Below are 288,358 nucleotides of genomic sequence, written 5' to 3'. Positions count from 1 at the left end.
ATTCGCATCCTTTTGATAGCCAACACTTGATTTTTAAAAAACTATTGAAGATGTTCCTGAAAGGTTTTTTCGCTGTGGTACTTCTTTATACAGCTTTCTTTTTTTGAAGAAAAAAAAACAAAGCACAGGGTTGATCCAAAATATTAGAACCAAATGCTCCAGATCCAAATTTTTGCAAATGGCCCCTGCCATCTCCGTAGTGGGCTGAAACAAAACCTGGAATTTGACATCCCTGAACCATGGGATGTTTGAAGACCAGATTCAGACTCTGAAACTTGGATCTGAGCATTTGTGAGTATCTAAAGGGAAAAGACATCTTCAGAAGTGGTCACCTTAGAACTTTTGGCACAAATACAGGGCCTACTTATTTTCCAACCAAGATTACACACAGAGTTGGGTCCAAACCCAACACCAGATTCTAATCTCTCAAACTCTGAGTTTGTTCAGCTCTAAGGCTTTAAGTATATGATCAGTTTTGGTAGGCTTTGGATCAGGCCCTCTATGTGTAACTTTAAGCATGTGAACAGCTCCCTTAAGAGCAATGGGACTACTTATTTGCTTATTTGCTTATTTGCTTAAAATTACATCCTTGCTTATGTACCTTGCTAATTCTGAATTCTGATCTGCACTTTATGATTTGGGCCTGTCTCCAAATACCTGTAGCAATGTATGTTACTTACTGAAGATGGTGTCACAAAGAATTATAATAAAGAAGATTATCAAGGATCACTAGTGCCTTCCCCTACAAGTGAGGGAAATTTTGCATGTGCCCACCTGATACTAAATGGATGAGTGCTGCTTAGTACCACACAGGGCAGGTTCAAACTGGGGGTTGGGACCCCTCAGGGGGTCGCAAGGTCATTACATGGTAGGTCGCAAGCTGTCAACCTCCACCCCAAACCCTGCTTGCCTCCAGCATTTATAATTGTGTTAAATATATTCAAAAGTGTGTTTAATTTATTAGGGGGGGTTCACACTCAGAGGCTTGTTGTGACGTGAAAGGGGTCACCAGTAAAAAAAGTTTGAGACCCACTGGACTAGAAAGACTGGGACTGTTCAGCTTGGAAAAGAGATGACTAAGGTGGGATATAATAGTGGTCTATAAAATCATGAATGGTGTGGAGAAAAAGTGTTGTTTACCCCTTCACATAACACAAGGACCAGGGGTCACCCAGTGAAATTAATAGGCAGCAGATTTAAAACAAACATAAGGAAGTTCTTTACACAACACACAATCAAGCTGTGGCACTCATTGCCAGGGAATGTTATGAAGGCCAAAAGTATAACTGGATTAAAAAAATTAGGTGATTTCATGGAGGATCAGTCCATCAATGGCTATTAGCCAGGATGGTCAGGGACTCAACTCCATGCTCTGGATGTCCTTTAACCTCTGACTGTGAGATGTTGGGACTGGATGACAGGGGATGGATCACTCAATAATTGCCCTGTTCTGTTCATTCCCTCTGAAGCATCTGGCCTTGGCCACTGACAGAAGACAGGATACCAAACTAGATGGACCATTGGTCTGATCCAGTATGGCCATTCTTTATGTTCTTATGAGTTGCACTGGTGTAAACCCAATTTAAGAGGAAAATCCGAGCCTAGTCGCAACTAACAGAAGTAAAGAGTTAATTATTTCATTGTATCAGAGGGGTAGCCGTGTTAGTCTGGTTCTGTAAAAGCAGCAAAGAATCCTGTGGCACCTTATAGACTAACAGACGTTTTGCAGCATGAGCTTTCGTGGGTGAATACCCACTTCTTCAGATGCAAGACATCTTATTATTATTTCATTCAATTATTTCATTGTTTCCTTCAATATTCAGTTCTCCCTGCGAGCAAGTTAGCTTTGTTTTGTCTTAGAGAGAAACATGAGCAGACTTTAACATCTCAAGAGCTATCACCTAAAAGCGGCGCTCTTTTTCTCAACAAGGACTTTTAATAGCATCTAAAGAACTGCCATGCAGAATAAGAGAAAATGTTAAAATGAAGCTTTACTCTTAAAGTTTCAAATGCTTTAGCTGTCGCCTTCTTTTTGATATGTATATTTAATAAAAGGTTTGGATAGTGGTCATTGACAATGGGAATAAGCCAGTGTAATTTATGGAACCCCTGAACCACATTGGCTAGGTTTGGAATAGTAAAACAAGACTTCTAAAACATCTTAATTCTCTTTGGGCCCAAACCCCTTCATTACAATATTACCTTTCTTACTGGCTATGTTGAAATTCTTTCATGAAGGTGTTATAAAAAGTATAAAGTGTCATTATATTATTTGGCACCAGTCCCCCCTTTGTTAACAGCATTTCTACAACACAGAGCAAACGTTGCATTTCGCTGTGGGGTTTGTGCTAAAAAGGGAATAATTTGTCCTTTTTCCCCCGGGAAATATTGCATGTTATTGTGCTCCATGTAAAGGACAATAATGACTTTCCAAGCATCTCTAGGATTGTGATTTGCATTTTAAGCTACTCTACAATTTGAGTGCTTTTTTCTTCAGAGATGGAACATTTGGCAGACTAACTGAGGTGTTTATACTATCTGAATTATTTCATTTTCATCTCTTGCTTATTTAGATTTTTTGTTTCCAGTTTGAGGACACCTGTATTTTTGTTCCATTGCCTTTCTTCAACCACATCCACATACTGTGCGTACAACAGTTTAGTTTAGTTTGTTGCCTAGAGACAGCTGTTGGGAGGCATGGTATTATAAATCACACCTGATTCTGTTGCTAAGGAAATAAGGACAGCTTCTGGCTTTTTCCTTCAGGCTATGTAATAATAGAGAGAAACAAAGTGGTTTGTACTCAGGATATTTAAAATATTGATTTAATTTAACAAATGCAGAAATGAAGTTACATTATGTATATCTGTTAGAACTTTTCTGGGGAACAAAGACCGCAGTCCCTTCCTTCTAAGCATGAGTATTGTAAGCACAATATTACTGCATGTTGTATGACAGAAGAGAACAGTTAGGCAAAGTCTGGATTTAAGAACATAACAACTCTGGTTTTTTTAACAGAACATGTGGGGCAGTGCCTAGAGCTCACCCTCACTGTTTATGGAGCTTTACAGGAAGAATTCTTTAGTCTTTTTGCTACCAAAAGCTCTTCTGTAAAAATAAGAATTGGATTTGAGGAGAAGAGATTTTTTCAGTCCCACTTAAGCTAGATCTTCAGTAAGAAACATGGAAGTGTTTAATTTCTTGAATGAATTATGCGTAGAATCACAGAGCACACACTTAGATGACTTTCAGTATTTCCTTCCAGCAGCTTTCTCATCGTGTCTGTCCTTGTAGTACTCCATGCAGGCCCAAAAGCAGGTGTAGCTTGCTGAGTCTCTATGTCAGGAGGCAGAGATAAAATTTCTTGACACCTTAAATGACTGCTTCTTGGAGCAGCTAGTCCTGGAACCCACAAGAGGAGAGGCAATTCTTGATTTAGTCCTAAGTGGAGCACAGGATCCGGTCCTAGAGGTGAATATAGCTGGATCCTGTGGTAACAGTGACCATAATATAATTAAATATAACATCCCTGTGGTGAGGAAAACACTAATGCAGCCCAACATGGAAGCATTTAATTTCAGAAAGGGGAAATACACAAAAATGAGGAGGTTAGTAAAACAGAAAATAAAAGCTCCAGCACCAAAAGTGAAATCCCTGCAAGCTGCATGAAAACTTTTTTAAGACACCATAATAAAGGCTCAACTTAAATGTATTACCCAAACTTAAAAAAAAAAACAACAACAGTAAGGGAACCAAAAAAGAAGCAGTGAAAGGCAAAAAGGCATCCTTTAAAAAGTAGAAGTTAAATCCTAGTGAGGAAAATAGAAAGGAGCATAAACTCTGGCAACTGAAGTGTAAAAATATAATTCGGAAGGCCAAAAAAGAATTTAAAGAACAACTAGCCAAAAACTCTAAAAGTAATAGCAAAAAAATGATTTTAAGTATGTCAGAAACAGGAAGCCTGTTAAACAACCAGTGGGGCCACTGGACGATTGAGCTGCTAAAGGAGCACTCAAGGCCATTGTGGAGAAACTAAATGAATTCTTTGCATCAGTCATGGCTGAGGATGTGAGGGAGATTCCCAAATTTGAGCCATTCTTTTTAGGTGACAAATCTGAGGAACTGTCCCAGATTGAGGTGTCATTAGAGGAGATTTTGGAACAAATTAATAAATTTAACAGTAATAAATCACCAGGATCGGATGGTATTTACCCTAGAGTTCTCAAAGAACTCAAATTTGAAATTGCAGAACTACTAACCGTGGTTTGCAATCTATCATTTAAATCAGCTTCTGTACCAAAGGACTGGAGGATAGCTAATGTGATGCCAAGTTTTAAAAAGGGCTCCAGAGGTGATCCCAGCAATTACAGGCCGGTAAGCCTGACTTCAGTACCAGGGAAACTGGTTGAAACTATAGTAAAGAACAGAATTGTCAGACACATAGATGAACATAATTTGTTTGGGAAGAGTCAACATGATTTTTGAAAAGGGAAATCACGCCTCACCAATCTACTAGAATTCTTTGAGAGGGTCAACAAGCACGTGGACAACAGTGATCCTGTGGATATAATGTACTTAAGTTTTAAGAAAGCCTTTGACAGAGTCCCTCACCAAAGGCTCTTAAGCAAAGTAAGCTGTCATGAGATAAGAGGGAAGGTGCTCTCATAGATCAATAACTGGTCAAAAGATATGAAACAAAGGATAGGAATAAATGTTCAGTTTTCAGAATGGAGAGAGGTAAATAGTGATGTCCCCAGGGGTCTATACTGGGACCAGTATTATTCAACATATTCATAAATGATCTGAAAAAGGGGGTAAACAGTGAAGTGGGAAAATTTGCAGATGATATAAAACTACTTAACATAGTTAAGACCCAGGCAGACTGTGAAGAGCTTCAAAAGGATCTCACAAAACTGGGTAACTGGGCAACAAAATGGCAGATGAAATTCAATGTTGATAAATGCAAAGTAATGCACATTGGAAAACATAATCCCAACTATACATATAAAATGATGGGGTCTAAATTAGCTGTTACCAATCAAGAAAGAGATCTTGGAGTCATTGTGGATAGTTCTCTGAAAACATCCACTCAATGTGCAGTGGCAGGCAAAAAAGCAAACAGAATGTTGGGAATCATTAAGAAAGGGATAGATAACAAGACAGAAAATATCATATTGCCTCCATATAAATCCATGGTACGCCCATATCTTGAATACCGTGTGCAGATGTGATTACCTCATCTCAAAAAAGATATATTGGAATTGGAAAAGGTTCAGAAAAGGGCAACAAAAATGATTAGGGATATGGAACCGTTTCCATATGAGAAGAGATTAATAAGATTGGGACTTTTAAGCTTGGAACGGAGATGACTAAGGGGGATATGATAGAGGTCTATACAATCATGACTGATGTGGAGAATGTAAAGAATTTACTCCTTCTCATAACAAAAGAATTAGGGGTCACCAAATGAAATTAATCATCAGCAAGTTTCATACAAAAAAAGGAAGTATTTCTTCACACAACGCACAGTCAACCTGTGGAACTCTTTTCCCTAGGACATTGCAAAGGCCAAGACTCTAAAAAAGAATGAGATAAATTCATGGGGGATAGGTCCATCAATGGCTATTAGCCAGGATGGGCAGGGATGGGCAGCTTCTGCTTGCCAGAAGCTGGGAATGGATGATGGAATGGATCACTTGATGATTACCTGTTCTGTTCATTCCCTCTGGGTCGCATGGCATTGGCCACTGTCAGAAGACAGGATACTCGGCTAGGTGGATCTTTGGTCTGATCCAGTATGGCTGTTCTTATGTTCTCCACAACAGGGAAATGGAAAAAAAATCTTTCTTCACAAGTTTGGTGTGTCCTAAATTTTAGAGTCCATTAACATTTTATCCAATACAGTTGCTGATTTACAGATCTGATAATAATTTCATCATTTTTTATTTTGGTTGATTTATACAACTAATAAAAAGGAGCACCTATTCCAGGCCCCTAGGCACTCCTGATACATTTTTAAATATACAGTCCTAAAATGACTAACTTTTACCCCTAATAGCCTACAGTAGCCCTGGCAACAAAAAAGAAACCATACATATTTTTAAAAAATGCTTCCAAATTCCTACCATTACAGCTACTCACCATCATGAGACTTCACCTTTTCAAACTCCAGGGAGAAGAGATGGCTTTTGCAGTATGACTGGAAGCAGGGGCGGCTCTACCTTTTTGGCCGCCCCAAGCAGTCATGCCCGGGAGGCGCCCCGGAGCCGCGGGAGCAGCGGACCTCCCACGGGCATGACTGCGGAGGGTCCGCTGGTTGCGCGGCTCGGCTGGACCTGCCGCAGCTGCGGACGGTTCGCAGGTCCGGCGGCTCTGCTTGAGCTGCCGCAGGCATGCCTGTGGGAGGTCCACTGGAGCCGCGGGACGAGCGCCCCCTCCGCAGTCATGCCTGCGGCAGGTCCGGTCGTCCCGGGACTCCGGTGGACCTCCCGCAGGCATGACTGCCGCCCCCCCGGGAAAGGGCCGCCCCACGCGCGTGCTTGCCGCGCTGGGGTCTGGAGCCGGCCCTGACTGGAAGGTCGACAGATTGGGGATGTTGTGGGATGAACAAAGGGAACCTTGTGGAGAATGTTCTGCTGGTGGTTCCCTTTCTATTATACTGAGGAAATTCCAGTTCAAGTGCTGCTGTTATCTACAGCTACAGCAGTATTATTGCATGGGGACAAGTATGATCTCTCAGATAGGTAGGTCCCAGGCTATTTAGAATGTATTCGTTAGGGTGAAATCCTGTAAAATCAGTAGAAGCAGCAAAGAATCCTGTGGCACCTTATAGACTAACAGACGTTTTGCAGCATGAGCTTTCGTGGGTGAATACCCACTTCTTCAGATGCAAGTGGTGGAAATTTCCTGGGGCAGGTATATATAAGCAAGCAAGAAGCAAGCTAGAGATAACGAGGTTAGATCAATCAGGGTGGATGAGGCCCTGTTCTAGCAGTTGAGGTGTGAAAACCAAGGGAGGAGAAACTGGTTCTGTAATTGGCAAGCCATTCACAGTCTTTGTTTAGTCCTGAGCTGATGGTGTCAAATTTGCAGATGAACTGGAGCTCAGCAGTTTCTCTTTGAAGTCTGGTCCTAAAGTTTTTTTGCTGTAGGATGGCCACCTTAAGATCTGCTATTGTGTGGCCAGGGAGGTTGAAGCCTCCTACCCAGAAGCCTCCTACTGGAAGACAAACCCAAGAAAGAAACCAACAGGACTCCACTGGCCATCACATACAGTCCCCAGCTAAAACCCCTACAACGCATCATCAGGGATCTACAACCCATCCTGGACAATGATCCCACACTTTCACAGGCCTTGGGTGGCAGACCAGTTCTCGCCCACAGACAACCTGCCAACCTGAAGCATATTCTCACCAGCAACTGCACACCGCACCATGGTAACTCTAGCTCAGGAACCAATCCATGCAACAAACCTCGATGCCAACTCTGCCCACATATCTACACCAGCAACACCATCACAGGACCAAACCAGATCAGCCACAACATCACCGGTTCATTCACCTGCACTTCCACCAATGTAATATATGCCATCATATGCCAGCAATGCCCCTCTGCTATGTACATCGGCCAAACTGGACAGTCTCTAAGGAAAAGGATAAATGGACACAAATCAGACATTAGGAATGGCAATATACAAAAACCTGTAGGAGAACACTTCAACCTCCCTGGCCACACAATAGCAGATCTTAAGGTGGCCATCCTACAGCAAAAAAACTTTAGGACCAGACTTCAAAGAGAAACTGCTGAGCTCCAGTTCATCTGCAAATTTGACACCATCAGCTCAGGACTAAACAAAGACTGTGAATGGCTTGCCAATTACAGAACCAGTTTCTCCTCCCTTGGTTTTCACACCTCAACTGCTAGAACAGGGCCTCATCCACCCTGATTGATCTAACCTCGTTATCTCTAGCTTGCTTCTTGCTTGCTTATATATACCTGCCCCAGGAAATTTCCACCACTTGCATCTGAAGAAGTGGGTATTCACCCACGAAAGCTCATGCTGCAAAACGTCTGTTAGTCTATAAGGTGCCACAGGATTCTTTGCTGCTTCTACAGAACCAGACTAACACGGCTACCCCTCTGATACTTGACACCATGCAAGGCACTGCATTTAGCCGTATGGAGTGGAAATCCATCAACCTCATGAAGAAACTTGCACAAATACAGACAGATATCATCTTCCTTTCCAAATGCAAACGGATGGACATCATACCTAATGGACTAAAGGTAAAAAATCCACTACTATCTACATACTACACAGACCACAGTGAGAGATTATGCCATACTCTATCAAAGAAACTGAGGAACCACCTGATCAGCATCCTATACAGCAAACAGGAAAACATCAAAAAAGAGCTCTCCAACCTGGAGACTCTCATCAATAACCAAACTTCCATACAAACGGACTCCACTAAAATAAGACAGGAGATCTACATTACTCACTTCACCTCTCTACAAAGGAAAAAGGACTGTAAGCTGTCTAAACTCCTACCTGCCACATGGGGCCACAACCGTGGTACCCCTAACCCACCCAGCAATATCGTCAATCTATCCAACCACACACTCAGCCCAGAAGAACAGTCTGTCCTATCTCGGGGACTCTCTTTCTGCCCTGCCACCCCCACCAATATGATACAGTTCTGCGGTGATCTGGAAGCCTACTTTCGCCGTCTCCGACTCAAAGAATTCTTTCAGGACAACACTGAACAGCGCACGGATACACAGTTACCCTCCCACCAACAGCACAAGAAGAAGAACTCCACATGGACTCCTCCTGAGGGTCGAAATGACAGTCTGGACCTATACATTGAATGCTTCCGCCAACGTGCACAGGCAGAAATTGTGGAAAAACAACATCGCTTGCCTCACAACCTAAGTCGTGCAGAACGCAATGCCATCCACAGCCTCAGAAACCATCCTGACATTATAATCAAAGAGGCTGATAAAGGAGGTGCTGTTGTCATCATGAACAGGTCTGACTACCAAAAGGAGGCCGCCAGACAACTCTCCAATACTAAATTTTACAGGCTACTTCCCTCAGATCCCACTGAGGAATACACTAAGAAACTGCACCATCTACTCAGGACACTCCCTACACTAACACCAGAACTAATCAACATACCCTTAGAGCCCCGACCAGGGTTATTCTATCTACTACCCAAGATCCACAAACCCGGAAATCCTGGACGCCCCATCATCTCGGGCATTGGAACTCTCACTGAAGGACTGTCTGGATATGTAGACTCTCTACTCAGACCCTATGCTACCAGCACTCCCAGCTATCTCCGTGACACCACTGATTTCCTGAGGAAACTACAATGCATTGGTGACCTTCCAGAAAACACCATCCTGGCCACCATGGATGTAGAGGCTCTCTACACAAACATCCCACATACTGATGGAATACAAGCTGTCAGGAACAGTATCCCTGATGATGCCACAGCACACCTGGTTGCTGAGCTCTGTGGCTTTATCCTCACACACAACTATTTCAAATTTGCTGACAATATATATCTCCAGATCAGTGGCACCGCTATGGGCACCCGTATGGCCCCACAATATGCCAATATTTTTATGGCCGACCTGGAACAACGCTTCCTCAGCTCCCGTCCACTCACGCCCCTTCTCTACCTACGCTACATCGATGACATCTTCATCATCTGGACCCATGGGAAGGAGACTCTGGAAAAATTCCACCATGATTTCAACAGCTTCCACCCCTCCATCAACCTCAGCCTGGACCAATCTACATGGGAGGTCCACTTCCTAGACACCACGGTGCAAATAAGTGATGGTCACATCAACACCACCCTATACCGAAAACCTACCGACCGCTATGCCTACCTTCATGCCTCCAGCTTCCATCCCGGACACACCACAAGATCCATTGTCTACAGCCAAGCATTGAGGTACAACCGTATCTGCTCTAACCCCGCAGACAGAGACCAACACCTAGAAAATCTCCACCAAGCATTCTCAAGACTACAGTACCCACACGAGGAAATAAGGAAACAGATCAACAGAGCCAGACGTGTACCCAGAAGCCTCCTACTGGAAGACAAACCCAAGAAAGAAACCAACAGGACTCCACTGGCCATCACATACAGTCCCCAGCTAAAACCCCTACAACGCATCATCAGGGATCTACAACCCATCCTGGACAATGATCCCACACTTTCACAGGCCTTGGGTGGCAGACCAGTTCTCGCCCACAGACAACCTGCCAACCTGAAGCATATTCTCACCAGCAACTGCACACCGCACCATGGTAACTCTAGCTCAGGAACCAATCCATGCAACAAACCTCGATGCCAACTCTGCCCACATATCTACACCAGCAACACCATCACAGGACCAAACCAGATCAGCCACAACATCACCGGTTCATTCACCTGCACTTCCACCAATGTAATATATGCCATCATATGCCAGCAATGCCCCTCTGCTATGTACATCGGCCAAACTGGACAGTCTCTAAGGAAAAGGATAAATGGACACAAATCAGACATTAGGAATGGCAATATACAAAAACCTGTAGGAGAACACTTCAACCTCCCTGGCCACACAATAGCAGATCTTAAGGTGGCCATCCTACAGCAAAAAAACTTTAGGACCAGACTTCAAAGAGAAACTGCTGAGCTCCAGTTCATCTGCAAATTTGACACCATCAGCTCAGGACTAAACAAAGACTGTGAATGGCTTGCCAATTACAGAACCAGTTTCTCCTCCCTTGGTTTTCACACCTCAACTGCTAGAACAGGGCCTCATCCACCCTGATTGATCTAACCTCGTTATCTCTAGCTTGCTTCTTGCTTGCTTATATATACCTGCCCCAGGAAATTTCCACCACTTGCATCTGAAGAAGTGGGTATTCACCCACGAAAGCTCATGCTGCAAAACGTCTGTTAGTCTATAAGGTGCCACAGGATTCTTTGCTGCTTCTACAGAACCAGACTAACACGGCTACCCCTCTGATACTTGTAAAATCAGTGGCAAAACTCCCATTGACTTCATGGGGCCAAGATTTCACCCCTAGATTTTACCACCTAGAAAACAATAGGCACAATTATTATTAATTCTTGTGATGGGGTGGCTGCCCCACACTGGCAGAAAAGGGTTAAAAGGAGCCCTAGGGAAGCTGTGCCGAAGGCAGCCAATCAGAGAAGGGCTGAAGGGAGCAGCCAGTCAGGGCCATATAAAAAGGGAGCTGCTAGGCAGAGGAAGGCAGTTCTCTGCTGGGAGGTCAAGGAGGAAGGACTGTGTCTCTGGAGGGCTGAGAGAACTGCCAGCACCCTGGACAGAGCAGTGCTATCAGCAGGATCCAGGGGCACGAGAGACAGCTCCTGGCTGGCTGCTGGGGTTTGCAGATTAGACCCTGAGGCAAAGGCAAAGAGGATGCTGGGACCATGAGGAAATGACCAGACAATTCGCTGCAGTAGCCATTAGGAAAGTGGCTGAACAATGGACTGAAAGTCCCCCAGAAAGGGGAAGCAAAGAGTGTGGCATGGCCGGAGGACTGTGTCGCTTAAGAGGGTGCCATGAGGTCCTTGGAGAGACATGGGTTCTACCGCAGGAATGATGGTGGTGAGGCACCACCTGAAGAGGGTGCACTACCATGCAGAGCTAATTCCCAAGATGACCAGCAGGAGGCACCACAATGGTGAGCGGACCCTGTTACAATTTGTATTATTTATTTGTATTACAGTAGCACTTAGTTTCCAATCAGGACTCTCTTGTGTTATGCATTGAACATACATATAATGAAAAGTCCGAATTCCAAAGAGTTTACAGGCATTAGTATAGGACAAGAGACAGCTGGTAAATATGAGAGACAGGGAGAGCATAAGGTAACAGTGAGACATTACATGATTGCTAGTGCCCACAGAGCATCAGCTGCCCAACCATTGTCACGTGTTTTGTAGGCATTATGACATAGGTAGATTAAAAGAAGAGATTTTAAAGGAGGTTATTCCATTGTCTTCTTTCTCTTGCTCTCTGTGTGTTCTTTGCTAAAACCACATGTATTAATCAGTCATACTTTGTCTTTTTACTTTTACATTTTTTTAAACATTTCTTTAATGCACCGAATATACAAGGGTCATCAGAAATTCCTTCTATGGCTAACAGGACTTCCATTTTACCAAATATTGGATGCTCAATGAAAGGAATAGTCTGTTTTATCTCACCATATTTCACCAAGGATTTCACTTTTTTTTTCAAGGTCAGATTGTAAAACAGCTTTCCATTGGTGGCACACTGCACGACTTTGGAAAGCCATTGCTTTCACATTTTTCTGCTAATTTTTTTTTCTTGTTTGCCCTGCAATTTTTCCTGTCTAGGGTCTTGAGAGAGAAGGTAATGTTCCAAAAAGCTGGACTTCTTGATTTTAGGATGGGATAATAAGAGAACAAATGGCGCAGTTCAGCAAGATTCTTAAGCACACACCTATCTTCATGTATGAGTAGTTCCACTCAAGGGGACTACTCACATGCTTACAGTTAAGTCTGTCCTTAAGAACCTTGTTGAAGTGAGGACTAAAAAGTAGCTCACTGAGAAAGTTACCTTATAATGACCTTTACAAACCCCATTTTGAGCATAGGCAGAAGGGAAAGGAGATTCTTCCCTGACTTCCAGGCAACCAGGCTGACCACACCCAGCACAGCTGTCAGAACCACTAATCATGGAGGCAAGTACCCACAGTTGGCACCAAAAAGGAAAATGAGCCCAGCTATAAAGGAAGGGGAACGGAGAGAGATGGGGATGCAGAATGGCCTGGAATAGTGGAGGGGCAACAGCTTCACATCAGGCTGCCTTTAAGAAACTGACAGGGAGACAATGGAAGACTGCAAGCTCTGGAGTTTAAGGGCTGATGGACTGAGCTAATTTGAGATGACTACAGGGAGACCAGATAGGAGAAAGCTGAGACCACCTCAAGACTGCTCCAAGAGCAGTACCAGAATGGGGTTGACTTTGACTGTACCTGCAAAAAAGAGAAGCTCAGAAAAAAAACAAACAAGCCCTCCTTTCCCCCTCCCACTTTTCTTCTGATATATATATATATATATCTGGTCTTGGCTTAATATCCCTGGTTAGGAGAGATCCAGAGACACTCTTGGCTACTGTACAATATCTCCATGGATGCATTTAATGCAGATTTACCCCTTTGCCAGCTTCCCTACTGGTCCCACTACCCATCCCCAGACAAATATCTGGACAGACTCTGCAAAAGAGCTACAGAGGTGAATCAGCACCTGCAATGGCTGGCTGGCTTGCAAGCAGAGCAGCAACTGTTTGAACAGATGGCATCGCACAAGCAACAGTTGTTACAATAGATGTTGGACCTGGTACCAGCTGATACTTTTCTGGAGCCCAACACTACAGGAAATGGGTCCCTGACACTTCAGGGAACCACTCCAACCTGCTGTCCCAAGATAATGACAGATGATGACCCAGGGTAATTCCTGGTAACTTTTGAAAGGGTTGCCACAGCCTCTCAATGTCCCCCATCCCAGTGGGCAATCCAGTTCACTCCACTCCTCACTGGAAAAGCCCACTCAGCATGCCAGGGACTTGATGATACAGCAGCCAAATACTATAAACAGGTGAAGGCTGCCATATTTGACTGGCTAGGTCCAGATGACAAAACCTACCATCAGCATTTCCATCACAAGTTCTAACCCCAAAGCACAGCCACAAGCGATTATCCAAAGGCTAAAGGACTTCTGCAGGTGCTGGTTACAGCCAATGTCTCGAACAGGACCCCAGAAAGCAGGATCCATTCTTCTAAAATAGTTTTGTAGAGATTCTTCCTCACTGACAAGGCCAAGACTGGGTTTCCAGACACCAACTGGTAACCCTAGCAGATGCTTTTTGCCTTAGAGAACTACATGGCTCCTCAAGCCTTCTGGGGGCCCTCTGATGCAGAAGTACCCACTCCATATACACTGGAAAAGGAAACTGACCAACTATCCAAGGGTGGGGGTGGCCCATATTGGGTGAGCCCCAAGAAAACCCGAACACCTGACTGGTTGCTGGGCAGGATAGGTGACAAGGCAAGATTTCCCCTTGATAGCAGGACCATGACTTTAAATACCCCACCGGCCCCACACCCCATTGCCAACACAGGAACGAGGACCCAATGAAGTTCAGAAAATGGATGACAAGGCCTCTAGAAGATAAGGCATGGACTTGATAGTCTGTTACTCCTGTGGGCAACAGGGACACAGGTTTAGAGTTTCCCATACATGGTGTGTAATTTTGGGCAGGAGAAAATAGGGCCCAGAAAAAAAGCCCCAGGGAAACTCACGACTCCAGTAGAGGTGAATGGCCAGGGAACGCTGGCCCTTATAGACTCAGAGTCTGTCCAGATATTTGTCTGGGGATGGGTAGTGGGACCAGTAGGGAAGCTGGCAAAGGGGTAAACCTGCATTAAATGCATCCATGGAGATATTGTACAGTAGCCAAGAGTGTCTCTGGATCTCTCCTAACCAGGGATATTAAGCCAAGACCAGATATATTTCACTGAACCTTTACAGAAACTTCCTCTAGTGACAAAGCCTGAGGAAGACACTCCAGAAGAAATATTACAGGTCCTGTTAGGGGTCCTCCTGGCCTAGAAGGAAAGGCCCACAGAGAGAAGTGGATAGAAAGGAAAGAGCAGAGAATGGTGAGAGAGGCAACCCCCTCCAAGGCATAATGGAGACCACTGACTCTGTAGCAGATCCAGGCAATGCAGATGAGGGGGAGGGCCTTCCACAGGCCCCAGTGTGATGCACCCTTGGCAACTGGACCTAGAGAGGCTAACAAGCTTCTTAGGTTTCCTCATGAAGCAAAGAAACTATGGCCTTTTGAGCCAGGCCTTCAAACAAGTAGCAGTTACAGACAACAAGGAGGTGGATCCCCGAGGGCATGGCATTACCCTCCTTTTGTTTTTGTTATACTATGTAAGCAGACACAGGTGATATGGATGTAACTACTAGTGTCCCAGGTATATTGTCACAAGCTTCTACATCTAGCACATGCAATCCCAGGTGTGGGACATCTTGGGAAGGATAAGACAGTCTGGGATCCTGGCCTGATACTTTTGGCCAGGGGTCCTTAAAGAAGTTGAGAATTTCTTTGCATTATATTCCTGAATACCCATTAGTGGCCTGTAAGAAAGTCCCAGAGACTCCACTAGTACCCTTTCCCTTGGTGGAAACCTCCTTTGAATGAATAGGAATTAACCTTGTAGACCCTCTAGGGAACAGTGCCTCCGGAGAGCAGCATATACTTGTTGTGAACTACGCCACTCAGTACCCAGAAGCCAGACCATTTCGGTCAACAAATGCCAAGACTATTGCTAGTGACCTACTGAAGATCTTTGGTCAGGTAGGGATACCCAAAGAGATCCTGACAAACCAGGGAACACATTTCACATCCTGGCTGATCAGAGAGGTCTACATTAGAGAAAACCTCAAAGAAACACAGGAACAATAACAGCAACATTATAATAAAAGGGCACGACTGCATGCCTTCCAGCTGGGTGTTAGAGTTCTGCTGCTTCTTCCAAGCTCTGAATCGAAGCTGATGGCCAAGTGGCAAGGCCCTTATGAGGTGGTAAAGAAGGTAGAAACCATGGACAGACAATCGAGGGGGGCGGAACAAAAAATTTACCAGGCAAATTTGCTGAAGCCATGGAAAGCCAGGGAATCCCTCTTCATCATGCTGTATCCTGAGGAACTGGAACTGGACCCCAAATTAATGACTTTCAGATTGCCAAAATTTTCCTGAAGGAGCCAAGAGAGAGAAAGGAAATTACAGTTTTTCCCAATTTACAGCTCAGCTAAATCTGAATGGAGTTTCATGAGACAAAGGCACTTTTCTACTTTGAGGGGACTGCCACTTGTCAAAAGCCTGCTGCAAATGATGGCAGTGTGAACTTCTCAAGGTAACCGGTTGCAAGAGTGTTTTAATGGGAAGCAGTAGGCAAACTAAATAATGGGATCACAACAAGATATTCTTCTTTAAGAATGCCTAAAATCCATCTTGTTCCATCCAAAACATTCACAATAGCCTCTGTTGCAAGTAATGAGAAACTCCTCCAAAAAAATTCAAAAAATGGGACAGGATTATGTTGGATTTTTCAATTTATATGCCTAATGATATAACCCATGAATATTTCTGCTTTGTAGATGGCATATTTTAATGTAGCAGCACTAAAACCATATCAGAGTCTATATTTGTAATCTAGCTGCTGATGAAGATGCCCGTATCCATTTTGATCCAGGGATTTTAACAAAATGTTTATGATCTGAAATCAGTATCAATGCCCTCTCATTCTTAAATCTCTGATGCCTGGTTCTGATCCTACTTCGTCTGGCTGTACACCTGTAAAGATCTGTTACCTTCTATGGAGTTACTCCTGATAACATCAAGTGAGATCAGAATTGAGCCCTCTTTTTCTGCTTGAGCATTTTTTTTCCTGCTTGGTTAAATTTCTAGAAGCAAACAAGAATAACTTTAGGGTCCCGTTTAACATTGTCTACTGTGTCCTACTTACACTTAGATTTGAGATGTCTCGGGATGTCTCCCATCAAAAGCAAACAGGATTTCTAATATGGGGGCGATGAGCATGAGCATGATCTCACTTACACCTGTTTCATACCAATTTAACACCATTGCCTTTAAGAGAATTACTCCTGTTTACAGAAGTGCAAGTGAAATTAAAATCAAGCCCATGGATGGCCATGTGCATACAAAGTGAGATAATTAACTCTGTAGTTACTGAACAAATATATTGTGCAAAATTAAATACTTAACATTCAGCAATTTCTGAGTGTTGTGACAGTCTCAGTTTTCCTCTAATCCTAAACCTGTCCTGTTCCTTTTAAAATATGGTACCTGAGAGTTCCAGAATTAAATTTAGTATGGCAAAAAACAATTACTGAATATTCCAAAACTCGCTATATGTGTTTTATAGCTGCATATGATTAAGTTGCCATGATGGGGTGTATGAGCCCCACATTGGTGAACTAAGTGTTAAAGAACAGCTCTGAAACCAGAAGGCCCGACCCAGTCACATCTGCTGGACATACTTTCAGGAGGCTGGGCTCAAAAGGGAGCATCTCAGCTCAGTCTGGGTGGACAGAGCAGAGGAGCAGTCATATGCTGCAAGCTCCTGCAGAGAAGCCACTGGGGCTCTACGCAGGCCAGGCCATGCTACATGGCCAAGCCACCACAGACCCTTCAGCCCATGGAGGCTGAGAACAATGGTCCATGGCTAATAGAGGAAGACACCCTGCCCCCCTGAAGTGCGATGCAGGGGGAATGCAGAAACCAAACCAGTGGCACTGACAGGAACCAAAGCCAGGGTAGGAAGTGGCCCAGGGAACAGGCATAAAGGTGCCTGCCCCTGTGCCACAAATCTGAACTATTATTCACAGGGTCCTGGATTGGAACCCAGTGGAATAGAGAGAGCCGGGTTCACCTACCCTGGATCTTGCCATGGAACAATGTGACCCAGATCACCAGCACTAGGCGGTGCTGCCAGGTTTGGACTTCAACCCCTCGACAGTAGCTATGAGTTTCATTTTCTCTTATGAACTACAATTTCAGCCACACAGTGTTGTAGCTCATGCTATCATGCAAAATCTCCCAGATAGCAGCTGTAAGCAGTACCCCATCTCCGTGCTCAGAATGAGAAATAAGGGAAATGGGACTATGGGAGTGAGATTTCTAAAACTAATGTGTTCAAGTTGTAATTCTCAGCTGGAGACAGAGCCACTAATCTGAGTAAACTTGTCCTGGCTATTAATTAATAAGACTGAACAATGCCTTGAAATAAAGTAAGATAGATCCTCTTATGTAAAAGGAAATCTAGTTGATATTTTATCACAGCAAATGAAAGCGCTTGGGGAATCATGCCCAATAAGCTGTTACAGTGTAAGTATGACCATGAATAAAACCAAATTGGGTATACTACTATGGTACTACGTTAATCTAACACTGCAGCAAGGCAGAGCCATGGAAAGATTCTTGTGAGACTTCCTTTTTGCTGAATCATAAGGGGCAAGCTGATACTTGCTATTATTTTATTAATAAAGAGCTCTGGAAATACATCTTTTGCACTATAGAAAATATACTTCATTTAGTCATCTGATTTAAATAATGAGTAAAAGGGGAGACCTCAACCCCGTCATAAAATCTGGGAATTATTATTTATTTGTATTACAGGACTGCCTAGAGGTCCCAATCAATTGTGCCTTCTATTTTTAAGCAAAACTCACCATTGAAATCAATAGGGGGGGTTGTCTGAACATTGATGGCATGATATCGTGGTATGAAAACTGATTGAACTGTAGAATTAGGATTATATACCAGTGACATTAAAATAATCAACATCATGCTATGTATCTGGAAGACACCAATTTATGTACTGTAAAAAATAGCTATGGCAGAATGAGAGAAATATCTTTCAGAAGTTTTACCAATGTTTAGGTAAGGTGTGTATATTTTGTTATACATTCTAATTAGGGCTGTCAAGTGATTAAAAAAATTAATTGTGATTAACTGCACTGTTAAACAATAATAAAATACCATTTATTTAAATATTTTTGGATGTTTTCTACATTTTCAAATATATTGATTACAACACAGAATACAAAGTGTACAGTGCTCACTTCATATTTGTTTTTGATTACAAATATTTGTATTTTAAAAAGACAAATAGTATTTTTCAATTCACCTCATAGGAGTACTGTAGTGCAATCTTTGTCATGAAAGTGCAACTTACAAATGTAGAATTATGCACAAAAAAAGCACTTGAAAATAAAACAATGTAAAATTTTAGAGCCTGCAAGTCCACTCAGTCCTACTTCTTTGATTTCAATTACAACATAGAATACAATATATATGAAAATGTAGAAAAACATCCAAAATTTAATAAATTTCAATTGGTATCATTTAACAGAGTGATTAAAACTGCAATTAATCATGATTAATTGTTTTAGTTAATCATGTGAGTTAACTGTGATTAATCGAAATCTATTAGAATTAGGACTGTCAACTCCCATGTTATAAGATACCTAGAGTGCTAAAGCAGATAAGAGCCCTGAAATAGTATATATTGTCTTGGAACTTAAAGAGACACTGTCAACTTGATTTTTTGATTATTTTTTTTAAAGCGGACTAATTTAAAATATTTCAGTTATCTGACAGGACTGTTTATATAGTACATCCTGAAATATTTTTAAATACTTTTTTTGGGGGGGAGGGCAGGGAGAAGGGCATGGTTAGTTTATAAAGGTAGATTAGAAAGCAATAATAATATGGTTCAGGCCATACCTTTCTCCCATTCCTCTTCTTTTCCGTGTCTATATCTGCCTCCTGTCTCTTCAGTTGCAGATTTGCTGTAGCTCTTACTGGTAAATACCCTTTTGCAGAGCCTAGAAAGACAGCATGCACAAGTGTGATGTGGAAGTGAGACATGTAATGCAAATAACCATCAACAATTAACTAAAATAGAAATACATGCTGGAGTTACCACTACTCTGCATGAGTAACTGCTGCAGAATTGAGGGTCAGAATCAGGACTAGGACTCTGCAGTCTTAGGCCTGGTCTACACTACGCTTTTAAACCGATTTTAGGAGCGTTAAACTGATTTAACGCCGCACCTGTCCACACTAAGAGGCCCTTTATATCGCTATAAAGGGCTCTTTAAACCGGTTTAGGTACTCCTCCCTAACGAGAGGAGTAGCGCTAATATCGGTATTACCATATCGGATTAGGGTTAGTGTGGCCGCAAATTGACGGTATTGGCCTCCGGGCGGTATCCCACAGTGCACCACTGTGACCACTCTGGACAGCAATCTGAACTCGGATGCAGTGGCCAGGAAAAGCCCCGCGAACTTTTGAATATCATTTCCTGTTTGCCCAGCGTGGAGCTCCGATCAGCATGGGTGGCGATGCAGTCCCAAATCCAAAAAGAGCTCCAGCATGGACCGTACAGATGTGATCACTGTATGGGCAGACAAATCTGTTCTATCAGAGCTCCGTTACAGAAGACGAAATTCCAAAGCATTTTAAAAAAATCTCCAGACAGAGGCCACAGCAGGGACTCAGCACACTGCTGCGTGACAAGCGTAACAGAAAGCCAAAGAATCAAATGGACGATCATGTAGGGAGGGAGGGGGGACTGAGGACTCCAGCTATCCCACAGTTCCTGCAGTCTCCGAAAAGCATTTGCATTCTTGGCTGAGCTCCCAATGCCTGTAGGGACAAACATATTGTCCGGGGTGGTTCAGGGCATAGCTCGTCAATTTACCCCCCTTCCCCCACCTACCCCCAGAAGTAAAAGGGAAAAAAATCGTCTCTTGACTTTTTTAAATGTCACCCTATGTTTACTGAATGCTGCTGGTAGACACGATGCTGCGGCAGTGAACTGCAGCATCCTCTTTCCCCATCCCTGGTGGCAGATGGTACAATATGACTGCTATCCATTGTCATCATCAGCCTGGTGGCAGACGAGACTGTACAGAAGGACTGGTATCCGTCCTCATCATCAGCCCGTGAGTGCTCCTAGCTGGCCTCAGGTGAGGTCGGCCGGGGGTGCCTGGGTAAAAAACTCCCGGTCATTCCCAGGAGATGGTACAGAAGGGCTGGTAACCGTCTTCATCATAGCAACTGGGGGCTGAGCTCCATCAGCCCCCGCCCTTCATGTGTAAAGAAAAGATTCTGTACTGCCTGGACTATCATAGCAGCGGGATGCTGGGCTCCTCTCCCCAACACTGCTTAATGTCCTGTCTGGACTATCATAGCAGCTGGAGGCTGCCTTCCCCTCATTTTATCTCACTAACAAGTCACTGTTTCTTATTCCTGCATTCTTTATTACTTCATCACACAAATGGGGGACACTGCAACGGTAGCCCAGGAAGGCTGTGGGAGGAGGGAAGCAACAGGTGGGGTTGTTGCAGGGGCACCCCCTGTGAATGGCATGCAGCTCATCATTTCTACAGGATCTGACACGGAGCAGCTGTGCTCTCTGGTTCTCTGATACACTGGTTCTCTAGTGCACTTGCCCCATATTCTAGGCAGGACTGATTCTATTTTTAGATACCATAAAGGAGGGATTGACTCAGGGAGTCATTCCCATTTTTGTCATTTGTGCCCCCGGCCGACCTCTGCCAGGGGCACCCATGACAGCAGCAGACAGTACAGTACAGAAGGACTGGTAACCATCATCTCATTGCCAATTTACAATGGCAGCAGACGGTACAGAACGATTGATAACCGTCTCTGCTATCATGCAAAAGCAAATGAATGCTGCTGTGTAGCACTGCTGTATCGCCTCTGTCAGCGGCATCCAGTACACATACGGTGACAGTGACAAAAGGCAAAACAGGCTCCATGGTTGCCATGTTATGGCGTCTGCCAGAGCAATCCAGGGAAAAATGGCATGAAATGATTGTCTGCCGTTGCTTTCCCAGAGGAAGGAATGACTGACGACATTTACCCAGAACCACCCGCGACAATGATTTTTGCCCCATCAGGCACTGGGATCTCAACCCAGAATTCCAAGGGGCGGGGGAGACTGCGGGAACTATGGGATAGGTACGGAATAGCTACCCACAGTGCAACGCTCCAGAAATCGATGCTAGCCTCGGACCGTGGACGCACACCACCAAATTAATGTGCTTAGTGTGGCCGCGTGCACTCGACTTTATACAATCTGTTTTACTAAACCGGTTTATGTAAAATCGGAATAATCCCGTAGTGTAGACGTACCCTTAGTTTGCAGGCTGCGTGCTAACTTCTAAATCACCCAGCAATATGCCTGCCGATTACAATCCAACATGTTGCCATTCCATCCTTAGCTAACTGAGATTTACAGATATACTTGAATTTAAGCCTGCCTAACTAAACAGGAAACACCAAGAAACAGTGATTAGTCTGAAATGTAACAGCACAGCTAGCCTGATCAAAGCTTTCTGTAACAATTGAATTGATATTCTGTTGCTTTCCACAAACAAGACATGTTTTAATTATGGTTTGGTGTGGGGCGGGTTATGTGAATTGCTACCACTGACAATGGAAGTGCCTTTTAGTAGCTGAATTTTCTGTGCTTCCTCTATAAGCAGGATTGGAAGGATTAAACTTTTATCAGGAAATGTTGGTTAATGTCAATTTTACCGCACACATACAAAGCAATGAAAAAATATTTCCATTGATAAAAATCAAAACTTACAGATAGGCACAGTAAGTAAAATGCTGCTTGAGAAGTTATTAGAGTTTGAATTAAGGACCGTTACATGTATATTTTGACATGGGATGTTGACAGGATGTTTTTTTCATGGTTAAAAAGCTTTAAATTTCTTGAATCTCAATGTCCATTGTCATTAAATAATTATCTGACCTATCAATAGTTTCCTGCAATTGTGAAAATGTAAACTGATACAAATAAAGTGCTTAAAATAAACATTGATATACTCTTCACCTTTGCAGTACCTGAAGTTGATGTGAGAAAATTACAGTGTTGCACAGTATAGTACTATCATGATTCAACCTACCAAACACTTAAGAAAATAGGTGGCAAAGGTAGCTGTACTATTTAAAGGTAGCTTTTCAGTTCAATCTTTTTGCGCTGTTAGGCCCTGATTCAGCAAAGTTCTCATGCATGTGATTAACTTTAAACACACGCTTAAGTCCCACTGTTGGATGCAAGATCATGCAGATGTACTTTGCTGCACTTGGGCCTTTATCCTGCCTAAAAACTAGTGCATCCAGTGAGGGCGGGTTTAAATACAATTAAAACTAAAAAAAAGTGCTTCAAGATCATTGCAAACCGATTGGTTGAGTGTCTGCAGCTCCTGATTAAAGTTTTACTTATTATTGATTCAGGAGCCCAGTGATAGTTCCATGCAAGGAATACTTCCAGAATTGGGCTCTGAGAGTGAAATTCATAAGGCCCATGGCTTCAATGGAAACTGCAGGTGCTCAATCATCAGCAGCTGAAAATCAAGCCATTTTATACTCTACATAGGCAATGACTTCCAGCAAAAATAGTTAGCAAATTAACTCTACTATAACTTGTATGAAATGCTGAAGGCATGTAGACCATGGCATGAACTGGGAATAGGCTTTGGGCCTCTTCCTCCTTAAGAGCAGCATGGGCAGTTCCTTTGTTTCAACTGCTAGATCACAGGCCCTGGTTCTCATGGGTGACTTTAATCACCCCGATATCTGCTGGGAGAGCAATACAGCGGTGCACAGACAATCTAGGAAGTTTCTGGAAAGTGTAGGGGGACAATTTCCTGGTGCAAGTGCTGGAGGAACCAACTAGGGGAAAAGCTCTTCTTGACCTGCTGCTCACAAACAGGGAAGAAATAGTAGAGGAAGCAATAGGGGATGGGAACCTGGGAGGCAGTGACCATGAGATGGTCGAGTTCAGGATCCTGATACAAGGAAGAAAGGAGAGCAGTAGAACAGAGACCCTGGACTTCAGAAAAGCAGACTTTGACTCCCTCAGGGAACTGATGGGCAAGGTCCCCATGGAGAATAACATGACAGGGAAAGGAGTCGAGGAAAGCTGGCTGTATTTCAAAGAAACCTTATTGAGTTTGCAGGAACAAACCATCCCGATGTGTAGGAAGAGAAGTAAATATGGCAGGCGACCAGCTTGGCTTAACAGTGAAATCCTTGCTCGTCTTAAACACAAAAGAACAGCTTACAAGAAGTGGAAGATTGGACAAATAACCAGGGAGGAGTATAAAAGTACTGTTCAGGCATGCAGGTGTGAAATCAGGAAGGCCAAATCACACTTGGAGTTGCAGCTAGCCGGAGATGTTAGGAGTAACAAGAAGGGTTTCTTTAGGTATGTTAGCAACAGGAAGAAAGTCAAGGAAAGTGTGGGCCCCTTGCTGAATGAGGGAGGGAACCTAGTGACAGAGGATGTGGAGAAAGCTAGTGTACTCAATGCTTTTTTTGCCTCTGTCTTCACAGACAAGGTCAGCTCCCAGACAGCTGCACTCTGCAGCACGGTATGGGGAGGAGGTGACCAGCTCTCTGTGGAGAAAGAAGTAGTTCGGGGCTATTTAGGAAAGCTAGACGAGCACAAGTCCATGGGGCCGGATGCGCTGCATCCGAGGGTGCTAAAGGAGTTGGCCGATGAGATTGCAGAGCCATTGGCCATTATCTTTGAAAAATCATGGCGATCGGGGGAGGTCCCGGATGACTGGAAAAAAGCTAATGTAGTGCCCATCTTTAAAAAAGGGAAGAAGGAAGATCCAGGGAACTACAGGCCAGTCAGTCTCACCTCAGTCCCTGGAAAAATCATGGAACAGGTCCTCAAGGAATCAATCCTGAACCACTTAAAGGAGGGGAAAGTGATCAGGAACAGTCAGCATGGATTCACCAAGGGCAAGTCATGCCTGACTAACCTAATTGCCTTCTATGACGAGATAACCGGCTCTGTGGATGAGGGGAAAGCAGTGGATGTACTATTTCTAGATTTTAGCAAAGCTTTTGATACAGTCTCCCACAGTATTCTTGCCAGCAAGTTAAAGAAGTCTGGGCTGGATGAATGGACGGTAAGGTGGATAGAAAACTGGCTAGATGGTCGGGCTCAACGGGTAGTGATCAATGGTTCCATGTCTAGATGGCAGCCGGTATCAAGTGGAGTGCCCCAAGGGTCGGTGCTGGGGCCGGTTTTGTTCAATATCTTCATTAACGATCTGGAGGATGGTGTGGACTGCACCCTTAGCAAGTTTGCAGATGACACTAAACTGGGAGGAGTGGTTGATACGCTTGAGGGTAGGGATAGGATACAGAGGGACCTAGACAAATTAGAGGATTGGGCCAAAAGAAATATGATGAGGTTCAACAAGGACAAGTGCAGAGTCCTGCACTTAGGACGGAAGAATCCCATGCACTGCTACAGACTAGGGACCGAATGGCTGGGTAGCAGTTCTGCAGAAAAGGACCTAGGGGTTACGGTGGACGAAAAGCTGAATATGAGTCAACAGTGTGCCCTTGTTGCCAAGAAGGCTAATGGCATTTTGGGTTGTATAAGTAGGGGCATTTCCAGCAGATCAAGGGATGTGATCATCCCCCTCTACTCAGCACTGGTGAGGCCTCATTTGGAGTACTGTGTCCAGTTTTGGGCCCCACACTACAAGAAGGATGTGGATAAATTGGAGAGAGTCCAGCGGAGGGCAACAAAAATGATTAGGGGGCTGGAGCACATGACTTATGAGGAGAGGCTGAGGGAACTGGGATTGTTTAGTCTGCAGAAGAGAAGAATGAGGGGGGATTTGATAGCTGCTTTCAACTACCTGAAAGGGGGTTCCAAAGAGGATGGATCTAGACTGTTCTCAGTGGTAGAAGATGACAGAACAAGGAGTAATGGTCTCAAGTTGCAGAGGGGGAGGTTTAGGTTGGATATTAGGAAAAACTTTTTCACTAGTAGGGTGGTGAAGAACTGGAATGGGTTACCTAGGGAGGTAGTGGAATCTCCTTCCTTAGAGGTTTTTAAGGTCAGGCTTGACAAAGCCCTGGCTGGGATGATTTAGTTGGGTTTGGTCCTGCTTTGAGCAGGGGGTTGGACTAGATGACCTCCTGAGGTCCCTTCCAACCCTGAGATTCTATGATTCTATGAGTAGCTTTCATATTTTGTGGGAGGGTTTTTTTATTCTGAACTGGTTTCTAATGATTTCAGGGAACATTAGGAGAAGTCTCCTATGGCTAATTTAATGCCTGTCTTTCTATTGGGTGGAAGGCAAGTCCTGGGCAGCACAATGGGTGAAGTGTCTAGCTTATATTGCCATAATAATGAGTTCAGATCCTATAGGGATTGTATTTTTATTAGAAATTCTTCATCTTTTATTATCTCCATGTCAGATGAATGATTACATTTTCAACATTTAATTATCTTTAAAATCCAAAACTACTCTGCATTTAATGAAAATGTTTTACCAGTTTTTTTGCTCAAGAAGTAAAGCATGAGATGCAGCATTTCGGGCATTCTGTAGGCAGAAATGTTTGGTTTGCATTAGGGCTGCAGAATTTTAAATAAAATGGTTATGAACTTTGGGAGCATGCATCCAGGTCACTATGAACCAGAGAAGTAATGCTGTTACTAATTAGACTGTTAAACACATACCTTAATCTATAGCATGGGCCAGTGGTTAGCCAGTGGCTCACATCAGATATGAAGCACAGCTGTATTTTACTATGGGAATCTTGGAAAGGGAGGTGTGTCTCAGAGAAGCACAACCTCTGTGAGGGAGTGGCTAGTCAAGCTCCTCCTCTGTGCCCATGCCCTAACCAATCAGGGGTCTAAGAGCAGGGCTGACCTTCCCAGCAGTACTGCTGACATGTGGAATGGGGAAGGGCTTCCATGCCCTTCCTGGAGCATTGCAGTACAGAGTGGGACTAGGCAGTCTGCACTTTCCTTTATAGCTGTCCTGCTCTGTCATGGACCCACTTCCCTCCTAGCCTCCTTAAGGTGCCCCTGTGGCCAAACTGAGGGAACAGACTTAATTATGCTTCCTTAGGTTGCAGAGGGCCAGAATATACCTTCCTGTAGGAAAACCCATGGGGAAAGGGCCCTGGATAGGGAGGAAAACAGAGAGATTCCCATTGTGGAGTTTTCCCAAGATCAACCAACATGGGTTCTTCCCCAGAAACCCAGAAATCACTGCTAATCTGCACCAATGCCAGGGGATCTGCAGGAGATTAAAGCCTTCTGTGTGTGTAGGACCTGATCTTCCTCATTGGAGCAGAGGCCCTCTGAATCTCTTCTGGCTTCTGGACAGCATTGCTGAAACTCACATTGCTAAGGAATCCTCTCCCCACAGATGCCCCTGAAATCCTCCTTGTAGAGGACTTCCCCAGCACAACAGGGATTCATTTAAGTTATTATTATTCCTTGAGGCTATGTGAACTCTTCATCAGATTTGCCATGAGTTGTGGGACAATGCACATCCCTCACCAGCTCCTAACCCCTCCATAAATTCCTGCTGGTCTCCTTTGCACATGGGGCATCCTGCATGAGAGACATCTCAGCGCAGAAAAGCAATTGCTCAGTACTGCCTTTAAGACCTTTCAGAGAGGAAGGAACAGAGTCATTCAAGCAACTCCATCCAGACCTCTTAATGGTCTGCAGGCATGTTAAGAACACCAGCTGGCAGATCTAAAGGAATCAGCATGGCCACAAGCTTTCTCCATTGCCATAAGGGATGTTCTTCCTCCCGCTGTTCCCTCCCAAAATCTGTTCCGCTGTGTTCTTCCTTTGTTTGTTCTGGCTTGGTCGCTTTCCCATTCAGTTCTCCTTGGTTATAATAGCAAATATTTCCAGTTCCAATTAACACACTGGTGCAGAGGGCTTCACTGCTTAGCTCATCCTTTGCAATACTTCTCATAGACAAGGGATGCAGCACAGGCATACGGGTAGGGGGAAGACTGCAAAACTAACCAGAGAAACAACACAGCTTGGGGTTCAGGTCATTCCTGGGACCCCTGTTGTGATGAGGTACACAAAGCCCAAGGTGGACAACCAGGGGTTAAGGAGCTGCTCTGAGCTCAGCCAGCTCCACTGCAAGACATGCGTAGGCTGGAGAAGGAGTAGAAAGGGAAGCAGAACAACTCCCCTCTGGGAAGAGCAGGGAAGAGAACAGACCTGCAACCCTCAGCTCCTGAGGACAGGCCAAGGGAAGGCAGGAGCTTCCCTGATGACAGCTGCCTGGAAAACTCTCCCATAGGGAAGGGATTGCCCAATCCTGATATTCCCTGAGATGGAGGTGTTCCCCTCTCTCTCCTACTAACTCAGTTTGTTTGTGTTAACTCCCTTTGCTTTTTGTTGACAGACTACCCTGGAAGGGAAGAGCCTTTTAAGTGATCTGGCTGGTGAGCCAAGTCACAGGAACAGTGAGGCCACTGCAGAGGTGGAGCAGCCAGTGGCAGCAGACACCAGTGGAGAGAAAGCTGCCACACCACGCCCAGCTACAAGGAGGTGTCAATGGTGAGGCAACCCCTTCACACTGTCTTTTCAAAGGTATTCTCCCCTCTGCCTTCCAGGCAGCCACGTTTATAACCCTTCTGTGAGGCATCCTGGGGGTACTCAGGCTTGTGAGGCACCTTGCTACTACCTACTCTTGGTGTGAGGAAGCCTTATCTGCACCTGCCATGGGCCAGCTTCCCAACAACACTAGCCTCTGGCAATATAAACACTCCCCTCCAGACCTCCGCAGGCCCCACTCTCTCTACCAGTTGGCAATAAGCACACTCCAAACTCTGAGCACTCCAAGCATCCCCTTGGAGTTTCCAGGCCCTGTTCCGTTGGACACTCACAGAATTCAGACTCTCACCTTCCAGCGGAATAGTACAGCCCCGCTTATCAGTTACACCTCAGGATCACTGCCCTACTCAACACACGGCACTTAGATATGTTGGTAGTCAATACAAGAAGAAGTTTATTTAACAAAGAACAGAGACTCAAGAAGAAGCAAGAAGATGGAAGTATTGAAAACAAAGGGTTACATATAAAATAAAATAAACATTCATTCTAGCCCCTAGTATTTCTCACCAGTGTTTTACAGTGAGGTAGGCTGTGGTCCCTTTTTCATGAAACAAGCCACGCTCTCAGCTTTTCTCTTCCATAAAGGTTCCCGAGTGTTGCTCTGTATCTACAGTTATAGTCCAAAAGGCCATTGTTTTCTTGTAAACAGAACTCCCTCCTGCTGGTATATTTCTTCTTGTAAATTCTCTTCCCTCTCTGGACGTTCTCATAATCCCTTCATTAGCATTCAGCTCAGACTGTAAATGGGTGTTCATTGTGAACCATACAATATTCAGTTTACCTGTAGCCAGACAGATAGATAAACATTGCTTGCCTAAAAGAAATGTGCTTCTCACTCTTTGGTGACCAGCCCCATGTAATAGACCTTCAGAATATAATTTTCAATATATATACATAGCTCCTTACATACGTTTTATGAGTAATTACAAGGACCAATGTAACACGGACTTTCAGTAGAGACCTTACATGACACTCTTTGATGAACAGTGTGTAGATACTGCTAGGATATAGATATGCAGGCCTATACTTTAAGAATTTAGGTATATGTTTATCATTTAGTTAGTTATAGAGGTGTAAAAGAATCAAAATCATTGTCCGCCTGTGTATGGGCCTTCTCTCACTGTGACAGTCGGAGGCCCTGTTCTTAAGCTGAGGCCTTTGACTAAGCAGCAGAGGCAGCCATAAACTGGGAAGCGAATGGTCACATCCTCACATTCCAAACTAGTCACATTGAAATAAGGTGCTTTTGGGCTGTTAGGAATACAGTCCTGTCCTGATAATGCCTATCACCACAAGATAAAGATGGTTAAAGAAAACTTAATTTGATAGCATCCTGTCTGGCAAGAAATCACTTCTCAATAGTTGTGGTTGTGAAACCCACATTTCTGTATGTTTTTTCTTTATGGTCCCCACTTTTCTACTGTTAATCTGTCTGGTTCTCTAGTTGTTTCTGTCTGTTGTACAATTAATTTTGCTAGGTATAAGTTAATTAGGCTAGTGGGATATAATTGGTTAGAGAATTATGTTACAATATGTTAGGATTGGTTAGATAGATTTCAGTAAAATGATTGGTTAAGGTATAGCTGAGAATATTACTATAAATTAGGGGCAAACAGGAAGTAAATTGGGATTTGAAAATAAGGAAGAAGGAACTTGGATTTAAGCTTGCTGGAAGTTCACCCCAATAAACATTGAATTGTTTGCACTTTTGGACTTTGGGTCTGGTTGCTCTCTGTTCATGCGAGAAGGACCAGGGAAGTGAGAGGGTGAAGGAATAAGCCCTCTAACAGATACCAGACCCCAGAGATCCCTGTGACCCTTATGCACCCCGTACTCTTTCTCCCTGGCTCACACCTTCTTCAAAGCACCTGCATAAGGAGTGGGGAAAGTGAAGCTGGAGTTATCATCTATTTCACCAGGGACCAGACAGTGCTCCTCCATTCTGTTAAATCCATTCTGCAACTGAGTGGAGGCAAAATAAACTAATGAAGCTGGTCATATTGATTATGGTGTGTATTTATAAAGGGTATTATCACTCCCAATATGCACTTTCACTTGTGGAATGTGAGCAGCATATTGATGTAGGTGGTTTGCATTTAATCTCATCAGTCCCATTGACTGTTTTCAGCATCTTTTGTCATTGCTTCATTACCATGCAAACAGAAAGAGAACCTTTGGGTATCCTAATGCAGGATATCAAAATACATCTGTCATGAAGCTAGGATAGTAAGAATGAAACTGACCAATATTATTACACAAGGTAGTGTACAGATAGGCTAGATATTATCCACCACACTCCTTAATTAGGACCAAAGACCCCATGCTAAACTAGGGCAAGTCACACAGCAGTACTGGGCTAGGGAGGCCCTATCCATCAGCAGCTGCAGTGTGTGCTCCAGTTGGAGGGATAGTTTAAAAAGGCACTGGTAGCCCAGGGAAAGGGGGCAAGAAGCTATAGTCTGTACCAGGAAGTGATGCTGTTGCCTGGACATGTGAGAGGAGTGGGTACAGCATTGTTAAGGATCCTCTGGGAGCAGTGACCCAAATTTCCCTCCCCCTACCACCTTGAGAGTCAGAAACTCCCGAGAGACTACAAAGAATGGGACATGGTCCCACTGGCAGACTAAGTGGATACTCCTAGGTCTGTTACCATGCACAAACCAGAGAAGCTACAGCCTGCTAGGAGCAGTATAACTTGGGCTCGACTAATGAGTGGTCTGGATACCAACACTCCTCTAACGCCCTGGGTTGGGACCCAGTGACGTGGGTTGGCTCATGTCCCCCTACGTTGCTCTCCCACTCCTCTGCCATGACAGAACCCTACAAAAGACATTCTGGAAGGATTGAGGCCCACTGCATATGACCCAGCCAGGGCTCCCTCTAAAATGACCAGGTTGGAAAGAACAGTGGAGCCACTGCCTGACCACTAGGCCAGCTGGCTATCAGACTAACTGACTCCAAAAATTGGAGGAGAATGTGAGCAGCAGGCACTCAGGCCTAAAGAAAAATGGAGGTATTTAAAAAAAATAACGAAGAGGGTCATAGAGATGGATCTCGATAGGTTGTTAGAATGGTTCATGGAGAATTAACAGCAACAACAACAGAACCAGTTACTGCAGCAACTGATGACACAACAGCAACAACAGGCTCTGTAGCAACAAGAGCTTATTAGGGAGCTGACTACATAACACAGCATCGTGAGCAGCAGCAACAGCTGGTGCAACAGGTGGTGACACTGCTACAATCCCAAAACATGCCATCCAGCCCAGTTCCAAACCTCTCCCTCAAACTGACAAAAGTGGGACCAGAAAATGAGCCTAATGATCACCACAGTGGCCTGTTGGCAATGGATGGAGAGCTGGGTGATCCTAATCATCCCCCACATGACTGGCTATATGCCAAAGCCTTTATGTGACAGCTTCACAAGACTATTCCCTACTCAAGGTGGCCATCTTGGGTGCTTGGGTGCTTTTGGCATCTCTGACCAGACTCACCTGCCACACGTTCCAGGGAGAGAGATTTTCAACCAAAGTTCCAACTACGGTGGTGGCCCAGGTCTGAAAGAAATATTGATGGCAGTGGCTCCAGACTGAGAAAAGGACAGGAATACAGGTGGCAGAGAAGGTAGTGTTGAAATAATTCCTCCAGATCCTCCTGCCTGAAGTTTGGGAGTTGGTGATATGATATCAACTAGGAACTCTGTCAGAAGCAGTGACGAACAACTACATGCTGACCACCAGGCCTTTTTGATAAATACCAAGAGGGAACCCAGCCCAACTCAGACAACTAAAAGAAGAGCAAGAAAGGGAGGGGCTAAAGGAAGCTGGCTGCCCAATCCAAAGTGGCCAGTCAAGCAGAGATTGACCTCAGGAGTTTGCCCCCGCCCCCTCCGCAGAGAGATGGGACAGGAAGATGGTTCCTCACATCAAACATGAGAGTACAAACAGCTGAATCCTCTCCACTGTCTGTCAACTGCTTCCCTTGCAGGCAACTGTGCCACTTCTGATGGGATCGCCCATAGGTGGACTCCAATTAGGGTCAGGTCTGGGTAGCAGAATCCAGAGCCCACAAGAAGGGCCTGGAAAAGTTGATGGTTTCAGTACAGGTTAATGGGGTCAGGCAGGGTCCAAGGCTTAATAGCCTCATTGTGTAGTCAGATGATGGTCAGAGACTATGTGGCAAGGGTCAAGGGAGAGCCTTCAGGTACTCTGTTTCTTCAGAGCATTCACGGGGATGTATGCCTGTATCCCACGAGATGAGTCCAGTTAACTGCATGGACACAGCCTGTATGGGAGTGGCCTTAAACCTAGCCTTGCCTGTGATAATTGGGCAGGACTGGAACTTCTTCCAGGAGTGATAGAAGCAGGGAGATGGGTGTCCAAAGAGGGGGAGGCTGAGGACAAAACAATAGAAGACCCCGAGGGGATGGTTTGGCTAGGGGTGGGGAATGATGACCAAGGGGATGGAATATCTGCATCCCCAGTTAATGGTCTCAACACCAATAACAATGACCCAGAGGAAGAGACTTCTGCATCCCCACTTAATGGTCTTACTGATGTCCTGGGGCCACAGGGATTCAAGCTAGGAACCTGCATACCAGACCTCTCAACATAGATCTGCTGTCGAATCAAGTTGACTTCACTGAGGAACAATTAAATGATTTGACATTGAGCTGAGCCTATGAGCAATTCACCCGGATCAGCAATGTAGTAAAAGAACTGCAGCTATTTAAACAATGGCCTCACTTCAAATTACAAGGGGAAGAGATACACCAAACACCAATGGGAGATCAGGATGCAACTCCTTGTCCCAAGCATTCTAAAGGGAGGTGTTGAAGCTGGCCCATGCGACACCCTGTGGAGGATACCTCAGGCAGCAAAAAACACTTGAAAGTGTGACCTGGTGTCCATGCAGGATTATTACAATTCATGCCCTGAATGTCCATGGACAAGCCTGAGGAAGATCCCGAAGGCACCTCTTGTGCCCCTCCCTGTGGTGGGGACCCCATTTGAAAGGGCACAAATAGATTTAATAGGCCCACTGGAAATGAACATGGCAGGACACCAATATATCTTGGTGATTGTGGACTATGCCCAACACTAGCCTGAGGTGATACCTCCAGTCCACAAAGGTAGCAGTCATTGCTGCAGAACTAATGAAAATATTTGCCCAGGTAGGGATCCTTAAAGAAAGAATCATTGACCAAGTAACCAATTTTGTCACAGTTCATGAGGGAGATGTGCAGCTTACTAAGGTGCAAACCCTAAGAACAACTGCCTACCACCCACAGAACAATGGGTTGGTGGAACATTTTAATAAAACCTTGAGAGGGATGTTAAAAAAAATTGTGGCCTCATTACTGGGACCAGCTCCTACCTTCTCATCTGTTCGCTGTCCGGGAAGTTCCTCAATCCTCCATGAGATTTTCTGCATTTGAATTACTATATAGGAGACAGCCCAGCGGGATATTAGACCTGATCTGCCAAATGCAGGAGGGACAGGATTCAAGAACCACCAACTTAATACAGTACATGTTATCACTAAGAAAAAAGCTAAAGGATGGATTGAGTCCTGCTACATATAATCCAGTCAGAGCCAGGCCAGAAAGAACTGTTGGAGCCTCTGCCTGACCACTAGGCCAGATGGCTACTAGACTGACCCTCACATTGTATATCACATTGCCAAATCTATCCCTTGAAATCTTAGATTATAGATTGTAGATATCTGCTATTAAATTGATACCCGCTCTTAGCTTCTGAAGATCCTAATCCAGGATACAGAAATACATCTGTAATGAAGCATAATTCTAAGACATGAAGAATGAAACTGACCAATTAACAAAGCCCGTACTGTACAAATCATATCTGATATGCCAGGAATCCATTGTGCTTCTTAATTAGGATCAATGACATTAGAGCTAGAAAAGTTATATCATATTGTCAAATCCATCCCTTGAAAGCTTAGGAAATAGATAGATGAGATTTTAAAGCAATTAAACTGATATCTTCTCTTAGGAACTGATACGTGCTCTTCACTGAGGGACTGACCCAAATCCCACTGAAGTCAATGGAAATATTTTCATTGACTTCAACTGACTTTGGATCATGCCTCAAAAGACAAAGAAGAAGTGATAATGAATTATCCCATTAATTGTTTAAGTGGTCATTAAGTATCTCTTTGTTTTCAATATCTTTTGCACTTTCTGTTCAAGTCCCCTTAGAGGTCCCTTCTATTAGCCATTTGCGGATATATAGGCCTATAGTCATGTAGATACTGAGTATAAACTTTAATTCATTATATTTTAATAAGTGTATGTTAATGGATTTAATAAGTAGCTTTGAAGCAGACTAACTTTGAGCTTTGATAGAGTGAGTTGACTTTTCACCGAGTCTCCCAGATGTGGTGACAGTTCTGCCAATTCTTATTTTATCTATGAGCCCTTCTCCATCTTGAGGAAGTAAAGCATGAGATGTGTGAGTGGCAAGGAACTGCTTTTGTATTTGTGTTGTTTTGTAAGTCAAAGGGCAATGGGTCATAAGTTATGACCAGGAAGACAACAGGTTCAATAGTCAAGAGGCAATTGAAGAGTCTCAGTAGTTCACCTTAAAACAAGGGATAAGACCATATTGATAAAATCATCACCTTCTATTATTCCCTCAGTGTTGCTTATTTGGGACAAACAGAGTGGTGGAGGTGACTAAGAAGTAGTACCCTAAAAAGAGAACCCCAAAAGTCAGAATGACATCACCAGGACTGGACAAAGCAGTTGGGGTGAGAAACTTGTGATCTCCTGATTCTATCAGAAGATTACGGGGAGGTCTTGTGGGATGATACCAGCCTGCGTTTCACCCATACAAGACCAGGTAAACAAGGAAGAAGTGTCACCACAATGACAACTTGGCTGATACTCCTTCCTCTGCCAAGGAGAGTAGAAACAAATATATCACAGATCAGCCAGCTGACCGAAGAATAAAGCCCACTAGCGTGATGGTACCTAAGCCAAAAGACTTTGCCTAGTTCTCCAAACCAGTTACTGACTGACTTTGACACTCCACAAGACAAGCAAGCTAAAGAGCAGATACTTTTTCTAAATAACTTTATTCTTTTTGTCTCCTTAATAGAACACACCTATGCAGTGACACCTACAGGAGACTCCTGTCCTAGCTTTTTGGGGGAGAGGGGACAGACAGCCATTAATAGTAATCGTATGTGCATATAAGCCCATAGTGTAAACTACCATTGGGTATTCACTGGCATAGGTTCAAAGCAAATCTTATCATAGGTCTCTAGGAGTCATTTGGGATACATAAAGATTTTAAACCTAACCTGTCCTTTCCACAAGGGAAAGTATAAACTGCATAGAAATAGGAAGATTAAATAAGTCATTTAATCGTTTGTGTTAGATTAACTTTGTGATTTGATTACTGGTTGTGTTCATGCAATAACTTCAGTATTTGTTGGTCTTCAGTTGTTCTCTTTATAATTGCCCAGTTTTAAGTTGCATTATTGTTAACTTCTTGATTGGCCTAACTCGGTTTATATTGTAATATCAGTATTAATGATCAAATTGTTTAATAATTTATGGAAGTATAAGACATTTTTTAACTTTGTAGTTTTTAGTGCTCTTGAATAAAAATTGTAATAACAAACCAAAATGGTTTTCTCGGAGCAACTGACAATGAGGTAAAAACAATCCTAAATTAATTGGACTTTAATTAAATATGCATATGACATTGGACTCAAGTCCTAAGAAAAGCCTTATTATCATTACACATTATAGGCCATGTCTAGCTAATCCAACCTCCTGACTCATATCTACAAAACCCACAAATATTTTTTCTCTTTTATATTTTTGCAATGATCCTACACTAAAACAATCAGAACTGCATAAAGAATCACAATATTGCATATATGACATTCAATCATAATTAAAATTAATTACAAAGAGTTATGCAGAATGTCTTGATGGTAAAAGAAAAATACACCAGCTGTCATATATCAAAGAGTTGCATTTTTATAATTGTTCAGAATGTTTGTATAATTTTCCTACTTTAACTAAATTGGTTTATGCAGAAAATAATTTCTCTATTATTAAAAAGTCTGTGCAGACATTTTTTCACAATTGCCTAACATTGTGTAGGTATCCAAAATGACTGAGCTATCTGTCTTAAACTGATGACATTTACAGATTGATTGCTCATAATTCGTTTGTGCTATCTATGCTATCCATGTCTAAAAACCTTCTGAATTTCAGCCCTACTCTTCTCATTGATTTTTCTAACCACAATGTGATAACAAAGTAAATATTGTCAAATGAGAATCACTTTGTTCTTGACCTGAAGCTGTCTTCTCATTTTTTCAACACTTTTAAAATTGTTCTTATCTTTCCCACTCTGCTAGATAAAATCCACAATGGTACGATCCCAGCAGGTGGGAATAGCTGCTAGAACATTTAGATTCTTTCACTGGACTATGATCATGTCTGGTGTTTTGTGAATGGTTTTTAGTGTCTTACGTACATTTTCCATTAATCAAAAAGTGATTTTGTCAAAAAGAAAATGTATGGAAAAATGTATGTTATCCTTGAAATGTTTTTTTTTTCAAAACTGAAAAATTGGGGGCATTGTTTTGAGGGGAGGAGGGCTTCCTGAACAAAAGGCAGACATTTTCTACAGGGGGGGAAGAGCTCTAGTTTTTAGGCTGGCTACCTTGATGATGGCTATGGAATCTGTATCTGAGCTGCCCAAGGCTAGTTCAGCTGCTGACCTATTTTCTGGTCCAGATCTCATTTTTGTTTGACATCCTTAATTTTTGAGAACTTGGTGAAATCAACATGCTTGAAAACAAGCTTTTAGACAAGTTCTTTAACCAAGCCATGCATGGGGCTTTTTAGTCACAGATGCTCTTATTTATGAGAAAATGTATTTGTTGGTATTACACTAACTTTCAGGTCGATGGGTCGCATGGCAAACTTCCAAAACTTCTCTCCTCTTCTAAACCCTTCCCACCCAATTCCATATTTTAATGTGACCATATAAAGAATTTATTGGCGAATAGGGCTCTGAGTGATTTTGCCATCTTTGCAGTCAATAATTCAGTTACATTATTTGCAAAAGTACCTGCATTACTGATTTCTTTTTTCCTCATGGAAAACTTAAAAAAAAAAATCATTTAGCAGCAGTGCCACATTCCCAGTCATCAATTAAAGTAACACATTTAGGTGATAATTGAAGCTCCTTCATCTTTCAAGTGTGTACAGAGTTGTGCAAGCTCAAAAGCTTGTCTCTCTCACCAACAGAAGTTGGTCCAATAAAAAGATACTAACTCACCCACCTTGTTTCTTTAACATCCTGGGATCAACCCAGCTACAACAACACTGTATAGGACAGATGTGGCATCTTTTCAAATTCAGCAGGAACTAGGTGGACACCTTTTCACAGTACCGTAGTGTATAACTTAGCTGCTTGACTTAAAAGTTTATGCATTCAGACCACAATGCAAGAGACACATTCACTTGTTTTTGTCTGAAAATATAAGCTGTGCACAAATCTTCCTTATAGAAGGAAGACAAGATTAATTGCTTTGGGTTTTTTTGTTTCTTCAGAAATGCTGCATGTAATTTGGACAAAAGTGATGTTAGTTAATGCTGCATTCTTAACGAATGCAAGGTAAGGCTATAAAGAGATTTGTCAAAAGACTGTGTGGCCCCTCCTACATATCCTTATTGTAACTGGCAAAATGGCACCTTCTTACTCAGCAGGTCTGCTTCCTGTGAGTATATTCAGAGTTATATTTTCTCACTTTGGAGATGAAAATAGCATTTTACTCCTGTTTGCTGTGCAGAGCAGTGAAGCTGAGAGACAGTTACGTGTGTGTGTGGCAACCACATAATTGATAATTAAGTTCCAATTAATTATAGGCAGTGGTATTGCCCAAATGTCACTGAGGAATAATTTGAAGGCAATGGGGTACACAGGTGTAAAGAAGCACTTAGTTTGTTCTGCAGGACCTTTATTAATAGACATGAGATGTGAGGAGGAGAGAAAACAACCTGATTCCCAGAATTTGAGTCAGAAAAATTCAAACACTGAAATTCCAATGCAAAGTAGAAAAAAAACTATTTTTTAATTTATTTATTTTGGTCTGATCGGTGGTGCTCATAAACCAGTTTTGAGTAAAACTGGCATTTAGATAACTATTTTTATTTGTAAATTGAACACATTTAATTTGGCAATCGAGAGCCAATGCCCCACGAGGCCATTTTTCCAGAGTCACTTTTCAAAGTAGAACTGTACTTTGAGGTGGTTAAAGTGAAGGATCTTGTTACTTCTGTTTTTCACATGACTAAAATAGAAGCCATTTCCTCAACCCAAGGACATGTGAAAAGACAATCTCTGGTAGCTAAAATGACAAAGTTTATCAGTGAAGTTTTATCGTAAAATGCTACTTTTACTAGAACTAAAACTACAGGAAACATTTTCATTAAATGCATGTATTACTGCTAAAAAGTGCTAAACTGACATTTTTACTACTTGAAATATTCCATTTTTCTACACAACTGCTCCAGAATAGGCAGGGGCACTTAGTACTAACCAGCGTGCTTACAGCCCTGTTTTGGAGGGAATACTTCTAGTAGTGAAAGGGTAGTTCAGTCTTCATGGTCATTCATTCCTTGGCATATCTGAGTCTAACAATCTGTGGAATTCCTCGCCTTCCCCCCTCACTCCAAATTACACTGATCCACGGTGCAGGTCAGGAAATATTCAGTCCTGAGACAAAAACAAGGAGGAGTCCTTGTGGCACCTTAGAGCCTAACAAATGCATTTGGGCGTAAGCTTTTGTAGGCTAGAGCCCACTTCATCAGATGCATGAAGTGGAAAATACAGGAGCAAGTATAAATACATGAAAGGATGGGGGTTGCCTTACCAAGTGTGAGGTTAGTCTAATGAGACAATTCACTTAACAATAGGGAGGAAAGATAACTTTTGAAGTGGTAATGAAAGTGGTCCATTTCAGACAGTTGACAAGAAGGTGTGAGTAACAGTAGGGGGAAATTAGTATTGGGGAAAATAGGTTTAGATTTTGTAATGACCTAACCACTCCCAGTCTTTTTTCAGGCTTAATCTGATGGTGTCCAGTTTGTAAATTAATCCAGTTTCACATTGGAGTCTGTTTTTGAAGTTTTTGTTGTTGAAGAATTGCTACTTTTAGGTCTGTTATTGAGTGACCAGAGAGATTGAAGTGTTCTCCTACTGGCTTTTGAATGTTATGATTCCTGATGTCAGATTTGTGTCCATTTATTCTTTTGAGTAGAGACTGTCCAGTCTGGCCAATGTACATGGCAGAGGGGCATTGCTGGCACATCATTGCTGGTCACTCAACTGTCTGAAATGGACCATTCTCATTACCACTTCAAAAGTTATCTTTCTTCCCTTGGTATCCTGCTGTTAAGTGAATTGTCTCATTAGACTGACCTCACACTTGGTAAAGCAACCCCCATCCTTTCATGTGTTTATACCTGCTCCTGTATTTTCCACTTCATGCATCTGATGAAGTGGGTTCTAGCCCATGAAAGCTAATACCTAAATAAATTTGTTAGACTCTAAGGTGCCACAAGGACTCCTCATTGTTTTTGCTGATACAGACTAACATGGCTACCACTCTGAGTCAGTGACAGATTTAAGAGTTGCAGTGTACTAGAAACAGAGACAAAGATTTTCAAGGATGACTAATTTGAGACACCTTAAAGGGACCTGATTTTTAAAAAGTGCCAAGTACTGATGATCTGAAAATCAGGCCCCTTTAAGGTGTCTCAAGTTGGGCATCCAAAAATTGAGGCACTCAAATCACTAATTGCTTGTGAAAGTTTTAGCCAGCAATTTTATACTACTGCAAAGAGGGAGAGTCATACCTCTTCAATGAGACAGAAAACATTGACTTCCAGCCCTGGAAAGTCCAAAATAACAGACAAACTCTGTCATTTTTAGATATAGAAAAAAGCTACTGAAGGGGTTTTAATTTTTTTTTCTTGCCCGGAGTCCTATACAGTTTGACTCATGGTCTCTTGGGTACAGGTGGAACGATACAAGCAATAGTACCAGTTGTATGTTTAACTTTTCTAAACCCTTTATAAAATCATTTTTCTGTAAGAAAATGTCATTTACAGAATACATGATGGAGTGGTATAAAGATTTATCAGTACTTTTTGAGTTGCCCAGCATAATTCATTTGTAACTTTTGAGTAATGTTACCAAACCTGTGTGAATAAAAACTTTAACCCTCACCCCTCTGTCATGGATTGTATTGATTACAAAACTTAAAGCACTTGTTTGAAAATATGTAGTATTATATTGTATATTTTTTCATGTCACTCCAAGATGATGCAAAATGATACCTTGTCTTTAGCTCTAGCATGCAGTGTGTTATTTTGCTTCACAGCATGGACCATATAGACTTTTGTGTTCATTTCTGGTGTATAAGACCAGTTACTTTGGAAGGAATGGATTTACACACTAACAGGCAGGGAATAAAGAATTGCTAATATTGGAGAAAAGCATGGTAGCCTTGATGCCTGTTTGCCCACTCATCCCACAAATATCTCTACACTTTTTTTCTATACTGCTCACTACAGATTGAACATCTTTCCTGTGATGGAGTATCAGTTCAATATCATCTCCTTATTCAAATCCCTCCTTGAGATCTACTTCTATTGAATACCTTCTTGTGGGTGTTAAAACAAAAGCATCCTTTTTTTATTTAAATGTTTTTTAAATGCTCCATATGCCAAGAAATCGCTCCACTGTTCTTTGGACTGGGAGATACTTGTCTTATCTGTATTGTGAATTTGACTTAAACGAGTAACTACTTCTCAGATTTTTTTTTAAACTGAGTTCTTGCCTGCCACATAATGCAATGCCACACTATACATCACAGTTTGCTCACCATCAGATTCCAGAGAAGTTGATAACCCATAATGGTCCAAGTGGTTCATTTCAATAATTTCCTTTTACCTATTAGTTCAAGCACATCACATCAAACCTTTACTGTTATTATTACAGTCGAATGAGCTAGCAGAGAAGTCAAAACAAATATCAAGAACTAGATAAAAATAAAAAGTGATAATGCATTCAAGGGATCAATATTTAGAATTGTCAAAAAATAAAAATTGCAACAAGCCTCACAATGCTTTAGTAGGTGTACCAGTTCAGTGGTACCATTCAGACATTTGTCATTCTGCCTACGTTTAATAATCTTCCTGAAGTAAAGCACTTAACTTGGAAGTAGCTACAAAAGGAATTTAGAAGCAGAAGAAATACTATGACAAAAATGCACAACAATTACTCCTATTGCAAGTAGGAGAGAAAGTTAAAATCCAAACAAAAAGAGGCTGGCAGTTTACCAAGATAATAGATATACCATGCGTGCCAAAGCCACCTGTCATAACTATCCCTGACAGTGTGTCCTAGAGGAGTAGAAGACATTGAAACAAAAACAAGGACACAGAGGCCTACTGACTTTGCTCTTGTACTGGCAGAACTAACTCATGCACCCCCAGTCCCTAAGAAAAACACCAGGAACAGAAAAGATGAAGTCCATGTGGCTGATCTACCTGAGCACGGAAGAGCATACTGTAGGAAGAGCTATTTTGAGAACAAGTGGCCATGGGATCGGAAAGCTACTGATAGGATCTAAGACAGAAACAGACTGTGACTTACTTTTAGCTGAGTTTGTTTTATTTTCATGTGAATTTTTAAAAACAAGACGATGTCACAGTAACTGCTGGAGTCAGTGAACACTAAAACTTCTCACGTGACAGGGAATTTGTAACTCTGGCACAGGGCATGTCACTGAAGCCAGGACAGAAAGTTCAATTTCTTGCCAGTAGTATTTATCAGTCACTTGTTACATTCCTGCTCCCCACTGGGCGTTTGTTGCAAATGGCCAAGACAAAACATGTTCCATCTGTGTCATAGGGGACCAAAGACCTGGAAGTCCTCAGTTAGGTCACTTCACTACTAGTCTAGTCTATATAGGTTCTTAAACTATCACTGCAATATCCAAGCACCTTCCAGTAGTGCATTAAGTAATTTGAATGACATCAATCATGTGTGGTTCATTCTCTCTCTCGTCCACTCCCAAGGGAGAGAATTGTATATGTCAGGGGTTGGCAACCTTTCAGAAGTGGTGTGCCGAGTCTTCATTTATTCACTCTAATTTAAGGTTTTGGGTGCCAGTAATACATTTTAATGTTTTTAGAAGGTCTCTTTCTATAAGTCTATGATATATAACTAAACTATTGTTGTATGTAAAGTAAATAAGGTTTTAAAAATGTTTAAGAAGCTTCATTTCAAATTAAATTAAAATGCAGAGCCCCCCAGACGGGTGGCCAGGACCTGGGCAGTGTGAGTGCCACTGAAAATCAGCTCGCGTGCCGCCTTTGGCACACATGCCATAGGTTGCCTATCCCTGGTGTATGTGTTATAGTGTTTTGTTTTGGTAGGGCTATGATTTGCTTCCAGTTTTGATATACATGCTGCTCTGTTTGTGTAAGAAAAGCCACAGTTCAAGAACTTGTAGCAGAATGTGTTACTTAGAGAAGGCAGGGTTAAGAAATGCACATTCCACTTAGCATGGAAAGTTGTGAGGTTTGTTTAATTGGATCCCTCTCACTTTGTGTGGGAGTTTGTTAAAAAATTTCAGGCTGACCCCTAAGAATGCTCTGTCCCTGGCACAGTCGAGCTTGACCTTTAGGACAGAAACTAGAAAGTTCCATTGTGCCTGAGAAGCCAAGTCATTAATCCCACTTCTTCCCAAAGCTTTATGTGATATTTTAGATATGCTGGGTCCAGGTCAAAGAGCACTTGAAAATAAGGACCAAGACCTTGAACTTGACTCTGTACTGTAAGGGGAGCCAGTGTAGGGAGCAGAGGACAGCCCTACCATAACAAAACACTACACAACTGCAAAATGGGGAATAACTGGCTAAGTGGCTGTACTAGTGAAAAGAATCTGGTGATAATAGTGGATCACAAATTGAGTATGAGTCAGCAATGTGATGTAGCTGCAAACAAAGCTAATATCATTCTGGAGTGTGCTAACAAGAGTGTTGTATGTAAGACACAGGAGGTAATTGTCCTCCTCTACTTGGTCTCTACTGAGGTCTCAGCTGGTGTATTGTGTCCAGTTCTGGGCACCACACTTTAAGAAAGATGTGGACAACTTGGAGAGAATCCAGAGGAGAGCAACAAAAATGACAAAAGGTTTAGAAAACTTGATCTGTGAGGAAAGGATAAAAACCAGGGCATGTAGTCTTGAGAAAAGAAGACTTGAAGGAGAGACCTGATAACAGTCTTCAAATACATTATAAAGAGGATGATGATCAATTGTTCTCCATGTACTGAAGGTAGGACAAGAAGTAACATCCTTAAGCTGCAGCAAGATAGATTTAGGTTAGATACTAGACAAAAATTTCTAACTATAAGGATAGTTAAGCTCTAGAAGAGGCTTCTAAGGGAAGTTGTGGAAATTCCATCATTAGAGGTTTTTAAGAACAGGTTAGACAAACACCTGTCAGGGATGGTCTAGGGATGGTCCTGCCAGCCCCCTTCACTGAGGCTAGATGACCTCTTGAGGTCCTTTCCAGCATTTCTAGGTATTTCTATGTGCTTGTGGATAGCCTGTGTTGCTGAGACCTGCTATGTGTCCTAGATGGAATTTCTTAAGGGCTGATGGCTTCAGGCCTGCTCCTCTTCAACACTCCCCCCACCCCCATCCCATCCTACTGCAACTACTGCTGCTATGCCTCTGGCTCCTGGGAGCAGGGCCGGTGCTACCATTAAGGCGAACTAGGCGGTTGCCTAGGGCGCCAAGATTTGGGGGTGCCAAAAAGCGGTGCCCCCAATTTTTTTTTTACAGCAGTTCCTCCCCGAGCATGCGGTCGCTGCTCCACTTCTCCCGCCTCCCAGGCTTGCAGCACCAATCAGCTGTTTGGCGCTGCAAGCCTGGGAGGAGAATTAAAGCGGGGGCAGCATGCTCGGGGAGGACGCGGAGCAGAAGTGAGCTGGGTTGGGGAGGTGCTGCAAGGCTCCCCGGGGAGGGGGAGCTGCCGCGGGGGGGGGGGGGGCGCAAGGTGGAAGTTTCGCCTAGGGCGCGAAACTTCCTTGCACCGGCCCTGCCTGGGAGCGACCTCCCTTTGGGGAGACATTCTTTCTTCCTCATCCCACAGGGCTGTCGGGGAGGAGGCAGCGGACGGTGTTCTCTCTCCCCACTAGTGTCCATGTCCCAGTGTAGAGGGGGTGTCCTAGTTATGTCTCCATCCCCCATCTAAACTGCTGTACACATCAATACATTGAAAGGGGTATTTGAGTTCATTCATGAATATACACCACCCCTGTCCATGTAAAACAGCCACTTAGATCATCCTTTTGATCAGGGAATGAAGTGCAGAAGAAGAGGCAACCCTGAGTTGTGCCCAAAAGATCAAAGAACAGAAGAGGATGATGTCAACATTTTTTTTTTAAATAAAGGAAGAAGCCCTGTGTGAGGAGACAGTTGAGTGAGATGAAAATCATGCTTCCGGAGAGGGCCAGCCGCCGAAGCGGAGACCCCTGTGAGGAGCAGGGGGAAACAGACAAAAATAAGCGCCTGAGGGAGAAAGTATTATACGCCATTGATTAAAAATGAATGAGCAAAATCCCAATCAGAAGCAGGGCAAATTGGTTCCAGCGAGTCAGCCCGAAACAGCCAACAAAGGGGGGGGGGGGGAGTGTGAGGCATACGGGAGCAGCGTGGCTCCAGTTAAAATGCACAGCAAAGTGGTTGTAGGAAGGGCAGGTTTCAAGCAGGAGTGGTGGGCGAGGGCGAAAAGCTCCATCCGCGCCCGGTGGCCGCGCGGCGGGAGCGCGGCGCGTTTGGAATAATTATTACAATGAGCATGTGCCTGCGCCATCCTGTGGGTGTGGCGCGGAGCAGCGTGTAAACTCCGGCAGGGCGGGAGGAGCGGCCGTCGGGTTGCAGGCAGTCAGGCTGCCCGGCAGAGGAAGGCGCGAGGAGGCGAGCACGGCAGCAGCATGGCTTCATCGCAAGGCAAGAGTGAGCTGAAATTCGCAGACTGGATGGCAACTTTGCCAGAAAGCATCCACAGCCTCCCCCTCACCAACCTAGCGATCCCAGGTAGGAGCCCGCAGCCAAGCGGGGTGGCTTGTTCCCCTCACCCCCTTACGTTTATGAAAGGCAGATATTGACTAGCATGTGCCCAGGAAAGCCTCGTTCGCTGAGAAATGGGGCGAGCTCTTGCATTTCCACTTCTTGCCTCAGTGGGTAGAGGGGTGAAATCTCTAGCGGAGCGCTGCTTGCAAGGTGACTGCTTTTCTGAGCTGCCTTTGTGTGTGTGGAGCCCGGTCTGTTCCCCTCATTTCCCCCTCGCTTCCCTTCTCCGTGCCCATATTCCCCCCCCCCCCGTGGTTTTACAGCTCAGATCCCTGTCCTCCCTCCACCACGGCCATTCACCTCCTTCTTGTTGACAATGAATTGGAGGGATCTGGCGATTTCTTTGCCAGACCCTCCCAGAGTCATTAATATTCTTCTCAAGTCTCACTTAGAGACACAAGGCCCCTCCCTGCGAGAAGAGGCGAGGAAAGTTCGGGGCAGCCACAGCAGCGGCAAAGCTCCTTTTCCCTGCAGGGCTGCTTGACGTGTTGGCACTGGGGTGATCTGGTGCAGATGTGCAAGGGAATGAGCTAGTTAGTGAAATGCAGAAGGGTGTGTGTTTGTATGGCTGTGAGAGAGCAAGCCAGCAATTGCTGTGAGCTCCTGTTCTGTGGTTGATGCTTGCATGAAGTATGTGTAAAGGTTCCTGTATGCTGTTTTCTTGTAGCTATGCTAGTCCCAGGATGTTAGAGCCAGGGCCGCCCAGAGGATTCCGGGGGCCCGGGGTCTTCGGTGGTGGGGGGCCCTTCCGTTCCTGGACCCGCCGCCGAAGTGCCCCGAAGACCCGCGGCGGGGGCCCCCCACCACCGAATTACCGCCGAAGCGGGACCTGCCGCCGAAGCGCAGCCCGGTCTTCGGCGGTAATTCGGCGGAGGGGGGCCCCGCCGCGGGTCTTCGGGGCACTTCGGTGGCGGGTCCCAGAAGGGAAGGGCCCCCCGCCGCCGAATTACCGCCGAAGACCGGGCTGAACTCGGCGGCGGGTCCCGCTCCGTCTTCGGCGGTAATTCGCCGGCGGGGAGGTCGTTCCGCCCCGGAGCAGAAGGACCCCCTGCCGGCGAAGACCGGGAGCGAAGAAGCTCCTGTGCCCGGCCCCGCAAGAGTTTTCCGGGCCCCCCCGAGCGAGTGAGGGACCCTGCTCCAGGGGCCCCGAAAAACTCTGGTGGGGGCCCCCGTGGGGCTTGGGGCCTGGGGCAAATTGCCCCTCTTGCCCCCCCCTCTGGGCGGCCCTGGTTAGAGAGACAAGGTTGGTCTTTTATTGGACCAGCTTGGGTTTGCTGAGAGAGAGGAGCGAGCTTCTGAGCTGACGCAGAGCTCTTCTTCAGGTCAGTTTGACTGAGGGAAAGAAAGACCTGCATGCTTACCACTTTCTTCCGTAAAAGATTCACTATGGGTTGGAAGCTCATGCAGCCCAGGATAGAGGAGAAATTACTTTGTCTTAACTTTTCAAATGACCTGCACAATCTGGAGTGCTAAACTGTTTGGAGATCCTTAATGCATTCCCTCCCACCCCCTTTCCCAACAGATCAATGAGCTGTAATTAGCAAAGCATCTTCAGCTTTGGAAACTGAAAGAACTTATTTAGGACTATTAAAGCAGTATCATTATTACACCCTCTCTACTGCCAAGGCAATGTCAAATGCAGGGTACCAGTTTTGTGAGAGCACATAAGGGCTTTATAATATATGGGATGTGCTTGTTCAAAATCCACAAGAACTGGTGAGAAGTATTGGGCTGTCATTTTATAGGAACTATAGTAGGAATATGCCACATTTGCCTGCTTCTGAACTCCCATTGTTCAGTGGGGGTTTGCAGCCTGACAGAGCAAAGGTAAAAATCAGACAGCTCTTTGAAAATGCTAATGTGTTCTCTCAATAATTACGTGACTGAAATGGATTGGGGTGGTAGAGTGTTCTGGGGGAAAAAGCAATACCACCAAAACAATGACAAAAAGAAGCATTGGTATTCAGCAGATGTTAACTGGTGACTATTAAATACTAATAAATTAATTGCCCTATAAGAGTGTTAACAGCTTACTGGGCTGCGACATGTTTATTTGCCAGTTGCATTAGTCTGAATTTAAAAAAAACAACAACCAATAATCTCTCTCACACCTCTTCTCTTCATTTGAAGCTGTTCTTCAAGTACCTAACCAGTGGTTCAACTACAGCCTTTGAATGCCTGTGGCTACTTGTCTTATTAAAGGACTGCACATGTGGAATATCTGACAAACTAAATTTGCTGCAGCAGAAGATGATAGTCTGCAGGGTGTGTCACTTAATACTGTGCTGCTCGTGCTTATAAGATTTCTAAAGAAATGGACTCGTTAGGGATAACACCAGAAACGAATGCCTTGTGGTTACATGAGTACATGATTTTATATTGACTTGGATGCTTGAAAACCAAATGAGATTAAGCAACTAATGGGTATTAGAAGTGGTATGCATTTCTATTATTAAAGTGATATCACATATACAGATATAGCCTGCCTTTGCCACACATTTCAGTATAACTTAGCATGTATCCCTCTTTCTTTATATGTCATGCAATTAGTTTGCTTTACACAAATGTTCAAAATGCTCTTGTCAGTCTGATTACAATTTTTGCTTCCATTCTTTAAAAGATCATGAAATAATCCCTCTCCTCCCACCTATCCCAGCTAGTATCCCCAATGGACAAACTTTAAAAACCCACTGCTATTAAAAATGGTGGTGCAGGGGGCAAGGTAAGGTATTAAAATATATATGGATATGTTGGACTGACTATTTCTAAATGTCTTCTGTTAGGCCATGTCTACACTACAAAATTATGTCAACTAATTTATGTCAGCTTGATGTTCGTCCATCGTTTTCGAAGAAGACCTTAACATCTATCAGGTTGTGAGCTGTCCACAGTGCGTCCGCAAATGGCTGGTAAGGCCAATACGGGCACGGAATGTTCTGCCACATGTCGGGCAGACATGCGTGGGCACCACTGTTACAACATTTGCAGCTCTGGCTTTACGGAGTGCTCGCTTCTCTTGTGCTAGTGTTATCCTTCTAGCTTCAGATGTCTGGCAGCCTTGGTGGATCAGCGTACGCCATGTCGATCGGTCTTGTGCCAGGGTTTCCCAGGAGGTGATGTCGATATCCAGGGACTTAAGAGAGGCTTTCAGCGTATCTTTGTATCGCTTCTTTTGTCCCCCGTGCGATCGCTTTCCTTGAGACAGCTCACCATAGAAGAGCTGTTTGGGGATGCGGTGGTCTGGCATCCTCACAACATGGCCTGCCCAGCGTGTCTGGGCTTTCATAAGCAGAGTGTAAACTGATGGCAGGCCTGCTCTGGAAAGGACTTCTGTGTCAGGCACCTTATCCTGCCACCGAATCCTCAGAAGTCTGCGGAGGCAAATCGTGTGGAAGTGGTTCAATTGCCTAGTGTGCCTCCTGTATACAGTCCAGGTCTCACTGGCATACATCAAGGTAGTTAGCACTACTGCTCGGTAGACTTTAAGCTTTGTAGCAAGGCTTATTCCACGGCGGTCCCACACGTTGGTCAGCAGTCCGCCAAATGCAGAGCTTGCCTTGGCGATTCTGCAGTTGACCTCGATGTCAATTGTCACTGCACGGGAGAGGGTGCTGCCAAGGTATGTAAATTGGTCCACTGCTTGCAGCCTTTGCCCCTTCACTGTGATGATGGGCTCTTGGTGTTGGGCTTTCGGAGCTGGCTGGTGCATCACTTCGGTTTTCTTTATGTTGATAAGAAGGCCAAAGTTATCGCATGCTGCTGCGAATTTGTCCATGCTGGCTTGCATTTCCTGCTCTGATCCAGCATTCAGGGCACAATCGTCAGCAAAAAGGAGGTCTCGTAGCACAGTCTCCTTTATCTTGGTGACAGCCTGGAGTCTTCGCAGGTTGAACAGTTTCCCATCAGTCCTGTATCTCAGGCTGACTCCCAAGGAACTGTTCTGAAAGGCGTCTGACAGCATGGCTGAAAACATCATGCTGAACAGGGTCGGTGCCAACACACACCCTTGCTTGACGCCATTTGTGACGGGAAAGGCCTCTGAAGCTTCTCCGTCGTCCAGAACACGAGCCGTCATGCCGTCGTGGAACTGACGTACCATCAGGATGAATCTATCAGGGCACCCAAACTTCGACATGATACGCCACAGACCTTCACGACTGACAGTGTCAAAAGCCTTAGTGAGATCCACAAAGATGGTGTACAGTTCACGATTCTGCTCTTGACACTTCTCTTGGAGCTGTCGGACTGCGAAGATCATGTCCACAGTGCCACGCTCTTTACGAAAGCCGCACTGTGTCTCGGGTAATAGACCCTGTTCCAGGTGGTCAATCAGGCGATTCAGCAACACTCGTGCAAGGATCTTGCCTGCGCTGGAAAGCAATGATATTCCTCTATGATTGTCGCAGACTTTTCGATTTCCTTTCCTCTTGTAGAGGTGTACGATGGATGCATCTTTCAATTCCTGAGGAATAGACCCTTGATTCCAGAAGGACTGAAACAGTTGAGTGAGTTTGTCAACAAGCACTGCACCACCATCCTTATAAACTTCTGCTGGGATCGCATCAGATCCTGAGGCCTTGCCACTGGACAGCTGGCTGATGGCCTGTAGGATTTCAGACTCTGATGGTGGAACGTCCAGACTGTGGTTGATATCCACCTGGGGCATTCTATCAATCGCCTCGTTATTAATGGAAGATGGGCGGTTCAGTACAGATTGAAAATGCTCAGCCCAACGCTGTAGAATCAGAGTCTTCTCAGTAATGAGAGTTACACCATCTAAATCCAGTAAAGGAGAGCTCCCTGAGGGCCGAGGTCCGTACAAGGATCTGAGGGCTTCGTAGAACCGTTTGGCATCGTTTCTATCAGCAAACATCTGGATTTCACCTGCCTTGGCACTCAACCAGGAGTCCTGCATCTTGCGAAGCTTGTTCTGTACGGTCCTGCGAGTGTTGTTAAAGGCATTTTTCTTAGCTGATGACGACGGGTCGTTCTGATGAGCACGGTAAAGGCGGTGCTTTTCAGCAAGTAAGGCCTTGATCTCTTCATCGTTTTCATCAAACCAGTCCTGCTGTTTCCTGTGTGAGGGTCCAAGAACCTTTAGTGCAGAAGAGTGCACAATATTCCGGAAGCGTTCCCAGTCCTTCTCAGCATTTTCCTCTAATTGCAGCTCTAAGAGTTGGTTGTCAAGATCTTCTGCTAGTAAAGCTGCTGTATTGGGGTTCCTCAGTTTACTGACGTTAATCTTTTTCACCACAGCTCTGTTTCCCTGCGGACGTCTCTTTGGCTTGATGTAAAGGCTTAATTTAGAGATGATGAGTCTATGATCAGTCCAACAGTCAGCACTCGGCATGGCCTTAGTCACCCTTACATCCTGTCTATCTTTCCTCCGCACGATGACATAATCAATGAGATGCCAGTGCTTGGAGCGTGGATGCATCCAGGACGTCTTTTTGCGAGTGGGCAGGCGGAAGATAGTATTGGTAATGATCAGATCATGAGCCACACATGTCTTCAGGAGTAGTAGGCCATTGCTGTTACATTTGCCGATTCCATTTTTTCCAATGACGCCATCCCAGGCAGAGTGATCAGATCCTACTCTCGCGTTAAAATCGCCAAGTAGAATCAGCCTGTCGGTACGCTTCACGGATGAGAGTAGGGCATCAAGATCTTCATAAAACTTGTCCTTTACTTCATCCGGATTCGTCATTGTGGGTGCGTAAGCGCTGATTAGTATAGCTTGCTTTCCTCTCGGTAGTGGAAGATGCAGTGTCATGAGTCGGTCGTTCACACCCTTGGGAAGACTGGCAAATTTGCGGACAAGTTGATTCTTAACCGCAAAGCCAACTCCAGATTCACGACGTTCGTCACTGCTACGTCCACACCAGAAGAATGTGTAACCACCCCCTATTTCTGTGAGCTGACCTTCGTTGGCTAGACGAGTTTCACACAAGGCTGCAATATCGATGTTAAATCTTGCGAGCTCTCTAGCGACCAGGGCTGTTCTTCTTTCTGGTCGATCTGCTGAGGGGTTATCTTGAAGCGTGCGTACGTTCCATGTACCAATAATGAGTGGTGTCACCTTGCGGTTTGTTATTTGAAGTTTTGTTGTTCGACCGCATAAGATGGGATCCCCTCCAGCCGCGGTAAGCTGGCCAGGGTTCTGTGAAGCAAACAATGTTTAGGGCACCTTTTCTAGCCCCTTCCTCTTGCTACGGAGGTGAGCAGTGCGGTCCTAAAAAGGGCTGCTCAGTCACTCAGGTAGACGCCGAATCCAGCTGTTGCTTCGATCAGCAAGAAGACGACCATTAGACCTGAGCCGCCTGTGTGCAGGTCCACGGCTACAGCTCCCAGTGTATCCACACCTGCTGCTTCGTCGCTCGCCCATCGCCACAGGACTTTGAAATTTACGGAAGTTAGATGTCAAGACTTGCGCGTGGATTGGATTAAAGTGAGGGAGAGGTGCGCATAGTCAGCCTCACTCTCTCTTCCCAGATCCCATCTTGCTCCAATGGCAGGACAAGAGTCGAGACGGTTGGAGATGGGCTGGGCGCAGTGGTTGACCAGGGCATCTTTCGTGTCTTGCCGTGCTCTTAGCGTACCACACCGCTTGCAGAAACCGCCTTCATGACCGTTGGTCCTATTCTAGAAGGTCTCATCCGCTCAATCCGCCGGAGTCTGTCTTCACATGCTCGGGATAGACAAAGCCCTATCTCACCGGAGGTCTAAGCCCAACGGCTACCCTCAACCTGGTTTAGCCAGCCTGTCGAAGCTGTTGCCCGGGGTGTGGCCGCTGCGCATGCTACAGCTACAGGGAGCCACAGGTGAGAGCTGAGTGACAGGTGGGGACCAAAGGTGGACGAGCTGCCCTGAAAGGACACGACATGCCCCTACACCAGAGGTGCTACCCCTCCCTGAACACCCCATACACCCCATGTCAGCTTACAGCCACCATAGCCGTACATTGCTTGTGTGTGTGCACACTTGGCTCCTTGTGTTGGCAGTGCACATCCTCATCAGGAGTGCTTGTATCAATTGTATTGTCAGTGTGGGGGCATTGTGGGATGGCTCCTAGAGGCAGGGCCGCCCAGAGGATTCCGGGGGCCCGGGGTCTTCGGCGGCGGGGAGGCCCTTCCGTTCCGGGACCCGCCGCCGAAGTGCCCCGAAGGCCTGCGGCGGGGACCCCCCCGCCGCCGAATTACCACCGAAGCGGGACCCGCCACTGAAGCGCAGCCTGGTCTTCGGCGGTAATTCGGTGGGGGGGGTCCCCGCCGCGGGCCTTCGGGGCACTTCGGCGGCGGGTCCCGGAACGGAAGGGGCCCCCCGCTGCCGAAGACCAGGCTGCGCTTCGGTGGCGGCAGTGGGTCCCGCTTCCCCCCCGCCCCGGCCCCAGCCTCTTACCCGAGCGTGTCTCCGGCGGGGCCAAAGCTCCGTCCCGCTCAGAGCCGCGTGGTGAGGGGGCGGGGCTGGGAGCTCAGCCTGGAGCTCGCAGCCCCGCCCCCTCCCCACGCCGTTCTGAGCGGGGCGGGGCTCAGGCCCCGTTGGAGCTCCCAGCCCCGCCCCCTCATCACGCGGCTCTGAGCGGGGCGGGGCTCAGGGGCCCCGGCGGAGACTCGGCGCCTGATGCGCTGAGGCTCCAGGAGAGGGGCGGAGGCGGGAGCCTCCGCTCTTCTCTTGGGGGCCCCTGCGGAGTGCGGGGCCCGGGGCAAATTGCCCCCTTTGCCCCCCCCTCTGGGCGGCCCTGCCTAGAGGCCAGTAACAGTTGACATAAGCAATACAATGTTCACGCTGACACTGTGTTGACAAATTACATCGACCATGACTGTATGCCACTTAGAGAGGTGGTGTTACTAAATTGGTGTAGAGAGGCACTTACGCCAGCGGCAGCCAAATTTAAGTGAAGACACATCCATAGCTAGGTCAACCTAACCCTGTAGTGTAGAGCAGGAGATAGTCTTCCCTAAATGAGTCATTCTGATGCCGCAATTACATTGTAAATGGACTGACATAAATCCACTGATTTTAAACACTGCTAAAGAGTGAAAATTGTAAAGCACTCTGAAAATAGCGCTTCTCTCTATATAGTACATGAATGGTGGCAAACTACTAAGGAGGTAAACTAGCATACTCTGTGCTACTGTTGTGTCTTTCTCTTAAATTATGGTACCTTATTCCATCGCATTGCCCATGTACAGACAAGAACACTGGCTGCGTAATATTTATCTACTGCTGTATATGGCTAATTCCAAACAAATACATTTTTGTCTGTATGTGGAGGTAGTTCTCTTACTCATGAAAAGTGAGCAGTATGCACCTTTGTAGGTAAAATGAATTACAGACTCATAGCATTTGACTCTCTTTTACACACACACACACACACACACACACACACACACACACACACACACACACTTCCTTGAGAAATACCATTTCCTTGTGTTACTTTACCAGAGTAAAAAGGGCAATACAAGAGTAAAATGCACTATCACTTAAAATCATGATAACTATTGGTGTAAAGTAAGCTTGTATTCTAGGAATTTCAAAGGAGCTTAAGAGAGTTAGGTGCACAATTTACATTGAATTTCAATGAATGGCAATTCATTCCCTGGGCATATCTGAAAATTCCAGTTTTGTGTGTATGTGTGAGAGAGAGGCAGACAGTAAATACTGAGTTTCAATATGTGATTTCATTTTCTGTAGCATTTCGAAAACATCTCATGTAAAATGTCAGTCTAGTCCCTCAACCGAATAAGGTAAAGAATGATAGCTCACAGTGCCTGATTTGCTATGATTACTAAAGCAATTGTTCTCCACCTCCTTTTCTTTTTTCATCAAAAGATGCTATTTAACAATACACTAAAATGATGCCCAAATTGGTGTCGCAGTCTGAAATGCTAATCAAGTTAGTAAACCTAGATCAACTTGATGGTTCTGGGATTAACAGGAAACCTGGTTTGTGAGAAGTTTTCTGATATGTCCTTTTGTACTGTACTAGGGCTCTAACAGTCTAATGTAAATTATAATGGCTCTTAGGTGTCCCAGTAAACACTTATGATAAATGTCAACATTTCGTACCTCATTTCCTGCAAGCCCTAAACACCAGCTACTGGTGCTATGACATTTGTATCACCAGTCAAAGATACTTCAAGCTGATATCATTGCAACTGTTGTTTGCTAGTGTCCCTCTGTATTTTGCTTTTGTTTTTAAACATCATAGTTTCTTCTTCTTTACAGTTTGTGCCTCTGTTTTTTGTGGTGTGTTTGCCTGAGTCTCGCACTGTCTTCACAATACAAAATGCCTAAATGGCTTACCTTCTGCAGCATTTTTGGTATTGGCGTTAATATCCAGTTATAGGAATCTATGAAGGACCATCACTAGGTCAGATTGTGCTTGTGTTGTATAAAAAAAGCTTGCTTATTTTTTGTTAATAGCTTTTTATTTAAAAACAAACACAATGTTGTTGTCACAGTGTGTTGCATATAATGACAAATAAGTTAACTAACTTTAAATGTATAGGGACATTTACAGACCAAGTTTCCCTTCAAAATACAGAGCTTGGATTTTTTTTTAAAAAGAGATTTTTGTGTCAGTTTTGAGCAGATCATCAAATTCATTTATTTCCATACATACTAAATTACATTTGATACTCATGAAGGGTACTGGTTGCTTGGCTGACATCACTAAGAGCCTTAAGATTTTAATGGGGGCATCTGTGCTAAGACATTCCATGCCATTTTTCAGCAACTGCAGCTGAAATGTTGCAGTAAAATTGGTACTAATTTTCCTACTATAGCTTTGTCCAGAGGTTAGGTGCAGCACAGTCAGTAACAATGCAAGTTTCCTCCCACTGCCCTGCTAACATACCTCAACGCTCTTTAGGAATAACTATTTCTAGGAACGAGAGGGTATTTCAGTCTCCATGTATGTTTGATCTTTGACTGCTTTGCTGAGTCTGCTAACAGTGCCAGACAGCACCAATATTAACTATGGAGCAAATTCTGTGGTCTTTAAATTGAGCAAAATCCCCATTGATTTCAAAAGGAGTTCTTGCTCATTTAAGAACTATGTACTTGATCCTGCTCTCATTAAAGTTAATGCAAAACTCCCATGGACATAATTGGCACAAGATTAAACCCTCTGAAATTTGGTCCTTTTCTCCTATAGACCATTAACAATCCCAAAGCACATCCGGTTATCCAAATCTCTAATTCTTAAATGCTGGTGTTAGCTAATGATACCCGGGGGGGGGGGAGGGGAGTATCTTTAGGAAGCCTGGTACCTAACTGTGGCCCAGGGACATAAGCACTATGATGCTCAATGTCACAATGCCTAACTTTTAGGCACCTTGGAAATCACTAGAACAACAATGGGATCCACGAAGTCTGGATTAGGCTTTCTGTACAATGAATGGAGAGAGATAGGTACCTAAGAACAAAAGCCAGCATACTAGACAGGAAGCCACCTAAACTAGCCAATGGGAGATGCTGAGGAAAGGGCTGCATCCTAATCCCCGCCCCTCTGTGACAGAGTGGTAGCAGCAGCACCCTGATCACTGATGATACTGTAGCAGGAAGAAGGCTGCAGGCCCAGCTGGAGACAGTTAACCACTTTCTGTTGGAGGAGTGGGGGAGGTTATGAGCACCTGGGTGGTAGTTACTAGGCTAATGAAGTAATTGGAAGGATATAAGTAGGAGGAACAGGAAACAAAAAGGAAGAGCTGAGACGGGGAGGGTTAGCTCAGTGGTTGGAGCATTGGCCTGCTAAACCTAGGGTTGTGAGTTCAATCCTTGAAGGGGCAACTTAGGGATCTGGGGCAAAATCAGTATGTGGTCCTGCTAGGGAAGGCAGGGGGCTGGACTCAGCAACCTTTCAGGATCCCTTTCAGTTCTATGATATAATAATATATGGAGATATACCTATAAAGTTAGCTGTACAAAGGAAAGAAACTGTGGAAAGCCCCTGCTGCAATAGGCTAGTGTCATGTTCTCTTTGCAGAAGAACTGTGGAATAAAAGGTATAAGAGGTGAAAGACAAGCTGCTTGGTTAAACTGTAGTGGCAACAGAGAGGGGTGACGATAACCATCCACTGTATGCAGGGAGAAGAGAAAACTTACTGTCTGCCTGTCCTCCCAGTGGAGGTGGAAGGAAAACTTAAGTGGCAGAGAGCATGAGTAATAAAGTCATTACCCAGTGCAGTCTTGATTGGCATGGACTGGGCTCTTTTTCCCTTGAGAAGGACAAAAGATGGAGGGGGAGACCCTCCAGGGATAGTACAAAAGCACCTTAGACATATATTAACAAGGACTTGGGTGGTTGTGGTGGAGAAAATTTTTTGAGAAGGGGGCAGTGGATCTGGAAATACTAGAGCAGGGAGACCTATAGGAGAAGGAGGGCAGAGGCTTGGCTGACTCCCAGGAGGAACAAACTGTAGGCAGGGCCTGAGAAAGAGGGTATGCTGCAGAGAGGCAGAAGGGTCCTAATAATGAGGCCTCCATGGGCAAACTTACTCTGAGAGTCCTGAGTCAGGGACAAGATAAGACAGAGGAGGACAGAGACCAAGGTATTGCAGCTCTGGAGGGGTGACTTACTTGGTTGTTTACAAGCCAGGGGCAAAAGAAAGCAGTTATGGTCAGTGGGGTGTAACTAGCTATGACCTATGGGCTGAGACAAAGCTGTGGTGGAAAAATCCATCCTTAAAGTGTACTTTTTGTTGGTAGAAGGCAAGAAACCCTCACCAGTGGCCCATGGGAGGCTGGTCTGAAAAGGCAGAAGTCATCCCATTAGAACTCAAACCCCATAAAGAGAGTAGGGCTTAAGCAGTGAAGATGACCCCTAGGAGGCAAGAAAAGGTCTCAGTTGAAGTAGGGAGGGAAGTATGTGACAGGGCTAGCTGTGGCATGAAGAAGGTTGTAGGTCCAGCTGGAGGCAGTTAGCCACTTTCTGTTGGGGGATTATGAGTGCCAGGATGGTGACCTAATGATAGAATGGGGAGGATATATGTAGAAGAAACAGGAAGCTAGGGGGAGGAGCTTGCAAGGTAAAGTGTATGGAAAGCAGCTGCAATATGCCTGTATCATGTCTGGTTTTGCAGAAGAACTGTTTGGTAAAAGGTACATATTATGAAAGGCAAACATCTTGGGTGTGTTTTTCAGATGATGGAAACTGGCTAGGCCATGTGGCACATCAGAGAGCTGAGGGAGCACCCTCTCACAGAGTTTAGTTTGGAAGTCCAGGCTGCCGGGAGGCACCTACTTCTGCTTGCAATCCACACTTGGGAACTCTTCTCTTGAAGTCAGGTAGCTTAAGTAATTTCTTGTGAGAACAAGTTCATGCTTACTTCACACCCTGCAAAGCTGCTGGAGGTGGTGCCACTGCTGCTCATTTTACATCTTTTAGGCCAGTGGTTACAGAAGTCAGCTGGGATGTGAGTTCAGTTCCCTCCTCTGATGAGGAGACAGGATTTGAATCCAGGTCTCCTGCCACTGAGCTATGGGATGTTCTGATGTGGGCCTCCCACAGTCTTTCCTGTTGAAGTTGTTCCACTCTGTATAAAGACTTAGTCATTAGGCCATAGAGAGAGTGACGCTGTAGCATAGTACGTGGGGCACCCATCTCAAGGGGGGAGACCCAGGGTTCAGTCTCCCTCCTCAAATGATTAATTACTGATCCATAGTGAAATAACTGCAACAGGACAGATTCAGGGATCACAACCTCCTGAGAGACATAGGCTTTGAACAGGGGTCACCTCCTCTTCCCCTCTCCCCCAAGGCAGAGAGGGGGGAATTGAACTTGAGTCTCCCAAATTGCAGGCGAGTGCTCTAACCACCAGGATAAAAGCAATAATGTGGGCACTACCCTAATCAGAATGCAATGTAATCTGATAGGCAGCCTCTGTATGCCTGCCAGATTGGAGCCCCGTGAACAAGACAGGCCTGTGGCTGCCTATCTTCTCTTGATTCATGGCCCTCTCTGGGAGACAGGCATCTGGATGCTACAGGGAGGCAGCAGTGTGCATGCCCAGAACCAGAAAGTTAGGTACCAAGGGAATTTTCACCCTGAAAATTTAGGCACCTACAGAGTTAGAGGTAGCTGAGTGGGAGTTTTGTGGATTGCAGTGTAGCATAAAACAAGGTTGCCAGCTCTCTAGGATTGTCCTGGGATCTCCAGGAATTAAAGATTGTCATGTGATGAAACCTCCAGGAATACATCCAACCAAAATTGGCAACCCTACCTAAAACTGGGATTTAGGCATCTATGGCTTTGGCTACACTTAGCGCTTCAAAGCGCTGCCGTGGCAGCGCTTTGAAGCGCTAAGTGTAGTCAAAGTGCCAGCGCTGGGAGAAAGCTCTCCTAGCGCTGTCCGTACTCCACCTCCCTGTGGGGAATAACGTACAGCGACCACACTGGCGCTTTGCAGCGCCGCAATTTGCAGCACTGGAGAGGGTGTGTTTTCACACCCTGCTGCAGCGCTGCAAATTTGTAAGTGTAGCCAAGCCCTATGTCTGGAGTTTCGGTGCCTAAGTATGTTTGTGGATCAATGCCTATGTGTATTCCTTAGTGTTTAGAAAGAGCTTAGCACACTTAGCTACTACCACAATTGTAATCATCATATCTGCTGATGATATTGTAGCCAACATTTATTTCCATGAAGTTATTTCCCTAACTGACAGGCTTCAAAGAGCCAAGGGGGGGAGAAGTAATATCTTTTATTGGAGCAACATCCGTTGGTGAGAGAGACAAGCTTTCTCTCACCAACAGAAGTTGCTCCAATCAAAGATATTACTTCTCTCACCTTGGCTCTCTAATATCCTGGGACCAGCATGGCTGCTATGACGCTGCATAGGCTTTACTTGAAAGTCAAACATAAGACTTCATTGAGAAGAAATTAACTTCAAGGAACTCATATTGCCATCTTACAAATTCTTCCCAGTACATACACATTTTAACACTTAAATCTAAGTGCACATAACTGTTAGTCTATTAACTATTTGGACAGGTGTACTTCCACTATGTAAGGAAATGTGCAGATGCAAAAACTACAAATCTTCCTGGTTTTTAAACTTGTGAATCCTTAAGTCTTAGGAAATCAAAATGTAATATCTCTTGCAACTCCTATTTATTTCTCTCCTGTCTTCATTTTCTAGTAAATAGAGGTGGTTTTATTCTTTCCGTTTGGACCTAAACTACTTTGGCAGCTGGAGAAGTAATGATTTTAAACAGCAGAGCAGATTAAAGTTTAATTTAGAGCCTGAATATTTATTCCTATGCTGTTGTCACAAGAAGCAAAGTATTAGTTTAACATTATATTCACTTTCCTAATAGATTTATCATAACTTATCCAATACAAAAGATGCTCCAATATAACAGGAAACCTGTTTGTTTGGTAGCAAGTATCAGTACAATTTCTCATTGTCTCCAGTTCCAAACACTGTATACAAGCAATGTGCTAATTGCATAGGCATGTCTATAACTGTTGTTTCCCTTCAACAAACTATTTTACAGATGTATTCAATCAGATTTGAGGCAGTATAGTTTGTTACGATAATTGTTTATTAGTTATCTTTTACAAGGTTATCACATTTGCTCTGTCACTTTTTAATCTAATATATGGAGTGATTCATTCAATTTTTCACTACTTAAATTCTTGTCAATCACACTCCTAGAGTCGGTATTAGATTTTGCCACTACCTTGTTTAAATACATTAGCTGGCTGCAGTCTCAATAATTCTAACTGGGTATCTGTTTGATTTCCTAAAATCAGGACACTTCTCTAACACCACAGTAATGGTAAACTAGGGGAGATATCCCTGAAATAACTGTTGGGTCAACTTTCTAACAACCAGAAATCTTTCAATTTAGGATGATCCCAGCAAATATTAAGATGATCCCCTAAACCATGGTGTTTCCTCCAGCATTTTGCTGTGAAGTCTATATCTATTTTGTTCTGAAAGGCTCTGTGCTAACATATCTAATTATAATTTTCCACAAGTGTTATCCCCAGGAGAGGGAACTTGCAACTTGTAATAATGGTGAAAATAATCTCATAAACTACTGGAAAGCAACAGATGCACATTTAATCTCCTGTTGGTAACTGCATGGAGCACACTGAATGGATATATTCCTCTGAGTCTGTCCTAGTTTATACCTCCTCTGATACTGTTAATTTACCTTTCATATTAGAAGATCCACCCAGCTAAAGTTATAAGTCTGTTTCCAAAACAACTCTGTCGTCTTTGGTAGTAAAGAGAAAGTAAAATTGACTTTGTTCCTGTTTTTTTTAAAAAAAAGTAATTTAGCTCACTTTCTCTGCCTTTGATAATGCCAGCATAAAGAATACTTTTAGATAACCAGTCTAGGTGGTGGTGGTTTGAATCTTTGTGTCTGCAAACCAACAGGCGTAGATTAAATATTGTACCTATTAATTCAATATCAGTGTGCCCAAAGCTTATCATCTGGGTCCTGGATAGAAATGTTATGCAACAAAGTAAGCTTTCAGCAGTAGAAAGCATGCCCTTAAGAAATCACCCACTGATTATATGCACATACCATCAGTGAACGTGTAGCTAGTTTTAATGTGACTTGAGGTATTGCACGTACACACATACAATGCAGAGGTGCTAGTCATGGGATAAATTAATTTGTCATGTAGCTTTGACCATCTCACCTGCACTCTGCTTATTAATCTATCTCTCTTGAGCTCCATCTAATATTCTGAATCTCTGAGCTGCCTTCAAACTAACCCATCACAAGATCTTTCCTGTTCTACCCTATCCCCCAGATTGTGTAACCTTCCCACCAAAATTAGTCTGGACTTAAACCTGGCATGAGCAATATTTGGTCCTGCATTAGTTACATGTTTAAGATTTATACGGTGGTGTCTATATACCTCCCTTCTGAGAGTGCGTGCCTGATGTTGGTAACTCAAGTACACAGTGTGAAGTCTTCAGCTGCTCTTGAATGATAGGGGCTCATGGGTGGCCGGGACTGTTCTATTTTTCTTCTGTCACACCTGGAGGTTGAACCTTTTTTTAGCAGGTACAGACCTTGCTACCCTCATCCATGTCATCTTGAGATTAGCCAGCTGTGACGCACTTCACACCTTAAATCTATGTGGATAGTGCTAAATATGTCACCGTGGCTTCTCACTGGGAACACGAGACCACCTTCGAGAAGGATTTTGACAAATTGGAGCGAATTCAGAGAAGAGCCACAAGAATGAGAAAAAGATTGGAAAATGTGAATGATAGTGAGAGACTCCAGGAGGTCAACCTATTTAGCATATCAAAGAGAAGATTAAAAGGCATCTTGATCAGTCTATGAATAACTACACGGGGAACTGAAATTTGATGATTAAGGGCTCTTCAGTGTAGCAGACAAAAACATAACAAGATGCAATGCTGGAAGCTGAAGCTAGACAAATTGAAATTAGAAATAAGGGGTAAATTTCTAATAGTAAGGGTAATTAACCACTGGAAAAACTTAAAGATTGTAGTGGGTTCTCCATCATTGAATTTTTTTACATTATAATTAGATCTATTTCTAAAAGAGATGCTCTAGTTCAAGCACAGCAATTGAACTTGAAGCAGCAATTAATTCAGGGAAGTCTCCTGGCCTGTGTTATGCTGGAGGTCAGATGAGATACTTACAATGGTTCCTTCTAGCCTTAAAGTCTTTCTCTTTAATGCTGTGATGCTATTATGTTTTTAATAGGCTATTTTAGAGTAGTGTTAAACATATCTGTATTGAATTGTATGTGCACGAAATTTCATTCTTTTTATTTTGTGACCTGCTCTTTTTAAACTTCTGCATACAAACATTATGTACCTAGTTTAGTAGCCATTTTGTCCTGAGAGCTCCGTGTACCAACATGAGAAATTTGGCAGCAATTATGGGATTTAGAGTATAGGGGCACAGGAGGAAAGAGCTGAGAGAAAAAAGATGCAGTACACAGAAAGCAAAGGCTCCTCAATTTCAGAGCTACATTTTCCACTACTCCAAGTCTTGCACAGTTACATTTGTGGCTTCACAAGTAGAGAGGATAAGAAACGCTCCTTTATAAAAATGCTCTAAAAATATCTTATGATTTAATAACGTGTCGTCAGAATTTACAGAATCATAAAAATGTAGGGCTGGAAGGGACCTTGAGAGGTCATCTAGTCCAGTGGCTGTCAACCTTTCCAGGCTACTGAACCCCTTTCAGGAGTCTGACCTGTCTTGTGTACACCAAGTTTCACCTCATTTAAATAACTACTTGCTTACAAAATCTGACATAAAAATACAAAAGTGTCACAGCACACTGTTACTGACAAATTGCTTATTTTCTAATCTTCACCATATAATTATAAAATAAATCAATTGGAATATAAATATCATACTTACATTTCAATGTAAGTACATAGAGCAGAATAAACAAGTTGTTGTCTGTATGAAATTTTGGTTTGTACTGACCTTGCTAGTGCTTTTTATGTAGCCATTGTAAAACTAGACACATCTAGATGGGTTCATGTACCCCTGGTTGAGAACCACTGATCTAGTCCAGCCCCCTGCATTGAGGCAGGACCATGTATACCTAAGACCATTCTTGACAGGTGTTTGTCTAACCCAGGGGTCAGCAACCTTTCAGAAGTGGTGTGTCGAGTCTTCATTTATTCACTCTAATTTAAGGTTTCGCGTGCCAGTAATACATTTTAATGTTTTTAGAAGGTCTCTTTCTATAAGTCTGTAATGTATAACTAAACTATTGTATGTAAAATAAGGTTTTTAAAATGTTTAAGAAGCTTCATTTAAAATTAAATTAAAATGCAGAACCCCCCAGACCAGTGGCCAGGACCCGGGCAGTGAGAGTGCCACTGAAAATCAGCTTGTGTGCCTCCTTTGACACCTGTGCCATAGGTTGCCTATCCCTGATCGAACCTGTTCTTAAAAACCTCTGACGGGGATTCCACAATCTCCCATAGAAACCTGTTCCAGTGCTTAACTATCCTTTTATAGTTAAGATTTTTTTTCCTAATATTCAGCTTAAATCTTTTGCTGCAGATTAAACTGATTACTACTTGTCCTACCTTCAGTGCACAAGGAGATCAATTGTTCTCCATACTCTTTATTACAGTCCTTAACATATTTGAAGACTATCAGGTCTGCCCTCAAGTTGTCTTTTCTGAAGATTAAACATGCTCAGTTTTTTTAACCTGTCCTTATAGATCAGGTTTTCTAAACCTTTTATCACTTTTGTTCTCCTCCTCTGGACTCTCTCCAATTTGTCCACATCTTTCCTAAAGTGTGGTGCCCAGGGATCGGTAACTGATTAAAAGATCGGAAACAAAGGGTAGGAATAAATAGTCAGTTTTCAGAATGGAGAGAGGTAAATAGTGGGGGTCTCCAGGGGTCTGTACTGGGCCTAGTCCTGTTCAACATATTCATAAATGATCTGGAAAAAGGAGGGTAAACAGTAATTGGCAAAATTGGCAGATGATATGAAACTACTCAAGATACTTAAGTCCCAAACAGACTGCAAAGAGCTACAAAAGGATCTCAGAAAACTGGGTGACTGGACAACAAAATGGCAGATGAAATTCAATGTTGATAAATGCAAAGTAATGCACATTGGAAAACATAATCCCGACTATACATATGAAAATTATGGGGTCTAAATTAGCAGTTACCACTCAAGAAAGAGATCTTGGAGTCATTGTGGATAGTTCTCTGAAAACATCCACTCAATGTGCAGTGGCAGGCAAAACAGCGAACAGAATGTTGGGAATCATTAAGAAAGGGACATATGATAAGACAAAAATATCATATTGCCTCTATATATAAATCCATGGTATGCCCACATCTTGAATACTGCGTGCAGATGTGGTCGCCCCATCTCAAAAAAGTTATACTGGAATTGGAAAAGGTTCAGAAAAGGGCAACAAAAATGATTAGGGGTATGGAATGGCTTCCATATGAGGCGAGATTAATAAGACTGGGACTTTTCAGCTTGGAAAAGAGATGACTAAGGGCGAATATGATTTAGGTCTATAAAATCATGACTGGTGTGGAGAAAGTAAATAAGGAAGTGTTATTTACGCGTTTTCATGACACAAGAACTAGGGGTCACCAAATGAAATTAATAGGCAGAGGTTTAAAACAAATAAAAGGAAGTATTTTTTTCACACAGTGCACTATCAATCTGTGGAACTCCTTGCCAGAGGATGTTGTGAAGGCCAAGATTGTAACAAGGTTCAAAAAAGAACTAGATAAGTTCATGGAGGATAGGTCCATCACTAGCTATTAGCCAGGATGGGCAGGGATGGTGTCCCTAGCCTCTGCTTTCCAGAAGCTGGGAATGGATGATGGAATGGATGACTTGATTACCTGTTCTGTTCATTCCCTCTGGGTCACTTGGCATTGGCCACTTTCAGAAGACAGGATACTGGGCTAGATGGATCTTTGGTCTGACCCAGTATGGCTGTTCTTATGCCTAATTCAGCTCTTCATTGAACAGGCCGCCTGTATTATTATAGCTGTATTTTACTTGGTTTTATACATTCTGTAGCATTTCATGAACAGCGCTGTAGCTCTGTTTCAGATGACACTTTAATTCCAGTCCTTTATATTAGTGTCTTCTACCTGTTGGAGAATTTTACTTCATGGATGGACATTTCTCAGCCAAGTGAGGAAACTTCTTGGATTTTTTTTTTTTTTTTTTAGAAAAATTGTTGAGCCATTTTTGAGATATTCAAAGAATGGAGGGGGGGGGGGGAAATCAGCTACTAAATACTGTTCAGATGTTGTTTCCCTTTCAGCTTGAAAAGCAGATAATGCATACATTTTTAGAATTTTAAATTTGACATGTACATAGTTTTCCCTCTTATTCTTACCTTTAATGTTAACTACCATTCTTGCACTGAGGTGATAAAGCTATACATATATTTCTGATATGTTATCATTCCTTTATTTCCAGTCCATGCTATGATTTTGTCTTAATTTCCTCTTGCCACAGGGAAGTGCTTTCTTGTTTCAAGACAATAAATGAATGATCATCTTCAAAAATAATTCTGCTTCCTTGACCCTTTTTTCCCCTCCCTTTTGTTTCTACTAACTGTAACCTTGTTCGCTTTGTTCTTGTACTCTTGTCACGTCTGCCCTGTTTGTAAAACAGTCTGTCAACACCTCTCCTTTTCACCATTGCCTCAATTTCCACCTCTGCTGAAATCCTGAGCTAGGGCTTATTTTTCTGTTGCCTTCGCTATTAATCTCCCTTCTCAATGGTCTCTCTGAGTCTCAGCTCTCCAGACTCCAGCATGCTCTGAATGATGATGCCTGCCTCCTCAGACTTCCTCCTAAAAAAGCAGAACAACCTTAGCCTCCTTCATTAGCTCCCCATCTACTGTCAGCTCTGATTCAGAACTACCTTACTTTTAAATAAGAGCTGCCTATTTAATGCATCTCTGTCTCTGTCCAGTCCCTACTTGCTGACTTAGTTCCAATAGAATTGGCTTCTTCTCCGACCCTCCATAAAATCTCACTAATGTTGACAGGTATTATTCCTGTCTTGCTACCTCATTGACTTCCCATCTCCTTCCAAACCATGGCTGAAAACATCTTTACTCTTTTGTCTGTGCATCCAAACTCCTCTTTTCCTCTCCTACTATGTAACTCTGCAATTGTAATTGTGTATTGTAACTTTGTAAAGTTGTATCATACCTTTCATAGAAAATATTTTTGTTTGTATTGTCACACATGCATCATTTTGAGCTCTTAAATTATGCACCATATAATAACAATAATATCCTACTTATACAAAGCAAACAAGTTAAGGTTATGGAAATTACAACCATGGCTTTGCAGAGAGCTGTTTCTATTGAAAAGTCTTATTCATTATGTTGAACACACTAATGACTATGGGGGGTGGAGGGGAGAGGAGGAGGGGTGTCTTCCTGCTTTTAATTAAATATAATTTGGTTTCTGCTTTTAAGACACTTTTGATTATACACTGCTTAGATTTAATAGGCCATCTGTTCCAGTGAGAATAACCTCTATTCTAGTTCGTTCTGTGTTCAAAAGCGTTATAATTTTAGAGTCCTGTCCTGCAAATATATCCTCATGTTCAGTCCTTCATTCCAGCCTGGAGCCCATTGAAATTCGTGAGTCTCTGCACAGGAACATATTTTTGAAAGAGAGATGAATCTAAGTTGTAAAGATTGGATTTCAGCCTAAACTTTCCTAGTATTTAGGGCATGTTTGGAAGCAGGATTATCTGTTGACCTATGATTAGGGATTTTGGTTTGGGCGTATCTTTAGCTGGAATACATCTGTAGTGTCAAAGAACTCAGCAGTCAGTTATATAGAAATATTGTCATGACAGGAATAAATCAGTGGAAACAAATGCAATGTAACACTTTTTCCCCCCTCTCCTCAAGTAGCAAGTCAGTAATTGGAATCATTGGTAGATTCCTCTACTCGCAGCAGTTCTCAAACTTCATTGCACCGTGAACTCCTTCTGACAATGAAAATTACTACATGACCCCAGGAGGGGGACCAAAGCCTCAGCCCCTCTGTCTCCCCCACCCAGGAAAAGCCAAAGCCTGAGCCCCACCACCCTGGGCGGGGACCAAAGTCGAAGCCCAAGAGCTTCAGCCTTATGGGGGGGAGGGTGCCTGTAACCTGAGCCCTGCCACCCAGGTCTGAAGCCCTCAGGCTCCAGCCCGAGGCGGTGGGGCTTGGGCTTCAGCTTTGGCCCTGGGCAGTGGGGCTCAGGCTTTGGTCCCGGACCCCAGAAAGTCTAAATGCCAGCCCTGGAGACCCAATTAAAATGGGGTCACCACCCACTTTGGGGTCCCAACCCGCAGTTTGAGAACCGCTGCTCCAGGGGTTTTGGTGAGGAACAGCTCATGGATATATTTTCATGTACAAATGCATATGTTCCAGAGGCATAATTTTGTAATGGTGCTACAAATCTTTTCAGATCAAATCACCGAGGTCATGGTTAGGATTTCTATAGCAAGAATGCAATTTCATAATTGGGTATAGCTAGGTAGCAGAATAAATGTTGTGCTCTAAAAAGCAGTGGGTTGTATGAAATGAGGAAACAATAATTATTTCTGTTTTGTTTAGTTATATGGAAGGATATTTAAATCAAACTGTAACTTTTACATTTATAATAGCAATAATCATCCCTTTCTCAGATGTTCTCTACCTGTCAGATAATTGTCTTTTAGGACTTGAGGAAAAGCTAAGGATATTTCTCCCCTAATAGATTATTGTGCAACAGATGAAAGGCCTCATTCCTGATAGATACTCTGTGCTCTCAGCTTCTGTAGGAATTGAGGGTGCTCAGCATTTCATAAGATCAGGCCCAAAGTTTCCTAAATGGGTCACTATTGCTTAAATGCCCCTCCACCTGGAGTTGAGTAGAATGATAAATCCATGTAAGAGCTGACATTTATTTCAATATGAAACTAAATATGTTTTTAATCTTTTTAAAAGTACAAATTCTGTCTTCTTTAAATTTCTGGCTTTAAATCACATGATGGTTTTCTGGTAATTTAACCTAAAGCCAACTAATGGAACAATTTTCAGATGCCTAGTCACCTGGTTTAATATCCCCACTAGTGATAAAAGACATTTAATCTTTTCCTTACCTAATGTAAAATCTGACTGGTTTACATACTCTCTGGATGAGTAAACCATCAGATAAAATCTTTTCAGAAAGTTGAATAAATATTTTCCACTGGACAGGTTCCAGACTCTACTCCCCTCTGCACATCGCACTCAGACAAGACAGTGCAGATTAGCTGAGATGTTGTTGCAAGGGAGGCTAGGAGATTTATTGGATTGCAAAACGTACTCGTGATTTTAAAAAGGAGAGGTTAGAGGCAACTGAACTACTCTAACCTTTAAATAATTCCTGTAATATATTTTGTAAAAACAAAGTGAAGCTTTAATAAGTAATGTACTTTTTGGTTTTAAATTGCTGGGCCACTTTTATCTGCAATCAATGTTTAGTAGAAGACAATAGTTTTTTCTTCTATTATAGCTCTAGCATGTAACTGGTGTTCTGGCAGTCACACAAAATGGCTCTGTAAACCTTAATTCAGTATAATCTGTATAGTTAAATAGTGTCAGAAAATATTCAGATTCTGTATTACAAAGTACAAAAAGTGCCTATGGAGCGTAGTGGTGACCAAAGGCCAGACAGTGTTTTAATTTTTTTTCTCAAAATGTCAAAGTTCTTCAACTAAAGGCGGGAGTTCCACAGCCCATATCAATGTGCCAGTTGCTGATGGGGCAGTCTTCATCAAACATGATGGGAATGTTAATTGGTGTAAATGGATACTAAATTGGTGGGCTGCAAATCTTGGGCCAGAGAGGTATGTGGTACAGGGGGTCCCCAGTATACGTCGGGTTGCATTCTTGAAAAGGGCGACGGATACTGAGGAATTTTCCCCCCTAAGAAATAACGGCCCGTTGCAGAGGACAGCTTGAAAATGTAAACCCCAAAGACTCAAAATCCAGAAAGCAAATAAAAAGGAGCCAACATGTATTCTTTTTCATTAAATCTCATGATTCAGGGGCCTCGCTCAGGACTTTTGAATACTTGGGGTTGGTAGCTGGCAATACTGTGCCTGTCTAATTCAGATGTGCACAGCTGGACCTACATATTTGGAGAGGACATATGAGAATTATCTAGACTGAAGCCCTAGTTTCCCCCACATGCATGACATCCTGGTCAAGTAGTGGGAACCCAGCTCCAGCAATAGCCACTTCCTGTTCATATCCATCATCCTTTCATTGCTTCAAAAGAAGAATGTAATTTTCTCAGCCTTCTGCAGCACTGCCACAGCCCAGAGGAACTTCTTCTTTGGACTCCTCTCAGTCCAGCTTGTCCTTTTCCAGGACACTCTGGGTGCTAGGCAGCTGCCAATGTTAGCACTGTGCTGCTGATTTTACCTCTCCTTTGGAATTTGCTGCTCCAGTGTTTGTTAGCCTGGCAATGCAGCATGAAGGTCATCTGTCAGGTTTTTGTCTGATGGGAAGAGTGTTTTGTTTGACACTGTCATTTGAAGATTTAATTGCATCTGTTTTTTATATTTTGACCATGCCCCTGGAAGTGTCAATAGGGGAGTTTAATAAATTGGAAAATAAACTTTTCTTGAGACAGATGAAGGGCATGCCTTTTCCTTCCAATTGTTTTTATATGAACAAAAATGTCATAGTTTCCCTAACTTGCAGCATTCTAAAAACACAAAAGGAATACCTAATCGGAATGCATTTTAGTTTGTTTCCATTATGCTTTTTCTACTGTTTGGCACAGACAACCACCTTGCTTCTCCTCCTGTGTGCTGCCCCCCACTAATGTGAGTATAAAGCCATTACAATATTTTATATTTTGGAGGAATATCCTTCCAGAGTGTGAGATCACATTTAAAAAGAACTTCTGAGAGTCGCCCATTCTCCCAATCATACTTTGTTGTTTAAACTTCTTTTTAATAGAATTCTGTTCAGTAATGACAGTTAAACTCTACTCTGATCAGGAAAATATGCTGACAAGGAGAAGTGTTAGGTGTAATAGTCTCTCCAGGGAAGTGGTGGAAGCAGCATTGCTTAGTTCCTGTAAAACTGGATAGCACAAAACACTGGTAAACACAAAATAAGGACTTATTGCATTTGGTAAGTATATGCACTAGATGACCCAACAGATTTTTTTTTCTTCAATTCTCATCTCTAAGAAATCCAAGTTGATACTTAGTGATTCTTCAATATACCTCATTCAGAGTAACTATAGATTCCAAGTATTCCATTTGGATCCTTATCTGAAACCCAACTACATTTATCCAGCCTTTTAGAAGTTCTTCCCTGACATCAACCTCACCCTAGTCAGTCTTCCAATGCTCTTTCAGTTTTCTCCAGCTGACTTTCTCTTCTCTGGATCATATGGATCTGTTTAGCTATCCTGAATCTGGAATATAATTATCTGTGACAATGTCAGACTCCACTGAGCATCACTCTGCCTCCAGGAATGAGACTATTTAAATGTGACTGACAGGAAAATAAACCATCATTATTAGTAAGAGAAAACTTTTCTTGGAATGTTCTTAGACTATGTTTTTAAAAAAAGGAAGAATATTGCTCAGTGTCCTATTACCTTCAGTCAGAATGAGGTCACCTGCTGGCAAAAAATCTTTTAAGGAATTAATTTAGAGATTGACCACTCTGTGCCTGTCTCTGACTGAGAGAGAGAGAAATATGCATGAGTGGAGGACAGATAATACAAATCATTGAACTACAGCAACTATTCCCTTTAAAAAAACTCATCCTAATAGTGCAGAAGGCAAGGGAATTTTTATCTTGCTGACTCAGTATAAAAAGTCTGAGTGAGAGTAGGAGAGAATGCTTTAATATGACTTGTCTAGCACAGACCTGCTGTCTTCAGGAGGCATCTTACTTTCTGCCAGAAAGTGATTCTGCTCCCAGGTCAAGTTTTGTGCTGAGTAACTCAGTCTGGTTGAGGGCCAAGATTAGTGACCTTGGAGTTTTTCTACATGGGCCAAAGCTGTGACTATTCTGTGCTGAGTTGAGCCTTAATTGAATAAGAGGCCAATAATTACGCAGCTGTCCTTGCTCATTAAGGGCCAGATTGTAAACCTATGACTGCCACTGGGGAGCAGTTACTGACACGAGTAATCCCATTGGTGGGACTACTCATGTGGCAAATAACTACCCACCACTAGGAGTTGACAGTTTACAATCTGGCCCCAAATGATTAATGCCCTAATTGAGCAAAACATTTAAATACTTTAATATTTTGCTGAATCAGGGCTTTAGTGTGTAAGCTAAAACAGCCATTGTGGTATATTTTAAAAACTGTGCTGAAATTGTAGCTTGTCACTTTAAATTTCAGAGGTTTTCCTGGTCCTACTTGCAGGCTACAGGGCTCTGTTGAGAAGTGAACAATCTGGGCATAGTAGCAGTGAATCTGCAGCCAGCCTAGAGTAAGGTGGATTGAGTTGTGCCTGTCTGTTTTAGGGAGCAGCCTGTTTTGTTTCTCTCTGTTTTGAGGATCTTGTGTGTTAACTTTGTTTCTTAGACTTCAGAATGATATGTTGCAACCTTCCAGAAAGAGTATTTGTTTTCAGGGCTTTGGAGCTGTGCTCCGGCTCCACTCCAACTCCAGGCAAAAACCTGCAGCTCCACTGCTCCAGCTCCGGGCTCCACTCCAAAGCCCTGTTTTGTTTTTATATAATTTCTCTGTGCATATGCAGTGGATTTGGGGAAAATGTGTTAATAGTGTGGTATCATTATAAAAAAAATAAAAATAAAAAACCCTATATGCTGTCTATTTAGAAATACAATGCTACCTGTATGTAATTTAGCATTTTTAACAGGCATTGTAAGATCCCAGGGTCATCGGAATGTTGGCCCTGTGCCTCTACACTGGCAGTGCAGTTTCATCAGAACCAGGCTGCTTGAGGCTCCTTTCCCTAGAGATCCTGAGATTATGCAGACTGTAATATCACTTTTGTCTAAGCAAGCTGAATTGGAAGGGGTGGGGAGGGGAAAGATAACTTTTCTGCCTGTACTGTCTCCAGAGCCTGGGCCACATGGAGAGATCTCCAGAGGGTCAAGAGAAAAGATGATTTCAACAGAGAAATCACCATATATGGATCTAGGAAACTTGTTCTGTCCCTTAATATAATATAAAAATCTCTCTAACATAAAGAGAAACTAGAGATTTGGGTGGAGGAGGGAGGGAGGGTGAACCACCTATCTTTTTAATACAGACTATGCAAAAATACACTGCTAAAGAAAAAATCCTATTTTAATTTACACCGATTCTTGAATGTGTACATGAAAATGCTATGAGGCATGGCAGGAAGTCATTACTGTACAGTATCCCATTACCCTCTTCTCTTTTAGAGGTCTCTGATGCAGTGATGGTAGTTTCCTGAGCTTTTGTGAAATCTGTAAAGAAAGGGAAAAAACTCCAACCATTACCAGTGTATTTGCTATTCTGTTCATACTACCTACACATACAATCCCTAATATATTCCAAACCCTACAGTTGTTAAAACACTTTATGCCTTTCGTTGGAAATTTAACACTTCTATACATGGTAATGGCACTCTGTCTAAAATGGATGATTCTTACTATTCTGCACTCCACAGCGATGATAATCTCTCTGCATAAGAATAGTGCATTACTGTATAATGTGCCACTAGACATCAGTCTATTTAAAGCAACAACAAAGTAAACGGGCAGGAAATCTTGTGTTGGTAGATCAATCAGGAAATCTGTCTAGGTGATCTGTGCTGGCAGTTTTGACATGGCTGGTTGGTGTTTCTCTTGCAAAAGTGCCAATGGTGGAACATATGACCTTGTAGCTGCTGTGCTTCCAGGTCAAGTGGAGATTGTTATCATGCTCTTTGTGCCATCCGTGGTTAAAGTAGATAGAAACAAGGAGTTCCCATTGCACCATCCAGAATGAGGGAGAGGAGTTGTGGTGAGGAACTGCTTAGCTAATCCAGGCAAAGAAGGGAGAGCTTTCTTCTGCTTTTAGGAGAGGAGGGGAAGCTGCATTCCCTACTTCTTTCCTATACTTCAACCCCTGTGCATCATGTGATGGCACATTGTTTATCATGTGACATGTTCCCAGGTTCACACTTAGTTCAAGATGATGCATACTAAATTTTTCTCTTTGGTCCCTGTCTGTCAGCTCAACAGCAATGATGGGGCCGAATGAAGTGTTTTTCACCATTTTCTATCTTGTACCAGTTTCTCAGCTTTGTTCATCTTTAAACATTTTTTTTATGTCATTCTTCACCAATGCATCCTCTGTTTCTAGTTCCTTGCAGACTGGTATGTATTGCCACGTAGAGTATCTTTTCCCTGGTCGTTCTTGACATGTGTCCAAACCATCACAATTATTTGCTTGAATCTTCAGTAACAGCATTATTTCTTGCCTTAGTCGTTTTCTTATTTTCTGCAGTCTTTAAACTCTCAGTATTCCCCTCAGCCAGTTCATTTCTGCAGTCAAAATCTCTTGTTCATCGTTTTTCTTCACACTATAGCATTCCAATCCATGCAGCAGTATTGGCATGACAGTGGTCTTATGCTGACTCTTGGTTTTATCTAAATGTCTTTAGCTTTCCAGGTCTCACAAAATTTTCCGAATGCAGTAGTGGCTAGTCTTTTTTTATGCTTTTTTTTTTTAATGTCATCTTCACCGTTCCCATTCTTTGATACTATTCCTCCAATGTACTCAGATTTTTCCACTTGTTCTAGTTCTTTGTTTCAGAGTTTGATCTTTACCTCTTGTTTCACAATTGCCATAATATTTTGCTTCATATTCCTGTTGATCTTCAATCCGAATTTTCTGCTTTCCTCGTTTATCTTGTCAGTTATTCTCTGTAAATTCTCCTTGGTCAATGCTGTGAAATCAATATTGTCTGTGAATGTAAGATTATGCACTGTCCTACCACATAACATCATTCTTCCTATTTCATCTCTGTGCTACAGCCATTACTGCTTCTAGTTTCTCTCCTACAGCTGTCCTGAATCCATCTATCAGCTTTTTGTCTACTCTCACCACGCTCAGTGACTCCTCCTGTAGATGTTCTCTATCAGCTTGATCAGTTTTTCAGGGATGCCATATGTTGCCAGGACTTGCTGTAACCCATTCTGCCAAATGCTACCTGTGACAGAATATACCCCTGTGTTCACACCTTACACACTAGTGTAATAATGTTTGTACAAAGTATGCCTTGTGAAGTATTGTTTAAAAACTCATAACTTGCTGATCAATAATATTGTGGCAAAATGCACATAGCAACATCATATGTACAGTTATGAAAATAAACTGAAATCATGACTAAAAATACATTTTTCCAGATAAGTCTGGGGAGTGGCCAACCAGTTCTGCAGAGACAAGGGGCAAGCTGGTGCCTTAACAGGTGTATGCAAGGCTGATGGGCCATTACCTGCTAAATGGTCATTCTTTGGTGAGAAAGGGGGTAGTGGCAAAAATCACATCTTAGCAAAGAAACCACTTGGTGTTTCCTGTTGCCTTTCTCCTGGATGGAAATGCTTCTCAAAGGGGGGACAGGACTATCATCATCAGTGATCCCTCAATTCGAAGATGATCACCACCACGGATTTACATATGGGTCCTGAGATGACTCAGGAGTCCGACCCTGGAACCACAGATCCACCCGCAGTAGGTACAGACATTTCCGGGTGGGCCAGCTGCCTGCTGGGAGAACATTATTTCTTTTTCCTTCCTCCTCTCTCTCTTTTCAGCTTCAAGGGCAAGGCACTCCTCCTCGAAATGGGCCACTGCCTGATGCAGAATGTGGCGCCATTGGGGTTGGCTGGTGGCTTGCACCACCCAGCTTGTGATGTCCATGTCAGTTTTCTTAAAATACACTTTCAGTGTGTCTTTGTATTGTTTCCTCTGACCACCATGGGATCTCTGACCATGAGTGAGCTGAGAGTAGAGGACTTGTTTTGGGAGGCGAGAGTCTGGCATCTGCACACAATGTCCAACATTGGTACATGAGGATCATTGCTTCAATGCTGGTGATGTTGACTTCAGTGAGGATGCTGGCGTTAGTGCAACGATCTTCCCATTTGATGCAAAGGATCTTCCAAAGGCATCGTTGGTGCCTTTCCAGACTCTTGAGATGCTGTTGATAGGTCACCCAGGTTTTGCATTCATAAAGAAGTGTAGGAATAACAACTGTCATAGAGACCTGGATCTTGGTGTCCTGCTGAAGGTCACAGTCTGTGAAAACGCGTTGGAGCAATTTCCCAAAGGAAGTACTTGCACACTCACTCCAGGCATTGGCACCTTCTTGACTCTTTTTGTTAGAGCTCGATATTGGAAGGATGTACGCATCACGAGGCCCATGCATGGAAACGATGACTGTTGGACAGAGCATCACCTTGTTAGATCTATCATGAATTTCTTGATTGACTCAAGGCATCACAAGCAGGCAAAATCAGTATGAAAGAAATTCAGCGTCAAGTCCCTTGAAGATGTAGTGACTTGGGAGAAACTTCAGCAGCCTCTCCAAGAGAGGATTGCTGCTATGCCTACAGCTGATGATGAAAATTTCTGGAAGGGATTAAAGCCTGCCATTCTCTCGGCGTGTGCTGAGTCCATTGGCTATGTCACCTGCCATCACCAAAGGGGGGGACACAAGGCTATAAAAAGTAAAAGCTGACACTTCTCTCTCTCCCTGTCTTTCTGACATCACACCTAAGAAGACAAAGGAAGTGGCTATTGGACCCTGGGCGGGAGGTCCTGACCTAAAGAGTTTGGTTAAGTAAGACTGCTGAAAGCATGTGGTGAGAAACTTTTGCTTTGACTCTAATATAGTTTGTTGGGCACCAGTAAGCGTTTTTCCTTGTAACCATTTCTGACTTTTATGCCTGTTACTTGTACTCCCTTACAATCTATCTCTTTGTAGCTAGTAAACTTGTTTTATTGTTTTACCTAATCCAGTGTGTTCAAACTGAAGTGTCTGAGTAACTCCACTTGGAATAACACATTGTGTTTCCTCTTCCACCAGCGCTGTGATGGTTTTTGTGCACCTTCCTTGTATTCTCTCCTGATATCTAGCTCTTTCAATTTGTCCATGTCATAGATCTTAGTGCTTGACACTTTCTCAATTGCTCTGAGCCTCAGCCTCGTGGATGCCAGCACTAACTTATGATCTGATCTGATATTGGCTGCTAATGATCTGCATGACAACACATTTGATTTCCATCTGTGATTCACAAGTACAGTCTCTCATCTTCTTCATTTGCCCATCAGGTGATATCCATGTCTGCTTCCTCTGAATCTTTTTTTAGTTGAAACAGTATGTTTGTTGTTGCCAGGTTGATGCATAGGCTACTAAATTTCTACCTTTCTCCTCTTTTTTGTTTTCTTCATGTAGTCAAAATCTGCCTATGCTCCAGCCCAGGAATTTCAGTCTGTTCCTACTTTTGCATTTAAAAACTTCCATCAATAACTGGTCTTGTCTTGAAACTGCTTGCATTGGTGGTTTGTGGTGTGTGGGTTTGTTTGTTTTTTGTAGGGCATTATAAAATTAGTCAATTTCTTATTTGTCTACTGCTGAGGTCATTACATATACTTGAACTATTGTAACTTCACTGGATTTGATTTGGAATCTCACCTTCAGCATACAAGATGATATCAAATTAGATGCCCTAAGAGTCTTGCTTTGCTTTGGCTATAGTACCATGCAACTCTGTCCTGCTGTCCACAATATTCTCTTCCTGGGGTCAGTATCTTATTTTCATCAGGGTAGAATTCTCCGTTGCCTTCCCATCCCATTTTACATAGATCGATTTCCCCCTCCCCCCCCCCAAATATCTTTTCAACTCGTATGTCATTACTGCAAGTTCTCCAGCATGGTACATTCTTACATTCCATGTTCCAATACATGACTTATCCTTCATGGTCATCATGTAGTTCCCTGTTCTGTGTGTTTTTCTAATCACATAACTTCTCCCCACCCCCCATCAGTTCTTGAGTACAGACTGTTGACATGGTTGTCTTTGCAATGACAGAGGCGCATGCTCTTCTTTCTTTCCATTTTTCATTTGTTTTTAGGGTCCAATATTTGCTAAGTGTTTGACCCATGATTCCTTTGCTTTGTGTCTCACCAGTGTATCGTAATCCATCTGCAACACTGATTGAAGCTATTCGCATGCTTGCTCTAGCACTGTTTCTACCAATGTTACTCTTTGAAAGTTGCTTTGCTGTAGTGCATGAAGTTTTCTAACTTCATATACTAACTAATTCCATTTGTATTAAGTTGCTGCCTTTTTAATCTTTAACTTATTTTAAAAATATCAAAACAATAAAATCTGAACACAGTCAGTTGGCAGAGCAAAACCAAAAAGCAAGAGATTCGGTATCGCAGAGGAACTGTAGGTTCAGAATACTGCTAGAATTTCTGGAAAACTGTTTCCCCTCACAAAATACAAAAGTGTTACTGAATCTGATTAAAGAATATAAGCAATATTTATCAGGATGGTGTTCCAGTAAGATAATAACCAACACAGCATGCTATGGGGAAGCAGAGAAGTGAAATATAAATGTCACTTCAGTCACGTATATAGTCGAAGTGGAAATAAAGTATAAGCTTGTAACAGCAAGGCTCATTAACCATTAGAATAATTTACTGTGGGAAGCGGTGGATTCTCAATCACTTGAAGTCTTTAAATCAAGATTAGACATCTTTGTAAAAGATATGCTTTCGCACAACCAGACATTATAGGTCTGATGCAGGAATTACTGGGTGAAATTGTTCTATGGCATGTGTTATGGAAGAAGTCAGCCTAGATGATATTGATTTATTTCTGGCCTTAAACTCCTGTGAATAGGGGCTGATCCAAAGTCCACTGGAAAGAGTCCTGTTGACTTCATTGAGCTTTGAATTAAGCCCATACTAAGATCATGAAAGTAACATTCCATTCTGTTTAAATCCCAGGCAAGCCACTATATTTCATAAATCTCCAGGTTTAAAGCTTGAAGTAGCTTTTTCCTCCAGCTGTATGAGACCCCTCCAGGAAGGGATTGTGTCTTCTAGGTTTGCCAGTCTTTGGATTGTTCTAGAAGTTGTAGAATTTGGGTGAAGGAAGGGTAACCTTTTGGAGGACTGGGAAGAGGAGGTTACTGGACTACACTGCAACACTTTTTTTTTTCCCCGCCAAACCACAGCTCTTTTTAAAACAAAGTTTTTGTTTTTTGTTTTGTTTTTTTTTTATTTCAAAATGACTAGATTTGGGGTAGGCCCCTTTTGCAGGGCACCTGGAATGTATCAAATCACTTCTGGGGCCATACCCCTGCTTTATGTAACTATGGATTTAAAATCAGAAAGTGTGGCTACTGGAAGGGCGTTGCCAACCACTAACAAGGTGCCAGAAGGGAGGGCTACCTGTCATCTTTACTAGCTACTGGATAGCGCATAAATCAATATTACTTACTGCTTTTAGATTTTTTTTTTTTTTAAATAGAGTTTTTGTCAGACTGTTTTAGGCAGTAACTGCCAGATCAACCTGTTAAGATTGTGGCGCAATGGTGTGTATACTGATTATTGTGGATCTGCAATAAAAAAAAGTATAATCTGGTAATTTCCCCCATGCATTCCCTTTCCCTCCACCACTCTCTTCTCTCTAGACCTCATTGCTTTTAGGTGCTATTTCACCAGAAAATGTGTGCGCTTAGAATGATGTGTGATCACATGTAGAAATGAATTCTACAATCTACTGCTTTCTGTAACAGCAAATGCTTTATAGAACAGACTATATAATCTGTTCGCTCAGACTCAGTGGTCCATCAAAGAGAAGCAGATGTTCTCCACTGTCCTTGAGACCTGGGTAGTATGGCAGCCATCTGCCACTTTGTAGGCTTCCAAGATAAGTCAGTCAGAATTCAAACTAGTACCATGTAATGTCTTGTAAACCTAAAGAAGAGGGAACCGGCAACAGGGTTATAAAAGAAGAGATGGCTATATATATCCTGAAGCAATTTTTTGCTGCTCCCTTCAGTAAAGATTTAAACCAGTGTGTGCACTAATTGATCTCTTCATAGATGCTCCCAGGAAAGGTGAGAATTTTCTTCTCTAACATTTCCTGGTCCTTAGATGACATATTTGGGTGTGCAAGAATAGATTTAGGAGTCTACATTTAGGTTCCCATTTGTGAAAATAGTGACCTTAATTGAGAGGTGAAGAATTTCTGAGTATACCTAGTGACTTCCAGACTTATCACGATAAGAGATTTTTTTTAAACTACTTAATAAAACAAGCTTTTTTTATTAATCTCTGCCCTTGTTTTCTTATAACCTGCTTTTCTTTATTCTTTTTTTCCTCAGCTTTTATTCATTTTTCCTTTGTATTCACCAAATACTCAGTTTCCCCTAACTTTAACCCTTTTTTTTTCTTGCTGTCTTTTGATTGTGTATTTACTGACATTTCATCTATGGCCTTCAAAAACTAAATAAAATTATATTTTAGCTTAGAGCTAGGCAGCCTTCCTTTTTTGGGGGGGGGGTGGAGGGAGGGAGAGGGCTGAGATACATGTCTGCCTCGGTATCTTCATCAGCTAACCTAATATGGACAATTTAGGGTGAGCCCATAAAGTGGGTTGGTTTTTTTTTAAATTGGTTGTAAAATTAAAGAATGTATTTAGCAATAGCTTGTATTTAGTGTAAAGAAATATAAGCTGGCAAGGAAAACTGATGTCAAGGACTAACCCTTCTGGTACCATGACTGATCAGACTGGCTATATGCTCAAGGTATGCTACATGGCTCAAATATCAATGCCTGGACATTTTATTTTGAAAACAGGAGCAAGGAAAGGATGAAAAGAGGTAAGTGATCCTAGTTCAGTGATGGAAATGACTTGAAACAGAAAAGTATTAATTTAAAAATATGAGGAGAAGAAAAGGTTTATTGGTTGTAATGACATAATTGTTCCGTTCAAGGACATGATCTTAACAACCTTTCCTTCCATGAGTAATATGTGAGCTAATGTAAATAGTCCCAGTGGGCCTACTTACAGATACTTGCTGTAAAGATTACTCACTGGAGAAAAGGCAACAGTAGAAGGCCCTATATATCAATCAGATCATATTCACCAAACAGTAGTGTGAGCCGAGCAGACACAACATCCTCCATTCAGGCTAAAATATGTATTGAAATTGCATCAAATGGAAAAACTAACCCATGTGGTTAGGGCTATGTCACTGAATTCACTTTGCTAGCTTGATCACTTAAGCTTGTATCAGATACAGAAGCCTTGAAGCCAACAGCAAATGCTTCAGTCAGATTTATCAAGTTTTTAAGCATCAGTCAAAACACTCAGGGATGACTTAAACACCTTAAAATATTCATGAGGATGAATGTTATTAATTCCAAAGTGTTGAATTTATACCACCTAAAGTTTTTTACATATATTACGTATACTGACTGGAAAATATAAATAATTGCACTTTCTTGTAATGCAAATGTAAATAAATAAATGCCACCATTAAAACATTGAACCTTTCTGCTACTTAACAGTAATCAGCACAAGATAGACAGACACACACAGTCTTCTGGTTCTTGTTCAGGTTTCAGAGCCATGAGGGTCTATTTTCATATGAGCGTGTAGTTCTGTAGATCAGGGATCTCAAACTCCCGGCCCGTGGGCCATCTGTGGCCCGCGAGCCTCCCCAACATGGCCCACAGGCCCCAGCAGTTTTGGGCCAAGTTTCTTCCTTGGCCCCACCTGCTGCCCCCAGGCGCTCCCCCCTCAGGGATCCCAGCAGCGCAGTGGAGCTGAGCAGTGTCTGCCTGCTCACTCCAGTGGCTGCCGGCCTCTCCCTGCGGCCCAGGGATGGGACGGGGCTGTGCCTCTGCATGCTGCGCCCACCCTGAGCGCCTCTGTGGCCAGTGGGATGCTGCGGGGGGAGGGAGGGTTGCCTGGGGGCAGAAGCACGTGGAGGCCCCTCAGCCCACCCCAGTTTGGAGCCCCAGGTAAGTGCCCCTTCCAGAGCCTGAACCCAAACTCCCTTCCAGAGCTTGCACCCCTTTCCCCTTCACACCCCCCTGCCCCAAATTCCCTCCCAGAGCCTGCACCCCCAGACCCTCTCCCCCACCCAAACTCCCTCCCAGAACCTGCACCCCAATTCCCTACCCCAGACATCCTTCCTCACCCAAACTCCGTCCCAGATCCTTAGGCAGGTGGGGTGGAGTTTTGGGGGGGCGGGTTCTGGGTGGCATGAGTGACATTGGCCTGCTGGGAGGATTTGAGGACGAGGACTGGCACTGGCCCTAAGGTAAATTGAGTTTGAAAATCCCACCTATTCATAGGTGGGATTTTCAAAAGCACTCAGCATTCACACAATTCAGCTCTCATTGGGAGTTTAACCTTTGACTTCAATGGGAGCAGAGTTAGAGCATTGCTGAGCATTTTTGAGAATCATACCCCATATCTGTAATTCTCATTAATGCAGCTAGGAGTTCCATGAGGAAACCTTGTGCACTCAGAAGAGACATCTGGCCCTATAGTTATTTGTGTAATGACTTATCAATGGCTGATTATTAGATTTTTAGCCCAGATATTTAAGCTCTGTCTACACTAGGGCTCTGTGTTGCTGATGCTGGTTGTGTTGAACTAGTGTTCAGCAATTGATATTTCTCAGAATCTGGGCAGGAATTTGAGTCAGGGTTTGCTCCCTGATAAGTAAGTACAATTCCCATTGACTTAGATCTTGATTCAGCAGAGCACTTAAGCATGTATTTAACATCCAGTGACTTCCAAGTTAAGTATGTGCTTAAGTGTTCTGCTGAATTGGGGACCTTAAATGCGAGGTGTACATGCTTATCTGGGCAGATCCTGGTTTCAGGTTTGTAAGGCATTTTGCGTGCTGCTCATGATAGGATCCTATGTGTAATAATTGCCACTTATCTAACTCAGGCCAGAATCCTGTCTCCTTTTCTGGCCACCCAGTTCAGCGAGGTCTCCCAGCACAGCCACACGCTGCCACTCTTTGGGGGAAAGCTGGGGGTGGGGACTGAAGGGAATGAATTGCCACTAGGTGGATCCACTTATCTGTCCCTCCCCGTCCCCAACCATGACCACCACCACTGTGATAAATCTTTAGATTGCTGTAGAAGGATCTTCTGTTCTAAGACCTCATGTAGAATATTCTTCCACCCTTGCCCCTGGAGAGACCCTCCCAAAGTCCTGTCCAGCTACTGGGGTTGTGTTTTGGAAAGAACATTTTGATCCACAGTGGCCTGCCTAAATTACTTTTGTCCTATGCATAGGTCTCTATCAAAATGTGATCTAACTATTTTTTATTGTAGTTTATCACTGGTTAACATGAACATGTAATCATGGAAATAAGCATAGACTGATTCAATGTGCTTAGCTCTGATTTATACATTAGCTCATATAGTAGGAGCTTGCACCTTTTTGAGCTGAGACTAAGCATGGAAAAATATCAGCTGAAAGACTAACTTCTCCTTTTTCCACTCCCAAAATTGTGTTTATCCACCTGAAAATAGAGCCTTATAATATCTTCTCAACTCTGAGTGCAAGTATTGGTAGCATTTTATTGTCAGGACACATCTGTGTGTCCTTTTCTAGCACCCAAAATGTTCTGTCTGCCAGCAAATTGGATTTAAAAAAAGCATTAAAAATTCTTTGAAATCTCTTGTTCAGAAAGGACTCCTTGTGGCAAGCAGGTCGAACTTGTACATCCTCCTGCTGTGAATTCTCAAGCGACAAAGGGATGAAAGAGAACCTGCCTCTTGTACTGCACTATAGCTGTACCTGCAGTTCCCAGACATACAGAGCATGCACTGCAATGCGTGTTAGAGTCAAGTTATTTTAAACTCTCTCTGAATTTTGACAGTTTAATTATTTTTTTTAGCAACTTCTGGAAAAAGTAACTGTGCAATATAACGTTACTTTGGGGATTGAATCCCCCATTTGAAGGCATCCAAATAACATAGCAGTGGGCACCTAATGATACTTCTGATAACTATGTACAGGAAATTAATGGATGAAACCCACATAAACAGTAACAGGAGTTATCAGTGTACATTTTCCCCTACAAGCACTCGCAATGAGAGAATAAATTCCTTAGATCAAGGGCAGGATGAATGATTTCCTTCAGCAAGAAGCTGTCCATACTCTGAGACCGTTCTTGAACCAGCATTAGCGGTTGGAGAAATAGAGGCTTTCCTTGCCAACCATTATTTCCTTTGAGGTCAAGGCAAATCTTTCCTATCAGGACCATGGATCACCGTTGGAGGATAATGAAAAAAGTTTGCTTGCCGATGACAATAGGGAAGGACACTGTGCTGTCACTCTATTGATGGCTGAGTATAGTAGGGATATTCCAGTTGTTTTATGGCCTCACTGTTGACAGTGGTGGCTGTCAAATGTTCTTTCCCTTGCCTTTGCCCTTACAGGTAACTTATACTGAAAGATTGTGCTGGATGAAGCTGGAGTGAATTTAATTTATAATTTAATTTATAATTTGCACAAGCTATATTCTGATTGTATTGAATATATTTTCTCTATGACAAGTAGAGTGCCAGAAGAGACAATGCAAGAGGAAGGTTTAATTGCTAGAAAGATGTCGTCTGGTTACATGGCTCTTATGTAGCATTTACTCAGAATAAATGGTCCTATTCAAAACTAGTTGTCATTGCCTCCTTTTTCTCCCTCTCCTTTAGTGTCTATTCCCTTATTCTACCAACACAGGTTTCATTTTCCATTGTGCCATCAAGCGGTGTGTCGGCCATTAGGCAGTGATGTGTCTTGCTCTGATAAATAACCTCCTTTAGGAACTTTTTTTAAAAAATGAGTGTGCACAAGTGATATCTGCTCAGGAACTTTATGGTGGTGATTACTTTGTTCAATAAAAAAAGGAATATTTACCATAGCAATATAAGAACCTTGTTGTAAATTTAGCACCTCTGAGGTCCAGGCGCAGGTAAGAAGCACACTAATATGTAATAAATATTTTTATTCTTTTAAAGGAAATATTTTCACACCACCGCACAACTTTTCTCAGAGGAAATATACCTAATGTAGCAATATACCAAACTCTTTGTATTCTTCTTTTGAGTAGTGTCCCTGTGGGTGCTCCAGTTCACTTTATTTCAGGTGTGCATGGGCCTTTCAAGCCCTTGATAGGAGATTTTTCATTAGCAGTGTCCGTTTGGCCTGTGCATGTGTTCTATAGAACCTTTTGCTGCACACTGAGGGTATACAGAGCTGTGCAGGCAAACTGCCCTCAGTTCCTTCTCTACTGCCTGGGCCCGAGACAGAGCTCTTGCATGCCCACCTTGTACATGCCTCAGCGTGTTCTAAGGGTATTTTTTGTTTTGTTAGTATAGAATTAGATAGTTGTGAGAGGCTTGTTTTTTTTTTCACTTTCCTCCCCCCCCCCTTTTTTTTTCTGGGGTACTTATTTGGCCTTTCTGGGCATGCCTGGCTCACCAGACTTCAAACGCTGTCTCTCTTGTCTGGAGGCTATCCCTGTCAGTGACGGCCACTCTAAGTGTATCTGTTACTCGTGAGAGTTTCATATCTCCCCAAAGTGTAACTTTTTTTTTTTCTTGCCTAGCTCTCAAATCTAGAGCACAGAAGAGTTGAGAGACCAAACTGAGGGTTTTGATGACAGAGCACTCTCTTCAACCTTCCTCAGAGTCAGTCAGGACACCCCCACCATACATCTGTCTCTGGGCAGATCCAGCACCCATTCGACCTTAGCCAATGTCTTGCCTAAGAGCGGGAGGACTCAGGGAAAGCTGCAAAGACGTGGAGCTCTGTCTTCCACCACAAGAAGGCCCCAATCTCCCGCTGGGTCTACAGTGTCGGAAGCTTCAACTGCTCAGCTTGGTACTGTGGAAGCAAACGACTCTTCCTCTGGTACAGTGGGGTCAGGAGATCCTGGAGCACTTGGGGAAGCATGTCTCCAGCAGGCCCCCAATGCCATCTATGAAGGACTGGGATGCCCAAGACATACACTCCTCTAAAATGGCACTATCTATATCAGGCTTACCATCTGCACTTATTTCCTTAATTACATGTTCAAGTTAACCAGATGAGCTCTGATCAGAGGGGGGGAAAAAGTCAGATTGCATTTTGTTAGGGACCTAGTAATCTAGTCAGGCCACTGTAGATCAAATCCTCTTTCCAAAACTCAGCCCCAATAGCTGGATAGAACACTGGGAGTCTCTCCAGAGGCAAGGGTGGAAGAATACTATGCATAAGGTAGTGGCCCCCAAACTTTTCAGGGTTATGCCCCTCCCCCCCCGCCAACCTGTCTGGGAGGGAAGGCAGACAGGGGTAAGGAGGCCGAGGCAGGGCTGGGTGTGGAACTGCAGGTTGGAGCTGGGAGCTGGGGCTGCGGCTGGGGGCAGGGTTGGAGCAGAGCGGGGCTGGGTGATGCTTCCTCCCCACTCCCAGGGGGGCTGGCTTGGGCTCGGCCATGCCTTCCCAAATAATTCTCTGTGCCCCCTTAGGGGGGCGTGCCCCACAGTTTGGGGACCGCTGGAGTAAGGCCTTAGAACAGAAGACCCATCCTGCAGCTTTTTGCAGCAGTCTAAAGGGTTATCAGAGTGTTGAGGGGTGACAAGTGCAAAAAACTCCCTAGTTTGAGTTGATTTTTTCCCGTCAATGTCTGCTTGTGTGTTCCTTTTATTGACCCAGTTCGAACAATGACTGTGTGACAACAGATGCATCACTGTTATGGTGGGGAGCATACATGAATGCCCTCACAACTCAGGGCAACTAGGCACCTCAGGAAACTGGTCTCCATATCAAGCTGTTGGAACTCAGGGCAGTCAGGAATGTCTGCTTTCAGTTCTAACCCGCATCAAGGGCAAGTCCATTCAGGATCATGATGGATAATGTTGCTTTCACGTTCTATATCAACAAATAGGGAGGAAGAAGATCCCTCTCCCTTGATGCCAAAGCTATAAAGTTATGGAACTGGTGTATAGCCCACTAGAGTCGGATCTCCATCATTTACCTTCCTGGAGTCCAGAATGACACAGCTGCTATGGTCAGCAGATATTTCTCCCAGGACTATGAATGTGAGTTGAACTCTCAAATTCTCCATGGGACATTGCAAAGGTGGGGACTTTCACAGATGAACCTATTCACCATATTCTGCAACAAGAAGTGCCCCCCTACTCTGCTCAAGAGGAGGCCTCAGTCACCACTCTTTTTAGGGAATGGTTTTCCCTTTCCCTGGACGAAGGGTCTCTTCTATACATTCCCTCCAATACCACTAATACTAACTGTGATAAACAAGATCAGACAGGACAAGACCTGGGTTATCCTTATAGTACTGCCCTGACTGAGACAGACTTTGTATCCTTACCTCCTTCACCTGGGTGTCCACCTGGCATTTAAGCTTCTGACCGTCCCTCATCTCCTATCCCAGAACACAGGCTGCATGCTTCAGCCCAGCCTAGGAGTCCTCCACTTCCAACCATGGTTTTATTTGGTTCCCAGTATTAGAATCCACATGTTACTAAATAGTAGAAGGGAGTTTTACTTGAATGACTTACCTTCTGAAATAGAAAGAGTTCAATCACTGGTGTCACCATCACTGCTGAGTGGCAGAATCCTCTTTGCTTTCAGCCATCTTTGATTACCTGCTAGACATGAAGAAATCAGGGGTATCCTCTAGCTCTGTTAAGGTTTATCTAGCCGCAGTAGCAACATTTCATCCTGCACTAGAAAGGTTTTCTATCTTTGCTCACCCTATGTCCTCATGATTTGTTAAGGATATAGGGAACCTCTACCCCCGGTTAAGGATCCTCCTACTTCTTGGGATCTCAACTTTGTACTTGGATGCCTCCATGGGATCTCCATTGGAACCTATGGCAACGTGCTCCTTGCTTCACTTATCTATGAAAGTAGCCTTTCTAGTAACTATCATGTCAGCTTGCAGGGCTGGGAAGATTGGGCCCTTGATGGCAGACCCTCCATTTATGGTATTTTTTTCAAGAACAAATCTTTTTATGGCCTCACCCTAAATTCTTTCCTGAAATGCTGTCAGATTTTCATTTTAATCAGGCCATTCACCTATCAGTATTTTTTCCTAAACCACATAAATATCAGCATGAGAGCTCCTTTCGTACTTTAAATGTGAGATGGGCATTGCCCTTTTCCAAAATTTCTTGGTCCTATCTAGATAAATCACCTATGCTGCAGAAAGGTCCAAGGGGTCCACAAGCTGAGTGTATCATTGCTCACTACAATGCAGTTGGTGCTTTACCTCCTCCAAAGGATTATAGCGCACACTTTACCAGATCACAGGCAACTTCTACGGCGTTCATAAAGAACATTCCAATGTCTGAGATATGCAGAGCTGCTACATGGGCCTCAGTGCATACTTTTTCTAAACACTGTGCCTTGGTCCACACTGGCAGATCTGATGTGATGCTTGGTTCTGCTATACTGTCATCTTAGACTCAATTGTGAAGGTCCCTCCTCCCTGTGGGGATACTGCTCAGGAATCACCTAAAGTGGGACACCCACAGGGACATTACTCGAAGAAGAAGAGGTTACTCAGTAGCGGCAGCAGCATCCAGAGCCCCAGGCCCTTTAAATCACCACTGGAGCCCTGGGTGGTGCGGGTCAGGCAGCCTGGAGGAGCTGGCTGGGGGTTGCTGACCCCCAGCCCCACCCCTGCCAGGGGCTGGAGCCGTCCCTGTCCCCCTACCAGTAAGTGTCTGGAGTTACTTTCACCCCTGGCTGTAACTGGGGGACTTTGAGATATGCCCCTCTCTGCGTGCTCCACTACCCACTCTCCTTCCCCTCTGCTTTGGATTGTTCTTTGTTGGACATTTGGCTAGAGAAAGCACTGAGGGGTGTGTGTGTGTGTGTGTGTGTGGCACAAGGTTGTATAGCGTTCATGCACAGGCCAAATGGAACTTGGTGCTCATGCACTGCTAATGGAAAACCTCAGATTAAAGGCTTGAGAGGTGTATGTGCACCTGAACAACTGAAGTGGTGCACCTACAGGGATGCATATCTTGAAGAACCACAGTTACTGAACAAGGTGAGTTACCTCCTCTTCCCAAGCAATTGGTTTCTCAGACTTTGTGTCCCTTTTGTGAAAAAAATTAAGTTTAGTTGCAAGGGCGAAGATAGCAAAGGCTGAGGGTTATGTTTTTGTGTGATGGGTGAGCAGCTGCTACTTTTGTGTTCTTGGTGCTCATGCTGCTCAGGGTAGAGCTAAATTCAGGAAAAGTAACTTCTCTACACTGGCTGCAATTCATTAAGAGAGATCATCCTGTGGCCAGAAATGCATGTTTTTGACCTGGTGTGTAAACATACCCACTCTTCTTAGTTGGTCAAATGTGACAAACAGCCCTTCCTCTTACTAAGTGCAATTCCATTGTAGTAAAGGGTCCATGCAAGGCCTTACGCACCATTTAAACCCTGTGTTAAGGGCTCTCTGCACTCAATATTATAATCAAACCCATTGTTTTCACTCTGAAATATGCATTGAAATCTGACATCCATCTCTGTTACTTGTATAACCCCATTTCCATACTATCTAGACCCCTCCCAAGTATTTAAAAATAGAGATAAATTTTAATTATTTTCTTTTTTGCTTTCCAGACAAACCTGTAAACAAATCCAGCTATGTCTGAAGGCATTAATGAGGTAAAGCAAAACTGAAGAAATAAGATTTATGCTTAGTTCCATGGCCATTCTCATTTTAGGCAGGAGTTAGCTCCATTACAGCTCTGGCTGAGCACCCCCTTGTGGATGGGCACACTAGGCAACTGTATTGGTCCTCCTTTTAACAATAGATTCAACACATTATCTCTTTCTGTCCTTCCTCTGGGTTTTTTCCATTCTCTGATCCTCTATGGGTTGTGGCTGAAAGCCGCCTCCTGTGTTTGTTACAATAGTTAGGCGTCATTAACAAGTGGCTCCATTGTCCTGCTAGGGCAAGATTAGTCAATTGTTGATGGTCATTAAGATCTCTCTTCCATTCAAGGACAGACACTAAGTACCAAACCCCCTCCTTTTAATACAAGAGGGAGGATGTCAATCTGTAGTGAAATACCTCTGTAAGGGTATAACCATACAGAGTTCATAAAATCAAACTGGAATTCATAAGTTCATAGAGTCATAAACTTCATAGTCTATGTCCCGTTCCTGTGAAAGATCTGTCTTCTGAATGTATAAACCTCTTTCTATTGTTCTGGTGGAATGGAAGGACTTCTGGGAGGTTCTAGTTGTGGAAGGAAAGGTGATTTCAGTAGGGACAATCCCCTGGAGAGGTTTAAGTATCAGGACAGAAATCTTGACCTTGACGCTGATCTAATTAGGAGCCAGTGCAGATAGCAGAGAGCTGGAGTGATGGGTTGATACTTTTCTTTCTCCTTGTGAGATCACTGTGAAATGTACATGGTCTGAATAGTTTCACAACTGTCCACAGCATGAGAGTTTTGTTCATTTCCCTCTGATACTGCTTTGGAAATCTCTTAAATGCTTTTGAAATAAAGCTTTCATTCTGGAGATATGAATGGGCCCCTTACTTGCCTGGGAATGCTTCCCATGGCAAGTAGGCAAATGAAGTTCTTTAGCTGTGGAATACAGGTGCGGAATCGCTCTAATTTTGGAACCATTTACACAATGGGCTCGAGTTTAGCTGTGTGCTACAGTACTTTCTTCACATTAAAGTTGATGCGTCTCATCCATCCTGGTTTCCCTTCAATTGTTCAGTAAGACAGCCTTGTGTGCCTCCTTAGGGCATTCTCTACTGACTGGAGCCTAATATGGTTTTAAAATATTGATGAATAAAAGGTTAATTTTTAATTTCCCATCAATTTAAACCTGCTAATTAGAATTCAGCATGCTTTTATCCCAGAAACTTTCTGACAGCGTGTGACTTAATGTGCATGCACATTGAAATAAATATGATGCCATGGAATCTTATTTTGCCAGAGGCCAACACACTAGATTTATTAAAAGAAAAGGGTTTTGTATAGTTCTAGACATAATTACACCTCTTTTTAAACTGTCTTCTCTTTTTACATTTTGATTCTTATTTATTCCTTGACTATCTTTCCATAATGCTCCTGCCATTGTATGAAACTGGCCAGGCAGCCAGCAAGATCTGTCTCCTGTGAACTTGTCATTACTCCTTTGATATTGTATTTCTTATATTTATCATGAGTGCATTGGAACAATATTATCCTTTGTGACAAAGTTCTGTCCTTGACTCCGTGGGTCCTGCGTTTCCTGGCGGATTTTTGCTAGCCTCAGAAGCTCCCTGTGACCCTCCACATAGCCCTTCTCTCTCTAGAGGCAAGGGTCACAGCTTACTGAACCATTTTCATAAGCCAACAACGGAGGTGAGGAGAAGCAATCCTCCCTCGCACAGTCTCTCTTGTCTCCCAGTCTCAGTGATTAATCAGGGAGGGGCAGGGGGAACCTGGGTCTGCCCTCTAGTCCAGGCTCCAGCTCGGTCCCTAAAATTAGCAGCTATGGTAGCTGACTTTTTGGAAATAGGACATGTACAATTCCCTGGGCCACTTCCCCACAGCAGCCCCCACTCAATATCTCCTTCACCATTACCTCAGGGCCTCCTTTCTTACACTTGATATGGCTTTGTACTGCTTCATTCCTTCAACAGCACAGCTCCCTCTTCTAGCTCCTGATACCCACACCTCACTGACTAACTGGGAGGCTTTTAACTAGTGCCAGCCAGCCCTTGATTGGCTTCAGGTGTCCCAATCAATGTAGCTCTCTCCACTGCCTTCTAGAAGGATCTTAATTGGCCCCAGGTGTCTTGATTAACCTGGAGCAACTGCGATTTGGTTACCATGGTACCAGGTATTTGTTTAGCCTGGGGCTAACATATCTGTTCCTCTCTACTTTACTGTAGCCATCTGGCCTTGCCCCATCACACCTTGTGTAACCCACTTTAGTTCAAGCTGACTTATGCTTTTAGCTTTGGAGGTTTCCAGTTCAATAACTGATGTTCACCAAGATGGTGGCTGTCACACTTGCCTGCTCATTCTTGTTTTTATTATGATGAAGGAAAGAGAAGCTATCCTGTTAAACTGGGTTCAACCCAACTGAAATTCACAAATTCAAGAGTATATGTATGTATTCAGAAATGTGTTCATATATAACACTAAGGGACCAGTTCTGCCCCCTGGTGCAACTTCTGTTGACATAAGTGGGTGCCATTCACTCCTGTTGACATCAGTAAGAGTTATGCCTCTGTATCAGATGATAGAACTGGACCCAAAACCTTCCTGTCATTTACATTAAGCCCTTTACTCCACTCAGGTAGTGTATCTGCTGTACACCAAGGATGGGCCTTATACTTGTTGGAAAGTAATTTTGATGCAAGTAGGCAAAATATAATGTATGCCCAGTTTAAAGCCTCCTTAATGTCAGGGTGGAGTAAAGGGGCTTGGTGAAGATAAGAATCCGACCCAATGACTTTAAGATGATGGGGAAATCCATTATCCAGTGGCTGGCACAGTGTGTGATTCTGCTGCCTGTTTGAGCTGTTACAGGGCCAGATTTAGTACATTTTCATGTCCAAATCAGATTTCCTCTAAAGTGAGCATTGTTAGTTGCTGTTATGTTCAACCAGAAAAAGACAGTGATCGTGGTAATTCACTGAAATATATGTTTTATTATTGATTATTGTACCAGAGATCAGTTCAGCTTTGTATCTTCAACATCATATTAATACAAAGCTGTTTCATGCGTTTTTTGAGTTACAGCTGTACCAATGTCCAAGGATAGAAATCCACTCTGTTGCTTTTGCCTCCCTCCTGTCTTCCCTGTGACTCTGTTACACAAGCTGAAATGATTGGTGAAGTTTGTACAGTTCTGGTGCTTGTCAGACACAGCCAGCCAGAATGCTTCTGAATTCACATTTAATTTATTCATAGCACAGCATGCAGCAGGGTTGATGGCTGCAAGTTAATATGGTGTGCTTTAATGAGATAACTGTTTGCCTCCCAGGTTTTGAGGTTTGTGCTAGTTTTGTCAACCTGACCGAAGCGAGAACCATAAGAAATCATAGCTCTACACTGAAATAATTTATTTACTTAGTAAATGCTTTTGCCTGAAGACAAGTCAGTGAAGTAATTAAGTAGTAGCTTTTCCTATTTTGGAACATCAATTTTTTTCTATAATCTCTGCAGTTAACAATATGTCCCTGTCAGAGTTCTAGCTCACAAGTGTTGCTTACTTAAAATTTCCCTGTATTTTTAGATCTGCATTTCTTTCTGTCTTGCATATCCATCTTTTCACTGATGCTTGCATTTGGGGTTTTTATGCAGAAAAATGTGGCCATCCTAGAATAGGAAATGAGAATCTCAATCTTCCCTAGAGGTGGCTGAAAAATCCCAAAGAACATTTGGCCTCACTTAATTTTCAAACTCCAGTGGCTATGTTTCCAGTGCAGATAGTTTTCAGAGTTGGTGTGGTTGACTAAATTTACTACTCAGGTTTTTAACAGTGGCCAGTTCCTTCCCAGCAACTTGTTAGTATATCCTTAAGAAACTTACTGTCTTTTCATTAACACAAATTTAGGTGCATTATAGTGCATATTAACCTGGAACTGTGTATCATCGCAACAGGTGCTAAAAGCTGTCAGCAGGCTCATTCAGGCAACATTACAGAATATTGTTAAACACCACCCCTTGTTATAGCCACGCCTTCAACCAGCTGTACTCAGAATGTCCTTGATTTAAAGCATCTGCTCCCTTTCTCCCCATTTACCAGGAGGTAGGGATAGGCATAGGGAATGTATGTTTGGAATGTACCAATAAACATCTTTATGTTGGGAACCAAGATGAGCAGATTTGTGTGCAGCGCTTTAATGAAAGAGACTGCAAACTGGATAGAAATGAACTTCTATTTGAAAATACTCTGCCACCAAGAATTATTCTTTACAAGGCAATAAGATAGCCTTGTTGTTAATTCAGCCTACAGAAGGCACAAGTCACAACTGACCACCTTTGAATTTCTTAGAATTGAGACTAAAAGTGTGTCTGCATCACCGTGCTGGGGGAAAACAAGAAGTCCGTCCAAGCAAAGTCTGGACATTTGTGCATGTGTGCATGCGCACATGCGAGCACACACACACGAGAGAGAGAAAATAATAACCTTTGTATATAGGCACACACTGTTTTCCTAGTAAAAACTATTCCCTGCCCCTTGTTTTATTTAATTTAAAAAAAAAAGCCAAACAACCAAAAGCCAGTCCACTAACACATGTGTCATCACAACAAAAGCCTCACAAAAATTCAAGGGAAGAATTTTTCACTCATGTCAAGAGCAGGCTAGAAGGTGAATAAGAACAGAACAGTGCTGGCCTTGGGCTCCAAACGAGAGCCATCTTGCAGATGCAGAACAAGAGGGCTCAGAGGGCTGCTGACTGTGATTTGCTGCTGCTTTGATCACAAGCTGCATGTGCCTCCAGCAGCATATGTGTGAGTTGACTAAGAGGGCATGCCCCTTGCTTGCCATGGTGTGTGAACCGAGCTCGAGCCTCAGCATTCCTCCTGGTGGTCTTTGGAACACTATAGAGAGAGATTCTTTGCCTCTTATACCAGTAGAAAAGGCTTTCCTCTAATATTTAGGGCTGCATCCTGAGTGTAGTCTGAGATTAATGGGTATGTAGTTGGCAGATGGGAGGGTAATAAACAATAGCAGGTGCCAGGTGGTATTTCCTAACCCAGTAGGGGTCTGGCAGCTGGATTTGTTTCCTGTTGATAAAGAGTTAATGGGAAACCTTCATTAAAAGACTTCTCCCGATTCAGGAAATATTAGAGGTGTAAGAAGTTTGCGTTTTTTATTAACCTCCAACTGTGCAAGAAAGAAATTAGAACACTTAAAAGGCCCAATCCGGAGACAATGGGAGTCTTTCCATTCATTTCAATGGAGTTTGGATCAGGCCCAAATTGCGTGCAGGTTTGTTTGTTTGTTTTTTTAAAATATATTCACTATTGAATTCAAAAGCAATTGCGGGGTGGGGGGGGAGGGTGGCGGCAGGAGGTGCTCAGGAATTCTTGACTCATCATTTCCTGACTCACCTTTTCTAATTGCAGATATTATTGTTAGTTATTTTGTATGACAGTAGCACCTACCTATCATACTGTGCTAGGCACTGTACAAATAACATCTACTCGTTCATAAACTGAATTTTTTTAGTAAAAAAGGGAAGCATCAGAGAAGGGGTTCAGTTTATGAACAGATATAGAGAGGGGGAGAAGTGGGACACAGCCCCTCCCTCCAACAGAGGGGGCAAGGAGAGGCAGCACAGTTAGCAGAGCCAGAAGGGAAGAGGCAGGGCCAGAGTCTCTCTGCTTCTGGCCACACTGCTCTTCTGGCCAGAGACATTCTCCCCTGGCCCACCCCAGGTAAGGTGGGAAGGGAGGGATAGGGAGAGTGTGGGGGGTCCCGGGCTATGGGTGGGGTGAGGAGGGATTACACAGGGAGGGATCAGGTAGGGAGGTCCCGGGTTAGGGGTGGGGTCATGGAGAGTGGTCACAGGGGTTACTTCCCTCCCCCCCAGCTTCTGCGCTTCCCTCCCCCCCCCCCCCCAAAAAAATTTCCCCACCAGTTGCTGTCCCGGCCCATCAGGGTAAACTGCTGGGAGGCCGGGACATTTTGTTTACTTAGGTTTACCTCCGTGCCTGCGGACGCTCGAGGTAAACAAACTGTCTCAGCCCACCGGCGGTTTATCCTGATGGGCTGGGAGCCAAAGTTTGCTGACCCCTGAATTATAGGGTCGTCTTATGAATGGGTCATAAATATTTGCCATTTTTGCTTATCCATCTTGGTGGGGCGGGGGGGTTGGCTTATAAACGAACCAGGTTATGATTGAGTATATATGGCACTTATCAAATGACACTCCCTGTTCTAAAGAGTTCACCATTTAAATCAGTAGGACAGACAAAGGGTTGGAGAAAAGAAATGTATTATAATTTATTCTCTCCATTAGATAGATGAGGAGCAGAAGTGCAGAGAGATTTAGTGACTTTCCCAAGATCACACAAGATGTTTGTAGCAGAGATGGGAATCTAAGGCACTGGATTGGGACACGGGAGATTTAACTACAAGCTTGCCTTTCCTCTCCCATATAGGGGAAAAAATAGGGCAACATTCTGTTTAACAGGTTTTGATTTTTCTACCAAGCAAGCTGTGTGGCAGCAGAATGGAACCAACAATTCCAAAGACATCTGTAGAAATACCTTACCTGTTTGCTCCTAGGTTTCCATACTCCTGGCCAAACATCTCCTCACACGGCTTGGCTGCATAATGATGACCCACAAGATGTAATTTCAACTCCCAGAATGAAACCAACTCCACATCTTTCTGGTTGAATTAAAAGTTCGGTTCTTAGTACGTGATTAACACTGAAAAGGTCACATACAAAATGATGCAGAGTGAGGTTTGTTTTTTAAACTGTTCAGACAGTAGTTGCTACCCTCTTCACTGAAATGTAGCCACCTGTGAGGTGGAATGTGGCAGCTGTTTGTCATTATACAGCAGTTCTTCCCAAGAGATAACAGCAAGCAGTGAGTTGTAATAAAAGTATTATATCCACTTGAAAATGACAGTTGTATTTATTATGTATTTTTTCACAAGCTTTAAGAACTACAGGAAGCTTCTGCTTTTCAACTCAGGTAGTCCTTATCCTGGACCTGAGTTTCTCCTATGCTGTTGACCCATTGGGCAGTCCAGTTTGTCAACTGATTATGGTTGCCTGTTACCTGTGATATTTCTTCACAGGTGATGCCAGGATATATTCCAGAAAATATGCCAGGAAGGCCAGTTTTTTTTCTTGGCCTTCCTTGCCTTCTCCTTCTTCATTCATGCACCCAAATCAATGCTTAGCATGTCGCCCATCTTCCGTATGGCATATATGTCCGAACCACCTGAGCTTGCTTTCTTTGATATTTGCTAACATATCCTGCTATGTCAGCTCCCTTACTCTTGCATTTGTTGTTATGCCATGAAATGTGTAATGTCTTCCTCAGCCATCTGTGACGGGCAGCCTCCAACCTTTTTTTTTTTTTAAAGCCACTATAATTAGCCAAATCTCTGCTCCATATAGTAGCATGCTTGTTACAGTCACATGACATAATCTGATCTTTTAATTTGGTGTGGAGATCTGTTTGACCAGATGCTGTTCATCCTTCCAGAAGGTTTTTTTTGCTAATCTTGTATGAATATCCTTTATTGCAGCCACCTTCAAATGTCATCATGTAGTTCAGATAGCAGAACTTTTTCTACCTTTTTTATTTCTTTTCCATATGCAAAGTTGTATCTTTTCTCTAATTTCCTACCTTTATAATGTTGGATTTCTCTACATTTACTTTCAATCCAATTTTTGCTGTTTCTAGTTCTACCTCAGATGTAAGGGCAATCATTCTATTCCACGTCCTACTTAGTAAAAGTCAAGGTCATGTAACTCATCTCCACTAACCATTTTACACTGTCCACAATGCCTGTGTTGTCCACTTCATCAACCAGCCTATTGATAATGCAAAGAGGATCGGTACAACGCACACCCTTGTCTAACACCAGTCATAGTATCAAACACTCACCTAGGCCTGTATCTGATCTTCCATCATATAAACTCTCTATTATGTTGATCAGCTTGTCTGGTATCCTATAGCTCCTGGCAACATTCCATAGGGTGTCTCAGCAGACACTCTTGAACACTTTCTTAAAGTCAAAATTTATTAAGATTGGTCAAACAGTGAATGGGTTCACAAAATGATCTGCCTGGATGGAATCCAGCCTGTTCTTCTTGTAAGGTTTCGTCCACTGCTGCCTTTATTCTATTCGGCATAACATTAGCAGATACTTTGCTCAGGATTGGTAGCAGTACAATACCTCTCCAGTTCATGCACTGAGTAAGGTTACCCTCTTTGGCAATGCCGTGATGATAGTCTTTCCAGTCTTGTGGCACTTAAACTTTCTTTATCAGTTAGCTGCTCAATCAGAATTAACCCACCCCGGACTTTTAGTTGAGTATTGTCAACCCTGGAAGCTTTCCCCTATTTGAGACTTTTGATAACTCTTTAATTTCATCAGGAGTTTTTGGTTCCTCTTTTTTCTAAATTAGCATTGGCATTTCTCTCAGACCTGTGCATGATCATCAGTTCTGGACAGTTTAATATGGAATGGAAATGTTCTGTCCATCATCTGGCTTGTTGTTCATGTGTTTTTCAATATCTGTTCATGTGGCAGTCTAGTTATTTGTGAGAGAGCTTTCACTATTCTGTACAGCTGCTTGATGTCACCCCTCTGTGCGCCTGCTTCTGCAGCCTTCTGAACCCAGGCATTTCTATCTTACCTGCTTCTCTTCATTTCTTTGTCTCTTTTGTTATATCTTGCATCTGTCTCTGAGTTCTGTCAGTGTCTTGCACTATTCCTTTTTTTTCCCCTTCAGAATTTTCAGCTTGTCAGTTGCTGTCCATGTTCCAGATATAATCCATGCATCTTTCTTCCAACCTCTTCGGAGGCCCACTACCTCCTCTGATGTATTGACTACTGTCTTCTTCCAGTTTCACCATCTGTCTTCTAGACTTTCATCAGCCTTGCCCTATACAACACTGAAATAGTGGCTAAGTGCAGTCTGATCTGCATGTCTTTGTCCTTGAACTTCTCTATTGCTATAACACTTTTTTTGTAATCTTTTTGAGTTTAAGTTATAATGGGGCCACACTACAAGATAATGATCAGAGCCAACATCTGCTTCTCTGCTGACTGACTTCTCCGCCCCCCTGTGAAGATGCACATCTCTTAGATACACACGTGATATATCTGGTTGATCATCACATTGTCCGGTAATCTTATGTGATCTTACCCTCTTATGCTGGAAGAGACTGCCTCCTGTCTTTAGAGTGTTTTTACCGCAGATTCAACAGCTGTTTGCCGCTATCAGTTAGGATGCTCTCCACTGCTGTGCTCATGTTTCCTTCCCAGCCAGAGTTGTTGCCAGTTTGTGCATTGAAGTCATCTATCATCAACCTGATGTCATAGTTAGGCACATCATCAAATACTTGCTGCACTTGACTAGCTGCGACCAGCTGCATTTGCCGGTGCATATACTTGGATTATTATATTCTTTGCATAGTTTTTTTGCAGCCTGACTGTTCTATTGTTCACGAACTCCCAAGCCAGTAGTGTCTTTGTGATATAATTCCCATACTTCTTTCATGTGTTCCTGCTCCTGAATATACGATGTTAGCACCATCAGACCCCATTTTTCCACTCCCTGCCCATCTCATCTCGTTGACACCAATTATGTTCAGATGGTATCTTTTTCTTTCTCCTGTAACCTGTGCCAATATTCCCATATTGTACAAAGTTCTGCATTCCACATGCCTACTCTAGTTACAGTTTTGGTCATTCTGACTCTCAAGCTCCATCTGCACCCACTGTCCTTAAGTTTTGATTTAACTGAGCTATTCTTTTGTAAAGTTTTACCGGAGTGTGTTGCAGAACCCTTCTCTGTTATTTGGTCTTGGGACCAACACTGTTGCTAACAGTGGCAGAGTTTAGGCATGTAGATGGCACATAAATCCAGGATACTGGTGGATGTGTAAATAATGTTTTAATGTCTTTAAAGGTGAAGGCAAAGACAAGGACATCTTAGGAGAATCCTTTCTGAGGAGGAAAGGGGTGCAGGCAATCCGAATTACAGTGATAGAGAAAGAAGCTATGGAAATAGAACCTGACATCAATCTAATGGCAACATCCTTTAGAAATAAACAAAACCTGAGTAGCTCAATCAGTGGAACATGACTGTTACTCACTGTTGGTTGTGAGGAAAGTGCCACAGAGATGGTTCCCCCTGGCTCTTGAAGAGACAGTCTAGCATGGATCTAGGAGAAGTAGAGTGATCAATAGCCTGGTATTTTTAATCACTTGATAACAGGATATTATTGCATGGGGAAAAAACCTTCATTAAAAGAATGTTAAGATTGCAAAGCAAACACTCAGAAATTAAAAAATGCCAGTGTGACCCCCTACAGAAGGCTTCATGGTCTTACCACACCCTATCCCAGAAAGGAGCAGTGGAGATGAATCCCGCCAAGCAGCCTAGAGTGGCTGCATCTCATGAGCCAATCAGAGAGAGGCTGCAGGGAGCAGCCATTCGAGGCCCAGCAGGCCCATATAAGAGGAGCTGCAGTGCAGCTCAGAGGGCAGTTACTGCCTGGAGCTGGAGGAGTGTGGATGGAGTTCCTGGCTGATTGAAGAAGCTACAGGACCATGGACAGAGCTGTTTTTGGCAAGGACTGAGGGAGCAGAGAAGGAGTTCTTGGCTGGCTGCTGGGACTTAGCAACTGTAAGCCTTGAGGTAAGAGTGAAGAAGGTGAAGTGGCCCAGGGAAGTGTAGCAGCATCGTGAGTAGTCAAAGGGATGCAGCGAGTGACTACTATTTGTAGAGTCCCTGGGTTGGGACCTGGAGTAGTGGGCAGGCATGTGTCCCCCCAACCAGCCACTGGGGAAGTGACTTAAGCCCTGGACCAGGCCCAGGAGAGGGGATTGAAGACCCCTAAAGAGGGTCAGTGACATTGGATTATATTGGTTTTTGATACATCCTACCTTCCCCCAGATGAGAACTGAACTGTTTAGTGGTCTGGCTGGAGAGCTGTGGTCAGAAAGGCTCAGAGGGGGCAAAGAGTCTGCAGGGAGGAAGTCCTGGGGGCATGGCCCCATACCAGGGTTGGGGGATTATTAAACTGATTGTGAGCTGAGCCTGGGGAGGGCTACAAAGACTTTCCAGCCAAGGGGTCCAGCCCTTGCTGGACTGTTTACCCCAGAAGGGGTTTGACTTGTATTTTGCACAGACTGTGTGTAAGGGCAGGTCTACACTAAGGGCGGGGGTCGAACTAGGGTACGCAAGTTCAGCTACGTGAATAGCGTAGTTGAACTCGAAGTACCCTAGTTCGAACTACTCACCCGTCCAGACGCCGCGGGATCGAAGTCCGCGGCTCCAAGGTTGACTCCGCCGCCGCCGTTTGCAGTGGTGGAGTTCCGGAGTCAACCGGAGCGCGCAGGGAGTTCGAACTATCGCGTCTAGATTAGACGCGATAGTTCGAACTCCGAGAAGTCGAACTCTCCGCGTCGACCCGGCAGGTAAGTGTAGACTAGCCCTAAGTTGGCCAGAGGACTGAGTCACTGAAGACCCACCACAAACTACAGGAGTGAGTGCAGGCACACGCACTTGGCCAGGGGGCGCTTGCAAGAGGTTGCCTGTGAAAATTTAATTTGCTCCCTTGTGCATTATGATACAGTCTTTAATTACATGATCACATATTATTTTTCTCTCACAATATCCCTTATTCAGTGCACAAAAAGGACAATGCTTAAGAAATAAGGCAGTTCTTCAGTATTTCTTTTTATCTTCCATTCAATGTGTGGCCATATGCCATACAAACCTACGCTGAATAAGGAATTAATTTCCTAAGGCTTTTCTGTGGTGCTCATCACTATGGTATCTGAGCTTTACCAACCACATCTTTGCACTCTTCTCCTTTCCCTCCTCTCTCCCCCCCCCCCGAAACACAAACTGCTTGTCTTCACTTTTAAGACCCTTCATGGTTTAGCCTCGCTCTATTTATCTCTAATGTGCTCTTGAGCCATTGATCTCTGCCTCCTTTCCATCAACAATGGCTGCCTCTATTTTTTATATATATATAATTCAGTTTTTCCCACAAGTACTGTCACCCTTTCTCTCATGCTGCTCTCTTTTTGTGTGAAAGGAGCACCTTCAAATCAGCAAAGCCACAACATTCTCTTTCTTCAAATTTGCCTATGCCATGAAGCAGAGCCACACAACTCAACAATGGTTAAGCAGCTGATGAGCACGGTTTGTTTGTTTGTACTGTTTGTAATTGTCTTACTGTTCTCTTGGGGTTCCCTCATCAGTTTACTTTCACCTGTTGTCTTTCATTTTATACTTGGATTGCAGGATTTTAGAGGAAAGTTATTGCACTCTGTACCTCAAAGCAGGACCCTGGCATCACCATATTCACCACTGTCATATAATTATGATATGCTTTGTACAAAGTATGCCTTGTGAGGTATCATTTTGAAAGTCTTAATCTGTTGAACATTAACCTCTCAGCTGTTGGTTCATGAGTGGCTGGGAGAAGCATTCATGTAACTCAGTTGCGTGTGTCCTGCCTGTGGATGTCTTTGTAAATGCAGTACCTGCCAGCGATTTGTATCTTGCCAACAGCATCACAGTATGAGAGAGAGCCCAGGTTGGTGGGAGAGAGGTCTCAATGGTCCCACAGTCCAGGTTGCACCCTGTCACAAAAGTATGAGCTTTTCATTACATGTCTGTACAGTGCTTAGCATCCTGCCCATTTGACTGGGACTTCTTGGCACTATCGCAATAGAAAAAATAAACCTTAACAAATGCATTTATATATAAATAATGACAACCATATAAAGTTTTTACAGATAGGGAACTGAGGCACAGAGAAATTTAGGACAATATTTTCAAAAAGTCTCCACTAATTTTGGGTGCGCAATTAGAGACTTCCTGGGCCTGAATTTTCAGATTAGGTTTGGGGTGTGATATATTTTTTTTAATGTAGTACTGGACAGACATTACTTAATGGTGTCAATATTCTTGAGAGGTAGGTAAATTTGTGATATTTATTCCCATTCTATAGATATGGAAACTGAGAAGAAAGGCAAAGTGACCTGGTCAAGGCCACGCAGCTAATTCTTGGCAGGGCTGGGATTAGGACACAGGACTTGGTGACTCCTAGTCATATGCTCCTTCTTCTAGACTACATTGCCTTATTTCCAGAGCTACTGAGCATCCTCAGCACCTTTTTACTTCATTTGCAGTTGTTCAGCACTTCTAAAATTCATGCTTAGGTGACTCAAGTTGAACACCCCCAGAAACTAGGAATGCAGAAATAGTGGCCACCTGTCAAAATTTCAGTTGAAGTAACTACCAACCATAACTTGTGGTTAAAGTACAAGACTAAGACTCTGAAATCTTGGGTTCAATTCCTAGCTTATCGACACATTTCCTCTCTGACCTTGGGCAAGTCACTTAGCCTCTTTGTACCTGAGTTTTCCCATCTGTGTAATGGTGATAATACTTCCCTTCTCCATCTGGATATATTCATTAATGTCTGAGGTACTCATATACTTGAATGATAGTGGTGATAGAAGTGCAGATCAACATAAGGAGATGGAGCATCCAGTATATTGCAGATCTTGAAGGCAACATGTGTTTCTAACTGAGGACTATTACACAGCTTACATTTCATAAAGACTTCCTAATCATTATATTTATCTTCTAGTGCTAAGGATTCAAATCCACCCACACCGAGAACCATGAAATCTTATCTATCTAAATATCATTTTGTAGTCGCAGGAGCAAAGTCATAAGAACATTTGTTTCCTTTGGCTCATTTTCAAACAGGGAGACATCACTTTATCAAACTGCCTTTATTAGTACTTTAATTCAGCAAACAGAGATTGCTAAGTAAGATTCACTTTCTAGCCAAAATGTCAATCAAAACTACATGCACCATAGACTACTGTACAAGTTAACATTTTAACATCCCTATTGTAGTAATTATTCCGAGCATTATTCTTTGACGCACAGAAAGGGGAGGACATTACATTGAGGCCTCTAGACTCTAATTTTCTCCCTCCAGCACTGTACTCTGCAGTTGTCTCCTTTCCAGAGCGGAGCTACCTTTATTGGGGATTGCACTGCCACAGTAGAGGGAAGGTTCAAAACAACCTTTGCTTATGTGAACAGATGATTGGAATGAGCTGATGAATGGCTGGAACAGATGATTTGACAGAGTGATGATTTGATAGGAAACCAAAGTTCACATATTGGCGAAGCTGTTCTGTGGTGGGTGTAGGTGTTATGGCTATTTTGTTCACTCTTCTTCCTCTGCCTGTACTGAGGGGCAGATTCTGCCCCTGCCACCTCTAGAGGCTCCCTTGGCAGAGAACCAGTGCTGTTTTGCTGCACAAGGGCAGGCAGGCCCCCAGGGCACCACGCAATGGGTACTCCCTCCCTCACTACAATGTACAACTTGCCAGAGGGCTCCTCCACAGCAACATGCCAGTGGGAGTGCGGGGAAACAGGTGGGAATGAATTTCAGGATGGGCAGGAACAAGTGATCTGCTGCTGCATAGATCCTCTTATTCCCACTTGCTCTCATGAGGATTCATAAGGAGCTGCAGAGTCCACTGTAGTCACTGGGCTGTAGTAGCTTCAACCAAGTGGGAGAGAAGTTTGAAGGATTCTACTTCCCTACTTGCCAGTGCATCTGCTGGGGGTTAGGTGCAGAAGATATGTCCTGGGTGCTTAAGTTATGGCCAACCAATTCAAAGGTGGGATATTGAAAACTCATGGAGCTGCTATGGAGGGGCTTCCATAAATTCCTGTGAAGCAGAAGATGGGCTTCTCTCTTTCTTTTTTAGGGCTTTGGGGCCTTCTTACCCTGTTAGCCTCATGGCAGAAGTGGGAGCATAAAGCCCTAAGGGGAACTGCAGGGTTTCACCCATTATTTATTACTATGAATGTGCGCTTATTAAATTGGCCTAAGTTGAGTGGTGTGAATATCTCACTCAATCTAATCATTCTTGGAGTGCACTATTTACTCCCTTGTGCATGTGCAAGAGATGGTAGTAAAAAATGATCAATGCCAGTGCCTCAGGATTTGGTTCTCCTTAGTTTATTGTATGTGCAGGCACCCAATAAGATTATTGCAATATATTACTATATCAGAGTGCCTCTGAGAGATCCTTTTGTGAGACACTGTTTCAGTGTATGTTTTAGTAAGAAAACTGTCTCTCTGATTTGGGATAGAGTGAACTAGTTCAAATAAGACAAGAACCAACCTGAATCTTTGCTTTGGGAAGGGGCTGGAATTTATATATATATATATATATATATATATAAAATATGGACAGCTCATTTGGCAGTACTTGAAATACACTGAGGACAGCACTGTATTTTTGTGTGTTTAGACCAGAGGTGGGCAAACTACGGGGCCCATGGGACTGTCCTACTCAGCCCCCAAGCTGCTGGCCCGGGAGGCTTGCCCCTGGCCCACTCCCCTGCTGTCCCCTTTCCCCTGCAGCCTCAGCTCGCTCGCTTTGCTGCCAGCGCAGTGCTCTGGGTGGCGGGGCTGTGAGCTCCTGGGGCAGCGCAGCTGCAGGGTGAGGCCTGACTCGATGCTCTGAGTTGCATGGTGGCGGTGTGGCCCGGCTCCAGCCAGGTGGTGCGGCTGTGTCACCAGTGCTCCAGGCAGCACGATAAGGGGGCACGAAGCAGCGGGGGTTGGATAGAGGGCAGGGGAGTTTGGGGTGGTGGATAGGGGTTGGGGGGGGGAACAGAGGGTTGAATGGGGGCAGGGGTCCTGGGGGGACAGTCAGGAAGGAGGGGGTTTGGATGGGGCGGCAGGGGGCAGTCAGGGGACAGGGACAAGGGGTGATTGGATGGAGCAGGGGCCCCGGGGGGGAGAGTCAAGAATGAGAGGAGGGGTTGGATGGGGCGGTGGGGGTCTAGGGGTGGTCAGGGGACAAGGAGCAGGGGAGTGTGGATGGGGCAAGGATCCCGGGGGGCAGGGGAGGCTGTCAGGGAACAAGGGGGTTGGATGGGGCAGGAGTCGGGGGGGGGGCAGATAGGAGGTGGGGGCTGGGCCATGACCCCTTTCCCCTAACCGGCCCTCCATACAGTTTACGAAACCCAATGCGGCCCTCAGGCCAAGAAGCTTGCCCACCCCTGGTTTAGACTGAGAGCTTTCAAAATTCATGCACCTCCAAAGTTTCACTTTTGGCTTGGTTTCAGACGAATGCAAAATCTTAAAGAGAAACTACTCAGTCAAATCCATTGAGTTTCACCTGGTTCTGTGACAAAACAATGCAAATTTGTCTTTTGCCTGATTCACTCCAAACCCAGAAGTCAACCCAGAGATGTCCTCATTTGGACTCAGAAGCACATGAAAGAGTGTCAGATCTCAGCAAATCTTTCCGTGAACATGGTCTGAGTTTTGTTGAGGTTGCAGCATAACATGAAACCAGTTGACTTTTGCTTATTGTTTAGCTTTATTGGGAACATTTCCCAGAGTTGCAGTTCTAATACTCATATAAACATCTCAGTATATGGAAGCTTATCTGACCCAATGTTTAAAAATGGGTGCAAGCCTCACAATTCATATCCATCTCTGAACTTCGCTAGAGTCTCAGGTTTTCGTTTAGTTGGGATTCTTACTTTTATGGGAACTGACTACAGTAGTTCTAGGCTGAGAGGCAGTTTGGCCAGTGAGTAGTGCATTGGAGTGGACCTGAGACTAGGGTTTACTCCCAACTCTGCCACTTGTCTGCTGGATGACTTTGGTCAGATCACTTCACCTCTCTATGCTGCCATTTTTTCCCCGTTTGTAAAGCGCTTTGAGATCTACAGATGAAAAGTGCTATGTAAGAGCTAGCCGGTAGTAGTGCTGAAATTCACGGTATAGGCAGAGCAATGTGGATAATGCACATGTGCTCACTCAAGAGGCTCTGTAGTACACTTTTAAAAAATAAAATCTATTTATGGTGATTTTATACACAAAAATGGCCATTTTGCTGCCATCTTCAGCTCATCCAGCTGTCATTTTGCCAGCGTCTGCGTATTGTGCTATATCTCATGCACAAGAGGAATCCTGTGCTTCAGTGGTTTTCCTAGGCTTGTTCCTATGATGCTGGCTTCTGCCTTTAATAGGATCCTTCTGAGATTCTGCAGACTAGCCCTGAACCTCTGCACTGTGAGCAATCCCATTGCCCAAATGGAATTCCCTTGTAGGGAGGCAGAGAGGCATCGCTTTGGCAATTGGGAGCTATGGGTGATGAGCTAAATTTCTCTGAACCATGGGTAGGGGCTGCAGCAAAGCGAATAGCTGTTGAGGGAACATGGGAAATCTGAGAGGGCGTGGCAACTCCAAAGACCCCCAACACCTATTACACAGCAGAAAAGCTGCACAGCTGTAACTAACAAGCACTGATTATATTTTCACATTGTGATGTATTTTTTATTACTATTGGCATTAAACTGAAGGTTATTTAATAATTTAATAACCCATTAACATTGCTGTGTAGTTGTCAGTTTGGCCCAGAATGAAGCATTGCCACATACACTGCGAGAGGGACCCGTTGTAGGATTTTGGTCTAGGAGGTTGTGCTGTGCTAATCTGACTAGAATATGGAGCCTTACTGGCAGTGGGGATGTTTGAACATTTTAAGAATACAAGATCAAAAATAATTCTATGGTAAGACAGTTCTTGCCTTTAGAACCAGCTAACCTGTAATCTTTTGTTAATAGCAACAGCAATGAAATATAAACAAACAGGAACATGTGTTTTACCATATAGAATATTTTGAAAACTCACAGCATATTAATAAAAAAATAAAATATACTGGAAGACACTAATTCTGCATCTCAGTTGGCAATCAGCCGTTATGGACATTGAGTTAGTGCCATACTTTAATTAGCTATAATTCATATTTTATAATCATGGTTTAGAAAATTTGTGATGCGCTTGTTTTGAAGCAGACTTGCATCTTTATGTGTGCGTTTGTATGGTACAAAAGTCATTACTGCAACAGAAGCTCTCCATATAGTGTGAAATCACATTATTTATGACATGCTTTGTGTAGTCTGACAAAGTGCTTTCTTCCTGTCTCCACTTTATAAGCAGAAAGAATGCCGTATCCATTTACGTCTATTTGCACTGAATACCAGCTTTAAAGAAGAAAACATTAAGGCAAAAACGTAAATCATTCCTTACACATAAGGATCATTTCAATGGGAGTTAGGCACCTAGCCTGCTTTGGTGGTTTAGAAAATCCTATTAGGTACCTATTTGCATTTTTGTGTGTCCGTTTACATCTTCAGGCTCCTAAGTATCTTTGAAAATATGGCCTTTGGGAAACTGCCTTATTGAAGTCCATGAGATTTAGGCTCTGAAGTGCTTAAGTCACTTTTGAATGCTCCTAAGTCACTTAAGTCCAGATTCACAAAGGTACTTAGATGCCTAATTTCTCTTTTATGTACCTTTGTCTCACTGTTGGGCACCACCAACGTTCTCAAAAGTGATGCTCTGCTGCTGCCTAAGTTCCTGCTGGTCACCATTTGCAAAGCCACCTAAATTCTGATGCCACGCCTTAACTAACAAATTGCTCGGAGCCCTAGCTCAAGTTGAAGTCCCGATGGCCCAGAAGTGGGATTCTCAAACCAGGTGGTAGAAGGCCGGTCTCACCAGCGGGTCCAGGTTGTGTGGGCGTGCCTAGGGCCCAACACCTATTTCACTCTCCATCATAAGGGCTTGATGGAGGAAGGGTGTGAAGGGAGGTAGCACAACACCTGCACACAAGACAGCTGGGGAAGGAGGCGGGGGGAGATGGCAGCCAGTATGAGCAGGTGGGGAATTTTTCAAAACTTTTTTTGGGTGTGGGGAGAGAGTGTGGATGAGTCTCACCTGGCCTATGAGAGACTTGGGTTCAACTCCCTGCTCCAGGCCTTGCAGAGTAGAAATTTGAATCTCTCATCCCAGGTGAGTGCCCTGGGACACTGTGGAGTGTCTCTGCCTCTGTTTTTTTTTATTAATGAGATGGGAAAACTGGGCATTTGCTACCTTAGTGGCTGACCTCGCTTAGGCTTTTAACTCCAGGAAGGGGTTCACAGCTGAGGATCCTGAGTGGAGAAAGGCACCAGGTCAGCCACTTTGGTGCCTAAGTTCCCTGCCCCACAGCCCCTCCTCTTTCCTCTGTATTTCACTCCTGGCTAGTTTAGGCAGCTTCCCACTCATCATGCAGGCCTCTAAGGATCCCTATCTTAGGTGCCCCGCTGTTCCCAGGCATTGCTGGAGGAGCCTGGGCGCCTAGCCTAGGGCTGAGGGTTACGCTAGGCAGCAGGATGCCTAGGGGTGAAGCATTGCAATGGTGAATGGAGCAATACCAAAGTACTGCTGTGGATCTGGACCCTCGATGCTTTTGAAAATTTTACCCAATGTGCCTTAAACCAAATGTTCATTTGCATACCACTTAATAAACATTCAGAAAATTTCTCTAATAGCCAGGGGAGCAAATTCTGATCTCACTTACTCTCCTCCAGACTTACTAGTGTAACTCCATGGAGCTACTCTGGATTTAAACCAACGTGAGATCAAAAGTTGACACTGTAGTTTAACTCTTTAAGTGTACTCACTAGATAGTAGAGAAACTTGTTTGCAAAACAAACCCTAACTTAAAATAGATTCACCACTGAAATTCTCAGAAACAGGCATCAGCTATCTTGCTGCTGTGTAAATATTCACAGCTGTGATGCTTAATCCATACAGCTTTTTTAGTATGTTGAGGAAATAGTTACTGCAGATAATAAGTGATACTGCAAATCCTTACTCACACAAGCAATCCCATTGATTTCCCCATAATTTGTTCGGCAAGCTCATTTTCATTAACCAGGCTTATTAGGGTCAGAAGGATCTCTCCAACGCTTCCCTCTCAAACTCAGTTTTGTAAAACCAGAGGAAATCTGAGAGAGTCTCAAAGTCACTTTAACTAACACACTATGGGATTTCTGTATGATTTGACTGCTGTGCTTATTACAACATTTACAGTTTTAGATTCTATTTTACTAAGCTTTATTCCTGGCAACTCTGTAAAAGAGACCAGTGTTAAATACAGATGTTAACCATACAATGAGCACAAGAGCTATGCATGAAGCTCTCATTCTCGAAGCCAGTGAGACTACTTTCACAAGAATACTGTAGTTGGATGAGTAAAGGTTTTCAGAATGAGGCCCTTCATGCAAAGGCAAGACCAGGGGCCTAGTTCCGCTCCTGTCTATGCACAGAACATAATGGAATGTCTAAGAGTTATTCTAGCAGTGAAAAATCTTTGCAGAGAAAGCTAAACTTGACAATACAGCTTAGTATCTGGACGTGTTAGATTTTTAGATGTTTACAAATAATGTGATTGGCTTCTACAGTGCAAATGTTTATGGGCAGACCAACAAGGGCTTTATTTTTCACAAAACCTAAAGTTACTCAAAATGAAGCAAATCCCTGATTTACTGTACACCAACTGGAAGAAAGGCAAACAGGAAAAAAAATAACTGACAGACATTCTCCAGTCTGGCACCTGATGCTATGTCTATATTTAAAATGCTACAATGGCACAGCTGTAACACTTTAGCATAGACACTACAGCACTGGGGAGGGGTGCTCCCCTCAGCATAGGTAATCCACCTTCCCAAGAGGTGGTAGCTAGGTCAATGGAAGAATTCTTCTGTCAACCTAGTGCTGTCTACACCAAAGATTAGGTTGGCTTTACTACATCTCTTGGGTGTGGATTTTTCACACCCCTGAGAGACGTAGCTGTGCTGATGTAACTTTTCAGCGTGAACCAGCTCAGAACAGAACTGTGTGAAGCAGCTGCTATTGTTCTGTAAAGATCTGGAGTGTGGCTGCAGAGGCCAAAGGTCATCCATCATTCTGCAAGGGAGGTTTCTGGACTGCAAGGGATAGAACAGAGTAAGTGGCAGGCTGCAGCTTACAGCACAATCTGATGTTAATAAAGATAACTTAATTGTTAAGTACAAGGTCACCTCGTCTTAATAAGACCAGCACAACAATTAGAAAACAGCCAGAGTCTTTACTGTTGCAACAGGGTAGCAAACTGACAGTCTGGGGTGTGGGCAGATCCCTGCCAGTGACTTGACCTGAAATATCTGAGCTTGCCTTGGAGAGCTATATGGCAAAGAAGACCCCAAGCTCGTTTTGGCTGTGATAATTCTCCTGAGATACTATGGTGATCTATGCTTATTAATGCCAAAGGAAAAGGTGACAGCTCGATTAGCAAGGAACAATAAAAGAATTTGTATTGGTGTCAGCAAAATCCTACCAAATAGCAGATCCCCCAAAGTTGCCAGTTGCAGGATTATTGCAGACATCAACATTGTCAAGGTTTCCAAGCCCAGGCAGCATCATATTACAGCCCCAACATACTCCTGCTGGAGAGAGATGTGTTAGCAGGTGTGACCAGAGAGAACCTGTGGGATATTGTTTATTTCACTTTTGAATGTACGTGATTCACTTGCTTTGAAAAGTGTTTAAAATATATTTACTAGTTTATATGTTAACAGTGTTATATGTTAACAGGGGGCATCAGCACCCCCTGACTTGAAGTGGTTTCCATCATATACAGGGTTTACAGTTTGATTCCAATGGCTCTCAGCACCCCCCACCTCCTTCCCCTCCACACACACACTGTACAAATTGTTCTAGCACCCCGGAAATGTATATTTCTGACTATGCAAATGATATGTTGATGTAATTTTAGCAGGAAGCAACTGAGGTAATGCTGAGGTTCATGGTAAGCCATGAACATGCCCAGTGTGAACTACATGTTTTCAGAAACCTGAGCAAACTCAGTCAGCTGAGTGCTAAAATTAATTGAATGGAGTGCTCTTTGTACTTGACTGCTTATTAAACGTTATTGACCAGCTCTTCAGCTAGTGTAAATTGGCAAAAGTCAGTCCTTTTACATTTTGTGAATCTTTTCTTGTACTCCTGTTTTTCAAAATGGAATTATGATTGTTTTCCTTGTATTCTTTGGGGCACAGAGAATGTACACCAAGCGATGCAACTCACTGCTTGACTTGTTTTACAATCAGGAGTGGCGCCAGGGCTTCTGGCGCCCTAGGCAGAATTCGGGGGGCGGCATTTTGTGCGCTCCCCACAGGGCGCGCAGGAGCTTCTGGTTCCATTCCCATTGCGCCGCCGAAGAAGGACCCTCCGCCGAAATGCCGCAGGCGACAGCAACAGTCATTGAGCTGCTCAGTTGCCTACCGCTGTTTTCCGCGGCACATCGGCAGAAGGTCCTTCTTCTGTGGCACGATGGGAGCGGAACCGGAAGCTCCCGTGTGCCCCATGGGGAGCGCACAAAATGCTGCCCCCCGAATCCTGCCTCCCTAGGCGACCGCCTAGGGTCGCCTAATGGAAGCGCCGGCCCTGTTTACAATCCTACCTATTATTTCTCTGTCACTCGCTTTCTCAACATGTAAAATAGTTAATAAGGTGGTTTTTATTTTAATGGGCTAGTTGAAATAGCATCAAAGCTACTCTTATGTTCACAGAATATTGTTTGAGAAATGTCTCATGAGATCTTTTGTAGTTTGATGCATTTTTTTCTTCCATTCTTTGTCAAATCCTGGGCCTTCAGGCTCAAAAGTAATTGGATATTTATATGGCTATCAAAAATATCCAGAGTTATAATTAATGATGATGAAAATTTTGGAAGGGATATTCAACCTCATGCTTCAGGGCTTAAGCCAATCTCTAACTATTAGAGATCTGGATGAGACCTAATATGGAGGCAGATTATCCCTCATCTGCCTGCTGTTCCTGCATCTTCCTCTGAAATATCTATTCCACCCATTGTCAGAGAAGGACACTGGGCTAGATGGTCTTCAGGTCTGATCCAATTTGATAATTCCTGTGCTCTGTTGTCATGACTTCTCCATGTCCAGAGATTCTGAAATAAAAGCAGAGAGGAGTTCATTCACTCCTTCCTGGCTTGGCTAAGCAGTGCTCCCCATGTCTTCCCCCTTTCAATGTGCAGTGAGCATTCCCCTTTCTGTTTCAATCTATTTTCACCACTACCCACACCTCAATTATGGAAAATTAAGTAGCACAAGTCACCTATCACTTGTTCCCATTGAGTAATCATCAAATGGTTTGTTTTGTTTTTTGTTTGTACTCAAGATTTCCTTTTCATATTGTATGCATTACTCTGCTGCTGTCCTTCACATATCCATGGCACGCCACTTGCAATAGACCTTTTGCCCATTGTCTTCTAGTCCTGGTAACAGCAGGTTGCAGATGAGTATTTTGTGGCAAAGATCCTGTCCATATGATGTTCCATGGTTGCCTTAACCCAGGGTAGTCAGGTTTTTTTTAGTCAAGGTCTACATGTCTTGGTCAAGGTATAATCAAGGTCCAGATTCCAGAGAAAATAATAAAGATAAGTAAATAAAAAAAAATTGGGCGGGGGGTCTGTTCAAAAGCCACTGCTAGTCTGGATTTGGCCAGCAGTCTGCCTATTGACTTACCCCGTCTTAATCCTCTTCCTCCTGCAACATACATCTAGGGTCCCGGTTTTACAATTTCTGCCCCTGTACATACTGTTAGGAAGGACAATTTACAGTGACTAATGAGGTCACATGAGATTCGGAACATTAAAATGTTGCGCAAGAGATGTTGCTGATCAAATGTCATATAGCAGGAGAACATGGTACCATTTTATGACATCTGATTTACTGTGCCAAGTAAAGAACATCGGAGGATGACATCCTCTGATGGGTTAGGAAATCTCTGTATAGCACCTAATGATGCCATGCCAATCTTGAAGCATGACTTGTCAAATCTTTGAATGAGCTTGTTAGCCTTATTCTACAGGCACAGCTAAAAAATCAAATACTGATGATCCTCTTTGCCTTTCCATGGGGGAGCTGAATGGAGGCCTCCTGGAAAGGGTTCCTGATCTGCAGTGCTTTCACTCCGGGTGGCTGTGCAAACAGTAGGTGCATACTGTAAGGCACAGCAGCACTAGATGCTCTGATCTCGGGCACTAGACAGCAGAATGTCAGTGGTATGCTTTCAGCCATCCATTAGTCTCAGCTTGATGGCAGTAATCCAGATCAATGAGAAATCCCTTTAAGCTTATTTACAGCAGCTTAGAGTGAATACAGAGGGCCTAGTTCTCTGCTGCCTTGCATCTGGCATAGCTACTTACTAAACTGATTGTAAAACATTAACAAATCAGCGTCCTCTCATGAGTATGAGCTTTTTACTCCCACTTTGCAAAGGTGGGAATGATGCCACAAAGTACAAGGGAGTGGGGAATCAGGCATGAAGTATCTAGGATTACTTCTTTACTCTTTTCCTAAGGCACTTAATTTCCAGGTATAGGGAAAGCAGAATTCTTTTCCATGTACATCTCAGGGTCAGATTTAATCCATTCCCACTCATTCACATGGAGCCCAAATGTTGCAGTGACCTTCCAGCTAACTGAGATGACCCTGTATGAGAGAATCCTTTTGTGGTACATCACCACTAGAGATGTTTCTAATATAAGTATGATAGCTAGAGGCTATTTTGTTTCTGATAACACCTAAAATGTGCTAGGCATGTAGCAAACCTTAAAATAAGACATAGTTTGTGATAGAAGATCTTCTACAGTGTAAAAACACTAGGTAAATAAATGTAAAGGGTACAACATACGTGTGAAGTGATCAAGGTGATGATTGGCCATGTCTTCACAATACAATATTTTAATTTGTTTTCCCCCCCTAGATGAATTAACTGCAGATTCCTATCAACCTTGCCATTGTCTGTCAGCTAGCTCTGTGCAGGCGTCATGGTAGAAATGAATCTATAGGAAGGATTTATTCATGGAACCTTTGTGAACCAACTTCAGAAAGGGGAATTATTCCCTGTAGTACCTTACTGTTGAGCAGAGGGCTGTCAAGATAAACCGTTTATTATGAACAGTAGCTACGTACAACAATCGGGTAACAAAACTTTCTACTATTCTGTGTAGCTGCAGCCTGCAAACGCCCAGACCTACGCGTCTTTGTTATTGCCCCAGCAAAACCAAAGTCTGCCTCAAAACTGTACGTGAAGGATGTGCTACAGACTGTTCTCCACCCTGAAATCTGGCTATCGTAGGGGGCTGAGGTATTGCCAGCCTTCCTTCAGCATTGCCTTCAGAGTTGCATGGCTGGAGAGTATAGTATGGCAGCTATCGGCTGTGCACCCAGCTCTGAAGGCAGCACCACCAGCAGTAGCACAGAAATGAGGGTGGCATGGTCTGGGGGGGGGGGTCATCACTTTTTGCAGGGGGCAGGGCTGGCTTTAAGGGTGGGCGATGTGAGCAACCACCCAGGGTGCTGTCACAGCCAGCCCTAGGCCCCTTTAGCCCCTAAAGAGGGGCAAGAGTCGGGATGTCCCGGCCAGGGGCTCCTACCTTGCGCCAGGCTTCAGCTGCTAGTCCCAGCTGTGCTGGGGAGGGATAAGACTTCCTTCTTCCCAGCACCAGCTGCTCCTAGGGCCAGTCAGACCCACCTCCAGGAACCTCCCCTGGCTGCAGGAAGCTCCATGGCTGCTGTCTAGAGGTCCAGCTCTGAAGGCAGCACCGCTGCCAGCAGCAGTGCAGAAGTAAGGGAAGCAATATCGCATTCCCCCCTACAGCAGTGCTTCTCAAAGTCGGGCCGCTGCTTGCTCAGGGAAAGCCCCTGGTGGGCCGGGCCGCTTTGTTTACCTGCCGCGTCCACAGGTTCGGCCGATCGTGGCTCCCACTGTCCACGGTTTGCCACTCCAGGCCAATGGGGGCTGTGGGAAGGGATGTGCTGGCTGCCCTTCCTGCAGCCCTTGGCCTGAAGCGGCCACTGGGAGCCACGATCAGCCGAACCTGCGGACGCGACAGGTAAACAAACCGTCCTGGACCACCAGGGGCTTTCCCTGAACCGGCTTTGAGAAGCACGGCCCTACACTATCTTTGTGACCATCCCCTCAAATCTCCTTTAGAATCGGGACCCCCACAGTTACAACACCGTGATATTTCAGATTTAAATATCTGAAATCATGGAATGTAAAAGTTTTTAAATCCTATGATAGTGAAACTTACCAAAATGGATGTGAATTGGTAGGACCCTATCTATAACATGTTCCCTACTTGATCTCCCGATTTCCTTTCACAAGGATCAAGTGAACTACTTGGATTTGCCCTTACTGGCTCAGTGACTGAGAAAATGCACATAGAAATCTAGCGTATGTCTCTTCCTAGTAATAGAGAACTCTATCCCCAGGCACTGATACACCAGTGGTCAGACTCAGTACGCGCATTAAGGTGCTGCAGGAATCCTTATTCTTTGCATCGAAGGCTTCCTTGCAGAAGTTTGAAGCTTATACAAACAATCTAAAAATCTTACCTTTAAAAATCTCCTGGAGATGAATTTCAGACTGCAGTGGCTTTCTTACAAAGACATAAATGGTATATTTTCACTGCAGTTGGGGTGTGTGATGTCAGCACATGCAGACCTACCCAAGATAGTGTTAACCTAGCAAGCTCATGTACTAATAGCGGTGAAGGACCCACCCAAGTAATCACTCAGGGTCCCTAATGGGCTTACACCTTTAGGAAGCCCATTCTGTTGGGGCTTCACTGCTATCAGTACAGGAGCTAATTAGGTTAAAGCTGTCTTGGATACGTTAACACATGCTACAATCACCTGCCTCAATTGCAGTGTGGAGATACACTAAGAGTCATGGAAAATCCACTTTTAATGGATCAAATCTCTCTTTGACTGGCTTTTCATACAACCTCATTTAATCCATCCATGCAACCTAGATAAAAAAGATGGTAGGCAATCTAACGGATAAAAATGTGAAAACTTAACAGCTTCTGCTTGGGTTCATTATTGGCCAGTTGTCATCCTGAACTCTGCAACCCTCATCTTTTTTACAAGGGATTTGAACTAGCTTAAAAAAAAATAAAGCTACTATCCATATTAAGTGGGTGTGTAAATCTCAGATTTAATTTAAGCCCACCAGAACACTAAGCATAATTTTCAGAGGTTCTAGAGTACCTGCAGCTGCTCCACTGAAAGTCAATTAGAGAACATGTGGTTCTACCAAAAATGTGAATACATTTAATCTAGCTTTATTTTAAAAAATCATTTCATTTATCTATTTGAAATTGTGCATTGTGCTTAAAAAAAAACACCATAGAGGTCAGTTTATAAGAGTATTTGCCATATTCCCTTTATTCAGAATGTAAAATATGTTAGTTTAAAGTTACTGTGGCAATCACATATCCAGCTCTTAAAAGTGCCCACTGTACTGTAGTCCACAGCATAATATTGGTACTGTATTGTACTAGGGAGCAATGTGAGTTATATCCTTAAGGTCATTTAAAGATTTAATAGAATATGTTACAGTGGTAGAAAAGGAAAGAGGCCTAATTCAATAAAGTCCATAGTGAAGCTAAAAATATACATCTAAGAGAGCCCTGGATTAGGAAAGGACTGTACTGTCTGTAATAGAGGGATGCATAATCCATGGATGCAAAATGTCCCTTTGCAACAATAGATCCAGTAATTGGCAAGAAAGGAAGTTTTGTGAGGAAACCATATAATCAGAAGCAATGTATTTTCAGGGAAACTTCTCTCCATAGTACAAACATTAGTAAGGACTGTTGCTATTCATGAAAGGAAATCAAACAAATAGCAGCTCAGGGCTAAGGGAGTGTCTTTGATTTGATATTTTTAAGAGTACAAAGGCTAAGTCATCCTGGGTCATATCATAAATAAGGTTTTATGTGTATCTGTGTGAAGAAGGGAGGATAGTAATAAATCAATAGAGGCTTTAAGAAGAAAATTCTATCACATGACATACTGCCCTTCGAGGCTGTCTTGTCGGGGTAGTATCAGGGTTCTGAACAAGAATTATGATAGGAAGGCACTAGGATTGGGGAGATGCCATTTCTTATGCTTAGCAGAACAAAGCCATTTTGGGTCATCATAGCTTAATGCAGGGGTCTCAAACAGGCGGCCCACAGGGCTTTTTCCTGTGGCCCACCAAGTGGCCCGCGCCCACCCCACCCCCAGCCTACCTCCAGGTGAGGGGTGGGCAAACTACACCCGCGGGATTGCCCTCCTCAAACCCCATGCTGCTTCCTGAAGCGGCTGGCATCACACCCCTTCTGCACCCCAATCCCCTGCCCTGAGCCCCCTGCCTGAACCCGAACCCCCTGCTGCACCCCAACCCCCGCCCTGAGCCGCCTGCCGCATCCCACATCCCTCCTGCAGCCCAACTCCCTGCCCTGAGCCCCCTGCTGAAACCCACACCACAATCCCCTGCCCTGAGCCCCCTGCTGCACCCCACACCCCTGCTGCACCCTGCGCCCCTTGCCTGCACCCCAACCCCCTGCTGCACCTCAGCTCCTGCCCTGAGCCCCCGCCACACCCCTCATGAACCCTCTGGGGGCAGGGAGGGGGCGGAGTTGGGGTGGGGAGTTCAGGAAAGGGGTTGGAATGGGGGCAGGGAAGGGGTTGGAAGAGGCGGGGCCTCATGGAAGGGCTGGAATGGGGGCATGGCTGGGGGCAGCGAGGGAGGGGTATCAGTGATGCAGCCCTTGGGCCAATGAACTAGCTCTCATGAGGCCCTGGTGGTCATTTGAGTTTGAGACCCCTGGCTTAATGCTACCCTCGAAGGTATAAGCTCAAAACTCAAGCACTGCTGATTGCCCCAAGAAGTATAACATGGGTGCTGATGATATTTTTGGCCTGGATGCTCTGGTGCTACAGTAAAGCATACCCTAAATGGTTGCTGGCTCATGAATTTTATGCTTACTAGTGGATATCTTCCTTGCTATTTTTTCCCTGCCACAGACAGTCACATTTTATATGCCATTCCTTGAACTAAGAGAAGAGAAAATAACTAATATGGTACTTTGCTGTGTGAGACTACTACTTAACCAGACTGTCAGATCTGATAAAGATTTTTTTTCCCCCTGATGCATCTAAACAAGCAGCATTGAGCTTTAACAGGGAAAGGAAAAATAAGTTCAGGTTTGTTTCCTCTTCCCAAAAAGGATGCATGCCACAAGGTTTGCAAAGATTTGGGAAAGATCCTCATTAAAGGAGCTATGCTGATTTGTGCCTGCTGAGGATCTGGCCCCTTGTGGTTAATTTTGAAGGAGATTTGTATTTGGGCCCCTAAATTCAGATCTGGGTAATCTGTAATGCACTGAAAAAAGTATTAAGGAATGTGATGCACTTTAATTTTCATATCAAACATTCAGTTAAATCTTCATATGCTGTGCTGAAATGTTGATATTTTAGGCCAGAAGGGGCCATTATGATCTCCTATCTGACCCTCATAACACAAGCGATGGAATTTCAACCAGTAATTTCCTGTATCAAGCCCATGACTTTTGATTGACACTAGATCATCTTTTCGAAAGATAGACCATCTTAATTTAAAGGATTCTGGTGAAGGAGAATCCACCACATCCATTGGTACAATAGAACCTCGGAGTTACAAACACCAGAGTTACAAACTGACCGGTCAACCACATACCTCATTTGGAACCAGAAGTATGCACTCAGGACACGTGCACACGAACACACAGATTCAAAGCAGTATTAAGTCAATGTTCAGTTGTAGACTTTTGAAAGAACCACCGTAATGTTTTGTTCAGAGTCATGAACAACCTCCATTCCCGAGGTGTTTGTAATTGAGGTTCTACTGTAAATCATTCCAATGGTTAACTACTGTGTTAGAAATTTGAGCATTATTTCTAATCTGAATTTTTCTAACTTCAGCTTGCAGTCCTTCATGGAAAATCTACTTGTCTTTAACAAGTGTGGGGCACTTTTCAGTGGCATAAATAGGAATTAGAAGCCTAATTCCCAGAGGAGTTTATCTTGTTCCCTCATAAGGAGCACCTGCTTTGTTAATGTACTAGCACAGCATGCAGTCTCTAATGAGCTGATTCAACATGCTGATTAGTCAGTTCCACATTGATTCTGTGTTAAGGCCTAATCCTGCTGTCCTTGGTCAGTTAACTGAAGTTAAAGGACATTCGCCTGAGTAAAGAATGTAGAATAGGGTTCTTAAATAGGGTTTCACATTTGGTGAAATTAACCATTCTGTGCTGAAGCACCCAAAAAGGGCTTGCCTTTGAAATAATCTCCCATCATGCTTTCATTTATCTGTACAAGTTCTAAACTGAAAGCTGTCTGGGGGTGGTGGGTTGACTGGGAAGAGGTGGAAGGGTTTCTACACTCAGTGATGTCTTTTTAACTTTGTAAAATTTCATAGAAAACATTGCAACACTTCCTCCTACACAAATAATTACAAGAGACTAACAAAATTGTCAAAGAAGGGGAAACCTGCTGTCAGGAGGGCTGTATGTGTTTATATTGCCTTTTTTTTTTTAAATTGCCTCAGCAGTGCAGTTGGCCTCATGAAACCCATAGCTGTAGCACTTGCACCCTATTTGGAGAGCTATAAATACAAAGGAGAATCTCAACTTGCTTGCTTTTATTTATTAACTTGTTTAAAAAGGAAGTTTCTAGCCTTCTTCCTTACAAAGGTAACCTTGAAACAAGTAACTGAACTTTGTTTCTGCAGTAGGAATTGGGACAGACCTAAAGACACTCCCCCCAATCTGTCTCTCTTGCACGCATGCACCCACACACTTTTTAGGTAATTTAAGTGTGGGGTGTATCTCAAATATACATTTCATTAACCATCCCCTGTAGGGGAGTTTGGGGGCAGGTCTGCAGCAGTCATGGATAAGGAGATTCCTGGTAGTACTGCATGCAGCCGCAGGGCAGCTCTTGCAGGCAGCTGTAACTTAGACTAATAAAGAGGAGAACTGATCACAGAACTAAAAATTAATAGTAGCTTAGGTACAAGTGATTGTGACTGGATCATATTTATAATGTACAAACAGAATAAAGTCTATATATTAGGTGCCTTAAAGGAGTCAGTTTCACAAAGCTGAAAACAATTATGAGCCAAGTCAACTGGGAGAAAGAACGTAATCAGAAAAATATCAGAGGGGTAGCCGTGTTAGTCTGGATCTGTAAAAGCAGCAAAGGATCCTGTGGCACCTTATAGACTAACAGACGTTTTGCAGCATGAGCTTTCGTGGGTGAATACCCACTTCTTCAGATGCAAGTCAGAAAAATGTGAATGATAATTGGGAATTGTTTAAGAACACTTTACTAGAAGCCCAAAAAGCCACAATCAAGGAAGACAGCCATATTGTTAAAAAAATGACCTGGTTTAGCGAGGAAGTGAAAATAGTTATAAAAAAATTAAAATATATGGATAATAAATAGAAGAAAAGGGAAGTTAACAGTAATGAATATAAATCAGAAGCAAGGAATTGAAGAAAACTGATAACAGAAGAAAGTGACAGGAGGAGAAATCTATAGCCTTTAGAGTTGAGGACAATAAGGAGATTTTTTTAAAGTATATTAAGAGCAAAAAGAATCCTAACAATGGTATTGGTCCACTACTAGATGGAAATAGTAGGATTATAAATAATAATGTAGAAAAGCTCAAAGTATTGCATAAATATTCTGAATTTGGGGGATAACAGATGAGGTAGTCATGGCTGATGATAATGATAACACTCTTACCATTTCATTAGTATTTCAAGAGGCTGTTCAACAGCAGCTACTAAAGTTAGACATTTTAAAATCAGCAGGTCCAGATAACTTGCATCCCAGAGTTTTAAAAGACCTCACTGGTGAGCTTACTGGGCCATTAGTGTTGATTATTCAATAAGTCTTGGAATACTGGGGAAGTTCCAGAAGACTGGAAGAAAGTTCATGTTCTGCCAGTATTTAAAAAGGGTAATGTATAGTCCTGGCAGTCTGACTTCGATCCCAGGCACGATAATGGAATGGCTGATATGGGACTTGATTGATTAAAGGAGAGTAATGTAATTAATCAACATGGGTTTATGGAAAACAGATCCTGCCAAACTAACTTGATTCTGACTTCTGTGAGGTGTCTGACTTGGTCTCGCATGATATTTTGGTTAAAAAACTAGAACAATATGAAATTAACATGGCATACATTAAATAGATTAGAAGCTGGCTAACTTCTGGGTCTCAAACTGTAATTGTGAATCATCAAGCGGGTCTGTTTCCAACGGGGTCCCACAGGGATCACTTCTTGGCCCTATACTGTTTAACATCTTTATCAAGGACCTGGAAGAAAATATAAAATCGTCACTGATGAAGTTTGCAGATGATAGGGGAGTGATAAATAATCAAGAGGACAGGTCACTGATTAGGAGTGGGCTGGATTGCTTGGTAAGCTGAGTGCAAGCAAACAATACACATTTTAATATGGATAAATGTAAATGTGTACATAGAATCATAGAAGGGCAGGACTGGAAGGGACCTCAATAGGTCATATAGTCAGGGCCGGCTCCAGGGTTTTTGCCGCCCCAAGCAGCCAAAAAAAAAAAAGCCGTGATCGTGACTCTGCCACCGCTGCTTCTTCGGCGGCAATTTGGCGGCTGGTCCTTCCCCCGAGAGGGAGTGAGGGACCCGCCGCCGAAGAGCCGGACATGCCGCCCCCTTCCATGTGCCGCCCCAAGCACCAGCTTGCTACGCTGGTGCCTGGAGCCAGCCCTGCATCTAGTCCAGTTTCCTGCACTCAAGGCAGGACTAACTAATAACAAGACCATTCCTGACAGGTATTTGTCTAGCACAGTGGTTCCCAAACTTGTTCGCCGCTTGTGCAGGGAAAGCCCCTGGCGGGGCGGGGCGGTTTATTTACCTGCCACGTCCGCAGGTTTGGACGATCGCGGCTCCCAGTGGCTGCGGTTCGCTGCTCCAGGCCAATGGGAGCTGCTGGAAGTGGCAGCCAGTACGTCCCTCGGCCCGTGCTGCTTCCCGCAGCCCCCATTGGCCTGGAGCAGCGAACCGCGGCCACTGGGAGCCGTAATCAGCCAAACCTGTGGACGTGGCAGGTACACAAACCGGCTCGGCCCACCAGTGACGGAACAAGTTTGGGAACCACTGGTCTAACCTGTTCTCAAAAACCTCCAGTGATGTAGATTCCACAGCCTTTCTAAGAAATTTGTTCCACTGCTTAACTGCTCTTACAGTTGGGGAGATTTTCCTAATGTACAATCTAAACTTCCCTTGCTGCAGTTTAAGTCCATTGCTTCTTGTCCTATCCTCAGAGGTTAATGAGAACAATGTTTCACCATCCTCTCTGTAACCTCCTTTTATGTACTTGAAAACTGTTACCATGTCCCCCTTCAGTCTTCTCTTCTCCAAACTAAAAAAACCCAATTTTTTCAGTCTTCCCTCATAGGTCATGTTTTCTAGACCTTTAATCATTTTTGTTGCGCTTCTTTGGACTTTATCCAATTTATCCACATCTTTCCTGAAATGTGGCACCGAGAACTGGACATGATACTCCAGTAGAAGCCTTATCAGTGGGGTGTAGAACAAAATAATTATTTACAACACTCCTGCTGATATGTCCCGGAATGATGATCGCTTTTTTGCAACTGTGTTATACTATTGACTTATATTTAGCTTGTGATCCACTATAACCCTATTTCCATTTCCGCAGTACTCCTTCCTAGGCAGTCATTTCCCATTTTGTATGTGTGAAACTGACTGTTCCTTCCTAAGTGGAGTACTTTGCATTTGTCCTTATTGAATTTCATCCTATTTACTTCAGATCATTTCTCCAGTTTGTACAGATCATTTTGAATTTTAGTCCTATCCTCCAAAGCACTAGCAACCCCTCCCAGCTTAGCATCATCTGCAAACTTTATCAGTGTGCTCTCTGTGCCATTTATCTAAATCATTCATGAAGATATTGAACAGACCTAGACCCAGAACTGATCCCTGCAGGCCCCCACTCAATTCCAGATTGATTATGGACCACTGATAACTTCTCTCTGGGAATGATTTTCCAACCGTTTATACATGCACCCTACAGGAGCTCCATCTAGTCATAATTTTTCCCTAAATTGTGTATGAGAAAGTCATGTGAGACAGTATCAGAAGCCTTACTAAAGTCAAGGTATATCACATCTACCGCTTCCCCCTTATCCACAAGGTGTATTAACCTGTCCAAAAAAGCTATTAGGATGGTTTGGCATGATTTTGTTTTTGACAAATCCATTCTGACTGTGGTTTACCACCTTATTATCTTCTAGATATATGCAAATGGATTGCTTGATTATTTGCTCTATTATCTTTCTGAGTACTGAATTTAAGTTGACTGGTCTGTAATTCCCCAGGTTGTCCTTATTACTTTTTTATAGATTGGCACTGTATTTGCCCTCTTCAGTTCTCTGGCATCTCTCCCATGAGTATTTGAAGGTAATCGTTAATGGTTCAGGTATCTCCTCAGTTAGCTACTTGAGTATTTTAGGATGTATTTCATTAGGCCCTGCTGACTTGAAGACATCTATTTGTCTAGGTAATTTTTAACTTTAACATCTAGGAATAAAGAATGTAGGCCAAATTTACAGGATAGGAGACCCATGGGCAGCCAGTATCACAGGCCAAGGGAGGCTAAGCCTCCCCAAACAGCCAGGCATAGCCCTGCCCATGCTCCATGCCAAGGCCCTCTCCTGCATCCTGTTCTTCCCTACGGTGTCCCTGCTCTTCTTGCCACCCTTATCAGCCTCTCGCTTAAAGCGGGTGGGGGCTGGGGCTAGGGTGGGCCTTCCACCTGCCTGGGACTCGGCATGACTTGGGCCAGTGCTGGGGCCGCCCAACACTCTGGGGTTGGGGCTGCCCATCCAGCCCAGGGCTAGGACGGGGCAGCTGGGATTTGAGCTGGCTGGGGCAGGGCTCCTCCAGCCATGGTGGGGAGCTCAGGGGCTCCAGCAGGGAAGGGGCGGGGCCTTGGGTGGAAGGGGCGGGCTGAGGCTAGGGGGTGAGCTTCCCCAAATGGGGGGGTTCACACATCACCCATGGGGAGACCCTATCCTGGGAAGCAGTGACTGACTCTGAAAAAGATTTGGAGGTTACAGTGTCAGAAAATCCGTCAGACCTGTGTATCCTACTTGTGCCTTGCTATGGCTTGAGAACGTGACTGAGGATGTGATGGAGCCTGGCACTGCTTTGAAGAAGTATTTCATTTCAGGACAACTATTGTCAGTGACAGTCACCAGACCCCCATTAAGCAAGAGGATCTAAGCATTTACCGAGAGGCAGTGAAGGGAGAGAGACATACCAAAGTCCATCTATGCTTGCCCTTTTTATGAATGACGGGACAATGCTGGGAGCCAGGAAACAGTAGGTTGCCAGTATTTCAGTAAATCCCTAGAGGACTAAAGAAACAACTTCTAAACTGAAATACATTCTCCCTTAGGGTCCTTTTTCCACCATTGAGTCCAATTATTTTTTAAATGGGGGAGTTTAGCCCTCCAGGGATTCTATAAATATGTTGATAACTAGGCTGCATATTCCCAGTTGTCCTGTTAAAAGAATTCACTATAGAAAGCTAAGACCATTTCCTTAATGAAAGTACCAGAAGCTTTTTGCCTGCACGCTAGATGTTACATACAGTACACTCTACTCTTGAATATCTAAATAATGCTTGACTACCTGTAAGTACATCAAAGCTTAATGTCTTAATGGTTGAAATTGACCACTTTATTTTTTTAACTGTGTATGCTGCAGACACTCTAAGCGTCATTTGCAATTACTTCTAAAGTTGAGAGGTCAGCAACAAAAACATACACAGGGTGACTCCATGCTAAAACGGAGTTTGATTGAGTGGAAATCCAGTGAGTAAGCATTTTATTTTTCAAGTTTCTTTCTGACTAGCTATTTTGGAATGAGAATTATGAAAACATGTTACCACTGCTGAGTACATAAAATTGGAGTGACTGATTAAGAGCTGTAAATGTAGGAACGAAAGCCAATCCTTGACGAGACTGATTGCGGGGGAACTGAGTGATTGTAGTGAAAAATGGTATAAAAAGTTGGCAGAGCAGTGAGAAGCTGTGTGTGTGCGCGCGTGTGAGAGAGGGAGAAAAGATTGAGATGGAAATAGGGTGAGTCAATATAAAAAGAGTTTGTTCTGAGTGAAAGATAGAGTGAGTGTCATCTTCTCCTTTGCAACTTAAAAAGCCTACCAGTGAGCACTGCACTAACCTGCTGCCACTCCATCACCTAACCCTTCTTGGAGGCAGCCTGTGGCAGAATATATGTTGCAGGAAAATTGCAATATGGTCTAATTTTGTCGGTTTAAATTGTAAGCTCTTTGGAGCAGAGATTCTCTTGCTAGCTGTTACTTACCTATATAATGGGGCCCAATATCGGTTGGGGCCTCTAGGCACTATTGTGATGCAGATTATAAGGGTGCAGATCAGCAGCCTTCCATGTGCAGGAAGTTGTCTTCAGGGCTCTTGCAGTTACTAATCTAACTACATGAACATAATACATCCCAAAGCTCTTGAAAGGAAACTGGAGCATCACAGAGAACCTGTAGCAAGCCTGGGGATTTCTGGTCCTTAGAGTGCAGTTGAAGAATAGGTGACTAGTCCAAGACCACACAGCAAGTCAGTGGTAGAACAAGGATTAGAACTCAAGGAATGGCAGGTTTCCAGTCCTGAGCTCTGTCCGTTGAACTGTGCTTCCACATTCTGCCTCTGGGAATGCAAATACACTTCCTTGAAGCATGGGACACTAAAGGGGAGGATGAGAAAGACAGAGAAAGATTGTATTTTTAAATCTATCATTGTTTCAATTAATGTACCCCAGAGAAACCTTACCTCAGAAATGTCATCCTTCCTTCAGTTATGGAAGCCAGTGTCACAGTGGACAGAAAGAACACAGACAGACAATTGTCCTTAAAAACCCACTTTCTAGTGGAAGGAGGGGGAGGTGGATTCCTCACCCACCAAGTTTAATCTTTACAATAGAACGGAACCCAGTTTGCTATATAATAAAGGTGATGGTTGTAAGAGATCCTCTCATCATCAGGAATATTGACAATTAGATGTGATGGCATGAGGACCATCAGATAACTTTTCTACCAGGTGCAAAGATGTTAGAATCTCAGTCATATGAGTAGATTTGTTAAGGTAACAGGCCAAAATGAAGACAGAGAAATTTTGATGTTGACAAGTGCATGATAAATCATATTGGAAGGAACTGTTCAAATTCCTTATACCTATGGATGTTATGAGTCAGTTATAATTTCCAACTAGGAAGAATTTTTATATCATCATGATCAGTTCCAGATATGATCACATCTGTTCAATACATAGTGTCAATCAGCAAACCAAATAGTAGTTTGATTTCATTTGTCTTTTGATACCTTTTAATGACTTCCTCCTGTCCAATCTGCACAACGTGACATAATGTCTCTAAAGTTATGGCACTCTCCTCTCGTCCCTGCCCCCAAAAGTCCCAGCTCACTGGACTCCGGAGCCTGTGCATAGATACTAAAAGTACAAAAAATTATTTTCTAAATTTCCCTGGCTGAAAATATTCAGAAGCTTGCCAGCTGTTAAATGAATTTCCTCCTCCTCCTCTGTATTGTCTGTGGTTGCTTTACAAAAGTTAAACAGTGTATATTGACAAGCTTAGTCGTCTGCGATGAGACTTTTGTGCTGTTCCTCTTGACTCTAGTAATTTAAATGACTGTTTTGTACTGACCAATAATGACTTCTATACTAAAGAAGTATGGATTGGATGAATGAACTATAAGATGGATAAAAACCTGGCTAGATTGTCCGGCTCAATAGGTAGTGATCAACAGCTTAATGTCTAGTTGGCAGCCGGTATCAAGCCGAGTGCCCCAGGGGTTGGTCCTGGGGTCGGTTTTGTTCAACGTCTTTATTAATGATCTGGATGATGGGATTAATTGTACTCTCAGCAAGTTTGCAGATGACACTAAGCTGGCGGGGAGAGGTAAATATGCTGGAGGGTAGGGATAGGGTCCAGAGTGATGTAGACAAATTGGAGGATTCGGCCAAAAGAAATCTGATGAGGTTCAACAAGGACAAGTGCAGAGTCCTGCACTTAGGAAGGAAGACTCCCATGCACCGCTACAGGCTGGGGACCGACTGGCTAAGCAGAAAAGGACCTGGGGATTACAGTGGACGAGAAGCTGGATATGAGTCATCAGTGTGCCCTTGTTGCCAAGACGATCAGCGGTATATTGGGCTATAGTAGTAGGAGCATTGCCAGCAGATTGAGGCAAGTGATTATTGCCCTCTATTCAACACTGGTGAGGCCACAATTGGAGTATTGCATCCAGTTTTCGTCCCCTTACTACAGAAGGGATTTGGATAAATTGGAGAGAGTCCAGCAGAGGGCAACGAAAACGATTTGGGGGCTGGGGCACATGACGTACAAGGAGAGGCTGAGGGAACTGGGGTTATTTAGTCGGCAGAAGAGAAGACTGAGGGGGGATTTGATAGCAGCCTTCAACTACCTGAAAGTGGGTTCCAAAGATGGTGGAGCTAAGCTGTTCTCAGTGGCGGTAGATGACAGAACAAGAAGCAATGGTCTCAAGTTGCAGTGCGGGAGGACTAGGTTGGATATTAGGAAACATTATTTCACTAGGAGTGTGGTGAAGCACTGGAATGGGTTTCCTCAGGTGGTGGTGGAATCTCCATCCTTAGAGGTTTTTAAGGCCCAGCTTGACAAAGCCCTGGCTGGGATGATTTAGTTGGTGTTGATCCTGCTTTGAGCAGGGGGTTGGACTAAATGACCTCCTGAGGTCTCTTCCAACCCTAATATTCTATGATTCCATGACCAGGTGTGTTTTGGGAGTTGTATGCCTTCCTCTGGAACATCAGGCTACTGGAGGCAACCTAGCAGACTAACTAGACAGTGGTTTTCAAACTGTGGGTCGCGACCCAGTACTGGGTCATGGAATGTAAGGCACTGGGTTGTGACGGCTCTGGTCAGCATCACTGACCAGGCTGTTAAGAGTCCCATCAGCGATGCTGCCCAGTTAAGGCAGGCTAGTCCCTACCTATTCTGACACTGCGCTGCGCCCCAGAAGTGGCCAGCAGCAGGTCTGGCTCCTAGGTGGGGGGGGTGGCTCGGGGCTCCACACACTGCCCCTGCCTCGAGCACTGGCTTCGCCAGTTTCTGGCCAATGGGAGCTGGGAGGGGAGCGGTGCCTGCAGACAAGAGCCATGCAGAGCTGCTTGCGCACCTCTGCCTAGGAACTGGACTTGCTGCTGGCCACTTCCGGGGCCAGGACAGGCTGGAAGCTGCCTTAGCACTCCCTCTGTGCCACTGACTGGGAGCCGCCCGAGGTAAGTCTATGCCCCAATCCCCTGCCCCAGCCCTGAGCCCCCCCCCAAAACCCAGAGCCCCTTCCTGCACCCCAAACCCCTCATCCCCGGCCCCAGCCCAGAGCCCTGACCCGCCCCCCCCCCACACACACCATGAGCCTCTCATTTCCTGCCCCAGCCCTGAGCCTCTCCCACACCCCGAGCCCCTCCTCCCCACTCCGTTGGGTCGCAGGCATCAACAATTTTCTTCAACTGGGTCACCAGAAAAAAAGTTTGAAAACCACTGAACTAGACCATTGGTCTGTTCCTATCTTCCCACAAATTTGGGGCTTAATCCTGCAATCAGCTGCTACTGTAGATATCCTTACTTCCATACAGAATCCTACTGAAATCAAAGGGACTTTTTTTTCTTTAGATTAAGGATATACATTGTAGTAAATGTTCACATGATTCATTCCAGGATAGTATCAATAAACTAAGCCTAGTCTTAAATAAAAGGTTTGCTTTGATCTCTAGATTCAGACATGCTAGCCTGAGCAGAACCTTTAATGTATTCCATTTATTTTTCCTGTAATATGTTGAAACACGAGTCACTGCTCTAATTGGTGGTACCCATTTGATTTAGCATTAAAATTCTGTATGCAGATCTAGTCTATTAGGGTATCTCTGTGTAACCACATACATCTCTGTGATCTAACCAGCTGTGCAAGGAATATGGTATCAAGGCAACACTTGTCAGAAAAAAGTTAATCACAGCTCGCAATTTATTTAAAATAAAATGCAGTTGAAGGAGGCAGTTAAGATAATGAGGAAAAACAATGGGACTTTCAAGGAGTTGTTTAGTAGGAGTGGTTTTAATATTGGATGAGGGTATTCTTTGGAATAAACAAAGATGAATTCAAGCAAAGCTTGAGATGGGCAGTAATGACTTAGGTGTTCTTCTTTGCATGGAAAAAATATTCATCTGTCATTGCAATGTGTAAGGTTCATCATGGTTTAGCTAATATGGTATCCAGAAATGAGCAGGCTGTGGGACTTCTTTAACCGTGATATGTTGTTTGCCACAGCTTTCATGCTTTCAAAGTCATTGACGCTTAGGCGTCGATGAAAATCCCACCCTTGATGCTAGGAATTTGAATTACTCAGAGCCTAGTTTTATGTTCCTAAAAGCTCCTGAGGGTTACATCTGGCCACCTTTAGGGGTGAGGGAGGGGTTCCCACCTTCCTCAATACCTTCTTGGCTTTTTGTTTTGTATCTCTTTCCTCTGAAACATGAAAGATGGCCACAGCTGGAGATGGGACATTGGATGGGGAGGTCCAGAGGTAGCACTGAGCATTCTCTCTCTCTCTCAGGCGGTTGGCTGGCTGGTTCTTGCTCACATGTCCAGGATTTAACTGATCACCATATGCGGGGTCAGGAAGGAATTTCCCCCTAGGTCAGATTGGCAGTGACCTTTGGGAATTTTTCAGTTTCATCTCCAGTGCGAGACTGCAGGTCACTTGCCAGGATTATTTGGGTATATCTCACTGATTCTTTTCCCTGCCTCAGGCACTGGTGCACCTTGGTCCCTCTGATTGATTCTCTGTCTGTGGCACATAACTCCAGTCTTCTGTGGTCTGTAATACTTTGGTCTCATTTCAGTTGTTGGGTCCAGTGTGCAGTTGCTGGGTGGAGTTGGTGGCCTGTGATATAAGGAGGTCTGACTACAGGCTAATTGTTCTGGTGGCCCCTTCTGGCCTGAAACTTTATGACTCTGGTGCTGCAGCCCATTCCAGGCACAAAAGTCCCATTGACTTCAAAGAGATTTGCACAAAATGCAGGATAGGTCTGGGTACAGGCCCTTTTCACTCTGATAAATTTCACCCACAGAGTTGCCCGCTGTGCTTGGGCTCCATAAACCCATCCCAGGCAAGGTAATAGAATGCAGAATGACAGTCGGAAAGAGGGGTAAATTTTTGTTCATTTTGTGATGATGAACCAAAAGCTAATGGTAGTTGTCACCATATACGGTTGCCAACTTTCTAATCTCACAAAACCAAACACCCTTGCCTCGCCCCTGCCCCGCCTTTTCTCTGAGGCCCTGCCCCCTGCTCAGTGCCCCCCCCCCCGTCGCTTGCTCTCCCCCAGGGCTTTGGAGCGGAGCCCGGAGCTGGAGCGCAGAGCAGCTCCGGAGCAGTGGAGCTGCAGGTTTTTGCCTGGAGCTGGAGCAAAGCCAGAACACAGCTCCAAAGCCCTGTTTTCTCTCATTCACTCATTTTCACTGGGCTGGGAAGGGGTTGGGATGCAGGAGGAGGTGAGCCCAGCCATTTTCACTGGGGGTGCGGGCTCCGGAGTGGGCCCAGAAATGAGGGCTTCAGGGTGTGGGAAGGGGCTCTGAGCTGGGGCAGGGGATTGGGGTGCGGGCTCTGGGGTGGGCTGTGGATGAGGGATTTGGGATGCAGGAGGGGGCTTCAGGCTGAGCGGTAGAGCCAAGGGCTTTGGAGTGTGGGAGGGGGTTCTGGGCTGAGGCAGGGGGTTGAGATGTGGGAGGGGGAGGGGTTCTGGGCTAGGGGCGAGAAATGAGGGGTTCAAGGTGCAGGAGGGGGCTCCGGGCTGGGCAGGGGGTTGGGTGTGGGAGATGGTGTGGGGAGTGGGCTCTGGGAGGGAGTTTGGGTGCTGGAGAGGGCTCAGGGCTGGGGCAGGGGTTGGGATATGGGAGGGAGTGCGGGGAGCAGGCTCTGGGCAGTGCTTACCTTGGGGGGCTCCCTGGAAGTGGCAACATCTCCCTAGGCATAGGGGCAGCTAGGAGGCGCTGCGTGATGTGCACTGCCTCCCCTGCAGCTCCCATTAGCTGCAGTTCCTGGGCAATGGGAGCTGCGGAGTTGGCGCATAGGGCGGGGTCAGTGTGTGCAGAGCCCTCCTGGCCGTTCCTCCGCCTGGGAGCCTGAGGGACATATCAAGGCTTCCGGGAGCCGTGCAGAGCCAGGTAGGGAGCCTGCCAGCCCCGCCAACTGGACTTTTAACCACCCGGTCAGCGGTGCTGACTGGAGCCGCCAGGGTCCCTTTTCAACCTGACATTCTAGTTGAAAATGAGACACCTGGCAGCCTTATTATTGTACCTGGTGTGGATCACAGCTGAGAAGGCCAATTTCAGGTTAGACTGACAAAAACTGGGCAGACGCTCCCACACTAGAGTTTTATTCTGTAATAGGATTTAACCAAACTAGCAACAAATGTGTGCTCCCGGATCACTATACTAGCTTAATATGGAGCCACAAGCAGTCCCTTTCGACCCTCCAGCAGCCCATATTACCACTCGGACAAACTGGACTTCTGTGATGAAAGGTTATTAAAATAAAAATCACCACACATTAGGTTCTTCCAGCCCCAAGGTGCTAGTTGCTCACCCAAGTCAATGGATGCTAAGGACCTTACACCAAAAACAACGTTGTAGACAATCCTTTAGTAAACTAACTAAAGATTTATTAACTAAGAAAATAAATGAGTGTTATGAAAAGGTTAAGGCAGGTAGAACACATTTCAGTTGTATCAGAGTATGTGGTCCAAAATGTTAGCAGGAATGTTAAAATCTAGTTTTCTGTGTCTCTCTGGGTTGCCAAGGAGCTTTGGGGACTTCAGTCCTTTTGTTTAAAACTTCCCTTCTCAGAATTAACAGTTCAGAGATGGGGTAGGAAGGAGGTAGCCAGAGGCCTTTGTTTCCTCTTTTTATACCTTGACCCTTTTGGCTGGAAAAAATCCTGGCTGTGTTACAGATCAGGCAGTTCATGACATATTACTCTGCCATCTGTCCATCATCTGAATTGCGGATTCTAGCTTGCACCTTTGCCTACATGCTGTCTGAGGGGTCTTAAGGGCTGACATGCAGATGTCCTTGTTTACACCTGCTTTGTTATTTCTAAAGAGCTAGCCTGTGGGTGTTTCTCAGACCCAAAACATGTTTGAGTTACAAACTCAGAGCAAAATTTCATAACTCCACACACAGCGTCAATATGCACATTGTAACAAGATGATAATATTTAGCAGATTACAACTTTTCCAATGACACCTCACAAGGCATACTGTATACAATATTTCACAATTTTGTAAGAGTAGTGACCATATTAATGTAGACTGTCACCTTTCCCTTTAGACTGCATCACAGTACTTAATAATGAAAAAGACCTATTAGATCACATGGTTCTTGCAATGCAAGATATAGTCCCCTTATAGAAAACTTATTAGATATTGTTAACACCCTTAACTGTAGTTGCAATTTTCATACAAAGTGGCTGCAATCTATACAAAGTAAGTGAATATTGCAAAATAAACACAAATCCATGAAACTAAGGAAATTGTGCAGTGCAAAGTGGAGGTGGTGTTGACCTTTTTTGGTAATACAAATTTAAAAAATGTGCAATGCAATTAACCTCTGCACACAAAAAGGTACACTACAATCCATCATTGTTCAAAGTACACAATGAACCTCCTCATTCTAAGCAATGGAATACAGAGTCTGCATCAGCTATAGCTATTACACTATCATTCTTACACTGTTTCTCCCATGAGTGCAAAGATTTGGGATATAATTTTCAAAAGTAACTGGTTTAGGATCCTGATTGAAAGTCAGTGGGACTTAGGTGTTTTTGAAAATGGTATCTGTGCTCCTAAGTCACTTCAGGGCTTTTGAAAACTTTTGCTTTTGTTAAATTTCAAGGATATGTATTTTTGCTCATCACAAAGGTCTGGATCCAGCTAACCATTAGTCATGTGAACACACTGATTGGGCCTCATTCTCTTCTCATTTACATAGGTATTACACATTTCTGCAAGTTGACTGACTTGTGTAGTTACTCCTGACTTACACTAAGAATCAGGCCCATTGACTTCAGTAGTACTAAGGGCATAAGTAAGGGGTAGTAATGAAAGTAATGCACATTTCATTTAGCTCCCCTAAATTCATTCACTTTCAACACATGTGAATATTGATTCAATGAAAATAATGTATGGGGCGGGATGTGGGGATGGTAGGGGGAAAAGGCCAATTTTAGAGTATCTGTGTGCTGACCAGAAAATTAGATTATCCTGAAAGAGAGGAGTACTTATAACTTTAAGTGTGTGAATGCAACATTGATTTTGTTTTGTTATATTTGTAGGGTCTCACGACTCCTTTAGCTTCTACATCGACGAAGCCTCTCCAGTTGGACCTGAACAACCAGAAACTGTCCAGAATTTTGTCTCCGTATTTGGGACTGTGGCTAAAAAGTTGATGAGAAAGTGGTTGGCAACACAGACGATGAACTTTACTAGCCAGCTAGGTGCAGGTATACGATATTTTGATCTCAGAATTTCCACTAAACCCAGAGACCCTGACAATGAACTTTACTTTGCTCATGGTTTATTCAGTGCCAAAGTCAATGAGGGCCTTGAAGAGATCAACGCATTTCTGACTGACCACCATAAAGAAGTGGTCTTCTTGGACTTCAATCATTTCTATGGGATGCAGAAATATCATCATGAGAACCTGGTCCAAATGCTCAGAGGCACCTTTGGAAATAAAATGTGCCCTGCTATATTTGCCCAAGAAGTAAGTCTCCAGTACCTGTGGGAGAAGGATTACCAAGTGTTGGTATTTTATCACAGTCCAGTGGCTCTTGAGGTACCATTTCTTTGGCCAGGGCAGATGATGCCAGCTCCTTGGGCAAACACAACAGACCCAGAAAAACTGATTCAGTTTCTTCAGGCATCAATCATTGAGAGAAGAAAGAAGGGCTCCTTTTTTATATCTCAAGTGGTGCTGACCCCCAAAGCTAGTACTGTGGTTAAGGGTGTTACTAGTGGACTCAGAGAAACAATCACAGAAAGGTAAGTGTCTAGAAGGCACTGTGTGTTCAGATTGATTGTGTTCTATATGTCAATAACTCTGTGTTGATCTGCTAAATCTTCCATAATAGGAGCGATAATTTCTTTTTTCTCTGCTATGATGGGTTAGAGTCAAAGTTCAAAGGTGATCTTCAAGCATTTAAAGGAAACAACAATGAAAGATGAGTGCTTTTACCTGGAAAGAGAATTCGCACTAAAGCGTAAACAAAGTCTTGATTCTTTCTGGATGCTTTTTTTCCCCCCACATTTTGTTTCTTACCTTTTAACACTGCAAATATTTATTCAGAAAATGTGCTTTTTAGGTATGGGCAAATCTATGCAATAACTGAATCTGGCCTGGGTTTAGTTATTGGCTCTCGGCACTAGTTCCAGGTACAGGAGAAAGAAATATCAAGTTCTGTCTCTAACAAAGCCAGACAATGAAAAATTTTCTTCCTTACAAACCTTCACACACCCAGTGGACAGACATAGGACAGAGCCATGCATCCTTTTTTATTTAATTTCACACATCATGTCAAATGTGGCTGGACTCTTTAGAGTCTATTTCCATCCCAAACACTCAGGCATTCATCATATAGAAAGAGGTAAGATTCCCTGTGGATCTTATGCATGCACAAAGTGAACAGAAGGTTGACAGGTTATTAGCTGTTATATTATAAAAATCAGTGCGCATATAAGAAATATAATTATTTAAAAGTTTGTGATTGGACAAATCACAACCAATTTTCACCAAATCACCTAAAGGCACCTCTCTGTGACTATGTGCCTGCCAAATTTCAGGTGGCCACCACACTACCATTATGACACGTCTACACTGGAATCAGAAGTGTGATTGCATCATGTGTCGACATACTGGAGCTAGCTATAATCTACCTAGCTCATGTACCAATAGTGATGAAGCTGTGGCAGCACAGATATCAGGAAGGGCTCACCACTTGAGTATGTACCTACCCGGGACCCTGGGTACTTGCTCAACCCATCCTGAAATCCGCGCTGTTGTGGCTCATGGCTCTTGGTACCTAGGTTAGCTTTGATCCATAGGTGCTGCAGTCCCACTTCCAGTTGCCTAAGGCCCAAGAGCATTGCAAAACAAAACAGTTATAATGAGGAACAATGGTCTGGTAATGTTTTGTTCTCTTTGCAAAGATGCACATATGTTGGAAAGGTCCAGAGGGAATACTGTCTCCTTCCATAAGATGAATGGCTAAGGATGAAACCACTTTTCCCAAATAATTGTGATGCACACCCCCAAACACTCCCTCCTAGTTGAAAGGGGCTGAACTGTTTTTATGACCATTTTCCCAAATTCAGGCTGGAAAAAAAACAAGATTAAACTTCAGCCAAAATGATATGACAGCAAAAAATGATGTAAGTAATTAAAAAATGACTTCAGAACAGAAATGCTTGTGCAACCTGACCCACAGATACTGCTACATGCTTCACCTATATAAAATCTATCAGCTCCTTGGGGAAGGGAATGTCTCTGAGGATACATCTATGCTGTGATTAAAAAAACCCCGTGGCACTGAGTCTCAGAGCCTGGGTCAGGTGACATGAGCTCACAGGGCTTGGGCTTATGGAGCTAAAAGTCTTACAATGTAGACATTTGGGCTCAGGCTGGAGCCCAGGCTCTGAGCCCTTCCCCACTGGCTGGATCTCAGAGCCTGGACTCCAGCCTGAGCCTGCACTTCTACATTGCAACTTTATAGCCACACAGCCTGAGCTGCATAAGCCCAAGTCAGTTGAGCCAGGCCAGCTGAGGCTGTGCAGCGGGTCTTTTATCATAGTGTAGATGTACCTTTACTGTGCCACTAGAAAGCACCCCTGTTCCTTTCCTTTGCTTTGTCAGAGGCTTTTACTATTGAAACTTCAGTAGCACAAGTGACAAACCACCAGTCTCTCACTCATTACTGGAATAATGCTTTTTAAAATTGCAGTGCCACGGTGGGGGGGGACCGCAAGAATCTGTTTTTGTTTCCTTCTGCTCAGAATGGTCTTTTTTGTAGCTGTTTGGAAAAAAATAGGGCATGAATGGAGTCCAGATTTTAATGATTGGTTGAGATTTGTATAATCTGAATCTCTGTGTTCTCAGCATCTCATTTCTGCATGGAACTTGAACCTATCACTAATTCACACATTTGAAATGTCAAAAAGTAATCGGGCAGGAGTATCTGGTGATCATGGCTTTCAAAACCATAATTGAGATTTCCCCACAAGCAGCAAGTGTGGATCCAAACTAGTCTGAAAGATTTATTCCCCCAGTCCCTCTTGTAACAACTGCAAGAGAAACAAACCTTCAGTATGTTTCAGAACTATGACATATTGCCTGCCAGGAATGATGACATTTCATTAGTTATGCAAAAATACTGCACAGCAGGGTACAGCCGATGGGAGCGTATGTGAGATCTACACAGTTAATAGCACCGAACTCACTGTGATAACTGCTTTGAAAGTGAAGATCAAATATTCCAGAGCTGTAGCCCATATGACTGTGATCCTGTTCAAAAATAGATAGATGAGCAATCCAAGGAAGCAAAACAGTACTACTAAATATAGAACTCTTCTCACTATCTCTGCATTCAGATTTTACTAGTTTATAAGCATGCAATCCACACTGCATGTCATGCATGTATGCAACACTCATTACCCCGATGCAGTAAGGCACATTCTAATTAACTGGGAAAACTTTACATACCACACCATAGTCTGAACTATGTAGCCACTCAGAAAAGGGCAGAGTAGACAGCTACTATGTGTTTTCTATGTTATACAGTACTTGCTAATTTATATAGTAAAAACAGCACGCATGTGTGCGCACACACACAGACATTCTTTGCTGGATACTAATAGAAGCTGTAATATGCCTGACTGGTAGCTAAACACTAAAGCATCTCCTTGTTGATGCCAGAGCATTTTGGCATTGCCAACAGTAACACAACACCCAGCACACTTGTATCACGTTGTGTAGCACCTACAAAAGAGCTTGCAGCTGCACATAATTATTCACACCACCACTGTGCTTGTGCTTGCTCTGGACAAGGCTAAGCGTGGTGTTTATCCACCACCATATGACTGTATTATTGCAGTGTCAGTTCAGAGAGCAAATACTGGCTTAGCAGCAACAACAGAGCAATTTATCATCCCAGTGTAATCCCACGGTGCTCCTGCCCACGCTTTAGTGACTGCTTTGGTAGCTCAGACCGTTCTGCCATCTGTCAAGCCGCTTACCTACTGGCTGCTTGTAGGCTCAAGAGCCATTGACTACTCAGCTAGTCTTAGAAGTGCACATCCCCCATTCAGGACAGGTCTGCAACAACCTGAGGCAAACATGCCTGGTATCTGCTTGGCTCTGTCCCTCCTCAACAGTTGCCCACTTCTTTGTCTCCATCCCCACCCCAATCTTCCAAAGCAGTAAAAGGCTGGAAAATACATCTTTGTTATTATTTAAGGCAGGTAAAACTTTGTAAACTTTGTTTGTTTGGTCCTATGAGGATTTATCTGCAAAGCACAAACATCAAAGGATAGCAGACCGCTAACCTAGCGTGCATGCACACGTGTACTTATTTACTGGGCTTAAATGCTGCCTCACAGCATCTTCCACACACCTGAGATCTGGAAAACAAAGGGGTCATGAATTAAAGGATATGCAGCACACAATCCCTTTCGCACTGTCCCCTAGTAGATCCATTTAGCTCCCCACTAAACCAGGCACTCATCCCACCAAGAACCAATCCATCCTCTGAGCCCCACTGTGTGAAGTGAAGGATTAGGGCAGGGGTTGCCAACTGGGCACCACTGAGGAGCTGGCAGGGATACCCTCCCTGCCATCGCACACCTAGACCACTTTAATCTCTGTCTCCCACAGGGGAACACAAGAGAAAAGGGAGCAGTCATTTAACTACAAAACAAAGAGTATTAAAACAAGAATAGGAAAAAATATTGACCTTTAAAAAACTGGAATAAGTGAATGACAATAATTAAATCCAGCTCCTAGTTTCCTGGTGCATCATCCCCACCCAAGAGTAATGGTGCTCCTACAATTGCCCTCAAGCATTTAGATCTGGAGTTGGTTCAGCAATGGCCTACTCAGAAGGTGAGTCTGGTGCCCTTTTGCCTTGGCATCTGCACTGTGAACAGAAGAGACCATGTATACTATCTCCTGTGTGCACCTGCTCCACGGAGTGTGCTGAGAATAGTGGGATAGGTGCAGCAAACCATAGAGACTTTCAGTGCTTGCAGCGAGTGTACGTTGCCACCCATCTAGTTTTTACCTAGACACTCCGGTTTTTGGCTTTTGTGTCCAGATGCCATTTAGGGCTCCCAGGTGCCCAGTTTTTGGGGACCTGGTAACCCTAAAGGGCACCCAAAAGCCCGGTTACCGTGGTGTGGGGGGAGGTGCTGAGTCATTAACCTATGCCAGCCCCTGCTCAGCCAGGGCCACCTCCTGTCTGCAGGCAGGCTCCTTGAGACGATCCAGCGAGTGACGGGGGGAGAGGAGTAAGTGATGGGGGAAGGCCTTAGGGGAATAGGAGGAGCAGGGGGTGGTGTCTTGGGAAGAAGAGACAGGGCAGGGCCTTGGGGGTCAGGTTACCAGGAATTGGAAAGGTGGCAACCCTAGGTGAGTGCTGCATGTAGAGACAGTGCAGCTCCTTGCAGCCAAGCCAAGATGGCTGGTATAGATGCCCTGTACCAATGTAGCTTGCACTGGAGCATCCCCACTTGTTCAAGATGCAACAGAACAAGCCCCTAATGCAGATGAAGCTATAGAGAGATGCTGATCAATCCTTCTAGGTAATAATTGGAGATATACCAATCTCCTAGAACTGGAAGGGACCTTGAAAGGTCATCAAGTCCAGCCCCCCTGCCTTCACTAGCAGGACCAATTTTTGCCCCAGATCCCTAAGTGGCCTCCTCAAGGATTGAACTCACAACCCTGGGCTTAGCAGGCCAATGCTCAAACCACTGAGCTATCCCCACCTCCTCCATTCTCAGAATGGAAAATGGTTTTGTTCCCCCACCACACCTGTCGACATTGTAGCAGATGTACTATATGGGAGGATTATGGTAACCTAGATAAAAGAAGTTTATCTATAACAGATAGATACACTATTTGCTTAGAGCCTTTGCTATTGATTTTTGCATATGACTGTCAGTGGGACAATAATTTGAAAGGAGAAATTTATAATATCACCTGTCCCTGTTCCCCTACCCAGATTTTGGGGGGGGAAAGTCTTTTCTTCTGAGCTTCCTCGTATGACCACAAACTCAGTGCAGCTTGGAATTTTATACAACAGCATTGGCCTTCAGTGGTTTAATGAAAAGAATCGTTCACATGATTGTACGTTATGTTTCTTGGAGCTGATAAAAACTTTGAGGACTAACAATATGTTTTCAGGCTTAACATTCTGTCATGCACAGTTTACATGCCAAGAAATATTCTTTGATTAGCAAACAGTACACACCAAATGAATTACGTTCCCTTTGCTTATTGAATTAACTTAACAGTGAAACAGCTGCCTTTAGCACATCTGAAAGACAGTTGTGAAAGAGCCTTTTTGATACACACAAAGCTGTACTTTACATGAATCTGTTTTGTTTTCTGACTTTCAGTGAAATTGCCAATTTTATCTGAACCTGGTAAATGACATTGGAGCTGTTCTTACCCTTGCTGTCTCTGAAGTTGAAGACTGTAGGGTGGAATAACATAGCTCCCTTACAGAATTCAGGAATGTTGAGGTACTTTTAATGTTCCTGGTTTGGAGACCAGAAAACACACAAATCCACCCATCTCTGTAAAAGTAATACTTTATTTCCAAATTAATCTCTAAGGATAATGCCCCCCTCAGCAGACATGTAACTAAATCCTTGCCTACCACACTAAAAATGTACCATTCTGCCTTAGCAACCAAGGCAAAACAAAACAAAAACACATAAGAACCTTTGATTAAAACCAAAGCCTAAGAAAGGAGAAAAAAGGATAACTGGGCCAAGAGAGGCTGCCTGCAGAGGGATCATCTCTGGCTGCTGTCACAAGCCAAGTAGGGTCAGACCTAGTTGGCATGTAGGTGGGAGTCATTCAAAGAAAAATCCCATGTGGTGCAAGAAGTGGTGTTCACCATTCAGTAGGTGGCACTGCCATACCTCCAAGTCATTTCTCACCCTAGCGTAGCTTCCTTTGCTGCTGGAGGTGCACGCTTTTGGCGTTTGTAACCCAAACCTTGAAGCAGGAAAACAAAAGTTACCATTTTTGACCTGATTTACTGATTACATTGGTGTCCTACATATCAACCTGCCTGCTTGGGACCTTAGGCTTATACAAACGCACTACCTCTCTACCCTCATTTTTGTTGACCAAGATTGGTGGTCCTTAGCCATTTTTATGAAGCCAAAGCAGTAGTTCACTTCTCTGGCATATGAATATATTTTCTAAAACTACGCAAAGAGCCAAATCCTTAATATTCCTTTCTCCCTGTGACTGTTCTGACTATTTAGACTGTAAATTCTTCCAGGCAGGGACTGGCTTTTGGAGAGAGAGAGAGAGTGTGTGTGTGTGTGTGCTTGTGTGGACACTACTGGAACATAAACACAAATAGTGGCTGTTGCACAGCACTTTCTGGGATATGTCCCAATGTTCGTTTTATTGTAGTTCTGGGTATTTCTCTTGGACTCATTACCATAGCTTCTGAGTATAAGTGGATCAACACAATTTTCCCTCTTCAGTGTTTTCTTGTCATATTCAATGCATCTGGAACAGTATAAATGAATGTAGCAGAATACAAAAACACAATGATTTTTTTTAAAAGCCTTATAGGTGGAAAGCTTTGTTAGGCATCCAAGCACATACTAATAACCAGTCAGTTTTACAGCCAAGGAGAAATTGTTTTAGAGCTCAACAGTCAAAGGGTTAGTATCGTAGGATTCGCGCGCGCGCACACACACACACACACACACACTCCTTTTGTGGTATGTGTGTAATTTACAAGCACATTAGACATAGAAAACTTGTTTTGCAACCCTTTTATAAGATCTTATATAATTGTGTAGGTTCTTATATAACCCCATCACAGTAATTTCTGAGCACTTGTTATCCCTGGGTATAGGGAGAGGGGTAAATATTTTTCATTATCAAAAATTAACTTTTCTTTCACTTGGGTTTATCCTGTCCCTAGCATATGCTTGTCTCAAAGATGAGGTCATGCATACCTCAATACACATGGCTGAGGCAGTGAAACTGCAAATGGCCATTTTAAAGCAGTTGTGCTTTCTTTGCTCTCTCCAATATTACTTAGATAACTCTGATAATTCTACAGCTAATAAATGCAGACAAGTGCTGACCTCAAAGATAAGTACATTTATCTGTATAGCGGTCTGGATTCGCCTAGCTGTTTTGTACGTCCTGTGAAAGAGACAAGTCATTGCCTGCTTAGTCCTACCCTTTTTCAATTGTGTTACAAGATGAACACTAAGATTAACAAAAAAAAACCTTTTCAGATTTAGTGTCAAGATGGATTTCATTTATAGTTGATAATGACATCCTCCAGTATGAAAGAAATCCAGTGCTAGCTTAGGCAAACCTTTAAATTAATGACAAAAAACTATGTTAATGCAGAATTCAGGTTGCTTGATGGTAGGTCGTCCCCTTGCACAACATTTAGAGGAGCAAAACTCAAACTTCTGTAAACCAGGAAATGCACAGTTCACGTTGCCCATGCAACCTTAACTCTACCCTCTTTCAGTAATGCCCCAATATGCCCCGTGAACCCACATACCAACCCCAGCATTGAAAAATGATACAAAGTCTTCACCTCCTTTTGCAGCCCATTCACTCTCACCCACAAGATTCCATCTAATACTCTTAAAGGACAAAGTGGCCCATGCCACCTGCCCACTACCCTATTTCAGCAGTGCCTCAGTATGCACAGAGCAGATACTTACACTGGCCATTGGCGCTATAAGATTCAGGAGGTTCTAGATCCCAGCGTACACTCACACACCTATCCAACTCCCCAGAAAGAATACAACACATGTACACTCTAAGAACAACTTCAAAGCTTTTACAACTCCCTTACACTTGCTCCCAGGATACCATCTTAACCTACACTTTCACTTAACCACCATTAAAGCATTAGAATCCTCTCTGATTCCACCGCAGTGAGTGGCGACACTGTCCTTTGTAATAGAAGCCCTAGGCCCTGCGGCCAGCACGACCCTGCACAATTCTGCATAGAAATGATGCATAGCGCATCCTGAAGGCACACACGCACCTCCTGTCTTTCCTCGCACACGTGAGAGGGTGGAAAATAGAGCTCTCCTCATAATCACATACCTCAAAGTAATTCACAGATTTCACCAACACACCTCAACCAAGCAGAGCTAACTGCCACTTCCACCGTTCAATACAGCTGCACCTGACACTGACCACACTCATTTTTTTGGTGTGCGTGCAGATAATAAATGCTTAGACAGCTCTCATATCCCAGTTAGCTACTGCCCATACCCTTTGTAATAAACCCCTGTGCCATACTAATTGTGTAACATACACAGTTCTGCACTGAAATGACACACATTGGATCCTGAAGGTCATGCAGCTCTTTCCTTTGTTCACACACAAGAGGGTAGAATACAGAGATCTTCTCATATCAGAATCACAGCTCTGTCCCACACCTCAAAGTAATCCACACATGTCCTCATATCACAAATACACTTTTATCAAGCCGGCCCCACTGTTGCCTCCACTACATAGTGTATGTAAACCTAACATCCTAACTGCACCTAGAGCATATGTGAATAATTCCCATTGGCTACTGCCAGCTCCAGCAGAGCAGAAGAAAGGTCATGTGGGTAAATGATCCCAAATTTGGGTCATTAACCCTACCCTCCACTCTCCTGAGGCACATCAAATTTCAAAAGAATCAGTCTAAATATGTTGATTTTAGAGAACTTAGAAAGGTCAACCTTTAAACAGAAGTTTTGACACAACTTTAACTAAGGTGGCGCTGCTGCATCACTGTAATAACAGAGACAGTCCCTGCCCCAAGGAGCTTACAATCAAGTGAAATGGTTGGTGGGTGCAGGATTTGTGCCTGGCTTAGGGCACATTGGCAGATCTGTGGGGTGAATAGATGTTGGGGCATGTTGGCAGAGTAGTTGGGGTGTGTTGGCAGACCTGTGGGTTGCAGAGAGATTGGGGTACAATGGCAGAGCTGAGGGTGCAGGAAGGTTGGGGTGCACTGGCAGAGCAGGGGAGGTGCTCCCTCACCTGAGTTCCCAACCTCTTTCTTCTCTGCAATTGTAGGACAGAAAGGGACCTCAAGAGGTCATCTAGTCCAGTCCCCTGCACTCATGGCAGGACTAAGTATTATCTAGACCATCCGTGATAGGTGTTTGTCTAACCTGCTCTTAAAATTCTCCAATGATGGAGATTCCACAACGTCCCTAGGCAATGTATGCCAGTGCTTAACCACCCTGACAGTTAGGAAGTTTTTCCTAAGGACCAACGTGTAAACTGCCTTTGCTGCAATTTAAGCCCATTGCTTCTTGTCCTATCCTCAGAAGTTAAGGAGAACAATTTTCCTCCATACTCCTTGTAACTATTTTTATGTACTTGAAAACTGTTATCATGTCCCCTCTCAGTCTTCTCTTCTCAAGCCTAAACAAATTTTTTCACTCTTCCCTCATAGGTCATGTTTTCTAGACCTTGAATCATTTTTGTTCTCCTCTGGACTTTCTCCAATTTGTCACCTCTTTCCTGAAATGTGGTGCCCAGAACTGGACACAATAGTGTAGCTAAAGCCTAATCAGTGCGGAGTAGAATGGAAGCATTACTTCTTGTATCTTGCTTACAACACTTTTGCTAATACATCCCAGAATGATGTTTGCTTTTTTTTTTTTTGCAACGGTGCCCCAATGTTCACTAGCCTATGATCTGCTATGATGCCCAGATCCCTTTCTGCAGTATTCCTTCCTGGGCAGTCATTTCCCATTTTATATGTGTGCAACTGATTGTTCCTTCCTAAGTGAAGTACTTTTCATTTGTCCTTATTGAATTTCATCCTATTTACTTCAGACCATTTCTCCAAATCATTTTGAATTTTAATCCTATCTTCCAACGCACTTGAAACCCCTCCCAGCTTGATATCATCTGCAAACTTTATCAGTGTACTCTCTGTGCCATTATCTAAATTATTGTTGAAGTTATTGAACAGAACCACACCCAGAACTGATCCCTGTGGGACCACACTCAATATATCCTTCCAGCTTGACTGTGAACCACTGATAACTGTTTGGAAAACCATTCCCATAATTAGTTATGCACTCATCTTATAGACGCTCCATGTAGGTGGTAATTCCCTAGTTTGTTTATGAGAAGGTCATGCGAGACAGTATCAGAAGCCTTACTAAAGTCAAAATATACCACATCTACCACTTCCCCCCCTATCCACAATGCTTGTTACCCTGTCAAAGAAAGCTATTAGGTTGGTTTAACATGATTTGTTCTTGACAAATCCATGCTGACTGTTACTTGTCACCTTATTATTTTCTAGGTGTTTTCAAAATGATTGCATAATTATTTGCTCCATTATCTTTCCGGGTACTGAAGTTAAGCTGACTGGTCTGTAATTCCCAGGGTTGTCCTTATTTCCCTTTTTATTGATTGGCACTATATTTGCCCTTTTCCAGTCTTCTGGAATCTGTCTCATCTTCCATGACTACTCAAAGATAGTCACTAATGGTTCAGATATCTCCTCAATCAGCTCCTTCCGTATTCTAGGATGCATTTCATCAGGCGCTGGTGACTGGAAGACATCTAACTTGTCTAAATAATTTTTAACATGTTCTTTCCCTATTTTAGCCTCTTTCTCTATTTGATCCTACCTAATCATCGCTACTAATCTTTTTGGTTAAAACTGAAACAAAAAAGTCATTTTAGCAGGAGTGCTACTTCCACATTTTCTGTTATTGTTTCCCCCCCCTTATTGAGTAATGCGCCTACTCTGTCCTTGGCCTTCCTCTTGCTTCTAATGTATTTGTAGAATGTTTTCTTGTTACCCTTTGTCTCTAGCTAGTTTAATATCTTTTTTTGCCTTGGCCTTTCTAATTTTATCCCTATCATCCAATTCCATTTATCCCCCTCTTTATAAACCCCCTCCCCTCACTGCAGCCTTAAACTCTTCTCCCTGAATTCCCCCACTCCTCTACCCCCCTAATATTCCTCCCCTCCTCAGAAGCCTTCACGTGTTTATTTTCCCCCAAAGATTTTGATTACATTTCTCTCCAGAATTGTAGCAACCTCCAGCTGCTCAGTCCAGAACTCCTTTTATCTAAGATGGGGACTTGTTGTTATCGTATACTTAGTTATATTAACTGCAGAGCAAGTTCACAACTGTCAGTCTCAGTGAGGTCTTTGATTATGATTCTCCATTTAACAGTACAAGGCAGTAGAAGAAAACTGGTTTTGTGGCACCTGTAACTCGGGAACCCCAAATTTGGGTCACTAATGTCCTGCATGCCCCCATAAGGCACACCAAATTTCAAAGCAATCCAATTAACTATTTGCATTTTAGAGCACTTACAAGAGTTGAGCTTTAAAGCATATTAAATGGCGAGAATGGAAACCCTCCTGCCGTTTTTCTGTATTGGTGAATGTGCACTATAAAAAAATGTACATTTTCTTCAATGCCATTCTCAGTTTGGGTCCCCTCAAAGACTTAGTGGAAGGCCATGCACCACCTTGGGTAAAACTCAACAGACTGAGGCCATTTTGACTCGCATCACATCAAGTTTGATCTCTAGCTCCACCCCTCACAACCCTAGAAACTCTTAGAAAAATGGCTATTTTTTCAGGGCTTATATCTCCACAACCCTCTGCTCAAATGACCCCAAATTTGGCTCACTAACCCTACCCTGTACCCTGCTTTACACCAAATGTCAAGTAATCTGACTAAGCATATTGATTTTAAACTTTAAAATGTTGACTTTTAAAACGAAGTTGTGATGCCACACCACTGTAATAATAAGCGATCATATGACTTTGAGGACCCGCAATGCTACATTGGTACAGGCCCACAAGAAGTGACACAGATGCTACAGGGCCATGTAATTAACTAGATACATAAAAGTGTCATTACCATTACCAATTTTCGGACCAGTGAACTTGTTTACTTCTAGACTTACTAGCACCCAGTTGAAAAAAATTCAGTGGATTGGATTCTCTGGTTTCCTACATGCCCTCTGTGCTGCTTGAGTGGTATGAAATGGATGGAAACTGGCCAGAAATGGCAAGCAGGGAATTCCTTTGGTGCCATAAAGCTGATGAGCTATTTCTCTCCTCAGCCTTATCCTCTCTTGTCTTCCCTGTTCATCCCTCAATCACAAGTTTGCTTCTTTTGCATCACCAACCAAATCGACCATTCCTTCCTTTCTTTTTCACTCCTATAACCCCATTACCCATGCTTTCTCCTTCCCAATGGAATGGGAGACTCACAGCAGCCACCAAGACTTGGTGCTTTCTGGAGACTGAGAAAGGCATGCAAGGAGTCTCTTCCCCTTTTCAGTCTACAAGACATAGCTATTTATCCACAGATTCTTGCTGCCTCTACAGTGGAACTAAGGGGGGTTCTCTCTCTTCCATGCCAAAGGAGCAGGAGCCAAGATTTCTTCCTTCACTGCCCATGGAGGAACCAGGGTTGTTTATAGCCTCTCCCGAGGTCAACATTGTGGAAACAAGGACCTTATGCACAGTTCATACGGAAGGACTGGAGTTTCTTCTCACCCTCTTTGACTGTGCCAAGGGATGATGGCTTGTTTGAGTGTTGCTTTCCTCTTTTCTTTCTCCAGGGAACAGAGCAGGCTGTAGATTCAGCCTAGTAAATAAGCCACTGGATGGTAGTATGCAGCCAATATCTGAGGTGGGGGGAGGGAGAGAGAGAGAGACACCCTCTTTTTCACACAAACCCTTGAGCTTCACCACTGCTGGCTAAGCATGTGCCATGATAATGCAAGCTGAACAGAGCCCAAAGGAGAATGGAAGCGAGGGGAGAGAGAGAGAGAAATGCTGATCTACAAGGGGTGCTGGGGCACTGCTATGTGGCAATATTCTAGGCTGCAAAAAAGGTTGGTACATCTTACTGATCAGTATTGTCTCACTTGAAGTACTGAAGCCATCTCTGAAGTTGGGAGGAGAATAGCACTAAATAGCTGCTAGACTGTCTGATCAGAAGGCAGCTAAAGATGAGGAGGATTGTATGAAGTATGCTCTGAGGCCTCTAGTTATATGCTTCAAGCTGGCTTAAGTCTTCTCTGAAGTTTGGGGCCATATCCAAACCTGAAACCAGTTGTGCCTGTGAAAGGCTCCCACATCCTTTCAAACAGCCTATATACATATCCTGAGTAAGCTGTTAATTACGCGGAGTATACCTGGAGTTAGGCAAGTACATGATGTACACAGGAAGTGACAGGGACATTGGCAGACCACTGTTATCTACTAGAAGAAAGGCAAGCCAGTATTTGGTGCAATACGTAGGGTGACCATATTTCCTTATGCTGAATACAGGACACCTGGTAAAATGACTCTTATTCAAGCAAGTTCAATCAGAACTATACAGTACAAACTTTCAGATTAACAGCAAGTTGACTGAGCCTGTTAAAAAGAGATACTGCATAGTTGGATTATTTTTATTTACCTTTTTATCTTTAAGGTTTTAGGGTTCACATGGGGAGGGGTGACACACACACTCTCTCTCTCTCTCTCTCAGGGCGGGAGGGGGAGGGAATGGGGAATGTGAGAGACTGACCCAACCCTCCAGGCCTGGCTGGATCCCAGGGATGGACCCCTCTCTCTTGGTACCTGGTGCCATGTCTTCCTGAGGCAACACATGGGTGGGGGCATGCAGGGTCACATGTCCCTGACCACACAGTGTTGAAAGGCAGCTAACACCTCCAGGCTGCTGCTGGCCACTGACATAACCCAGCCGCCTCTGGCTACAGCACGGGCAAGAAGGGGATAAGCCCTAAGGATGCATTGTGCACCAGGGCCAGGGAACCTGACTGCAGGGGCTTCAGCGAACCTGGCCAGAGAGGTGGCTCAGCAGGAGAGGGTGCCTAGGGGACCGAGCAGCCCCGCACTTCCTGGGGGCAAGTCCAAGGACAGGGCGGGTGGGTGAAGAGGGTGCTAAGCCCCTGCCCGGGGGTTGCTGTGGAACCTGTAGGGTCGGGGTGTGAACAGGTTGAAAATCGCTTCTCACTCACTCACGCTCGCTCGCGCTCTCCAGAGCTTAGCTGAGGGGTGGAGAGCACTGTGCCAGTGCTTTGCGGGGTTTTGGCACACACAGGGCTCCGCTCCTCATGGCCAGCGCCCTGGATTGGAGGGTCTTAGGCTATCTCGGGGCACCGGCCCAGCCGGAGGCAGTGGGAGGAAGGAAGAAGCCTGCTGGCCAGGCTGTTGGTGAGCTGAGTGCTCTGACTAGGGGCTGGTTCTCTGCACAGCACTGCCCTGCTGGGGGGGGGACGGTATGAAGGAGCAGCATGCCTTGGGGGGAAGGGGTGAACGGGCAAAGCAGGAAGAGGACAGTGAGAGGGGGAGCATATAAAGGGCCGATGGGTGGGTGGGCAGCAGAGGCGACACATACCCGGCCGCCATCTGGTGCCTTCCTGCACTTGCCAACCGCTGCAGCATATAGCCAGTACCAGCCGGAAACAAGACTGGGTCCTGCTTGCCAAGAGCCAGCACACAACAGGGCCTGCACCATCAGGGGGAGTGGCCGGCCCCACGCGCTGCATCTTTGCCCCGCCACCAGCCTTGCACACTGACCTCCATGGTCGGTCACTGAACCCCCCCACTCACCACTGATGGCGGACGGTTGGCAAGCAGGGATCCGGCCAGTAGCAGGACCCAGCAGTACTGATGGCAGGGAGACAGAAAATATGGGACAGTTTGCCCATTTTTAAGAAAAAGTCAGGACACCTGCAGGAAAGCTTAAATACAGGACTGTCCCTTTAAAAAAATGGGACATTTGGTCACCCTAGCACTAAATGAACTGGTAAGTAGCGCAGGCAGCCATGCAGATGAGTCATGCAGGAGAGCTTGATGTTGCATCATTATACATGGATCTTGCACACACAACAGCCAGAAGAATGCCGTCATTTGTGCAATATTTTCTTCCATTAGGTCAGAGACAGTAATACTTACCTCACGGGGGTATTGTGAGGCTGAAGTATCATTCTTTATGTGAACATAAAACTTACGGTGATTTCCTTCCTGCTTAGAGCTCAGAAATAGCTAACCTGATTTTACTGAATTTTTCACAACAAATTTATTCCTAGGCAAGAGCTTTGTTATTCCATTATCTGCTAGGAATGAATTTTATAGCCAAGATATAAACTGCATTAAGAGTTTATAATGGAAATGCTTCCACAATTATAATGATATATTTCACATATGATACTATATAACACTGTGGCTGTAACAGATGTACAAGCGATTACCGTGAAATGTCTTTCAATGTTTATATCAGATGTTAAGACGAATAATATATATAAAATATTTTAAGACACTTCCTGGTCATTCAGTGAGATTTGACCTTTGGCAGGATTTTAATATTGTAGCTGTTGACATAAGAGTTTTAGTAACCAAGCAACTGTCATCTAGAATATATCATATCATAATATAGCAATAAGAAATTAAGCAGATTGATTGGTCAGAAGCAGTTGCAAGCCATGGTGATATGCAAGCACCATCCCACCAAAAATATTTTTGTTTATAGAACCACATCACAAGGAGTGTTATACTCTGGGAAGCTTAAGATTACTGATATTGTAATACACGCTGTAAGGCATTAAGATCTGATGCCATTTGTGTTTCACACGTAGTTCTAAATAGTACAATAGCTCTGCTATTTAGCGTTCATGCTTATGTTGAGATATGGTTGTACAGTAGATCAGGCACTGGACTAGCATTTAGGAGCTGTGGATTTCAAGCTGTGTTAGTAATTGCTGTGTGCCTCGGGCAAGTCACTTCACTTCTTAGTGCCTGTTTCCCACCTGCTGTACACTGCAATTGAGAGGTGTGATTGCAACATGTGTAGACATACTGGAGCTAGCTAAAGCTAGCTTGAGTAGCAATGCAAGGGTAGCTGCAAAAGCTAGCTCTGCCCACCCATGTACACCTGATACTATGTACTCCCGTAGGTGCATATTCAAGCAGCCGCTGCCTCAGCTTCACTGCTGCTGTTACTTGAGCTAGCTTTGATCTAGACAGGATGTTAACCTGTCAGTTAAGTTTAGTCTCTGGAAAGTGTAATACGATTTTGTTTTATATGTAACTTTGTTTCCAGTATTCTTACTCACTGTCACCTAAATCTCTATTCTTTGATAATAGATTTATCCTTATTTTCACTATAAATATATCTAAGTGCTGTGGTGTTAAGCAAAGCGATGCTCCTTAGCTGAATCTTGCAAGCTGGCATATGCTGTAATATGCTATGAGTGTTAGTGGACAAGGGGCTGGACGCTGCAGGGAATGTTCTAAGGACTGGGGGTTGGTGTGAGCCTATCGCTACCTACACAGAATGAGTGAGGTCTGTGGAGGTCTAGAAGGCAGGATGTGTGCTGCCAGAGGCTGGTAGTTTCAGGGAGCTGATTCACAGAAGGCACAGACATGACTGCTTCATACGAAGGGCAGGCGATGATGGGGTGCTTCACACCCGGAGTATCCCTGGGGAGCATCACAGACATAACAAATAAATCATGTGAGCCATTTGAAGCCTGCATGTTTGACACTCCTGGTGTAGACGGTAAAGAAAACTGAAATCAGTTGGTGGCAATGGATGATTATGGGCCATCACTGAAGAATTTGAAACATGGTGACCTTAAAGCTTCTATCTTCTCTCCCATTTTCAATGTATACACTAAGCTTCTTGGTGAGGCCATTTCTAACCACAGATGAGAATATATTAATAGGCTAATGATACTTAATTGTACATCTCTTGCTCCATGACCTTTCTCTACACTGGCAGAGTGCTTGAATGATACTGATCTCTGGCTGCATTGGATCTGAAAGACATTATATCCAGCTGTTGAGAGGGATCTGTCAGGACAAGGAGATTCTCTTTGTGTCCCCACAGATGGAGGGAACACGGCTGGAAGTAGCAAGGCAATTGATGTACCTTTTGCATTATTTTTTCCTTGCTATTTCTAATGAGCTACATGTTGCGGTTACGTGAATCTGTATTTTCCAGCGCAGGCATCACTTTTCCTTATCCTGCAATGTCCTTGAAAAGCAGCACATGTCCGCCTGATCATCAAGCTCAGTTATTGTAATTCCCTCTTAATAAAGCTCTCAGCAGGGCGTCTCTGCTGCTTGCAGCTAGTGTAGAATGCAAAGTGCCTGTTCACAGGACTGAGCAGCTGTAATCATATTATGTCCACCCCACTTTTCTTCCATTGATTTACCTATAAAATAAAAGTTTGATTTTTTATTTTTTTAAGGTGGCCTGTCTGGCTTTTCAAGTCCTGAATGGCTCAGGCACTGGCTATGGCTGAGACCTCCTCCCTGAGCTTTGTGTTGATGGGTATCTATGCTGTGACCGCACTTGTCATCCCTGCCAGCACACTTTGAGAGAACAGGTGATGACATCTTTGCTGTCGCAGCTCCCACATGCCCAGCTCTGTTTTGTTCTAATCAGATTTCAGTTGTAATTTTGGTTGTCTCCTGTGTAATATCATGTTCTCACTCAACTCCACTCCCGCTTTATTATTTGAGGGTATAATAGGCAGCAGGTTTAAAACCAACAAAAGGAAGTGCTCCTACACACAATCAACCTGTGGAATAGGTTGCCATGGGATGTTGTGAAGGCCAGAAGTATAAGTGGGTTCAAAAATAAATTAAATAAGTTCATGGAGGATAGGTCCATTGATGGCTATTAGACAAGATAATCAAGGACGCAACCCTATGCTGTGGGTGTCCCTAAATCTCCAGCTTCCAAAATCTGGGACTGGATGACTGTGATGGGTTCACCAGGGTGCAACCTGGAACTGGGGTACCGCTAATCCCTCTCTCCAACCAATCTGGGCTCTCTCTCGCACTATGATATTGTGACACGCTGCAGACCCCTCCAGGTCCTGTACTCACACAGCCATTCACAGGCAGGAACACATCTAGCTGAGTTACATGTATGCTTTCACCAGCCACTTGTGAACCAACAATAGAGAGCTCCAGCCAATTTCCCCCAGCCTAGCACCCTCAGAGCTGTACCATCCTGCCCCGGTCAGAAATCTAACCAGTGTAAGTTTATTACCCAGTCTGCCCCTCCCTCAATGTGGAGAAGACATGCACCAGCCCCTGTTCCTAAGCAGATTTCCCTTTGCACTTCAAACAACATACTGTTTTAGATAAAACAGATGTATTAACCACAGAAAGATAGATTTTAAGCGTACAGATCAAAGTTGGTTACCTAAGAAATAAAACAAATTTGCAATTTGAGTTCTATTAACTAGACAGGATTTGAATTAAGCAGTGTCTCACCCTGATAGTACAAGCAGCTTACAGATCCTCCATACACAGGTTGGAACTCCTTTCCAACCTGGGACAACCCTCCCCCATTCAAAGTCGTTTCCCTCCAGACGTGCTTCCAGGTGTTGAGTTGTGGAGGGAGTGAGGCCAAGTGATGATGTCACTTCGCTTTCTGTAAAGATCCTTTGCTGTGATGTGAGTCAAACAGCCTCTGAGAGGTTTCCATTGTATAGTTCCTGGGATAATCTTTGTGAGTGTGTGTATTCCCCTTAATATTAATACTTCAACATTATCCAAAAGAACCTTTTGGTAGATCTTAACTGAAGTATTTCAGAATTTTTATTTTGCTGGAAATTTCTACCTTTTGGATTTTTGTTTCAATTCAGAAAAACAAACTTTGAAATACAGTATTGGAATTTCAAAACTGAAATTCTGGTTTTCAACTATCTCTATTTAATACCAAAGTGACTGTCTAGTTGAAACAGGGAAAATATGACCATCTTCAGCAACTAAACCTGATTATTAACAAAAATACTTCATCTTATGAATACATAATAAACAGCAGAGAAATAACAAATACGGTCTGAGGGTGAGATACTTTAATATAAGTTTCACACAGAAGCACATTTTCCAGGCTCTTTAAACCAGGAAAAATAAGTCAAAACTTAATACCAATTCTTGTAATTTTTTTATTAATTCCAGTTCAACTCGTCTTTGTTGTTGAAAGTGAATTCAACTCAAATGCTCTGTTAAAATTTTCAATTATTTGAAGTCAGGGAAGTCAACATAATGGTAGATGTAATTTAGATGCAATAATTTTAGAAACATGCAACATGAAAGACCCTGGTGGAGATGACTTGACTTTATAAGAAATCTAAAAATTGCTTGTCAATCATACTATACTGTCTTCAATTCAGATGTCATCTAGACATTTCATTATTGCTGACTGTAAGGATGAATGAAAAGCTAGGAGTGATGGCTCTTAGCATTTGATTTTAAAGTCTGCTGTTAATTAATCTTTTAACAGGACAGATAAGAAGGTCAACAAAGATACCCTGGGTGACACATGCTGATCTCATGTCTGTCAATGAGATCTTGTGATTTCAGGTGGTTGCAGTGAATAATATATGGTACTATTGTGTGAGTACCCCTGTTCTGATTATTATTTTGGGAGAAGTAGGGATTTTTTATTATTATTGATATTGGGAGAAGTATTTATTTTTTTCTCCTAGTCTGATTCTCCAAGGCTCATTTTTCACCCATAATGGGGTGTAAAATTACGTGTAAACATTTATTAAACCAAATCAGAGAGGCCACCATTTCATTAAGCTCTCCTCTCTGAGTAATCTATCTATTCTCATCCAAGCTTTTCAGATGATTATCTCTGTTGGACTGAATGAACCTTAGCTCCTTGAAGGTAAGAGTGAGCATTTAGACATTCTGGAAGGGTGTGAGTAGTTGTCACAGGGCAGCCAGAGCTTCCCAGAGTCTGAATTGGCCACAATTCCTCCTGGGGGCTTCCATGCAGAGAACCCAGAGAGCCCAGATATTATGGTGACAGGTACAGTATACAAGCTTGGCTAGAAAGGTTGGTATAGCAACTACCCTACCTTTGAGAATGCTGCCCTGTGTTTTCTCTCCCACCCAGCTAGCTCTGCTGTTGCTGGTAAACAGATGAGCCAGGCAACGAACCAGCCCCATTCTTCCTTGTCTCCTTTCAGGCAGTTTGCAGGAGCGTGCAGAGAGAACAGAGCCTTGCTGTGCAGCCACAATGCAGCCAGCTCTTTTTACGGGGCAAAAGAGGGGAGAGGCATTCCTGCACAGCATCCAATCAGTCTGGCTCTCGTATTAATATATATGAAAATAACCCAAGACTCAAGTCTGGAAATAAATGAACTTGGAAAAGACCAGTAAACCTTTAATCTGAGACAAAAGAGGCTCTGCACTGAGGATAGAAGGGCAAACTGAGGCAATTGCATATGATTTGCAAAACCAAGAAGGGAGAGAAGCAGTTGCAGAATCCTTGAGACATTAATGCACCATTGACAGAACATACTTCACTCCCCACCCCACAGGGGAAAAGGCAAAAGGAAGATGAACCAAATCTAAATGTCAGCAGAGGTGGTTTTGGAACAAATTGATAAATTATACAGTAATAAGTCATCAGGACCAGATGGTATTCACCCAAGAGTACTGAAAGAACTCAGATATGAAATTGCAGAATTACTAACTTTGGTATGTAACCTATCACTTCAGTCAGCCTCTGTACCAGATGACTGGAGGATGGCTAATGAATGTCAATCTTTTAAAAAGGCTCCAGAGGCAATCCTGGCAATTAATCCAGTAAATCTAACTTCAGTACCTGGCAAATTGGTTGAAACTATAGTAAAGAACAAAATTATCAGACACATAGATAAACACAGTATAGTGGGGAAGAGTCGTCAAACTTTTGTGAGGGGAAATCATGCCTCACCAATCTATTAAAATTCCTGAGGAAGTCAACAAGCATGTGGATAAGGGTAATCCAGTGGATTTAGTTTCAGAAAAACTTTGACAAGGTCCCTCTGTAATAGGATCCCCAGGGTGCAGACTGGGATTGTGGGACCTCTGTGCCCCCTTAAATCTCTCACCTGGGCTGTGTCTCACAATGATTTGCTAGTGACAAGAAACACTAGCACTCCAGGCACTGTTATTACTCAGCACAACTACATGTGAAGCCCCACATCCAGCTAGATTGCATGAATATTCCCAGAACCACTCATGAATCACACACAGAAAGGCACCCGCCAAATCCCCACAGCTCCCATCATTGTATCTCAGGAATATACCATCTTGCACTGCTGAAGACAAGCAGCGCAAGCTTATTTATTGGTTCACTACTTCATCAGTGGAAAGTGGATATACACCAGCCTTTGTAAACCTGAGCAGATTTACCAAACACTTCAGGCAAACTCATTTGTAAAGATGAGCAGTAAAACAAGCCTATTGACTACAAAAGATAGATTTTAAGTGATAGGCAAGAATTCAGAGTGGTTACCAAATATTAAGAAAATATAAGCATGCAGTTTAAACTCTTAACCCTATTAGACTGAGCAACAACTAGATTAAGCAGTTTTTCTCACCCCACTGGATATTGCAGTTCATAGTACACAGGTTTCACCCTTGGAACCTGGACCAGTCCCCTCTGTTGGAGTCTTCAGTCTTCTGAGTGCCCTTGTTGCTTGCATTGTAGGTGGGGGAAGGAGAAAGGCCACGCACTGGCCCCTGTGTTCTGTTTTATGCAGTCCATGTATACATTCATAAGCATCTTTTCATAAAGCCTTATGGTGGCACCATCACATACCACCTCATTTTTGCTTATATTGTTAGCAACTGAGTCATGTGCCCAGTATGTTTGCAGGATTAGAGGACCCACCAATGCGAGATCATGGGTGCTATTTGGGGAGCAAGTTAAACCAAGAACTTGTGCAGAAGGACATAAGTATTTCATGCAGTTGAACAGAAGACTTGCATTAGCCACTAACATGAAATTATGAGACAAAGCAATATCTGGAATTAACATTAATATTTTTCCATCAAATTTGATTCTGCATCAGCTAGTAAAAGAATTCCTGCTTTTATTACAATTTGACACACACTCTGTTGATCTTTCTAGTACTAGGAGACTTTTTCCCAGTAAATCCTGACTAGCTGGATTATCCTGGGAGGTAGGCAGCCTAGTGAGTCCAGGGTTCCACACTTGGATACAGAATCAAGCATTTTCCTCTGTAACAGATGTGGGGTTGCTCTGTAATAATTCATGAATATGACCTAGTTATCACAATATTTATGATATGAATGTGTTGGTTTAATGTAATGGGCTAAAGAAAAAAGTAAGGAGAATAGAGAATTGCTTAACATAAGCCATCTCCCCTGGTAAACACTTCAGGTGATTGAGACAGTGCTCAGGCAATTAGCTAGGAAGATTCTACCTCCAGGAGGGCTTAAATTCTCATAGAGTATTTCCTGGAGCCCTCCATGCCTTCCCCCTCAACATGCTATGAAAACTCCAGGGGGGTTGAAAATATTTACTGGATCGCTGCTCCAGACAGCTCCACCTGAATTTAAGCCCTGACCTCCAGGATCTAGTGAAATTACAAAACTGGCCGCACAAAGTCAATGCTAGGAGCCATCAGATTAAATGAACTACAATCAGTTAAAATGTCTCCCTCTATCAAGAGCTGAGATAGTTGTTCATGGGGAGCTGTTCAGAGTGGTAGGGCTTTAGGGAAGGTAGATATGCACGTGGACAGTTTGTTGTTTTAAAATCCTTTATTCTAAATGCTTTGTTACTACAGTTAAGATTAAACAATACTTTGGGTTAAGAAGGTTGTCTGGTCACTGTATTCATTACTGGTCACAAGCTTCCAAAGGAAAGAACTGCAGATACCCAAACCCAGTCAGATCTCCTGTGTAAGCATATTTGATCCATAGAGTACTGTAGGCCAGCGCCTGGTCTAAGAGTGGGCAAATTGTGGGACTCAACCAGAGGAGAGTACACTGGAGGAAACCCTCAGTGACACCAGGAAGGGAACAGAGGTGCTAGCCCCACAACCATGACCCTCATGGTGAGTAGTTTCCTATTTAGAGAGATGGCTCAGATTAGCCATCTCAGTGATGTCAGATTCTTGTCCGCAGTGCTTGAGAGCTTTGGGCTGTGACCTGCAAATACACCCCTTGCTTAGTAAAATGCTGTGGAGACACACTGGGCTCACTACTGGTTCTGAATGGCCATTCCTCCCTATTGTTCAGGTTGTACATAAGGCCTAAAGGGAGACTATGGAGATGCTATGGGTGACAGTATAATGTTGGTCCTCATCTCTCTACATGTGTCTCATCAGACCTTGACCTTGCACTCAGCTAGTTTCTTGAGTGTCTAGCTGAGATATGTGTTGTTTGCTTTAAATTCCCAGGAATTTATCGGGTTTTATTTAAAAAATTTAAAAATGCGTGGTGGGGGAGGGAGAATCGGTAAAAACCAAAAATGAAGGGCACTGGGCGGAGGGTTGCCTGGTGTGCCCCCAGGGGGCTATCTACCACAAAGCAAATGAAGAAGCCTTCTAATCTAGACAGTTTCAATTTACAGCGCGCGCGCACACACACACACACACACTGAAGGGGCAGAGGCAGGCTCCACCCAGCAGGGGCCAGTATTCGTGGGTGGCACCCTTCCACTCCCTGCGGGCCTGTCGCTGCATCAATCGGGCAGTCTCAGCTGCCATGACTCAGCTCCCAGCCTGTCTTGCTTCCCCATTGCACAGAAGAAATGAACAAAGCCATGCTGAAGGGCTTGGAGCAGGTGAGGAGCAGAAGGCTGCAACACATAAGTACTGGGCCTTCTGCTGCAGAGCCCCTCCTGACCCTGCCAGCCCTTCAGCATGGCCCTGTCTGTTTCCCCTGTGAAAAATTTCTGGGTCCTACAAAAGCCAAAATTTGGGTTAAAATCAGTAAAACCTAAATACTACCTTTTAAAACAATCGAGGTTTTTTGGGGTAAATTCAGTCAATAGCAATAACCAACGGCCTTAAGTACTGAATGTTTCAAATTATCTTGGCATATTTGTTTCTTTGCAGTATTACAAGACGGGAGACAAACACAAACTCAACCAACTCCATTTTGTGGCATTAAAACCACGTTGAGCAGTTTTATTTGGAGGGGGTAAAAGGTTGTTTTGCTCCATTTTCATAGCAAAGGAATCAAATATGGGTGAGACTGAAGCATTTTCAACTGATCTGCAGGTAGCTGGTGAAACTCATTTATTTTGCAGTCTGCACACTGTATGAGATTGATAAAACTATTGTTTATCTAATTAAGTCACTTAGCATTATTGTAATATTTCTTTTAGGGAACACTATGCACAGCTGCATGTGAAATGATGTTATAGCCAGTGCAGTTGAATGACATTCCAGACAGCCAGAAGTTTCCCAAATAAAGTCTGCCTCCCCATTAGCTGCTGCACTTTATTGGTGGTGGCACATAACAATAAAAAGGAAAAGAATAGTGCTAATGAGGAATACGCTCAACATTTCACTGTTAGCTGAGTTATGTTCCAAGACTGTGGATGGGACTAGTGCAGCTAAATAACTCCTTTCCTTGTGATCTCCCAGGGACCCCTCCTTCCACCACAGTCATTCACTGGGGGCAAGGAAAGAGAGTGACTCTATAGCCCAGTGATTAGGACACTCACCCAGGTTCAATTCCCTGTTCCAATGATGCTTTAATTATTTATACACAATAGAACAGTTTCAACAGGGAGATTGAGAAAGCCCATACCACAATATCCCATAGCCCACTGGCTAGGATGCTCTCTTGCACTGTAGGAGACTGTAGCAGGGCAGGCTCCACTTCTGTCCTGAGATCCCATACAAACAGCATTGGACACCATCTGTTTGCTGGCTCCTCCATGAGTTTTATTTATATTACCTCCACCATCCCAATCCCCTTTCAGTAACTCTATCTACAGGTTTCCTTTGTCCTCAGCCATTCCTCCAGGGACAGGGAGAGATCATACCACCTCGGAATTCTGCTAGCCTCTTCCTTACACTTCCTTCCAGTGCTTTTTAACTATCCTCTAAGCTAAAGGGATTTGGGAGTTATTGTGTCTGCTGGTTGTGTTGTGTGAGAGGTTGTGTTGACTTGTGTCTGGGGGCTTGTGCTGGGAGATCTGTGTTGATTTGTGTGGGTGGGTGTTGGGTGCATAGGTGTGGTAGTTGGGCCAAGTAATCCACCATTTGTTCAGTCTCCCTCATACAACCAATGAAATTGTTGCATACTGATTAGCTGTACAGTAAATATGGTGACTGGTTGAGTTACTTCTGATATGACAATGGTCTAGGATTCTTGGAATGGCATAGATGCATGCCTTGCAGTAGCTGTACACTGCACAGGTGTAATTCATAAAGTCAATATAGAGAGATGTTTGTAGAAGATTATAATTTCAAGATTCTCCTGCATAAGGGACAGTATTATGAACATAGGAATTTGGAGATGTGCCCTGAAGACGGGGTTGGGAACATGGCATGGCTGCATGCAGCAGTTCGCCCGAGATACTCTTAAGTTTGTTTTATTAAAGTTTTATTCCTTTCTCGTTCACTGGTTTGTTATTTAATGAACCTGGTGATATTCTAAACACAAAGAGCTCCCAACCATGCTACTTACTGTTCCTATCACTTCTCACTGGTTCAACAGAAATTTTAGGCTTCAGTGTGACCCACAGAGTGACATTCCTGGAATCTGTTGTGTAGATACTAATTAGGTAACTTGCCAAAGCAGCTAGCAAGGATTTTGCCCCCTCCCCAAAAAACCAATGAGTATGTGTTTGTGGGCATGCGAGCACAGAGGTGTATACAGGGGTAAGACTCTCTTCCCTCTTCACGAGGGATCAGAAAAGGAATTAAACAATTGCTTGGTTCCCTTTACGGTTCTAAATGCCTGCCAGGGAACCACTTGCGCTGCTTGAAATGCAGTATAAAGAGCAGCCACATTACATCTAACACATGCTTCTGTGCTCCTCCATGGTTGTGTCTATTTATTATGTTAAAGTGAAATGAATATGCAGAGACCTAGATGTCACCCAAAAGTATCTTTTTATGTTTCCCTCTTATAGGTGTTTGTAACATCCTTGTAACTTTTTTCTATATGGAACAAAAAAAATAATTCACAGTAATGGTGTTGCCAACTTCAAACATTCAAAAATTATCAATTAGGCCCCCCAGATGATGAGATTTAAAAAAAAATCATGAGTCTCTTTTTTATTTGCCTCCTGTGTCTTGAGCCTTTTAGGCTTCACCTTTTGCTGCTTTTCTCCAGGACCACAAGGGCTAACAACCACCTTCCCCTTTTAATGAAAACTGAGAAGCTTTAAGAAAAGCACCAAAAATCAGGAGACTCTCAATACAATTTCAGAAGCAGGCAATACTGCAATGAAGGCTGTGCAAAGCTGTCATGAAGATTTTCCAGCCCGGCCACAAAATATGCAAACTGCAATCCCCCTCCCTCTTATCATGATGATGAGGTGTTTTATTCTCCTATCAAGAGGAGGTGCCTCACTCAGAGAAGTAAGATTTTAAAGGCCGCGGTTACAAAACATCTAAGCACTTTCATAAGAGAGCTTTTTAGTCTTAAGTTCCAGAGAATTATTTTAAACAGTGAGAAAATAAATGTTTTGAAAATGATGATAATGACTTGTCAAAATGGCCTTTTCAGGTCAGTGTCAGACCATGATCATGTGATATAATCCATCCTATCTACTATCACTGTCACTCTGTTCTCTTCTTGCATATCATTTACATTGCCATTCTGTTTACTAATGTCAAACACCTGTGCTGTTTCTTCTGAGTGTCTCTTGATTGCTCAGTGACATATGTTCATTCTGAGCTCAGGGCTAGCTAGTTTCAGTTTTATTAATTCTCACATCAGTGCTCTGTTTTGCACCCATATGGTTAACCATGTCAGTTTGTTCCTGCTCTCAATTTTCCACTGACTAGTCCATCAAGGCACATGCACATACCTCAGAGCAGGAGGATATCAATGCATTTTTAATTCTCAGTGAAAGGGAGAAACCGGAGAACCTTCATATTCTGTGTATGATGATGTGGGTTTTTTTGGAGGGAGAGGGGTGGAGGAGGGGAAGAAAATAACAGACACAAAGGCACTCAGATCTATTACTGCCTGCAGCTGTACCATCTCATGCAGCAGTGTTGTCAGTTCTCATAAAGTAAGCAGCGTTGAGCATGATCAGTAATTTGTTGGGAAAGCTCCAGTGGGTACCCAGCAGCTGCAGGAACTGAGGTTGGGAATTTGGTACTAAGGAATGTGTGCTGTGAACAATTGAGGTTCCCACCCTGCCCTGAACACAATGCAGTCAGTGCACAGTTCAAGCTTAATCTCTGTCTGGCCTTTGGCTTTCTTTATTGGTAGTCAAAACAGCATAAAACTCAGCCTAAGTATTCTCCCTACACTAGGACCTTCTGTTAATTAGGGAAAAAGGTGTTTCCTTTACCACATGCTAGCTAACCCATTCTAAAATCCTAGTGAAGACAAGGCTGTTTCTAGCTTTCATGCTATTGTTTACCTTGGCTTGCCACCACATGTGAAGACTACAAACTGCCTTGTCTTCACTAGGATTCTTCTCTGTTAGTAAAAATCCACCTTTTCTCCTAGTGTGGACTAGAGCTAGGCACATTTTTTCAGACAAATAGTTTATATGATGAAAAATGTGGTTTCGGTTGACCCAAAAACTAGTTGTAAATTTGACTCAAATATTTTCAGCAATTCACAAAATGGCCGAAGAAGGAAGAGGTGCCAGCTAACTCAGTCGTCTTCACTGTCATTTTCCTGTTTGTTCATAATCTGGAAAAGAAAAACAAGCTTTTCTGCTTTTTCAGGTCCCAAACGATTTCTCAATTTGGAATGAATTAGTCCAAAGGAAGAAAATATTCTATCTACACCAGCAGAAGAAGCTACTGCTGTTAAAAGTGAGATTATCACTTCAACCGTCTCTGAATCCAAGTGGTTAAGTGCCTTCCACCAGTTCACTGGTGTGACTTTCTTTAAAACATCAGCAAGCATCTATTTCTTGAATGGTTCACCCTTGGCTCTGAAGTTTATTATAGTTGGCATTATGGAGGGATGATTGCTGGATGTCCATGTCATAGCCAACTCCTTTTCTTCAGCAGTTAAGGTTTGACCCTGGTACCGAGTATTGAGAATATTTGCAAGAAAATGAGTTGGAGATAGTGTTTGTCCCATTCGTTTTTTTAATGCTTGTAATTTAACTCTGTCTTTGCATAGTTCTCTTTTTAAGATCTCACTCAGTTCCTTCCAAATTTCAACAGCGACAGCAATAAAACAGCTATTTCCCTGCATTTTGTTCAAGGCTACAGAAATAGGCTTCAGGGTACTCAGCATGTGTTCAACATTTCTCTTAAGCCCAATGTTGAGAACTTTGGCTGTAAAGGTGCCATCTATTTTTTCACAATTTTGTTTACAAACTGTCATCAGAGTAGGCCAGTTCTTGATATAGTGCTCAAAACAGTCCACTACTGAGTTCCATCGCACGTCTTGTGGGAGAGTTAGCTTGGGTCCTCCCACTTTTTTCAGAGCACCTGCTGCAAAGTGGTTGTTTCAGAAGTATTTTGCAATTTCAACAACATTAGCCTTTATTTCTGGAACACTGAAGTCTTTGGTTAGGAGGGGCATCAAATGAGCACTGCAACTATATATTATTAGCTTGGGACTGTCTTCGCTCTCTTCTAAATAATTTCTTCTCATATTGGATACATTTGCAGCACTGTCTGTGACCAAGCTGCGTACTAGACGTTTGAATTTTTTTTCACAGTTTGTGATAGCTTTTACTCCTACTTCTTGTAAGTATTTTGCTGTGTGTGCATTTCCTGATGCATCATTTGTTTCTGTATGGAAGACATTCCCTTCTTCTGTTATCACTCAAGCACATACAACAGAATCATTGTGGACATTGCTCCACCCATCAAGACTCGGGTTAACAATTTCACCCTCTAGACCTTTTGCACACTGCTCAATTTCTCTTCCATACACTTTATCCAGCAATTTGCCTGTAACATCTGCTCTGTTGGGTGGACTGTATCCTGGTCTTAATGACTGAATCATGTTAATGAAGTGTGGGTTCTCAATCATACGAAAAGGAGAGTTTATTGCGTAAACAAACAGGGCAATTTTTTCATCAATTACCTCTTTTTTGTAATCTGGTTTTTATCACAAGCTTATCTGTGGTTGTTTCTGGATGATGGAGGGGTTTTTTTCTTTTTGCTACAGGTGATATACTGTGGCTATGTGACATACATGATGTGACTGAAACACTATCATTGGCAGATAACTCTGAAACTATAGAAAATGATGGTGATCTTGAAGGTGGATAGTCTTCAGAATCCTGTATGTTGAGAATGGATTCTCCTAAACAAAATAAGTCAATGCAGTTATTTAATTATTATCATTATACTGCTCATTTAGTATTACTCAGTACTACTTTAAAGGTGAAATTGTAAAAGGAAGATCTGCCTACTTCAGCTATTTATTTTTATCACAACTGCATCTAAAATGATGCATCATGGAGTAACAACTATATTTTTCGCTCAAACATGAGAATTCAATAATAGTCCAGAAGGAAGACAGGCCGTCCTTAAGAAAGAAGTATGAAATAAAAAAGTTTACCAACCTGAAGTTCCTGCATGTTCAGACATGTTCCTTTCATCATCTTCAACACAGCTTCCTCCTGAGAAGGAACACTTCTCATGATGGTGTTTCATTTGGGCAGGCAGGCCTCTCATTTCTTTGTTGCACTGTTTGCATTTTGCACACATGCCCGTCTTACCCACGGGTAGAGGAACTTCATTAAAATATTCCCAAATTGGGCCTCTTTTACAGCCTGTTGCCATTATAGGTTTTCCCTTCTAGTGAGAGAAGGGTATGGTAGATCTCAAATCAATGAAGGCTACACTCAGAAAGACCTCAAGACTTCTGGAATATGCTGCTCAAACAGCTTCACTTTTGTTCCTACTGCCTGTCCCTCCGGTCTCACATTTATCTGCAGACGACATCTCCTTGTCCAGATCTATTCCGCCCCCAACAATCTTCTAGTCATTGAACTTTCTGAAACTGAGATTTTAGAGAGAGGTAAGGGATTGACTCTGTGTACGAAAATTTGCAGAGGGGCAATAGGATTGAGGTCTGTTATTTCTCGCCTCTATACATTATTTATTAATTTGTTTTGTTTATGTATTTATTGAAAAACATTTTTGCTGTTATCAAGCATGTTATCTCTGGAGACACAAATCCACAGTTTGAGAACTGCAAAACTAAGCATTTCTGATGGTATCTTCTAGACAGAGCACTGAGTCCTCTTGGGTAGATAGATTATTTAGGTTAATCTATACAGAAGCCCCTGGAACCGCATAAGATTGGGTCCCTAATCCATGAACTATTGGAATTCATTTACAAATTTTTTCTTAAACATTTACATGAATATATTGTCTCATACTACAGAATTAGAATTTATAATCCCTATTCCATGATGAGATATCTTTGAGTTATAATGTATCTTAATTAAAACTATCTTTAGGTAAAATTCTTTTTGAAGAAAAAAATTATCAAAAATCTGGTTTAAGTAAAAAAAAATATGATTTTTTGATTAAAAAAAATACACATTGATTTTTATCCACCCTGTTTATTTGTCAAAATAACACAATATAATCACATGGTCATTTATTTCAAAATGCCTGTCAGCAAGTATGTCTGTTACAATACAGACAACAAAAAAGATTCAGGAAATGTTTTTTGACAAATAGATTCCTTACTAGGTATATTAATACAGAACTCTGAGTAATAATTCATTTAAACTACAATACAGAACCCCCCACACCCCTCAGAAGCAGTGCAAAAGCTTGGGGAAGCCAGGAGTAAAGGAGGAGCGAAGGGAGAGGGAAGTAAATTGCTGGGAAGGAGCCTGGGTGTGAACTTGGAGGGTTGTTGGATATGGGTGGGGAAAGTATGGAACAGGTTTTTTGGGGGTGCAGGGAGGGATTGTTAGTTAGCTTCCCCCAGCCTCTCCCATTCAGTCAGGCACATCTTCCCCTGTCCCCATGTGTTCTTGAACCCCCATGTGTCCTTGCACCCCCTAGCCACATGTGTCCCTCCACCCCCACTCAGACACCCACTTCCCCCATTCCATGTGGCCCTGTACCCCCTCCCTCTGTCCCCATGTGTCTCTGTCCCCCCACCCAGACACTCCCCTGTCCCTACATGCCTCTATACCCCAACCCCATGGAGGGTCCCTAGCCTCTGTTTGTTTGCCAGAAGCTGGGATTGGGTGACGGGGCATGGATCACTTGATGATAACTTATCTGTTCATTCCCTTTGGGGCACCTGCCATTGGCCACTGTCAGAGGACAGGACACTGGGCTTGATGGACCTTTGACCCAGTATGGCTGTTCTTATGTGTCTCTGTGCCCCTACCCAACCACTCCCCTGTCCCTATGTGTCCCTGTACCCCTCCCCCTGTCCCCATGTGTCTCTACCCCCATCCAGCCACTCCCCTGTCTCTATGTAGCTCTGCACCCCTTCCCCCATCACCATGTGGCCCTGCACTTCCTCCCTCCTGTGGCCCTCCCTTTCAGCCCCTGTCCCAGTCAGTCCTCCCCCACTAGCCCTTATGAGCTCCTGTTTCACCCCCCAGCATCACACGCTATCTGTCTCCCCATAGACCCTGTCTCCTGACCTGGCCTGACAGGTGCTGTGAAGAAGGCAGGCTTTCTCTTCCTTAGCTGGCCCAGAGCTGCTGCTTTGTTCTATCCCCACAGTGCCCTCTGGTGGGCAAAAGGCAGAACTGCAGAAGTTATTTTCTGCTGAGAGCTGCTGCTATTCTTGCGCCAGAGCACCCTCTGGTGGGCAAAAGGCAGAACTGTAGCAACATTTCGGCAGAAGCTTTTTTCGGTGCAAAAAAATAATATCTGCGGGGCTCATTAATTATGCATGTGCACAGAATTCCCCCTGGAGTAAGAATCTACACAGGGATAAAAGACACACAGCATGAGCATAGCTGGCCCGGGGTCAGCTAAAAATTGTGGTCCCAGAGCTCAGGTTCCAATGAGCCTGAACAGTCTACACAGCAATTCTAAGCCCGGCCACCTGAGCCCCACAAGCCTGAGTCAGCTGATCCGGGCCAGCTCTGTTTTTTTTTTTTATCTCTGTGTAGACGTATCTAGGGAGCTCCATGCTACCCCTAACTCAGAGCAGTGGCTCACTATCACTAACTAACTGTCTACATTACATGCTGTATTTCTGTTACCATTTTCTTGTGCTTTACAGATATTGTTTCTGGGTTGTTTATACTTGCAAGATTTTAAAATGCAAACAGTAAAGCTATGAGGCACTGTGTAAGAAGAACTCTAGACATGATACCATTAAGAACTCTCACCAGTCTGGGGTGTGGCTGTTGAGTGGCCCTCAACTACACTCCTGAAGGTTGTGGGTTTGCGTCTGGCTCCATCTCATGCTGAAAGGCCAGCTCCAAAATGGGTATGTGCTCCATTGGATTAATGCAGTGGAATATGGAATAGTTCGGAATAATAGACTGATTCCCACCCAAGAAAGCTGGTTTAGCGGGGGAGAAGTTGTTGCCTTTGCAAGGAAGTCATCTGGTGGGATTGTGTAGTCACTTGTTGACAAAGGGGGCTAAAAGTTGTAAAAAAGGCCCCTGGAGCTGCTCTTCTGGGTGCCATTCACCTTCCTGACACAGATGGTCCCCCAAGGAAATGGTGAGCTACTGAGGGGCATTGTGGTTGGGATGTTTGGTGCATTCTATGAAAAGTGTGTCCGCGTGTGTTATATGCTTCCCAACTGCCACTTGCCTCCTGAGAGAGTTAAACGGTAAACCAGAAGGCTCACTCCTTTGGTATGGTTCTAGGAGCAGGGTGTGTTTATACAACTGGGGTGTCTCGGGGGTCAGCACTGGTCCTGGGAACAAGACAGATGGGCTGAGGGGCTCCATTTCTCTTCAGGATGTACAGGGATGGTGTCCCTAGCCTCTTTTTGCCAGAAGCTGGGAATGGATCACTTGATGATTACCTGTTCTGGTCATTCCCTCTGTGGCACCTGGCATTGGTCACTGTTAGAAGATAGGATACTGGGCTAGATGGACCTTTGGTCTGACCCAGTATGGCCATTCTTATGTTCTTATTTCTGCATTTAATAAATCAACTGTACACCTTCAACAAAGCACTTCCCATATTGCAGTAAACTCCAAAGCCTGAGTTTTTAACTGAACCTTAATAACTTTTTTCAAATAGTAGAAAAAGAAAATGTAAGACTGAGACTAAAAAAAGTTAAATATTTTCTTTACTGCTGATAGAGATTTCCTCAGCAAAGAGTGTGAAAATCCATGTAAAATATGACAGAACGAGTCCTGATTCCAAAAATAACTTCACTATTCTGTGAATTATTGCTGCTAATAAAAAAAAATCAACATTCCTTCAGCAGCTAGGTAAGTACCGCATCCCGAGCACATCACTATCTCGAGCACCTCAGCAATTATCAGGTACCACTACCTGAGCAAAGGTGTGCAGTGATACCTCTGCAGGGAGTGTTTTTAAAGAGCCATGAGTGGGATGAGAGGAATTCGAACTGATTCACAGTCAGCTCCCTTAACTGAATGGCTAATTATGAAATAATTGCAAACAAGTTAATGAATTAAGCCTCATTACACTGTTGGAAGGGATGTACTGTCGTCATTTGAGGAAAAGATGGGGGAAACTAAGACACAGAGCAGTTAAGCAACTTGTCCAAAATGATACAGAGAGTCACTGGGAGAGCCGGCTTTGGAACACAGAACCCCTGACACAAGCTCTGTGGCCTAACGATTAATGCTTGGTCCTTCACCAAAAATTGAGTTTATTTGTTGAGGCTAGTGTGGTTGCTTTAATGAGTGTTTCTATGATCATAGCCCCAGGCTTGTTGAAACCTTTCCCAGCTGTGCAAATTGCTAACACTCTTAGATACACAGCTTGCCTCCCTGTTGCTCTAAAAGCTCCACATTCCAAAAACAGAATCAGGAATAAAAGCAAGATACTGAGAACAAGCCGCTAGCTTAGAGGGTCAACATTTGTTGCTATTAGATATCCCATTGCACTTTTTGCAAGAGTAAGGATATTGGTTCAGTAAATATTACTAAAAAGTTGCCATTCCCTGCCTTTTTAGGTGGAGGCAGAAAGCTGACTTTTAAATTCACACTGTTCGTTTCAAAACCAAAAACCGGTCTGAAGTACAAAGAAAACTGGCCCCATTGATTCTGGAGAGACTGTGATCAATCATATTAAAATATTCATCTGGCCCCAAAATTTGAGTCTGCACAGTCTAGTTAAATGTGTTTCCAATTGGATGTGTACAGCAATTGGAAACCACTGAATTATAGATAAGCATTTCAGTGGAATAAATGCATAGGCTATGGGATGCTAGTACAGCCAGCGCCTGCATCCTGCCATTGCATGAACAGTGTAACACTTTCATTCAAGATCCTGAAAAACTGACTCCCACCAGGGTCCTGTGAGACTGAATGAATAATGTACCAAATTCATTTCAGCCAGTGTTCTAAAAATACAATGCACCTCAGTGCCCAGAAGGATTGGCACGGTCCATTAAAATGTTTCAGATAGCTTTGTAACCCTTTCAGCCCCTGCTCATGGAGTTCTCATGGAGGCCTAGGCAGACTTGCATGGTACTACCAAATGACAAAGGAAAAACTATGGAATCTGAGATGCTGGGGAACTGAGATTAACCCTTTGCATGTTGACATTTTCATGCCTAGCACCCCAGTGAATGCTTCTGAGGATATATGTGCTTGCAGCTCCAAAAGGTTCACAGAGGGATTTCCAGACATATCAAAGTAGAAAAATTATGGTCAGGAACATTGTTAGCAAATAAATTACATAGCACTGCACAGATCAGGCAGACTGTGGAAATAGCTATTATTTTATTAAATTGATCTTCCACTGTTAGCCCTGCACACTAAGATCGGTAGAAGAGAAGGAACAACAAATCAAATGTACATAGCAATGATAATTGGCCTTTATAGATAGCACTTCAAAGCACTGTATAAACATGAAGGGTTCAAATGTAGCTTTAAGCCAAAGCCTGCAGTAGGGGTGGGTGAGTGTGGAGCGGGATTGCTCAAATGGGAGCATTGAGAGAGTACTTCCTGCAGTCAGGGCCGGCTCCAGCGTTTTTGCTGCCCCAAGCAGCGCAAAAAAAAAAAAAAGCCGTGATCGCAATTGGCGGCACTTGGGCGGCAGCTCTACCACCGCCACTTCATTCTTCGGCAGTAATTCGGTGGCAGGTCCTTCGCTCCGAGAGGGAGTGAGGGACCCGCTGCCAAATTGCTGACGAAGACCCGGATGTGCCACCCCTTTCCATTGGCTGCCCCAAGCACCTGCTTGCTGCGCTGGTGCCTGGAGCCGGCCCTGCCTGCAGTACTGCAGAGCATTGCTGATGGTGTATCTTTTTACCAGGTCCTGAGTCCTACTGGCCAGTGCAGAGCCCCATCTGTGGTAGAGTTGCCAATTTTAGTTGGATGTATTCCTGGAGGTTTCCTCACATGACACAAAGATTAATCTTTAATTAAAGTTTAATTCCTGGGGCACTAATCTGTGCCCCCCAGCAAATCTCCATTGACATCAATGGGAGCAAAGTTCAGCTAACACTGAGCATTCTTGAAAATCCCACCCAGAGAGCTTAAGACCTAACTATTCTGCTAATTCTGAGTGTGTCCATTTTTGAGTGCCCAATTTGAGATTCATCGGATGGAGATGCACAGAGCCCCCCCTCCAAATCCCACCAAAGTCAACTGAATTGCATGTGTTTGGCACCACTGAAAATTAGACCTAGCGTGTGTCAACTAGTGGATATTTTTACAAACTGGCCTAAAACTCACATGGCAAATCTGTCCAGGCAGTTCAGTTACTAAGGAGTTCTTAACAGCAGCTCCTGTGTTCTTATCACTACGCAATGATGCAAAGGATCAATTATTGCCTTGCAAATGAGCATTTCCTGTAGGAAAGGGGGATTGGAGAGGGAAGAAAGACACTGAAAATTCTCTGACAACATGTAAATATCATTTTTGTCCTGAGCAAATGGAATAGCTTCAGGGTTCAGAGTGACCTATTGGTAACTGGGGCACTTACCGATAGACTGTTTTGCAATCTGTACATGAAACTACTTCTCCCTTTCTGGATTAGTTATTGTAGTGGCTCCATATAATCTGAAAGAAAACCTACTGTCTGCCCTTTAGCAATGAAACTCTCATTAACAGCCTGAACAGCTCTTTTGTTTTGCGTTTACAGTGCTGCTTTTCCCCCTCTCCTCCCTTTAAAGCTCTGCTGAGAGGATTGGATGTTTCGCCACAGGAGGCCCCCATGATAGAGCACTGCCATCATTAACATTCTGTCACATCCTCAGGGTTTTATGACTCAGACATAAAAATTCACTCTGAGCTAAAACAGGCCAACAGCAAATTTTCTTTTTACCAAATTGTAATGCAATTAGCTTTGTCGTATTTTAGTTCTGAAAAGCGGCACAAGGGGCTTTTAGTTTTGCTCCCTTAACTGAAGTTACATGAGATTTTTTTAATAAGATTTAACATGATGCTAGTCCATTCCGGTTTTTTTAAAGTTATGCCATGTTCTTCGGCTTTGAAAAACTGCCTATGAATGATTTGATTGGACCCGATTCTCCTCTTGCTTTCATACCAGTCTAACTCCATTGCCTTCAGACCAGCTACTCCTGATTTACATGGGTGAAAGCAAGAGGAGAATTGAAGCATTGTTTGTCAGCTCTCAGGAAGCGTGGAACTTGAAGAAATGGTTTTCCCTCTTTCAGGAGAGAAGTGAGTGACCACAGACATGCAGCAGCGCGTGTTTATTTATAGCAGACTTTTGAGCTGGTGGAATGACTCAGCAGAAATAATACAGTGGAACATTCAGCAAGGGTTTTTCTGTAAGGATAATGATCGTAATTTGAAATCAAAACAAGGGAGCAGACCACCCAAAGTAATAGACACTCTCACAGGCAGGTGTTCAACACAATACAATAGCCTTTGAGCCTGGAGCTCTTTCTTCTTGTAGGCATCCTTCTTTCTGTTTCCCAGAACACCAATATAGACCTGCACTGGGGAAGCTGGGTTGTATTTCATCTTTGTTCACCAAACAAAATGGCACCCTGCTACAGGAACTGATTTTGATGTCACAGTGGTGCAACTCAGGCATAATCCCACTGAAGTCAATGGAGTTATGCCAATGCAAAAAGAGGCGTGAGTCAGGTCAGAGTGAGGCCTAGTGCATAAGGTTTATGGGACTGAAGGAAAGTACTTCTCTTTCCTGTTCACTTACTGGATAGGGTTGTCAGGTGTCTGGTTTTCGACCAGAACCCCTGGTCGAAAAGGGATCCTGGCGGCTCCGGTCAGTACTGCTGACCAGGCCATTAAAAGTCCAGTCGGCAATGGAGTGGCACTAAGGCAAGGATCCCTGCCTGCCTGGTTCTGCATGGCTCCTGGAGGTGGCCAGCATTTCCCTCCAGCTCCTAGGCGGAGGTGCGGCCACAGGGGCACCGTGCACTGCCCCTACCCCAAGTGCCATCTCCACAGCTCCCCTTGGCTGGGAACCACAGTCAATGGGAGCTGCAGGGGCAGCCTTCGCAGAAGTGGGCAGCACACAGAGCCACCTGGCCGCACCTCAGCCTAGGAGCCAGAGGGAAATGCTGGCCACTTCCAGGAGCTTTCTGAGGTAAGCGTGGCCCAGAGCCTGAATCCTACCCACACCCCAGCCCCCTACCCCAGCCCTGAGCCCCCTCCCGCACCCAAACTCCCTCCCAGAGCCCACACCCCTTCCTGCACTCTGACCCCCTCATTCCTAGCCCAGAACCCTCCCCCCACACCCATCAGACCCACCCCAGAGCCCGCACCCCCAGCCAGAGCCCTTACCCCTCTGCACTCCAGCCCCCACCCAGAGTCCCCCCGCACCCTGAACCCCTAATTTCTGGCCCCACCCCAGAGCCCGCAACCCCAGCCTAGAGCCCATACCCCTTCCCACACCCTATCCCCCAGCCCAGAGCCCCCTCCTACACTCAAACCCCCTCATTTATGGCCCCAGCCCAGAGCCTGCACCCCCAGACAGAGCCCTCACCCCCACCCGCATCCCAACCCCCTGCCCAGCCTGGTGAAAATGAGTGAGTGAGAGAGTGGGGGAGAGCGAGCAACGGAAGGAGGGGAGATGGAGTCAGCAGGGGACAGGGCCTCAGAAAAGGGGTGCAGTAGGGGCAGGGCCTCGGGAATGGGCAGGAGCTGGGCAAGGGTGTTGGGAATGCATTTCTGCATTTGGAATGTTGGCAATCCTATTACTGGATTGTGCAGCACAGTCTCTCTAGGAGCTATTATTTCAGCTGGCTGTATGTAGCATAAGGCAGGCAATGCTGCATCAGCTTGTTCATGTGGTCCATGTTTTTAAGGTTATTTTTGCAACCATAAGGCCCAGAAGCTTCTTTTTAAAAAAAAAAAAAAAAGAAACTGAAATTCTGCAGCATAGCTCCATTGCAAGGAGTGGATTCCATAGCAAATTCTTCAGCCACCGAGTCAGCAAGACTCAGCTAATTATTCTTAATAAATCATTTTAAAATTATACAGATAATTTGCAGATATTCATGCAAACTTTTCAAGGCTTATCCAAATAGAAATGCATCGCCAAACTTTTATTGAAATGTGCTGATAGCTAATTTGCATGTGTGTGGTGTTTAGATGTGGTTGTAATTACTAGAACTGGGAGCACTGGCTGTTGGGAGTCTGAAAGGACAGGAAACAGGAAGGAGTGGGGAGGAGTTGAGGAGGCTGAGTGAGAGCTACAGAGTGTGCAGCAGCAGCTTGGTAAAGGGGTTTCCTCTGTAAAAATAAAGTCCTGTTGAAGCTTGTTAGTACCTTGCCTGCTTTATACAACAATGTGTCAGAACTGTCAACTACTTGGCCATTAATTTGCAGCAGCAATCAAACTCACATGGGGCTTTTCATCTTCTAAGCACTTCAGAACATTTACTGCTATTAATTAAATTGCACAACAGTCCTGTCAGGCAAGCAAGCAAGCATTCTAATTTACTCATCAAGTAGTATTATTGGTTGTCACGGCAGCATTTTACAAATAGGGAAACTGAGGCAAAGTGAGTTTAAGAGATTTAAGGTGTCCCAAGGCTATGGAGAGGTAGCACTGGTCTGGTTTACGTAGTTTTGGTACCAGTATAACTATTTTAAGTAGGGATGTGATTCTTTTTTACCTAAATAGTAATATCAGTACAACCCCCAGTGCAGACAGTTTTACTTGTACCAGTATATCTCAGTCCACTTCCTGATATAGCTGCATCCATAATGGTTGTACCACCTTAATTGTACCAATATAGTTTAAGCAATACAACTTTTGTGTGTCAACAAGGCCTGTGTCAGAGCTGAGATCAGTACTTGTGAATTCTTGGGGCTGAGAACTGTTCTTGGACCATTCCGTCACTTTTTCCAGTTTAAGGTTAAGAAGTCTTGGCCCAGATACTGCAGGTGGATGAACGTTTAAGCCCTTGAGGCAGACTCCCAGTGGCCACAGGGGTCTGCTTATATAGATGCAACTGCAGGAGGGTGGGGTCCATGGTTGGCTGCAGTGCGTTTATAGGGAGAGAGAATTGCAGATGCCCAGGCACAAAATCCACTTTGTTAGAGAAATTAAGGCTTTGTCTACACTGGATTTTCGTTGGTAAAACTTTTGTCATTCAGGGGTGTGAAAAAAACACATCCCTGAACAACAAAAGTTTTACCAACGAAAAGCGCCGGTGTGAACAGCGCTTTGTTGGCGGGAATGGCACAGCTGTGTCGCTAAAAGGCGCATAGTGTAGAATATACACTAATGCTGTGGTATCTACTGGGTTTCTGTGAGCATAAAAACATGTGGGTGGCTGCCGCACAGCATTTTCCTGACTAAAACCCTTAATGAGGACAATTACTGGTTTGAGGCATGCAGAGCCTGGAAATTACAATGAAGGGTAAACAAGTTTTGTATTGCCATCACAAAGAGACACCGAGGAACATTAAACCAGGATTATTCCCATAATCGCTGTTAGCATGTGTGAGTGTTTGTACTAAAGCGAAACAATGCACACAATTTCTTGCAACCACTGATGTAGAACCATTTTCAAGGTGGCATTATGGGAAGAGGGAAATGTACTGCCCTTTCTGTGAACTTCTCATCATATGCAGTGTTAACGAAAGAGACTTTTGTAAAATACCCAGAGCCTAATCCTTGAGGTCAGTGGAGTTACATCAGCACGGAATTTGGGCCCCATGTATTTTGCTGCTTTTATTTTTTTCTGTGCATTAATATGGAGATGGCTTGTGCTTTGCTAGGCAAAGATTTATTTTATTTTATTTTGTTTTCTGTCTAGTCTAATCTACATATGATTGATGTTTGCAAGCTCTCTAGACCAGCGGTTCTCAACCCACGTCCCAATTAGCACACAGCGTGGTGGGGTCTGGGTTCCGGCTGCCCGGCCTGGTGGGATTGGGACTGCCGGCCCACCCCGCATGGGAGGGTCCAGGGGTTGAGGCTGCTGGCCGGCCCTGCGGGGTTGTGGGATCTGGAGTCTGGGGCAGCCGGCCGGCCCCATGGGGTCAGGGGTCGTGGGTCTGGGGCACTGGCTGGCCCCATGGGGTCAGGGGTCTGAGGCTGCCGGCCCAACCTGCAAGGTCCAGGGCTCACGACCGGGTCCGGGACAGCTGCGCAACTGGGTCCTGGGTGGGCAGCCAGCCGGCCCCACACAGCTGGGGTCCGGGCTGCCGCTGCCCTGCCACCTGGCCCCTGCAGCCCAGGTACAGTAACTCCTCACTTAATGTTGTAGTTATGTTCCTGAAAAACGCAACTTTAAGTGAAACGAAGTTAAGCAAATCCAATTTCCCCATAAGAATTAACATAGAAGAGGGGGTTAGGTTCCAGGGAAATTTTTTTCACCAGACAAAAGACATATATAATACACACACACACACACACACAATAAGTTTTAAACGAACAATTTAATACTGGTACACAGTGATGATGATTGTGAAGCTTGGTTGAGGTGGAGGAGTCAGAGGGTGGAATATTTTGCAGGGAATGCCTTACTGCTAAATGATGAACTAGCAATTGGCTGAGCCCTCAAGGGTTAACTCTCTCACTCTACAAGGCAGCAGGAATGGAGGGAGGGGAGAGAGCATCACAGACAGAGACACACACCATGTGTGTGTGTGAGAGAGAGATGCGCATTTCCCCTTTAAGCAGGCTGACCCTACTCTTAAGTACACTGCCTTGTTAATTAGATCGGCTTGCTGAGACCACAGCTGCTGCCAGCAAACTCCCTGCGTCCTGAGCCCTGTCCTGTGTCTCCCCTGCTCTATGGAAGATGGGGTAAGCAGGGTGCAGGAGCAGGGGGAAAAGGGACACCCTGACATTAGCCCCCCTCTTCCTCCTTCCCCCCCTCCCCCCGCAGCAAGCAGGAATCTCCAGGAGCAGCTCCAAGGCAGAGGGCAGGAGCAGCACATGGCTGGGGGAGGGTGCGAGACAGCTGAACTGCCCAGCAATTGATAGCCTGCTGGGCTGCTGCAGCACAGGGAGCTTAGGGGAGCGGGAAGCTGATAGGGGGAGCTGATAGGGGGATGCCGGTCCACCCTGGTTCCAAGCCCCCACCAGCTAGCTGCAATGGGCTGCTCTTCCAGCAAGTAGTGGACAAAACGATCAGCAACGTAACAACGAAACAACGTTAACGACTTCAAGTGAGGAGTTACTGTAACACATTGTGGGCCGCATAAATAAGTTGAGAACCATGGCTCTAGATCCACGAACAAAAGATCCTTATCAATTTATCTGACAGTATGTGACTGGGGATGGTGCAGTTAAGTTCAGTCTGAAATATTAAATGAAATCAGCGAGCTACCAGCACTTAACCTGAAAGGGTCTCATGGCAAGGCACACCAGCTCAGGTGAACCTGAAATAGAATACTAACCAAAAGTAAGAAGCATACCAGTCTAGTAAATGTTAGATTGATTTGAACCTGGGAAGAGAAAAAGAACACTGATTATAAATATCAAGGTGATAGGCACCTTATTACATAGATTAAATCAGAGGTTCTCTTGCGGGTGGGGGGGAGGGCACTGAATGTATTCATGGGAGGGGGCAGGAAGGGTGAGAAGCTCTAGAAAAAAAATCTTCCAGCACACATTTTACTCACAGCAATAAATAACTAGCAAAGCTGATTCCTCCAGACATATCAGGTCGTCAGATAGCGCTGAGCATTTGACTGTAGATGGTATTGTGTATTTTGACAGATTTCCGTTAACCTTGCACAGTATTCTATAAAGCCGTTGCCATCTGTACATTAATCCGTTTGCTACATCGTGGTGTGCATATTTAATTGTAAGTATCAACCACAGTCACAGTTTTATTTTTGCTCTTATTACAGTGGATTGTTGGCTCTGTTTTGAATCAATGCATTTCTGTTTGTAATATTTAGTGACAGTTACATGTTGATTTTTTTTTATCAGTATATGTACCTGTATGGATGGGGCGTAAACTACTACAGACAAAACAAAGTGGGGGCATGATCAAATGTGTTTGAGAACCACAGGATTAGATGATAAGAAAACTCTTGGGTTGGGAACAGAATTACAAAATTATCATCAGTTTCACAGCAAACAAATGGGATGCCACAAAGAGAAGATGTTATGCCTCAAGTGGAAATAAATATCAAAGGCAGATGAGTACTTAAGAAATAAAGAACCTATATCAAACTAGTTAGAAATAGAATCAGGCCGCTCACTTTTAAATCTAAAAGACTTTCTGAGCTCAAATAGGAAGCTAGAATTAAAAGGAAAGGCCATTTAATGCCCTGCATGGGAATTCTGCCCAGTGTAGTTCTCCATTGTTCAGCCAAATTATTGACATTTCAATACAGCACTACTTTTTGAGCGCTTTCAACCCCTTTGAGCCACTCTTAATCAGTTTCCTCATGCTATGGTTCATCTATGTCACTCTGGTTATGATTTGTCCAGTTCCTGAAAAGCTGGTTGGTGTCATAGGCACCGGTTTCCTCCGGCCCCTAGGAGTGCTCAACTCCCTGCTCCGCCCCAGGTCCCGCCCACCTGACCCCTTCCCCCAAGCCCCACCTCTTCCCCACCGCTTCCTGCCCAGTTCCTCCCCTCCCCTGAGCGTGCCCCGTTCTCGCTCCTCCCCCTTCCTCCCAGAGCCTCCTGAACTGCCGCAAAACAGCTCATTGTGGTGGGTGGAAGGTGCTTGGGGGTGGGGGGGAAATGGCTGCCGATGGGTGCTAAGCACCTACTAATTTTTTTCCATGGGTGCTCCAGCCCTAGAGCACATATGAAGTCAGTGCCTATGATTAGTGTAAATTCCTTTCAAATGTTGGTTCCTGGAGTCACAATATGGTCTCTCTCCAGTTTCATAGTATCTCTCATGGTTCTTCATGCAACAATACCAAGTACAATTCTTCAGATTTATACATAATTAAATTATAAAGATACTGCATTAGGTCTGGATTCAGCAAAGTACTTGAACACATGCTTACCTGCTTAATTGGAATCAATACAATAAAATGTTATGCTTTGATGAATAAGAACATAAGAATGGCCACACTGGGTCAGACCAAGGGTTCATCCAGCCCAGCATCCTGTCTGCCAACAGTGGCCAATGCCAGGTGCCCCATAGAGAGTGAACCTAACAGACAATGATCAAGTGATCTCTCTCCTGCCATCCATCTCCACCCTCTGACAAACAGAGGCTAGGAACACCATTTCTTACACATCCTGGCTAATAGCCATTAATGGACTTAACCTCCATGAATTTATCTATTTCTCTTTTAAACCCTGTTATAGTCCTAGCCTTCACAACCTCCTCAGGCAAGGAGTTCCACAGGTTGACTGTGCACTGTGTGAAGAAGAATAGAGGTGAACTTTGCATGTGTTTAAGTGCTTTTCTGATCTGAATCAAGGCCTGGGCGTGCTATGCTTTTCTCTTTGTAATATTTTATAGGATCCAGATTAACCTTTGTGTCAACAGTACTTTTATAATTAAAGTAGTTAAGTCACGTATAAGTAAAATCTGTATTCTTCACCCATTCTGCTTGCTTTCTTACTATTTTGCCTACCGCCATTGGTCAGGAATAGATTAATTTACATTCAAAACATTGGGCCTGATTGGTATTGCTACCAGATCAGAATTTTACACTTGATTTGCATAGGGGAAAATTACTACCTCAGATGCAATCCAGGAGGGAGTTACAGATTTGTGGATTTTAAGGCCAGAGGGGTCTATTACATTCATCTAGTCTGAGCTCCTGCATAACATAGGGCATAGATTTCACTCAGTGAATTCCTCCTTTTAGCCCAGTAATGTATGGTTGAACTAGAGCATATTTTTAGAAAGATATTTAATCATGATTTTAAGACTCCAAATACTGGAGAATTTGGTAATTTGCTTCAATGATCAATTACCTTCACTGTTAAAAATGTGCACGTTTATTTCATTTGAACATCACTAACTTCAACTTCCAGCCATTAGATCTTGTTATGCCTTTATCTGTAGGATTAAAGAGTCATCTGGATCAGAAATCTTCTCCATATATAGGTTACTAGAGATCATGGTATAGCCTTCATGGCTTCACAGAGAGCTCTAGGCTATAAAGACACACACAGAGATACATTTTGCAGTCCAATATCCCATCTCTGAGTGCCTGACCCTGTCTCACTCCACCCTGTCTCAAAAACAACCAGTAAGTCTGCACTTATTTTCTTCGACTAACTAATCATAAAGACACAAACTCATGATGGAACATAACCCATGACTTGACTATCGGATGTGTGATATACAGTTTTGTAAAAAAAGGGATATTCAGCCCAGTGTTCCGGTGTCCCAAACTAAGATTTAATATAACTCTAAATCTTGATGGGACATAACTATCAAAAGCAATGGAACTTTTGAGAAACAAAGATCTTGTTTTTGTGAAGTGAGACAATGAAGAATGAAGTGTGAGAACAATAGACAACATCCACTATGTAAGCAGAATGTTTCTCGAAGCTTTCTATGACGTGTCAACCTAGCATGAACAATGACTTGTTTTCTCTGTTATTTCTCCTTCCTAACCAGTTGCTGTGGGATTGCATGACATGTAAATGTGTGTGTTAATCCTTAAGAAACTGAAATATAATCAAGATGTATTCTACACAGGGAGTTAAAGGAGGAAAGGGTGGAAATTTCAAAAGTGCTCAACAGTGGCCTAGTTGAAGTCAGTGGCCATTTTACCATGGGGAGCAAAGTGAAGTAAATGCTAAGTGCTTTATAAAACTCCACCCAAAATATTTGTCTTGCTTCTTTACAAATAACTTTTCTTCCTTTTCTTCCTCAGGGCTCTTCCTGCAATGATGCATTGGGTCCGAACTCAGAAACCAGGAGAAAGTGGTATCAATATTATCACTGCTGATTTTGTAGAACTTGGTGACTTTATCAGCACTGTCATAAAACTCAACTATATCCTGGATGAAGGCGAAGCTGATACTACTTGATACTACTGCAATATATTTGTTGTTCATTGAGTAGATTTAAAAAGAAAACCCAATTGTATTAGAAAAAAATATCTTGTAACACACAGATCTTCCTATAACACTGAATCTCTGAGGTGTTTAGGGCAGTAGTGGGTGGACAAAGGGAAATGTTTTCATTGGTTATTATAATGTTCTACCTTAATAAACCCTCATGTTTTTCATTTGAAGAGCAAAACAGGATTTCTTTAGTGGTCGACTAGAGAAAGCCACTTGCACATTTTCCACAAAGTACCAAATATAATTTCTGTGTCTTACTTCTAAGGTTATTAATAGTGCCAAGCAATTTGCTGTATGCAGACTGGAGGGACATATAATGCCCTATGTCTGCACAGGGAATTCCCACTGACATGAATGTTTTGCTGCAGACCAAGGGCAGTATATGACCCTAACATTTTAATTCAAAGCACTTCATCTGTTAGGTGGCTTAACTGATTACATTCATTGGCGGGCATCAGTTTATTGGCCTTTGGGGAATAAATTCAATATAAAGCCATGCCTGCAACTCTTGTATCATCAGCAGGCAGCAAATATTCAGACCCATAGTCTGTAGCCTTTGCAGAACATGGGCCAAATCCTGACCACCTTCTCACCTGGGGTAGGATTGTCAGAAGTGCTGTGCGCTTGCTGAAGTCAAAGAGTGTGCAGCATTGGCCTAACTCTAATCCCATCAAAGCCAGAGGGAGTTTTACCATGGACTTCAGTAGGAGCCGAGCTAAGGCAATGCTGAGCACTTTTAAAAATCCCTCCCAGGAGACGTCCCACTCACGGGTCTGATGCAAAGCCCATTGAAGTCAATGGGAGGCTTTCCATTCATCAGCTTTGGACCGGGCCCTAATTCAGTAGAATTACTCATGTGAGTAGGATGAGCAGGATTTGACCTCATCTATAGAAATTTGCTTTCTGCAGGAATAAATCGATACAGACGAAACATTGACTTGTTTAATATGAAGGGGTAGTATCAAGTTCTCTTTAAGGCAGCTATAAACACAGAACAACAGTTTTCTGCTGATGAAAAAATTGGTGCCAATTCAACAGTGAAAAAATGCTCTATTAAAGAGTGGAACAGTTCAGTGAGTAGCATATAACATTAACCTATGGTCCTTTCATTCATGTGAAATAATAAATCATGACAAGAGGTTTAGAATATCTGCTATTACAACAGCAGACCCTCCAGTCCCCCTACTCTTAATGAAACATATATCACTCTAATAGGTGAAAAAATTGGTGAGGTATAAAATAAAGTGAGAGCAGAGTCATTGTATGGTTTCAACAACTCACAATTGAAAATTACTAGAGTTAATCATATATACTGATGTGCATGCAGACAATGGAGGAAAGCAGAACATTTAGTAAAATTTGTACAAATCATATGGACTCCAGAGTAGTACAAGGGGAAATTGCTCATTGAAATATAGTTTAAATCTGAAAGGTTGAGTGTTAAGGTGGTATCCTTATTCAGTTGAAGTCCCCTTAATATCAATGGAAGTTGCTTGAGTAAGGCCTAAGAATGGTTTTATTTGGCCCTTACTAATTTCCATTAAGTGATTAAAACATTAGGAATAGAAACTGCAAATGCAATGTTCTGAGGTTACGAAAATGAAAATGGCGTCACCAGGAAGGGATATATTTTCATTAACAAAGTAGTGGAATAAAAGGTATACTCACTGGTATTTTATATTTAGATGATGTGCCAGTGTGTGTCTATGCATGTATGTGTGCAGAAAAGGCACATATATATACATACAGACATATATAGTCTGTATGTACACAATACAGAGACATGCACACACAGAACTGTGCCCTCATTTTTAGCTATAGGTATATATACAGGTTAAAGAATGTAGAAAGTAAATTTACAACTACTTCTTCATTAACCATTCCTGTGTGTTAATTAGGGCTATGAGAATCAGTCACAATGGAACCTTAAAACCCGGCCAGTTTGGTTTCTTTACTAACCCAAAACTTGACCAAAACATTTGCTGAGGTTCACAAACACTGTCTCTTCCCATAGGAGATGGAGGAAGCTATGGTTTTCACACAAAGCCAGACAAAACTCAGTAGGTTCTGATGAACGTAGTTTTCAGTTTCCAGATTCTCTCAAAGGAAAATTCAACAGATGAGAGCTACATGAGTTGAAATGTGAGTTTTGCCGAATCCCGTGCAAACTGAAACTGCCACATTTTGCACAGTTCTCAAGGCAGTGCCTTTCCTTTTAACAGGGTGTCTGGTGATATAAATCTACAACTTGTTTGCTTACTTATTGGAGATATGGTTTAAGAAGCTATTTTCATAATTATTTCAGTGAGCCAAATTGCTTTTTTTCCCCTCAATGTCTTCTGTCATTTTTCAGTTATTTAAATGTGGCCAAAGTATTTTAACTGCATATAAATATTGTATGTTAAAAAAAAATTAAAATCTGAACATTGCAAACATCTTTAGGGCGAGCAAAGAAAAAAGACTAATTTGCTTTTATTTTGTGATTGGGTTTCTATTATAACCCACTGAAAGGCACAATGTTGATTTCCTCTTGTAAACCCTGAGTCAAGCACACATAAAATGCCACAAGGGTTTCATTTATATAAATAGTACTGAAAACAGGTGTTTCAATGTATTTAAGAAAAAAGTATATATAAATATAACTATGTTGTATCTTAAGCTTATTGGCATTGTTAAAATGTTTGCTTAGCATCAGTTGTGTCCTATTTGTTGTTTGGGTGCTGGAAAATAAAAGCAAAGCAAAAAAGTCCTCTGCAAAGATAGGGTAATAAACAAATTATGTAGTTTCTCCATTAGGGTGGGGGAGGGAAGAGATCTTTCTGCTGTTAGCTAAATGCACAAAAAAACCTTGTCGGATAAATGACATTTTTGTTCAGCTGTTAATCTCCTTCCCAATGAAGAAGAACAGAATGTAATAGCAAGGGCTGTGGATAAACAAACTTGCTTTAACTATTGTCGGGGAGGAAATAGAGTAACATGTTCAGTTTGCTAGGCTGTGATGGACAAAAATCTTAATCCTGCCATCCTAACAGGCAGAGTTTCCATTGTTGTTCTTGTAGGATGCTTGTCAAAAAACCAGACAAACCAGAAAGGAAGTGTGCGATACAACTGGATCATTTTAGGGCTTGTCTACACAGGGAGTTATTTCAGAATAGCTATTCCCAATTAACTCCATGTGTGGATGCTTATATTCCAGCATGAGTATCTTATTCCACAATAGCTTAATCCATACAGCCTTCTTATTCCAGAATAAGAGCAACTACCCATGGAATTAATCAGGAATGATTAATCTGCTTTAACTTCTCACTTTCACTTACTCTGTATTAATTTTCATGTGTAGACAAGTCCTTAGAGCCCAATCTCGCCATCTGTATTTAGGCAAAATTGACTTGAACATTAAATTTGTCTGCTTATGAACTCCAGAATTGGGTCCTAGTACGTTCCACTGTTTGACATACCCTGCTTTGGTTTTTCTGCACACATACCACATGGAATCCTATATGGGAAATAATGACTGTAATCTACTGATAAGAGCAAAAACCCCACCTAAGATACTGGGCATCATAATTTTTCCATCTGTTGCATTTTGCATCCTTCACTGTCTTTTGGAGCTTGCAATGTTAATTCGTGGGCTATCATCACATTGTCTTTTTTCTCCTCTTGTACACATTTAACCACTCGTGTCTCTAGTCTAGTGTGTACATGTCAAGTAATATGAATCTTTTGGGTGTTATGACACAGCTACTTAATGTTTTCTTTCAGTCAGATCTGCAAAAATTACCTATCACAACAGAGCACCACATAAATTAAAGATCTTCAAGGCACCAGATGCTCAGCTGGTGTAAATCGGTATAGCTCCAATCATTTTCTTGGGGCTATCTTGATTTATACCTCATGAGGATTTGGCCAGCTGATTTCATACCAGTATACTCATTGGCTTCAGTGAAGTTATTTCTGACTTACACCAGTGTATGTGAGATCAGAATCAACCTAAAGGGTCCAAATTCTGTTCAGTTTTCACCAGTGTACCCCCCCCCATGGAAGCCAACTAAAGTATCAATAGTAATGAAATCAATGATATTGCAACTGGTGTAACTACAAGTAGAATTTGCCCCAGTATTTTGATAGTGTAATTTACACATACATTCTGCTGTTTAAAAGGATCATAGTGTTCATTTCTGTAAAAGTATGTACAATATGTGTGTGTACCTCCTGAATGCAGAGTCAAATCCTGCTGTCAAAACATCTCTATTGGCTTCAGAGGAGTTACTGCAGATTTACACTGGCGTAATCAAGAGCAGAAATTGACCAGTGTGTGGTACATGGTATGAAAGGAAATAAAAAATTCTGAAGACTAGCTGAGAAATATAAAAAAAGAGAAGTCTACTGAGAACATATCTCTAGTGGTTTTCATTCTGAATACAATGCATGGAGTGATGAGCATTGCCATCTGAATGGGCTATATGCAGATTCAAGAGTTCAGCTAACACCATTTTAGACCGCTAAACTCCTTTTCAGTGAAGCAAAAGCTAATAGTTTATATGATGTGTTTGCCATATTTCACTGGTAGCTTCTGTGTTATATACAGTTGTCAACATTGTTCTGAATTGTATGTTTACCCACTGACAAGGATAAAATATGCTGTAGAGTATGTAAAATGTATTGATGACCAGTTTCTTGGAGTTAAGTGATTTTTCTCTATTATTATTTGTTTATTACTGTGCTGCTGTTTTATAGGTACTGGCTACGTGTGTGTGTGTGTGTATGTATGTGTGTGGGGGGGTGGGGGTTGTGTATAAAATGTGAGAAAGAACTTATCCTAAAGGAAAAGGGCAGTCATGGTACCTGCCTTACGGTAGCTACATTATTTTGTTAAGCCCCATAGTTATGAGTTCAGATTTCAAAACAAGTTGTGTGGTTTCTGAATGTTTTTTGTAGAACTGGGTTTTACTTTTTAGAGGGAGTTGAACTTACTTGGAGCTCATTTAAAAACTGATAAGGATTAGCACATTTTTATGATCAAATTAACTATACACAAATATCAAGACCTAATGTGACATATATTGGCCAGATCATTCCCTCAGATATACACTCACAGCTCCTATTTATGTCAAGGGGAATTGGACACATCTAATGGAGAGCATGTAATTTGCACTGTATTTTAGTGTAGCTATGACACTTAGGGCAAAATCTGCCAAGGTACTTCAGCGGTGGGTGGGGAAATACCTGGGTGCTGGATAATACTGAGAATGTCCTCTGGTGGAATATGGTGGAAACCTGCCCCGGGATCAGGGTTCATTCCACATGTTGAAGAGGGAAGTTAGGGACAAGGAGATACTCAGGCCAGTCCTGCCCATTGACAGCATTCTGCTGTCTTGAGTGATTACAGCTTTCACTATGAAGGGATGTAACGTCCAACAGGCCAGAGTTGAAAGGCTTTATGCTCTAAGAAAGAAGGGGAGCGTCAGTACTTTCTACTACATAGAAATATGATGAATCAGCCAACCATGTCTCCTCACCAATCAAAGACAGTTCCCCCTTCCTGTTTCTGCCTGCAGCACCTCTCCTTGATGTTAAGGGTGAGTGTGTCCCCAACACCCAATATGTGACACAAGGCAGGTCTAACTCCAGATCTGCCCAGCCAGACAGCTGCGTGCTGGCCTGCTCAGAGGATACACAGCTATTGTATGTCTGTATGGTGGGGAGGGGAGCTTCAGAGTCAAACCTGCTTAAGAAACATAACAGGTTTGGGGTATTGAGGTGAAACCCAGTGAGAATCCACCCTGCTGGTTGGGGAAGAAGCTGCCGCAGTGTTTAATTTGTGGCAGGGCTGAGCCCCAGTACCTCTAGGCTTGCCACATCAGTTAGGAAAGTAAATCATTGCTTGAGCCCCAGCACCTCTGGGTTTGGCAGTTCATAGCTCCAGCACTTCTGGGCTTGCTGCATCAGTTATGAAAGTAAAAAAATTGCTTGAGTCCCAGCACCTCTTTCATTACAAATTAAGCACTGAGCGGAAGTGCTGCTTACCTAATTTCAGCACCCTTCTGCAAGCTCTCTACCCCCTGTCCATCATCCCTCCCCTCCCTTCAATGTGCACTAATATGCCTTACCCTACTCTCAACCTCATCTCCCTCCCAGCATCACTAGCAGAGGTGAACAAACCCACATCCATGCTGGATATGGGAAGGTTGCTGGTTTCAATGCACAGCTTCCAGCTTTGTTCAACAACTTCCATGAAGGGACACAGGGCTAGGAGAAGGCAGAGAGAGATCTAGGTCTCCTGTCGCAGGCAGGTTTCCCCCACCTCCACCACCCAGTCCCCATGCATATCCACATGCTTGATCTGTTAGGTACACCCTTCCTTGGTTGAAGATAATTTAGCCCTAAATTTTGTAACTCCACATTTAAAACTCAAATGAAAAACTAGCTAGTAAATGTATCTGTGGGGGCAATCCTATGCTAGCAACAAGATGGAATAGAGCCCGTAGGCCTCAATCCTGCAGTTGAAGCCACGTGGGCAAACTTTTTTCACTCATGCAGAGTCCCACCAAAGTCAATTGGATCTGCAAAGATATCTAGATTCTGTGACTTGTATTTACATTAACAAATCTGTTTTGATTAGTGTTACACCACTTGGGAAGCTTGGATACATAGAGCAGAATGCACTAGTTTTAAGTGTCATAAAAATTGGGGGGGAATGTAGTTGAAGATAAATCCATGGCAGGTGTTGGGTTATTGAGTGCCTCGAAGATGAGTAGTTTTAGAAGCGTGCAAGGTAGTTATTCTGACAATATTGCCATACTGCCTCTGACACTATTAAAATTCTCTTTCTACAAGCCTTACTATTCCAAATGATTGCTAATGCATTGGAATGACATTATTCTGTTTTGTGAGACGTGGGTGTGTCACACTGGTGACATATAGCTCCTTGTGCATTGTGCACCAGCGGTTCACAGGGCTGTACCTTCTCTTTTTAGGATCTAGTCAATGGTACTTTAATAAATGTTGTGTAAAAAAAAATTGCCTATAGTTCTGTATAGCAAATGTGATTTTTTTATGACAAGAATGTGTATTTAATGTAAAAAGCATAAAACCCAGTTTCTTTGTATTCGGTGAAATGTCTAATAAAGCCCTGGTACCCGTATGCTTATGCTGTGGTTTCACTGCAGTTCACAAGTTCAGTGTCTAGATGCAACAAAGAACTTCCAAAAAGAACTGACCAAAGACATTATACAATGGAACTTTCTTCAGGGCGCTTCTGTGAAATGGGTTAGAGCCCATTCTGGCTCACCTCAGTAGATGAGCCTTGTCCTCCCCATATACACCTGTGTGGAGAAGGTAGGTTGCTGGAATTCATTACACTCCCTGACTAAAAGCACTGGGAGCAGGGGGAGCCACTAGAGCCTCCCTCCCACCCGCACCTTGGGGCTGTGCACCGCTCTCCGCCCCATTGTGCATTGCCTGGCAAACCAACATCAGCACAGCAAAAGGCTGCATCTCCAAAAGGGAAGTGGGAGCCTCTTGTCAAAGCCACACTGCTGCAGCCTGTGGGGAAAGACACATCTCCGGCCAAATTCTCTTATGAGTTATTCTGTGCGTCTCCAATGCATTAAATGGAGTAGCACCACTGTAAATGAGAGGACAAATGGGCTCACGGGCTCCACAGTGGTGGAATGTAACAAGAAGCTATGTTTTCCTCTCCCACCTGTACAGAGGATCTCTGGTTATTTTGTCTTTATTCCCTATGTATATGGAATTCTCACTGATGTTAGTAAGGAGCTCACCTGTGTCGAGGGAGAGCAACTTAGAAGGGATCTATTTGCCATGCCGAGTGGAGGAGAGAATTTAGCTTGAAATTTGGTGATTTGATAGTAATCATGCAGGATCCTGCTTTGAGTTATATCAATGGGGTGCACTGGTATATGGCTCTCATTCAGCAGACTGTACAACTGCACGGTTTGAACAAGTTTATAATTTGGGAGAAATGGGAGGGACTATACCTTGAAAGTGCCGTTCTACTCTTAAGAAGTGACTGTAAACAAAGCCATGGGGATGGTCTATGCTTCTTGTCTCTCACTGAATCAAAATCACAGTCTTAGGAGCAAACAGATGTGTTAGCTGCCAATCTTGCAGTCTCACCCATCATGCTGTGGGCTTTCCTGTTTGTCTCATGCTCACCAATAAAAAAGATTCTGCAGACTTGTATTGCCAGGACAAAAGGGTTAAATTTCTGAGCAGGTGTTTTTGCTCTCCCTCCAGAAACTAGTGAGGGAATGGGAGAGGCTCCAGGTGCAGATGGTTCATTGTTAGGAGGATAAAAGCAGTGGATTAGGAATTATCAGCCTCTCTGTTTGCTGGAATTTCTCAAAGTCTGAGTGAGAGACCCTAACTCCAAGAGTCAGTATTCCTACGCTATGTCTTCACTCTAGAGAGGGAATGAACTACTGGATTATTTTCCTAATTACAAAAGGGGGCAGTTGTCTTCATGGCTACTCTAGGAAAAGGAACATCAGGCCAGGCCAGCTTGGACCTGCTGTGACAACAGCTCCCTTAGCTCACTATAAATGTGAGAAGTGTGTATGTCTCTGTTCAAGAATAATATACTAGTCTGATGGCGGCATGAGAGAGCTTGGCTATCAGAGAAATCTTAAAAAATACTTATATTATTGTAAGCCTAATATCAGAGGAGTAGTTCTCAGGCAGATGTTAGAAATTCCAGAAGATAATGTATTAGGTCACTAGACAAAATAGCTGGGGGAAATGGATAAAACAGGATTTTCCTTTAGCTAGATCGGAGAGCTCAATTAAAACACAACTCCTGGCTAGTGTCAGACATCAACCAGAAATGGCTTTTCTAGAAATAACATGAGTGTGGTGAGCAGCTCAGTACAGGAATCAAGGCAGATAAACAAGCCTTCCAGTTTTCTGTCTAGTTATCTGCTCCTCAGCCTTCCAGCTGCAGTCTCAGGCTTTTTAATTTTTTTTTTCACAGCAACTGGAAATTTTAGGGGGGGGGAAATCTTTGTGGGGGGTGGGGAGGCTGGTATCAAACACTCAGCACAGTCCTCCTCCTTTGCTCTTTCTTTTCCAACAGAGACACAAGGTGAAATTCTGATGTCATGCAAAAGGCCTGTTGACTTCAGTGGGGCCAAACTTGTAGTCACAGAGTTTGGGGGAAAGCTGCGAGAGTGAATAATGGCAGAATCTCAGTTACCACCCTCCTAGCTAACCACTCAGCTTCTAGTCCACTCTTCTGGTTTTTGGTACCAAGACCTGGCTGGCCCAGCGAGAGAGGAAGCTGGGGGAAGCCAGGCTGGAGAGAGGGGCAGTTGAGCAGAGAGTTTGGAGAACAGGAGAAAGGAGGTAGCCAGACTTCCAAGTGAGACCAGAATGCGCTTCCCAGGATGACACTGAAAGGGAAGGAGGTCAATGAGCCCTTGGTAAGGAGGAATTGAGAAAAATGGGTTATAGAGAAAATGTTGGGGCAGGGGAGGTCACAAGAAAGAGGGGAACTTCAGAACAAGAGAGGCCCTTGGTCCCCACCAGAAGGGTTTCTCCTGAAGGTGCCACACCAGTGACTGGGTCTGCTATCTGCTCCGTGAAGAAGTGCACATTTAAAATGACCCTGTTTCTGTCAGGCAGTGAGTGCTGCATTGTTCAGTCACACCCAGTTCAGATTCAAATCAAGGCTGCTTTAAATTACTTATGCAGCTTGTATTGGACAATGGGCACAGTTTTAATTAGTGCACACCAGCAAAATATATTCCATTTCCTCTCTCCCACATTGTTTATGCAGTCAAGAAATCTTAGTATTTGTTATTGAAGCCATTGTTCTGACCAAATCACTTCCCATTATGTATATTAATAGCCAAGCAGAATCACCTTTCCATGCCTTCTAGAAAGCTTTAAAAAGAAACTACGTATTTGCGGTCAAACACAAGAGAACTGGATCTCTGTTCTATTGCTGTCAGTTGTGCTTTAGGTACAATACCCAGGAAGTGGTAGGAGAAAATGCTGTTTTGGAACACAAAAGAGCATTATTATAATCATACTTCCATCCCATTGGTTGAGCCCCTCTGGCTTTACTTTTCTGGTTGCACAGAACAAAGATAAAATAAACTCATATCCCTGAGTTCAAATCTAGAAGGATTATGCACTATTCTGACATGAGCCTGAATAATCTCATAGATAAAGTAAACTTTTTATCTGTGAGAAGAGGATTATTTCCTAGACTCTGACAAATTATAATGTTACACTGGAGTAAAGCCAAATTTCGGTGGAGCTACTCTAGATTTACACAAATATAAATGAGATCAGAATTTGCCCTTTCTGGTGCTACACTATTCAATACACAAAGCCCAGAACAAAATGAAAATGATATTCTCTCAGTCACTTGGGGGGAAAATGCTAGAAGAAAAGACAAATTTTAACAGGGTCAAAAATATGGGTGAATCATTTAAGAAATAAATTATAAAATATGTAGTGTAAAAACCCAGTGCTGACTTAGAATTGAAGATAACCATTGTATAGCATCCCATTCTGTTATAGAGCTACCTGTCTGTTTAACCACTTGAGGGCAAAATTCTAGTCAATTACCATATTCTTCCAAGTCGCTAGTTCCAGTGCTATTAATGACCTTGTCATACAACCCATCTAACCCTGTCACCCCCTTTTAACTACTTCCCACCCAATCTGAGTTAGTCTCAGTCGGGTCTTAGAATACAGTAATAGCACCCAGATGTGTGCTAACCACACTGTAGAATAAACAAGGGGTTGTGGCCTCTTTTTCCCCCAGACATTTTGGCTACCCACACAATCTATTTAAATCAATTGGTTTAAATCACATTTAAAAAATCATCCCTGGAAAATTCAGTCTTATATTATATGTGACACTATGCATAGGGGTGAAAGGATGAGGAAATCTATGAGGCTGGCAGTGAAACAAATCACACAAAATCAGTTACTCAGTTTAGGCATGTGCATAATCTGACAGTGCAGTTTTTGAAGAAATATAGTCATTGATTCACCCTACGGCTATGATGGAAGAAGCTATTCTTAAGCAGGGGGCTGAATGAAGAGATACATTCTTGGCACACCAGAATGGGGCAGGGACTCCAAGTATAGTGCTGGCATGCCCAAACAAAACCAAAACAACAACAAAATGCACAGATACCATTGTATGAGAAGTGAATGAAAGGTGCATCAAGACTACCATTGTTGCTGCGAGTCCTACATGTATAACAAGCACCATGTGAAAAATGAGATGTCCCCGGGTAGCAGTTCACCATCTTACGGGTCTTACATTTGACATACAAGGGCTTCTCTCCTGTAAGGTAGATTTGTTTTGAGAATAAGCCCCCTTTCCCGTCCTATCTTGTACCAAAGAAAAAATAGCCCACGGATGATGGTGATACTATAGAGAGAGCTTCAGCATTGCTGAGCCAGATCTTTAGCTCATCGAACTAGACGTAGCAAAGTAGCAGACAGCCAAACAACAGTTATGCTGGTTTTAAGCATTTATTAAGGCAGATTCTCACTGACAGCTCTGGTTTTACCAGTTCTAAATCAAATGTTAGTACAAAATATGCCTCAGAGCTTCACAGCCCCAGCTGCACATAGTTGGTGTGGAGAAGCCTCTGTGGAGGCCTAGGAAAGAAGGAGCATCCCCCAGAGACATGACATCTCATCTCACCATCACTTCCTCCCCTCAACACACCTTCGGCTCCATTTTAGTCTTTTTGTTCTCCCCTTCACACCACCCAACGAACGGGAGAAAAGAACTCTAACTGACTTGCCCCTAAGGCTACAGACAGAATGTTGTCGGATGCAGTTGTGCTTAAAATTCAGTGACCTGACCAGAATTAAGAGTTGCTGGTCTCCAGAGTGCGCTTGGACCACAGCTCTGACTGCATGTATAGTAGCCTTCAGGCTATTCTACTGCCCCTCTGGAGAACTGTGGAAAAGGGACAAATAAGAACTATGGAATGGAAGATAAGTGTCCAAGCCAATCATTCCAGCCAGCAGTTGGGCAGGCTCTTGGCTGATGTAAATCAGTGTCGCTTCAGTTACGTCAATGGAGCGATGCCAGTTTACATCGGCTGAAGATTTGTATGTTCATGACATACAAATGCAGAAGTTAAATAAAAACATAAACTGCTCTTTCTTGACTGTTGCAGCATAACACTACTTTAGTGTTTCAAAATCCACAACCTCAGCACACAAGAACTGAGAGAGAGAAAGCAGGCTGCTCCCTGAGGCAAAGAGGCACTGCTCACCTCACCTGGCTCTTTGCTGCTTAGACTCAGATTGCACACTTCTCTATAGCGCTCCCTAGCCTGCAAGCAGGAAACCCCTGAAGATTTAAAGTGACAGTTTACAATCGTAATACAGGTTTAAATACACCAAAGAGTTGGCCTTGTAGAGTCTGCACTTATTAATCCCAATGGAGGAATGGATTTTTGACTGGCAGCTACAGATGATATTATATAAAATTACATGGGAGAAATTTATGAAATTTCAGGTAAATTCTCTTATTCAGATACCAAAATATTAAAGTTTCAAAAACACACCAAATACTTACAGTATTTTATTTTTACTTACATATAGAAGAAAGGAGAGCTGGATTCTGAGGTTTTAATAAGGAAATTGTACAAAACAAAGAAGAAGCCCATTGTTGCTGCAGTTGAAATGTAGACACCAGACCTTGCATTATTAGGTATAAGGCCTTTTCAAATTTATATCCATTTCCATTCTACTTATAAATACTTTCAGACATATTTAAGAACAAGAACTTTGCCAAAGCAAAATCTAAATGAGATCTATGGCCACAGATGGGGATGTGTCCTCTGCTTTATGACTTTATTGAAAATATGCTATGTGCAGCTGCTATGTTGGGAGGCAAGGAGAAAAGACCTGCTGGACAAAGGGGCTAGGAAAAGTTATCCTAGGACCGCAACTTTCCAACTCTAAATCTGTGGATAACTTTTAATTGGAGATTCTCTCAGGGACTTTCTAACCTCCAGCTCCCCACCATCCCTCAGTCTATTCTCTTGGTCCGTGCACTGCCAAAAAGAGCTCTGTGCACCATTGTAGTAGGAAGTAATGAGGCCTCTTGGCACTAACATAATGATGATAGTAAAATCACCCAGCTTTGGCAGGGAGGTGGGCTAAGTGACTTCATAGGTCTTTGTTCTATGTCTAAGTTTTATGATTCTACGCAGGGGAAGCCACTAGCTGAGAAGAGGAGGAGCAGGAACCCAAAACTATTACTCCACATGCTGTTATTCCTCAGATTACTGCACATCATCACGCCCTGCACACACTGACCTTTCAAATGCAAAATGAATGACTGGGTCTCCGCTGCCTTGCACCTTGTATGGCCATTTACAGAGAGGGCCAGTCCTAGACCAAATGGTGCCCCAGGCAAGGAGCATCTTTGGTACCGCCCCCTCCCCTTCCATTTGTTAAACTTTTAAATACCTTATTTTTTTATTGCATTTGTAGCCCATTTCATGACTTTGATGCATGATTTGCATACATGATTGAGCCTGTCATTTAAGATGATACATTTGCACACTAGGATCTGTACATCTGTATTTATTCATGCACAGCACCCTGAGCCCAGCACCCCCCAAAACTGGTACCCCAGGAGGTCCCCTGGGTTACCTGACCCTAAATCTGGCCCTATCTGTGGATATGCGAAGTGCATGAGAAATGCTAAAATGCAGCTCTTTCTAAGATTAGATACTCTGCACCTCTGGAGACCCACATACCCACCTTTCAGGGAGGAAAAACCTGCCACACCAAAAAGATACCCTGGGAAGGCTTTTTTTTCTTCTCAAACAAACAAACAATACTCTTGTCAGCTTGTAAGCCTTCAAATTGCTCTTCAATAACAGTTACCTTTCGCAGCACTGTTATAGCTGTGTTAGTCCCAGGATATTAGAGAGACAAGGTGGGTGGGGTAATACAGTCTCTTTTACTGGCCCAACTTCTGTTGGCGAGAGAGACAAGCTTTTGAGCTTGCACAACTCTGTGCAAACTTGAAAGTTTGCCTCTTTCAGCAAACATTGAAAGATAAAAGATATTACCTCGCCCCACTGTTATCTTTGACTGATTGAGTCTGGGAATTTTGCTATTCCATCTACACTATGACATTTTGAATCACATTAGTTGCATCTTTTAGGGGAATGACCTTTTCTAAAAAATTGTTTTTCATTTGGAGGTGCTGTTCTCTATGGATAGCATCTACTCCGTAGCTCCTAGGACTGCCAGGCTATTAGCAAGGATCTATAAGGCACACAGATGCCTTAATACTGCAGCTGTATATCTAAATGGAGCTAAGGCACACTGTCCATTGAACAGCATCTGCAAGCTACTCATGTGGAGTTTGCAGTAATCCCACTGCTTGGGGGGTGACAGACTGCATAGCTTTTGGTATTGCATTTTTTTAAATATTTTCTGAAGATTATAAGACAGCTGTAACCTTTTTGGAAACTAGCAAACCTCCAGGTGACTCAGATTTGGGACCTACCCAAATTCAAGGTATTCCGGGCCACATTCTTGGCTAGTTTAAATCAATGTAGTTCCATTTTAGTTATTGGAGGTACACTATTTACACCAATTCCATATCAGGCCCTCATGTTGCTGTTTCCAGTGCTCTGTTGAAGCAAAACCCTGAATCTGAACTCTAGGATGTTCAAAATCAGGATGTGGCTTTGAAATTTGCCACTCAAGCCCACCTCTAGTCCCATTCTAATAAGAGATGCCTTCTACCTCTTCTAGCCAAAAGCACAATCCAGTGCTCTTTTCTGAAACTGGCACCAACACTATCTTGTGATTCAGCTGGCAAGAGACTGCTAATAAAAATGATGCCCATTCCTTCTTATCCCTGTGCCTCTAGCCCAGTTCTCAGAGACTTAGCAATTGCCAAACTGGATCAGACCAATAATCCATCAAGTCCAATATCCTGTTTGTGACAGTGGTCAGAAGGAAATGATTCAGAGGAAAGTGCAAGAAATCTTGCAGTGGACAATTCTGGAATAACTGGCTCATAGAGAAGTCTCTTCCCAACAGTCACCTCATTTTCAAACCCAGATCCCCTTCACATGCAAATCATGGAGGAAAAGAAAATTCTAGAAATGGGCTCATGTCTATAAAATCCAAATCTGGATTTTGCAGCCCCAAATCTCAGACGGGTTTAGAGGCAGGATGTGGGTTTGGGCCCATCTCTAGAACTTTCTTTTACCGAACAGCTCAAGTACCAACACATGAGAAACTGTCCCAAAAAGCCAGACAATGAATCTGCAGCCCAGTAGACTGCTGGTGATAGAATTTACTTCAGTTTCTTCAGTCAATCAAGCTTGGGCTTATAATACTTTCCACAGCTTCATATTTAAATTGGGATGAAAACTTTAAATTGTCAAGCTTAGCAAGCTATAAGAGACCCTGCACTAAAAAGCCAAATGCATGCAGTGCTAAATCCACTTTGATTTTTTAACCCATAGTTTTATGTTATTTATTTTCTTTTCTCTAACTACTCCTGTAAGGGTTCTTGTGACTGTTTCCATTGCCTGCCATTGGTAAAGGTGATGGGGCTTGCTCTTTGACAATGTGCGACTCAATTCACTCTTTTTATGACTCAAAATGTATATTGTTATGCATTATAAGACACAGTAATTTATACTGCATCACTGATTCAAACAATCTCAGGGTAAATTAGGCCTGGTACGGAACAGTGACGTCGAACTAATAAAACTGCAGTGCTAGTTCCTCCTTGTCATATCACGGATGATGGTGCTGCATGCAAATCAGGTGCCTGAATGTTGCTAACAATGTTCTGCTGCAACTAAATTAATTAAAACCCAGGTTTCATAGTTCTTGCCAAGGATTAGAAACAGACTGTTCGTTGTTCACCTTCATAAATTCCCAGTCAGTGCAATTAGGCTGCAAGTAGTATTTAAACATTTAACCAATATTTTAGTAGCACTTCTTCAGCATTCTTGCTATGTGTGAGGCAGAAGAGAGTAAAACCAGCATGCCAAGCTGCTTATATAGATATAGATATATAATTAGTCACTTACTGATATTGGTGTTAAATAATGTTTACTGTGGTATATTTGTGACACTGTAGATTATATCACACTAGAGCCATAATACACTCTTGTTAAGGCTCATCTTTTTCTTTCTCTGCATAAACAATTGTATCTGTACCAGTATAAATACACTGCTGTAGAATCCAGGCACCAACTTTCAACAGTTTCACTCCTGTTATTAACAAAAGATCCCTGGAAATCTGGCTCTAGGTCTCTACATGTTCTAATCAGATAGTGAGAGCTCTGGAAGTGAGACATCTGTACTCCCCGCCGCTATGATATATCCCCCGGGATGGGTGTAATTAGATAGCATACACTTTGGATAAGTAATTTCTTTTCATACAGTTGGTCCTGCTTTCCGTGTTCTTCCATGAGAAAATTAGAGTTTTCTTTGGAAATTCAAAACATGAAGTCCTAACTCTGATCAGGGTAGCAGATTCTTAGCTCACTCATTCATCTGGAAAAAAGAGTAAACTAACCGTAGCAACATCTAAAACCGAATTTTTTAGACACCTCTCTAACGAGCAATTAAACGTGCTTCATATATTGGTCTAAGCTTATAAAAGATGCCTTTATTGGTCACACATGCCTTTTTTCATATTGAAAATTTCAGCTCTTATCAGCGCACTGTTTTCTTCATACAGGTCTTCTGTCATAACCATCTAAAGAGAAACGTCTCACTTGACTTGCTTTTACTGGAAAGAAAGAAAGAAAGAAAGAAAGAAAGAAAGCAGAATCAGGCACAGTCCTTGCAAAAATATCACAAGCATTTCAAAATGAAGGGCTCACCACTCTTCTTAAAAATGTTCTGTATTTGACCTTGCCATGAGGTTTGACTTTTTAAAAATTTTATGGCCAAAGGAATGGGCTGATAATTGATGGAGATGGAACAAGCCAGTCCTTTTGTATTTTAATCATACAGCACAATTCCTACAGTGCACAGGGACTACAAATAAGTAGCTATTCTCCCACTTATTAAGAGCACAAAAATTAAACCATAATGTCAGTTGGACATAATGGTTTAAATTCCCTTTAATTAAATGAGAGGATATTCTTCAGGAGACACTAAATGACCTTCTTGAGTGGGGTGAATGGGGGCAAAATGGGAAAGCAAATGTGTGAACCTTGCTGTAGTCGATTCTTAATTTGCTTTCACAGGCTCCCTGTGACCTGGTTGCCAGAGCGCTAAATTCAGCTTCCTTTACACGGTTTGCTATCATTAACAGTATTAGAAAAGCTCCCACTAGGATTATCTTTACAAGGCAAAGGCTATACAAAGCAGATAGTACCCATAATGTACAGCTGATCCAGCAGCTTGGAGACATCTGCTTGCAGCCACCCAGCCCCACCGTGTCTGAGCATCTGTCACAATGTCAGTATGTATCTGCTGGCCAGTTTCTTGTCTCAGTGTTGCGGTATGTGGAATCTGGGTTAATCTTCGGATGAGGTTTGCTGGGAATAGGTTATTTGCATTAGAGTAGTGCCTCTACCAGTGTTTCTAAATGCGGCCACTGTGGCCACATGTGGCTACCAGGGGATTTTTCTGGGTCCACCACAGCCTCCTGGGCAAAGGTGGGAGGGAGGAGTGGGCAAAGCAGCAGCGTCTCCCTTCAGTGCCCTGCTGTTGCTCCTGGCTACCTCTGTGTTTCCTGGCGCCACCAACAAGGGATCAGTGCCCTGCTCCATGCAGCCTCCTGGGGGCTTCAGGCAGTGCCTCTGCAGATACATGGGGTCAGTGTGTGCACTCAGCAGGCTTCGGGCTTCAGCCCCTGAGCTCTGGCTCTGGGCTTCAGCCCTGGGGAGCTGGGCTTGGAAAAATTGTCACAGCAGCCACCAGCAAGGGCTGGTGTCCGTGCTTTGAAGCCCCTCAAAAAATTGTTCTGAGAACCCCTGCTCTAAGCCACACCTAGGAGCAGCGCTCCAGTGTGCTAGGTGCTGTACATGGGCAGGGTAAGAGAGCGTCCCGCTCTTGAAAAGGTTTCAGTGTAACAAGACAAGACAGACAAAGCGTAGGAGACAAAAAGTACCATTAGCCCCCTTTCACGGGTGGGAAAGTAAGACACAGAACGACTAAGGGTCCGTCCACAATGGAATAAAAGACTCTCAGCACAGCTGAGAGCTGATTCGCCTTGTGGGGCTCAGGCTGCAGAGCTAAAAATTGCTGTGTTGACATTCAGGCTCGGGCTGGAGCTCTCCCTCCTCTAGCCCAAGCCCCAGTGATTACATAGCAGTTTTACAGCCCTGTAGCCTGAGGCCTTTGAGCCCGAGTCAGCTGACCCAGACCAGCCACAGGTGTTTAATTGCTGGGCAGATGTACCCTAAGTGACTTGCCAAAGGTCATTCAGGAAGGGTGTGATGGAACCAAGAAATGAACCCGTCTCCTGACTTTGAGTGCATTGCCTCAGCCACAAGGCCACTCTTCCTCCATAACCAGGGTGGAGGGAGCCTCCTGATTCCTTGGGCGCATTATACTAAACTGTTGAGGGGGCACCAATTACCCTCAGCAGTACCCTCTGTCCTGGCACCACAACCCTAATCCTGGCCTGGTGTGGAGGGTGGAGAGGTGCTGGTGACTGAACCCACCTCAGAGTGCACATACAGCAGTAGTTTCTGTTCTGTGAAGCTGGGCCCAGCTCCCATTCTGGGCACTGCAACCAGGTGCAGGAGGTTACAGCTCCACTCAGGTTTGGCCTGGCACCAGTCCGTGAAACCCCCTACACCAGATTGTAACATCCAAAATGGGGAGCCAGGCCCAGCCCCATAGGACAGGAGCTGCTGCTGTGGGGCGATCAGACCAAACCTGAGTGGTCCTGATTGTGTGTTCCAAGTTTCAATGTCCAGAGTGGGAGCTGGGCCCTGCCCCATGGGACAGGAGCTCTTGCTGTGAGATGAATGCGGTGTGGGCTCACTCTCCAAACTGCACCCCCGCTCCAGGGTCTCCCCTCTGCACCAGGCCAGGAGAAGTGTATGTTTGCCTGGCTTTGCACCATTCGGTTCATGATTTCTGTGGGTGCAACTGAACCCAGGAACTGCTGCTAAAGCTGCCACTGCTCTGCACCCATCATTTGTGTGTCTCTAACAATTGGCTTCCAAAATCATTCTGAATTTCATATTATGTGCATTGATGTACATCACTAATGCCTTGTATGTCAAAAGCAATGTATATAACCCACAATTTGTTTTTCCCCGGATAAGAAAGTGTGAATTTACACTCTCTCTCACACACACGGCAGCAGTTGCACATACACACAAACACCTCATTTGCATGTCCCGTTTTCATACTTAAATCACATAACTGCAGGTGCAAATCAGTTAAAGGGTCACATGTCCGTGGCCAATTGTGCATGTAACTGGGCATTAGTATATGCAAATATCAAATTTGTGCATGAAAATTAGGTGTGCAAAATTACACCTGAAAACCAGGTCTTCAGTATGCAAGTGAACTTCAGTGCAGAAATATGGTATTCCTGGAGAACAGGGTATAGCCAGCGAAATCAGCTGTGCCCCATCTGGCTCTTGCATAAAATTGTCTGAGACATGAAGAATGGCATATTTTTCACAATCAAAGGTGAGCTATGGAAAACTTTCACTGAGGATGACAAGGCAACTCAGCCTGTCCCATCTCACTGTGGCACTAAAGGATGTGACAGAGTCAAAGTCAGCTCAGAGCTGTCAGCACAACTGCCTTAGGAGTCTGCCGCCTTTCCACAACTCCCTGTGTGGAGACTGACAGCAGCAGCCACTTACAGCGCTGCTGAGAGAGAGGAAGGGAGAGATAGAGAGTGAGGTTTGTTCCTTTTAATTGAAAATGGAAGTTGCTGTCTTACATCAAAAGTATATAAATGTGTATAATGTGTGTGTATAAAATAACACTAGTCTGTGCCAAATCCATCCCTCGTATAACTCCATTGGATTCAGCTGAGTTATACCTGGGATGGCTTTAGCCCAATAAGACAACCTCCCAAAAAACTGTAGTAACAGCAAATAGGTGAATATCTAATTCTTAATTAGCATGACAGGGCTCTTGAGGGCGGTTGGAATGCTAATTAGGCTGTCCTTGTCTGCAGAGTTAATCAGGAAGCAATTACCTTTCATTCATCATGTTGATGCTGTATAGCTCAATAATTCCCATCTACAACAAATGGGTCCTTGTGTCCAGCGGGTCACTCTTAACGGTACAATGAATATGGATCGAGAGCAGAGTATGCTGCTTAGGTCTTTATTAGACACAGCGGTGTGGACTGCTGGTTTGAGCACGGGCCTGGAGGCCAGAAATACTTGCGTTATGCACTAATCAATGACTAACTTTGGCCTCAAGAAAGATACTTAACTTTTCTCCCACCGTTTTCCTTTCTATAAGGTCGGGGTGGTGGAACCAGCATGGTGGTGGGCAATGGGAATACTGTGGGAGGGGAGCTGACCTACCTTTCTGCCCTACACATGACACACCCTGTCCTCTAACCCTGAGCTGCACCCCCACTCCAGCTGCCTTTGAGCCAGGCCTCAACACCACCCTCTAACCCTGAGCCCCGCTCTTGACTCAAGTGGTCTCTGAGCCCTGGTTAGGCAGCAGGTAGGACCCAGAGTGATCAGGCTGGGACTGGGTGCAACTATCTCTGGTGAGAGAGATGCCCTGACCACCTCCTGCTGCCCTTGACACCCGACTTCCTGCCCCACATTCAAAGTGAGTTTCTGCTGCCTCTGCTCTAAGGTGCTAAATCACAAGGGCATTCTGATGGTTCTTTGCTGTTTTTTAAAGCACTTTGAAGGTGAAAAGTGCTAGGTCAGTGTAGCCCATTGATCATTGTGTTCAGGGCTCTATGTATTTTGCCGCCCCTAGCATGGCAGTCAGGCGGCTTTCGGCGGCATGCCTGCGGGAGATCCGCTGGTAATGCGGATTCGGCGGCATGCCTGCGGGAGGTTCGCCGGTCCTGTATCTTCAGCGTACCCACCGCCAAACTGCCGCCAAAGCCACGGGACTGGCGGACCTCCCACCAGCAGGCTGCCCCCCATGGCTTGCCGGTCCAGGCATGCACTTGGCGCACTGGTGCCTGGAGCCGCCTCTGATTGTGTTACAGGTCTTTCACTGTGCCTGATCTGCTGAGGATGAGAGTCTGTTTATGCCACAGGCAGCCAAGCTGCAGTAGCTCATGCTTTTAGCTCTGGAGATCCCAAGTCCAATCCCTGCTGTGTTGGCCAAGATGGCAGGCATACACAAACTCCAATTATTATAACGATGTTGTTGCTTTTATACAAGTGACTGAGTCATGCCTGGTTTTTAGCATCACTTCTCCTAATAGCAAATAACATGTAATGGGTTATAGGGAAGAGATGAAATAGTGTACCTTTAGTTGATGAATGCCAAATGGTGGTTTCTGATGTCATGGTCAAAGTCAGACTGGAATGGATATCATTATTTTAATGAATGAATAAATTGCTGTCTTTAGGAAGTCAGGTGGAGAAAGGGCATGGACATTATGATGGGAAGGGCAAACTTTGTTTTAATTCTGTTTAATTAATGCCCAAATGACAGTCATCTTGGATGTAAGCAGTGAGGCAGATATCCTGGCTGCTTGTAGGGGTCAGATTCCAATCTCAGTTGCACTGGTGCAAATCCAGATTTATACTAGTGCTCTGAGCTGCCTAAGTTAGTCAGTAAGAAATGCCAAGGAAATGGGTGTGGCCTAAATTTTGCCCCTCAAAGGAAGTAAGGTGTCTAACTGTGCCAAAGAGAGGCACCTATTTCTTCTCAGGATTCATAGCCACGAACCCTTTCCTGCAGTTAGATGCCTAAGACAGATCATCCCTTTCTCATAACAAACCCGGGATGAAGTGGTTGGAGTGCTCCTCTCCCCAGTATCCAATCCAGGGCCGTCCCTAATCCGTCACTTCCAGGACCGACCCATCACTTCCGGGACTGACCATACCGGCCAATCAGTCTGGCCTGTGGGGGTCCCTAAAGCACAGGGCCCGGAGTGGCCACCCCAATTTGCCGTACCCAAGGGATGGCTCTGCCAATAACCCTGTAGCTAGAACACTCAGGACATGAGTGAGCTGGGTTCAAATCCCTATTCTCCCTAATATGGAGCTGAGACTTGAACCCAACTGGGTCAACCACCTCCCAGTTGAGTAACCTAACCACCAAGCTATGGAGTATTCTGGAGCAGGGTCTCTCTCAGTCTTGCCTGTTGAAACAGTTCCACTTTGTATAAAATACTTAAATAGTCACTGGAATAGAGACTGGAAGGGATCTTCCGGGGTGTGTGCTAAGCAGTAGGCTATAGACTCATTCTCATACTCTCTCTGGCCCAATAGTTCTCAGGACTTTCAGGCTCTCATCTCCATAGCAGGAAGTTCTGAGAGCCGCAGCTAGTGCCAGGCCCACAGCAAGGAGTCTGGAAGCCTTGGCATAGCAAGGCTGCTATAGACCCTGGAAACCCAGGCAGCCCTAGCTGGGAGTAGAGCAATACCGGGCTAGGGAGGGCCTCCCCCCAGGGGCGGCTCTAGACATTTCGCCGCCCCAAGCACGGCGTCATGCCGCGGGAGGGGCTCTTCCGGTCGCCGGTCCTGCGGCTCCGGTGGACCTACCGCAGGCGTGCCGCCAAAGGCTGCCTGCCTGCCTGCCGCCCTCCCGGTGACTGGCAGAGCGCCCCCCGCGGCATGACACCCCAAGCACACGCTTGGCGTGCTGGGGCCTGGAGCTGCCCCTGCCTCCCCCTCAGCAGGTGCAAGGCATGTTCCCAGTGGAGGAACAGTTAAAAAGGAGCCGAGGAGCAGGGGGAACATGCTGTATGTGGCACTAGGAAGCAAAGCTGATGCTGAGAGCTGTGCCAGGATGGCAACAGCTTTGTGAAAGCTGATCTAGCAGTAGGGATTTGGATTCCCCCTTTTCCCTTCCACACACTCTGCTTTGGGAATTGCAAATGCTAAGAGACTTTGACTAACTGAAGAGACTGAGGAGAGTCTGCTAAGCTGGTGGTACCATGCCCCAAACTGAAGCACTTCAGGCTGGTAGGAAGTGATGTGGGCGAAACATAATTTGGGGTAGTTCAGTAACTGGGCTGGACACTTTGATAAACCTGTAGGGCCCTAGGTTGGGAACCTGGTGGAGTGGGTGGGCCTGGGTTTTTCTGCTTTGCTTCCCCCCCCGCCCTCCATAGTGATTAAACTCTGAAGGAGCAACTGGAGCATGAGGGGGGGTGAGTGAGGCTGCACCCAGGGTCCCCTTTGGGGTGATTATACTGGCTGAAACTGTAAGGCCTCTAGGCTAGCTGGTTTTCAGGCCTTCATGCTACAGGTGAGGAGGATACATAGGTTGCAGTCAAATAACAAACTTTCCCTTGTACCAAAGGGAAACATGTTTTAAGAGGTTTCAGATAATGTGGTGAAGGATCTCCTACTTGTCCCTCTGTCTCTCCTATGGGTGATTCATAGCACACATAGATACCTTGTGTATTTCAGAGCAGAGCCATGATTTAAAAAAGCTAATCATGAACTTGTTCAAGTTCCTTTTTAAAACTGATATACCGTATTATGTGTTATCCCTCAGAAGCAGCATGTTCAGGTCACAGTGTAATTAAATACAATTAATGTAATTACATGCAAGTATGCTGCTTATGATACTCCAGATGCCACTATCACTTGATGATTCCTGATACTGCCACTTGCTTACTACTGTTGATACAGCCTCCTTCCAATTTGCTCTTATGTCGAACAGCTGTAGGTGGATTAGCTGGCTGGAAATGGAGGGGGAGAGTGAATGAAGTGGTGGTTGTTCTCCCCTTACCCTCAGAAAACTTCAACTACATGTTTAAGTGCGTTAAAAAGCCCCTAAAATGCATTCTTACCAATTCCTCTTCTGTTTACTAAGTGAAGAGAAATGAACAGAACAAAAGCTGGAATACTTCATGAAGTACTAAAGCTAGTGTTACAGTGTGGTGTAAAACAGTACACTGTGGTGTAAAATGGTCATGGCTCTTATAAAGCACTTTAATATATTTTTACAATAGTCTGTGTTGCATTTAAGTACATACTAAATGTGCTGATTTCCACTAATGAGTTCTATAATTACAAAAGCTGAGTATTTGAATAGGCTATAACTTTGCAGATAATAAAACATGGAGGGGTTGAAGTGGCCATGACATTCATACCTCCCTTTGGCAGCTAGCATTGTTTTCTTCTCTCCCAGCTGCTGCCAAGTAATTCACTGTTCAAGAAAAGCTATTGGAGCTCTAACAAAATGCCTGTTTAGTTTCCTTCATTGGGTTGCATTATGGAAACACCCCTGTGGATTTGCCAGTGCTACCACAGGTGGGGACCCCAGTGATTATGGAAATACTTGAAGTCCTGTGTTTTATCCACAGAAGAGGTACCAAGTAAACCACCTCATTGTCAGTTTTCCCTGGAGATACCACCTCAAGGGGTGAGAACCTAAAATTCGGTTTGGTCTCTATGCCCATTCAATCCTTAATCTCCCTGATATGGCTGCCAATAGGATTGGTAACAGTGGTGGTTAATTTTGAATGTGGGCATTTGTCAGCTGGAAAATGGAGCTGGGCCACTACACTCAGTAAGCCCTTGGATGGGAATCAGAACTGTCATTACTGTGAACCAGGGTTAGTCAAAGGGGTGCTTTAGGTAAAAAGCTGGATAGTCTACAACTAACCCCTGAACCAACCAGTCACCACATACACATTGAAGTTAAACATCCTGGACCTGGTTCTGTGCCCCCAACAAAGTAAATCAGGAAGCTCTCCACTGAATTCAGTGGAGTTGCACCAGTGTAAGTGAGATCAGAATCAGACTCTGAGCCATGACATTTAGAGGCAGGTTCACCCCAGTGCTGGTTCTGGAACAAAGGGGTGTGATTGGAGAGGGGAGGGGTAGCATGTGTGTCCTAGGGAGTATTATTCAGGGGCTACAGGAAACTGGTGCAGTGCTCCCACCCACCCACAGCATAGGGGAGGATAGCCCTCAGGGCTTGATCCTTTGTTGCAATGGCCCTTATGTAGCTTTGCAAAGCTCAAACATGCCCCTGCCTGCCTGCAGCACTGTCTGTCCCTTTCCTATCCCACCCCTCCCCACTCCATCTTGGTCCACCCAAGAACACTCTTGATTCTAGATCTGCGGCAGAGGCAGCTCAGTGCCTAGGATAGAGTATCTCTGCATCAATAGCCCCTTTGCCCAGCCTAGCTGTGTGTAGTATGACACTCAATCTGGCCCTTAGTGTTTGTTCAGGGATGATAGATGTAATTTTACAAGTGAACATAATCACAACCAATCCAGAGGCGGCATCTTATATTCCATTTTGCATTTTCTAGTTCCAAAGAACACATTTATTATAGTAATGGGAGTATTGAGGGAAGCGTAATCTGAATCATCATGCCTTTAAGAGGCATCATCATTGTTGACCTAATTGCATTGGTTCCACCATGCTGTGCAAGATGTCGGTTTTCATTTATTCTAACTATGCACCACAGAATAGACACTAAATTATTTTTCTGTTCATCACAGGCAGAGAAAGCCAGACCCAACCTTAATGTGGTGCCCTCTTCAGGCCATATATCTTTAGCCACCCACTCTGTCCTTTCTGCTGCTACTGGTCCTGCCATAGGATCCACTGATAAAGTGGTGGATTTGTGTGCCAGCATTTCTCGGGTTGTAACACCACATGCCATGGGAAGAGACAACAAGATGTCATGCTGATGCTGACAGTGGAATTGTTTGTATCCGTACGTGCTCATTATGGTAACAAGCATGGATAGTGCTAATCTTCCTGCCAGCAGAACTCTGTTCAATATAATATCAACAGAATCAGTTCTGCTGGTTCCTGCAGCCTGCTCATTTTGACAGCTCACTGAGTGCCTGTTTACCTCAAGAATTTCACTTGCTTCGATCAAATAAACGTGTTTGTGAAATTGGCTACAGACAATAATATCCATGAACATTATATGTAGAGTGATCTACTGTCAAACCACAAAGTGAGGATTAGCACAGGGTATGTTTGGGGGATGCTTTACAAAGAGTTCCATGTGAAAAGTGTCTTGTTTGCAAATCCAGCTTGACAGAGAAAACAAGGAATATGAAGCATAGCAACTAATGTGGGTCCCATTGGACAAAAATGTTATGGCTAAATTCTGCTCTGAGTTATGGGAAGCAGAATCTGAGATTTTTAAAGTATCTGATTTATATCTGTTGGCTACACACAATGTATGTTATATTTAAAATGTGTATGACAAGAAATTCAGACGTGAGCCTGTAACTGTCTTCAACTCTATCCCACTATGCCTAGATATTACAGCAATTATGATATACCTTGTACAGCCTCATTTCAATTACATGCTTCAGGGACATCAAAAATGGTTAAGCAGGCTTTGGATAACTGGGGAATGATTGGGAAGGGATTCATGTTGGAGGATGTAACCATGATTCAGATAAGAGGAAGATTCAGTTGAACATGGATTGGATAAACATATCTGGTCAATGGTGGGATAAAGACAGAGTTTCACCCACAGCTCTGCGTTTTCTCAGGTTTTGTGGTGTTAGAATCATAGAACTGGAAGGGACCTTGAGAGGTCTAGTCCAGTCCTCTGCACTCATGGCAGTACTATCTAGATCAGGGGTAGGCAACCTATGGCACTCGTGCCGAAGGCGGCGCGTGAGCTGATTTTCAGTGGCACTCTCACTGCCCGGGTCCTGGCCACCGGTCCAGGGGGCTCTGCATTTTAATTTAATTTTAAATGAAGCTTCTTAAACATTTTAAAAACCTTATTTATTTTACATACAACAATAGTTTAGTTATATATTATAGATTTTAAGGTTTTTAGAAGGTCTCTTTCTATAAGTCTATTACTGGCACGCGAAACTTTAAATTAGAGTGAATAAATGAAGACTCGGCACACCACTTCTGAAAGGTTGCCGACCCCTGATCTAGACCATCCCTGACAGGTGTTGTCTAACCTGATCTTAAAAATTTCCAATGATGGAGATTCCACAACCTCCCTAGGCAATTTATTCCGGTGCTTAACCACCTTGACAGTTAGGAAAAGTGAATTAAGTCTGTCCTGATACATAGTTGTTCTCTGAGGGTTTTTTATTCTTTTCAGCTGAGAAAAAGAGCGTTCTACGGAGCAGTTAATAATCAATGTTAGAAAAATACGTAGTGCGATCTCTATATTTGGAAATACACATTGTATTCTGTCTTTCAGTATTGTCATGAAGATCAATGTGACTGAATTTCATTTTTCCTGTTTCAGTAAACTTTGCGCACATAACAGTGGAACTGCCATACTTCTCCACAGAGATTCATGTTCAAGTCAACAGGGTATGAGTCAACTAGCTTTTGGGAACCTTGTGAATATTATTCATCAGATAAGTCCATATCATTTAGAAAAGAAAATCTACCTGATACTTCTTTGTACACTTCACCTCTCCTCTTCCTTTGAGCTTCAAGTGTATCAATTATAGAGTAGTAAGTAGATGCGTAAAATGTATCTCTAGGATTCAATGCTGTTTCTGTTGCACTGCTATCATTTGCTTGTTTTTTCCTGATTCGCTTACGGGACTGGGCTTCTTTGTAGTTAATATCGGGCAAGATATCTTTTGATATGTCTTCAAATCTTTTGAAATCATTCCTCAAAGTGTGTAAGTGGTCTGCTAATGATTGACAGAGGTCTGCACATGTTTTCAAATCCAATTCTTTTTCTTGGAGAGCTTGACTTGTGTGGTAAAAGTGTTGTAAAATTTCATTCCACATGGTCAACATGAATACAAACTCTAGTTCTTGCATCTTGTTTGCAATGTTTTCTGCCTCTCATATAGTTTCTCCCTTTTGTGAGATTGGTCTTCAGCTATACTTTCTAATGCATCCACAATCTTTGAGTAGGACTCCAGAATTGCACTTGTTGCCACTGCATGTGCCTCCCAGCGAGTATTAAAAAGAGATTTCAACACACGATCATTACCCAAATATATTTTAAGAATGGATGGAATGCTGCCCCTTAGCATGTGCCGCCTCAGGCACGTGCTTCCTCCGCTGGTGCCTGGAGCCAGCCCTGGTGCATATTGTACACAAACCATATTGGAAGTGTGTATTGGTTATATTAATAACAAGAATTTTCACCATAGAGTCTCATACAAGGTGCTGAAGGAGGTAGCATCAAGCTCTCTATATGGCTTTTTAAAAGTCCTGTATTGCCCAGATCAAATATTTTTGCAATATATGGTGTCCGTGAGATGTAGTGCAATGACTAGGTTGTTAGTGCTACAAGCTTTTTGATAAAAGCAACTATATTAAAAATGAATTCAGTGTTCGTGAAAAGTGCCGGGTTAACAGCCTGAAATTCTCTATAGCTACAGATCAGATATACTGTTTAGTCCTGTGCTGTCCTAGAAGGACCACATGTAGGATAGAAAGTGTAGTTCAGTTTCCAATACTCTTGGCTCTTTGAGAGTAATAAAGATGCCACTCCAGTAGGACCTGGGCAGAAAACTTCAGCTAATTTCACAGATGCTACAGCACAGCTCTTGGTTGGACAGAACTTACGACCTCAAATAAACAGGCTCTTCTAGTCCACTGAGTCCTGCATCACCTAGTCCCCATATGAATAATTTTTAAAATTACATTAAAAATATTGAGTTTGCAAGATGTATTTTGTTAATTTTTTGCTTTTGTTATGGGAAGTCTAAAATAGTTTGTATGCTGGTGCTCCCTAGTGGTGAAGTTTATATTAAATAACCTTGTATGAATTCTGTTAATGATTATCCAACTCAATATGTTAATTATGAACGGGCATTTAAACCTCCTCAATAAGACATAGTTACTCAAGTGTACGTTTGCAAGCTTGAGGCCCTTTATAGCACTATAGATATGTTCTATAAAGCATTGCGTATAAGACATGAAGATTTACATGGCACTTGTTTCACAAATAATAACCTGATAAACTCTCTTTAATCAGCTGAGAAGTTATTACATGAGAATCCCATTTCTTTTCTCATTCAGTATCACACACCTACATTAAGAATGTTTCTGTTTAAAAAAAAAAATATCTCTGGATATGCCTTTTGTAGAAAGGCTTGCCAGAGACCTAGCAACATTCTGTCCAAAGCTGGGTTCAGTGGCTCACTACAAATTGTTCTCACAGTAGTCCAGAAAAGTACATTATTAGAGATTGACCAAAAGGTCTTAATGTCAGTTCTTATTTTATTTAAACTTTGCTTATCCCTTGAACTGAGCATTATTAAATCAAGAACTAATTGAGAGAGGAAGCAAAGCTTAGGGAATAGAGCACTCTTATTTGTAACATGCTTCCTAAATACACAGGGCCAGATTTAAAGATGACACTAAGTTAGTATAATACACATGGTGAGGGGACTGAAGGAAGGCAAAAATTACATCAGCACCAGAGTCCCTCTTGATTTACCTAGGCCTTCTTTACATTAAGAAAACTTCCAGTGTTGTAACTACATTGACTTAATCCCTAATTAATGGGTGGCACCAGCATAAAGTGGGTTTATCCAAGTGTCACTGAACTTGGTAACCGACTGAATTAAGCTATGCCAGAATGAAGCCCACTTTGTGTTGGTGCATCCAGCCTCTGTAACTAATTTTCACTGGTGTATATCAATTATTTTAATGCAGACAAGGCCTTAGACTTATTTACACTCAGACTGATACTCACTCATCACGATGTAACTTATACACAACATCTCTGCATTTTGCTCATTGTGTGAGTGGGGGAGTCTGAGTGAATCTGGGCTGTTTTCACTCTCATTTTGAAGGGCCAGAGCAGCTCAATATAATATGACAAATAACTAATAAGGCATAAGAATGGGCATGTTAAAATACATGCCTTTATAGTGAATGACTAAAGAAGCTCAATATATTTAGTTTATCTAAGAGAAATTTTGAGATGACTTCATCACATCTACAAATACCTACCTGAGGAAAAGATATACCTGACAGTATATTATTAAATATAATAGAAAGTATGTACTTTCCTTCTGTGGTGTTATGTGATTATTCTTCTGTCACACATATGTATTAATCTCCTTGTGTTTGTTTGGGCATTCATTTCAACAGCCGGCAGTGGTGTAATGTTATAACTAGGCTCTTTGTGTGATGTCCCTGCCCTGAAGAGGGGAGAAAGGGCCCACAAACTATATCTCTGTTACTAAGTCCATTCAGACTTTAAGCACCTTAACTGATACTCTGCACCAACAGTCAGATTATCTTTCCCTAAAGTCTCAGGGATTTATTTTTTTTATTTTCACATTGCTCCTTCTTTCACAATTGTCCATGGTTCCAGTCCTGCTCCCATTGAAAGCAATGTCAAAACTCCCATTAACTTTTGTGGGAGCAGGTTTGGGCCTCACCCCATGAATTTTAGAGACCCTAACTACTCCTCTTCTCTCCAAGAGCTTGATTCTGTTCTGCAGACTCAATACAGCATCAGCATTCTCTCCTACTCCAATTTTAGCTAGGCTGGCCCCTGAGCTGGGTCAGCCAGAGCCGTTTGTACAGCCAACAACTTAGAGTGCATATCAGTTCTGAATGCTTTCTCCTCCATTAGATGTTCTTTTGAGTCCTCTTTTGTAGCAGGGAAGGGGCTTTTCCTTCTCTGATTTAGATGGAGGTGCCAGCTTGTCTCCAGGAAGCTGAGACCAATCCTACCACTAATGAGCTGGCCGGAGAAAGCTCATGGGAGTCCCTTGTTAACAGAGCCAGCCTTTGGGCCCTGGAAAGGAGAATGTCAGCTTCTGTTTTTTAAAATATGTTCCCAGTCGTTTTCCTTGTGAAAATAGTCTCGAAAGCCAAAACTGGTTAAAAGTTGTAAGATTGTGCAACTAGGTTCCACTTCAGCTGCCGGAAACTGGGAAAGAGCTGTCCCCTTCCTTCCTGTGTCCTTTTAAAGGATTGGTTAGAGCTTGGAGCATCACTCCCAGAATCATCTCACTGACCCTCTTCAAAATCCGTAAGTTGGCCATGCACATCACGATGTGGCAATTGTGGACAGTAAGTGGTTATATTGGAGAAGAGGCTGGGGAAAATATTCCCCAAAATTCTAAGGCCAGCTCTGGTTGTTCAAAATGCCCTATCCTCCCTGAGTCACATCCACTGTTGCCATATCTGCAGCGAGTGCTGCAAAGTGAGCTCCCTTTTTGTTTCTATAAATGCACAGGGGAGACTCAGCCCTCCTCTTAGACATATATTTGTGTGTCTGTGTGTGCGCGTGTACGTGTGCACATGTGTGTGCGCACACACACAACCATCCAGCACCAAGAGGATGGCTGCTATCCCTGGCAGGTGCCCCCTAGTGTCCCAGCTTCATCTCTTTGCATGGAGTATGTAGAGCCCTGGTTTTCAACCTGTGGTCCAAAGACCCCAGGTGTCCACAAACTGTCTAAGATTTCCAAAGGGCTCTGCACCTCCACTCAAAGATTTTTAGGGGTTTGCAAATGAAACAAGATTGAAAACCACTAATGCAGAGGATGTGATTTCCTTTGGCAGGAGTGTTTGTCAGGGAAAAACCATGTCACTATTTCTGTGGGCTTTAGGCTTTCGGGGACTATTGAATGACTAGGCATCTTGCTGGCTCGTGGGCAATCAGGGAAGTTCACTGCCTGTGAAGTGCTTCTAGGTATGGTGGGAAAAAAATCTGAAATCATGTTAAGTTACGTTTGATTCCAACCCACAATCCATTAATGTAAACCCACAGCAGATGGTAGGGGGCATGTTCCACCCCACCCCTCCAATTCTGCTCTCCCCCCAGAGATAAGCTGTGACTGGCAGCTTGTAATTACTGATTTCAATAACACTCATGCAGCTGCACAGCATAGTGTGTCTCTCTTTTTCTCTACAGAGCTGCCTCTGCACCGAGCGATAAAACTGTTGCAGGGTTGTCCATTACAGGAAATGATTAGTTGTGTCACTTGTCCTTTGTTCTGAGTGTCCTCCCACACACACTGCCTTACAAGCATGGGTGTATCACAGCATTCTGAACCACCGGCTCTCTTGTACTGGCCTCTCTTGCTCAGAGCACGGCATTTGGGGTATTTACCAAAACACTGTTCCCCACCTAATGAAGAGGATTAGTCCCACCTACTGATCCTTTATGGGAGTCTTATGTACTGACCCCCAGACCTTCAGCCCCATTCTGTATCACTGCCCCTACTAACATAGATCTCTGCTGAATAGATTGGTACTACCAGGTTTTTACAGTGGCCTCCAGTTTTATATGAAAATGGATGCGAAGGGAGAGGTGAAAATAGTGATAGGTGGAATTTAGGAGAGTATTAAATCACGACACTATGATCTCATGGTCCACAGAATAACAGCCCAGGACAAGGATAATAATGCACACCTTATGGCCATCAACAGTGCTCAAAGGGAATGCTGACTTTAGGTCAGCCCCAAGCAACGTAATGACTGTGGTACTTCGGTATGTGCCTGTGAGGGTTTACTGCTGGTGGGGTGCTGCAGAAGTTCATGATGTTATGAACAGTCAGTTGGAACTGGACACATAATAAAGTGGGTCACTTTCAAGTACCATAAGGAGTGAGTGATCACTGAGCCCCCTAACAATCACAGGACACAGTTCTGGGAAAGTGGGGTTGACGGAGTGCTTGAAGAACTTCCATTTGAAGAATGCCACCATAGACTGCTAGAAGAGTAGGATGGGAAGGGACCTCAAAAAGTCATCTATTCCAGTCTCCTGCACTTAAGGCAGGACTAAATAATAACTGGACCATTCCTGGCAGGAATTAGTGTTAGGCTCATATTACATACATTTGCTCCACCCCAAATTGCTTTCTACAGATCCTGGTTCTCCATCCTGTTTGCAACTAGAGGCCATCACAGCTCTATGGTAGGAGACAGGAAAGACAGTATGGGGATCCTTAATTGTTTCCTGAAAGTAAAAGAAAAAGTTACTTTTGTGACTGGTGATGTCTTCCTTTCCTGCCTGCATGAAGACTGTTTCTTCACCCAGATAGGCACCTCTCTTCCTCCCGCTGAAAGCTCTGAAATGGGGCTGTCAGTCAGTACCATTCTTTCGGGCATGAGGCACCTATTACTTTCTTCTTGTATCAACCTTAAAGGAATCCCTCCTGGCAACCTGTCTGCCAGCACCCATTTCTGGAATCAGCTGCATGCTGTAGCTGCATGCTGAAGAGGTACCTTGTATTATCACAGGCAGAAATTGTCCTATGGGATGCCTGACTCAGGTTATAGAAGGCAATGGGAATACTGGTACATGGTGCACCATGGGGGAGAAATTAAGGGATGGGGGAGAAATTAAGAGACTCTGCTGGGGAATAAAGCTAGATGAACCAACTGAACTGCTGTGAGTGCCACATGTAAAGCTTTCTAGACACAGTGGGAAGAAAGCATTGCAGACTGTACTGGTTCAGGGAGAGCTGATGTAAGCCTCTTGTCCTAAACACTATGACTCACCAGTACATCTAACTAGTTATGGGCTGGGTTAAAGCTCACTCCAGCTGGTGAGTATAACGGGTGCCTTTTATTCAGGATAAGAGTAAAAAGCAATTGTGTTCCTTCATGGAACCAGATAGCAGAAACAATAGGAGCCACCACCCAAAACACAAGCACGTAACAAGGCTTGAATAGAAGTTGAACCATGTGGCCCAAGTGTTTTCCATGGGAATTGATATAGCAAATGCAGGAGCAATGGAGCTGTGTGTGAGAGAGAAGCAGCAAGAAATGCCACGGGAGCTGAGATATAAGCAACAAAAAGGCCAAGACAACCACAAAGCACCAGTAGTGCAAGGCTGAGAGAGAGTCTTTGGGCAAAATGCTGGCTGTAAAGAGGCTTGGAACTGTTAGCAAAGCAATTGTCTCCTGTTGTTTGATTCCTGCTGTATTCAAGGAAATTGGATTTTGTACATTCTTTGTAAACAAACAGGTTTGCATCAAGGAAATACTTTCTCCCTCACCAATTTCTCTATTTAACCAAAGCAATCTGCAGAACCCAAAAAATTGGCTCGCTGCTTGAGCAACAGTATATAGACTGGCTGCTGTGAATGTATGTAAGGAGTTTTACAGGTGTAACAGGCTTGATATCTGACAATCAGTGGTTGTATCCGGCATCTTTAAGCCAAGTATAGACAGAACATGGATCTCTCTATCCTGCCACCACTTTTGAGAAATAGTCTGTTTTTTTGTTTGTTTGTTTAGTTTCCTATTACTTCATTTAATGAATTTATTTCATTCTGGATACATGGAAAAACTAAACAATATCTGTATTGAATGGAGGAAATTTTCCCCTTGATCTACTGTTAGATTTAATCATCTAAGTGATTTAGTACTCCCAAGATGGCAGAAAGGGACAGAGTACTGATGTGAGTCAGTTTCTTCTTTTATTTACATGTATGTGAAAATAGAGCTGGTTGGAAAATGGGTTTTTGTTACCATGGAAAATTTTGACAAAAAATGGGGAATCAAATCTCTGTCACTAAAATATTTCTGTTGAAATTTAACTTGCTGTTTCAAAAAACAAAGCAAAACCCTCCAAACCTGAAAAATTCAGCCAATCTCTCCTAAAACTTTAGGTTTTTGAGGGGGAAAAGATCAAAACTTCAAAGAAAGCAGATACTTTTTTTGAAAATTTTTGTTCAGTTGAAAAGCTATTTTCCTTTTTTTTTTTTAAAAAGAGGTTTTGACAGAAATTTCAACTAGCCCTATGTAAAACCACTGGTTGGAATACATCTGGCAGGTCATTGATAACAGAGTCTTTTTAATACTCATAAAAAGCTATAATATAAGTATTCTAGTAGTGATAGTGGCAAAATTTTGGACACTGATTCCCAGAAACACAAGCAATTGAAGTGATGGTGTTTCTTTCAGGGTATATAAGAACTGCAGTTGTCTCCATTATGCAGGATCTTCCAAACTACAGAAACTCACAAGTCTCTGGAATTTTCAAGGATGTAAAAATGCTGTGTCTATCAAGATTTCCTAGTCTTGGTTTCCTAAATTTTAGATCTGCATTATAGCTTTGTATTTCACCTAAGCATCTAATGTGTTATCAGATCTTTCTGATGGGCAATATTTGCATGGAAGAAACATTGGGCCATCAACATGTACTAGTAAAATGTCCTACAAATACAGGTAAATTGAATTTGTGGTTTGCCATAACTTTTATTTTTCTCGCTTTGCTGTATATAAATTAGATTTCTCAGAACTTCAGTCCATGGCAGATTAGATGTTTTTACCTGTCAGAGGAAAAGTCACGGTACTCTCTTTACAGTTTGATCCATCCTGTTTATCCCTGACCTGGTTTGTCAGTGGGCGTTAGTGGTGACACAATCTAGTTAAATGACTGATGGTAAAGGGAGATAATTTGAACTCCCTTTGATCTGTGAAATGAAGAAGGGATAAAATAAGACTGAAAGTATTACAGATTAAGGAAGACTTAAAGCTGGAGTCTCAGTCTCTTTGTATTTCTTTTCTCTGAGGCTTGAATGATCAGAGCACTAAACCTGCAATGTGAAGTAGATGTAGGATTTCACAGAGTACTGGGGGGAAAAAAGGCCTCCTTTAGTAGTGGTGTAAAAAAGAGGGGGAGGGGAAATACTTTCTAAAAAAAGTGTTTGAAAATGTTCACTTCTAAGATTCAGTGGCTGGAAGCTGAAACTATTTCTTATTTCTTATTTCTCATGTGAAACTTTTTTTTCTTTTTTTCCCCCAGCAGTGAGGGTAATTAGCTATTGGAAGAACTTAGCAAGGGATATGAATTCTCCATCAAGATTGGATGTCTTTCCAAAACAAAATGCTCTAGGTCAGCCACAAGATATGGGCTTAATATAGGAATTATTGGGTGAAGTTCTATGGCCTGTGTTATGCTGAAGGTCAATGTACATGCCCATAATGACTCCACCTGACCTTAAAATCTCTGAGTCTGCTTCTCAGTGCTACAAATTGCCTTGTGTATATTCAAATCAAGACCTGCTTCTCTTTGATTGTAATTATCTTCCTTTTTAATTGTGCCTGATTATGGGGGAGAGGAGTAGTTTGTTTTTGCTCAATTTAGCCACTTTAAATTAAATGCATTTAATTTAAAGTAGTGTTGCCCAGGGACACAGTAGGGCACAGGGCTGAGTGTCAAGAGATCTGAGTTCTCTTCCCAGGTCTGGCATTGACCTCCTTGGGCAAGTGACCTCAGGGCATATTTTTAGAGAATAAAGACATTCTGCTTTGAAAATTTTCCTTGTCTTCTGAATTTCCATAGCAGGCTATTCCCCGCATGCCCCTTTCCTAATAAATCCTGAAGATAACACCTAACTCTTCTTATTTTGCTCCATGCTACAGACTAAGGGCAATTGCACATGTCAGTGTTGCTCCTTGAAAAATGATTAATTTGCACTCTTCAGCTTCTTTATTTCCCCCTTGCTTCTACCCCTCTGGTCTTCAGGAAAGCACTTAAGGCTGCTTAAAGTTAAATATGTGCTTAAGGGCTGAGGCTCAGATGCAGGAGGAGAGCAGATGATTCCTGGCATAGGTTCAGGAACAGGCACCTCTACAGCCCTAACGTAGGCGGGGGAGAGGGTTGGGTGCGCTAACCTCTAGACCCCCCAGCCCTCCAAGCACCCTCTCACAGGCATGCAGTGGAAGCATAAAGAGAGAGGATGCATATTCTAGATGGCACAATAACTCCAGAAGTACACGCAGTGAGACTACAGCGAAGGAGAGCAGGGGGCAGGATTCCATACCTATAGGGAAATTCATTTGCTGAGGAAGACCACATGAGTGGGTAAAGGAGAAATGACTAAAGCTAGGACAGCACTGCAAGAAATGTGGCAAGTTGAACCATGTTAGCTGTGTGTGCAAGAGCAGAAGAAAATTTGAAAGATTAAGTGAGTCCCGTACAAGAGAGAGAGGGCTCATCAGACAGGAGCAATGACATCATGACTCTCTCCTTAAGTCCAAGAGCAGGTTCAGCCTGTCGGGACAGGAAAGTAACAAGGGACAATGCCAACCTCCATGCATATGACACTGTTAATAGGAAAATGTCCTGTGCAATTTCAGCTGGATAGTGGGCTTCCTGCAATGAGATTCTGTGAGTGAATTGGACTTGAACACACCCATTACAAACCGCTGGCACAATGTGCAATGATGGCATAATGCAACCCATAAGAAAATGTGACCTTATAGTAATTCACCCGAAAATAACAGACTGTACCAACTGAAGTTTGTAGTGGTGTATGGTAGGCACCGCAGACCATACAAGCACCTGAATCTGATCAAGGCACAGCAGCAGAACTGTATAGCTGCAGTCCAGGAAGCAAAAGGTAGAGTCCCATGGCCAACAGAGACAATTTTAAAAGCACATGGGAATATTTTCAAAGGCAATGAGTGCCTCAAAGGAAAGCTGTGGCTGGAAGTAGACCCCACAGTGGAACCTGTGTGCTTACCATGAAGGAGAATTCCAATGGAACTACACAATCCAACATGAAGGAGCTTAAAAGTCTGCACAACAGGGATGTCATAGCACCTGCAGAAGCCAGTATAGCTTGGGTAAGCAAAAGGGTGATGGTAAAGAAGTCATCAGGCCGAGCCATACTTCAGCTCACAAGGCAGGAAGTGAAGTGGAACTGGGCAGGTTCCCAGCAGCAAGAAGTTGATGTGCTGAAACAAATGATATTACAGAAGCCTCTGTCCTGAAGCACTACCAGCCAGGAGAGAGGCTGACACCCCAGTGTGATGCATTGGAGAAAGGAATGGGTGTAGCTCTTTTGCAGGAGCAGCAGGCAGGGGTATACCCAAATAGAAAAAGAGCTTATGGTTGTGGTATTTGGAGTGGAGCAATTCCATCAGTAGACTATAGCCACCCAGTAATGGTGCCGTCAGCCCACAAACTCATAGAGACAACTATGGCAAAACCCCATCTTGTGCTCTAAAGAGAGTGCAGTGCACACTGACATGCCTCCAGCATTACCAGGTAGACATCGGATATTGTCTAGAACAACTACAGGTATTAGCTGACACCCTGAGCAAGGCATTTATACCCAGTATCAGGGAGTTGGTGGATGGGGGGTCAGGACACTGAATCCATTAACATGCTGCACTATCTCCCAGTTTCAACAGGGAGACATCTAACTATAGGCTATCAAGAGAGTGATACTAGTACATGGCCAGAAGACAAGTACTGGTAGGAGCAAACAATATTTTCAAATGTGTGCAGGCTGGAATTATATTTCAAGGACAGAGAGCTGTTGTCCCCACCTCATTACATAAGGATGTCATGCAAAAAATATGTTTCGCACCTGGGCATTGATAGCTGCCTTGGAGGAGTTCCAGTTTTTGTTTACTGACCAGTACTGAATACACAACTCTGCTCCTTGATAGAAGGGTGTGACTCCTGCCAGTCATGTGTTAGTCACCAGCAGACAGAGACTATGTAACCACCATGGGCTGCCCACCCAACCTTAGGAATAGGTGGGAGTGGAATTATTTACCTCAATGAAAAACATTACTTGATTATAGTGGACTACTGTTCAAATTTTGGGAGGTTGATGCCCTGCCTGATACAAGAAGCAAGACAGTGTCTGGCAAACTGAAGGTCCACATTCAGAGAGAGATCATTCCAGACATTTTATTCACTGACAATGGCCCACAATTTTGCCCCAGAAGAATTCAAGGAATTTTCATGCATGGTAAGGTGAAATCAGCTTTGATTCCAAGAGACTGTTAAACAAGATTGTTTCTTGTGGATCAAACCCCTTGTTACCCTTTTTAGCACACAGCATATCCCCCTTGCAGGGGTACCAAAACAGTCCCGTATGGACATTGATGGGGCAAAGGACCAAAACCCTGCTACCAAGGAGGGGACACTTGTTGCAGTGAGAAGGTTGGAGATTCTGCCAAAAGGAGATGATCACAATCAAAGAAACCATGCAGTAGAGTATGACAGGTCAGCCACGGACCTTTCAGCCCTGGAGACAGACACTTCTGCTGTCTCTCTAATGGCTGGATCCTCACAGAAGGAGTGGACTAAAGGTATCATGACGGGTGCAGTGGTAATCAGGTCATACAAAGTGACTGCGCCAGAGGGACAAGTGATCTGATGGAACAGGAGCCCTTATGAGCTGGCAGACGCAACACCCAGGGGCAGCCTACAGAGATCCAAAGATTATCACAAAATGGAGACAAAGAGAACCGTCCAGATGCCAGCCCCAGAGGGAGGGAAGAGACTCCATCAAAAGATAGTTTGCTTGACCTGGATATGTGGCTGGTCCTTTGGGATGAGAAGAACCCTTTTGTTTTGAATGAAATTGGTTTTAAATAACCACTCATCATTAAGTCTAGTGTCTGGGTGTTGAATCCAGGACTGGAATACCTAAGGAATCTACATTTCTGACTTCTTGTTAGCCAGTGTGGTGAGACAGGGATTTTCTTTTGTTGCTGTTTTGGTATTTCTCATGGGAGAATAACCACCAGTTTTGGGGTGTGTCTTCCCTTTTTTCCAGCAGCTTGTCCTGAATTTGGTATTCTTAGGCCTGGTCTACACTAGGCGTTTAAATCGGTTTTAGGAGCCTAAAACCGATTTAACGCCACAACCGTCCACACTAGGAGGCACCTTATATCGATTTTAATGGCTCTTTAAATCGGTTTCTGTACTCCTGCCCGACGAGAGGAGTAGCGCTAATATCGGTATTAACATATCGGAATAGGGTTAGTGTGGCCGCAATCGACGGTATTGGCCTCCGGGAGCTATCCCACAGTGCACCACTGACCGCTCTGGACAGCATTCTCAACTCGGATGCACTGGCCAGGTAAACAGGAAAAGCCCCGCGAACTTTTGAATATTTCCTGTTTGCCCAGCGTGGAGCTCCGATCAGCACGGGTGGCGATGCAGTCCGAAATCAAAATAAAAAAAAGAGCTCCCGCATGGACCATGCGGATGTGATCGCTGTAAGGGCAGGCAAATCCGTTCTATCCGTTCTATCAGCGCTCCGTTACAGAAGATGAAATTCAGAATCCTTTTTTAAAAATCTCCAGACAGACGCCATAGCAGGGACTCAGCGCACTGCAGCGTGACAAGCGTAACGGAAAGCCAAAGAATCAAATGGATGCGCATGGACTGGAGGACTGAAGCTATCCCACAGTTCCTGCAGCCTCCTAAAATTATTTGCATTCTTGGCTGAGCTCCAAATGCTTCTAGGGTCAAACACAGTGCCCGCGGGTCAGGGCATAGCTTGGCAATCTACTCACCCACCCCCACCCACCCCAGAAGCGAAAGGTAAAACAATCCTCTGACTCTTTTACATGTCACCCTATCTTTACTGAATGCTGCAGATAGACGCGATAGTGCAGCACTCAACACCAACATCCTTGCTCCCCCCCCGTCATGGGCGGCTGATGGTACAAAATGATGGAAATCCATCCTCATCATCAGCATAAGCTGATCGTGCAAAAAGATGGAAATCCATCCTCATCATCAGCCTCAGCTGATGTTACAAAAGGACTGGTAACCATCCTTGTCATCAGCCTATTGGCCCTAATTTTTTCTGGTGGATGGATGGTGCAATATGGCTGGTAACCATCCTCATCATAGCAACAGGGGGCTGAGCTCCATCAGCCCCCACCCTTCATGTGTAAAGAAAAGATTCAGTTGCCCCTGGACTAGCAGTGGGATGCTGGGCTTCTCTCCTACACACTGCTTAATGTCCTGTCTGGACTATCATAGCAGCTGGAGGCTGCCTTCCACTCATTTCTCACTAACAAGTCAGTGTGTCTTATTCCTGCATTCTTTATTAATTCATCACACAAGTGGGGACAATGCTACGGTAGCCAAGAAAGGCTGGGGGAAGAACGGAATCAACAGGTGGGGTTGTTACAGGAGCACCCCCTGTGAATAGCATACAGATAATAATTTCTGCGGGCTCTGACACAGAGCAGGTGGTTCTCTAGCACACTTGCCTATATTAGGCAGCACTGATTCTATTTTTAGATACCAAAAAGGAGGGATTGACTCAGGGAGTCATTCCCAATTTTTGCTTTTGCGCCCCTGGCTGATCGGCCAGGGGCACTTATGACAGCAGCCAATGGTACAAAACGATGGAAGGTACAATATGGCTAGTAACCACTCTTGGCTTTTGCGCCCCTGGCTGATTGACCAGGGGCACTAGCAGCAAATGGTACAAAAGGACTGGTAGCCATGATCATCCTCAGTTCCAATTTATGGAAGGGTTTGGATGGTGCAATATGGCTAGTAACCATCTCTGCTGTCATGCAAAAGCAAAAGCATGCTTCTGTGTAGCGCTGCTGAATCGCCTGTGTGAGCGGCATCTAGTACACATACGGTGAGAGTCACAAACGGCAAAAAAAGCTCCATGATTGCCATGCTATGGCATCTGCCAGGGCAATCCAGGGGAAAAAGGCGCGAAATGCTTGTCTGCCGTTGCTTTCCCAGACGAAGGAGTGACTGACGACATTTACCCAGAACCACCCGCGACAATGATTTTTGCCCCATCAGGCACTGGGATCTCAACCCGGAAGTTCCAAGGGGCGGGGGAGGCTGCGGGAACTATGGGATAGCTAGGGAATAGCTACCCACAGTGCAACGCTCCAGAAATCGACGCTAGCCTCGGACCATGGACGCACACCACCGATTTAATGTGTTTAGTGTGGCCGCGCGCACTCGATTTTATAAAATCTGTTTTACAAAACCGGTTTATGCAAATTCGGAATAGTCCCGTAGTGTAGACGTACCCTTAGTTGTGACCCATGGATGCATGGTGATAGAGGGGTTTCCTTGGATGGAGCCACCGGGTGCCCTTGAACCCAGGACCTATAACCTTGAGGAGAAAAGGGAGAAGACTGTAGTCATGCCTCCAGGCTGGGTTACACCAATTATATTCTGAAGCTTTTGAATCTCACAATACAACTTCTGAATCCTGCAAAATAATCCTTTAATAAAATTTCCCTTCTCAAATGAATAACTTGGGGACTGTGCTAATGTATGCTTCCCCCTCACCCCCTTCTATTATTAGCTATGAATTATTTTTCTGCTCAGTTGTAGGTACTGAGGATATCATGGAGAAAGCAGCATGTGTGTCCAAATTCATGAAAATATAACTGACTAGAGTATGACAGAGTATGAAGTTGGCCTTCTCAGTGCCCGAGGGAGAATGTCACCCTTGTCAGCAGAAGACCCGATGATGGATAGAATAAATAAGATATTTTATGGTTCACTTTTCCTGTTATAGGATGTGTCAAAACATTTCAATATCGGAGACTGTCAGAAAGCCTTTCATGCTTAAAGGTGCCTTCACATTTCTATTTCAACACCCCTTAAGATGGGAGGACATAGGATCATAAGGATTTAAAGATGGGGAAAAGACCCACTAAATTGTCAAGTACAATGCATGGTATAGTAAATTAAACTCCAACTGACCAGATGGGCATTAGAGTTCTTTTCTTTTCCTTCATTTAAAAAAATTCTGCTTAGTCTAAAGAGTATTATTGATTTAAGCTTTAAAACGTCCCGTTTTCTAATATTCGATGTACAAATGGAAAAATAAATTAGTCATTTATATAAAGATTGCACAGATGACTGACTTACATGATTGTACAATAAATTGTATTGCCATTAAATTGTATAGCTGATCAGATACGCTTAGTAGTCATCTACCAACTAAGAACAGTGTTGGCAACTGTGTAAAAAAAACAAAAAAACAAAAAAAACCTCCAGTCACAGTTTGTGTTGTGGCGGTTAAAGCATTTGGAAGTAAAAAAGGGTGTGTCATTTCAACTGAAAGGCTACTTGAGTTGGCAGTGTATCCGTTTGGGTTATATGACCTGACTCCTAGAACATAAAGCTCAGATTGGTGAAAAGGGTTCCCACTACCTCCCAGCTTCTCAAACACCAGTCTTCTCAGTAAATAGCTGGAGAAAGTTCTCACTGTCACTATTTTGCTGGTCTTAATGCAAAAGGATGAAAGAGACAGAGCAATGTTCCAGGAACACCTTGTTAGTCCACAGTACATTGTCCTATCTCTCAATCCCCGGTTTATGTAAAGGCCAGAGATAGTGGGACTGGAAGTCTCTCTTTTTCCCTGCTTCTAGCCCACTCGCCTGCCACAAAATGCTTGAAAGGTCTGGGGAGAAGGAGACTGACCTTACAAATTCCCTCCCCCTGAACATGTAGGATGAGGGGACCAAGCCAGTTGGCTATCAGGGTGAGGGTAAGAGGTATCAGGACACTGTCTCCTCTGAGTAGGTGAAACTAGATGAAGGGTGGGAGAAAAGAGGTTAGAGCCTGTTGAGAGGAGATCTCAGCCACACTGCATTTAGGACTACCTTGAAACTCTCCTAGGTTTGCCCAAAGAATTACTACATTTCTCAGTAAACTTTGAGAAGTTTTTTTTCTTAATAAAATCAGGAAACCATTTCCCTAACTTTGGTGCAAAGTTACTTACAGTAGCATTATTGCAGAATTTAGGGAGCATTATGGTGTTTGTTTTTGTCATTTCTGGATGAAAAACCAAATGACTGGGGAAGTTCATTGAAGGAATATTGTGACACTGTGCCCCATATTCTTCATAAAAATATTGTTATAATATTAATATGGCATAACTAAGATGTTTTATGCAAGATGGGTCATGTGAGGTATCATTGGCAAGGTTATGATTTACTGAATGTGAATATCCAATTTATATGCATGTATCACTTCTGTATCTGAAGTTAGGAATATTGACTATGTAACAATTAGAACTGTGTGTACACTTTGGGGAATGACCACCAGACAGTAGGCAATGGGCCTGGACGGGCCATTAAGAAGGACAATAGAACTTTGAAGATACTAATATCCTATCTTCTTAAGAAGCTTCCTGGGATGCTGCTTTGACACTACAAGGTCATGTGATCATGTCATCTGGTACAGGGTACCATCTTGAGCTGGTATTTTTCCACTGGAAGGGGGTGGGTTAGGAAACAAGATTCCCGCTACATGTATAGCCTATTTAAGGCTGGGGAGTAAGTTAATCTTGGCTCTTCTCCACTGCCTCCCTGCTGAAGAAGGAAGACTGCTGAAAACACCCGAAGAAACAAAGGAACTAAGCTGGGGGAGGCAGGGACTGAGTCCAGGCAAGAAAGGACAGCCCGTAAAAGGGATCCCTGAAGATGTAAACTGAACTGCTTGCAGCTTCACTTCAAGAAACACTGCAACCTGCTTGAAACAACATTTAGGGTGAGAAATTAGCCAATTTCTTTAATGTATCCAGCCTCATTTGCGTGTTTTTGTTTTATTTGCTCAGTAATCTGCTTATAGTCACTTAAAATGTACCTTTTGCAGTTAATAAACTTGTTCTTTGTTTATTTCAAAATCCAGTTTCTGCAATTCGTAACGGGGGGGGGCAGCAAAAATCATAGAATCTCAGGGTTGGAAGGGACCTCAGGAGGTCATCTAGTCCAACCCCCTGCTCAAAGCAGGACCAACCCCCCCCCCAAAAAAGCTGTGCATATCTTCCTCCCCATTGAGGGAGGGGGTGATTTTTATGACCTTACGCTATATAGATCTCTATACAGTGCAAGACCATATAATTTTGGGTTTGCATCCCCAAGGAGGTGTGCACTTGAGTGCTAGGCAATACCCAAGTTGATTCTTCCCACACAGAGCTGATCTCAGTGTCTCTATGTCCACTTGCAGCTGGGTGTGTCCCTACCTGTGTGTGTGTGTGTGTGTGCTGGAGAAGGCTTGAGAGCCTGGCACAGTGGAACAGGGTGCGGGAGCCCAGGCTGGTGCAATGATCGGGATCAGTGGGACCCCAGCACATCAGGTGGCACCACAGAAGGGGGGTCCAATACATCACAATTATTAAAATTAAGACAGATTCTTATCTAAATTACTAGAAAATACACTGCAAGGAACAATCTTTCAATGACAGGAGGTGGACTAGATGGCCTGCTGCATATTCCCATCTCTACTGACTATGGCCCAGAGTTTTAAAGGTATTTAGATGACTGCCTGAGGTGGTATTTCCTTTCAGTTATTTTAAATTAGATCTGGAGTGACTCCTTGTTCTCATATTATAAAAGAACACAAAAAGCAGTTTCTCAGTCAGTCATGAAAAGTGTTGGTTTATCCATCAAATATTATGCTGTTATAACCAAGACTCACGATTTGTGGGGTTTTACCTATACCTAATGTACACTTAGATTATATTTACAATGCAGTGTAGGCCACCCAAATATTTTTATCATCAGTAAACTGGCATCAGTCAAAGATACACTGTGAAATGAATAGGCAAGTGTTTTTTAGAGTGCGTCACAATTCCCTCCCAGTCAGTAGTCAGGCTGACTGGTAATTATTCTGATTTCTTATGACAGTTTATTCAGTGCAATAATTATATGGCAAAAGGCAACAGAACATCAGTTTGCTAATTGTATCCTCGAATTCTGTAACAAGGCTGCTCCAGACCAGAGGCAAAACAAACAAAAAAAAAAGCTGTAACCATAACTGAAAAATAATGAAATGCAGCAAACTGTCCAAGTGGTGTGTTTTTTCCCCAAATACATGTGTGACTCTGGGGTTTAATTTTGCCAATTTCTTGGAAATGTGTGTCAATGGCCCTGTAATCTTTAATGTGAGGGGAGATTCTTGCCACTCTGCTGCCATCCAAGCTTCCTTCACTCCCAGCTCTCTCTCGTTGGTAAGGCACTGGAGTGGAAGTCAAGAGATTTCATTTCTCTTCCTCACTTTTCTTAGTGATCTTGGGCAAGCTGGGCTGCATCTCTGTACCCCTGTTTCCCCTCCCACCCTTTGCCTGTTTTGTCTATTCATACAGACAGTTCTTCAGGGTAGGGGCTGTCTGTGACTCTGTTCATATAGTGCCTAACACAATGGCGTCTCAATCTCAACTAGGGTGTCTAGGCACTACTGTAATATAAAAAACAACAAAGGGGTTGTAGCAATAAAATTACACTTTTTTTCTAGCTAACAGCTCAATTCCAGAGTTTAACTTGGGTTGGCAAGAAAGGGAGCCATGGAAAATGAGCAATTGGTGGTGATGGGACACACTCACCTCAACTATTCAACACCTCTTCTATATTATTAGTTCTATTATCCAGGCACTTTTGAGCCCCAGTCATGAACCAGGACCCCTAGTGCTGTACAATACAGGACAAAAGCAATGTCCCTGCTCAAAATTGTTTACAATCTAGCGTAGTCCTAGGACCTGGAAGGATCTAGTCTGTGATGGCCAGATTTACAAAGGTACTAAGGCCCCTAAAGATGCATCTAGGCACTCAATGGGATTTACAAAAGTGCCTAAACAGGTTAAGCACTTAAAGAAATGGGCATTAAGCACGTAGGGCGGCTATTGAAAATCCCAGTAGGTATGTGTGCATCTTTCGGTGCCTTTGTAAATCTGGCCCTAAGTGACTGCTAGAGTGTGATGGTTCTAGTAGGGAGGACGTAGCTATTGTTTGTGGTGTCTGGAATGAAGGTTACTGCTGGTTCACTATCAGCAATCCCTACCTCTTCAGTGTGTTCAGAGCAGCCATCACACCCTCCCTCAGGAAATTGTGCTTTAAACAAACCAGATAGAGAGCTCCACCGTAAAACTCATCAGTCTACCCTTCCCTTGGATGTAGTCATGAAAGAGAATTACCCACGCCTCGTACTTCCCTCATTAGTCTTTGTGTCCACCGAAGGTCCAGTGGAAGCAGTTCAGGACCAGATGCAAAGAGGCAGGCAGACTGCTCCAGGATTGAGATTATTTAAACTGTTTGGTCTTTGGCTTCTTTGGGAGATCAACTTTCCCTCCAAGGCCTTCTGGAAAATATACAGGATTTGATATTCTGTGCTGGATTGGACCCTTCTCTGAGCTAAGAGGTGAAAACATTATCTATAATTTGTGTCTACTAAAACAATTTATTATGGAACTTGTCACACCGTAGTGGAATTTCACTAGCTCTCTACCTAAACCAATTGTTCTCAAATTGGGAGCCGAATTGTATTGAGATATTATCAGGCATATCAAGGAGATCTGCAACACTTGGCATTAATTTGACTTAAGTAGGAATCAGGAACTGACATCTTCATGACAGAAGTGGCAGTCCAGGAATACTAAAGAGGAGTAGTAGCTATTCTGTCATGTATGGGCAGGAGTATTCGTTACTACCCCATTCCTATACAGTGGGATATTTTTCTGAGATGTGGAGGTTGATTGTTTTGTTGCATAACTCTGTGTAAAGAAAAGAGCAGAATTTAACTTCTAGTAATGCTGTTACCGTGTTTATTTAATGGATGACAGTCTCTTTATGGGAAGAGGGATGGGGAAGGATGTGTCTTACTAACTTTAATATTCAATGCTTCTTTATCAAAATCCAGAGAAGAGTGCACACAGTAGGCTTTATTTTGCCACTGGTGAAATATAAGTTTTACCAAATCTGCCTAAAAAAATCTCACTATAAAAAATGATGGGCCAGATTCTCAGCTGGTGTAAACTGGCCTAATTGGTATTAGGCTTATGCCTGTTCAGAGCAGCTGAGAACCTAACCAAACAGGTTTAAAGTGATTCTGTAAAGGAAAAAATATATATTCACACGTGGCCATATTTTCTTCCTTGTTATATTTGACCAACTGTTTAAATAAATCATCCTATGTCTGCTTTTCCCTGGGTTTTGCTGATAATATTAAAGATGGCCATGCCCCATCAGCCTTCCCACAGACATGGTAATGTATCAATACTGCAAGATAAAGTTCATTCCTTTCTGTATATGCACAGTGTTATGCAAATAAGCATTACTCGGCCTCCTACATTGTAGGAAAAGTGTGTGTGTGTCTGTGTATCCATGGGCATGTCTGTGTTTCTGAACAACCACTTTAAAATAATTGCATATTCCCGAAGGTCTACATAGTATAAAGAGAAATTCCTAGCACAACGCCAAAGCATAAGATACATTTTCAAAGGTAATCACAGAGGTGCTGGCAGTCAGCCGGCTTGTCTGAAAGCTATAATACCACCAGCGAATCTTTGATTAAACTGTAACTACAACAAACAGAACCTCTGCACCTCTTGAAAAGGCTTTGAAAAACCTTTCAAACCAGGCTGAGGTTACATAAAGCTGAAACTGACTGACTTTGCAGCCAACCATCTTGTGGTAAATTAGCAAAGTGGGCTTTTTTGCTTTTGATTTCAGTGTATGCGAAGCACCAGGGTAAGTCTACTTCTTTTAAATGGATTAATTCACTTTTATAGTGTGTGTAAATTGTATATAAGTTTGGTAATTGTCAGTGTATTTATTATAGATACTCTAGCAGATCCGAACAAGTGAGCCTTTATCTACACACTGGTAAGGCATGAACAAAATAACATGAAAAGAATTTCAGTAGAGTTTGGTCATTTTTAGGTGGAAAGTACCATAATTGGATTTAGTAGGGGACTGTGAAGCAGGAACTCCAGAAAAGCCAGAAGTTCTAATCTCTGCTCTGCTACTTACGCACTAGCAAATCACTTAACTTCTGTGTTCAGTTGTTAAATACTGAATAATACTTTTATCAAAAATCATCCTTCCTTCCAGAGATTAGTCATTGATGTAACACTTTGAAGAGCTTTGTATATTTTCTAAATATTATTTTCCAAGGACCATTCTGTAATGTGATCACTCATCAAATACATATCAATTGATATGCAGGAATTAGTAGCGGGCCAGCATTCATCCCTGGCTTCCTTCTCTGCTGAGCCTGGGATAGTGGGAGTTTGTAGCTTAGACAGGCAGCCCAGTGAAATAAAACTGGAATTGAAATGTATTTGATGGTGCTCAAGGTAGCAAGGAAAAACTGTAGAAACAGTGGCCCCATGCAGCAAAGACTTAAGCACAACGGTTCATTTTAAGCCTGTGACTAGTCCTATCGAAGGTTTAGGGTCAAAATGTATCTGATGTTGGTTCATTAGGGGATAGTGTTCGATCGTTTCATGCTTAATTTGAAACAAATATTGTTCCTAATCCTGTTTTTATTCAAGCAAAATACCTATTGGGAATACCCCTGAGCAAGGATAGCAGGATCAAATTATTCTTGGTCACATACATGAAGATTTAGACAATTTCTTAATCCGAAATGGTGTTACAAATATTCATTTAGGGCTCAATCCTACTCCCATTCTAGTCAATGGCAAAACCTCTATTGACTTGTGTGACACAGGGTTGGTTCTTAAAATATTAACAGATAAATCCCTCGAACAATAATCGCTTTCCAGAAATCTCAGTCAGCTCCATGGTATTTTGAAGGAGATCTCTGCCTTACCGTACTTTCAAAATTAAGATAATGAAAAACAAATTATTATTAAGAGAGGGGCACAAAAAATGTGTATGTTCCAATGTATGTTGCTCTTGCGCTGAATATTCATATTTTTGTGTAGCTGGACACCTTCAGACTATGGACAAGAGTACATTTGTGTGCTTTATCCTCCTGGGCACGGCGATTCAGAGCAGCCAGGGATGCTACTGTGAACATTACCCCTGGGGGTCATGGTCAAGCTGTTCAAAAACTTGTAATTATGGAACCCAGACCAGGCAAAGGTAGGTGTGAACTACCATTCTGATGTCACCTCTTCACTTTTCTGTTTCAGGTGGACTGTTAGGAAACTATCACTTTGGGGCTGGCAAATCTAAAAGTAGCCAAGGACTTGCAGTATGCTATGTACAAATCCTTATTTGTCTTTTGGAAATTGTTGCATCCATAACCTATAAGGAAAAAAGAACAGTTGGCCTGGCCCAGTGCTTAGATGATGATTAGATATGAAAAGTTTAAAGTCTCATCACAAAGTACATTTGAAAAAAATGGAGATGTCTCCAAGTGAATCTTCCTTGCTCACGAACCTTGTAGTGAGGACATAGAACAGCCCAATATTAATTTATTCTGGTAATGATGGGTTCAGTCCTGCATTGCTCCAGTAAGCAGTATATATGTGAGTGACCCACCATCATCCAAGCCAACTCAGGAGTGATATTGATGAGCTTCAGAGTGCTGCGCTCCTTGGCGGGAAGGTCCGGCCGTTGCAATGCACTGCCTTTGAACAGGTATAAAGGAGTCAAACTTGGCAGTCTCAAAAAAGCTTGTCTCGTAAATATTGAATTCTGCATCAGTGTTTTAATTCTTCAACAGAAGGTAAATCAAGCCTAACTTCGGAGGTACAGGTTTCCTTGTTGCATTGGTATATCATCCAACTGGATTCTTCTTTCTTTCTTTCATGCACGGAATCCGCTCCTTATCTGGTTATTAAAATCTGATCTTTTTCTGTTCGCATCTGCTGGCACCTTGCCATAGAGATGGACCTGAATCAAGACTCCTGTTCCATTAAACCCCGAACATGGAGGAAGTTTGGGTGGGTTGGATCCAAATTCACAACTGTCCCTTATCATTATAGTGATCGGAACCCAAAAACCTCAGATGTAAACATCTCCCACCCCAAAGCTGGAAGAAGCTCGCCCCTGGATCCAAACTTTGCAGCCAGTTCCCACTTTTTAACGGGGCTCTAACTAAATTAATCATTTTAACTTTTTACATTTTAGGCAAATAAAAGTGGATGATTATTATAGAAAAAACTTCTGTGACCAATTGTGCACAAAGCAGGAATCCCGGGCATGTAACGAGCAGGCATGTCCTATCAACTGTCAGCTTGGAGACTTTGGTCCTTGGTCAGAATGTGACCCGTGCGTTAAAAAACAAGTAGGTGGAAAATAAATTTGATGGGTGAGTGTGAGGAAATGTGACTGTTTTATTTGCATTTCAGCTACTGAACCACATGGCAAACTATTTTGCACAGTCCAAGGGAACAGGGGAAATCAATAATAAATTGGCATCAGGGCAGGAATGGGAGGGAGTCAGTTACAAAGAAACAGCTCAGAATAGAGAGAGAGGTAACATGTTGGGATACCACAAATAATTGTCACACACATGTTCATACAAAAAGGCATCGAATCTGCCAAGTCTCCTTTCTCAAGGGGTAATGTCATTACTAGGAACAAGTCTCCTGTAGATGTAGTAAATTCTGCCATCAAATTAACAAGTCTCTTTGGGTCACTCCAAAATGACAGAGCTGTATGAATATTCCTCAGGATTATCAATACATTCTAAAGTGGGGAATAATTACATTGATGGGGTCATATCATCCACTCTAATGGGATTTAAAAAAAAAGATAAAAAGGGTGCAAATACTGTCCTAGTCTGGCAGTGGGAATTAAGATTGCTTCTTTCAACATTCATTCCAACTCTGCTTCTAAAGGCAAGAGTTTCAAAAGTATTTAGGCACCTAATTAAATCTTTAGGGTCAGATTTTCAAAGGTGTTTCAGAATCTGATGAGACCAATCCAGGTAGCTAATTCTTAAGAGAGCCATGCTGCCGAAATGCAGCATGAATCCAGAAAGAAGCATATAATGGCTTGCCCATCTCATGGATGCCCTAAACCATGTGGGATTTCCCTCATGGAGGGCAGATTATCCCATTGTGGCATTTTACACCTTCCTCTGAATTATCTGGTGCTGCCATTGTCTGAGACGGGATATTGGGTTAGATGGGCCACGGGGCTGATCCAGTTAGGCAATTGGTATGTTCTGTGGAACTTCAGACATCTATGTGCTTAGATAATCATGCTTCCTGCAGCTCCTCAGGCTACCAAACTGCTCCGCCCAAGTGGGATGTGTGGGGAAGCATGGATGTTTTCCTTAGGAGATGATTTAGCTCATGTGGTATTTTTGTGAAGAAAGTGCTCTGCCATCAGTCTGCACCATCTTCTCTCTAGAGCCAGGTAGAGCTGGTACAGAGAGGGACAGCAGGAATCGAGAAACACAGCAGTAGCCCCACTTACAAACACCAAGAGCTTCAGGGAGCAATCACTCACATCTTCATGGTGCATTTTTTTAAACTATACAGAAAAGGGGTACTGGAATAATTTGTATAGTGGGGTTGTTCAGAACCACTGAACCAAACTGTAAAGCCTGTATATGTTGGAAACCACTTCAAGCCAGGGGGTGCAGCAGCACCCCTAGTATCCCTAGTTCCAGCACCTATGGTACAGAACCCTCAGCCTCTCTTGTTTACTCAGTTTTTGTTTAGAAACATGTATATGAAATACTGCCTTGTTTTTAATCACATAGATGTTGATGCAGTGTATTTTTCTGTTTCAAGCTAAAAAAATTGGCTTGCATTGATAATCTGCTCCACCCCGCCCTCATACACGTTCCCCTCCAGCCTTGTACAAATCTCTCTCTGGTCTCTGGATGATGCTTGGGAGCTTTATATAAATGACCTTGAAGACAGAAGGGTGTGATTTTCAAAACAAATACAAAAATAAGACTAAATAAATTCCAAATGATTGGAAAGGATGACATGGGCTGAGAGATGGTGCATAGAACTCAGCATAGTTAATATAGTAATGCAGTTATGGATCACAAACAATGAAGCCTAGAAGGAAACATGATCGTGACTGCAAACAAAGATACATAGTGGGTCTGATTCTGCTCTGCCTAACCCTGGAGTTACACCCACGCAATTCATGCAACTCCAGTTCTAGTCAACAGCAACCAGCTGTGTATAGCTCTGCCCAGTGCTCATTAATACTATCCTACTAGTGAATAGGTAAACACAAAAATAACCCCTCTGTTTTTCCTCTGTTTCCTTTCAGTTTCGTGTCAGGTCCTTGCGGCGCCCATCTCAGTTCAGGGGACAGGCCTGTACTGAACAATTGGTGGATTCCCGGAGGTGCTTCCCAACTAAACTTTGCAACATAGAGGAAGTTGACTGCAGGAATAAGTTCCAGTGTGAAAATGGTAATGGTGCTATTCACTCCATAACCACTAAATCAGATGTTCAAATCAAAATAATAAAGGTAATAGGCTGCTTATTTGAAAAATGACATGCTGTGTGTACTCTCCAAATCCTTCATGTGCATTTGTGGAGTTTTGGAAAGACGTTAAAGAGAATGGATTGCCAAGGCATTTGTGTGCAAAATAGGAGCTTTATATCTTTGTGCTGCTTCCTTCTGTCTTCATTGTGTCTGCAAGAAACTTGAGCCAGGGCAGATTGTCCGGTGAGCTCTGTTTACTGAAGAACAGCAATGCTCTAACAAGGAGAGATTCTTTGCAGGGGTTCTTCTGTGTGTGTACATGGCTCTTTAGAGTTTTAGGACTTGTTTTGTACCAGTTTAACTGAACTAGTGCAAAGTTCTGGGTGGACGCTCTTAAGTAGATTTAAAGGTGACTTATGTAGGTTTAGCTTTGGCCTGTTCCTCAATTAAAATGAGCCCGAGTTAAACCAAAGAAAGTATCCTTTTTCTTTTGTAGAGAAGCAAAGTTTGTGTTGTAAATGGCTTGTCTAGTTTTTGTAAAGTCTATCCATGAGGAAGTTTGTGTAGAAGGTTGGTTTTTCATGAGAGTATCTAATTTTGAGAGTTCAGTCTTAATCTTCCCCTGTTTGCTGTATAGGATGTTGATCAGGTGGTTTCGCAGTTTCTTTGAGAGTGTGTGGCACAATCTGTCAGCATAGTCTGTGTGATATGTAGATTGTAATGGATTTTTTACCTTTAGCTGCATCCGAAGAAGTGAGCTGTAGCTCACGAAAGCTCATGCTAAAATAAATTTGTTAGTCTTTAAGGTGCCACAAGTACTCCTGTTCTTTTTGCGGATACAGACTAACACGGCTGCTACTCTGAAACCTGTCAAAGAAAGTATGTTCACATAGGCTTTTGGCAAATCTTAAATTAAACCAGGGCAATTCTGCATGTGGCCAACCATTAGAACAAGAGAAGCTGCTCCCAACTAGAACAACGAAGGCATTTCTGTTATTTCCTTAGAGTTCTTTTCTTCCTGCAGACTCATACCCCCTAATTATTGAAGCATTAGAAGCTTCTCTGTCTTACCCTCATTCTAATGGACAGACCTATTGTATGAAAAATATTTTGGCTTCTGCGGTTTCTCTGGAACAGGTCGCTGCATTGCCAAAAGTTTGGAGTGCAATGGAGAGAACGACTGTGGGGACAACTCAGATGAAAGAGACTGTCGGCGGATAAAGACCGTGTGCAACAGGAGATATGAGAGTATCCCCAGTGTACAGTTAATGGGCAATGGGTATGTTGCTTTTGCTTGCCTTTTTCAGGTTATGGTGTTTTTATCTCATTAACATTTACGTAAATGAGGTAGTTAGTCTCTGAAGGCTGCACTGGTACATTATCAGAGGGGTAGCCGTGTTAGTCTGGATCTGTAAAAGCAGCAAAGAATCCTGTGGCACCTTATAGACTAACAGACGTTTTGCAGCATGAGCTTTCGTGGGTGAATACCCACTTCTTCGGATGCAAGAAGAAGTGGGTATTCACCCACGAAAGCTCATGCTGCAAAACATCTGTTAGTCTATAAGGTGCCACAGGATTCTTTGCTGCTTTTGCTGGTACATTAGTGAATCCGACTGCACCAAATACCTGGTATCTTTTTATTAAGAATATCAAAAAATTATAAGAATATAGTTAAGCACAGAGGCACGGCACTCTCTTGTTTCCTATACTGGATGCAGTAGAGAGACCCATCCATGCACTAGTGGCCCCCACCCATGGGCCCTCTTGGCAGCCTGGTCTCCTCACAATGTAACTGTACATTTCTGATGTGTCTGAGCCCTTCTGTCGGTTGGAGAATGTTTCCCTAAACATTTCTTATTCTGCACTACATGTGAATTTCTTTGATTAGATTTCTACCCAACATCATTTAAAGTTGTTTTGTTTGCTACAGTCGGCTGAAAAGAACAATTTTACTGGATGACTGTATGCAACTCGCTCTTCTGCCATAGAGTGCTTCTAATCCAGAATTGAACCCAAAGTCCCAGAGCATAGCACAGAGGGGATATATGTGCAGCCTCTTCAAACATTACAGCCCTAGGTACTCCAGTTCCCCAGTGATGGGTGTGACATAGGGTTCTGGATCAATAGAGACAGAAAAGCAGGAAAGTGTAGGTGCATTTTTGAGATGCATTCTTCATGAGTTTGGAACTCTTGTAGGAAGAATTTCTTTCAAAGCATCAACATAAAATCCTTTGATTAGATCCTTAGTTGATGTAAACCTACATTCTCTTCAACTATGTTGATTTACACCAGGTTTTAGCCCTATTATTTTTCTATGTCTTTTTAACTTCTGAAAATTACTTTCTTTCTAGTTTTCATCTTCTGGCTGGAGAGAGCCGAGGAGAAATCCTTGATAACTCATTCAACGGAGGAAAATGCACAACAGTAAAAGGCAATGACACAAGGAAATCATTTCGTGTTCCTGCAAATCTTGAGACTATCCGCTTTCAGGTACTGTCTGAGGAGTAAAGCCACTAAACAACAGCTCTGCTATGAGATGTCCATATGAGAGAGATGGGTGTGTTAAGCAGTGATATATTCTAGATTATGACTCAAGAAAAGTACCTAAGGGTACTGTAACTCCTCACTTAATGTTGTAGTTCTGTTCCTGAAAAATGCAACTTTAAATGAAACAATGTTAAACCAATCCAGTTTTCCTTTAATATTTAATGTAAATGTGGGGGGTCAGGTTCCAAGGAATTTTTTGGGGGGCAGACAAAAGGCATTATATAAAATACAGTACTGTGCTGTACTTGTGGTTGGGAAGTGCCCCTGGCTTACCCTACACAGGCACAGCTCACTACAGGCAAGGACACCTTCTCAACGGCAGCTTCCCCGGAGAAGAACAGGTGCTGACTTTGCTGGGGGATTCTCCAGGCCTGCCTCTTCCTGTCCCCGCTCCACTCCAGGCCCACCTCTTCCCACCCCCACTCCACCTCCTCTCCGGAGCAGCCGCAGCTGCACTCCTCCCCCCGCTCCAAAGTCCTAAGCGCCGCCAAACAGCTGTTTGGTGGTGAGGGAAGCGCTGGGAAGGAGGCGGAGGAGGCAGAGAAGAGGAACTTGTGCAATGTTCCCTTGTAAAGTCGCTGCTCTTCCATAGAATCTTACAAGCAGTAGACAGAGCAGGCAGCCAAACAACATTATAAGGGAGCATTGCACAACTTTAAACGAGCATGTTCCCTAATTGAGCAGTGATGTAACTTTGAAACAATGTTAAGCAGGAGGACGTTAAGTGAGGAGTTACTTTACATCCCTTTGGAGACAGATCATTACAGATCTTTGTTGATGTTGTCGGAGAAAAACTAGTTCTCACTCTTTGGTTGGGTGCAGCAAAATCAAATACTTTATTTATTCTCAAGCAATTGCAAAGAGGGAGGGAGTGCCCTAGGACACAGGGTTTCCCCCTCCTAGGCAGGTCTCTCCACTAGTAAACAATTACAGCAAGCAGTTATATTTTTTTGTTACCTACAATAATGAGCAACAGCTGCATCTTGTTTATACATAGGCCATCTTGTTATCTTATTTTTCTCACTTCTATTCAGACGCCAATTTACATTCCGCATTATCGACACAAGATGGCAACGACTTCTCCCACAGTTCTTCCCCACTCGCTTCTACAAATCTCGTGTTATTAGGGCTACAGTTAGCCTAACTCTTGCTAACGGAGACTGTCTTGCACTAAGATCCCCTACAAATTCCTGTCAGTTCTTTCTCTACTTCCACAATGTCAATGGCAGCTCTGTCGATGGAATAAGAGCAAAGTGTGCAACAAGGTCCACGCCATGGATGAGGTCCACATTGCAGATTTTGTCTTAACTGCAGCCATATTTTTTATCAGTGACACAAGAGGTGTGATTGCACAAAGACCACACTTCCAAAGGTGCTTTGTAAAGAGTTGAACTGGATTTGCATGTACACAGCTTGTAGATTTAGTAGCCATCCAGGTTCAAGTGTAGAAGAGTGCAGAAATGTTTAATTATGGGAGAAGCAAATTGTTTTGCTCCATGTCTCTGCAAAGCTGCCCTCATGACGTAGTGAGTTTTCATCCACCAATAGAGATTAGCAAATTACAGAAGGTTTCGAGGTTTGTGCTGTATGTATAGCTGGATCTGTATATACATGTATACAACATGCTTTGGGCTGGAAAGGTCATTGGACCAGAATCTCCCTCTTAGGTTCCAGTGCTTTGTAGTTTGAAATAGGCTAGAGATTCTATGAGAATAGCCTTGCTCATAGTATTTCAGTTCTTTCCGTCCTGCTCCCAGCTTAAATCAAAGAGTGGAGCAGTGTGCAGAACAAGAAATGGACAAAAACCCAATCAAACTAACATGAACTGAACTTTTTCAAATTTCCCAAAATGTTTTATTTTGGATTTGCTTGAGTTTGGGCTGAAAATGTGGATCATTTCTTGTTTTATGCAAATCAGTTGTCTCATCCCTTGCAAGTAACTTCGTACATGCAACTGCAGAAGGGCTGAGCTCCTTTGAATATCAACAGCTTTGAAAAGCATGTTGAAAGTGGGAAATATTAAGGCTTTTCAGACACATTTTCAAAGTCTGACATGTCAGTTGCACTTGAAACTTTGTACATTCAAATATGTATTTGATATATAAATGAATAACTGCATGCAAAAATACCCGTTTGACCTATTTTCATATTCAAATGCCTTTCTGTGCATATACCTTTGTCACATTTTAACCATCAGCTTCTAAAAACAGTCCCTCATGTAATGAATGGACTTTTTTTGTCATTTTGTCATTCAAATGTGTTGCTCCCAGAAAATTTTAGAACTTCATTATTTAATAATATTCCAATGAACAACCCATTTCTGCTTCTCTAGGTGGAAAATGAAGAGGATGATGTGGCATCGGATTTCTATCAGGATATAATTCCTCTGCACACAGAATCTGATAGTTATGCTTCATACGCTGGCTCTGGAAGAAGCTTTTCTGGGATCCCATTTCTCTTCTCAAAAAAGAGAAATGTAAAAATCACATCATCTTCCTCCTTCAAGGAAACCATAGACGCCTCATATAAAAAGGTATAATAAACTAGATCTCATATTTTATTCTTTCACTCTCCATTTGTTCAATTCCAGGAATGGCAGATCTTCAAAAGATTACATTTTATAATCAAGCTAGCACAAAAATTTATTCTATGCTAAATGAGAGAAAGGAAAATGGGTACTCAGGGCTGAAATGATTGTCAAGCCCAGATTACCTCTTAATTTAAGAATAGGCAATTTTGTTCACTTGAGTGAAATATAAAAATTGTTTTTTTCACACATGGGTTATCACCTTGCCCTTAAATGACTTCTAGGAGATAGATCCACATTTTATACCCATAAAATTTCATTGGACTTGCGTATAAATAAGAATTTTTTCTCCCTTATGCCACAAGAGATACCTATAATATACCTTTAAACACATACAACTGTGTGGAAAAGTACCACGTCAACACATCATAGGTTACCTCTCTTCTAAGAGTATATCAGAGTTGAGACTAACAGGTCAGGTATACACAGGTATACACTCCAAGCCCGGACAGTCAGTTGAGAAAATCGCCTAGATGAAATTAAGTTCAACCAGGATTTGTGATTTTATAAATATGGGAATAAATCCACATTATTTTTCACCTCCGGTTACTCTCGCCTTATAATACCAGAGTCTTGGAACTGTCAAGTTATTGGTAGTCTGTCCAATAGTTATTGAACTAGAGCATACCTTGAGTCAAAGATTTCCAGTGATACAGAATCCCTGGTAAATTGTCCAATGGTTAATCACCCTCACTACTGTTGGGTTTTTTTTAAATAGCACCTTATATCTAATCTGAATTTGTCCAGCTTCACTTTCTAGCAATTGGATCTTGTTATATATTTGTTGGCTAAACTGAAGAGCCTGCTACTATCAAATATCTGTTTCCTGTGTATACACTTATAGACAGCAATAAAGTCACCCCTTGACCTTCTTGCTGATAAATTAACTAGATTAAGCTCCTTGAGGGTCTTTCTATAAAGCATTTTTCAAATCTTTTAATCACATTCATGACTCTTCTCTGACCCTTCTCAAATTACGTAACATTTATTACTTGTCCTATTCTGTATGTTAAATTTAGGAAGAGCCATGACAAAGTTATCTAGTTTTCAAAGGCACAAGCAGAATATCTTTAAGACCATTCCTTGTGAATTAATTGGTTAATAACTGCACAGTTATTTGGTTCAAAATGCTAAACAATGCAAAGTATTGCCATTATTTTTTATTACTGAACTCCTACCCTGCCAATGAAAAGGAACATTGCTTTGAGACCAATTGTCAGGATGTACCAGAAGTATTTGGCAGGTCAATAACTGCCTGCTCTAAAGTCCATTGAAATCCCAGAGAGACTCGTTCTGATTTTAATGGATTTTGGATTAAGCCCGTTTGCTTTGACAGGTGATCCTAGTACACTGGGCAGCAGTTAACTGGTTGAGATTGAGTTTGAACTACTTAATTCAAGAAACCATTCTCCACAAAAACAGGGTAGTTATCAATGTGCAGCGCTTTTCTTTGCTACTTCTATATGTATTTGAATCCAAAATGAATGAACTCAAAATCACAAAAATGCTGACATTAGCATATCAAATAAAACATGTGGCTTATGATGTTTTTAATATAAGGATAATTTCCTCCAAAAATGAAAAAAAATCATAGTTGTTTTTAATGTCTGCAGTGAAACGATAAGCTTCTTCCAAAAACTATTATTTTTTCATAACTTAACAGCTGCCAAGAATCCTATTGAGTGGAGAGGGAAGAGTTTAATAAGAATGTATCTGTATGGTTTTTCATGCATAAAGAGTAAACAGGCACTTCTTTTCAGCCAGAATGGCTGTAATCTTAGGTTAAGAACCACAGACCAAGAAAGAACAGAAGTAAAGTCCTCACCAGAGAGTACACAGTGTGTATTTACCATCTCTGACAGTCCGTATTGAACTGAATGCAAAATGACTTCTGGCCTCTGCAGATCAGAGACACCTTAGAAATTTAACAGGGCAGTACACAACAGAGAAAACAGAGAGCATAGTTAAATATGCCACAATAGCTGCTGCTTCTAATCATGATTAGGGTGGTGCAAAAGCTAGCAATGGATCCAGAAACCTACCTGGCTTTCTGGTTTCCTTACAAGATGGTCAGAAGATTGTCTAACATTCATGAGTGTTAACATGAGTTTTAAAATTTAACCTAGTTTGAGAAATCCTAGCCAGTTTGTTTCACAATGGAATCTTTTTTTTAAAATGATTTAACATGTGTGGTATGGTAGTTCCTAAGGCTCGGTCAAGAGTGGGGCCTCATTGCACAGAACAGTAGACAGTCCCTGTCCCAAGAAGCTTGCAGTCTAGTAGATAAGACAGACATTGGGGGAGGCAGGGGTGGCTCCAGACCCCAGCACGCCAAGCACGTGCTTGGGGCGGCATGCCCCAAGGATATTTGGGAAAGGAAGGAATTAGGGCGACAGGGCAGGGGAGAAGAGCATATGAGAGGAGGAGTGGAGTGAAGACTGGGAGGGGAGCAAAAGGTTTGGAGTGATGGAGGGGAGCAGGGGGGTTGGAGCAAACTGCCAGTCAGGTACGGGACACAGAAAGCCCAGTCAAAACTGTAGCAAGTTGTCTGGATGTCTGAAGGCCCCTGCTTTGGCTGCTTCTGCTCCAACCAGCTGGAGTCTCTGGCCAGCTCCTCTCCGCAGTTTTCTCCTATGCCCAAAATGGGATTTGGGGGGAGAGAGGGACACCATCTGGGTTCTAGTGCCCCCAGAGTGCAGGGGGTCACCTCTGTACTATTGTTGATCCAAAGAAAGCAATGGGGACAGCGGTGGCCCCAACTTGGACCCATTTTTCCCCGTCTCCACCAGGGCAGCAGTCCCTGCTTTGGTTGCTTCTGCTCCTACGGGCTGGAGTCTCTGGCTGAAATCACATGAATCTCATGGGTTCAATGTACAACCAGGTGAAACGCAGTCATTTTGACTTCACTTTGAGTTTGTCCTTATTTAAAACTCAGGGGGATGAAACAGTATTGCTTGAAATCAGAGAAAATATCCACATAAATTAATTGTCTATCCCCTTCTCAATCAAAACTGCCAAGTTTCACACTGGCCAATTGTGCTTTCCTTGGGGTTACACCACAGTCAAGTAAGTAGATTGTGTATACTTTAATTGAAGTCATTGATGATTTTTTTCATGTAACTGAGCAGAATTTGGCACAATATCTTATTAAATAGTCTACCCTGACCAAGACAAATATTTGTGATGATATTTAGTCATGATATTTAGTACTCTAAGGGATAAGTTTACTACTGGCATAAGTAGGTTTTACTGATGTCATGAGGATCTCTATAGTTTTATAGGGGAAGCATCTGCCCAAAGATAATTAGATTTAAGATTTCCAAGTTGCTAGATTGATTAAATATCTTATAGTGCCAAAGATTCTGAGCCTTTCTGTATTTGAATGTAGTAATTATTGGGCAGATATTAAATTTCTGGGAAATTGTTCTGCAAAGAATTGCTTATCACAGGCATTTAGAAATACATTTACCAGTAGAAAATGCAGATACGTGATACGCATGTACAATACAAAAGACAGCTGAATTGGACACATTTAGAAAAAATACGCTTTCTGAGCCAAGTGAAGGTAAGAACAAGGATGCAAACATTCAGTGGAAACGTGAAAAGTACCTATGCCGTTCATAGATACAAAGCCATAGAGAAAGTCCAAGAAAAGTCCTAAGAAATACTAGGGAAATGAAACTTTTGGCTAAATCCTGATGTTCTAAATCATGCAAAATTCCCATTGACATTAATGCACATTTGGCCTGACTAAGCATTTAGGCCAATATTTTCAGAAGTGGCCACTCATTTTGGGTGCCCTGCTTGAGACATCTTATTATCAGAGTTGCTGACATGAGTTCCCATCGAATTCAGTGGGTACGGGATCAGTTCCAACTTCAATTGGAACTTGTGCTACCAAGGGTCAGTTTGAATATCCCAATATGTCCTTAGGAGAAATACAAGTGGAATCTCTTAGATCATTTATTTCCAATCTCCCTGTGACTGCAATGTGAAACGTTAAATGGGCATCCTGGAATTCAATGCAAACTCTATAACGGGAGCTAATGTTGTAATAAAATTATGACTGGACAACTGTGGGGAAAGGGGAACCTGAGATCCAGCCGGGGTTACCCTTCGGTTCCCAGCATCTCTTGGTCTGTGCAGGGGAAACCCAATCTGGAGCCATCAGGGCCCACGCATCTCCCTTCCCCACAACACCCGTCACAAGCCTTGTGAGCTCAGGGACAAAAGAAACTACTGAGAGGGAAAATTAGCAGCAGAGAGAAACAGCTGAAGCAGGAAGCTGCAGCTTCTGATTGTCATCAGTGCCACTTTTCATGGGGTTTGGGGTTTTTTTGTTTTTTGTTTCTGGACATTCTCTCTCATCTACTGATTTGTTGTTGGCTCCAACATCATCCTGCGCCCTCCCTCAAAGTCTCTTCTTTTCAGCCTCATCCACCTGCTTTCCTCTCCCTCCCTTTGTCTTTCTATTTAGCTAACAAAATCCCAAGCATGCAGAAACTGTGAGTCAGGTGCCCTGAAATCATGAGACTGGTTTTGGAATCATGAAATTTTCAAAACACAGTTTTGTTTTCTTTTTCTTTGCCTTCTGGTTTCTGATCCCAATGGGTGCACTTGCTTTGTGGTTTCAAGCTTTTTCTCTGCCACTCTGCAGGCTAGAAACTTGAAAGCCAAGATTCTGATGCAATGTCTCGATTCCAGCTGTGGCTGTAAGAAAAACACCAAATACTGTGAGACTCATGGTAAAATCATGGGAATTGGCAACACTGACCGAATCCCCTACCTCCAAAAACCACCCTGAAAAAAATAAAATTAATCATGGAACTAACATGATAATTGCAAACCATAGCACCTATCACTCTGCTTGCATGTTACATTCCTTCCTCCGAGCTCTGTTTGCCTTTCTATGGGCTGTACATTCTTCAGAACAAGGACTGTCACTTATTCTGTGTTTGTACAGAATGAATGAAAGGGTCCTGAGCTCAGTTGTGGTCCCTACACACTAACATCATACAAGTAATTATTAATAAGAATACTTTTTGTCTATTTGTCTATCATGCATTGAGACAGATCCTCTAGAATATAACCAAGTGCTTGTAGTCTCAAGTGGATTGATCTCTGGTTTCATTTGTGCTAGTTTACCCATGACAAAAGAAACATAAAATAGAATGTATTTGCCCCTTTTTACAATATACAAAGGGAAATGAACATATTCTCAGCCTTTTTGCCTCTTTTAGTGAACCAGAGAATAACGGTATTTAGTGTCTCATTTTTTCTTTCTTTCTAGAATTCCAACTTTATTAGGGTCCATAAAGTGATTGCAGTTTCAAACTTCACAATGAAACAGTCAGATCTGCAGCTTTCAAATATCTTTCTAAAGGCACTTAACCACCTGCCTTTGGAGTACAACTATGCTTTATATAGCAGAATTTTTGATGACTTTGGGACTCATTACTACACTTCTGGATCAATGGGTGGCACATATGACCTTCTTTATCAATACAGTGCTGAAGAACTAAAGAATTCAGGTATGTAACCTTTGGTGAGGAAAAAAAACATATGATCTATTTAGTATGTGACAGGATCAGGCCAGATGTCTACAGGAGAGTGATAGAAGGCAGATATATTAGCCCCAGGTTAAGTAGGTTCCCTTTCCCTGGGTAAAGTAACAGGGAAGGTTCCAGAACAATCAGGAACTTTCTGGAAACAATTAAGGCAGACAGGCTGATTAGAACACCTGTAGCCAATCAAGAAGCTGCTAGAATCAATTAAGGCAGGCTAATCAGGGCACCTGGGTTTAAAAAGGAGCTCACTTCAGTTTGTGGTGTGCGTGTGAGGAGCTGGGATCAAGAGGTGCCAGGAGCTGAGAGTGAGAGGGTGTGCTGCTGGAGGACTGAGGAGTACAAGCATTATCAGAGACCAGGAGGAAGGTCCTGTGGTGGGGCTAAAGAAGGTGTTTGGAGGAGGCCATGGGGAAGTAGCCCAGGGAGTTGTAGCTGTCATGCAGCTGTTACAGGAGGCACTATAGACAGCTGCAATCCACAGGGCCTGGGCTGGAACCCGGAGTAGAGGGCGGGCCCAGGTTCCCCCCAAACCTCCCAACTCCTGATCAGACACAGGAGAAGTTGACCCGGACTGTGGATTCCACCAGAGGGGAAGATCTCTGAGGTGAGCAAATCCGCCAATAAGCGCAGGACCCACCAAGGAAGAGGAGGAACTGTGTCACAAGTAGCATATATATATATATTCCTATCCTTCCCCTAATAGTGCCTGTGAGAAAAGCACTGCCCCATATTTTCATGTTTTAGCGTACACAACTCAGTAATCCTATATGGCTCTCACACAAAATAATGTCTAACCTCACAAACTTATGCAGGTCTAGGTTTTACCAAGGGAAGTGATGGATTCTCCTTCTCTTGATGTCTTCTAGAACAGATGCTTTAGTCAAACCCAACTTATTGTTCTCCATGCAGGGGTAAATGGGTGAAATTCTATGGCTTGTGTGATACAGGCCGTCAGACCAGATGAACTAATGGTTCCTTCTAGACCTAAAATCTATAAACCTATGAAAAGTATTAGCAATGACTGTTGGCAGTAAATTCCTTAGAAAGATCATCAAATCATTAAAACGGAGAGAGCATTCTACAAAAGCTGAAAACCTAACTTCTCAGGTTAAAGGCTGTGCTCTTGAGTTATGGTTAACTTGTGTGGCCACTGCTGGTTAATAAAGTATAGTCGGGTGCATCAAGGAAGTACCAGCAATATCAGTACATACTTAGACAGGTATGGTAAATATGGCTCTGTCTGACATTGTTGGTACATGGGGGAATAGCGGGATATCTCATGAAACAACAATGAGGTGAATGAAGTAATCCACAACACCTAAGTCATCTTCAGGATGTAACTGGTGGGGATGAGAATCTCACACATGGAGGAAACTAGTGAGGTGTTCTAGGTGAGGAATGCCATGAAATAGATGTAGACAAAAGGGGCACCATGTGGAAACTAGGGATGCTGTTTAGTGTTTTGTGTTTAATATTTGGCGCTTAATGCCATCATTGCTGTTTAATATTTCACAGGCTTGACACAGCAAGAATCAACGGAATGTGTCCGCATAGAAACAACTTGGCGAGTGCTTTTCATAAAGAAAAAGAAAGTACATATGACGTGCACCACAAATAAACTGACTGAACGCCATGAAGGTCATTGTGATGAGAACTAAGCACTGTGTACTGTTATTTACCATGAGGGATAGTATCTGACAGTTATTGGGGTGAAACCCTAACCTCATTGGAGTCAATGGCAAAACTCCCATCAATTTCAGTGGGGCCAGTTTTTCACCTTTTATCTCCCAAGTCAAGCATTATGAGCATTGTGGCCCAGATCCTCTCCCCTGTTCCATCCTGGCATGTTTTCCCAGCTGAGGAATCCTATCTCACAAAACTAGCATAACCATCTCCTATGCTACCTCTCTCCACATTTTCAATGTAAGGCCATGCTGGAGGTGGGAAGGTGACATGTCAGGACTGCTCTGGCAAGCCCGCCTGGTGGATGATCATTTGAGGACTATTACCAGCTGGCAGAGACTAAAGCAGCCCCCAAGCTGCTCTCAACTTTTCCATGGCTGAAGGTGGCACAAAATCAGACATAGAATCAGAAATCCATGACTAACTCTTCAACATCCCCCTCTTCTCTGCTGTACCAAGCAAAGCTCTGGTGCAACAGAGGCTCTACCCTATGCTTTTAGTGTACTTCCGGTATATTCAAACAACAGTTTATTTTCTTCAAAGTGTCAGGTAGTCATGCATCCAGCATAAATGGAAAGAACTCTTTGATTGTCTCAGGCCAAATATGCCTTCCCTCTCTCATGTGAGTGGTGCCATATGAAAGACAACCAAACTATTGAGATGTGTAAGGAAATCCTGTCCCTGCCCATTCTCTAGGCAGTTCCATATGATATATTTTCTACTCATATTGTACTATGTCCTATCTAGTCTTAAATGTCTCCAGGGATGAGGCTTTCATCCCCTTCTTTTACGAGAAGTCCTCAAGATTATTCCACAATCTACTAAATTTCCCAGTTGAGATATTTTTCTTCATATTCAGACTACATTTTTCTTTCTTAATTTCATAACATTACTCCTATTATGCTCCTTGGATCTGGATGAATAGTTCCTCTGCACTGAGTTGTTTACACCTTCAAGTATTAGTAGTATTTATTATTTATTATTATATATTAGAAATTTACGAAGGATCCCTTGGTCAGTCTTGCCAGAGTCACATAAATGTCAATTGGACTACCACTGTCAATAGCAAACTTTCCATTGACTTCAGTGGGAATGGGATGGGAGAGAGAGCAAGAGGGACGACCATCTCCCTGCCCTATAATTTGGTGCCCCTGTGTCACCAGCAAATCCTTTTGGCTCTTCTTAAAAAAAAAAAAAAAATCCAATCCTTGGAGTTTGCATTGTATACAATAGAAAAGTTGTGGTTATGTTTTGAAAAAACCTTAATTTTAATCTCATTTTAGGATCATTTTTGCAGTCAGCTGAACGATCTATTTCACTGGTAAAAGGTGGAAGGGCAGAATTTGCTGCAGCTTTGGCCTGGGAGAAAAAGGGGGCTTTCCCAGAGCATACAGTATTCACAGACTGGGTGGAATCAACAAAGGACAATCCTATTGTGATTGATTTTGAGGTAAGAAAAGAAAGAAAAACACTAGCAAGAAAATAAAGCCCATCATCCTTTAGGGGATCAGAGACTAGATATGGTGTTCTCAAACTTCATTGCACCGTGACCTCTTCTGACAACAAAAATTACTATAGGACCCAAGGAGGGGGGGACCCAAGCTGGAGCCCGCCCGAGCCCTGCTGCCCTGGGGGGGTCGGGGGAGAAATCAAAGCCCGAGCTCCACCACCCCAGGAGTGGGGGCCAAAGCCCAAGGGTTTCAGTCCCAGGCAGGAGGCCTGTAACCTGACTTCCGCCGCCCAGGCCCCAGGAAGTGTAAGCCAACCCTGCAACCCACAGTTTGCGAACCGCTGGACTAGATCCTTCGTTCTTTTTCATCTTGTTCCCTGGAATGAGACTGGGATTATTTCACATACACAAAATATTTTAGAGAGTTTTGTAAACATTTACTAGAATTACTTTTTGTATCCCTCAGCCTGTTAAATTAACTCTCCTTAGTCCTGGGTGTCTAAATTGAAGGGTGCTGGACAGCCACAGGGAGTGAGGGGAGTCGGTGGGCCTATTTTCAGCCATCATTGGGAAGGAGGAGTCCCCTGGAGCTTGGTGGTAGGAAGGGGCTGGTTGTTTTGGGGAAGAAGGAAAGCAATGCACTAGTTGTGTGCAGAAAGTTAGCTGCCTTCCTCATTGTGCAAACTCCACCACCACTCCTAGTTTGGAAAACATAGACTGTGACTAAACAGTAAATGTAATATCGGTCCCATCACATTTCTCACTCCTGTATATTACTGCATCTCCCGCGAGTGTACATGAACTCCATGTCTTTGTTTACACCATCTTATCTGGTGTGATTTAAAAAATGTATATTGCTAATTCTTTGCCACTTGCCCGGTAGGCCGTCACCCCTGTGAAGAGGAAAATATAGCTATGGGTGATCTAGATGTATGGAGTTTTCATGTCCAGTTAAATACCAAGAAATTGCACCATGCACCACGCTCCCAATATCTTATGCACATAGCTTTGTAGGCTCTGATGTCTTTATAAAAGATGGATTTTTGTTTTTTAGCTGTTTGGGCTATGTTGATGCCCTGCAGCTATCCATAGCAAGAAGTCAATATGGCTAACTCTGTACTGCAATGAAATTTTCACTTTATCATTCATTATATGATCCTCTGCTATGTGCTTGTCTTTTAGCTGGCCCCCATCCTGGATTTGGTGAAGAACGTCCCCTGTGCAGTGACTAAACGGCGCAACCTCAGAAGAGCTCTTATTGAATACATGGACATATTTGACCCTTGTAAATGTGCTCCCTGTCCCAATAATGGCAGACCTGTGTTGTCTGGAACAGAGTGTCTGTGTGTGTGTCAGGCTGGAACCTATGGGGATAACTGTGAGAAACGCGCACCAGATTACAAATCAGGTATTTACAGTAATACCATAATGATGCAAATATGCTCCTTCTTTCTAGCTGCACAATTTAATGTTAAAAGTTAAAGCTGGTTGGAACCTGGAGTTCCCATTCCATGAAATTCCAAACTTTCACATTTCCATTGCATCAGAACAAAATATTGAAATTTCAAAGTTTCCCACCAAGGAAAATTCCACAATTTCATTTCAAACAAATCAAAATGATATTTAGTTTATTAAATGCTTAATTTTGATAGGTGGAAGTAGTTTCATTTTGATAAGATTGAAACATTTCGTTTGGATTTTGTTGGCTTGACTTTCATAATTTATAATGTAACATAAAAGTTGAGACATTTCCTAATTTCATGTTACATTTTTCATGCCATGTCAGAACAGTTGAAACATTTCAACTTTTATATTATTAAATTATATTTTGTATTTTATTTTGTAAATTGGCAATTGATTATAAATTGGCATTCTTTAATGGACAGGTAGGAAATCAAGCAGGAAGCCTGCTAGCCTGGCTGCTTGCCTGGCTTCCATCAGAAGTGAAATGTTTTGATTGTATCAAATCAGCATTTTCTAGTAGAAAACTATTCCAACAGGAAGTTTTCTATCAGGCTAGTAGAAAGTGCTTCTATCTATGTACTGATTTAATCATATCCATATTGTGAAGATGCATTTTGAAAGTGAAAATCTATATTATGACATATACGTACATGTGTATATATGTGTGCAAACTCCTGTTAATTATAGAGTCTAATAATCTGGTGTCCAACATGAATCTGTATTTCTAATATTTTTAAAATATGGTCCTTGTACAAGTGAAAACTTAAGATCCCTGGCTAGATCTAGGAATTACTGCTTACGAACCCCACCTGCAAATTCAGTTTAGTGCTGATTGCAACTCTGCTATTCCAATACTCAGCCTTTTTGGGCAGGGCTAAATTGGGTTTGGGGTTTGTGACAAGGACAAATGCGTAGAAGGGTTTAGCAAGGTGCTACTGTATTTATTTTTCATTCTTGACCAAATGAAGATTAGAAGATAGGTATACAGAAGCCAAAAGACATTAACCTCATGTACTGCCTGTGGAGATATCTGTAGATTTAATAATTCATATAAAACATGTTTCAAGGAAAAGCAAACTAAAAGAATTAAACAGAAGATGGGCGAAGGTGATGGCAATTTAATTCCGATTTGGATCTGGAGTAAATTTGGGATTAGGGATATCTTGGCTCTGGAATTCAGGTCAGGAGTTGGATTTCAAGACACTAACATCTCATGAGCTGTCTGAAAAGATTTCTAGCCTCATGAAATCACCAAATGGCTGCATATATGGTGGAACTAGAAAATAGGCATCATCTGGTTTTGGATATGACCTGGGACCAAAACTGTGTAAAGAAAGGAATATTTAGACTTCCCTGAAATTCAAAGTTCAAATTTGGGTTTGGCCCATCTCTGTTTAAAATGTAACCCCATAAATAACATGTTTCTCTGCTAGGAAACAATGCAAATACTTTTAAATTGTGACTGTTAATCAACCAGACTTCCTGTTGTACTCAGAGTAAGGAAAATAATGCAGGTAGAGTGGATTTGTCAAGTGGCTGGAGTTTTCTTTCATCTGTTTTAGTTGCAGTAGATGGTTACTGGAGTTGCTGGTCTGCCTGGAGCTCCTGCGATGCTGCTTTCAAGAGAAGAAGGACCCGTGAGTGTAATAACCCCGCACCGCTGAATGGAGGGAAGCCGTGCCAGGGTGAACGTGAGCAGGAGGAGGACTGTTACATCTCAATGTTTGTGGACAAGTAAGAAGATGGTAGACTGGAATTTCCACTTCCTGATGGGTTGGGATTGAAGATGCCTGTTTGGTGACTAGTAAGAATAGGGAATAGTGGAGAGGAATCTCCTGCCTGTGTTTCTGTGGATGGGTCTGTTAGAGGAAAATGTCTGAAAATTGATACAAATTTGGTTTGGTTTGGTTTTGTTGTTTCTTCCCAGAGAATTCCAATAGCGTTACCAATATGTTATTTTTAAATGTTTTGTATGACTCTGTCTGAAATCATACAGAACTCAGCAGTTTCTTTTCATGGGTCTTTATGCAAACACATTCCTGTCTTCTGAGCTACATGAATTTGGATGTTGCCTCCTCTTCCCACAAGCTTCTGTTTGTTTACTTGTTTGTTTGCTTTGTTTGCTTGCTTGCTTGTTCGTTTGCTTGTTTTTAGGTTTGAATTCAAAATCTCAAAGAGAAACATGACCAAAACTACTGATGTTCACCTGGTTCTGCTTTGAAACTGCAAAACATGAATTTTGCAAGGTTTCAATGTAAAATCATAAATCCAACCCCAGCTTGGGTTTAGTTGCTCATTCAAAGGCTGAGTCTCAAGGAGCAAACTTCATAACCATAGCTCACCACTGGTGCATCTTCTCTGGTGGTCACAACACTGGTAGCAATCAGTGGAAGCTGCAGAGGTGGGACTGGGAGTTGTACTGTTTATGTTGTAATGACTATACAGGAGATGCTTTACTGAGGCTGTTGGACACATACAGACCCTTTAGTTCTCCTTGGCTACCTAGCTCCATCAGTATGTAAGGTAACATAGCATGTGCTTCCTCATAGCTAGGCTTGGAGGGATTAGATTTGTATTGGTAAATGTCAGTAAAGGTCAATTTCACCGTATACACCCAAACTGACATAAAAATTCCCATCAGTGATCATCAAAGTTTACACTTAGGCAAAGTAAAGTTCTATGTGAGCACTTATTAGAGTTTGATTTAAGGATATTTATTTTGAAATGTGATGCCGACAGTTTGTGTTTTAACAGTTATAAAGCTTTAAATTTTAAATCTCAATGGCTGCCATTAAATAGTCATCAGGTGTCGTGTCCCCCCCCCCCCATAGTTTTCCACAACTATGAAAATTAAAAAGTGCTTAAAATAAACATTGATATTCACCAAATTGTAAAAAATATTTAAAATCTAGTTCTGCCAAGCCTGCTCATATCCACGCACTGGGGCCTCCTTAGTCCTTGCCTGAACTAGGTAGTCAGGGAATAGACTTTTGACTACCTTTGGTATGACCCAACCAACTGATGATGAACCCCAACACTGACCAAACCACTTGAGCTCACAGTCACTTCCTAGAGGTTCAGCATCATCTTCTGTCCTCCTTGCTCTGTTTCTTCTAATTCAAGAAAATTAAATAGGTAAAATTCTCTGCTAGTCCAGGGAATGTCAGCAGAGAATTTGGCCCAATATCTGCTCCTCTGTTCCCTGGGCTGCTGTCGGCTAATCTGGCCCTTGTCAGCACATGGTACTCTTTCCCTTAGTTTCAATGGGTTATAGTAGGGGAGTGAAGGAGGAAAGAAAGCCCAGCTCCCCCGTGCCTTCCCTGGTTTGCAGGAGCAGTATTCCCTGCCACCTTCTCCTCCCCTTTGGCCTATGTTGTGAGAACTCTCCCTTCTGTTTCAATCTACTTTAACCACTCCTTAGTTTGCATCCTTAACTACAAACTCTTATTTTTCAGAGGGGCTCCATGTGTAAATGACAATGAAGCAAGAAAGGAAGTGGATGTTTTCATTGGTGAACCAGAGTCTGGATGTCTTAAGCCATCCCCACCAGAAAATGGATTTCTCAGGGTGAGAGGGTTGTAACAGGATAAGGGGTGATGTGCAGGGACGGAGAGCTTCAAGAAGCTCCCGGTTTGACAAGCCTCACAAACTCCTTGTTGGGTTCACAAAACTAATTTACAGTCTACAAAACTTTGTTTCCTCTAATTGTATCCAAATATTAGTACATGACACCAGCTTCAACAACACAATTCCACTTTATTTAATAAATACATTTTTCTAACTGATTAGAAGCTGATATTATGTACCACTGTTTGGGATATAAAACATCACAAAAGCTAGGCTGGCATTAGTGGGTGCACTTTTAAATAGAGTTTTTTAATTTAAATTTTCTTTCTTACCAACTTTACTCCTTTTTTCACCAAAGTCGTCTATATTTGCAGGCTTTTTTCCTACTGATTTTCTTTTCCATGTTTTTTTCATTGACTGTTTTCTTTCTGCTCCTAAAAATCCCTTCCCCTGTCTCTCAATCACTAAATTCATATTTCATCTTCACTTTGGACTTTTTGGGTTTTGGCTACATAGAAGCGATAGGACAAGGAGCAGCCTACAATCAGCTAGGTGTTAGAGTGATTGATGAGAACTTACTGCTTCCTCCAGTAAGAGCTTAACAGAAGAGATTGAATATACAAATCTACTGCAAGGTGAAAAATTGAGAGAGATTTAAAAGGCAAGGGAAGCACTATTGCTGAGATACTGATGCATGTCCGTGTATGCGCCACAAATGAGTAGTAGACAATCATCAATATGCCGCACTAAACATTTTTTTTACATTTCTGGGATCAATATTTTTATGTTGACTGACAGTTTCTTCAGTAGACCTTTTACCAGCACATAAACATAGAGAGAGATCTACTATATCTTGCATCCCTGCTGTGTTAGCAATCATACTGCTGAATAGAGGGCAAGCTACACGGCTCCCTTTCTGTGGGGGCTTTCTCCCAATCACAGATCTGTAAAAGATCTCAGCAACAACTAGATGAAGGATATAGGACCCAATTCACACAGCATTCTTTGTGAACCCTAATGTTGTAACCAGTGTGCCGATACTAATGGGGTGAATGCATGACAATATTAGCACCTGGATGGACAGACAAATGGGACACATGGCTTTCGCATCAGAGAAAGGAAAACAAAATTGTTATGACAATTGCAATACTATGGTCCTGATAATTTGTTTCTGATGTCAGTGAGTGTTCCACTTACAAAGGATTTGATTTAATTGTAGAATGAAAAGAATCATTATGCATTTGGGGAAGAAGCTGAAATCGCCTGCATGACTGGATATGAGCTCATTGGCTATCCGTTCCTCAGGTGTCTACCAGATCATACCTGGGCTCAGCAGCCTGTTGAGTGCCAATGTAAGAAAGAGGAGAACAGTTAGGCTCAACAAAACTCAGAAGGAGAATATATAATAAGCAATAGAATGGTTCCATTTTTAATAAAATAATCTGTAATTGTGTCTTAAGAAGAAATTAATGATTGATAGAAGTTCGAGGTCGTGAAGACCTCCTGCGTCGCCATATTTGTTCCCTTTCCAATGCAGGATTGTTCCTATAGCATATTCTATAAACAATAAGATACTATCCTGTTGGGTACTATAGAAAACCTGAAGACAGATACTTTCTAGTTCCTTTTCTAGTCTGAGTTTAAATGTCTTCAGCAGCAGTACTTGCATTTCACTTCCAGACCTATCCAAGTGAGCGGTAAATTTTGTGACAATCAGACTGAACAAACTAGCATTCTCAGGATTGGACAGATGCACAAGTTACATAGGATGAGATTTCCAAAGCAGTCTCTAGGGGACTTGCACATGTCTTTTCCATTAATCTCTATGGAAGATGTGTGTCTAAACCCCTAGACTGTTTTGGAAATCTCAGCCATAAAACCCATATCCTGGTGAGCTTACAGTGGAATCAACAAGTAAAGTTAAAACTTATTCTGAATCTATCAGTGAGAGAGATTCAAATAGTTGGCAAGAATCCAACGCATTTGCATTGATTTGAATCTTCAGGTTATACATTTCAGCATGAATTTCTTATTGAATATATTTATAACCTTTCTATCACCATTCACTTTATTAATAATTACATATTGTAAATAGTTTGATAAGCTTCTCTAATTGCCTGTTTTTAATATTTGTAACATGCTGTACCAGCATTCTACAAGTTTTATTAAGCTATTAGACCTACTTTATAAACACTTTATTATTCCTTTTTAGTAACTGATAGACAAATGTAATAGATAGAATGTTACCATGAGAGCAGGTCAAAATTTTTCAAAACTCAAAATTGTGGTGGTGTTTTTTTAAAAAAAGCCAAATTTTAGAATATCAAATGAAAGAGGTCAGCGTTATTGTGAAAATGGTCACAACATTTTTTAAATGGATATATCTTACCCTCTTTAATTACTGTGTTTATTACCACAAAATGATATACTTATTTGAATTGTCTCTTTACTATAGCATCAATGTGCCCTAAACCATCAGTATCTGAGAGCGTCACAATCTCCCCATTAAAAAATGAATACAAGGTCGGGGAAACCATCCAGCTACGCTGCCCAGCTGGCTTCATTGTCACTGGTGCAAAGCAGTACACTTGTAGGAAAGAGGTATCATGGACACCTCCTATATTGAGATCACTTACCTGCGAAAAAGGTTAGTACCCCTGTTCTGCCTGTAACTAGTATATTTTCATTTCAGATAACAGGGTGGGATCAATAATTTTTTTTAACAGTGTAACTCAGATCAGATTTAACTAACTGTGGAGCATTGTATGATGTGTGGCAAATTTTAAAGCCAGAAAGGATCATTATAATCATCCAGTCTAACCTCCTGCATAACACAGGCCATAGAATTTCATACAGTTATTCCTACATCGAGTTCATACTTATGACTGAGTTATAACCTATCACTTGTTAGCAGTGAAGTTGTTAGGCCGCAGATGAACTTTTTTTCTTCAACTGTACCTACCAGGCGTTGTGAAAGCTAGGAGATGGTGATATTTATGTTTGATGCAAAGGAAATGTAGAACTGGATGTCACCTGCATGGTGCTGAAACCTCAGCTTGTATTATCTTACCAGTTCTCCCTGTAGCTTTATATAGATCAGCCCTTGTGAGACTGTGCTCATGCAGGCTTTGGAGGCAAAGGAACAGTTGTTCATAATGGCCCTCTGCTTTTGATGAGAGAAAGCACCTGAGACGTTTTTGGGTTCACCCTTGCAGCTTTTTGGAGAAAGTACAGGCATATGTGGCAATTGCCTATATCAAATGCCACAAAGACATGCTTCCACTGCTTAAATAACAAGAGAAGATCATCCACCACAGCAACGCATTCTCTAAATACCATGCCTTGCCCTGAAGCCTGACTGAGAGGGGCACAGGTTACTGGCACCTGACACTGTTTTGGCTACCTCTTCCATTAGCTTGCTCATAAAGGGAGATTAGAGACTGGGCTGTAGCTTACAAGGTCTCCATTACCATGCAATAGTTTCATTAGTATTGTCTGACCTATTTCATATATTATGGTGTGTGGTACTCCCCTAATCCTCACCCGTCCCCAGAAGTGTTCTTATGGAGCTTGCCTAGTCTGGAAAGCAAACGTGCGATGAAGCTGATTGCTTACTGTCTGGTTCACCATTCTCTGCTGCCTATTATGTTTTGTCTCTCTGGCTACACCAGACTGCTCATCATTTTCTTTATATGCTCAGCAACTTTTCTTCTCAGCCAGGCAGATTCCTTTGCCAGGTGCTTAGCGCTTTCCAACAGGGTTGTGTTACTGAATTTTATTTCACACCATTTTGCTCCTCCCATCCCTTCAAGGGCACTTGTCTATTTTCTTAAACAGGGAATGTCATCACCACTGACTTTGTTGTAAGGATATGTTCTTTTACATCTAACCCAGATCCTTGCAGGCTGAGGAGCCTTGAACTTCTTAATACTTAACATGGGTGGTATTTCATGTGACATCTAATATTTAGAAGTGCATTTTTAAAGGAGAAAAAATAAGGCCTGTAATTATAGAAACATAGAAATGTAGGGCTGGAAGGGACCTCGAGAAGTCATCAAATCCACCCCCTTGCTCTGAGGCAGGATCAAGTAAACCTAGACCATCCCTGACCGATGTTTGTCCAACCTGTTCTGAAAAACCTCCAATGGTGGCAATTCCACAATCTCCTTTAGAAACCAATTCCAGAACTTAACTACCCATATAGTTAGAAAGTTTTTCTTAATATCTAATCTATATCTCCCTTGCTGCAGATTAGCCCATTACTACTTGTCCTACCTCAAAAGGACATGGAGAGCAATTGATCACAGTCCTCTTTATAACAGTCGTTAACACATTTGATAACTATTATTATGTCCCCCCTCAGTCTTCTTTTCTCAATACTAAACATGCCCAGTTTGTTAACCTTTCCTCATAGATCAGGTTTTCTGAACTTTGTATCATTTCTGTTGTACCCCTACGGACTCTCTCCAGTTTGTTCACATTTTTCCTGAAGCGTGACACCCAAAATTGGACATAGAACTCCACCTAAGGCCTCACCAGCACCAAGTAGAGTGGGACAATTACCACCTGTACCTTACATATGACGCTCCTGTTAATACACCCCAGAATGATATTAACCTTTTTAATAACTGAATTTCCTTATTGGCTCATATTCACTGTGCGATCCACTATAAATCCAATATCCTTCTTCACTAGTACTACTCCTAGCTACTTACTCTACATTTTGTAGTTGTGCATTTGTTTTTTCCAAACTTGTTTCCAATCAAGTTAAAGCCTTGAAAGTTAAGTCTATCCCTGGCCCACTTCCTGTTCTTGCAAAATGGTCTAAGAGTGAGCCATCCCAAATGGCAATTATGGAAGATGTCACATGGCAAGTTACATGGTTAACTGGAAGCCTGCCATGAATAATGGTTTCTTTCCATTCAAAAGAAACATCTGCACTTATTGTTGCTGTTGCCTGTGGCTTCAAAGAATCTGTAGCAAAGGTCTGAAAGTAAGTGGTTAAATGAACTGGATCTTTCCCTTTACTTCTCAGTTCATGCTTCTTCCTCGCATTTCTTGCTCTACAGTGTTCAGAAAAACAGGAGAGGACTATTGCACATACCTAGTTGTAGTTCTCAGACAGCAGAGCTGGCCCCAAAATTTCAACCTTTCCAGTCTGTGAGCTTCACCACAGTTAACTATCCCTTTGTCAAGACATGGCCTGAACCTTTTGAGGAAATCCCATGAAACAAGATTTCAAGACCTTCCCCAAGATTAACCAACTTCCATCCATCGAGCTCACAGCACCACCAAGCCAGACCTTTGTAATGTGCTCTTTACCTTGGAATCTACTTAAGAACCCACTTGGAAGCTTCTTGAACTCAGCAGAAATCTACCTAACTACCTCTTCGGAAGTGCAGACTAGAGTAGATGCATGACACCTGCATTCTTTTAATTGAAATTGTTCCCAGACAACTTCTAGGTACAGCTCAAAGATGTTATCTTCTATATAGACCTGAAGGTATGGCCATCTTGGGGACTGCCTATATCTTTTTATGCCATCTGGGTTCCACTGGAATGCCCTTTCCTGTGCCTCTCCAGAGGGGAAGTCTGGCACATGGGCAGCAGGGTGTTTTCAGTGGATAGCCTTTCATTTCAGAATTTGCTCTATCCTACAATCCATCAGAGTCTGAGTCTGAGGATTTTTGTGAGATGTACTTGTTCATTCCAACTTTTGCTTTCTTTAACTGTTCAGTGGTGAGAGTGGTAGAGGCAGTTTGGTTTGTGCCAGTTGTTGGCAACAGTCATGCATGTTAATTTCTGTAATTCTCCAAAAATACCACAGTGATGAGAACAATGTAAATAAATATATTCAAAAATAACCGTAAGTCTTGTAAAATAAGCCAATATATAATAACAGCAAGGGAAAATGGCACCACGATTTGGGTACTATTTCAGCTCAGGGGAAGACTCTTTTGGCTGAACTGACTTTGTGCTTTACAACTAGGTGTGGAAAAGCTCTTTTATGTTTTCTGTGTAGGTGCTGATTACAGAGCCCCTGTCCCTATCCCATTCACCTTGATGTTCCGAACTTTTCGAAATTCTGTCCTTTGTGTGGCGTGATTTCTATTCATACTTGCATTGTTTTTAAGATTGTTTTTAAATGTTGGAATTAGACCTGGGAGTCTCTGCTAACTGAAGAACAATACATATCACCTCTTGTTATGGGAGGTCAGGCTAAATTAAAATAAACCCACTCTAGCTTTGACAGCAGATTTCTAGTTTCTGTTCATCTTTTTATCAGTTATTTCAGGGAGTAGCTCTGACAATACTGTCTTTCTTTTTCAGATGAGCAAACTAAAGCTAGAGGTAACTGCAGCCCAGGACAAAAACAGGTTGGATCTCAATGTGTTTGCATGTCTCCAGCACAGGATTGTGGGTAAGGTATATACAGTATTTGGATATAAAGCCACAGTCACACGATGGTGGAGTGGTTCATTGTGAACATGAAACAACAGGGAAAGTTAAAAATGAGACTAGCCATGGCATCCTTGCAGCCTTTTCCAGATGTTAGCAAAACAGCCACAAGACGGTGTCCAAAATACAGCCATTTTTATAGCTAGCAGCTGTTTTTCTGCAGATCAACAATGGCATCCGGTGGTCAGCATGCCACAATGCCATCTCCCACCATCTGGACCCGCAAGCTTCCATTCTTCCCTCCCCGTCACCTAACTTCTTTCCAGCCACTGACTTCTAAGAGGTCAGCCAGCTAGCTTTCCTACCAGCCTGTGTTACCCATGTGGAGTCTCACCAGTTCTAGTTTTGATAGTTGCCATCGGGTCAGCTCTTTGGTTTTATGCCTCTTGTGTTTGGGACTTCCATCAGGTGGGTGTGGGGCAGAATACACTGAAGGCCTCAGACTCCATGGAAGTCCTCGGTTGTGCCACATTTGAAGTCAGCAGCCAGACTTGCTGAAGTCCTGTGAATTTTTGCAGGGATAAGTGAAGGGTCTTCTGGTGATTGATTTTTTTTTCCTCCCCAAACCGGTTTGCCCCATCTTCCTAGGGCCAATTATATGAATCCAACACCTGTATTCCTTCTGGATTTTCCCAAACACATTTGGTGTGAATTGACCTGGCTCCCCTGAAGTCCGGGGAGATATACTGATTTGCAGCAGCTGAGAAACTCGCCCAGTGATGATGGTTCACTTCTGCCAGACTGATTAATTTGAGTGTAACTAATTATCCAGTTTGGCTTATTCTAACTGGCTAAAAAAAACCCAGCAACAACCTCAAACTTTGTTAGACAGATGTGTTTGGTCACAGGAGTGTTTTTTACTTACTGGCCCTTTTATAACCTACTCTGATGCTGCATTTGTTTGCATTTGGAGGAAATCACTTGTGCTGCCATCCCAGATATAAATAACTGTGGGCTTGTTAAGCCATCTGTGGGAAGAGAGGACAAACGGGGACAGGGAGCCTCTACCGGCTCCAAAGAGGAATCATAAATCAGGGAATGATGGTGCGGAGACCAAGCCACTTTAGAAAAGAAATGAGGAAAAATGGATTCCCCTGAACTCTAGACCTAAGCTTTAATTTTTGGAACCTCACCATAACACAAAAAGCATAGAAGAGCACCAGGCTTAAAGTAAGCCAAGAACACTGCTGGTTTAGTTTTAGAGAGAAATGCTGTCTGTTTACACAACATTAGCTGCTCAGGCCCCTGAGGCACCAAGGGAACAAATTGTTGTCTTGGAGAATTTTTAGCATCTAATTATTTGCAAGCTAGACTAAGGATGTCTGTGTGGTGGACTGGCATGGAGTCCACCACACAGGAGAGGAAGGATTGATCAGTGTTAGAGCACTAGGTAGGGCCATGGAAGACCATGGGTTCAATTCCTGCTTTGCCACAGATGTCTTGTGTGATCTTGGGACAAGTCTCTCTGTGCCTCAGTTTCACATCTGTAAAATGGGAAGACTAGCACTTCCCTACCTCACAGGAGTGTTGTGGGAGTAACTACATCAAAGACTGGGATGTGCTCGGATACTGTGGTATAGGGGGCTGTACAAGTACCTAAGATAGACATGCAGCTGTTTGTTCTAATGATGGCCCTGACTTAACTGCACAGTGGCAATGTCAATGTATTCTATGCGGCTGGAATGTTGAGGGTTTGACATATGCCTCCTTCATATTCTCCAGCCTCCTGTAATATTTTTGTTTTTGTCTCTTGGCAGCCACTACTCTGAAGATGTCTGCGTACTACATGCAGTTTCTGAAAGTCCTTCTACAAAGCCCAGCTGTCAGTATTTAGCTGAAAAATGCCTTAACGAGCAGCCACTCCATTTCTTGCATTCTGGCCCCTGTCATGATGATACCAACCTGAACTGGGCCATTGAAAGGGCAAAGCTTTCGACAAATAGCTCAAAGAAAGAGCTCTGTGGATATGACACATGCTACGACTGGGAAAGGTGTTCAGGTATGACTGTGCTTTATTGAGATCTTAAACTCAGAATAGAACATTTGACATCCACACCACTGCTCTAGGAGTGAGATTCACAGTCATTCTGGTCCACATTCTAAGGTGTATCTGAGCTACTCCTAGGGCAGGGAGGCACAGGTAGATTTCTGCCCCTGGCATGAATTAGAGCAGCCACAGGTCTGTTCCTCAGCACTTCTTGCACTTCAAGGGAGTGTAGAGCTGACCACACCAGCTGTATGCCATTTGGGGAACCCGCCATGCAAAGGGGCTCCCAAGCTGAGTCAGTTTTCTATCCCCTTTGTGCTGCCACAACAAAGGAAACAGAGTAACAGGGTCTGTTCCTGTGTGATTAAAGACTACAAGGCTCTGAATATTGCATACAGACGGGTCAAATGATTTGAAAACTGTAAGTATTTGTTGTTTACACAGTACCTTGTAACCAAGCATCATGAGGGCTCAATGAGATAAGTCCCATAACACCAACAGGAGATCCAGCAGCTTACTCCAAAGCTAAATTTGGCCACATTTATTTTCCTGCATCCCTAAACTAGGTCTGAGCCTGGGTCTCCAGCAATAAAAGGTTAGCAGATTAACTGGGATAGCTCAGTGGTTTGAGCATTGGCTTGCTAAACCCACAGTTGTGAGTTCAATCCTTGAGGGGGCCATTTGGGGATTTAATTGGGGATTGATCCCCCTTTGAGCAAGGGGTTGGACTAGATGATCTTCTGAGGTCCCTTCTAATCCTAATATTCTATATTCCAGCTGTTAGAACTCCTTTCCAGTGGTGGTCAGGTTCACAGTGAAGGGTGCCATATAACCTAGACGCTTAGGGCTTAATTCTCTGTTCATTGCAACTTGTGTGGTCATTTAAGCCAGTGCAAAGTGGGAGTAAAACATTACCATGCTGATTATTTTACACTCATTCTGCATTGTTGTGAATGGCTACTCAAGTTGCCGGGCAAAGAGAATCCTGCCCCTGGTTCTTGTCAATGAAAACATTTTTAACTACTGTGTATTTGCATTTAAAAACAGTGATTAAAAGTAATGTTGATGGATATACTTCAGTACATCATGAACACAGTGGGCCCCGTTCTGTTGTTCCGGTGTAATCCAGAGTAACTGTCTTGGCTTCGCTTGCCTTGTTCCATAATTTTGAGGTTTGGTAATCAATAGAGTTACTCTAGATTCACTTATGTGGAACTAAGACCAGAATCTGGCTCAGTGTACTTTATGCTGATTTGGGGGAGGGGTGGGGCAGCTCAAACTGAGATCACCTAGTTCATTTCCCATTGGTCACCAAACAGGGGTACAAGTTGACCTACAGGAACTTGACCTTTTAAGGCAATTCAGACCTGTAGCATTAATAATGGAAATGAAGCCACCAATATGATCCTCTGTTTGTTCTTATGATAACATAACCTCTAGTGTTGTGTTTCATGCCATATAAGCAACATTATATAATCTTTCGGAATAGCTACATTAGATCACTGAACTACTGAGTAGCATAGGTTTAGGCAGCAATGTATCTCTTGGTCATGACTGTATTGTTGTTTTACATAATGGCTTCTTAATGGTATAATTTTAAAATAATGTACATGAAATCCACGTTTATTAAGAGCTTTAACGAACAGAGTCAGAGTTCATTGTGAAATCCCTCTGAGGATTGGTGTACAGACATTATTGCGCAACTCTGCTCTTTACTGAGTAACAGGGCGATAGCAGCAGTGATTTTCCAGTAAATTTGTGAAATGTTTGCTGGCTGACACAGCACGCAGAGCAGCCTGGCCAGAAAAGGGATGGGTGGCAGCCACATTCATTCCTCCACTCGCTTTCAGAGACTGGGCGCTCCAGCTCCTTTATGCAGGGTCAAAGAGCTGGAGTGGCATAAATAAGAGACTCCAAAGCCCCATATCTGGCTAGGGGAGGGGAAGAACAGCTGGGAAGCTGCATCCTGAGGATCCTCTTGCAAACCCCCACCAAGGGGAAATCCTATAGGCCATGTTGTGCGTGTCAGGGGTGAGGCTGTAGCACACAGCTCTGCAGGGGTTCTAGGCATCACTGTAGCCCATAGGGCAGCCCCAGAGAGGCTGCTATAATTTAGACAGGCCCCCATGACTGTATAAGTTACTACAGGCACCTCTCTACTCCTCCTCTCCACGCAGAGTAGCCCAAGGACACAAGGGCACACAGGTGTCTTAAAGTTCCCATAGTACCCCTTCCCCCCCGGCCTATAAACTGTGTGCTGCACTTCTTAGAGGCCCAGCACAGAGAGCGAAGAAGATCGGAAGAGAAACAAATCTAATTAAAAAGTGTTTGTTTCCACTGTAAGGGATCAATAAATCCAAGGCAATGCTTAATTGGATTAAAAAAGCTGCCCCCTCTGCTCTTTATGCTATCCAGAATGTGAGGTTTTTTCTTTACTCCATCTTCTTCATATTTCTTCCTTCTCTCTTCCCCTTCCCCCCCCCCCCCGATCTCTTCCCCTTCTCTCATCTCCCAGCACCCTCAACCTTGCTTGGCGATCTTCCTATATAAATCACTTCTTGGCCAGCCCTGCGTTTCTAAGGTTCAGCTTCTCTGTGGGTACATCTACACTGCAATTGGAGGTGTGACTGCAGCCTATGTAGGTATATCCAAGCTTTGATCTAGCTAGCGTGGCTAGAGCAGCAGGGAGGATGTGGTGGCATAGAGTGTGGTGTGGGCTAGGAATGCACGTAGAGGGGTCAGGGTTCTGGGCAGGCTTGTACAGCTCCTGGTGCTGTGTCCTCACAACTATTTTTAGAGACACTAGCTAGATTAAAGTATGTTACTCGAGTTGTACTCATACCTCCGACTACAAAGTAGATATACCCTAACACATGATGGCGAGTGTTACCCACACATGTTCCAATGAGCATAAAATAGACATAGGATGGAGGCCAGCTTTGGTATTCTTGAGGATGAGCATTAGGAATCACTGCAAAGACAGAAGATATGTAAATAATATATAGAAACAAATAAAATGGGAATAAATGAAATATTTACATTTGTAAGTGAGGAAAGGGAGAACTATTTTCTTAGATGGAAAATTTCTGGGGTAGAATGTCAGAAATTAGAAAATATTCTTGTTAAAAATGAGTAATGAAATCACAGTCACCTGTATGCCAGTAGTGGAGAGCCTAGGATACATAAAAGGAGGTTTAATGAAATATGAGCAGACACAACAGAAGTTTTAAGCATCCATTTCACAGCATTGCTGCATTTGAAAGTAATTGGAAGCATACAGTCAACATAATGTCTTTGTTCAAAACATCCATGGGCAGATAAAAAAAACTGGCCAGACAAACAAATGGATCAGCGAGGTTGACATTTTACTTGCTCTTGAATGGACCAATGTTTTGAAAATACATGCTTGGAACTTCTGTTGTGTCTATTCCCGCTGCACTAATATCCAAGGCTCTCTGGAATAGTTGTACTGTCAATTTGCAATTTCATTATCTCTTTCTAGTTCTTTTAAATGTTGCCAGAGTGTAAAATACACGTGTGCACATACACACCTGCTGGTATTTGCAACTAAAACTGAAACCTGTCTGTTCACAGAATCGCAGTCACAGTGCTTCTGCCTGATACCCTACCAATGTCCAAAGGTTGAGAGGCAGTTTTATTGCATCCAAATGGAATCTACAAGTAGAAAAAGGACAGCCAGTCTCTGTGCACTGGGAGCAATGAAATGTGCCGGCATGAAAATAGAAGTACTGCATCAGAAGAACTGTTTGAATTAATGTATTTGGGCCGTATGCATCCAATAATATACTTAGCCTTATGCTTCAGGCCATGCAACATAGGATAGCCTCTCCTGAGGAAAGATTGGCTGACTACCCAAATAAATCAAAACAGCAAAAAGCCCCAGAGCTCTGTGGCTGGGATTTACAGACTTGCTCATAGGTTGGTGAGGATCTCATGCAAATGAGCCCACTACCTCCTACACCCTACTATGCCCAATTTTACCTTTGTCTCTCTCTCTCCACCTTGCAGGCGATGCATGCACCCCTGTTGGGCTGCAAGAATTACTCTCATAGGCCGCAGTAAGATTCTTGTGTGGCTCCTGGAGAGAGGGATGGCAATTGTCATATTATCTGTTCAAAAATACCTTGCGCTTTGGGACTGAGGGTCTTTCATACTATCAACTGTGATGCTGTTTGGGTCCTTTGCCCTAGTTTTTGGGACTCTCCCCTCCCCAATCCTGAGGGGATTTGTTGATGGTAGAGGGCCGTCTCCTCTGTCCCTGCCCACCCAGTGCCTGCCCAGAGCTCAGCCAGTGTCTTCTCACTGGCTGAGCTCCATATTGGAGTTCTCATAGGAAGGGGACTCTTGGTGGCCCAGCACCTTTACTTTTCCTTTAATGATGGTCAGTTAAACAGAGAGACACTGCCCCCAGTGTTGAAGACCTCAAACAATGAAATGAGCAGTATACAGCACTTCCAGTTGCAGTCATTCCAAAATCCTGAATCAGGCCTCCTCAAAATCATGAGATTGGCTGAACAGTCAGGTATTTTTTTTTAAATAAATGTGCAGTTCTCTTTATTTGCCTGCTGGGGTTTTTGTTTGTTTGTTTTATGTTTAGCCTCTAAGGTTCACAGCCTCAAGCTTTCCTTTCCACCCAAGAGAGCTAGAAACTTACTTTCCAAACAGAAAGAGCTGAGTTTCTAACATAATCACTTGACTCCATGAGCTGAAGCTTTGAGAAAACCAACTAACTTCTTGATACTTGCCTGTTCTCACCATTTTATTGCAACTCTGATGCATCATGCAGTATGGCTCCTATATCTGGCCATTCAGCTGGGCTGAGTTCCAGACTTCATCCAGGAACAGAGGCATATTTTAGTGGCCACTGAGGCTAAACATGGAGGCACTGGCTCCTAAGAGCAGGGGAGCTATGGAACCTCAGCAACCACTAACCCAGTAGTCAAGTATCAGAGGGGTAGCTGTGTTAGTCTGGATCTGTAAAAACAGCAAAGAGTCCTGTGGCACCTTAGAGACTAACAGACGTTTTGGAGCATGAGCTTTCGTGGGTGAATACCCACTTCGTCGGATGCATGTAGTGGAAATTTCCAAGGGCAGGTATATATATGCAAGCAAGAAGCAAGCTAGAGATAATGAGGTTAGTTCAATCAGGGAGGATGAGGCCCTGTTCTAGCAGTTGAGGTGTGAAAACCAAGGGAGGAGAAACTGGTTTTGTAGCCACAGTCTAAAGAAACCAGTTTCTCCTCCCTTGGTTTTCACACCTCAACTGCTAGAACAGGGCCGCATCCTCCCTGATTGATCTAACCTCATTATCTCTAGCTTGCTTCTTGCTTGCATATATATACCTGCCCCTGGAAATTTCCACTACATACATCCGACGAAGTGGGTATTCACTCACGAAAGCTCATGCTCCAAAACGTCTGTTAGTCTATAAGGTGCCACAGGATTCTTTGCTGCTCTAACCCAGTAGTGGCTGCCTAGAACCCCAGGGAAAGGAAGGGAGGAATCCTATGCCAAAATAGACCAAAATATTTTGTTGTGTTAAAATTTATAATAAAGGCAAATCAAAATAAATACTTACATATCTTGACCTTGTCTGTTTCCAGTTTGTCCGAGGTGTCTCCATAGTCTCAAGACTTTTCACAGATTTCCTATTATTCCTAAGGCTGGTTGGCTCTCAGAGTGATCACAGATCCAGTGATCTTTTTTTAAAAGAGCTTTGTGCTTTTTTTCAGACTCCAGGAGGGCTGCTGCCCCTACCTTCTGGACTCTCTATAGGGGGCGAGGATCTGCTGCTTTTAATCTTAAAGCTGCCCTTTTTATATATAAATCTGACCCAAGACATTTTTAAGTGAAATGCCAACTTGCATTTTTGTTGTGATTATTTTTCATGCTCTATGTGACACAATCCACCTGCCTCATTTATTTTTTTGCATTTCTAAAATATTTAGGAGCTCATACACTGCTAATCTTGCACTTGTCTAGCACCTTCCATCTCAGAATCTTAAAGTGCTTTACAAACATGTGTCAGTTAAGTCTCACCCTCTCTTTCTGATCTGTGTAACGGTTGTTGAGTCCATTTACTGATGGAACGTTAAGGCACAGAGAGGTTAAGCGACTTGCCTCGAGATACAGAGGAAGTTAGGGGAAGAGCTATGAATAGAATCCAAGGGTGAAATCCTGGCCTTAGGAGGTTCGTGGGAGTTCTGCCATTGACTCCAACAAAGTCAGCATTTCACCCCAGTCATGCTGAGTTCCAGTGCTGTGCTTTAATCACAAGACCTTCCTTCCTTTCTCAACAATTGCCACATAATGCTCAGTTTTATTGTTTCCTTTGACAGGCATCTCTCTTCTCTTTTGGAAGAAATACTTTCTTTGCAATCATTTTATATTAAGTAACTAGAGAGGCAGTTACTTCCCAGTCAGTAGCAGAAGAAGCTTCATTTACTTTGTCATTGTAAGCTCCAGATAAATGTCTGGTTTGATGGAGCGGTGCCCAGGGGTCTACCTTAAAGTTGGGCACAAGGAAGAACCCCCAGATAGGCAGCACATAGGAAAAAATCCATCAAGATGACAATGGATTCTGAGACCTAGAAATTCACAAAAGGGTAGCTGTCCCTATACAGCAGCTTCACCGTTGCACAGAGAGAACCTACGTGAGCATCACTCATGTAGGAAAGAAGGGTAAAGTATTTTCCAAACACAGTGTAAGGAGCCTACAGTAGGTTCACCAGAACTTCTTTTTGTTTGTTTCTAAATTTGTATTGTGACAGAGAAGGTATAACACATTGAATACTGTTATCATCACAACTTAACTGCTTAAAACTAGAGGAATTCACTGGGAAATTGGCACAGTCCATCACATTTTTGAGTTCTACATAAATGGTAGATTCCTCTAGCAGGACATAGGAAAGAACTGAATAATATTTATTTTTTGTACAGCTCCAGGAAGCAGTCCCCCAGATAAGTTAAAATCTTGTTGTGTGGAATGAGGATGCAATGGTCACCATTTAAAATATATATATATTTGCCAACAAGCCACCACATCGTTACACAGTTAGTGATTTTTCCCTATGCCTAGAATATCTCAGATTGTGAATGCCTGACTTTTTAATCTCAACTGCTGCATATGGGACAGTGAAGGTAGGTGTTTTCAATATAAGAATATCCGAGAGAACAGGAATTGTGGCTGGATGGCTACAATATATGTGCAGACGTGCAAGGTTACCTTTTGCAGCAGGTGCAGTAGACCTGTTCTGTGGCTGTAATGGAAGGCTGCTTTTTACTGGCATGGGATAAATCTGTTGCTGTAGTAGACATTAGTCCTAGCTTGATTCCCTTTGAGCCTACTCAGCTTCTAATGCACAGCTACAAGCTGCACTCAAGAATCTCCTTTTTTTTTTTTTAAATACAAGGTCTATGGCATTTAAACTTGCTGCAGTTCCGGACAAGCTAAGATTTACATATTCAGTTGACGGGAGTGGTCCCTTAAATCTTCCAGTTCAGCAAGAATGGCTTTTATGTCCTTCCATAGATCCCTGTCCAGCATACTTCTGCTTGTAGCCTAAATAAGTGAGATGCATTTTAAGCCCATATTAGTGCTGACTGTTGACATTGCTTATGGAGTTAAATTGACGAAGAAAGTTACAAAACAATATTTTTTGTTCAGTTAAATCTTAACTAAAACAAACAAACCATCTGATCAGAGGGGTCAGTTACATTTCTTGATCTGAAGGGATGTTTTCAAACTGCTCCCAGAGCTGTGTAGGGTTATGTATGCCTGTGAAACCACATTCCAGTTACTTGGCAGGCAGCCATCTCCTTTTGTAAATTGTCGAGCAGACTTGATGTTCCATGGCTTCCCACAGTCTCTGTGTGAAACACAAGGGCAAGTCTGTATCTTTTAAATGGGATCATTCATATGCAATGTGCGTGTGGTGGATAATGGAGCCTAAGGGAGTTAGGTGCCCAAATTCCATCCCTTAGTCCAGCAGTTCTCAAACTGTGGGTCAGGACCCCAAAGTGGGTCATGACCCTGTTTTAATTGGGTCCCCATGGCTGGCTTACACTTGCTGGGGCCTGGGGCCAAAGCGTGACCCCCACGGCTCAGGGCTGGAGCCAAAGCCTGAGGGCTTTAGCCCTGGGTGGCAGGGCTCAGGTTATAGGCCCCCTGCCTGGGGCTGAAGCCGTTGGGCTTCAGCTTTGGCCCTCCAGGGGTGGCGGAGTTCAAGTGGGCTCAGGCTAAGTCACAAAGAGGAAGCTGCAGTTCCTAAAGCGAGAGGGGTTCAGCAGAAAGAGAGGACAATGGAAGAAACACCACAAGGGGAAAGTGCAACGCCTGGCCAGAGCTAATCCCCAGGGACTGCCAGGAAGAGATGCCACAAGCGGTGAATGAACCCAGGACAGCCACTTTACAGCTTTTAGGTGTTTGACTTTTGGTGTCATCCAATGTAGACTGAACTGAAACTAGTGATAGGGGCTGCGTTTACAGATTGTACTCATCCAAAATGCCCACTGATTTCAATGGGAGTTACGCATGAGTAAAGTCTTCAGGATGGGGCTCCTAGAAGTGGAAGAGGAATCCTTTAAAGAATAAGAGAGAGAGAGCAAGACCTGGGATTTATGGTCCAAGTTTCCTCCCAGGCTAATTTTTGTAGTTGGGTGAATAAACCCTGAATAGATTCGTAGATGGATAGATTTTAAGGCTAGCAGGGGATCATTATGTTCATCGGGTCTAACCACCTGCATATCACACATGAGTGTTTCACCCAGTAATTCCTGCTACAATTTTGATTGTGCTAAAACATGCCTTTTGGAAGACTGTTAATCTTGATTTAAAGATCTCAAGCGATGGAGAATCTACTACACATATCCCTAGGTAAGTTGTTCCAATGGTTGGTTACTTAACTTCTCTGTTTAAGAAACTGTACTTTGTTTCTCATCTGAATTCTTCTAGTTTTACCTTCCAGCCACTGGATCTTGTTTAGCTAGACTGAAAAGTAGATCTGGGCATAAAATTTCTAGCAAAACAGGATTTAATCAGAAAATGCTGATTTGTCAAACTCACCATGTTTTCATAGCTTCATAGATTCTAGGACTGGAAGGGACCTCGAGAGGTCATCGAGTCCTGTCCCCTGCCCTCATGGCAGGACCACAAGCATGTATCAGCTTTCACATGCTACAAAGTTCCTTCAGAAACCTGCCAGGTTTCCTGCTAGCTCACCTGGTGGGCTGCTGGTAAGCCCCAGGTTCACCGCGTCTGCATCTCCAGGGCAGCCTCGCTCTGTGGGTTGTCCCACTGTTGGGGATTCCAGGGCTCCAATGCTCCCTGCCTCAGAGCTAGCGGCCTGGAAACCCTGGGGGCTCTCAGAGCTTCTAGGATCCTTGGCACAGAGCTGGGAGCCCCAACTCCCAAGCTAATAGGCTCCTGACTCCCAAGGCTTCTAAACTCCTGCGAGCCCTAGTGGACTGACAGGGAGCTGGGAGCCATGGCTGAGCCAGAAGCCTTACAGCTTTGGCTCCCGGGGCAATTTCATTTTGAAATTAAACCTTTTGACTAGTTCAAAATTAATTTATTGTGGATTTTCCCTTCCACATAAAATTCTACTTTTTGTTCTGAAATGGAACTAATTTTTTTCAGAATTTCAAATTTTCCTGCAGGATGGAAATTCTGACTTTTGGCCAGCTAAGAGCTACCTATTATTAGAAATCATCTTCCTCTGTAGGTACTTTTAGACAATGAGAGTAATGCAGTTTAGAATGAAAACACTGATTTAAACTGTAGCCTTCTCAACAAGCTGAAATACTCAGGGTTCAATTTATGACAATTAATTATTCCTCTACTGCAGAAGACCTGGCAGACCCAACACAGCCCCAACACTTTTGAATGTTTGTTCACTCACATGTGGCTCCTTTCCCAATCAGTGTGAGTACCCGAGGTAGGTATTCAGTGAGTGGGCCGATGGGCTGTGAGCGGAGGCCACTGCCACTAGACCTCCCTATTTATAGTGAGAAATAGATAAAAGAAATGCCACTGGCTTGGCCACTCAGACAGACATGGAGAGGAACAAGAAATCTAGCAAGCTACTGGTCCCCTCGATGGAGGATAAGCAGGTTAGGAAGAAGCGACTATCCTTGAAACAAGGAACTGAACCTGCTATGCTGCTTCCCCAAATTATTCCTTTAGTAGCAGAACTGACAACCCCACCTCTCTCCAGCCCCAACAAAGGGAAAAGGTTTGTTGTCACTGCATTCCAAGGAGCATAAAAGAACCACAGAGAACACCCACCTGTTGGGCAAGTGACCCAGCCTATTGCATCTTGGAGACCAGATCTACAGTGAAAAGAACAAGCCTTCTCCAAATCTGTTATTGTTGGTGGAGGGGATGGAGATCAGACAGCCTATTTTAGGAATACTTATCCTACTGTCAGGGAAGGAGGACAACAGAGGCTTTACCTGCAGAGAGAGCCTGAGTAGAGAACTGATCAGTGGTTTGCATGGCTGGGGCCTTGTGGTGCAATTTGGTGAGACCACTGGGTTTTTCTTGAGACAGGACAGTTGGACCATGTGGTTTGCTTGAGTTGGAAGAACAATGGGATAGGACTAGGCCGTTTAAATAAGGGCTACATAGCACGTTTAGCCCAAGCTGTTTGTGCCTTTATATTGTGAATTCTTTGGGGCAAAGACTCATTTATATGGCATAGTTTACTTACTATATATAGTTATGTACATGCACTTACAGAATAAACAATGAATAGTGATATGCCAGAATCTGCCACACTTACTCAGATTGGGCAATACATATTCACACCAATGGTGTGAATGGGACACCTCCCATGAGAAAGCACTACTTCTTTATGATTGAAGACCATTTGTATCATTGTTGCTATCACTGATCTACAGTTGCAACTAATCTTATACAAAGTATGTCATGCTATGGTATCAATTTTAAAGTTGTACTCTGCCAAGTAAAACAATCCTGTTTATATGCATGTATCATCTTTGTATCTGAAGTTATGAATATTTGCTATGTATTTGTACATGTGTTTTGTTCTTGGGTGACAACCTCAAGATAGTTTTACATCCTGTCTAGCCAGCCCAGTCGGGATGAACTGGACTATTGAAGCTTGATGGGCCATTAAGACAAATCGAGTCTCCAGATCTCTTCCTGCAGATGCTTCAGACAGCAAGGAGCCACCCTTGTGATGCATGTTTTGCTGAAAGGGCATGTGACCTTGGACTCCATCTTTGTCAGTAACTTTCCATACACAGGGGCTGAGGTCTTTGTTTGGGACAGTAAATTTCCATGCACATGGCAGAAGAGATCAAAGACACCTGAGACATCTCCATCTTGCCTCATTCCTGCTCCAATTCTCTGGACTGGGGATTTACAACTAAAGAGTATTTTGAACTATGGACTGAGAACTCTCCAATCTTTTTGAAGTTACCAGAGAGACTTTTGCAAGCCAGCAGTCTATTCCATCACGGCTATGATCCTGACCTATGAACACTGAAAATCACTTGTATGTATGATTCTTTAACCATTCAATACATCTCTTCTTTTCTTTTATTAGTAAAATCTTTAGTGAATTAAAATGTACTAAGAACTGGCTGCCAGCGTGCCATTTGGGTAAGATCTGAAGTACATATTGACCTGGGGGTAAGTGTCTGATCCTTTGGAATTAATAGAACCTCACATATGGTGAACTGAGTTTTCAGTAACCTCTCACTATATTAGACCTGTTTGTCTGGATGGGAGCCAAGGGCTGGAATGCCTTAAGGGGACTGTTTGGCTTCTTGTTAACCAAGGTGGTGCTACAGAAGCTCTTTTGATACTGGCTTGGACTCTAACTATAGAATAAACTGCCAGTTTGGGGAGGATTGTCTACCCTGTTTCTTGCAGTCTGCCCTGAGTGTGGCATATCTCAGGCCAGGTCTACACTAAGGGGGGGGGCTGAACTAAGGTACGCAAGTTCAGCTACGTGAATAGCGTAGCTGAACTTGAAGTACCCTAGTTCGAACTACTCACCCGTCCAGACGCCGCGGGATCGAAGTCCGCGGCTCCAAGGTCGACTCCGCCACCACCATTCGCGGTGGTGGAGTTCCGGAGTCGACCGGAGCGTGTGGGGAGTTCGAACTATCGCGTCTTGATTAGACGCAATAGTTCGAACTCCGAGAAGTCGAACTCTCCGCGTTGACCCGCGCGGTAAGTATAGACCTACCCTCAGTGTGGTCCATCCCAGGCACCTGGTCCAAGAGAACATAGGAAATAGTGGACTTGTAGTAATAATTTTATTCACACTGTCATAATTCGCATATCAAATAAATGTTCTTGTGTCTCTGACTAGATAGAGGAGTTCCAGCTCTATCAGGCACCAGGCGCTTTTCCCTTAGGAAAGAGTGCACATCACCCTCCAGAGGAGTTCAGAGCATAATGTTTATGTGAGAAGCAAATCTCTCCATTTGCCCTCTTTGTCCAGATAATAATTTTTTGCAGTTGCAGCATTGGATAAAGAGAAAGGAATGTGGCAACATTTCTTTTTTAGCTGTTGTTAACAAGCAAAAATGAAGTTAAAAAGCCTGTTTGTGTTTTTAACTTGACTGTGTCTCAAGTGATTTGGGGGGCATTTGACATGTTTAACAGCTTCTGAATACAGGAAATAACATATATTCATATTCTGTAGTTGGATACCTTCAAACCTATGGACAAGATTATGTTAGTGTACTTCATCCTGCTGAGGGGTCCTACTGTGACCATTATCCATGGAGTCCATGGGTCAAGCTGTTCAAAAACCTGCAATAATGGAGCACAGAGCAGAGAGAGGTTGGTGTGTGCTGTTCCATTGCTTTTATGTATTCGGACATAATGGGCCTCTAGAAAAATGAAGTTAACAGCCAGGGAAGTAATTGTTCTGGCATAGGCAAGCCTAAAAGAACCAGAGGTCTGTGCTAAAAATCTCATTTTCCCTTTGGCAATTGTTGCTTCCATAACCTTCCTGATAAAAAGAACTGTTCATTTATCAGAATAGATGGCACATACATTTCAGATCCTCCCTAAAGCATATAAGACACTTATAGATTCTCATGAAAAAGAATTAAGAATTAGAGTGGGACATAATTAGTAAGTGTGTTGGCAAATGCAGACTTATTGGTGATTGATTAAATATTAATCTGTACATTGACCTAAACGTGATCACCAAGAACTTGTTATATTTCTCTTTGTCTCTCCCTTAGAAGCTGATGAACAATGAGCTGGTTTACAAAACACGGCTCTCTTTAAAATCTTGGCTCCCATTGTACTTGATGATGATGATGATAATGCCATAACTAACCACCTTATTACTTTTCTGACAAATAGGAAATGATACCTACTCTGTACAAAATTCTTGTGGCCAACTGTGTGCAGTGTGGGACTCTCAGACCTGCAACTAGCAGGCTTGTCTTATCAACTACCAACTTGGAGACATTGATCCTTGGTCAGAATGTGACCCGTGTGTTAAACAAGTAGGTAAAGAATAAAATGGGTGGGTGGTTGTAGAGAAATGGTGACTATGAATGGTCACCTGTATGTCGAGAAAATATTTTGATACTGGACGACATGTAGTTTATTTGCTTGTGTAGTGAGGTGAGACTGCTGGTCGTCCTGGGAATTAGCTCCTCCAGCCTGGAGCGCCCTCTCCAGGCCAGTGTCTCGCCTGCCTTATGGCCCCCGTGTCCCTCCCAGACCCCAGTGCCCCTTTTCCTCTGGGTTCTGCCCCCAGCAGTAACCCACAGTCTGTTCTCCCCTCCCAGGGGAACCCCCAACCCTCTATCTCCACCTTGCCTCAGTGCCATCATCTAGTCCCCGCTCACTGGGGCAGACTGCAGTCTGTAATGGCCACTCATCATTGGCAAGCAGTAGGACCAGCTGCCTCTGTGTATTCCCAGGCTGCCCCTCTGCAGCCCCAGTACCTTTCTGGGCCTTTACCAAGGCCTGCAGCCTGGGGGTTCACCAGGCTGGAGCTCCCCAACTCCTTTTGCTCTTCCCCAGCACTGCTCCCCTTCAGGTACCTTCTCTCAGGCAGCTAGCCCTTCCCACTCCAGGGCTAGAGTGAGACTCCTCCAGCTGCTGGCCCTCAGCCCTCTTAGAGGGCCAGCTATGGCCTGATTGGGGCGTGGCCCCAGCTGTGGCTGATTTTTCCAATCAGCCTAGCTTTTCCCAGCCACGGCCCTCTCTAGGGCTGCTTTTAACCCCTACTTGTGGGAGTGGGGCAGCCATCCCACTATAGCTTGGTAAGGCATATGTATAAGTTAAAATGTAAGAATGGCCATACTTGATCAGACCAAAGGTCCATCTAGCCCAGTATCCTGTCTTCCAACAGTGAACAATGCCAGGTGCTTCAGAGGAAATGAACAGAACAGGTAATCAAGTGATCCAACTCCTGTCTCCCATTCTCAGCTTCTGGCAAACAGAGGCTAGGGACACCATCCCTGCCCATCCTGGATAATAGCCATTGATGGACCTATCCTCCATGAATTTATCTAGTTCTCTTTTGAACCCTGTTAGAGTCTTGGCCTTTGCAGTGTCCTCTGACAAAGAGTTCCACAGGTTGACTGTGTGTTGTATGAAGAAATACTTCCTTTTATTTGTTTTAAACCTGCTGCCTATTAATTTCATTTGGTGGCCCCTAGTTCTTGTCATGAGAAGGAGTAAATAATACTTCCTTCTTTACTTTCTCCACATCAGTTATGATTTTATAGACCTCTATCATATCCCCCCTTAGTTGTCTCTTTTCCAAGCTGAAAAGTCCCAGTCTTATTAATCTCTCATCATATGGAAGCTGTTCCATATCCTTAATCATTTTGGTGCCCTTTTCTGAACCTTTTCCAATTCCAATATATCTTTTGTGAGATGGGGCGACCACATCTGCATGCAATATTCAAGATGTGGGCGTACCATGGATTTATATAGAGGCAATATTATATTTTCTATTTTATTATCTATCCCTTTTTTAATTATTCCCAACATTCTGTTCGCTTTTTTGCCTGCCACTGCACATTGAGCAGATGTTTTCAGAGAACTATCCACAACGACTCCAAGATCTCTTTCTTGAGTGGTAACAGATAATTTTGACCCCATCCTTTTATATGTATAGTCAAGATTGTTTTCCAATGTGCATTACTTTGCATTTAAGACCATAACGTAATAAGCCTACAAGACCTTGACGATAATAACTTAGCTAAACTAATTGAGGTATAAGGCCTCAAAAGCCTTAGCATAAGCAGCTAACCAGGAGTAACCATGGATCATAAGATATCCCAAGATAGAATACTGTAAGAAACTAGCATGACTAAACTGATGTCATGAGACCACAAGATGCCAGTTTATACCAGCTTTAGATATTTTAAGTTATGAACATCAGCAGACATCCAGCCACAAGAATACCATGGTAACTAACTGATGTATATGCCAAGAAGCTCAATGTCCTGGAGAAGGACACCCCAGCGTTAGTAGGGCGAGGAAATACAGATAAGGAAAAGGGGATGAAACCCCTACTAAATATGCATTAGGCATAGTGGGTGTCAGCATAGCACATTATAAAAGCTGTATCCAGGCCCGTGTGCCTTGGGAAATGCCAGGTTGCTAACTGATGATGATAACGAGGAGGAAGAGGAGGAGAACTAATACTTCAGGTTTTTCTGTGAGGGATCATGTGAGTGTATGGATGCTCAGACACTCATTTTATACTAATGCTATTTTCCTTGCTGGGTTGGAGTGTTTGTGACTTTAATTGTGCTAATAAAAATAGTACAAGGACAGAACCCCTTTCCTAAATGTAACTGTCTTCTTCATGCACATTGGGTTTCTTGTAATAACTTTAATATTTCTGGAAGCAGAACCATGCCAAACCACAGAATGTGAACACACAATCAATAGGTCAGGCAGTGCACATGACAAATTGATTTGTAAGTTCAGAAATTGTGACAATAGGGAAACAGAGTAAAGATGCCAGCAGGTCAGGAATCAGAAAAGGGTTGATTGGAAAGATCATGTATGTTTCCTTTAATCAGAATTAGGATCTCATAGCTTAATGCTGGATATACAGCCAACCTGCTATAGCAGATAGTGTGAGATCCTAATGGAAGAGGCTGTAAACCAGTGCCCTACCAGCTTTGAGAATGGAAAGTGATGCTATTTTCATAATATATCTGGCCTAATGTGAGCAAGTAGTATCAGAAACCCCTTGTAACCCTCTCATTTTCCACCCAGTTTTGCAGTCCCATGAGCACAAGTTTGAGAATAGCATCTGAGTATTTGGGTTCTCATCTGTGCTAGCCAGACTTCCAATCTTTTAGAGGTTCACCCACCACTATGATCTACTAAAGAAAAGCACTATATGAAAGCGTGGTGGTGGGGGGGGGTGTTTGTTAGTAATATATAGCTTCTGCTCAATAGACAGAAAACTAAGAAGAATAAACAACCTGGATTTTTTTCCTTTGCTTCCTTTCAATTTCATGTCAGGTCCCTGCTGCACCCATCTTGGTTCAGGAAACAGGCCTGTAGTAGTTAGTGGATTCCCAGTGGTGCTTCCCAACTAAACTTTGCAATATAGAGGAAGTTGGCTGCAGGAATAAGTTCCAGTCTGAAAAATGGTGGTAATGCTATTCACTCTATAATCTCTAATTTACATGACTGTACATGTCTTAAAAACAATTTTTGGCTGCTTATTTGAAAAATTACATGGACCAAATGTGGTTCTGGCATAAGCAAACACAGCTCCCACTAAGTCGGGGACAAATAACTCCTGAGGGGTTATATTTAGAACAAACACCATGCATTCCCAGCAGCTTTTCTTGTGGTGTATCTTCACTTTTGTTTCCAGTCCTCCTGACTGAAACCAGGAAGCACAGAAGTGTGCAAACTTCAAAGTAAGACCGTTTTCTCAAATGCTAAGGTTTCAGTTCAAGTTTCAGATGATGGAGGAGGCTATTTTTATATCCGTGTACCTTAATCTGTGTATTCATTGTTACTGTGTATAGAAGCAGCACGACTGCAGAAGGTGGGGAACACAAATACCTTGGCCCTGATCCTGCAAACTGATCTGCATGAGCGAACTCCCACACATCCCCATTGAGATTATTGAGGCATGGCACCTAAGGTATGTATAATGTCCCTCATTACCGGGTAACTGATTGCCTCACAGCCTTTGTATTTATGAACACCCTTCTGAGGTAGGGAAGTGCCATTATCTGTATTTTACAGGGAAGGAAATGAGGCACAGAGAGGCTAAGTGATTTGCCCAGGGAACCATAGGAAATCTGTTATGCAGCAGGGCACTGAAGCCAGCTTTCCCAAGTCCCAGACTAGTGATGTAATCATTGGACAGACACACATGCCCCTTCCTCTCATACATGAGAACAAAGGTTTGCTTGCTTAGATCAACTGTCAGGGTTGTGGCCTTAAGAGACTAGTTTTGTAGTTCTGTTTCTTCAGGTGGAAAATCAAGAGGATGATTTTCAAACATTTGTATAGCAATACAATTTCAAACTCAAAATCATCAGAACTCCTGGGAAAGTCCTCCTCCCTCTCCAGTGATGGTTCTTCTGGGGTCTACAGGTACAAGCATAGGAGTCTCCTCATCCTCCACCATCAGGGAAGCCACTGAGTCCTCTCCTACAAAGGTAAAATAATACAGTTCTCAGTTTGTTACCCTTCTAATATCAATCTGCTTTCACCACAGTATGACAGATCGACTGAAGGAAATTTTTCTTCCTGAATATGGCCATCAAGTTGTCTCTATGCTAGATGAAAATGGGCAGGTTGAGTTGGGTTGACTTTTTTATTTTTCTCCGGGCGTGCTCCACCCCAACTCCACTCCAAGGCCTTGCCCTCACTCCACCTCTTCCTTCTCCTGCTCTGCCTCCTCTCCCAAGGCCCTGCCCCTCCTCTTCCCATGCCCGTTCTGCCTCCTTCTCCGAAGCCCCCACCTACCGCTCCCTGCTCTCCACCCTCTCCCAAGTGCCTCCCCCAGCTGCCAAACAGTGAACAGCGGTGGCTGGTGGGTGCTGAGAACCCACTATTTTTTTTCCATGGGTTCTTGAGCCCCAGAGCATCCATGGAGTCGGTGCCTATGTGTTAAATCCATGTTTGTTTGCTAGGTACAGTGCACACAGAATTAGGTTGTTTTGCAAAATTCCTAAGAGAGTTAGTATGTCAACATTCATTGTGCAACTCTGCTATTTACTGTGTAACAGGGTGATAACAGCAGTGAGTTTTCCTGTAAATGTGCAAAATTTTCTTGGCTGACACCATGTACAAAGTAGTTGTGCCAGGAAAAAGGGTAGCAGGCGCACTCTGCCTTCCCTTGGGGTGGGAGGGCAGGAGGCATGTTTGCACTCACAGATAAGAGAGACACTTCATCGAAAGGTGCCCCTCAGAGTGTGCAAAAATTCAGACACATTGTTTAACTGACATTGCATCCTCATAACGTATGCCCCATATATCCAGAAAATAAGAGGATATGTGAAAATTAAGAATCCTGTGTTGCTGTATGCAAAAATACAAGTGTGCAGAGCAAATTCCTGCATCCCCTTGCAAGATTCAGTTCCAAATCACCTTCCCTCTTTTACATTTTATTTCTTTCTTCATGAGTGCTGACACCTGCTCTTCCTTTCTTCTAAGTACATCTCTAAGAATACCCAAGTCGTCATGCCTTTTTGAGTAGGTGCATCTGAAAAACATTTGAAAGGGCTGCTGTGCACATCATGGGCATTTACGGGGTTAAAGTTAAATACTTATGCCTTTTAGAACCACTCCTCACAGCCACTTCTCCATATGTTAGTGCTTACACATGTATTTTCTCAATTTACACATAGAATGCCACTAAAACTAGTGAAAGCTTTTGTAACAATCATATTGCCAATTCGGAAAAGGATCGGGATATCCTCCAGGGAGATTTGGATGACCTTGTAAACTGGAGTATTAGTAACAAGATGAAATTCAATAATGAGAAGTGTAAGGTTATGCATTTAGGGATGACTAATAAGAATTTTAGTTATAAGCTGGGGACGCACCAGTTGGAAGTAACGGAGGAGGAGAAGGACCTAGGAGTCCTGGTTGATTGTAGGATGACTATGAGTAAGCAATGTGATGTGGCCGTTAAAAAAGCTAATGCAGTCTTGGGATGCATTAGGCGAGGTATTTCTAGTAGAGATAAGGAGGTGCTAGTCCCGTTATATAAGGCGTTGGTAAGACCTCATTTGGAGTATTGTGTGCAGTTTTGGTCTCCCATGTTTAAGAAGGATGAATTCAAACTGGAACGAGTACAAAGAAGGGCCACTAGAATGATCCGAGGAATGGAAGGCCTGTCGTATGAAAGGAGACTTGAGGAGCTCGGTTTGTTTTCCTTAACCAAAAGAAGGACAAGAGGAGATATGATTGCACTCTTTAAATATATCAGAGGGATAAATACCAGGGAAGGAGAGGAATTATTTCAGCTCAGTGCTAATGTGGACACGAGGACAAACGGATATAAATTGTCAGTTAGGAAATTTAGGCTTGAAATTAGACGAAGGTTTCTAACCATCAGAGGAGTGCAATTCTGGAACAGCCTACCGAGGGGAAACAGTGGGGGCGAAGGACCTCCATGACTTTAAGATTAAGCTGGATAAGTTTATGGAGGGTGTGGTATGATAGGATAACGGGTTTAGTCAATAGGTCAATAACGTGCCACACTGGTAATTAGTACAAAGGGTCAATGTTGGGATATTGTTAGCCCTTTCCAGAGGGTCTGGCTGGAGAGACTTGCCCGCATGCTCGGGGTTCAGCTGATCGCCATACTTGGGGTCGGGAAGGAATTTTCCTCCAGGGTAGATTGGCAGTGGCCCTGGAGGTTTTTTGCCTTCCTCCGAAGCATGGGGCAGGGGTCGCTTGCTGCTGGATTATCTGCTACTTGAAGTCTCTAAATCACGATTTGGAGCATTCAACAGCAGAGTCAAGGGAGAGAATTAGTTCAGGAGTGGGTGGATCGGCTTATTTGGCCTGCATCTTGCAGGAGGTCAGACTAGATGATCATAATGGTCCCTTCTGATCTTGAATTCTATGATTCTATGATTCTATATCTTTTTGCTAATGCCTTAGTGCCAGCCCTATGGATTAATTGCCTGGAGAAGAAAGCTGAGACAAACCCTTTTGCAAAACTGGTTTGCGTATAACCCCCAAACTCTTCCATTCACAGAATCAAAGTGCCTCTGCCTCATGCCGTACCAGTGTCTGAAGGATGAGAACCAGCCTATCAGAATGGGATTTGCACACAGAAGAAATCCAACCTGTGTGCAATGGGAGCAATGAAACGTGCTAAAGTGAAATCTGAAACATTGCATCCTGGGAAATGTTTGACTTAACATGTCACGGAAGATAATAAAGAATAACTCGTATTCATTGAAGAAATTCTGGCCTTCGCTTATAACGATGTTACTTTACTTAGAAATATTGTCTTCAGAAATATCAGTGAAAGCTTGTGGAGGGCCTAATCCTGGAATCTTCACTGAAATGACCTTACCCATGTGCCAGTGGGATTTCTTGTTTCTCCATATAGGTACTTATATGGCCCTCATCAACTTAATACTTGAGCACATGAGTAAGGTTGCAATATAAAGCCCTAAAATGTAGAAATATTGCATGTTTGCCTGCATGGAGTTTGTGTTTACACAAGTAAAGGCCAATGGTATAAGCATATTGAGACATAGGAGTATTTATAACGTGCGTAGTTATTCAAGATCATAATATTAGAAACCCTTGAAAGCACTCTAGTATAACCTCTACCTACAGCATACTGTAGAAATGTTACTTTGTCACAGACCTGGCCACATACTCATGGTAAATTATCACACTGCTCCCAGGCTACTTGCCTCTTGCTAAAATTAATTCTGTACATTTAATTGTAACTAATTTTTTTCAAACCAATGAATAAAGCAAAAATAATTTTATAGCAAACATTACCAGTGCTAAAATGAGTCAACCGTTCTGTCTGCTCCTGTCAGGGCAGAATTCGGCCCAATGACTTTACAGAACCCAAACAATAAATGGGAAAAAAATCCCTAAGGAATACACACAGAGAGAGTTCCTGAAATTGAAATCTGAACCCTAAATGAGCTAATACTTCTCAAGAATTTTGTCAGAAAAGAATCCAATATGCCTCACACCCCTATAGGGCCAGAATCCATCCTTTCTATTGTTAAGCCAAATCTATCCCATCTCTGGTAGTACAGAGACAAAAAAATCAATGACCTTTTATTTTACTTGGTCAATAGCCATGTGCAGTAATTACTCCATAATTAATTGCAAGCGTGGAGCATCAAATTGCATGGAGAAGTAAAAGCACAGTCTGAGAGAAGTGGAGCTGATATGTAATGTTATGAATAGCAAGATGTAACAATTTTAGGAGCACTGTACATGACCGGGTCAGTGAGGGGGCGTTATGGTGTATTTGATTATAAGGACTTCCTTCCTGACTGCATTAAATTAATTTAGATTGGGGGCTGTGGGGAGAACAAACAGGGAAGTAATACAATGGCTACCCAGCTAAGAATACCCAGTCTCACGCTTGAAAGACAATGGGTAAAAGTATCTGCTTCAGGGACCTTGCATCCTGTCTTGAAGGAAGATGCAAGTTTCTTTTGCCAGGCTGGGAACTTGGAGCTCAAAAGAATGCTAAATAGTTAAAAGCCCTCTGAGGAGATGGGCAGTCACTTGTCAGAAGCTGTCTAGAGAGACAAGCTAACAGAGTGAGAAAGAGAGGACTCTGCGGAGGGCATCTAAGCAGTAGGGCCTTTCCAGATCCAGAGAGAGATACACCTTAGGGATAAGATAGGTATGTATACGGTCTGTTATATTGGTTTTGAGATGTTGTCTCTGAAATGTGTTTGTTCTAAATGTAACCCCCTCAGGAGCTATTTGTCCCTGACATACTATGCTAAGACTCAAGGGGACTTGCCCCTGGACAACGGAAGTTCAGGGCTTCAGTTCCCAGATTGCCTGAAGTCCTGGAGGCAGATAGAACAAGCTGGAAGCTACTACCAGAACCAATCAGAATCCAGAATTCAGGGACAAAGGGTTTGGTTTTACTTTTATTTTTGGCTGTTGCTGGAGTGCAGGGAGAGAAACATCACAGCCTGAGTGTGGGGTGAGGGGTGTAACCCATTAAACTGCCCAAAGAATAACTTTGAACTCTGTCCGTGATTGCTGGGTCATTGACGGGTTGTTACACTCAGATGCACCCCAAAACTGCAATCCCAAGCTACCAAAAAAATGAAGCAAGACACACAAGTAAATTGTCAGTCAAAACAAGTAATAACCATAAACCAGTTAAGTCAGCAACAGTCTGAACAAAACAAAATAGTCCAAAAGGTTGATGTGTAGCAGCAATCCCTGAGTAGCTGCACACATGTTTTGTTGAGCTGTCTGTGATGATGACTCCTGGGTCTCTGTCCTCAGGGTATCCTGTGAACTCAGAGCCCCCATCAGCATATTCAAGAAGTTTATTTTGTCTTTGTCAGCATTAAATTTAATCTATCACAGTATTGCCCAATTCCCCAATGAGGTTAAGTTTTGCTGCAATTTCTCATAGTCTTGTTTTTTCTACTGTTTTTACAGCTTAATGTCCTCTGCAAACTTCCCCACTGTTCTATGAACCTCCCCTTCACAATCACTGCTGAATATATGAAAATGTACGTCCCCAAACCAATCCCTGAAGATCTTCACCAGCAAAAAGAAAACTTTTTCTTCTGTGGATGTCACAAGTCATTATTTAGATTATTCAGCCATCTAGCTGCTGCATCCGCAAGGATAGCAAACACTTGCAGACGCCCCTCCAATTGTGTTTGACCATCTGTATTGCTGCCCTGCAATCACACTGTGAAGATTGGGTTAAGCCAAAATTCTGCATTATGGAAGCTATTCTGGCCATTCCAGTCAGCAGTCTGTTGAGCCAATCCAGGATCAGCTTCCCAGATTGCAAACAGGTGGGTGTAAATTAGGGCTTCTATCACATAGTTGCTGTTTCTATGTGAGGACATAGCTATTGGCCCTGATATGCCATTGTACATCCAAGATTGGCATTTGACTGGTAGCCCTGGATGGGCAGCTCTGGACACGAATGCATGACAAGCTAATGAAAAAAGATGTCGCCAAGTCAGTCATGACAAGTCAACAGGCGCTGCAGCAGTAGGTGTTTTCTTCTGGAGCTGAGTAGATCTTGTGAGACGTGTGTCTTATTGGAACCATTGTCGGCCTTGTGTGCAGCAGCTTTTTTTCATTTTTCATAGCCTTCCATTCAGTTTTAAGGGTGAGGGCCTCTTGTTGAAGCTCTGGAGGAGCTATATGAGACAACACATATAAATTAGGTATGAATGTGTGACTAAGGCAACCACTCATGATATGGGTGGCTGTATTCAGTTCTGAATCAACGAGGTGGGTACGCCAACATCTGCCCCAAACTGCTGTACAATATTCCACTGGAGCAAAGAACAGCACCAGGACTGAGAACGGGTTTGACTCCCCCGAAGGTCCTTGCTAGCTTCTGCCTTGATGTGCGGCCAGCAGAGACACATTGTGGAGGGAATCAATGAACTGACCAGATCAATACAATCCCCAGTAAAAAAAAATCTCAAATGAACCCAACTTTGTTGTTGTTGCTGTTAATAGGTTGAACTGATTTTGGATAAACTTCCCACCTCCTTGCTCACTTCTTAACTTTGCTGATTCTTTATTGTGGTCTCAGCTGGTCTAACCATTTTTAAATGGAAGTTGATGTCTTGAAATCTCCTGGGTTCCAGGCTTTGCCCAGAGTTTTAATCAGGAGGAATAGAATTCAGTACATTCTGAGCACTTTTGAGGTGGAGACGTGCAGAGTATGTGAGATTTGAAAAGAACATGTGACCAGTGTCCAGCTGAGAAATTTCTGAACTGACATTGCACTAAACAGAATATCATCTAAGACAGGGAACTCCTGGGGTCAGGTAGAGGGAACGGAAATGGAAATATGAAACCAGAGGTAGCATCTGGTTGGGGTCAGAAGAAGGAGGGGAAAGGATGGGAGACAGAGAGGATGGAGTACAGGGTGGAGACATGGGAGGAGAAAGGAAGGATAAAAGCACCCTCAGAAGATACAGAAGAGGCAGATAAGTATCCAGATTTAAAGGGATTAGCCAGAGTGAACTGTTTGAAGTTCACCCAGCTACAATATTTTGTCTGTCTTATCTCAGTCAGGCAGTAGTTTATTTTGTAAATGTGGAGATCTCTGTGTGCTGGAATATAATTATAATGCACCATAATTTGGTTTCTTTGAACTGTTTCTTAAGCAAGTATTTGCAGGCTTTCTTAAGGTACCATACTATTTTCTATGGACATTTTCCTATTTTTAAGGCATAGATCGCTGGGTTTCTATTATCTGTGTGCTATTTATCAGGAATTTTCCACTAAATATGATTTTCTTTTTGCCTCCAGCAGTGTAAAGAGGCTGCTTCTAGCCAGAGCAATAAAATCTTTATCAATTTACATTTCATGCCAGCTGCTCACAGGAAAAGGGTAGAGACTGCAGATCTGTAACCTAGGAATAACACTCTGCAGTGCGGGGCTTATATTCTGCAGCCCTCCAAAAACATTAGAGCAGAGCAAATATTTCAGCGCAAATAATCTATTGGATTCACTGCACCTGGGTATGGGGCTTTTTCTCCTCTCCGGGAGCAGATTATTTTTCTCAAATTCAAGTTATGTTGATTGGTTTTCAAAAACATAGGTGCTGCATGTTCCTTACTCAAACTATTTGAATCAAGTTTCCATGCAAATACTCATGTTTATAAATTCAATATTAATGCCTATTAATATTTTATTGCTTAAAATTCACTGTGTCCATGAACAATCCTGTAAATTAGGGGAAGGGCGCGGGGTGTCTGTGTTTTAAGGCATTGATGGGGAGTCAGGAATGTACCGTAATGGAATACTAAACTGTATTATAATCAGCCACTAGGTGGCACTGTGTGTAAAATACCTTATTAAAGCTAACCTCAGCGCATTACCTGGGGGAGCATTAAAAGATTTTGAATACATATGGTGTGCATAAGCAAGCTCTGTGGCCAGTCCAAATCTGGTACAGAAACATGAGGAGGAGGCCTGGGTTTAATTCCCAATTTTGCTCCAGACTGCTGTGGGACATTGGGCATTAATCTGCACAGTGGGGATAATGCATCTTTTTTTCCCTAGCCTTCATCTATCTCGTCTATTTAGACTATACACTCCCTGGGCACTATCTCTTCCTGTGTGTCTGTACAGTACCTAGCAGAATGGGGCCTGTTCTCAGTCGGAGCTTGTAGGTGCCCATATATCACAAAATAATAAGTAAACTCTTTTGTTATAATATTCATAGAAGTTGAAAACAAAAAGGGACAGGAATGTGGTTGAAATAAATTAATTCATTTAAAACTTGTGCAAATGTATTTTCACTATTTGCCAACCTCTAACATACATGCCTGTAAAATTCGTGGGTACATCTATGTGTATATACAAAAGCACATTAGCACAGATGCAGAATAGGAGCATGCAGAGTGGCTTGATGTGAATTTATCCACTCTACCCAAGTTTTGTGCTCAGAGATACAATTTTTTGTGCATGTAAACAAATGTACAAACATAGTATCTGTGTAGCGTGGCCTCCCTTGGAGATTGACAGCAAGGGAGGGCCAGATGCACCCTGATGGGTGGAATCAGGAAAGCCACGCCCACAACACCGGAAGCAGAAGGGTGGGACAGGAACAGGAAGTATAAAAGGCAGCCCCTGTAGTTCAGTTAGGAGGAAGCCACTGAGGGAGGCGCCTCCACCCTGCTGCTGGAGTCTGAGCCAGCTGAGAACGTCTTCTGCCGCCTTTGCCAACTTTCTACTTGCACAAAACTGAACACCCTTGCCCTGCCCCACCCCTTATGTGAAGCCACAGCCCGGGACACTCCATCTCCCCTCCCTCTGTCACTCACTCTCCCAACCCTCACTCACTTGCACATTTTCAGTGGGCTGGCTCAGGGGGTTACGGTGCAGGAGTGGGTGGGGGCTCTGGCTGGGGGTGTGGGTATGGTTCCTGACCAATGAGAGCTGCAGAACCGGCGCTTGGAGCGGGGGCAACATGCAGAGTCCCCTTGCTGCCCCTGTGTGTAGGAGCCAGAGGTGGGACATGCCGCTGCATGGAGCCACAGCAGGCAGGAAGCCTGCCTTAGCCCTGCTGTGCCGCTGACCAGATTTTAATGGCCCAGTCAGGAGTGCTGACTGGAGCCGCCAGGTCCCTTTTTGGCCGGGTGTTCCAGTTGAAAACTGGACACTGGCAATCCTACTGCTGCCCCTAGGACTCGTCTGAACTTCCTGAGCTACCAGACACGCCAGATACTGAGGAGCAGCTAGGATTACTGCTTGCAGTGTACTCAGGGAAGACAGAGGACAATCCAGAGATCCAGGTACATTTCAAGCAGGGCTTGATTACCCAATAGGCAGACTAAGCACGTGCTTAGAGCCACCAGCAAAGCAGAGGGCACCAAAAAAATGAGTTGGTTTTTTTTTTGGAAAAAATGTGATATTTGATATTTCAGAAAAAGCATCGAAGTAGTCATCATGGGAAAAATCAGAACTTTGTGTAGTGGAGTGGGCCTGCATCCTCCTACCCCCTGCCATCCCATCCCTGGGCTGGCAGCCACTCCAACCAGGAGGCCTGTGGGAGTTTACTGTCTTCTTGGGCCCCCTAGACCAGTAAGGAAGTCTAACACTCTCCCCCCATTTTTCTATTCTTTTTATTACTTATTCCCACCTAAACCGGGGGGGGGGGGGCATCCTGCTAACGTAGATTGAAATAATGCGAGGAAATCAGAGACTGTAACTGATCATCCTACTCCTGGTGGTAAAACTGACATTGTTCTAGAAGATGTGAATATGTCAGAGACTGAACCTGCTCATGCTGTAAATAATAGGAGAAAAGATCCTGGTATGGGGATTGATTTCAGTACCAATGATGTCGCTTACTGGATAGATCGTGGACCAAATGACTGTCAACAACACACTGGGCCATTTGAGAAATCACGTCGGACTTTTACCAATGGCAAACAAGCAAGATATTGTCCACAAAAAATATTTTTGGCATGAAAGTGAATGGTGAGAAATACACTCAAGAATAGCTGCTGTAGTCATCATCAACAGGGAATGTGTATTGTTTCGTTTGCAAACTTTTTGCATATAAACTTTCAACATCCTGGTTTGCTGCAAATGGATTTAGTGACTGGCGGAATACTGTTTTAATTGAACAACATGAAAATAGCACTACTCTCAGAGGTTCAATGTAGACATATTTAAATCGAAGACAGGGCTTTGGATTGACACACAAATTGGAAGAACAAATTAAAGAGGAGCGTGAATACTGGCAACATGTCTTGCAGCGTGTTATAGCTGTTATTCAAACATTAGCTGAACCCGTGGTCTGCCTTTCCAGGGATCAAATGACACATTTAGATCATTGCAGAATGGAAATTTCTTGAGATTGTTGAAGCTTGTGGCTCAGATTGACCCATTTTTAGCAGGCCATATCTCAAAATATGGGAATGCGGGCAAAGGTAACCCATTATACTTATCCAAGACAATATATGATGAACGCATTGGTCTAATGAATGACAAAGTTCATTCAGCTATTGTGGATGAAATAAGTACTGCTGGGTACTTCAGTTTATCTGTCAACTCTATACCTGATCTTTCACATATTGATCAATTGAGCATTGTACTAAGATATGTGTCTCTCACAGATGGAAAACCAGTTGAAAGATTTATAACATCCCTCAATTTGAAAAGCCACACTCATGAAGAAATGGCAAATCAAGTACTGCATTATCTATGCCAAGTTTGCAAAATAGATTTCTCAAAGTGCAGAGGTCAAGCTTATGACAATGCTTCCAACATGTCAGGGCGTTATCAAGGAATGCAGAAGCTTTTAGAACAGAACAAATATACAATATTCATTCCATGTGCTGCACACTCTCTCAATCTTGTTGGCCACAGTGCTGTTGATTGTTGTCCGGTGGCAGTAAGGTTTTTCTCAACAGTCCAGTTACTTTATACATTTTTCTCCATCTCAACACACCGATGGGCAGTTCTTAAAACATATTTGGGCAATGATTGTGTGTTGAAATCTCTTTCAAATACTCGCTGGGAGGCACATGCAGTGGCAACAAGTGCAATTCTGGAGTCCTACTCAGAGATTGTGGATGCATTAGAAAGTATAGCTGAAGACCAATCACAAAAGGGAGAAACTATACGAGAGGCAGAAAACATTGCAAACAAGATGCAAGAACTAGAGTTTGTATTCATGTTGACCATGTGGAATGAAATTTTACAACACTTTTACCACACAAGTCAAGCTCTCCAAGAAAAAGAATTGGATTTGAAAACATGTGCAGACCTCTGTCAATCATTAGCAGACCACTTACACACTTTGAGGAATGATTTTACTGTATAGTATTGTTTTTATTTTGAATTACATAGTGGGGGACACCATAATCTTTTCAGTGCTTAGGGCCTCTGGGTTGGGACACAGTGGAGTTGTTTGGGCCTGCATCCTCCTACCCCCTGGTATCCCATCCCTGGGCTGGCAGCCACTCCAACCAGGAGGCCTGTGGGAGTTTACTGTCGTCTTGGGCCCCCTAGACCAGTGGTGGGCAACCTGTGGGGAACGGTGAGCTGTGGCCACTGGGAGCTGTGGGTCGCTGTGCCTGCAGACAGTCAATGAAACCAAACTCTCTTGTGGCCCACCAGTGG

General features: G+C 43.2%; 2 protein-coding genes and 2 long non-coding RNA genes across 6 annotated transcripts; 3 read left to right on the top strand and 1 right to left on the bottom strand.

Annotated features, from left to right (window-relative positions):
* Positions 1-45,117: 45,117 nt before the first annotated feature.
* On the top strand, positions 45,118-186,429 carry PLCXD3 (phosphatidylinositol specific phospholipase C X domain containing 3). Of its 2 annotated transcripts, none has more exons than XM_045022390.1 (3): positions 45,118-45,284; positions 132,856-133,564; positions 179,119-186,429. In XM_045022390.1, the coding sequence occupies exons 1-3, from the start codon at positions 45,182-45,184 to the stop codon at positions 179,273-179,275; spliced, it is 969 nt and encodes a 322-aa protein (XP_044878325.1). In that variant the 5' UTR covers positions 45,118-45,181; the 3' UTR covers positions 179,276-186,429. The 2 variants fall into 2 exon arrangements, with proteins under 2 accessions (XP_044878325.1, XP_044878326.1); XM_045022391.1 differs by lacking the exon at positions 45,118-45,284 and adding an exon at positions 123,635-123,754.
* LOC123373378 lies at positions 72,133-97,839 on the bottom strand. Its single transcript, XR_006580696.1, has 4 exons — positions 97,715-97,839; positions 95,093-95,252; positions 86,403-86,492; positions 72,133-72,267 (listed from the first exon to the last, which is right to left on the bottom strand). It is a non-coding gene; the product is annotated as an uncharacterized LOC123373378 (long non-coding RNA).
* Positions 186,430-227,448: 41,019 nt separating the features above from the next.
* On the top strand, positions 227,449-264,105 carry C6 (complement C6). Of its 2 annotated transcripts, XM_045020911.1 has the most exons (19): positions 227,459-227,587; positions 227,679-227,722; positions 228,790-228,949; positions 229,943-230,099; positions 232,055-232,199; positions 233,354-233,495; positions 234,568-234,706; positions 237,096-237,296; positions 242,641-242,881; positions 244,433-244,555; positions 245,884-246,050; positions 247,233-247,458; positions 249,077-249,248; positions 250,970-251,081; positions 252,301-252,433; positions 253,537-253,728; positions 257,412-257,502; positions 259,298-259,539; positions 263,122-264,105. In XM_045020911.1, the coding sequence occupies exons 3-19, from the start codon at positions 228,807-228,809 to the stop codon at positions 263,301-263,303; spliced, it is 2,808 nt and encodes a 935-aa protein (XP_044876846.1). In that variant the 5' UTR covers positions 227,459-227,587; positions 227,679-227,722; positions 228,790-228,806; the 3' UTR covers positions 263,304-264,105. The 2 variants fall into 2 exon arrangements, with proteins under 2 accessions (XP_044876847.1, XP_044876846.1); XM_045020912.1 differs by lacking the exon at positions 227,679-227,722 and having other exon boundaries at positions 227,449-227,587.
* A 12,122-nt stretch (positions 264,106-276,227) lies between these two features.
* Positions 276,228-283,330, top strand: LOC123372957. The gene is made up of 4 exons (XR_006580491.1): positions 276,228-276,453; positions 276,565-276,683; positions 277,019-277,206; positions 279,762-283,330. It is a non-coding gene; the product is annotated as an uncharacterized LOC123372957 (long non-coding RNA).
* Positions 283,331-288,358: the final 5,028 nt, after the last annotated feature.

The sequence above is a fragment of the Mauremys mutica genome, chromosome 6, assembly GCF_020497125.1.
Source record: "Mauremys mutica isolate MM-2020 ecotype Southern chromosome 6, ASM2049712v1, whole genome shotgun sequence".
NCBI lineage: Eukaryota > Metazoa > Chordata > Testudines > Geoemydidae > Mauremys > Mauremys mutica.
The sequence above is the reverse complement of the archived record's forward strand: the minus strand, read 5'-3'. Positions and strand labels throughout refer to the sequence as shown.

Bases quoted from the DNA above. Each gene is read 5' to 3' on its own strand.
- PLCXD3 (XM_045022390.1), top strand. From the start codon at position 45,182: ATGGCTTCATCGCAAGGCAAGAGTGAGCTGAAATTCGCAGACTGGATG. The intron at 45,285-132,855 runs GTAGGAGCCCGC...TTATATTTGTAG, and splicing joins CACCAACCTAGCGATCCCAG to GGTCTCACGACTCCTTTAGC. The intron at 133,565-179,118 runs GTAAGTGTCTAG...TTTCTTCCTCAG, and splicing joins AGAGAAACAATCACAGAAAG to GGCTCTTCCTGCAATGATGC.
- C6 (XM_045020912.1), top strand. From the start codon at position 228,807: ATGGACAAGAGTACATTTGTGTGCTTTATCCTCCTGGGCACGGCGATT. The intron at 246,051-247,232 runs GTAAGAAAAGAA...CTTGTCTTTTAG, and splicing joins CTATTGTGATTGATTTTGAG to CTGGCCCCCATCCTGGATTT. The intron at 247,459-249,076 runs GTATTTACAGTA...CATCTGTTTTAG, and splicing joins CGCACCAGATTACAAATCAG to TTGCAGTAGATGGTTACTGG.